Source organism: Pholis gunnellus, assembly GCF_910591455.1.
Source record: "Pholis gunnellus genome assembly, chromosome: 4".
Lineage (NCBI taxonomy): Eukaryota > Metazoa > Chordata > Actinopteri > Perciformes > Pholidae > Pholis > Pholis gunnellus.
In genome coordinates, this window is record NC_136530.1 from 5,339,246 (window position 1) to 5,562,616 (window position 223,371).

General features: G+C 43.4%; 3 protein-coding genes across 3 annotated transcripts; 2 read left to right on the forward strand and 1 right to left on the reverse strand.

Moving 5' to 3' along the window:
- Nucleotides 1-338: 338 nt before the first annotated feature.
- celf5a (cugbp, Elav-like family member 5a) lies at nucleotides 339-179,577 on the reverse strand (the record flags this gene model as incomplete). Its single annotated transcript, XM_079157394.1, has 11 exons — nucleotides 339-466; nucleotides 3,223-3,366; nucleotides 5,055-5,141; nucleotides 5,464-5,673; nucleotides 12,430-12,595; nucleotides 19,018-19,164; nucleotides 27,471-27,550; nucleotides 30,121-30,249; nucleotides 75,604-75,652; nucleotides 163,343-163,425; nucleotides 179,220-179,577. 11 exons carry the CDS (start codon nucleotides 179,575-179,577, stop codon nucleotides 339-341), a joined length of 1,581 nt encoding a protein of 526 aa, XP_079013520.1.
- A 12,464-nt stretch (nucleotides 179,578-192,041) lies between these two features.
- On the forward strand, nucleotides 192,042-200,460 carry creb3l3a (cAMP responsive element binding protein 3-like 3a). Its single transcript, XM_079158633.1, has 10 exons — nucleotides 192,042-192,179; nucleotides 192,782-192,898; nucleotides 193,093-193,336; nucleotides 194,502-194,635; nucleotides 195,789-195,899; nucleotides 196,005-196,111; nucleotides 196,958-197,026; nucleotides 197,202-197,286; nucleotides 197,833-197,926; nucleotides 199,693-200,460. The coding sequence occupies exons 1-10, from the start codon at nucleotides 192,159-192,161 to the stop codon at nucleotides 200,007-200,009; spliced, it is 1,299 nt and encodes a 432-aa protein (XP_079014759.1). The 5' UTR covers nucleotides 192,042-192,158; the 3' UTR covers nucleotides 200,010-200,460.
- Nucleotides 200,461-209,087: 8,627 nt separating this feature from the next.
- rxfp3.2b (relaxin family peptide receptor 3.2b) lies at nucleotides 209,088-210,302 on the forward strand (the record flags this gene model as incomplete). The annotated part of the gene is made up of 1 exon (XM_079157845.1): nucleotides 209,088-210,302. The coding sequence occupies one exon, from the start codon at nucleotides 209,088-209,090 to the stop codon at nucleotides 210,300-210,302; it is 1,215 nt and encodes a 404-aa protein (XP_079013971.1).
- Nucleotides 210,303-223,371: the final 13,069 nt, after the last annotated feature.

The following is a 223,371-nucleotide window of genomic DNA, read 5'->3' on the forward strand; positions in this document are numbered from 1 at the left end:
TCACCGTGATGACAGATTTTCTCATAATGAATACGCCTGCTGTGAGGCGTATGAAATCAAACCTTATGGTTTCTACATGTCTGCAGATACTGGAACTCTAGAAACATTAAATAATTCAGCTTTACATTCACTGAACATATTTAATATGTGTCTGATAGATAAGCTATCCAAAGAAGTAGGGGGGGGACAACGTTTGTTCGTCGGCTCTGTCAACCCGGGTTAACTCTTCAGCTTCAACAGCAACACCATAGCGGATCTAAGTCTTGGACCAGTGACAGGGCTTTGACACTTTGCTGGCTCACCTGTGCTGCTGCAATGAATACTGAAGGTAGGCTGTGTCAGTAAGGGCGGCTGGCATCCTTCGGTCTCTTTAGCTGGACTTTCAACCTCTTCATCCCAATCTGAAAGCCATTCATGGATTGAATAGCTGCCTGTGCACTTGCAGGGTTGTCGAAGCTCACGAAACCTGTGAAGAAGTACAAGTTCATCAGCCCTGTTGCCCTGAATTAAGACACTTATGCGCGCCTGAACCAACATAACAATTTAAGTCAATACTCAGAGATGGTATCTATTGTAAATGACTCGACTGTCTGGCAGAGAGAACTGCTGGAAAAGAGTCTGGACGATGTTGTTGAGGCAGGTAAATATTCAGTGCTAAGTAGTTGCAAACAGGCTTGAAACATCATTTTTCCAGAGTTTAATGTGTAAACAATGAACACCAGTGTGTTCAGGATTTTCACCAGCTGCTTCTTGTTGCACAACTTCTAATCAACTTTGAACAACAGCTAACACAACCCACCATTGTGGGACTCCAGATGCAACAAGTGTGGGGGTTTTACTGTCATAAAGCATCACTGTTGTGATTGATAGTTTGTGCCTCAAACAGATGTTGCATCAGGCAGTTTTGTGATCGCTCAGGGAAGGCATGTGAAGCCCCTTTCCCACTGGACAAAAGCCCCGCAAACATCTGCTAACATCTGGATTTTGTTTTTAGAGAGGAAGGTTACAATCGGCATTCATTCCCAGGACAAATGACTGAGCAGTGGTCACTTCATCGGCTCCAGCTCCGATCGTCAGCGATGGAAACATGGCAACTGGATGAACGCGCACATTTTTGCCGCTTTTCATTTAATTCCGTTTAATTAGTGTAATTTTACCTCGCTGATCATCGAAAACACACTTTATTCTAACGCTACAGAAATGAAATTAAACTCATCAAAACCTTCTTGGTTTTTCTTGAAGGTTAAGAAAAAGAACGGCTGGCTTTGGAGTGATGGTTTGGGATATAAAAAGATGTAATTAATCCCATATTCCATATAAATTGTGACTTTTGTATTTTTGTATGATAAACAAGTTGTTTTTTAACCTTAATATATTTTCCAACATAACTTCCCGACCTCCCTGGAAAGCCCAAAAATACAAAAACATGAATGAGCACAAGTCCCTGTGCGAAGCGGTTTGACCAAAACAAGAGCAAACATAGTTCATCATGGGGTGACAAGTCTGAATCTCCCCAAAGATAAACCCGTCCTGAAACTTATGCTGAAGATCCTGTTTTCATCATGTGTAAAAACAAAGCCTTGAGAATTCAGTGAGCAGAAACCGCAGTGGAGTGTGTCTCCGCTTGATGCGCTCCCCTGTGTCTGTGGTGTCATTAGGAGCAGCCGATGACCCGTGAGGAACAGCAGGAGCCTCTCCACGTTCGCAGCCACCTGGGAGAGATGTCTGCCCGGCCTGCCCCGCTCTGGGTTTGGCCCATTAGGGCGAAAGGCTCGGGCGGCACGGGGGAGGGCCGAGTGCAAAGTCTGAAGAAAGTCTAGAGGAAGGGAAAGGAGGTGACCTCCTAACCCACCATCAGGTTAACACATTGGGGCTGGGAGCGGAGATGAGATGGAGAGGAGATGCAGGGCTTAGACCTCTAAGCCCTCCCGCCCAGTCCTGTCACACATTACAAGTGTGCTTTCTCTCTTCACTCTATGCTTCCTTGTCTTTTGCACACCATCAATCTAAGTTTATCCCCTCTTTCTCCGCTCTAGATTAATTACACCGGTGTGCTCCCTGTTTCCCCAGGCCTAACATTATGTTGTAAATGCATAGTGTATAAGTCAATACTGCAAATAGCTCTTCTTTCATGAATTTATATGTTATTAAGTCCCCCCAGGGAGACGGGACTGGCGATCAATTTTGCCCAGGGTTCTGCTGTTCCCTGAAGTGAAAACAAATGCTGATCCATAATTGTCCTTTTGCCCCCCCCCCCCCCCCCCCCCCCCTCCATACCATCCCTGCTGCTTGTCTCCTCAAAGTTGTTATAAGCCCTGGGGCTTGTTGGTGTGTGTTGGCTGACGGAGCTAAATGGGACGGGAGGCGTGGCGGTGTGTGAATCAGCCTCAGCAGAGAGGGTATTGACAGATATTGGGGTTACAGAACGGTGATGTGGATGCTGATACAGCAGCTCAAGCTTTTCAGGTCACACAGCTGCCAAACAGAAACAAGGACATGGGCTCTGATCGACTGCATCATGGCGAGATGGGCCGCAATGTATTCAGCACATTTTCTACCGCACTGGTGCCGAAACACAACAGTCATCAAGATGCAAATTCAGGTCAGTCAGTCAGTCAGTCAGTCGGGGGGGGGGGGGGGGGGGGGGGGGGGGGGGGGGAAGAGATCCTTCAATCTACTGTGTCTGGGTGCTGTCAAACATCATCAAAATCTTCAGCGCCTAAAAGGATATTTGTTTAACAAGTAGTTTGGAGCGCAGTATGAAAACAAAAACTTGAAAATGTAACTTACACCATGAAGCTTCGCACCTTGGCTGTGAGTTTTTACACAACACCCACAAATGTCTGAATATTTTAGGAAAACTTGACTGCAAAAACAAATTTTTGTTTTGTACAAGAGCACATTGCTGTTTGTCCAACCCCTGAAAACATCCATTATACATTTCCCTTGAGTGTATTCATGCAAATAGATAGTTCGGTTATTTTCCCCCTGTATTGCTATTTTCTTCTTCACGTATCAGAATTCGTAGTAGAGGTCTGAGCACCCAGCTCTGTCACTAATGCATCTTTATGTCAGTGGTTAATAATTAGAAAGAAATATAGTCATACCCAAAGCTTTATAAAAGGAGACGTCAGTAGAAATGTACAGAAAAAGTCCCACATTGTTATACAACTGTGAGCTGTGGACTCGATAGCTTTGTGTGAGTGGCAGTGAGTAACTCACCGAAGCACTTGCTCTGGTTGGTGGCCCGGTCCATGAAGACCTTGGAGGAGATGACGCTGCCGAAGGGCAGAAACATCTGCATGAGTTCATTGTCTCCAAACTCCTGTGGCAGGTGGTAGATGAACAGGTTACAACCCTCCGGACCTGAACACACAGAGACAGAGAGAGAGAGGGAGAGGGAGGGAGAGAGAGAGAGAGAGAGAGAGAGAGAGAGAGAGTTGGTGGGCGAAGGATGGAGAGACACAGCTGTGAATTTGTCACTTTGATCCATGCAGTCTCTCGTGTCGACTAAATTAAGATAAGCGGAAATAGATTTTCAGGACGTCTCTGACATTATCAGTGATAAAACATAAACTGTTCTTAAACACACAAAGATAAATTGCATTGATTTGCTGATACTGAATGGATGAGAGAGTATTCAAGTTTTCAATTTACATTTTAAAAAGCTTTTCTGTTCAAAATATGAATATGAACGACGAAATCTAGACGACAGATCAAAGATTTTCCAACTAGCAACTATCTGTAATTTGATCAATGTGCCGCAAAAGAAATCAAATTTAATTTATAAAGTTTTAGGAAACACTTTCTACGACGCAAATGTCTGTAATGCATTAAAAACACACGTTCATAACCATGCATGTGCTTATAGCACTGTATAGTATTGTTATACACACTCATACATATTATAATCATTCAAATAAATTATTTTATAATGACTTATGAGCTCAAGTATCATAATTCTTCATAACTGCTTGTCACCCACTGACATTGTTTATGCAAGAATCCGTACATCATAATTCCCATAGTTGTAATACATTATAATCTTTTTAGAATGCATTATAATCTCTGATATATTGTGTAACAATGTGATTATAATTTACTCTAAGCGGTCATCGTTTACTTGATGTCAAATAAAAATGTATTTTACAACATTTGGTGTGTTGTTCTTGCATAGATTCAATGCTACTTTTTCATTCTTAAAGGAATATTGTGAGTATTTCTGCTTATAACTATAATTATACGGTGCTATAAGCAGTTTATAACTCCTTATAACTATGTTTAGAATACATTGTACACAGGAGCGTCACAGAGAGTTACCGAGTTTACAAAGAAAGAAAGAAATGAATCCTGTCGTGTATATGATGTGTACAACTGAGGGCTTGATTGCTTCATATAAGGTCTTCCATCATACTTTCACCGCCTGTCTGACACAGTTTTCACTAATACTGGAAACGCATCAACAAAGCCAACAACAAGAAAAGTGCTGTTACATCAACCTGAATGTAAACCTGCAGTGAGTTTGAGGGGAAACCATCACATCACATTGTGAGTTACTTCAAGAAAGCTGCCACAATGTCCCTGTAACCCTACTTTTCATTATTTTAATTGTCCCATCTGGGTTGCAGTGCCATTATTCTCACAGCTAGGGATTTTATTATATAAGCTTTAATTATAACTTATGAAAAAAAAAAAAAAAAAAGAAGCATGGGCCTATGTAGATTATATGCAGCCTATTTTTAAGATGTACAGAATAATACGTTTGGTTTAACCTTGTTCTAGCATCCTCATTCTTCATGCATCTATTGCCTGAGATGAGATGTGGACTGCATTCAGTAATATTGTTCCACTTTACTTATCTATTACAGAGAATGAGATGTGTACCAAGTTAAAGTAATATTCTTCTCTCACCCTCACAATCTTTACACAAGCATTACGCTGAAGGAGGCGTGTGAAGTAATATCAGGTTTCTCATGCTCATCTTCTTTATAAGTCTATTACACGGGATGAGATGTGTGGAAGTGTAAAAAGTAATAATGTTCTCTCACCCTCACCTTCTCTCTGCTGCTGCTGCTGGATGACCTGGGGTTGTTGGGGCAGCGTCTGGCCAATGGGAGTCAGCGTGGTGGTTGGGTAGATCGCTGCAGAGAGGAAGAGGAGAGGGGGGGCAGAGAAAGGAGAGAGAAAGAGTACGAGAGAGAGGGGGGGAGTGAAAAACGGGGATCCCACAGAGAACGATGTCAAGGATGCTTAAGGTCGATCACACAAGCGTAACATGTGTAATCAAAGGCCCTCTGATGTTATGTTCTAAGGCGCCGTCCTTCGCTATCTGAACACATGCAGCCTCACGCTCACACAGCGCTCACCCGGCAGCAATTGTCTCAAAGCTGCTACACATTTAGCATTTACGGCAGAATGTAAAACCAGAGGAAGGCAGCTTAGGAAACAAGAGCCGTCACACACCTGTGTACTGCTGCACTCCAGTGAAGGCCTGCTGGAGGGTGTCGGCAGCGGTGGGGCTCTGGGAGTAGGGCGGCAGGCCGTTGGTGTACATGGTCTCCACCGCGGGGTGTCCGTTGGGCTGATGAGGGATGCCGGTGAATCCGTTGACGAGGGGCGTGACGAGGCTGGGCACGGAGGTGGTGAGGTTGGCTGGTGGAGAACTGAGACCTGCTGGGGGAAAAAAAAGAAAGGTTTACAGTTACTGGCTCTATCTACACATGATACTACAAAACAGTAGTGTATCAAGACATTGGTGTACACATACAGACGCGCTTTTCCTACAGAGAGTAAACACACCCCAGATCACAAGCAGATCTACACACACACCCACACACACACACACACGCAGCACTGCATCTCCTCTCTAATGCAAGGACACGGGTGCGACGTGAGTCTGTCACATATACGCCGTTTGTCGTGACACATCCTGCAGAATAGCTGGGAAGTCAACCTGTGAAAAATGAGCCTGTCCGTAGTGTTTGTGCGATACCCTGCTGGCTCCCACTGCTCAGGATGATGAAACCACTATGCAACTTCAGAGAGAGGAAAAAAAAAAGAGGAAAAAAAAGGAAAAAGATCCAGACTAAATAGAGGGAGATTACAGAGGGAGATTTGCTTCAACGAGCAGGTAGCAAAAACAGAAAGATGCCTCTTACTTTTATTCATCATAAAAGGAAAAAAAAGACAAAATAACAACAGTTGGCAGTTTGACAAATGGGTGGGTCATAACATATATGGTACACGCCTGAAAGGCAGCTGCAAGATGCTTCATGAGTGGAATTGAAATAGGATGCTCCCTGTCCTCTCACATTCAATGCATTTTAAAAGGACCCTCCTTTGGAAAGTGTTTCCAATTATGCCAGGAACATCAAAGTACCCATTTTGAGCCGAATCTCACTGTGTGATGGTCTCTCTAAAAGGGCTGCTCCGTGGCAAAGCATCCAAGCTCGTTGAAGTGCTGCTCCCCCGAGGACCACCTCTCAATCTGGAAACCCTCGCCCCGATTGGACGGAAAGCCCAGGTTGTCACGGAAACCCTCCAGCAGGCCATATCCCCACAATCTGGTGCCTGAGTAAAGAACCCCCTGTGAGAGGTGGTCCAGATAGGGTAAACAATCACATCCCGTATACACAAAGCATACGCCGAGATTTATGCTAATGCCACGGTAAATATGCTGTACATCACGCGCTCAAACCTCCCACCGCCGGGTAATATCATCTACATATCCATACGGAATTGCTTTTCTTCTTCTTCACCTACGATCTTTCCTCTCCCCCTCCCTGCCTCAGCACTTAAGTCATGAGGAGGCTGGCAGTCCGGCAGGCAACTGCAGTGACCAGGGGAATAGCCCGGGTCCAGTGAGAGCTGTTGTGTCTTTTGCGCTGGTTTCCTTTTCTTTTTTTTTTTTTTTTGGAAGCCTCCCCCCACGATTGCTTGTTTCCCGCGGAGCTGTGATGAATTAGACTGCAGCTTCAGCCCATTCTCCTACCAGGACCCAGGAGACTGCCGCTCCTATTCTAGAGGGCTAGAGACAGCTAGTCTGCTCGGGCCACACGCACTCTACTGTACCGCCAGATAATGCACCCTCTCCATCATCAGGCAAATTCATTTTCCAAGGCTTAGCAGTGCTGTGCGAGCGAGCGCGCGCGCGCGCGTCTACGTATGTGTAGCAGTTGTGGTGATGGCAGGAGTAGCGGCGGTAGTGGGTTGGTTGTGTGGACCCCTTACATGCAATGACATAAATTCTCGGGTCAACAGTAGGACATGACATCCGTGGTAAAGGAGAACTCATGGTAAAAGTAACATATTAAAGCCGCCGAGTGCGGTCCGGCTATCATGCTGGAAATGTCACAGCAGGGAATAAGCATATAGATCACAAGTGCAATAAAGACAGCGTTGGTATTGTAGTGAGTGAGACAAAGCTCAGAAACATTTATCTACAGTAACTAAACTGAATGGTATCAAATACTACAGTAGATGGGTTATACATGTACTGGACCACAAAATGGGGCTATGATATAAGAAAAAAAAAAAGACAATAAGCAACACCACGGCCAATAAAACAACGCTTACACGAGAAAGCCATTCATGTAGCCGAGTCATCATCTTTATCCTCGCTGTCACAATGACCCAAATATCCAACATGAGCACGCCCGGAGAATGTTTTCCTCAGTTGAGATGTGGAAGTCTTTCGCACAATCCTGAACTAGAAAATAACAAGACATTTTCATTTTATACCTCAGTGGACATATAGTTCTTGCATTGTGGGAAATTGTATTCATAGTGTGCTTACAATGCACACACCGGAGTGTGCTGCGTGTATTGGCCTGTAATAATGACATGTTGTTCCCCACTCATGGCGTGGCTGAATACGAAGCTACGGCACAGCAAGATTACATATTCTATACAGCTAGCACTTAACTATCACTTCTCCACTCTTATTACCGCGGGAAAGAGGCCTGCACCGCAAAACAGTATGAATATGTGTATGTCACATTCATTTATGTTATGGAAGCAGCGTTACGTTCATATTCTTGGAGGCCGCTTCTTCGAGAAAACTGTTGATTTGCTCCTCCGCCGCGATTGCTTCACGAGAGAAGTCTTCACATGCGACAGAAGCATTTATTATGCTAATTATGCATTCAAATCAACGAGCAATGCTATACCCATACTGGAGAGTGCATTCATTACCAGCACAAGGACTGTCTTTCGCTGGAGCAAGTAATAAGCACTCAAAACAGATGCTTTCATCTAACTGATTTAAAATGTGATGCATTTAGACTCAAAGAGAAAATGTCTGTCTGCTCCGTAAAGTGTGAATAATAAATCTGAATATGGGAAGGGCAGCGTTTTCAGAGGCCAGTTGGTACACCAAGAAAAACTATGTGACTTCAAATACCGCCCCTTAGATTAATATTAATATTTGTGAAGCAAATGAGATGTGAATGCACCTTCACATTAATTAGTTTCATTGTCTAGTACATATTACATTACATTACATTCATTTAGCAGACGCTTTTATCCAAAGCGACTTATTCAACATACCAGTCACCAGAAGTCAGAAGTGCATCTCCTTTGTTAAACAAGCATCTAAGAGCACAAACGATGAGATGATTACGGTTTGACTCTGATTTTTTGCTTATTTAGTTATAAATATTCTATGCAGTGAAGACATATTACATTTTTTTACGTAAAGTTTTCAGGGCCTTAAAGTTTTAATTAAACACTTGCTGCTCTCATAACAAAGACCAATGCCGTGCACTATATCTGTACTCTGTAAATTTGAGGAATCTCTGCTTGGGTAGAGTAGGATTACTACCTTAATTAATGAATTAAATTCTCCTCCTGTTCGTCATCTCCACTGATGACCTTGTTAATGTTTGTGAGAATGTGCTTGTATGCTGATGATGCAACTCTGTACGGCCATATAACGCCTCAACAAATGAATAAAAACCTGAGGAAGCATGTCGAAACATCTTTAAACTACTAGAATACAAAGTCCATGACTCTATAAAGCACAGGTCTGCAGTGTTCACACCAAATCCGGTGTTCCTCTTATTCATTAGTAGTGCGTCTAAGCTGCGGCGTCGGGTTGATTCTGTTTTCAGCTGCTGCATTTTTGCGGTAAATAACACGTTCGATGCGTCTTGGAGGACAGGTGCACATATTGAGAGGGATCACCATGTCAAACAGCTCATGGTGGAAGTGCTCTGCATCCATGATGTTGCCATGCTGGAATTAAGCAGGGACGTTGTGGCACAGCCAGCTGCCTGTGAGTGGGCCGTCTCTGGCTGTGGAGCATCTGCAGTATATTTTGTGTAATATGTACTTGTGCGTGTACGTCTTCAGAGTGGAGCAGTGCCGTGCAACAGAACATTAAGAGAGACTTTGATTACACACTTCTCACATCCTAACAAAGCATCCTTGACACGATGTGTTCTTCACCACGTACGCCCAGCAGGATCCGCATCTCTCCACATTTCTCCCCTCCTCTCCTCCCTCGCCCTCTTTATCTCCCCCTCTCTTTCTCTCTTCCTGTTACTCCATCTCTGCCTCTCTCTCTCTCTCTCTCTCTCTCTCTCTCTCTCTCTCTCCCTCCCTTGTTTTTGTTTAACTTTTATTTCTTCTGCAGCGCTCAGGGAGCGGCACCTGGTGAACATTATTTTCAAAAAGCATCATCATGCATCATTGTAAGGATACATGCTCTAATCAGCTGAGCCATCTGGCAAACGGCTTATGCACCATCAAGCTTAAATGCTTTGCATCTGTTGATCAAATGGATGTCTCATTGTTTTCAGAGTAGCACCCTTAACCTCTGAGCCTCTTTGTTGTACTCCGGCTCGCTGTCACAAACAACATTGTTTTCATGTTGCAGAGGTTATACTGATCATTTACATACAAGATTATTGTCACACGTTTAGCTCAAGATCAGGCAGGATTTTCATCTGTTAAGCTACCATCGGAGCTTTATGTTAATGCAGAGCCGTGTGGGTAATTCACAAAGGCGACTCGCTGTCAATTGGCAATTTTTTTTGGAAGGAAAGGGGATATTAACCTTTTCTTCCCTTTATGCTTTGGTACAATTGACGCAGTTGCCGAATGTCAAAATGTATAGATTTGTTTTAAAATCTAATTTGGTTGATGATAAAACTTAATGCATAAATTACACCTCTGTCGAAGAAGGGAAGCACTCTGCTCCCAGACTCTAAAACAGATTCAGATATTACAATGAATAATTCCACTGACTCGTGGCAGACATCCTACAGTCTCTAGTGTCAGAGTCTCTTGGCCTACTTATACAGACAGCCTTGCCAGTAATGTTGTATTCCTTCATTGAACTCTAAATAAGTCATAGCCACAAGTGTGAAACGGGAGAGAGAAAATAGCTGTGTATACCAAAGCAGCGAGCTACACTACCACTCCTGCAGCTGCTGGCAGCCACACTGAAATTAATGAATGAAGAAAGGGGAAATGAAACATTCCATATTGATGATAGTCCTTGAGAATTGACAAAAGCCATGCTTTCTCTCAAGGATTAATAATATATTACATTCAATAATGAAAAGTAATCAGCCCGACGGTAGCTTACACAGAAGCATGTCCAAAAGCAGATAAATGGCATCACTTCACACATCACGTGTTCTCTTCCTTTCCTGTATTTGCATCAGAAGCTGAAACAGTAGTTCTTTTCCTTGCCCATGCCAAGTCGTTAGCTCCTGGCATTGCCAATTGATACAAAATTGCCTTACATTTCCCTACACGGAAGCAGTTCTGTTTAGCGTTTAAAGAGTATCTAACAAAACACGGCAATATTTCCTTTAGACTAAAGGCACAGATCTTGGTTTTCGAGAGGCTACAGTTCAAAAGAGATACAAGAACAGCACACGCAGTGCAAACAGACTGGAGGACAAAGAATCCAATGCACACACACACACACATACACACACAGAGAGAGAGAGAGAGAGAGGCAGGATTCCTTGCAGTACAGTTGCACTGTCTTTCATCAGCACTATTGTGTTGCAAAATATAGGTATGCATGCAGAACACAAAGATCTGAATTGCCATACTGTCAGTGCTTTAGCCATCAAAATAAGAGGCTTCTCAGCAAGACTGAGCTCCACTCTTAATCACTGTCTCTGATTGATTATGCCCGCTCAAAAGTGCACACTTCGCACTGAAAACATCACCGTGAATATTTGACAAATGGATCCCCTCTCTCGATGTATTGAACAACGTTGAAAATGATTGGGGATGTACAGTACGCATGCAGTACAGCATGTGCCACCGTCACACTTTCTGTGCATGCGTTCACATGGCGCGAGGTGGAGAAACGCGTGAATGAAAGGTTAATACGGGTCCCATTGATTTCTACACCTGGTCTACTGTCTGTCCTGTTTATTGTAATTGAACTGACTGTTGTGAAGTAACTAAAGCAGAACAAAAACAGGGTTTGTACAATAAAACTGTCCTTTCTTTGTGTCTGTGAATGAAGAAGTGAACACTATTCCAACTTAAGGGAACCACAGTGCAGAGAGAATTTGATGAAGTGCAGCAACTTTATAGTAAGGGTTCCTATGATGGCTTTAAAGATGATCTACAACAGGCCTCGTTGCACAGATGGCGGTTCTCTCTCCCGTTCTCTCTCGCAGTGATTGGTTTAAAGTTACCAAAGTCATCACCCTAAAAACTCAATACTGCAGTGTTGACAAAGTAGTTGAGCGGCACACAACAAAGACTTGGATGCTGTATTATTTATTTCGGCTCATGCTTTTGTTTAGTGGAGAATCTTGAAGTTTCCTCTGTCTCAAGGAAAACGAAGCACTGCTGAATAAGCAAATGTTATGCAGTAGGTAGGTATTTCAAAGTCCTTCCCTTTCCTCTGTAATGTATCTGCATAGGAGGTGTTTGTTATGGAAAACAAAACCAACTGCATGCAGATCATGCACAAGTGCTTCAAAGCACAAGGTCAAAATACCACGGGGAAATTAGCGCGTTATTTGTAAACTTACTTATTGATATTCCCTTATTCTGCCGCGACTATCCGCAAATATGTTTTGCATTCACAAACAAAATAAAAATGCAAATCCAATTGACTGTATTTTTCATCTTCGTCTCTTTCTCTCCAGTGGAATCATTTTTGAATACCAGTAAGCAGGCACTCTTCCTTTTGGCCTTGCTGCAGCCCTAGTTTTTATTCTCACACTGCGTGCACACACACACACACACACACACACCCACACACACAGATAATCTTAGACATGATCGAAAATAAAAGTTGACCTAGAAGATCCTCGTTGGCATGTACATATACACACCCACACACGAACAGTAAGACATTAACTCAAGCATACAAGAGACCCTGTTCGTAGCATCACTTACCCACCCTTAATCCACAAACACACACACACAAAACACACTTTTACTCACCCAGGGCTTGATGAAACTCACTCGACAGCGGGGTCATGGTGGCTTGTTGGAGGCTGTTGATGTTGAGCGCCCCCATCTGGTGGATCTGTGTGGCGGGGAAAGCCACGCTGGGCGTGAGGTAACCTCCGTGGCTTGCTGCCATGATGGCTGCCTGCTGCTGCATGAGCTAAAGAAGACGGACACGGAGAGATGGGTGGAGGAGAGGAGGGTTGGATGGGGTGTGTGTGTGTGTGTGTGTGTGTGTGTGTGTGAGAGAGAGAGCAGGAGGGAGAACAGGGTGCGAGAGAGGTGAGGGGAGGACAGATGGTAATGAAAAATATAGTAAGTTGGGAAGGAGTGGGACAAAGATGGGAGAACGGAGCGAGAGAGGAGAGAGAAACGTAGCAGGGGTAGAACAGAGGGAGGGATGTATGTTGAGGTTGATGGATGGATAGTGCATGGGAAGTACAGAGAAAGTAGAGCGGAATAAAAGAAAGGGAAGAAAAAAGAAGCCTGTCAACCTATGTTTAGTGAATGTGTCTCTCCTCCCAGCAGGAAGCCTGTCACCAGCTGCAGAAACGATTTAATAGCTGTCTGTTGGCCTCATACAAATCAAGGCATTGACATGTGGACATTATCTCTGTGCTCAGGGAACAGGCAAAGTTTGCAGAAGAGTTGCGGTGCTTTTTCCCTTACTATTGTCAAACTTCACAACACTCTTGTTTGGCTGTATAGAAATGCCACAGCCATCCGATATTCCCCTCTGTTTGTCTCTGGCCTCATCTCCTCAGCTTTTCTGATGTATTTGTAATGATGGCTGCTTGGAGACTGACATTCATCCAGAGTTTAGAATCAGCTTTGTTTTATAATTCAGTTAGACACCACTAGGCATCTCTGGGCTAGTTCTCGCCAAACATAGAAGGCACTTTTGGAGTTGGAACTTCATTAGTTGACTTGCCAGTGAAAAGTTGTTTTAGTGACAAACATTTGCAACAAACACCACTGTGTACTTTGGTGAGTTTTGAGGTGTCCAAACCCTGAGTCACGAAAAACAATATTTTCAAAGCAGGCGTAGCACTCAGATTCCAGACCATGTTGTTAGTAATACAGCATGTTAGTCAGACAATTGAAAAGGCAGTCGAATTTCACCCATTGGAGAGACACAATCAATAGCCTTTCATTCACGCTGCATTTCTACTTAGCATGAAGTGAGAGCTGAAACTATTTTCCATCCAATGCTGCCCACAGAGTGTTTATTCATGCTCACATGCACCACTGCCCTGCACTGCGCTCACTCACTCACTCACACGCACACACACACACACAACATGCATGAAGGGCGATAGAGACTATTTGAGTTTCTGCACTCGGCTTAAATTGTCCCCATAGAAACCACATGCTGAATGCCTAATTTAGAAGAAAATCCATCATTGTGCAATGGCTTCTGCAGGTTGTGAGCCAGCGGGTTTGTGTAGGGAATCAACACTCTTTTGCTGGCTATGTAGCCATGCAGACCTGTGTCGTATAGAGATACAAACACAGCTGGACCAACCTCGTACCTCCGTCTATGCATCTGTTTAATACTGCATGGCTGCTACGTGTCAGGGGAGCTGCTGATGGCTGTGGCCCGAGAATGACTTGTATAAGCAGAAATCAAACTCCTCTGCCACTGGCACTAATGACGATACTGTGAGACACTGGAGGTATAGAATGCCACTCTGCTTGTATTTGCATGGGGACCCTGCGACGCAAAAGCCAATTATTTTCCCTCAGTGCCCCTGTCAGGTAACCTGAAAGTGGCTGTCCCGCTGCAGAATGCCCGGCGCTGGCATCTCATCCATTAACCACATGCCTTGCCACTGCTATCTATTAACGCCTTTTGTCATTTGCATAATTCCAACGTGACAAATGGGAATCAGCCATTCCTTTCCAAATAAGATGAATTGAGCCTTTAAGGGGGCAGAGCTGCAAAAGACAGCAAAGGAACAGGAAACCATACAAAAGCAATGACACAGAAACAAACAAAGAGGTCTAGAGGATCTGGGGCTCCCTTGCTTTGGCAACGCGGTCACTGCCCCCCTATTAGGAGGTGAGCAGGGTTGGACTTCAGGATGAAGGGCTGACTGGGCTGGTATTACAGAATAAATACACTGTCACACCACTCACTGTTTTTGTGCGTCTTTTCTCTGGCTCTGCTCGCTGCTTTCAGCGAGGACGGGGACTTAGGGCTGATTCTAATAAGCTTGCAGCCTATTCGTCGAGGGCTGTGTGGCCGCAGACAAGACCCAGGCCTGGATGGAGTCATAATGGAGTGGGAGTGAATGCTAGCGTCGCCAGAATACTAGCCTTCTCTCCCTATGCATGTTTTAGATAATGCAATCCTTAATGCCATCCGTCAGACTGTCATGGATAACAACTCTGGCATTCAATGACGCTTCGTTCCAAATTCAAGTTCAGCAAATTGGAAACCCAAGCATATAATTACGTCGGAATGCAGCGGTTAATACAAACTGGCTCTGAAAAAAAAAAAAAAAAAAAGATAAAGAGCAGAAAGCAGAGTGGTTATGTTGACAGATATTCAAAGTTCTTTCATTTTACTTTTCATATGTATATGCTTTTTTTCTCCTTTTTCCGAAATCACAAAGGCATTATATTCAAAAGCCATTCCCGTTTCTTTATTTATGCGCTACCCAGCAGATAGCAAATGTCTCCGCAGGAGAATGAGCGGAACTGAGTCTTCATCTTCACAGACACAACCTTTTCTGCTTCCTCTTGAAAAGAAAGGAAGAGGGAAGAAAAGGCAGACAGAAACAAGGGGAACAAAAGAGAAGCGCGTGAGATGAAAGGGAGCAAAGAAAGTTGCCCGGGCTCCAGCAGCATTCATTTAGTGTCAGACATCTGCTTTTTTATTGCAACCTGATGGCATTACTCTCCCCTGGTGCCAGCAGGCAATCACCTCTTTATCACATGGCAATTATCTCTATAGCGCTGCTCTGTGACTCGCTGACTCTCAGCACTGTCACATGTGACCCCTTATAGCCCAACCAGCCGGGGATGGAGGGGGGAGAGAGAAAGAGAGAGAGAGAGACAAAGGGATGCATAGAGGGAGAGAGAGAGAGAGAGAGAGAGAGAGGGTGAAAAAGGTTGATAAAATGAGAGAGAGAGAGGGAGACAGTAGGTCAATGAGGTGAACTAAAAGACTGAAGACAGAAGACCGAAGCTCAAGGGCCTCGTTTGTTACCCCCATGCTGGCAGGCTGGATTTCAACAGAAAAGATTTGAATAGGTTGTTTTTTTCCCATCTGATGCACTTTGTTGTGTGTGTAGAGTCCTCACAAGTATAATACAGCTAAACCAGGTCACACACACAAGCTCGTTTGTGTATGCGTGCAGGCGGCTTTACAGCACAGCTAAATGATGCAGTAATCTGTTACCATCATTTCTCATGTGTGCTGTGTTGCTGTTTGAATGGGAGTCCCTCCAACAGGGGGAGATGTTTCCTAATGTGAGTTTACAGTCATCATCCTCCCTCTCATCCGCCCACACATTGTCACTATCAGCGCCAAGTTAAACCATTTTCTCTCCTCTCATTTATCTATCTCACGCTCAGTCCAATGCATCTTTTAGGGAGGGAGGCAAGAGGGGCACGGTGCCGGAGGCGCCTTTAAATGTAAAACTCCTCTCTTGTCCCCCCCTGACACAGCGTGCAGTCCTCCACCTAAAGAGACCAAGGGAAGCTAAAATGGCTGTCTTCACAGAGAGACACGGCTTGAGTGAAAGTGACTTGAATCAAATCTAATCGTGTACAAATATGATGTTTGTGTCTTGAAGGAGAAATACAAGAGGTAATAAAAGCTGGTTTTTATTACTTGTACTCAGCGATTCATGGGAGGACTATTATCACTCACTACTAACGCCGGAATGAAACAAGGGATCTCACGCACTCGCTCTCCTTCCGCTTGTGTTTTATGAAATCACCTTTTTGCAAATAGGATGTATCCTGTCAGAGCACACCAGTATCTGTGTCTATCGTGAAAATGGCACATTTCTCATTTTTGGCACATGTTGTCAGTGTTGTACCCCTCCAATTTGTGTTCAGGGCCCCCTCCTTCCCCTGGTTTGACTAAAATCCAATTTACTGGCTGTCAGCTCAACTCTATAATCCCATCCACTGCTGTAGTGGAGAGGTAGCTCTTTGAATTTACCATTTACTGTACTCTCTGGTTATAGCTATATATACCATCTCACCCTACGTCTGTATTCTTTGCGGTGCCACCTCCTCTTCTCTTGGCCAGTGTATATGGAGAGTGGGCGAACATGTAGTGTGTCTTTGGAGATAAAGTCCTTTTTGTGTCACTGCAGGTTTTTCCCGTCTTGGGGGAATATGTGCAGTTTATCTTGCAGTAAAGGAACATTTGTCGTATCACTTCAGCACATTCCTGGTGGCTACGGGGGAATCGAGGCTGCACATCATATACATGCAGCCAGCACCAATGACTGTAATGTAATCATAACCGCCGCACAAGCAGGACATCCACACTAAAGATAACTAGTATTTCCCTTTATTCCACATTATTGCGTACCTAGCAGTCTGAACCGGTATTAAAACTCATTGAATAAGTGTTTAGCTAGATATGAAAACAAGAGCCGCGCTGATAATCCATTACTGCCTCTTGTGCACTCATTGCTTTATCAAAACTTTATCTCCAAGGTTGCTTTTCCTCAAAGTTTCTCCACCAACTTGCTTTGTTTTGCTAAGTTCATTATATGCAGGTACATGGCACGCACAGTCTGTGATTCATAACACTAACACAAGGAGAATCTCACCTTCACTAACATCATTCATGCTGTATAATCTTTGTGTCGAGACACCACATACGTGCAATTTCTCCTTTTAGATTTAATGGTAATTGATTCTCTCTAATGCTGAAGTATCCTCCGCATCCGCGCCCTTGTTACTTTCACTCGGAACTCAATTTCCTAGCATCATCCTGCTCTTTGTCATATTATATATGTGTATGAGAGAGAGAGAGAGAGAGAGAGAGGACAGCGAAAGAAAGAACATTTGCTGCGCTGTGCGTGTGTACACTCTTGTGTGCTTCTGTATGAGTCGACACGGGTCTCTGCCACAGTAAATAAGAGTCATGGCCAACCTGAGCGTGGCACAATGGTCTCCCCGCAGACCGCCACTGCCTCCACCACCCTTAAACATTTGCATTTCTCCACATTTCCTGGGAAAGGGCTGCATTTCATGAATGGTAATGAAGGTGGGAGTTTTTACTGGGGAGAGCACAAGAGATGGCCTCGCAATTACTCTGGGATGGTCAATTTGCACATCTCACACTGGGTCCCATGGCTGTGATGTGAAAATGAGGGAAACGGATAAGCCCCCCCAAGACCTGGCTAACGTCAACAATTAATCCTGGCATTTAGAAATAACAAAAAAATATATCTAACTTTTAACATTCAAATAAATGCAGGAAAAGAAATGTGCGTTCCCCTCTTCTCTGTAAATAAATACTCAGCTGATGTTTATGTGTATTTATGCAGTGTTGTGACAGAGGACCAGGTTTTTTATCTCTGGATGGAAAACTTTTCTTAAATTCATTTTAGCCTGCTTCAAGTAGCTTGTGTTTAAGTGCATGTGCATGCACGTGAGGGCGTACGTGTGTGTGTGTGTGTGTGTGTGTGTGTGTGTGCGCTCCCCCTCTGCGGGGAAGAGCAAAGTTTGTGTGCAGATAAGTTGCCCATGGAATATTCTGAGTCAACTGTGGCCCCTGAAGCCTCATGGGCCCAGAGGGAGGGACAGGGGGAGGGAGAGGGGGACGGGTAGGGAAGCAGCGTGATAGAAGGTAGAGGGGGGCGCGTGGTGAGAGGGGCTGTATAGGCTGTCTGAACTCATCAAAGAGCCGTGGGTCTGCTGTGTGTGTATGTGCCATGCCCTGAGGGGGTGACGGTGGGCGGGGGTAGGAGGGCAGAGGGAAGCTGATGAAGGGGTTGGAGGGTACAAGCTCACTAAATGTGTGAGTGCCTACGTGCTGTGGGTAGTGAAAGGCCAGAGCGTGACGGCATAGCAGCTCTGCTTAAGAGGAGGAGTGGACGACGAAGCGGTGCCGATGGAAGTGATGATAGTTCGGCAAGGTACTTCTCACCAACGACAATGTCTACCAAGTAAGGGTCAAAACACAGAAAACAGAGAAAAAAGTATCTCTGTGTACAAAAATGGAAAGTTATAAAATACAGATTTCAGTGGCGAGTTTCCTTTGTTAACGCTGAGAGCTGAGGGGAGCTGCAGAGTCCAGTGATTATTCTCTGTGGGTTCATCACTACGAGCGACACCTTTCACAAATGCAAAGACAATGAATCCATTGTTAATATAATAACAAAATGCATATTATCTGATCATGATTATAGCGGATTGAAGGACTGTATCGTAACAATCGAAACAGTTTCAGATTCAGTGAGTAAACCTGTTAAAATGAATTAAAATATTTTGCAATTTCATTCCTGTGTCTACTGCGTAGTGCATGTAGTCATCCAGTACGTGTGCTAGAATTTAATGCGTTTCCAAATGAGTTGTGTGCGCAAACGTGTGTCTTGTCCAACTCACCGCATGTGCGTAAGAACTGTAGGTGCTGAAGGGAAGAGCGATGGCTGGGTTGAAGATGCCAAACTGCCCAACCATCTGCTGCATGCGTCTGATGGTGCGCTCCTTGTCAGTGTCGGCAAACTTGACCACCAAGCTGGAGGACGCACCCTGAGGGGGCAGAGAGAACTGAAAATCAGAAGATAAACAACATGGAGACTTAACCCTGATTTAAGTCATGGTGAGAGGCAACACATAATCAACAATAAAGCAAGAAGTATCAGTGTGTCCTACGCATGTCTCTAGAGCTGCTCGTCAGATTCTACTTCACACTTGGCGAACTGCATTGCTGGAAACACAATGGGTTTGTCGAATTTAGTGCAATTTGGAGGAGCTACACATTCAGTATCAATAAGTTTACTTTACAACCAAACTCTTCTTTACTTCCCTGGAGCCAACACAAGCAGGTCGCCAAGTGGAAGCAGAATCAAACTAGAGTGTGTTTCACCAGTGTGACTGTGAGTTGAATGTGTTGTTTTCCTGTGAGATAGACTGTATTTCCTCAGTGTATGACTTGAGTCTAACTTAAAATGTCACTGTCGACAAAATACCTCTGCTAGCTACATCCATTCTCTACTTTAGTTTAAACCAAGAGACTGATACGCCCCGTTGGAAATAACCTCCGCTAAGTGTATGTCACCGGTGTTTCTGACAGCAATCAGCCTGTCATTTTTCACCCAACGTAGTGATGGATTTAGTGATTTGGGCAAATGCTGTTTTGTTTTACTTTTGACGTTTTCTCTAGATAGATAGATAGATAGATAGATGTATACTTTATTCATCCCCAGGGGGAATTTTGTTTGTAGCAGCAGCAAAACGAAGTTACAGAGTAAACATAAAAATATGAAATATGAAAGATGCTCAATATATACACAATACAATAAGATAACAGAGCAGAATATAATACAGTCAAAGAAAATGTAAAGAAAAAATAAAAATATGCACAGTATATACAATGAAATAGAATGTTGCTGTAACTGGTTATGTTGGTATTGGCAGTAGTAGATTATATCAAAAAACAAAAAAAATTATTCTGAAAACTATTAACTAATAATAGTAAAACCAATAATGGCAGGTGTATTGCTCTGGACCCAAGCGAGCGCAGTGTGTGGGTGTAAAGTTCTTTGTATGAGCGGTTCTGCAGAAAGCTAAAAGCAGCAACCCCTGCAGGCTAAAGCATTCGGACGTTTCTGAACGGGCATGTTTTGGACGGGCACTGCACTAGTGCACTGAATTTCAAATGTAGCACGTTTAATGCTAACACTTGCTCAGTCGGTCTACAGTGGTCCTACAGCATCTCGTCCTCTATGCCCAAAAGGCTTTGACCCACTTCAGGAATCATTTGCATGTGTGACTGTAAGGCTTTACCACGTATTTAGAGACAGCCACTAACAAAAGGCTTAAAAACACGAGAGCATGAAGAATGCTGTTGGTTATTATTTTTGATTTCTTAGTGTGCCGTGTTCATTAGCAACAACAACAACAACCGGTGTTAACATCAATATCTAGTGTGCTCCTCTAATTGCATGTCAAGAGTTTTTTTGTGTTGTTTGGCATTCTAGATGCAACATCATTGCACATTTGTACTATTGCAGAGAATTGTGCCTCCTTATTGTGTGGCTGGCATACATAAACATGAACAGATATGTGGAGAATGGAATATTCTACTTATTGAGTGAACAGCTCTGGAGGCAGACGTGTCGACGGAAACCTTCCGTTTTTTCAATCAGTGTTTAACATGTACAAAGTCACTCGGGGCAGAGCAGCCTCGCTGTGCATGACATAAATACTTTATATTTCCCCCCAGCTTTCCCCCCTCCGGTATAGTACATATATGTAACCTTGGTGCTCCTCCCCACAGATAAGGTTCGTCTGCAATGTACAACGATTTGAAATAAGAGCTGCAATTGGTGGTTTCTATTGACCTTGGTGTAAGTGTTCTTCAAAGAAAATGTTGCAATTTTGTCTCACTCCTCCATTCCTCTGTTTATCCTCCCTCTTCCTTTCTGTGGCTCTGGCTAGCCATCCTCCTTATCAACACTATTACCTCTTTCTGCAGCCCAATATTGAAACAGCAGGTGGGTCTGCCACACACCCTTCATTAAGAATCTTCAAATGATTTAGCACTACAGTTGACCTTTTGTGTGCTCCGCCTCCTCTTCCCTCTGCGCCCCCAAACCGGCCAATCGATCCGTATAAAAGGCCGAAATATTACTCTGATCTGACAGTGTAGAAAGGTTGTGTGTCAGTCACGATAAGAGGGCCCCTGAAATTGATGCAAGATTGTCAATAACAGTGGTGAATGGTTGCCTGGATTCAAGGTTGGGGGTTGAGGTATTTGAAGGGCTAAAGGGGGTATTTCTTTTCTTTTGGTTGGATCTGGGTTAAACCTGGCAGGAGTTGTGCTGGACTGTTATAAATGGCAGCTGTAATGCTAGCAATATTACTACAACATGATTCATTCTTATGTTTCTATTTTTCCATTACTTGCATAGTCCCCTGACTGAGGTCTCAGGAGTCCTGCTAATAAAGACATCGACAGAGATGCTCAAAGACAGGCACTGGACCTTTCGACTGCAGCGTATAGATTTTATCCTCTCTTTTCTCAATATTCCCCCAAGCCCTCTCTCCTCCTGGCTTGCTCGCTGGTTGAATCACAGGTTTGATGGATTGTAGGTGAGAAGCCAGTTGGTTAGTTGGATGCCTGACTAAATGGCTGATTGCCTAGTTAGTTGAGTGATTGACTCACTGGCAGGCTGGTTGGCTAGATGGTTGGCTAACTGGCTGACAGACTAATTGTCAGACTGTCAAGCCGGCTGACATCTGTACTCTGTCCAGCTGAGTGACTAATTGTTTTGCTTCTTGCAGTGAGAGCCATCATGTCGCACTGGAACAACACATTTCCTGCTCATTGAGAGCTCCGTGTGAGTCTAAAATAACGGCAACAAGAGATAGAACATAATGTATTAGAGATGTACTTTCTGTGTCATCACTTTCTTAAAGCCAAGTTCACGCTACACAACTTCCAAAGTTGTCAGATCGCTGTACAGTTCACATGTAAGTCGTCGTGGTTTTCACACTACATGACCGATTGGCGACAGGGCATCACACAAGGAAAGACCCCTCGATCCAACACCCTAGGTGCAACAACAACTTTAGTCCGTGTTGCAAATGCAACATACATAAGTACTCACTGTTCCAGGCGACCCCTCCGCCAGGTCTCGCGCTCTCATTGGCTGTAGCTCCCTGACAGATCCAGATGTTTTTTTAAGCCTGCTAGATATCTGGAATGTGTCTGCAATGCACCGGCAAGCCTCTCGGCTCGCGTCATTGAACAGTTCACACATAGCTCTCGATGTGCAGAGTACAGAGCCAACGCAGATTTGCCTCTGATCTGGGGTTTTGTCCAGGAGCTACAAAAATCTATTGGCGGGCGTAAAAATCAGGGCTAAAGTCTCGTAGCGTGAACTAGGCATAAGCAGCATCTCGTATATTAAGACTATATGCTCAGTCACTTCAAGGTTAATTTTGGCACGGTTACAGGTTTAGGGTTTGTCTGTTGTGTCTGACCAGCTTTTTTTTACTGTCTGCATCATTAACTTTATTATGAGGTTTAACTTTGAGAGAATCCAGGACAGGGCAGTGCAGGACCAGAATACAGAAGAGATGTGCTAATACACACAAATAAGTCCTTCTCACGGTTAAAAAAAAAGAAGCTATTAAAGGGCCACCTAGTTTGGTAATGAGAGCTGTGTGTTCCTGCTCTGCTTCTCTCATTTTTAGGTGATTTTATAATCTGAGGTTGAGTTGGAATCCTGAAGTCATCCCCCTTTTGTAAGACAATTAGACTGGATTGTGCCTGCGTGAATGATAGAAACATGGTTTATTGTGAATTGGCGTGTCTAGTTGTACAAGAGCCTTGTGCCATTCTCTTTCATACTCTTGCATGTATGTCCCACTCTCTGCAAAGCTGTTTTTTTTTTTCCAACAAGGTCTATACACTGACTTTGCCCTCCCACTGGTTCTCCTAAGGACCCCTGAATCGAATGGCTTATCGGCTAAGCATCCAATGCAACATTTGTTTATCTCCCAGGTTTTCCCAGTTAGGCCTGTCAGGATATCAGTGAGTAGAATCTGAAGTGTGAAGTAAAAGTCTCATTAAATTTTTAAGCTGCCATGTGTGAGCAGAATCCCCCTGCCAGGCGGCTTCCAGCTGCCTAGAGAGCCACTGAAGGAAGGGGAGTTAAACAGGGAGGATGAAAAAAAAGGCACTAGAGAGATTCAGAACCAAAAGGAAAGTCTTCCTCTTTACAGTTCATTCCCATAGCCGAGGCTTGGTGTCGGTCCAAGCTGCACCGCCCAGCTATACATCCCACACTTCTTTAACTTTGAACATATGCCGGCTCGCATTAGTGCGGAGTGAAGCCAGAAGGAAGAGTGATCCTGTATTGGTATATATATCTGCATTAGCTCCAAGTGTCACATGGCTTTAATGGTTTACCCAGTCTGCATGGGTTAGTTAAACTATGATTGAGTCTGTGCGAGCACAACAACTGAAATTAAGAAATACAGCCCGTCTTCCTGATTACACGATTTCAGCATCCTTACAACAGACTCTTTTTCATCAGCGCCTGCAAAATAAAAAAAAACCTGCCTCTTTTAATCATAATGTATTGCCACTAAAGCTGCCTGTTTCTCCACAACAAATGGCATCATATGCCTCGGCCGCATTCACAATTTAAAAGTTATGAGTTATCAATTTTGCCCCCCACTGAGTTCTATATCGATGCTGAATATACAGTTCGGTGCTACAGTATACAGCTTATAATTTATGCCCCTTGCATGATGCCATTCTATGCTTATTGTGGTAATAATGCATTACCACCCATGGAATCATAAATACACATCCTCTTTGAGCTTGGCTAGTAAAATAATGGATGACTGTAATCTATTAGGTTATTAGAATGTAAATTGCCTGGGTAGAAATACTTGTGGGGGAGATGACAGATCGTAAACAATCAACGTTAACTTAAAAATATAAAGGCAGAACATTGTTTAACGAGTAGCAGCACAAAGATCTATCATCCTTGTGAAATACTGACATTAAAACTCTGCATCTCATTGAATGCACAATGAGATCATTACTGTTTTCTGACATAAAACCAGCATTTATGTACTGCAAGATCTGCTGTTTATTTATTTTTTTTGCCTTTCCACATTTAATTTTATCCGTATTTAGGGCAGTGACTTATTGATGTGTACATTAAAACACTGTGTCTTGTTGAGTATTAAATCCTGAAGTAATGGAGAAGATCCAGCAGCTGGGGAATCACATTTGGATGCTTTTTCTTCCTCATTTTTTTTTTTACCATCTTTGCTCTCACTCACCCAGCTCTCTCTTTTATGCAAACTTTACCTCATTTGCTTTCCTTTGTTCTGCTCTTATCCTTCCATCATCCTGCTCCAGTATTTCTGTGTTAGTCCCTGTGTCAGCTGAAACTGCCTCAAACCCAGGCTCAGCTAATGCGGATACGGAGTGAAAAAAACAGCACAGCCCTGCGGACCTGACCCCCCACCCCCCTTCCCTCCCCGTCTTGGTGTAACTCTGTCCCGGGACTTACTTCCTACACAGCCCTGCTGAATCCCGGCAATTTGCTTTACAGCTCTAGCATTTAAATGTTTAATTGAGCCACTCTTATCCAGAAGTGTGTGTCTGTGTGTGTGTGTGTGTGTGTGAAAGCTGAACAAGGCTGAGAAATTGTGGCGGTGTATATGGGAGGCGGATGTATGCGTGCTTGAAATATGACGAGTAAGGGTGTGATGGAGATCCACCCAAGGTCTTACATGTGACCTGCCGATGCTCTCCTATAATTCATACACTTACACCACCTTGCTATCATCCTTCATACAGTGACATTATGTCGTAGTTAGCTATTGGCAGATCATTTTTCATTTAGATACGTTCACGGAAATAAGTATGCTCCCACACATTTATACGTAAAGTATATTTCTGCATGCACGGTGTGTCATTTGATCTACATATATATACTCTGCACATACTTGCACGCACACTCCATGTGGAATTTCTCTTTCCTTCCCTACTCACACATACAATACATACAAAATGCCCACTCCCCCTCTACATGAATAACACAAATGTATTCAACTCAAGTCCTCCGAGCTGGAAAATAAGATCAGTCAGGGAGCCTTTGACCCTAGCCTGTGGCTGTACGAGCCTGTGACAGTGAAACAGAGAGCGGAGCAATATAGAAAAAGTATGTGTGTGTGTGTGTGTGTGCGCGCGCATGAAAATGCCCTAGCCACAAAGTGCTTCTGTTTGTACATGTTTATGTATGCACACACATGCATTTGTGTGTGCGTGTGGGTGCACACCCATAAACTCTAAGAAGCCAGTGCTCATGCTTTGGGGGATTGGCAGTCGATCTATCAAACTGCTGTAGTTAGTCGCAGTGTTAATATTCAGTGCACTCTTAACACCCAGCTAGCGACGCTATTGGCCGGGTTTTATTCACGGTCATCTCTCTGAGGCTCAAAAGCCACGGCCTTGTGTGTGGCAGTGGATATGCACACACATACACACACACACCTATAAATATATATATAACTGTGTTGGGCTAGGGTCGGACAGGACATAAAAAATGTCTGTCGGGTTCGGTTACTACTCTCTCGGACTCAGGTCAGTTTAGGACAGAAATATGCAGCCTGAGCCTCACTCTGATATATATATATAGTTTTGTATAGTTAGCCCCAAAGTAGGAATGAGGCAATTTCTTATAACTGACAACAGATTCCCTTTGTAGGTTCAGCATGTATCCTGTGATGTTGTTTGTGATATTTTTTATTTTCTTCTATTTCTTTATTCATGCATTCATTTTTCAATGCATCCAAAAGTGTGCATGAAAGAATATTTATTCATTCATTCCGTCAATGTGCTTGACTTCTTTTTGCAGCTGCAACTCAACCGCGATCAACATCAACTCAAATGGATACAGGATGTACGGTCCAAGGTGTTCTCCGGGATCTTTGCTACATTGATGGACACTTTGCTCTGAATAGCAGCGCCCTACTGAGGCGTAATGGTCCACCGGTGGTCCGCTAATCTCAGCGAGGCAGGCACACTGTGTCCTCTCCTCCAGCAGCCACAGGATATGAGATGCTGATCAGATTTCTATAATCAATTTACCAGTGCAGGAGGTATAAATCCTGTCCATTCACTCATTCTCCCTCGGCCCCCCTCTCTCTTTCTCTGTCTCTCACTCCCTCTCCAACTCTAACTCCCCTCCCTTCTGCCCCCTGCTTATAGATAGATGAATAATTCAGCAGCCAATGTGGTGAAAGGTGGAGTAAACAAGTCTATTGCCTAATATCCCGAGAGGCTGCCAAAGAGAGACGAGTGAGGGCAGAGAGCTAGCATAGATAGGGGGATGGAGCAACAGAGAGAGGAGGGTATCTATGGAGAGGGGACATCCAGAGTCTTTCCTCATGACCTGCAGTCATTTGCACTTAGATTGACTCGGAGGTTGTGCCAAAAATGGCACAGCTGGCTTCTAGTCCTTCTTTCTGCTCTCCTCTCTTGAGCCACACATTGGCAACCATTAATAATGAAATCACACAGTGAAACACAACATCGGTGAGATAAGGTGGGAGAGAGTTCAGGGTCCCTGCTTCTCCGGGGCGAGAGTTCCCGAAAAAACAAAAAAACGAGTATAAAAGCAGAGAGTCTACTGTATAATGTGGGACGTGTCTCTCTGTCCGCTTCCCGGATGTCACGGAGAATGAATCTATTCAGCTTTGGAGTGCAGAGTAAGTAGCTTTGTATTTTGACACCATCAGGTATACAGCGAGCGTGTCTAAACACGAGACACATACAAATGAGCGGAACAGCTTCTGTGCTCATAGTAAATCCAATACAGAGAGAATTCAGAGGACACGGCGTGCTTACATAACGAGCAAATGTAATCTCACACTGGAGTTATATTCACTGATTATGCAAGCAGAACTACTGATTGATGACTCGCCCAAAATTCAATTATCATTCTAAACAGTTTTATCTGGAAATTAGATTTGGATTTTTTTTTTTTCTTCTTGTAAAAAGTACCGTGTTAATTAAAGAGACAGAAGGCTATTTCTGACTGTCTGTTTTTAAAGCTGGGGTATTTATGAGGATGGTTGCACTTTCTATAAATTGATTAAAACTTTACAGTTGGGGGGGGGGGGGCGAGTTCAAAACTACGAGTTTACAGCTCTTAACCGGGAGAGGTGGACTGCACACAGCTGTTGTGATTGGTGCGCCGGGTGTACATGTTGTGCATGTGATGGATGTTGCTGGTGTATGTGTGTGTGTGTGTGTGTGTGTTTCTCTGTTCATTATATGTGAGGGAGAGAGCTGTACTCACTGGCATGGTCTGGCTGCCGTGGAGGGCGCCGATTGCAGACTGAGCCTCGGTGTGTGTGGAGAACTTGACAAAGGCGCAACCTGGAAGAGAGGAGATGCACATCACACACATGCAGGTACACACACACACACACACACAGTATATATGCAGTAAATGCATTCAATCGAGCGAGTTTAAAAGCCTACGGTATATTAATAAAGGATGTTGAATTGTATTTGACACCACAGAAATCACTGTGCAGCGAGAGGCTCTCATTGCACAGCAGGCTGCCCCACTCCGGGCATTAGGCAGGCAGACAAGCAGGCAGAAGCTGCAGGCTAAAGATTGCACTGATGAAGCAGAAAAGCATTCTATTTAGCACCACATGCCTGTCTGTGCATATTAAATACGAGCTAAACTGGCTAAACTCACAACGTTTTTCAATAGAAAACCGCTCCATTTGAGTAGAGTTTATTGTTCCCACAACAGGAGGTTCTGATCAATATCTGTGAGTACAGCGATGTCTGTCCAAAGGCCAGGAACCACAGAACCAACACTCTTAGCTCTGATGTCCTTGAGGAATATTGTGACGTGTAGACAAAGTGAAAGCGAGTTGAAGAGGGCTTTTGTGGGCTCACAAAGTGAGCGGTTGCACATTAATTATTCAACTATTAAACTGAAGTATGGCCTCCTTTTTAGAACTGGAGAACTTGATATAAAGCCATACGCTTTATTTCCTCTAGAAATGCTTCCTAAACTAAACTCATGAACATATTGGAATCCATTTTCAAGACTAGTATGGTGTCTCTTTGTACCCATGGCCAGAATATTGATGATACGTGTGTGCAGGTTATATTACACGGTGTGTTCAATCCACTACTCTCGCATGTCTCTGGAGGGCAAAGGAAACCCAAACACAGAAACATGTGAGGACTGAACCTGGGTCTGTTGCAGTGAGGCAGCAGTACTAACCACTGGGCTACCATCCCCTCTTATAATTGTACCCTATTTCACCTAATTTCATTTCATTTGAAGTTTCTTTTCTACTCTTATTTAATCTTTCATACTTTACTCTTCTTATCATCTCTACTGCCTGACCTCGCCGCCCTGCCATTCTTCCCCTCTTAATGGGCTTACCCCTGTGGACACCAGCCAATCAAGATGCCCATTCAGCTGTCGAACCACTGCCCTCTGTTGAGATATGGATAGAAAAGAGCCGGAGCTCGGCATGACCTGTACAAGGACTTTGCTACAGTGGTATTAACTATATGCCGGTATAATTATGAATTTAACTCTTTGTATACTTAGCAAGCTGCAGTGTGCATTGCCTCTGCTTTATCTTTGCAGGAGTGTTATTATGTGATCGAGACTGTGGAACCGTGCAATAGCTAGCGAGCATAAAGTATTCTGCTATCAAACTTACAGTAATCATATTGTTGCACATAACTCTACACAAATAGGATTTGGAAAGCAGATTTGTTTTAGCCAGCAGGGGTTGGGGACGTTTTGTTTGTTTGTGTTTTTTATCAGGAAATAATAATAAAAGAAGTAATATCACAAACTAATAAAGACACTCCTGATATCTTATGCTTTGATAATGCGTCATGATTCATTTGTTTATTGTATAAATAAAGTGAGTCTGCAAAGTAACTAGTAACTAAATATTTGCCTTTGATGGAGTGGAGTGAAAATATAAAGTAGCATAAAATGGAAATACTCAAGTAAAGTACATAAAACTTGTTCTTAAGAACAGTACTGGAGTGAATGTACAATAGTTTCCTGAAGCGCTGACTGGGGAATGGGCTTTAGGGAAGAACCACTCGCTTTGCTCTTTGCTGTGTGTCAGAGGGAATCGATGTCTCCAAAAGTTGTTGGCTGCTTTAAAAAAGCCTGAAAGATATCAACACTACAGCGCCTAACGTTACAGTAACAACCTGCAGCACATCCATCGGACAAAATGCTGCAGATTAAGAGGAGGACTGGCAAAGAATAGAAATCGTGACTTTGTAATGTGAAGGTGCTTCTTTCTGAAACAACACATTATGCTGAGGAAGAGTTTGTGATGTCAGCATTTAAATAACACTAGCATTGTTTTCATCATTGCTGCACTGGGTGGGATTACAATTATTTATAACATGGGGCGTCATGTTTTGCTGGTGGCGATCATATAACTATCTATCATATCTATATCTATACTAGCGATCACAGTCTTGGTTTTGTATCTGGCCTTTGGATTTCATCACAGATTATATATATAAAACTTCCCTGTCTGTTTTAAAAGAACATCGCCTACTTTTTCAGTATCATACTTCAATAAATATATTTCTGAGGGTTTGCTGCCTCAAAGAACTGAATACATTCTTTACAAACTGCACAAAAGGAGGAAGACAAACCAACTAATTATCAACCTCACTTCTCTCATAGTTCCTAATGATGATAAATCAAACAGCATGTGACACATCAGGCTTAACTTTTTTGTCATTGCCTGCAGCCGGCTAACACGTCAAACAGTGGCGGCGAAGAAATGTTTGCAATTATGTGTCATTTGACCTAAATCTGGTGCATATGTCACATACACTTTACATACCCGAGCTGACGTAGACGCTCACGCACACTGTCACTTCTCTGTCAGTGACCTAAATAATGCTGACAACTGTATCACGGCTCCTACCTTTGCTGTTTCCGTCAGGACCTCTTAGGACCGTGCACTCCTCAATGACTCCGTAGGGTTCGAAGAGGCGGTAAACATCCTCCTCGGTCTGTTGTTTGTTCAGCATCCCGACAAACAACTTCCTGTCTTCTGGAACAAACAACGAGACAAAAGGTTAAATTATAACTTTGACCTCAATTACTAAACCAGTTTGAGAACATACAGTCGTGAAACCTCATTGTTTGGTGGAACAGGGTTTGATTCTGAAGAAGTCTCTTTTTCCGCGGCAGCAAACACACACACATATACGTCCACAGAGCGCATGTCGGGCTCGAGTCACATTGTATTATCTATTTTCTAAGACTGATCATTTTAATCTCTAGTATAACTGGGTTTAGTCCCATATGTGCACATATACTGTAGCTGCGGGGGGTGAGTGAGTGGTCAGGGGCTGGGGGGAGAGACATGGGAAGACTAATGAAGAGGTTTCTCACTCTCTCACACACACACACACACACACACACACCACACACACACACACACACACACAGAGGGCCCAAGACAATGAGCAAGTCTTTGGTCCTTTAAAAGCACCAGGGGCTCCAGGCAGCTCCAACCTCCTAAACACCACACTGTTACTGGCTGGAAACTCACGCACGCTCGCTCTCTCTCTCTCTCTCTCTCTCTCTCTCTCTCTCCCTCCCTTGGTCTCTCTCTGTCTTTCCTCTCTATTCATCTCTCTCTCCCAACTCTCTCTTTTCTGCTTTTCTTTTTCTCTCTCGCTGATTCCACATTTTTCAACCTCATTCTTTTTCAACTGCCTCCCCCTCTTTCCTCTCTTTATCTCTCTCTTACTCTACTAATTGCTGCTGATCCAGTGTTTTTTGTGTAGCCAGAGAAATATTTCAGTATGCTCTTCAGTGAACAATGGCGTGTCTCTCCTGCGAGCAACGAAGGCCGGGAGACATGCCATGAATAACGCTGACTTTTCAATAGATAGCCTGTATGCTATTGAGTCCTGTTAAATGCTGTGGGATCTGATCTTTACCTTGACCTGACACACTGTGTTTACTGATGCACTCTGGCCGTGTATGATTAATGCTACAGTGCAGCGAGTCTCTGCTGGCAGAAGAAGCACTAAAACGTTCCCTTTATACAGATTGTTTCTCCAACTCTGACCTGTGAAGTCACAGCGGAGAGACTGCGTGAGAGACGGGACTAGTGGCCGCCGCTGTGAAGCGGCTGCGAGGCATGCCGGCAGAGATATCGCACAGTGTCGGGGTGACCTGTGACGACTACCGAGTGCACCGTGTTGTTGTCGTTGCCCTGACCCAGACACGACCCGATACCCACATTCCTGCGCCGGGCACGGCAGCGAGCGTGTGCAGACGGGGCGCCCGGCTAGGGTTTCAGCACCGCCAATGATGCACCTTTAAAATAATCACCCGTGTCAGTGCATTGTCTAGGGAGGGGCGTCCCTGGTGCTGGCTCCTTATTGCAAGTGGCAGGATCAGAGGCTACGTATCAAAACGGAAGTGATGCAATGTGACATCTGTCAGGGAGGATTGGAGAGCATTTATCTGAAAAAAAAAAGAAAAAAGGAAAGCCCTGAACTGGAAAATGAAAGGCCAAGATGGTCCGTCCTTTTGCTGGAGGGAGAATATACATTTTGAGGGGAGATGAGTCAAGGAGAATAGGAGGGGGGGGGGGCTGGACTGCACACATTTCCCTCAATACAGCCAGACCACATCTCATATACACTCCTGTACACAGAAGCACCCATGCGACCGCAGTCACCCTTTGGGTTCCTCCTGCCGCTACTTTAGCTTTAACTCACGCCTTCAAGTAGATGATTGGGGATCTGACAAGTCTTAAATTAATGCACGACCCTATCAATTTCATATGAGCTGCACTCTGACGATCAAACTACGAACAGCTCTTGGCATGTCTTAAAATACGACTCCGCATCCATCCTCCTCTCAAGGATTTCCAACTGGAAACGTCACCTCCAGCTGAATGGAATAATATTTATATGAATCTGAGTACAACGGGATCATGTGGCGCTATATATCACACGCCTGCGTATTGGTTCACAGTGAGCTACACAAAAGCCTTACACACTTGAGTCGTGTTCAGTCTGCTGGCTTTTTGCATCACGTCTGGAAAAAAAAGATGCTAATCTGAACACACAGGCAATGTAAGTTGCAATGTAAGAAAGGTGTGCCTGTAAATTAATCTTATATTTATAACAGCAGCATTTAGCACGGGTTCATCATCTGTGGCTGAGAGAGAGAGAGAGAGAGAGAGAGAGAAAGAGAGAGAGAGAGAGAGATGGAGAGATGGAGTGCATGTTCTGCGAAGTGAGCGTGCTTTGAAAAACCAGCTAACAACGCATGAAAACAGATCATCTAGGAGATCTGTTCCACCGTCTAGGATTCTGCTGTGGCTGCTCTGAACTAAAACGCTACCTTGGGAATTCAGGTGTTGTGTTCATCGCCGATGGAAACATTATCTCATTTATCTACAACAGCGCAGCACAGACAGTGTGCACACAGACACAAAGAGAGTGCAAAACACCCACAGTCATTTACGCATATCTGAAGGGGGAGGAATAAAAAATAAAAAAAGGAGCAAAAGAGGGAGAGAAAAATTACATACTCAAAATAGGATACCCTCTCACACTCTGACACAGAGGATTACAGAAGACAGATCTCCCACCACGACCACACACATAGAAGACACACAGCGAGTCGCACGTCCCACTGTAAACTATCACATACAAGACTAACCGCGTCGCCGCCTCAACCAGTTTGATAACTGCTTTTGTTGCTAACTTCCATCCATCGGCCGATGATACACAAAACTCTCACCACCTCAGCTTTCACCATTTTATCTGATTCATGTTTTCAGTCTGCAGACGTCTGACGGAACAGATACGCTCCGATTTCAATCAATCCAGCTGTCTGCACAGCATTTTACGCTCAGTACTGTGCCTGAACGCACCGGGTGTGTCGACCGCAGCTACTGCCGCCGCTCTGCTTTACATGTGTATTCATGGTGTGATTGCACCGCTGCTGCTAGCTGGCGCTATCGCTGGCCTAGTGGCCACAGCTGCATTACAGGCTGCAACGTGCCACATAATCCTGCCTCATCTGTTTGTCATTCTACTGAAATGCAAAGCTGGGCGTATATGATATATGTCTGAACTGAAGAAAAAAAGAAACATGTGGTGTCTACAGCTCAGCTGTATTTAGTTTAGCTCAAGGGCATTTATCTTCGATCTGCAGTTCAATCTCACATCAGTGTTTCTCTATACGTTCATGCCTCATCGATGCAGTGCAGTACATGCAGGATAATATCCGTCTAACCAGTGACATATTACACATGTATGGGAACTGATCTCCTAACTTGGAGAAGATATCTGCTCACTCAGGGATCTACAATCTGTGTCAGCATTCGTTTTTTTTCGTTTCAAAACCGAATCGGGAAAACAAAAAACGAAGCCATTTTTTTGTTTTTCTGTTTTTAAAGAACGTAAAAACAGGAAAGAAGTGGTTCGAGACATGGCGATATTCTGCTGATTCTGCACGGTGGATGATATTGTGAGTTTTGCATACAGTAAGAAGGATTTTAAAATGCATAAAACGTACAGAAGGAAGAATGGAGGTAGGATCATTTCTCATTGATCAGCTGGAGGGGCACGGATCAAGCTCCAGTGTTTCCCAAAAATCGGGCCCGCTACAGTTTCATAATGATCTGACAATTTGATCTTTCCAAGACGATCGGCACGAGGTGACTCGCACCTCTGGCCGTCTGGACGAAGGGTGCTGTAAAGCTCACCGATCTGAAAGAGGAAATGAGCCCGTAAAGGGAAAGCAGGCGCCAGGAGAGGCCTCACTAAGGGATCCTCCCACACCAAGAGGCCATCCCTGCTCACCCGCCAAGTCGAGGCTGCATGGCGTCAGACTCCACCCGTTGAGAAGTGTAAACAATATTGTCTGTTCATTATGAAACTGTAGTGGCCGTGATTAATGGGAAAAGCTGGATCCTGGTCCGTGCCCCAGCTGATCAACGTGCGGCTGTGGCTCAAAGGTAGAGCGAGTTGTCTATTAATTGAGAGTCGCACGTCTAAGTGTCCTTAGGCAAGATACTTAACCCCGAATTGCTCCCGAAGGCTGTGCCATCGGTGTCAGCACTTTCGCCACTGTTTGCATGGTTAGCGCTGTTGGTGCCGTTAGCAATGAGCCACCGGCTCGCCGTCGACAGGTTGAGAGCAGTTGAGAGGCGATCAGAGTCGCGGATTTCTTGAAGCCAAAGTCAACTGTGTTTCACATAATTAATAGGAAGTCATGAAAAGAATATTTCTGATTGAATCGTGTTTTCACTCGGAAATTTTAGCTGAATTAAACTGTCAGTCACACGCAACCCTGAAGCATTCTGTGAAGCTGGGAGGTTAGAACATGATTAGCAGTAAACGCTGCTTTGGATCTCTCTTTTCTCTTCTGCAGCCTTCAAAAAGCGGCTGAGTCATCTTTCTGTTCCAGCTCCTCACCTGTGGTAAATGGCTTCGACTGTATCGATGAATGCGAAATAAGACAAGAAATTATGAGCCGTTTTTTTCCTTGTTTACAGAGCCTGGTGAGCACGAATAGCGTTCTAAATTAGAGCACTATAGCGTTAGCAGTGAAATGTCATCGCCTAAACAATTCAGAGGTCTAATCACCGGCAACTTAACTGTGAAAACTGTGCATCACGCTGGCATTAAGATGCATTTACAGCTCACTGTGGCAGAGTACTGTATGCAACTTCACTGCGACACACCATTTCTATCCTGAAACTCACCCCCCATCATGTTTAATTTACTCTGAGTTACTAAACAGATGCTTGTTTGGAATAAATGCATTGGAAATTAAACTCCGGAATAATGAAATGGCAGTGTGCTGCCTGGTTACACATACTGAAGATTACTGGGTCCATTTGGACCCTTTCTAATCAATTTAAGCTGTTTGGTACGTGGCCTTGAGAGAAGCCTTTGAGTCACTGCGCAAGAGAAATATATATTGGTAATATTTCATATCATAATTCTGACCATTACAGCATGCGCATGACAAACAACGCCGCTGTAATTCCTTCCCTGTAAATGTGCTCCAAATCTCCGCACAATACCGTCTTCTGTTACGTAATGTTTATTTCCGCTCGGAGTTTTGAAGGATCTCCAGTCCAGACAGCATACACAGTCTACACTTTCTGCTGTCGTCCGCTATGCTGGAGACTTATTACTGTATGCTCCATGATTACACTGCAGACTGCTGAGTATTTTTGACAGTGAAATGAGACTTATTGAATAGCGTTGGGGCCGAGCTGGATTTCTTTTTTGGAGCAACGAGAGAAAGAAAGAAAAGGATTGAGCTAGGGGAGGCAGAGAAGTAGAGAAAGAATGAGAGAGGGAGAGAGAGAGAGAGAGAGGGGAGAAGAGAGAGAGGGAGGGCGAATGTGTAGGAGACTGAGAACTGTAAGTTGATGTGCATACAGTCCTGTAGTCCTTGATAAGCCAGGATGGATGAAAGAGGAGCACCATTGGAGTTGGTAAATCATTGTCAGGGGTGGAGAGGATGAGGCAAGGGAAAGGTGGGAGGAGACTGACAGATGGGGGGAGGGATGGGAGTGGGGGTGATGCGGGGAAGCAAAGAATACCAACTGCCTTGTGGTGCTCTCTGGTTTTTCAAAATCCCCTTCTCTGTCTGTCTCTTTCTCAATCGTTGCGACAGCAAAGGGAGTGCGGATGGAGGGAGGGCGAGAGATGTTGTGACGGAGGGAGAGAGGGTGCGATAGAGGGAAAAAAAAGCACTTGTCAGAAGGATGGGGAGGTTGCTATGACAACTACTCACACAGCGGGCTGTCAGTCATGTTTCATTGGCGCTCGGAGAGGAGGAGAGGAATGAAGGGAGGAGAGGAGTTAAGGAAGGATGGGGTTGGAGAAGGGTCATTTCTCCATCTGTCTGCTGAGCCGCAGTGTAAATTCGACTGTCAGGCTCGGAGATAAGGACAAATTATGAACAATATTAGCTCGCCGATAAAAGGGAACAATAATGAATGGATAAATATATTAAAACCAAATGAGATAGCATCCAGGCAGAAACAGGGGCCCTGAGAAGCCGTCCAGGTTTTCTCATTTGGAGGGGAAGATAAGAGCTGGAGAGAGGCTGTGAGGAGGGGAAGGATCCACCGTATTACAGCTACAGCTACTGTAGCGCACTTCCTTGTCAAAGGAAAGGAAGAGAGAATCGAAATCACTTTGGAGCCGGAATACCAAACATTGTGGCTTCCTCTCCCTCCTTTCACGAGCCTATTATACTTCTCCAATGAGCAGGATGCCACACAATAACAGTGTCAGCATGTGTTCAAGCATAAAAAACACAGACAGAATGGAATTAAATTAATTAACCCTAAGAGATCACAGTGCTTAGCCAGTGGAATTTAATCCAATTTATTACATATCGGGATCTAACTAGGGTTGTGTTTGCATTAATGAGATGGCGAGTATGGATGTGTGTGCACATGTACAGTAGTGTTTGTGTATAGGTGTGCCGAGGGCGTCCTTCCCACCCTGTGTACAGTAAAGGATTAGTGGTAGAAGAGGGAAAGACCATCGAGGGAGGGAGTCTGGTTTGGCACGGCCTTAGGGTGAGAAAACCCCACCAAATTAACTCCTGAATAATGAGCCTTTTATGTGCTGCGTTATCACCGGGGGAGAGAGCGGGCCATGTATTTTGTCATAACGCTGGAGCCACTTCAGACAAGAACCCAGTTATTAGGTTCCACAAGCACACCTTCTGCTGAGAAAGAAATGTGGGTTGATGGACTAGTTTGTTTACCAATTTCTAAAGTAAATTAGCACTCCTGTGTGTATGTGTTGTATCTGCAGCTGTCTTTTGAAGTTCGCATGCTAACCCACAGAGTTGACAGCACAGACTGTAAGGCCTACCATGCACCAGGCCCTAATGAGGTAGCTTATTAGCGCTTGTTTCCCCTCACAACTTCGGAGATGTTGCTTGGAAACAGCAGTGCAAAGAAAAGGAAAAACAATACTGGAGTATCTCACCGAAACGCCATCAGCAATTCTAACACCAAAACAAACGTGATATGGACTTCTAATGAAACATCAAAACGCAGAGAGATTTACAAAGCAACGTTTGAACATATATGCATGTTAAACACACTTTATTTCATTGTGATGCCTGCCAAGGTTGCCTGTAAAGTCAACAGCCATGTTCTGCATACATCCAGCCTATAATTCAATTTAGACATTAGCAGGAGGGACCTGCTTCTTTTACCTCCAGCAGCACCTGTGGTGACACCGGCTTGATTTCATGTCATAGTTTCATCATTTTGGTGTCAAGGCCGCTCATTGGCAGCTTGGCTGCGACCCATAAAAGCCATCAGTAAAAATGCCACTGAGCGCTGCGCGCAGGGGCCTTGATAGCCGTGCTGCAGAAACAGCACATCCTTGACTAAGCACCCCTCTGGGATGCATTAGGCTTCACTGCTTTCACATACATGTAAATAAGTACACATAAACACACTGACGCACGGCTGCTCATATATGCATAATCGCTGTAAACTTAAGGCAATACACAAAGTAACCGTCAAATTATATTCACGCACACACACACACACACACACACACTCACATTCAGGCGGTCAGAGAAATAGAACAGCTTGCAAATACAAGCAGCTATACCAAGAGGCACACCTTCAGAGCCGTATACAGTGCACTGTATGCTGTACATACAAATATACGGTATCAAGAGGAATCTAAAGCAAACGAACATCACTGCGGTGGGAGGTTGCGGTTGGCAACTGTTGCATCACGGGCCCTATAGCGTATTAGTCAGGCCAAAGAGCTGGAGCTCAAACTATAATGTGTTACCGAACAGCAGCTGCATTCCAAGCGTACACATTTCCTCCGCGCACGCCGACCGAGTCGTTTCCATCTCAAGAGGGGATTGGGAGACCAGTGATCATGAATTCTCTCTGTGGCGCTGACAGAAAAGGGATGATGGATATTGTATATGACACCTGAAAGACTCACCCACACATCTGTGCGCGCACACACACAAACACGTTTGTATACGCACATGTGAAAACACGAAATGCGCATACAGCACACACAGGACCTTGTGTTTGTCACTCAATATTCTCCAAAGAGCGCGGCGCATTTTATGCATCAGTGCGATCTAATGGCTGCTCTGTTCTACGCCGCTGGCTGGGGGATTTCAGCTGCATCCTGAGCCCTGCTGGAAGTCTTGAACACACAATTACAGCCTTATGACTTGGTTCCCCTCTTCCCTAAAAGCTCTGAGGTTTTTGGAGGTATAATTGTTGGCGTGCATGCGTGTCTTGTGTTGCCCCTTTCTCTCTCTCTTTCTGTACAGTTTCAGCCCCCCCCCCCCCCCACACACACACACACACCTCAGAACACATCAGCTGCAAGGAGAGAAATAGAAAGAGAAACTGCTTAAAATATTTTATCGCCACCGTATGCGTCTCAGCAAATATACACTCAATATGATAACAAATGTGAAATATTACTCACAGCCTTGTGTCGAATTCAGTGTATTACGGCGGCGGTCATAAATCCTCAAACTGCTGCGCAACGTGTATACGTAGCTATACTGTATATAAACATTTACAATGTGGCAGTGCTATTTATATTGTCTCCCTTCATAACGCCATCTGAAGGGCACTTTGGCATCCGTTATGATATGGATTTTCTCCCCCCCCCCCCCCCTTATCCCATTTATTGCCATTCTTCTTGCCCGTCCAGATTGTGTTCATATACAGTAGAATGGGCCTTTTACCTTTGGCAGTATTTAACACAGCGCTAGCCTGTTTCTTAATTATTTTCTCATCGCTCCACTGACACTGATTCATGAGGGTAATGTTGGACACACCCCCTCGGCCAGCCCCCTCAACCAACCCCCTCCTCCCTTCCCCTACGCGCCCACTTCTTCCTCTCTTCCCTCCCTCTTCCTTACAGTAGAGTTGCTCTTAGCTCTTTCTTGTATCATCTCGCTGACATATTTTTCCTCTCCTTGTCCGATTGTCCATTTTTGTCCCTCTCCTTCTGCCTTACTATCTCCATCTCTCTCTCCCTCTCTATTCTCTCACATTACCTTGTGATTATCTTTGATAGCTAATGAGTTACCTTCATGGTAACTCATTAGCCTTCATGGTTGCTCTCAAGTAATTACCTTTTTTTTTCTCATTTGGAAGGTCAAAATTGACTACAGCAAGAGACAACAAACTTCATTATACACCGAGCTAAACTGAGCCCCCCCACCCCCTGATCTCATCGTGTTAAATAGAGAGTACAATACCCTCTCACCTCCTCACCTCTGACCAACTGCAATATCATAAAATAGAAACCCACGCTGGAACAAAAACCTCTATCTGAGAAAAGACAAAAGGTAACTTTGACAGACCGAAAGCGTTTTTGATATGCAATACTGTAGAGATTACAGTATTAACGCTCAAGAACAGCAAACAAAAGCAATGAAATTAAAGAGACGTGCAGAAGAAAAGACCTGATGAGGAAATGTGGAAAGAGAGGAGAGAGAGAGAGACATAAAAGGGAGGAGGCTTAGGAGATAGAGAGCGCGGGGCCATGCCCAACTCCAGCTCAGGAGAGAGGGAGGATGTACCAGAATATGGGCTATCTCTCTGAAGCTTTGTCTGCAGGAGCAACTGAGCTGGCAGATGACTTTGCTGCACATGGACAAAAGGGGCTTACAGGCCACCCTGCATGTCAGCTTTCCCCGGCCAGAAGTGTGAGAGCTGTAGGGGAATATAGGGTACGCTCCAGCACTCACCTGCCTGGACCTATACAGAGACCTCGGTGGAAGTAAATTCAGTTTTGCTCTACACATGTGACATCAGCCAGCAGCTTCATTTTGCATAATACCCTAGTTCAGTTCAGTGCAGAGCATCTCTTTACTCTGGGAAAAAAAAAGAAAAAAAAACTGCAGTGTTAACAGTTATGAGAAGGGGAAATGCAGCATGAGGTAAAGTTGCAAAATACATAAATAAATAAGCCCTAAAGCATGTCACCGCTGTACTTTTATATTTCACCATTTCCATATTAGTTCGGAGCTCATTTGATAGCAGCCGTGATGCTAAACCTGGAGCCCGTGCGCCCGTCCGCGTCGCATGCTTTTTGTATGCAGGGCCTCTGTAGTTGCTGATGTGACTGCAGGGGGAGAGCCTAACCCTGTCAGTCACACTGACAGCCAGGCTGTCTTATCTGTTCTCTATTGGCGACGGTGCACTTTAATTAGGCTAGAAGGTCAATCAGCACTTTTATAGATGATGTGATTCCACTGAAAGCATTTCATAATCCAGGACAGCCGCAGTGTTACGGGTGCCTGAGGCCAACACGCGTACGTTGCTCCCTCGCCCTGTTTTCGCACCTTTTTTTCTTTTTGCAGCCCTACTTGTCTGAAGGATCAGATCTAGTTATATCACACATTTCCACAGAGCCCTGCACTGCTGAACTAATGAACTGCAGCAAAGGTTTCTGCAACATATCTTCCTTATTACATCTATAAGAAAAGAAATGTGCGTGACATACTGAGGGATATTGCTTTCCTTCAGGTTCCTGACATAAAAACCCTGACTTGTGGAAGTGTTGCCATCATTAACTTTTCTGGATGAAACAACACCACATGTGCTAGCAGCAGGTAGTTCTTTTGTAGCACATTTGCCAGAATTATCCACTGCAGAGAAACATACAGTAATATGCTACCTTTGACAATTTAACAATTCACTTCTCGCTCTCCTCTGCCTGCTGTATTTCCTCTGCCCTGCTTGGATAAATGCATTTCAATTTGGCTGTGGAAGCCGTTATGAAGCTCTAACATCAACAACCAAATTGGCTTCCTTGAATCGTCCCTCGCAGGTGCATAGTAAGCCAGAATTGCACACTGATGTCTGAGCTGAGCGGCTTCATTGGCTAAAATATAAACTCTGATGTTGTGTATTACTTTTTTTTTTGTCATTTTCAATTTATATAACGGGCCCCTAAACTACAGTTTCAACTAAACCAAACGCCTTTGTGTATTCCACATCGCACTTTCTACACTCTAATTAATTAGCGATGTTTCCATTGATGTGCCGCTGATTGTTAGTGGTTGTTATTTCGTAAAGATATGCAATTGGGAAAATGGTATGAATGCTTTCTAGTCTCCGCATCAGCACTATACGCCTTTGGTTATTAAACATGCGGATAAGGAGCAACAACCTGCTGGTGTGTAGTGTAGTCCCGCATCGTTCACTGGCCAGGAGCTGCACATGTGGTCGCTCCATGGATGTATGCAGAGAACGGCTTGCTCAGGCGGCAACACTGTGACCGATAATTGGCAGGAGGAGAGCTAGTTAACGTTAGCTGTTAGCAGCCGGTGGGCAGCGCAGTCCACCTCAGCCCACCTTAAGTTCTGAGCTAACTTTAATCAACGACTGGCTAAGAAGCAAGACACAGGAACTTGAATTAGGTCTTGAGGAGTTGTTCACTGACATATAAACTGTACTCACTGCTACACACACTGCTGTATGGATTTAACCGGTTTGTGCATCAGGTTATCGTTGCAGCTTATTAGGCTTCAACTGGCGGGAGGTTAACGCCTAGCTGCTGTAGTGATATTGGATGTGGTTGTATCGGAGTACTTTTACCAGTAGGAGTATATGAGCACAGTATCGGACCCAATACCTGATACCGGTATCGGTGCGTCCCTAATGAAAATATAATAATTTATTTCCTGTCATTGGAATTGTGTGTATTCATGCAAGTAACCACTATAGATGACAATAACCTAGTAAAAGGAGAACACGTAGAATTGCTGACAGTTTAAAAAAAAGTTAGTCTGGAGCCATGTAAACCAGCTGCTGTAACAAAACAAAAGAACAGAGAGAACCGTAGTCATATTGATGACAAAAAACATGACTGGGGCATCTCTACTGCTGATGTCTCACTTTTAATTTAAAAGAATCTTGCAGAGCTGAGGGGGAAACGTGGCATCAACTCATCAGGCTGTCATTTGTAAACCTGCTCATTTACTATGATTATTGATACAAACATGACAACAAGCGTCTCTTTAAAATTAAGCAAGAACCTGAACCTGAACTAATAGCATCCATCTACAGAGCCTTATAAGAAAAGATAGAAACGTATACCAACAGATACGGACACGTGTGTGTGTGTGTGGTGGCACAAAATGACCCCCACAATGTTTTCTATCACACACACACACACACACACACATACACACACACACACACACACACACACTCGCTGCTCCGTCTCTCTTTGTCTCCCTCCTCCACCCCAATCTTCTTGACAGCCCATTTGTTTTCATTTCCAATATATTTAGCTTGATATCTAATGAAATAAATATCTATATATCGAACAAATCATCAAGAGAGGGGGGGGGGGGGATTCTCCATCGGATGTCAGTTACATTTTCGCATTGCTGTTTTACTTCACGCATCAGATTTATTGGATTTGTTTATTGTCATAGCAAATCATCTGGTGTCCCGGCATGCATAGAAATGCATTGTAAAGCACACACTGTTGATGGAACTCTTGGACCGTGAGGCTCAATTTTGCATGCAGAAATGTACAAATGCAATCTATATCTAGGAATATGATAGATATGAAGGAATGGAGAAATTTGAACCTGTCAAGTTAATGCCTAATAGCATTAGACCACAAAAAGGCTGACTTATTTCTCTCACCAACTTTGACTAAACTATCAGGCAGATGGCCTTTTCCTCTGGCTTTCTATCTCCTCCCAGCTCACTCTCTCTCTCTCTCACTGTCAAACCTTACAGTAAGTATTTTAATTCCCCCTGACCTTTACTGATCTCACCCTGGCAGTTTTGCCCGTTGCTTAGGGCCAAAACAAAATGAAATTTGAATTTCAGCTCAGAATAATTTAAGATGATCCTTTCTATGCAGGGAGTCTCAGCTACGTTGTAGTTTGGGTGCTGCCAGCTTATTAAATGGACTTTACGTCAGGGCCCTCTCGCTATTTCTCTCTTGCCTATGGGACTGTGAGATCACATACAATGTGATGCCAGTGTGTGTGTGTGTGTGTGTGTGGGGGGGGAGGTTGAACGAGGATAAGTCCCGGAATATTCACATGTATACATGCACGCATGGGCAGACACACACACACACACACACACACACTTTGAACGGACATGCTCCAACTCTAAGACACTGAGCACCGGAGGGCTTTGTGTGCAGGGCTGAGAAATGCCATGTCAGCACGCACCACATGGAAGTTTAGAGGGGAGGGAAAAGCTAAACAGTGTAAAAAAAAAAGAAGGGAGCGTGCAATGAAAAATGCATGCGGGGGAGAGGGGGGGGGGGCAGTGGCTCCCTGTACACAGTAGCCTGCGGATCCTCTCCCCTCTTTATCCTGTTGTCTCTACTGACAGTGCTGCTTCCCTGACTGACCACACACACACACACACACACACACACACACACACACACACACACACACACACACACACACACACACACACACACACACACACACACACACACACACACACACACACACACACACACACACACTGTACGTACACACACACACTGCCGCCATCTTAGATATCTTGGTTTGGATTATGTGGATGTTTGTGTGGGATTGTTTTTCCTAACTCACACTTTACTTCGCCCCCAGCATGCGTGGTTACATACAGCTCTCTAGAGATGCATGTTTGTCACATTGTCACAACTCATTGGTGAAACAGAAAACAGCCCCCCCCAACCGCCATGTGAAGTTAGGAAGTACTCGGCACAAGTGGGGAAAAAAATCCAACCACTGCTTGGCTAACGTCTCCTTTCCCATCCAGACAGATTTGATGTCAAGAGGACTTCTTCCGTACCTGTGCTTGAAGATTTTATTTTAGAAAGAAATGACATAGTCAATTAATAAAATCTAAACTAAATATGACGAAAGATGATGATTTTAAATGTGCCGCCACTAGAGATGCACATATCGATCAGCCGGAGGTTTCTGAGTCGGGTTCAGGTAATTGATTATTATTAACACCTGCTGGCGTATCCTATAGTGTGGAGGTTTTGATGTGAATGACATTAGGTGTGTTGTTATGTTGATATGTTGCACCGGTTTTCTCCTGGGAGAGTAAAACACTATTATTTTGAGATTTGTTTGAGTGAGAGAAGGTACCGTTACTTTTTTATTTTTGAACGTACGCAGTTGAGTTTCAATGTTCCACAGAAGAAAAGCAACAAAAATGTGTGTAAGCTGTCAATTATAGTTGTTAGAAAGAAGCAAAATCCGAATCGGCAGGTCAGGCGTTAAAAAAAAAAAAAAAATATCTGCGAAGAAAATTGCAATCGGTGCCTCTCGAGAGGCAACACATACTGTTACAAAGCAACATGTAAGACACGGTCAAAAAGTGCAACATCTTCTCAGAGCGGTTGATGGAGAAACCTGTTGGCTGTCGGTTCCCAGTCCGATGATGGTTATAATCAAAGAACCAGTATTCTGCTCCATTCTCCCCGACAACCTTCACAAGATTCCTTAATCACACGATAGAAGTGATGTAACGGCAGAGAAACGCCGGCAATTAGACACCTGCAGAATGAATCAATTACAAGATCTTCTTGCCCGCTGCAATCCTTCCACACCTTGCACTCGCATGACAGAGTGTGCAGATACACGACAGCACGTCTACTTTCTTTTTTTGTTCTTGTACGTACAGATATTTGGGGCTTGTTTTTTTTTAAGGTGCACACTGATGGCGGATGTCAGGTCGATCTGTCAACAGTTCCTTCTATGGCTGCGAACGCAGCATGTCGTCCTTTTTCACTCTACGACTGTCTCATGGTGTTAATCTGCGTGAGCGGACCGTATTGACAGAACACATTACAGAGCTTTGTGGGGGGGGGGGAGGTTCGGCATCAACACAGAAATAGAATATTAAGTCGGTAAACCTCTTATTAGGCATGGACTTTGATGAGCGAATGTCCACTAGACTTAACCCTGCCCCTTCAAATTAATTCATTACCACTTGTTTACAGAAGCATCATAGTGACTGTGGTCCATGCTTAAGGTAATGTCGCTGTGTGACGGGTTTGTCACATTGAGCTAGGAAATTGTTTTAATCTCCTCAGAGCTCCATCAGCAGTTTATCAACCGCGCCACCTTCACTGGGGGGGATTCGGGGGTGCGTAGCGAAAATGACTGGCAGGAGTCAGAGAGGAAGGGGCGTCTGCATTTCAAATATCAATTGACACTGTCAGCGGAGCCCGGCGTGGTGAAGGATTATCTGAAATTAGTTTAGTTAATTCATCATCTTAAAGGGCAGTTGCTTTGCCGCTGATTAGTTATTGTACACACTTGTCAATTAAAGGGTCCCTGGAGAATCCCTCCCACGAGGACTGAAGCCGACATCAAATGCACACACGGAGGAAAAAAGAAAGGGACAGGAGACGGACGGGGGAATACAGAGAGGCGCGCTTGGCAAAGTAAAAATAAAAGAAGGAAAACACAAGTGAGACCCGGCCACCATCAAACGCGTTTCACATTGAATTCTGTGTGAAATAAATGTTTTTTTGTCGGGCTAAAGATGTAAAAAGGTTTTGCCTCAGAGTAAATTCAAAGTGATGCCGTTTGTGTGCCGAGTGAGCGGATGAGAGGCGGAGGTGGTTATAGATGTTGTGAATTACAAAAATCAATGTGCAAGCCTTTGTACAAAGAGGCCAAGTGGAGGCCATCGCACTGACCTCTCCACAGGTTTCTATTCCCATAGTTACTGTTGCTACGATACTGGATTCAGCTCACCACGCTAGAAATGGCCAAATAGAAATCCCCGATCAAAAGCCTTCAGACGCAGACAGTTAATAGATATGTGCGATGCATCACTCGTCAGAAGACGAGCATTTACTGTAGCGGCAGCTCATTGTTAGGGTTCAACATTTACAGTTGATTTTAACAAAATGTAGGATTAAAAGTAACTTTCCTTTATTCATTTATTAACAGCGATATATTGTCCAGAGAATATTCTGCCTTTTTCTTCAGCGGTTGTTTTGTTTTTACCCCATAATACATTTTTTAATGCAACCCACGGAACGTGTGCCAATTTTATTCAACGATACATCGTAAACACACTCTCTTATTTCTACACATTAATTGAAAATATGATTTTAAGTCTGCGATGGACAAACTTTATGGTCGGAATAAGTTCAAAAAATGTCTAGGAGAAGCAAGGGTGTAGTTTAAAACTCTTGTTTGATAAAGAAAACAACAATCTTAGAGATATTAATGTATGAATGTTCACGCTGCAAAAAGCTGCTGCGCACCGTCTTTGCTAAACATTTCTCACCCCTGCTTTCCAATATCGAAACAGGCAACAGTACGATTTGTCACCACTGATAATGCATTCCACAGTGGTTGTTAGTCCTCTTCCTGGGGACCCACAGTGCTGCTGGTTTATAATCCTATCGGCTCGTACCGTATCCTTCCATAAAGTTAATTACATCCACCTTTCATCCCAGGTGGAAACCAGTCCCTGATAAGGTGTTTAGAATGAAAAGGCTACCTATTTAATCCTATTGGGGCTGTGGCATTCCTACTCCTCATTCACTAATGCTTTGTCCGCTTTCTTCCCCCGAAAGAATCTCCTGTGGTGGCAGTAAGACATGCTCCTCAACGCCTCAGACGTCTCCGATCGGGGCTCCAGGTCTGAATATCTTTGTACTGATGCGATCATTTTGAAAATTTGACTTCTAATTTAGTTATCTTCTTTGTTTTTTCAATACATTCCTTACTTTGATTTTCAGGGAGAAAACTACCTCTACTCACCTCACCATCACTCCAGTACCTCACCCATTCCCCAAAGGTAAACTATCTCAGGAAGCAATCCAACAAAATGTGACCCGATGTTCTGCACAGAGGGAGGGCAGATGGCACAGAAAGGGAGAAAGGGCTTCCATAAATGCAAACCAAATGCGGTCTATAAAACCACAGGGGTGAACGTAACCTTTTGCATTGGAGGACAGCGAAGCCAAAGTCAGAGCAGTCACTTAACGGTTCTGACAGTAACTGCTCTTCCCCATTAGTTTCAGGGCTGACTTCTGAAAATACAGAAGAGGAGGGGGGGGAGAGAAAAAAAATAAAAATGCCAGAAAATGAAATAATAGAGTGTTTCTACAAGTTCCAAATCAATTTCCTCTCGCTGACCTGCAGTAACAAGAGAAATCAATGCAGCCGGGAGTAAAACATTCTGAATTGAGGGATGGCAATAGCCTCTTTTTTTTTTCTCCCCAGCAAAACCAAAGACCATCTTTGTTTTGGAAGATCATTCAGTGAAAAAAAAACAAATCACTCAGGAGTAAAATACGGGCACTTTGGCTGTCTGGAAGTAGACACCAACCCAGACAGATACACTCTCCTCCAGGTTTGCCTCAGAGAAATTAGTATGTCACAGCTTTTAACCTCCACGTTGGCCCTGTGCACTGTGTCCCCAGTCTGGTGAAAACAGGAAAAAACGTTACCGAAAAAGAAAAGACGAGCTAATTTATGAGCACAAATATATACAGAGGAAATTTGCACAAATGTTAATAAAGAACGCAGTCTGTGGTTTCCCTTTACTTCCTATCACATCTTTCATTTGCACTGTAGTACCAGGGAAAAGGAGCAGAGCGAGAGATCTCTGACTTTCCTTCATGCCTTCAGCGAAATGCATCAATCACCCGCGTTGTCAACACAACAATCATGCCTGTTGGATCGTGGTGTGAACACCCTTTCTGGGTCTAAATGAAATCCTTGATCAGAGGTGCTACCTGGGATTAATGCAGGCGCTTCTATCGAACACAGGAGGCTTAGACAAAAAATCCAGCCCAGAGTTATAGCCACAGCCTCTCTCTATAGACTTTAAAGATGTCGGGATAATAGGGAAACGAGAGGGAGAGAGCGAGCGCCGTCTCCATGGCAGCTGGTGATGGAGGCCCTGCCCTCTGAGACCATTAGAGCATCACAGCTGGTCCTTCAGCGGCACTACTTTCTTACTTCTGAAGAACGAAATTACAAGTTTCACAGTGTGAAAATACATATAATTCAGAGAGCTAACACACATTTCTCACAAAGAATTGGTTTATCCAGTTAAGTGAGCCATCTTTCAAATTAATGTGACAGATTTAAACGCAATCATTGAGTCTGGTTAATCTATCCATCTTAAGTGATGCTTAATATTCTGCTTTCACGAAAAGCCTTTTTTTTTTTTAAATAGTTTTACAGTATGCAGAGACTTGCAAACTTCTGGGAATAGGGTTTAAATAATAAATAAGGTGGAAACTTTCCATGGGAGTTAATGGGAATTAACGGGAATAAATTGGAAATATAGAGGTTATCTGCTCAGGCTGTATTTACGATGCCATATGCAGATAAATACTAACATTTTACCGTATCACAGCAGACACAATCCATTCATTTGTCAAATACATACAGTACATCTGTGCCATGTAGTTAGTTAGCTAATGGCTGTGAGAGCATCGACTGTCACTTCTCCCATGCTCTCATGCAATGAAAAATAAATAGAAGTTATAATGTCGCGCCGCATACAATATATATATACACACTAAACAAAACGTCAACATCAAAGCACACACATAGCTGTGTAGAGTACATCTAAACAGGAGCACCAGTGAGTGGGCGTAGCACAGGTCAGCGGCTGACTGCGCGGCTACAATCAGAAGCAGCCCCGTCCACGAACCCTGGAGCAAACAAGAAGAAATATTGTTGCCACGTCAGTTGCAGGATTTTTAAGATGAGAGAAAATGGCCTCTGAACCCTCATGTCTGAACTCTGACCCGACTCTGGGACTCTATCAAGGTCCAGGACACCTTTGTTTTTAATGCCGAAGGCTCTTCTGCTCTTGTAAATAAATATGAGATAAAGTTCCTCTAAACTTATCTTCAAACATGTCTTTCAACCAACACTTGTCTCCACCGCAGAAAGAGGGACCTTTGCTTTGAAAAGTGTGTCTGAGAGAAAATGGAGGAAGGCGTCTCTGACCACATAACAGAAAAAAAAGAGGCCAAATAACTGTCGAAGCGTGAAAGTCTGAAAAAAAAATATTTCCCTTTGTCCCCCTTTTGGAGCAAAAGAAGGCTTTCAAATCCAGAGATTGCAAAATGTTATTTTTCATCTCCCCTTTTTTGAGGCACAAGGAAACCGGCAAAGCCACGGCTACAGCAGTTTAGTAGCCGTCCTATTTCAAAATTGAGGTCTTTTCAGATGTTGTGAGCCGGTCGGACCTCCTGGGACGCTCTGCAGTGCACTGTGTGAGTCCCACCGCTTCTACGGGCTAGATGGAATTGTGGAAAGCTTTTTTCTGTTTTCTAAAGTACGCCGTCACGTTTTTTTTCCCCTTCTTTACCAGCCATACTTTGCCCCGGCACCATGCGGAGCGGCTATCCAGCGCTGCTTGACGTCTGAACTGTTCTCATGTGAATAAGTCCTCCATCCCACCACCCCTCCCCTCCCCTCTGACTCTCTTTCTCCTTTCATCATATTTTTTTAGAATACATAACTTTAGCTGTGCATCGATACTCCCCCATTACTCCTCCATGTATGACAATTTTATCTCTTGCATGTATTTTTCTATCGCTCCGCAACTCTGTGGTTCAATATATTACGTCGCTTTGGTCGGTAATTTCCAAGCCCGGAGACGTGCAATCACTGTTTGGGCTGCTACACGCCTTATCTGCTGTGACAAATAACTGTTGAGCGGCGGCAACAACAGCAGATTGCCATGCAGAACGTGGCCTTTAATGCAGCGGCAACACAAAATGAAATAGCTGTGAAGAGGCAGCTGTTATAAACCAGTCACTTAATTTGCTCCAGAACAGTTTTCTTTCATCATATTAGAGCTGTTAAACAGGGCCGGGTGTCGCAAAGAGATGTTGTTTCTCCCCTATATGAAAACTCATCAGAAGAGCCTCCCACGACTATTGTCATCACTCATCAGTGGATGAACAATAAACCTCTGGTGCTCCACATATCCTTGATAGCCATCTTAAAAAAACACCACTGGGATTACTCCTGTCAGCCGGCGTGTGAAGTGTACATTATGGTAATGCAACCATCAGGAAAAATATTATATTTCTTGATTTTTACTTAACCCTCTTCCCCACCTCACCCGTCTTCAGCTCCAAGAGACAATTTAGACTCGTCCTTGGCTCAAAGGCAGCACTACTTGAAATGCCTTTAGATTTGGTGCACACACACATCAAAGAGACCAGGAGCTTATTTTCAAGTATTTTGCACCCTGAGGCTAGGAGCTACTTCTGAGGCTGCTGTGTTCCCTGTAAATAGCTTGGTTTTCTGTTCCACAGATCCCAGCAAAGCACCATCTACCAGAGGGCTGTGGGCAGAGGCCCCCGTGCTCTGCTATCACCAGAGGTAAAAAAAAAGTCACTGTGCATAATAGTTCTGCCGATTGCTTTCCTAAGGTGTTGATCAGTAATGCTCACAACAACCGAACTAAAGTCTGCCGGGGCGGGGGCTTCTCGCCTTTGAAAGATCAAACTTCTCGTCCCGCGTTTGATGGCGCCACCCTGTGATGTGCGAGACGTTTCTGAGCGTTCAGAGCCTCTTTTATCCCCGTCTTCATCTTGCGAGGACGTAAACAGTGACGTCCTGTTCGGGATAATCCGCAACAGTTATTCCACCACCTGATGCTGTTATGCTGTTGTCACTTGAGGGGCTCCAGAATATCTTGTGCATGAGGATCATTATTAGCTGCGTAGAACGTCACGAAACAATCCAATGAAGCGATCTATAGCTGATAATCAAAGCTAAATGAGGAGAGAAGAGGAGGAGGAGGAGGCTGGTGGATCGAGGGACAACGAGAGGTTCTGACTCAGATGCCGCTTATGATGAAAGTGCAGGCAGGGAGAGACCGACTGAGCCAGGGTCATTGATTAATTAACATAAATTACAAAAATATTGTATTCACTTCATTTTGTATTTTCAATATCTCTGACTTTTTTCTCTGGTTCCATAGTTTAGTCTCTGGACAAATAACACTGGTCAATCAGTGGGTATTCACAAACCCTTTAATGTCACTGAAATCCAACCATATACTGTATATATTTATATATCAGAGAAAAGTAATGGATATGTCACATGACATTACTCAACGTCTCTCTGGATACAATGTAGAGAGCGCCCCGGTGAAAATGTGTGAGATTCGGCTCAGCAACTACACTTTCGATTGTAATCGCTGAACAAAAAAAAAAAAAAAATGTCCCTGAATTGAATGTCAGAAACTCTCCCTTCCTTATCTCTTTCAAATAGCATCAATCAACATTAGAAATAATGGCACCTTCACTCGGTAGGGGAAATGTGCCTTTAAAGAGTCGTTTTAAAGTCGTTTCAGTCGGCTGTGTCTATTGCTTTGTCTAAGCTCATCCTTTCTGCAGCGATGCCCTTCCTCTTTGTAATGACTGCTGCCAGCCAGCACTTCTGATGCCTCGGAGTGCAGAGCATCATTCATAAGAAGACTGCTTGCTGTGATTAGCCCTGTGCCTTAAGCCATATATGAAAATTCATTTTAAATGTCCTTTAAAAACTCATAAAACATCCATATTGACTCGAGGCTGCCAAGCTGTAGGGGGCTGCTAATCAGTTCCCTCTATGGTCCATTTAGCCTCTGTGTCATTAAAGATAATACAAATAAAATAAGTGTTGAAAGCACTTTGAATCCTTCCCCTGAAAATAAAACAGCCTCCCCTCACCAACTGTCAATAATTTGCACGAGAAGATTTTTTTTTTTTTTAGTTTCCCACGCTTGCAGTGCATTTGTGCTGAACAAATTCCAGTTAATTACAAGGCAAATGGTACAAAATGTGCTCCGTGACCATTACAATCCTGTTTGCTATGCTCAGCAAGGATGCATCACTCATCACACCCACACAAACACGAGCAGGCGCAGATAAATGAAAACGCAGAGATATAAAAGACTCCTGTTAGCGCACACACTTCTGCACACCGTGCACATACACACCCACACACCCACACACACACCCACACACACACACTGCTCTGTGTCTCTCCTGATTAGACACATGCATCGTTTTAAGGGCTCAGCTTTAACGCAGATGTGAAATTCAGACTCTTTGCTCTACCCTCTCTTGACTTTGACCAATATTGTGAGATAGTCGTATTCCAGCAATGGAACTTTAATGAAAGGTTTTGCAACATGCATAGACGCTTGGTTGATCTAATGAGATCCCTAACTGTTTCTGCCATCTGCCAGACCCTAGTCATGACATTAACTATGCAGCCATGCTAAGCTCCTCTTTCAGATGAAGCAGCCCTCATCCGCTCCGTGTCAAGTGCTGGTGCGCAAACAAAACGCACGCCTCACAGAGAGCCATCGCGCAGGCACTGAATACTTTTAAATCGCATAAAAAAAAGAAATATACCGTGGCTATGCAGCACACCGTGGAGCACAGCTTGAACTTTATTATATATACGGAGCTTCGGCCTGATGTAACGCTTTTCTTTGATTTCGCTGAGCTTTTGTTGCAGTATTGACGTCCCCGCTATACAAGGCCCTGCTTTCAGTCAAACTCATCTGCAGTTTGCCGGGGTGCCATTGTTCGCCTGGCCGGGGAGAGGTCACCGCGAGGGAGGAGAATAAATGTGGAGTGATTGACTAGTCTCTGTTGGAGAAATGAGTTCTCCATTCATTCCCGGGCTTCCAGAGGTGAAACGTCCTTCAGGAAAGTAAACACAATCTGACAGGGCCCTGCAACGGACGCAGAGGCACAGCGTGGCTTGGTCGCTAAGGACGGCACTTTGCTCCACTCTGCTCTCCTCTCCTCTCCTGCGTCCTTCCTTTCCTTCCCGGCCTCCGATCTGTACGATGACCGACACGTCGGCTCTCACTGCTGAATCGGGACACTTTAGTTGGATTATTTGTTGCTTCGCCGCTGTGTAGATATATTGAGATGTCCGCAGTCACGCTCACATTTCTCTCCGAAATAAAAATGGGCGACATGAATCCAGAGGGACCATTAAAATAAGGTTATTAGTGCGGTTTCCCCTGAAGGCTTCCGTCCCAGGTCCTACAAGATCCCGGGTCCCTCCTGGAAAGTAAATTGAAATCGCCCATCAGAGACCAGATTAGGCTGTTTTCCCGACATGCTTAAATTGCAATAATCTCGAATGCAGATCACATCTGCAGCTAATTGATGGATTTGCCAGAGGATCTGAGAGTGGTTAGGCTCCACTGTGAGCTCCTGTTTATTTTCAGAAGGCAGATGCTTTAACCCTTATCTGGCTGCTGCCAGCAACTTGAGGCCAGTGAAATGTTGGAGCTAGCAGCATGCTGTCATCAACTGCGAGATAACTGTCCAAAGGCTTTGCCTTACATACACCCACAAACTCTGCCTAATTAGAGAGAAATATGTGCCCGGGTTTCTGTTATACATTGGTTTGGCATGAATAATTCAAAGCACATAAGGCTTACTGTTGTTCTTCAGGCCCTCTCTTGCCATTCATGGTAGGAGCTCCAGTGAGTGTAGGAGCGCCTGCCATCCACTCATGCAAATACACTTACAGAGAAAATGTGGTGAGCAGCTCATCACAGCATTTGTAACATACAGTTACTGTTAGCTGCAGCCATGAAAGTTCACATCGTGGTGACCTGAAGACCGAGACGACACACGCTGCACATCTAATTCCAAATGATGTTCTCGCGCTCAATAAAGAAAATAAAAATGTGTGTGTGGATCAGTTAGGGGGAGAGGGAATAAAGAACTGCTTTCAACACATTTGCACACGTGTAGGCATTTCTGCATGTGATTGCACAAAAAACAAAACAGCAAAAAAAAAATGACTGTATGGGCTTGAAGATGTGCTGTGTGTTGTGGTTGTGGCAAGCAATGATCTATTTTTTCCCATTACCCCCACTGCATACGTGTGGTTCATTTACATTCATGGTTATCCAGATAATGAAGCTTTCAATCCGGGGGATCCTGTGGTGAGAACAATGAACCCAATTACCTCCTGCCGCCTGTGAGATGGGATGGCAGACTCGGAGACAGATGGGAGAGGCTGCACTCGGCCGGCAATCCAATCACATTCATCTCGCTTGCTTCCCTTTTCCCCTGTTCATGTGTTCTGCAGCAACTTATCAACAGGCAGGGGCCAAAGAACCTGGGATCATTACATCACACACATCAACAATTCTGCAAACACACACACGTTCCCAGAGGTCCACTCGGCCCCTGCAATCTCCCCCCTACGTTCCACACCGCTAACACGCACCTCAGGTTTCTGTCTTCCTTCGAACACAACGTTGATCTTAAGTTAAGAGATCACATACTTCACCTGCGGCGGGGGGGGGGGGGGGGGGGGGAAGGTAAGGAGAGCGTTTTAAGGTTGAGGTAATGTCTACCTCAATCTTGCCCTCCTTATCAGGGAGCCGGGGTCTGACTAAGAACATTGCTAATGATTTATGCAAGATACTCAAGTTTCCTTTTTCTAGTTAGTTTAATATTTCAGTTATAAGCTCAACCGAAATCATTCAAAAGATGGACTCAGCAAAAGTTAGTGGCTACTTTATCAGCCCTTGTGTGGATGTGCAACATGGTGGAAGGAAATGGAAATAGTGTTTTTAAAAAAAGAAGTTAAATAAGGGAATCTCTGTTTTTTTCCATCGTGCGCCGCTCCTACGAAATGAAACTTGAGAAGATGGCAGGTGAGCGAGCTGTACTGTAACATAGACTGGTGCCGTCTTGCAACATGGGGACTGACTAGTCTAATGTTGAAATGACACAACTAATATAATACAAGTGATATTAAAATGAAATGACGAAATCTATAAGAAAGTGGTGGTACAGCACCAGAGCCGCCTTCTATACGTCTCCGGGAAGTTTTATGGGCGAGAAAAAGTGTAATGTGGTCTCCGTGAGAGAGGACTTGACATTCAGCAGTAGCCAATGATACGCAGTGTGCCTGGACCTAGACAGTGCTTGAGGGAATGTATTCCACTACTAGATAATTAGCCTGTGATTGCGTGAGAGCTGATACCAATTCTGCATAATGCTCCAATATTTTCCGCATGCTTCATGCAAAATATACCCTTATCTCATATTCTCCCCCCCCCCCCCCCCCATGGCCCCTAATTTTGACACTGTGATCAATAGTAATTGACTTAGTGATCGATGTGTCTCTTGACGTTTTCCATCAGTCTGTACTGCCATCAGTTGTGTCCACACTATTGTGGGTTAGAGGGGATCTGCATGCTAATGCTTATGGCAGCTCCCCTGAGTGGCACACAGGTGTTTTTATGTTAATGAATGTCAGGGGGAGAGATCTCATTGGTCATCCCTGGGTACACACACAGGTGTGGATAGGTACACACACACACACACACACATATATACACACTGCCCACCCATGCGTGCATGCTACCTCACACACACACACATGCAGACCGAGGCTGCACACCCACTGAACCCTTGGATGCATTATTGATAAGCTACTAATTACGCTTGTTGCAATTTCAGCTGACCTTTCCCGGGAACATCCCGGATCATTATAAGCTGCATTCTCTCTTGAAATTGCAAAGGTAATCTAAAGTCCACCTCCCCTCGATCCTCTTCTAGCCCCCCCCCCCCCCCCCCAACACCACCAACCCCCCCCCCTCACATTCCTTGATGCGAAATAGTGGGAGAAATTGTTAGGAAAACGACACAGGGAGGTAGAGGAGGACAGCAAAACATGCAAGAGAAGAGGACAGATGGAAAAAATATATTGGAAATACTACAGCCCGCAGCGGAGTAAATCTTAAGTTGAATGTCAGGTTTGTACTTGAACTGTTCATCTGAGCAATGACTGAAAATAATTCTTAGAGTATCTCTTGAAGTTTACGGTTATCATTGCAATGCTCAGAATCATCACATTCTGTTAAAGGTTAAAAACTACACCATGGTGGGTTATTATACCTGTTTGCATGCCATTATGACACATTAGTCTGAAACATTCTCATCATAGTTTGCCATTATGGCAAAGACGTTAGTGTAATGGCTCTGTTTAAAGCAGCTTTCCTGCTCACAAAGCCATTTCATTTTGGAAAGGCCACAAACTATAATGTGAGTGGTTGTGCAGCCGGTGCTCAGGAAGATCAATTGATGATCAGCTGATCTGGGTGATGCAAATGACCCAATGTCCTTGCTTGAACATACACTACAAGTTCCATTATAGAGACAAATAAAAAAGATCCGTCATCATTTGCAGTCCAAATGCTCAAAGAAAGATGAATTGTATTATTTTCTAGCTGAATTCAGCTTCGATTGATGGTCATTGCCATTTAACAATCAAGCTATCAATCTGGAGTTTGGGTCATTTGCATGAATTCACTTTAATTTATGAAATGTAGCACACAGTATAATTAGTAGCACTTGGGCTAAAACTCAAAGCTGAACCAACAGCACACACACCAGACACAGACTTTATGTTACTGAAGAAGTAAAGTCTGGCTCTGATGATAAAGCAGAAGAAACAAAGGGTGTTTTCTGCGATGGTTCTCTAATGACTCAAAGCATATACAGGTACAGTACAGCCTTGATAAATCAAGCCAGTACATTTGATAATCCTCGATGTGAAAGATGCACAAATGCAGATACTTCTGCAGAATATTATCCGCAGAGAGCTCGGCATTCACTGAAAACTAAAAATACCAGATGTATTGGTGAAATGTTTTCGGGGCGCTCAGAGTGAAATCCAGCCAATCTGGAAAACAACAAGCTTCTAAGTAGATCTTTGTGCATTCAGAGCGATGATTGATTTCCTTCCAAGTTTCCTGGAATTGATTTATTTCCGTCTCTTAGTCTTTCTGTCTATTGAATGTGTGAATAATATAGACAGCAGGTAAACTTGTTAACGTGTGCCAAAAGCCCACATGCAAAAAGTTGAATGACTAACTAACACTCCGACTGCACGCTGTCATACTGGAAGACCAGTGAGGGCCATTTCAAACAGTCTCAATTCAAGTATTCATGATATGCAGGCGTACACCTAAAAGGTCCACATCCTGTGAGCCGGTCATGCCTGATCCTTGATCTACGACTTCATTATGTGATTCTTTGAAAGCTGGCAGTGGGAGACATTTGCTCTTATTACAGTTACCAATCTTGAGTTATCTGTCCAAGATCACGTAAAATACAATAGAACAAGGTGGAGGAGAAAAAAAGAGGAGGGGAGAGAAATGCATTAAAAAAGGTATTTTCTCAAACCAGTATGTGGTAATGAAGTTAAGGCAAAGAGCTTTAGTGCTGCTTTGGAAGGGTTTTTATTCTGAGGTTTGCGTGTTATTCAAAAACAGAACGGCTGCATGAAGGTCATGGGGACAGATCTCTGCAAGAATTCCATTCTCTTTTGCCTTTACTAGTTCACCAGCCTTTATCCCACCGCCTCCACAACTTCCATCTCACACACACACGCACACGCACACACACACACACACACCTAAACATTTCCACAGATTCTGCAATTTTCCCTCTAAGAGGGGAGTCTATATACCTAAATAGATATTCAGCTCTTCCAGTGCAATCAGATTTTGTTGGTGATGGGAGCTGACTCGGAACCAAAATAAATAGATAGAACCGGAAAAGGGCTGGGAGCAGCAGTTTGCCGGCAGCGCTGTGAACCAGGTGAGCCGGTGCCGGCGGGGACGACACCCGCCAAAGGATTAATGGTCTCGGGGGAAGCCAAGGTAAGCCTGCTGCTCCTGCGTGACATCTTTGTACTTGTAAGAGCACAGAAATTAGCCAGGCAATGCAGTGAGTAATGGCCGGGGTGCTTCCATCAGTCCCATTTAACAATGCATGCAAAGCCACCGGAGGGAAAAAAAAAGTAAACGTTCTCTGCTGGGCATGTGCGCCGAGCAGCCTGGAGCAGTTTACCACGTAGCCGAAACATTACACCTTTAAAAATAATAATAATAATATTAATATTATCATTGGTATTATGTTGATGTTGATAATGAATAATAATGAATAATAATGATGATGAGATTATTAATAATAATGAGAATAATGATACAAATTATAATTTTATTATTTTAAAATCATTACACCATATATTAAACATCAGCCATATATACAGTATATGGCTGATGTTTAATGTATGTTGTAATAATAAAAAAAAATCCTTACATGATTACATGATATCCAGCCTTGAAGGAATACTTCACTTTGACTCGTGTTTTTTGCTCAAGTCTCAATTATCAACTTCCGAAACGCATGCGTCTTAACTAAACTAAACTAAAACTCGACTCAGCCGTGCGAGTCCAAAGAGTTTTAAATAGTAAGGTGTTGGCGAAGATGCAAGTGTTTGGGAAGTAGTGAGCGTACGATTGGATAAATGAGGATGATACTGCCGAGTTGTGCGAGTTGGTAAGCAGACGCTTTGATATAGTTTAGTTGTTAAACGTGGCCTTCGTTTACGTCAGTTCATCAAGACTTTCCTCCGTTGTTCACCGTGGAGGCGTGGTGTTCAGGAAGGTTTTCTTCAAGAATTCAAGGTAACACTGGCTGAGTAACTGATTTACACATGGTCATTGGGTGAAGTATTCCTTCAATTCTGGCGCCATTTGTTGACAAAAACACAGATTATAGAGACATGATCATCTTAAGAACATGGTGGAACAATAGGGTGCTTCTGGGCCTGTGCAGGGCTGATGTAAAATGGGCTCTAGTGAATAAAATATCTGGGTCAGACAGGAAGCCGAGCTGACCTCAGCCACTGTTTGCAGAGGAGCTAGGTTACCTCGGGGCCTACGCTACATAATACTCACAATTTCCCATTATTCTCTTTGTCACTTAAATTTAGAAATGTTATCTTTATCACTTATGTACTGAAACATTCTGATTTTAAGAGCTCTTTGGCGTGTAGCCGTCTTCTGAAATGTGATTTACTTATTTTAAATTCAACGCCCTTGATACTTTTTTCACCCCTTGCAACAGCTGAATATTCCCCATCCAGCCTCCCCTGCGCCTAATCCATAAACAATGATGGAGGAATATGTATTATGTATGTATTTCCCAGGTAAGACATAGCGGTATAATAACAAACAACATATCATGGCGAGTGCCCACAGCGGTCTAGACCTTCGTGGTGCCTGGGCTCCTCCAGATGTTCACACACGGTATCATACAGACACGGGCGCGCTCTCTCAACTCAGCAGAGACTTTTGTCTCGGCACACACCAAATGTCAGTGACTCTAAGGTTAGATGGTATCATAACATGCTCCGAATTGTGTGTGCGTCCAGACACACACACACACACACACTCACACACACACAAACACAATATGCATCCCTGAACAGCACACGTCAGGGTCTATGTTCATATGCATAGCAATTACATCCCATTTAGAAGAAGATATACTGTTGGCAGTTTTCACAAGCGTCGCTCAATTTTATGCACCCAAAGAATGAATCCATATTCCTAACAATGTTTGTTCTTTTACATATAATCCATTCAGGCGAATATTCTCGGTCAAAATACACTAAAATATGCTGCATATGAAACATTTGTATGATTTTGACTTTGGCTGCACCAAGGTCATACTTGCTGTGAAAACAAATTGTATCAGATTCATGCGTACAAAAGAAAGAAGAACGGAGCGGCACAGCGTAATCCACAGGGTGGTGAGCTCCGCGAGCAGAACTTGGCAAAGTCTTCATAAACCAGCTTTTCCCCAAGGGCAACTTGAAAAAGACAAAACCACTAGGGGCACTGTTACATGGAGACACGTTACCGTTTCCTTTTCCACTTCATTGTACTTTCATAATTGTTGCCATTTGTTTGGTCCATTTCTGAATGTCTGTCTTATGGACTTCCAGACAACGGGCCACGTTTGTCATCTCACAACATTGTTATAGTTGACGAAGCAAATAAGCTACAATGTCCCTCAGGAACAACATATTTTTGAAAATTAGTTTTTTGAAAGATTATAACTATTTTAAATGCCCCACACAATGTAGGAAGTTAGACTTTCCACTTTGTTTGATGTATTTCATTATTAATTAACACCCCAAAACTACCAGAAAACTACAGATTTCTCCAAAAGCACAACCCAAAACTGTCTTTTCTCAGTCTCTTCACACCTGCCACATGGGGCCCGGGTCTTTCTTAGTCTTGCGTGAGAAGCGAGGAGGTTGAGAATACAGAATCCTGCTCGGCAGAGATGGGGGGGAGTGGATGGACGGAGGAATGAAGGGATGAGGGGTGATAGAGGTCTCCCAGCTGTCTAAAACCGAAGGCTCGTCCCAGCACACTGGTTCCCACTAATGACCAGAGGCCCTGAATTCCTCCGGCTCCCGTGGGACAACAGCTGCTCTGCCATCCCCAGCTTCTTCGCGGGGCTTTGAAGGGGGACGTGGCAGCAGTCGAGCTGGCTACGATCCTGCCAAGCAGAGCAGCAACTCCGGGATCGGGACAGCGAGGCTTGTTGTGCCAGCAGGGTGGCTAAGCCCGCCGAAACCCCATCCAGCCAATTACTCTCTCCGAATGCCAAGCCGGCTCTCTAATGGGGAAACTGGGGACGGCACGCTGCTAGGTCCTCTCGCAGGTTTACAGGTTTTACCGGAAAGCAGTAACACTCCCACTTCGGGGGTCACGCATTTTTTTCTGTCCATTCTGACAGTCGGGACTAAATGGGCAGCAAAGCTCAGTTTGATTTTCTCCAAACCAATTTGTTTAAAATGACAAATTCCTTTTTTCAAGCTCTTGTTTCCCTCAGTCTTCCATCCACTCACACATAGCCCCTGGTTAAGCTTAGCCTTTAGACTACTTGCAGAGAGTGAGAAACTGCCTTGTAAAAAAAAAGAAAAGAAGTGAGAATGGCCAGGCTAAAGGGGATTGGACGCCTGTGGTACGACTACCTCATCATTCCGTCCACGTTCCTACTGTTCAGATAAGCAGCAGTGCCTCCAGTGAGCCTTACCTCCAATTGACGGCATACATATACTTTAACTTAGCTAATGTGTGCAAGTCTTGCAGCATTGCACACCATTTAGTGATACACTTCAGACTTCACTGGGGAACCAGTGGACCGTGTTGGTGGGGTAGAGGTCAGAATAAACAGAGCTGCTACAACCCAGGAGAAATACATTTAAAATATGTATTGTTTCAACAACCGCTGTTCTCTGTCAGAGCCGTTGAAGTAGCAATCAGCATTACCGTTTTTGCAAATGTATTGTAGCAGCTGTGGGTGAATACAGTCAAATGGGAATAGATTTGTTGTGCCGCAAAATCAACATAAAAACACATCCAATCCAAGTCCTTTCATTTAATGTTAAAGAAAGACTTCAGCTTTTTTAATGGGATTTTAAAACAACAATAGGATCCCAACATATTGAATCAATGAGAGAAATGGAATTACAGTCTGAGAAATTCATTTTGTTACATGTGACAACTTCTGAACTGTGCTTTTTTTCCCCCCTCTGTTTACAAAACAATTTGTGCGAGTCCACTGAACCAACTTTCCTCTAACAATGTGTTACGAGACAGAGAAAAACAAGAGAGAATCAATAGGACCCGTGGTCATGTATAATTTGCAGGGCCAGCACCTGGCTGCCAAAAAATAAAGATTTATTTTCCCCCTGCACGTTGCATTCAAGGATATTGGACAATTTTGTTGGACGTGGGCGGCTATTTTCACCAAATCCTGGCTGCAGGTCAGCCGAAATGATTGGATCTCTGTAAGCTCTGTGGGTGCACACAGCATTGTCCCCATGTAAACAGGAGGCCTGAACGTGTTCTTCACACTTCTTTGCGTTTCGTGTGTATATCCGTGCGCACGCTCAGCTGAGACTCGCTGACAAACTGCACCTCGCAGAAGTCACAGCCAAACCACACTGGCGGTAAAATAAATCTTTTTAATTGCATGGAAAGCAGTGTGCGATTCTCAGCGTTTTTCTCCGTGTACAATCTTTCTCTAACCATGTGATCATGCGTGTGCGTGTGCGTGTCTGTGTGTGTGTGTGTGTTGTGTCGTGTATGTGTGTGTCAGGTTGGCTGGCAGGCTGAGAGGCTGCCTTGGCTAGTCAGGGAGCTCTTCTCCCTGAACCAGCTGGGCCCTCCTGCCTCCCTCCAAAGCAGTCAGTGCAGACCACATGGTCTCACCCCTCTGAAAGGTGCCATTCAGCCTCACACAGCTAGTCACACATGGACACGCACACTAGCAGACACACAGAACGACACACCGAAGCCCCGACGGAGAACCATTCAAAGGAACACCTTCTGCTGTCCACGCACAGCAAACTCACCTGCTCAGCTGAGCTATCCACCAACATTATGTATAATTTAGTGAGCCAGGCGATGTATATGAAAACATGTAGATCATCCAAAGGGAAGAATTACAGCAATATAACAAATACAGCCAGATTTCACACAAACTGCAGGTAAATGCCTTCGCTGCGTGGCAATTCCACAATGTCCCTTAATAAAATAATACACTTTGAATTTATTACATATTCTAATCTTACCACTGCTACTCTGCACTTACGTACTACCACACGTTGCTTATTTTCATAGAAAACAAAAAGCATTTAGTTAGAGTTAATTTTTCCTTCTGTTCTGAACAAATGTCCCGAGGTGAAACGGTACTTTGGTATTCTGAGTTGCAAAAATCAAACGTATTCATCTCAAATAAAAAAAAAAATGTCTATGTATATTATTGGTACTTTGCATTTCCAACAGCGCAATTCGGCAAAACAGGTGACCTTGTGAACTCTGCCGTGTTATGCGGAGAAGCCGTCGGCTCTTTGAGGTTCGTTTTATCGCTCCCTGGATGAGGTCACTGAGGTGGACGGAGATAAAGAGATGTGTTGAGGAGAAAAGGCAAAGAGGAGGAGGAGAGCAAGATGTTGGGAGGTCCAGGTCACACGGTGGGCCCCAGGACCTTGCAGTGGAGGTAGCTCACTTCCCCTGAGCTACATTTACCCTTTAGCTGGCAAGCAGCAGTGGACAGAGGTAGGTGGGGGATGGGGGATGGGGGGGGGGGGGGGGGGGGGGGGGGGGGGCAACGAGGGAATGAGAGATAAAGCGCGACGAGTGAGCTGGAGAGAGAAATGTAGCATTGAATCCTAATGTCAGATCAGAGCGGAGCGGCGAGGAGATCTCTGCTGCCAGCAGCGTACAAACATGCATCTGTATCAAGGGGAAAATATTGTGATCTTTGATTATTCCCTTTTTCACATTTCATTAAATGTTACCCAGACGGGAGGCGAAGGCAGCTTGACGTGCACACACGAGAGCAGAAAGGATCTCGCAGACACACTGGTGAGATAGCGCGGGGTTTTGACAGAAGCCTTTGTTTCCTCTTGAGCTGCTGCTGTACATTTGTGCATCTCCGCAGTGGTCGGTCACATTCATTTCATACCGAGACGAAGCCGTCCGTGTTCCCAGCTTTTTATGCTCCGTTTTGTGGGCTCGTGTGATAAGAGCAGAAACGGGCACTTTGCCCTCATCGTGCGCAATAAAGACAGAAAGGGACGTTAATAAGTGGGTTACATGTAGGGAGGACCATTTCCTCACAAACACTGTAATGTGTGAGGTGATGCCTACAAGGAGGAATGGAAGAGAGGACGGTGAGGTGAGGGTGAGGCTGAGCGATATTGTTGATGGAATCATCACAGTAATTAGGAAAGTTGATCTAATTTTATGTCAAATGTATGTAAAAATTCTTCAAAAAGACGAAAAAACTATTTTTGTTATAATTACATCTTTCTCTGAATAAACAAATACTAGATTTGTAGAGTGATGATGGTAGAAATCATAACCGAGATTCAGAGGAAGCTAAATAAAGGATAATATTTTAGTATCGCCCGACCCTAGGTGAGGGGGGGGGGGGGGGGGTGTCAAAATGATCGTGGCGGGGACTCTGCACTTTGTTTACTTTAATGGAATCAAATGGTACAAATAAAATCCTGTTTCACTGTCGTGCCAGGATCCCATTTCTCCAAATGAATTATTCAGATTGAACATGCTGAGAGGCCAAGAATAGATTCCTAAAATAACAGGAGGATTGAGGAGTGGATGGGGGGGGGGGGGGGGGGGGGGGGGGGGGGGGGGGGTGTAACAGGACGACAAGTACCGGAGGAGGCTGTCAGCAGGCGAGCTGGGGACTCCGTGATTCCCTCAGCATCTCAACCTCCCGTCCCATCCTTGACCTGCGGTAGGTAGGATCTACCTGGCTGGATCAGCCATCATTACACTCACAATGCGGCCCGAAAGACGCCATTCCTCCTGTCGTGCGCCCGTTAGGTTCAGATTCAACATGTCCCCTCCTGTCAGCGGCCCTGCTGTCGGATTGGTTTTGCTAAACAGAGCTGCCACAGATTAAGAGACCCAATCAGATTAGGTTTGCCAAATCTCCTTGCCGAAAGCATCCCTTTCCCTCCAAGAGTAGCAGTACGATGGCCCGAGCAGTGCTTCAAGGTTTCACTTTCACATTCAGGAATCAATCCCCGCTTCCAATCCAGCGTATTAGTTTGATGTGTGCCAGCGGTCCGGGCAGGCAGCTGTTGAGGGCTGTGCCGTTCCCTAAAGCACATTGTGCCTGCGCTGCTCCCCGATTCCCTGATAACATTAATGCCAGGCAGATGTCCCTGAACTAGTCCAGATATTTTCTTAATATTAGAGCTGTAGACTGGCCTCCTTTTCTTTTTGCCCCTGCCGAATTTTGTGAAAATCTCCCGTGGCTTTTAAGAGGAACACAATATTGACCCACAATATCTTCCACATCAACAACAGCCGAGCCATTCGCTTCCCTAATGGTAGGAAAATCAATAGGTAACGAATGGGCTTATTTATATTTCAAGCGATGATGTGTCTTCTTTTGGATTTGGTGACAAGTTTATTGCTGTAGGGGGATACTGAGGAGGGAGATTTGCAATACAATAATGAAGGAAAAAAAACATCTGTGGATCTCTATTAGCCGTTGTCGTTCTACAACAAATAACATCTGTTCCAGATGGGGATCTCTTTCTTATCGAGACACTGCCCCACCTCTGTCATTAGTCTACGTCCAACTCAGCAGCTAATCTAGAATGAAAAGCCCCTCAGATCTCACCCAATGACTCCCTCCAATATCAAAGTGCTCTTTGAAGTTCACGTTCTATAAAATTGGTTCAAGTGTCAGGTCGGAGTTCCTGCAGCCAAAAGGTAAGGCAGTCATCTGAAGCCTCATTCTTCTTTCTAGTTATTCCCCGATGAAGCCTCGGCTGTCCTTTGTATTCTTCAGCAGTGGAACCTCTTCATGTTTATTGCAAAGAGGCAATCAAGATGGCCAGCGTTTGGACCTGGCCCCCGAAGAACCCCAGTGTCTGGGGATACACTTATTAACTTCTCTGCACAGAGACCCGTTCGCCAATCATCCTCGACAATGCCAGTTCGCCTGATAAACTGATTGATGGGGAGGAGGGGGGGGGTAAAGAAAAGAAAAGGCAAACAAAGCACACATGAGGGGAAAGGATAAACTCGGTACAAATAGCAATGTGAGATCGAAGGGGTCTAGTGAGAGGAGACCAATATCAGCTAAGTTTAAAGAAAAATAAATAAATAAGGGAAATACAAACTCGCATTACAAGCTACCATGAACCGTGGCGAGGCCAGGGCAGTCGGAGCATGACCACATCAACACGTACTTCAGGTGGTCTTGCTGCGAAAATGACTCCGTCAGGAATACACACACATACATGAATAATGAATAATGTTAAAACACTCCTCCTTCCTTCATGCACCAAAGCAAAGGTTACCCCAATCATCTTTTTTTTCGGCCGCCGCGGTTTTACAGCCCCAGAATGACTGCTTCTCCCTCCATTACCCCTGCACTCGCTTTGACTGGCAGATGGGTGGAGAGACGGTGGCTGGCGAGCGGGCCATCACGGGACGCTGTGTGTCGGTGCGTGTTTGTCGTCTCAGCAGATGAGATGGGGAAAGGCAGGTGAGAGACGTGGCTGGGCCTTATTTAAAGGCCTCTTTGTGGCGCCCGCTGAACCAACGCTGGCGTTCCCCTAATCGCAGGCACGACATCCCACGCTAGTCCTCGCCAAACCCTGCGCCCTTTGTCCTTGTTTGTTGCCATTGCTTTAATAGCTGCCACAGCGTAAGTCGCAGACAATATAGGCCTTAAAATACATACAGATTAAATACTGCGTTTTTTGTGGCCTGTGTGAGCACTAATCTCCGTTTAATCCACTGCTTTCATATCTCTGCCTGAATCGTTTGGTTGAAGCCGGTGTCCTTTCCAGTCCAACGGCAGCATGAAGCAGTGATTTAAGTGGACTGACAGTGAGAGAGACAGAGGGCGATATGAGAGGCTAATGGAGTTAATATACTGAGATGGAGAGATAAAGGAAAGAAGAGGCCGGATTGGAGGGACGGACACGAATAGCTCGCTGAGTTGCAGGTACTGAATCTGAATAAAGAGCTAATTTTACAGCCTTCTCTGTAACTTTAGTTTGTTTCTTTGTAACCTGCTGCTGCAGCAACCGGTTTGTACTGGCAGAGCTGTAATGCACTCCAAAACATATTATTGTCCTCGCGCATGCAGCTAATGTGTGTGTTTTCATATTATTTTTCTTTCCAAAACACATATGTGACACACAGAGATGGAAATTACAGTGCGGTGTGTCGACAAAAATAAGGAGCGCATCGCATTTATATTTCTCCTTTACACTGATTGGAAAGACATTTCCTGTCTGTCCATATCCCGAGGTGGAAAAAGCTTTTTTCTTCTCCCCGGTCTCTTTCTTCGTCATCACTTATATGCCTTGCCATTCTTTCTCTCGTGTTTGCTCTCTCTCTCTCTCTCTCTTATTTTTCTATTTGTCACTCATGCTCTTGAGTCTTTTTGTGTACCCAGTCATGAGAGATTGTTTTCATATACTGGTCCAAAGAAAAGAATGGACAATCTTTAAAAAAACTAAACTATTCTCCTCGTATTAAAACACGCGGACAAACAATATAAACGTGTAAACACTGTCACACCTCATAAATAAAGCAACGTTTTTAATTAGTCCCAGTCACCTAGTAGCTCTCAACAACTGGAAACGGCAGTGTGGCTCTTCTTAGTGTTTGTGTGGATTCAAATGGGCCAATGTTTGTGCATGAGCTACACTCCTCTCTCTCTCTCTCTCTCTCTCTCTCTCTCTCTCTCTCTCTCTCTCTCTCTCTCTCTCTCTCTCTCTCTCTCTCTCTCTCTCTCTCTCTCTCTCTCTCTCTACCTCATCTGGTTTTTGTATACACACAAGCCCCAAATAGTCTTTGGCCTCTCTCTGTGAACAAACAGGACATTTTCTTTCCACATGGAGCGCAGGGAGCAAAGGTCTCACAAAATTAGGGCAGAGAATTCAGCGCAGAGCTGAGGCCAGGCAGCTGGAGAGAGGAGAGCACAATCTAAAACCTACTGTTCACCTGAAAATATATCAATAACCTTCTGGTATCTGGAAAAATGATGAATCCTTTCAGACTTCAGAAACCTAAGTGACACCGACACCATGTCTAACTCACACTAAAGGCCTTTACATATCGGGGGCGTTTCTTTGTGCAATTAATTAGCAAGTTCATTTATTTTTTCAAACCTTTGTTTTTGTCCTGAATACTTTCACACAGTATGTGACTTTTACATGGCGAAAAAGCAAATGTACTTTGTTTGGAATAAGGGGGATTTTTTTGGGCTTTCACACGAGTAAAGGCATCAACCAATGATGTTGTGTGTAAGCGGTTGAGTCTACATTAATGAAACAATAACACAAAGGCTTTGTTATCTGAACCAGGATGGCAAACAATACTTCTTTCCACAGAAGCTGCATGGACCAGATCCATTCCTTCCTTTCTTACCTTTCACAATAAAAGCCCTGGACAAATAAAATTCGCAGGTGAGTTACGCCTTTTGTTTACCCCCCCCTGGGTGTGTGAAGGCCTTAATAACTCAACCAAAAGCAGAGAGTGGAGCTTGTGTCTCTGATGTACGAGTGTTATATTTATACGTGCATGTGTCTCCAGTCTGCTTTAATCTCCTCCCATCTGCTGGTGGACCTTCTCTCCCTGTTCCGAGGCCTGCCGTGCCCCATCCGATCTGCCGAGCCTGACCTCACTGTGCGTGTGTGTGCGTTTCTGTGTGTGTGTGTGTGTGTGTGTGTGTGTGTGTGTGTGTGTGTGTGTGTGTGGGGGCTGCTTGATGAGCCTGGTTCCTTATGAAGTGGTGTCATTAAAGCGGAGAGAAGGAGCAAACGGGTGATTGCAGTGATTTGGCAGAGGTTGCACAGACTCTGTCCTCCAATCAGAGCCCTGGCTTGGTCTCCTCCAGCTCCACTGCAATCACAGAGCACCAAGTCCACAGAGGACACAGACACACACACATATATACACAGACACACACACACACACACTAGTTTATCAGCCTCATGTATGAGCTCGTCTTTGCCATTCGTTGCCAACACTGGGGATACAGTATATACCAGCAGATTTGACATCAGCATGTCACGGTCAACTTCTAGTGGGGTTGTACTTTTCTTTTTCTCAATTAAAATGAACTGCACACATTTTGGGGATTATGTTCATAATTAATCACATGGATTTATGTGGCCACACTTGTTAAATTCAGAATTCAATATCTGCAGGAATCCTGCTTTTCAAACGTGAACGTTAAATTGAGACAGTTAGGGATTAAGGAAACATACTGAACAGTAGAATAAATGTCTGCAGTAAAAACAGGCCGCTACAGAAGCTGCTTTTCTCCTAATGCACTGCACACAGGTTGTTTTATGTTAATAGAAATGAAATGGCCAATAAAATGAAAAAGTTCAGTCGACAAAGTCTAAATAAGGCAAGTCTTAAAAAGGTCAGCTTTCTAGCTCCTCTCCATGTCAGTGTGCTGTATACACATAGCGAGCCGCTTTGCTATTCTGGCACACACTATGAATAGAAGGTTCTATGAAGTGAGACAGCGCAGTGAGATTAGTTCTTGTATCCTCAAAGCCCTAAAAGGCAGGTGCAATGATCAGTTAATTTGACTGATGCAATTATAAAGTAGCATGTCATTTTTTTTGGGTTACTTTGATGTTGACGTTGAGCGTTGCGTCATTTTGAAAAGCACATTGCTCATTATGGCCCATATTGTTGTATCTAAAGTTGGTGTGTGGCGGTGGTCAAATGACGAAAGGCATCCATTTAGCGTGCGTCACATCTTGTATCAGTACCATAATGACACATTCTTTTGAAGTTGCATTCACATATCAGGTTCTGACAACTCAAACATCAAAGCACTGCATCTGCGTGGTGCAGAACAGAAGGACCTCTTATTGTCACAGCGACATGGACAACTACTGTACATCATCTACATGTGTTTATGTCTTCAAAGGGTTCAGAGGAAGAAAAAACAGGAGAGGAAAAAGAGGGGGGGGGGCAAAGAGAGAAAGAGAGGGAGAATGAATTACAAAGTGTAGAGAATTGAGCTGTAAATTGATCTGCAGTCTGTCCGTCCCCAAAGACGTTGAGATGCCGTAATGAGAACGGCAGACCAGATGCATACGGAAGCCGTCGCTTTCCCATCTCCATTCCTCTCTGAAAGAAGACAAGTTTGTTTCTCAAGGTGATTGTTGCGGTGATAAGGGAGAGGGTGTTATTAAGGGTGACAGCGGAGGGGCTGAGAGGCAGTGGCTGACTGGATAACCTTGTCCCCATCCCCGCCTCGCTTCCTTCTGCATGAGCATCTCCACCGCTGGCCTGCCCTGCCTGCCTGCTCGTCTGAACACAATCTGCTGGCTGGAATTACCTCCCGGCCCCAGAAAAACTAAACATGATTTCTGACCTTTCCTTTCTGTGTTCAACAGTAACCTTTGCTGATCCGCCCACGCTGCGAGACGCTATAGCGAACGAGGGATGGAGTGGAAGGGATAGGGATGTGTGCGTTTCTCTAGAAAAAGGCGAGTGAGGATCAATGTGTGTTTAGCTGAATTTATGTATGTATGCATATTTAAAAAGGCGAGTGCCGGGGATGGGTGCAATAACCTCAGCACTCGTAAAAATATCATGCAATCAAATACAACAGCCCTGAAATAAAATGCCACCTCTGTGAAGCTTTTCGCACGCAATATTATAAGGCGTCTCTGTTATTTTGTCTATCTGCTGTAAGTAGCCGCTGCTTCCATCTGTGCATGTGCTGACTGCGTGTAGTGTGTTTTCTATGAGACACTGTGTTCACAGAAATACCGCAGCTTTCAACTAGCTAAACTCACGACATCATCACTCTGCTTCCTCTTGTTGCTTCTTTGCTGCGTCAGCAACTTTTTGCATTGGTATTATCATTAGAAGTTTTGTTAGATAAGGCTAATTGATCTCCACCTACAGAGCGTGTTTAGCGGATTGTTGTGATCTGCTCCTTCCACTGACTCTGCATAACTCCTACAGCCTCAGCACAATCTGACCCTCAGGAGCAAAGCGCATCCCCCGTAGAAATGATTTCATCATCTCTTCCTCTCACTCCGTTTTTCTGTTGTTCTCCCGCCTTCCCTCCCCTTGTCTGTCTTCCATAAACACCCCCCCCCCCCCTCCCCTTTCAAAAACGAAACCAGTTTGTGCTGATGCAAGGGTAAATTTGCGAGCTTACAGGCACGGTGACCTGAACATCCCCGGCCAGCCCGGTGGAGTTAGCCGACTGAACTCGGGGCTAGCCGAGGCCTGTGTATCGGTATTGTTTGTGTAAGAGCACCGGAGGGGATTTGGACAAGCAGTGTGAGCTCTGAATGTGTGACCCCCACAGCCGGCCTTACCATTGGATTAGCTCCCCCTGATCCCCACAACCTCCGAACACGCTCCCCTACTATTTCAAGATCTCTCCATTTATGCCCAGCCAAGCACATTGTGACCGGTAATCTTTAGTTTTCTTCTCTCCGAAGGGAGAAGATGTACTGTTCAGCTTCTTGCTTTCGCCCCTCCCTCTCGCCGGTTTATCCACACTTCTCCCTGTTTATTTTTGCACTCTCTTACTCAGTTTCAGTCACTCAGTGCAAATTCCCTTTTTTTTCACCTCTCTACTCTCACCATCTGTCTTTTCACCCCTCGTTCCTCTTCCTCTAACTACCCGTTCTCTCCGTCGTTCCTCCTCTCTTTTCTAAAGGGGATCAGTGGAGCTTAGAGGCCTTCCTGCTTGGTTCATTACTGAGCTGCTCTGACATGGGGAGCTCGTCTCTCTAGTAAGGAAAGGAGAACGCCACTGATGTTTAATACATGGACCACTCTGTTGTCTTTCACGCCAGATAAATTCATCATCAAAAACTGAGCGCAGAACAGCAACAGAGCATGTAAACCTGCTCTCTCAATCTAGAGTCCCAATCTTTCTGTCTTTTTTTTTTTTCGTGTCCTCACTCTCCATTTAACTTATTGCCTCTCGCTCCGGTTCTCTCTCTCTCTCTCTCTCTCTCTCTCTCTCTCTCTCTTTGTTCCGTCACATCTCAGTGAGCTGGAGCAAACCTTTTCATTGTCCTTCAGTCGGAGTAAACACACAAACACAAAGCAACACCGCTGCTTTTGCCCGCAACATGAAACACAGCTCATGAAAGGAAAATGTAGCTATTCCATTCAGCGCATGTGCACGTTGTGTGTGTGTGTGTGTGTGTGTGTGTAAATATGCAACATATACTGGACGTGTCCCTGTGTGTGTGCACACATGCTCCTATTAGCATGTACATCCAACTTCCCACTGCGTGCATTTGTGTGTCTGCATGAGAGAGAGAGAGAGAGAGAGAGAGAGAGAGAGAGACGAATGGGTATGAGCGCGTTTGCCTGTTTCCTCTCTGTGTGGGTGTGCGCGTGGGCGGCAGGCCCGCCTTGATAACGCCAGAGCCTGTTTCTAATCCAGGCCTCCTCAGTGGGCTGGAGATGTAGCTGTGCCAAGCGGGCCTGCTGCATCACCAACAGATCCCCAGCTGACAGCTCGCCTGCTCCTCCTCTCCCTCTGCTCTCCGGACGGTTTCTGAGCTCAAAAACTTTAACAATGGGTTGAGCTGTGAAATGTGCAGACCCGTGAAGGAACAACACATGCAGGACAGGAAAAATAACTATTTTGCCTCAGAGCATGGGGGGGGGGGGAGAAATAAAATCAAGTAAAATGACAGCTTGCAAAAAAAGAGGAAACAAGAAGGGGCAAGAAAGTAATGGTGGAATGCCAGGGGGGTGCCGTTGGTAAAAGGTTTAGGATGAAATCAAAGTGGTTAAAGCTGATTTATCCCGTGTAAGGACGCCAGGCCCTCTAAGGAGGCTCTCAACGGCCCTTCAAAAGTGAAATATCAGCAGCAGTCAGTGCCAGTCATCAGTGCCATGTGTGATGGAAAATCAATCTATTTCATATCAGAGACCTGCGAGGAGAAAACGAGCGAGACAGGCCCCTGCTCGTCCTCGCTGCGCCGCTTTAAAGCCCCCCCCCCCACACACCCAACAGTGTAACATCCCAGAATGGTCTGCGTCATCGGTGACGGAGACATTCACGGGTGTGAATCGTGGCTCAATGTGTAACTGCTGCTGTTCTGCTAGATTAGGTAGGTGATTGGCCATTAATATTCATTTCACAGTGTGTCTTTGTTAGGCGGCAGCAGGGGCTGACAGAGTGTTTGGATGGATTTACTCTACCGTATATTCCCCGTTAATTTCTATAGGCAAGGTGGTTTACTCACATGGTCTTGGTGAAGCCGAAAGTTTTACCGCTTCATTCTGTCAGATAAGGTTCAGGCTACGAACATCAGGAAACTGCTCAGTGTTGATCAAACGACAGAGAGTCATCCAATATTTTGTGTAATAAGTATAAGAAGAAGAATATGTTCTACTGTTTTCCTGTCCGATCACTATAAGGTGGCAGCAGTGTTGATTTTGACAAGAATTTGAACACAATTCAGTCTTTTTGTTTCGTTGTATTCAAGATTTTGTCAGTGGAACTTTAGTCATAATTTTCTCAGATAGCTTCATAACACTGTAACAGATTTTGTTATTATTTTGTGATATTACTGCTGGACTAAGAAAGAAATCAATGTTTAGCTGCAGTTTAAATGTGTACTGAAACAGCCTGTCTGGTCTTAATGACAGCAGAGAGTCGCTCCTGGAGGAGTGCAGGTCCAGCAGGCATAAAACCACAGTAACAGGTCTTTCCCTAAAGGACGGCCAAGCTAGCGAGGTGAGCTGAACAGTCCTCCTCATAATGAGATTAAGAGAGTAATTAGTATGACTGTGGCTGTGTGCACTGAGGAATATGTGCCCCCTATCGGACTAGCTGCGTGGCCCCTGAGAGAGCAGGCCAGACCGGGTCTGTCCCTGGTGTCCATCCCTCCACTGCACTGAGAGGCTAATTAATAGCTTTTGCATCCGCTCCTCCAGCTCCTGTACAGCATGCTGAGTTATAGTCCTGACGTTATTGATCTGGGTTCTGGCAACAAATCAAAATTGCAAAAATGTATATCTTGGCAATATATTAACAGGACCCTGAACGACGGAATTCACTTTAATCTTTTACAGCAAATAAGAAGCTACGGCTTGTAAAAGTAGGCCATGGAGGTGCATCAGCTAACAGTAGCAAGAGCAGCCAACGACAGAACCCGATATGGAGAAAAAACCCAGATTATCTTTGCTCAGGATAATCACAGAGAGACTTCAGGCCAGCAAATTAGAAGAAGGACGAGAAGAATACAAGATTAAAATCAACATCCGATCCCTTTCCTTCGCACATTCCCCGACTCCCCCTTTCGCCTCTACCCCCCCCCCCCCCCCCCCCCCACAACACGTTAAAGTCACGGCAGTGTTTGATTGCCCCTGTGGCGCCACTTTGACCTGTTCATTTAAGATGATGTGCAACTCTCAGGTCTGTTCCAGCACTCATTTGTTCCTCGGTGGGGTCCCCACGGCTGGCTAGCGAGAGGACCCCATACTGACCAAAGTGCCCTGGGAGCTTTAAACCCAGCCACTCACAACCAAGTAAAGAGACAGCTGAGTGTCATTGTTAATGTGGACACACAGCTCCACAATGGCAAAATCAATGGAGCTATAGGGGACATCAATCTCAACAGCACAAGACCCTTTTGCTTGTCTCACCACTCCTCTAAAGCACTGAATGAATGGTCGAGAGAAGGAGGGAAGATGAGGGGGGGGAGAAAGGGAGAAGGAAAGAAAGAAAGAGAACATGGAGGACTGACAGTGATCTTTATTGGCCTTTCCTCCATCCATCTCAAGGGGTTATGCTGTCCTTTGAAGATTGTGTGCATTTGACAGGCAGCCAAGTGGCCAGCCATCCTAATTCACCCAAAAGAGGCAGAGGTTTTGAGGTAAAGCCTCAGAAGTGCAGCACGGCAGCTGTGTGCAGTTGGCATCGTGCTTGCATTTTCTCTCCCTGTTTTTTTTTTTTCCCCCATTTTCAAACACCAAAAAACAGCGCTCCTCCTTTCAACAACAAAAAAAGGCACTTGCTTCGTTACGGGGGTGACACATGAGATGCTCACCCAAAAAAAAATCAGCGGGGTTCATTGTCTCTGACACCGACTTAAAGGATGCCTCTTCACACCATTAACATATATGCAGATAGGCAGTGAGTAAATGAAAGCCTCCCAAAAAACGGGAGAGATCAAAGACGACAGAATTAAGGCCAAGTAATGAGGATCTTGGCAAGAACCCTGCAAATTCATTGATTGTTTGGCAAGCTGTATGTGCTCTTGCTCCATTTTACCCTCCCTCTATACCATTTACTCTTGTGTTTCAAACGCACGCGGGCCGAGCAGTGTGGGCTTTAACGGGGCCTCTGCGTGGCTACGGCTCCAGTAGTGAGCCTAATCACAATCTAATTTACAGTGCAACGATAATGTACTTGGCATAGGGAACAAGAGAAGAGAGATGGGCAGCCCATCACAGCCTCACATACTTTCAATAACACAGACCCTTAAATCAATTACATCCGGCACAAGGGCAGAGGCAGAGTGAGGCTGTGTGAGATGAATCCACAAACCCAAAGGACTTAAAACCAGAAACAAAAACAAAGAAAGACATTATAGAGATTATAATTGTACTCAAATGTGTTCCACATTGCCACAATCTGAGAAACCAAGATGTCATCAAATATCTGTGTTTGATGTCACGTAATGTGTTTTACATACATTCAGACAGTTTGCTTTAAGCTATGTGGTACTTTTGTTTGAAATGATCAAATTGCTACTATTATGTATGCAAGTGCAGCAACATGAGAACAAAAGGAATTGGAATAACATTCGTTGTAAAAGAGTGGTGGCTGAAGAAATATTGCATTGATAGCAGATGAGATCAGAGGGAAGGAATGAAGAGAATTAGCCCAGATGAGGCAGATGAAAAGGGGGACATGAATAAATGATGGAGAAAAAAGAAGACAACTACCTCCACGGCTCTCGCTGTCAGCCGGTTTCACCTGGATGGGGCGAGTCATCTGTAGGGGAGAGAGAGAAGAAAGAGCAACAGAGAGGTTAGCGCTGGCGACTCGGGCTGTCGTTGCTACAACAAGAGGCCACAAACCAGAGGTGTCAAGGCCCTCTCACCCATACTAATAGCTGTGCTGCGAGTCTGATCAAAGTGCCTTGGCTGGAGAGGAAACCAAAGCACCAGCATGCAGCTAACTTGACTTGACACTGTAGTGTTTCTGCTGCCTGTTATTCAGTGTAAACAAAACAACTCTCGTTCACACATGAAACAGGAACTGTGCGTGCGCGCGCGTGCGTGTGTGTGTCTATCTGTACATCCATTCGTGTGGCCGAGGCAGTTCCACTAAAAGTGGATCCAGCCAGAGGAGGAGGGGGATCAATGTGGGCCTATTGATCCAGGCCCTTGGGCTGTGGAGAGTGTCTGGATGGTGAGGATTCTCTGGTTAGGAGGCTCACTCTAATCCACTGGACCCTGATAAGAATGGCATTGCCTGGATTAGAGGCCTCTGTCATCACAGTCTTTGTGTCACGCTCTCCTCCTTCCCCAATTTTACCTCCTTCCTTTTTCATTATTGTTGTTCGAGCTGAACAATTTCACCACGACGGTAAAAGTTTAAAAGATCTAGCTGTGATTTGCAATATGTTTGTTACAGTTCTTTTTTTAAAAGTTGAACACATGCCTCCTCGTCACACATTAGTACACATACTGTTTGTACACCCAACCCACACACGGGTATATATATATGTACTGTGGCAGAGTGTAAAGCTTGCAATATAATTTATGTGCATTGATCTGAAGCCAGTGCCCCTCTTTTCATGATTCAGTCCAAAACAAATGGATTGAACAATAAAAACACACTCATTTTAATAAAATCGGGGCCAAAAGTGGCACCAATTTATAACAAGATTACTGGAACATAAAAGCAACCTCTTACCACACTCAGCCATTTACAGTAACCCATTTGTAGCAGCTATTTAAGCATCATTTTACTGCTGGAAACTATTTCCCATTACCGAGCATCCCAGTCACACCACTGGAAACCATCCAGCGCTGATATTTTTATATGCACATGTGTATACATTTCGTTCCGTCGCCCTGTCATGCATCTCTTTTTCTGTTCGATACCAGAGCGCGGCTGAAAAAGGTCAGATTTAAAGACAGGGCAGTCCAATAAAAGCATGACATGTTCAAGGAGAAACACCATAATGGGATTTTAAAATGTCTTAATAACATGCTGATATATGGGGGAGAGGCCCAGGCCTGATTCATTAAGTGCTAAACGTATCCATTTTCACCTTGAGGAACTGAGTAACCTTCCCTCGCTGAAATGATTCCATAAATTTGCCCATCTTAAATGATATCTAGCACCGGCTAAGTCTTTGTGGGAACAACAGGGAGGATGCTCTACGCTTGTGAAGGTTGAGGTTTGAGCTCCTTGTTTCTCGGCTCGCTCACCCCCCCCCCTATCCTCCTCCCTCCCCGTCTACGAGTGCTTTCTTTCCCTTGTACAACACGAGCAAAGTAACCCCACAGTATGCTAATGCCAAGCCACAGGGCGCACTGCTCCACAGCATGTACGGATAGATTACAGAATCAACCGCGACTCCATCGCACACGTGTTCAAAGCAACCTCCGAGACAGAAACACCTCCGAGTGGAGGGGGGGGGGGAAACATCCGCGAGACAAATACGCGGATGACTTTTGCAACGCGGGGGAATCTTTGAATTTGCCTTTGACGTGTCAAACGGACAAAAGATGCTTCCATCCTGCCAAGTTGCTTTTTGTTCAAATGTACGTTGGAGGAGGCCAAATCCGCGGCTGTGGCTCCTCGACGATGCTATGATCTCAGCCGTCTCCACGGGGTGCCTGTGTGTGGGAGGCAGCTCTCTCTACAGCTAGTTACTGTTTGGCCTCCAACATGCCAGCCTAATGGTCTATTTATTTGCCCGAGAGCGATGCATTATGGTCCTGAACAGTCACTCTCGATGCCTCTCCGTTTGCTTCATTCCCCGTTCAACACGTGGAGAAAATTCCAGCAGAAATTAAGAGCACGTGTGCAAAGCGCACTTGTACTATATGCATGCTCACACATTGCGCGGATTGGTAGCTTTAAATAAAGTGCAGCAAGGAGGCCATTCATTAACTCCACATACTGTGGGGCACGTTTTCACTCTGACGTCTGTGGGCTGGAGGCTCGTAGCTTCTCGACACACACCCGCAGTGAACAGAGTGATATCGTCACTGCTGCTCCCTTTACAAATAACAACACATTGTAATTGTAAACGCTCCTTCCTCCATTCATTGAGTTAAGGGAGTGGTTAGGTGAGGGAGGAGGAGTAACAAAAGAGAAGGAGAGAAGAGAAGAGAAGGGGAGAGATTGTGGGAAAAGACAACAAGGGATGGAGATGAGGGAGGGAGGGAGAGAGGGAGAGAAGGAGAGAGAGAGATGCCTGCAACTCTTAGATAAGATTGCTTTGCTGTTGAGTGGCGTTTCTACTTCTCCCCCTGCCTTTTCACACACACACACACACACACACACACACACACACACACACACACACACACACACACACACACACACACTGAAAAAGCACACCTGCACTACACAAACAACCACTTGTTTCCCTACAGACACCCCCTGCTAAAAACATAAATAAATATGTAATAAAATATAAATGCTAGGGACGTTCTCAAACCAGATGTGAAATTCAGCGAAGGACAAATAATTTGTCTCAAACAAATATTTGTTCTCTCTGAATTGGTTCAGTATTAGAGTTGTTTGGAAATGTTGAAGTGCCCTCTCAGAATTGCGTTACTTACGGTAGTTTGATTGGTTTTTCACCCCACCCGCATTCCGTCCTACTCTGTCTCTGATTGGCTGGTGCTGGTTGCCGTTGTTGTTGAGTTTATTACTGATGAACCAGATTGGGGGAAGGTTGGTAGGGTTATGGATTTCAACTCAGATGTGGATGTTTAATTATGGATGGTTGGAGCATTACATTTCAATGTGGTGTCAAACTTAAACGTAACTGTAATGTTGACAGAAGAACATATTAAATAGGCACTTCATATCAAATAGGATGCTGACCCTTGCTGTACTAAAAAGATTCTTAAAAGACAAGTGTTTTGCATGTTTCAGCCATATTGTAAACAACACTGTTAATAAAAGTCCACACGCTAATCTCTTGTTGAATGTGTTTTTCGTGTCTTCCATTTATCTATTTATTTCAGCAATGAAAAAAACAATCATGCAAAAAGGCCGATCAGTAGAGGGAAACAGATAAAAAGACTCATTTGAAAAGTCTGTGCTGACTTGTGTTTGGAGAGAGGTTTTAAAATAATGTATTTATGTTGAAGAAACAAACATCGGCGTTGGGGAGTGCACATTTGTGAGGACATTAAGGACATATTTTATGAATACAGCGCTTTGCATTGGTTCTTTTGTATCTCAAAGGCCAAGTTAAAGTGAATGTGAGCTGAATGTATTTTTTCTCATCTGAATAAACAAGCTCCTGTGATGACTCACAACAACTCAGTGGCTTCACACCCTTCAAATGAGTTCCTATTCTTTATCTTCCTCCTCTCGTAGAAAATGCAGTTTTTGTTTTCTTTGTTCAGGTACTGGTCTTTCTCTCTTTCCCACTCAAACTCTGCTGCTCTCAGGGCTTTGACAAATCTATAGTTCCATATGGTTTTATTAAGCCGACTCATTTGCCAAGTTAAGCCTCCAGTCAGTTGAATTAAAGCTCTTAGCACTAGTATGCTGTTTGATATGGCGGGTGAGATAGAAACCTCCAGGCCTAAAGTACATAATGTAGTGTGCTTTGGGCAGGAATAGACACACACTGCCTGTTGGGTTGTCCGTTTCTTGTTAGCCATTGAACACGCCTACATGCGACTAGTCTTAGATCAACTTAGGATCACTACACAGATCTTTGCTTTTTCTGGCTTTATCGTTAAACCGGTAAAGTTTGGCCTGGCTAACAGTTATTAGCCACAAAAAAAAAGACCAAAAGCCTTGGGCTGCGGCCACAAAAGACATTCCACTGTCTGATTTCAAATTACACAGAGCAAGTCAAGGAACTGTAGTCGGGCCTTGGCCTGTTAGCAGTGTGGAGGATTTAGAGTGTACTGTTGGCACTATCTGCGACAGTAATGAGTTCATGACTAGTAGAGTTGAGCGGTATAGAGCAGTATAGAGTTCCAGACTCCACACCGCTGAAACCCCGGAGAGGGCCAGTAGCAAGGCAATAATACTGCTTTGGAAAGGGTTTCAAAGACCTGGTGAAACTCCAAGCCCCAAAACTTTGCTAGTCTTTAACTTATACTATCCAAAAAGACAGGAGAATGCAGTAAACAGGAATAAAATTGCAATAAATCTTGTCCTGTTTTTTGGCAGAAGTGTTTTTTTTTTTTTACAGCAGTTACGCGACGGCACTTACTTACAGTGCAGCGCTTGCAATAAAATAACTCTAACAGCCATACAATATGTGTGATGTCTCCTGGCTTTCACTCAGGTTTAATATAGAGTAATGTTTGTCCTGGGATCATTAATACGTATTAGTGGGCCATCAAAGCTCATGTTGCTGCACTGCTCAGTAACAGGAGCATAAACAGCCCCCTTCTGACTGCGCCGTCTCTGCTGATATAATTAATATTTCCAATTATTGATCTGAGGGAGTGCTGAGTGGTGGCTGTCCGGGGGCCCCGGCTTCAGCTAATAAATCTGTACTGTGTACAGTGCAGGGGGGGGAGAGAGAGAGAGAGAGAGAGCGAGAGAGCGCCGCGGTGTAATGATTTATAGTTATGAAGTGCTTCATTGCAATCACAATAATTGTTCATTAACAATAAAAAAAAAAAATTAAAAAATCGCAAATTACAAAATGCAGATCAAATTTAAAAGGCTTAGTCGAGCTGGGTAATGAACTATTTCCTAATATCGTAAATTAACTGGATATGAAAAGACGTTTTACATGAAGATGTGATGGCGTTATAGTGTAGTTTTGCAGTGATGATGCCATTTTTTCAAACAAAACAATGCCATTAAAACACTGAGACGAGAGTCTTCGTGATAAACGAGTACTCTGGTTCTTTATTCTTTACCAGCGTTGGGTTACAAAGCTTTACAAAGTCACGTGTTGGGAGTGGTCCGATGTAATGAGTAACGTAAACGAGTTAGTTTGCAATTCAAAGTAATCACTTATTTAGTTAAGTTGTCATACGAGGAATCCGTTGCAGGAATTCACAGTGAAATGCAAATTGTGCCCTGAGGGATAAGCGTCTGTCAGCTGCGTAGAACTCTACTTGAAATTTGAAGAAGCACCTGCACACACACACACACACACACACACACACACACACACACAGCTCCACAACACCGGTGGGTGGCGAAGGCCCAGCGAGGAGGAGAACTATGCCCGAGACTTCCAGCTGTCACTACCGAGGCAAATTAAGGTTCTAGTAGCTGGTGACGTGGTGGGAGAGATGCTACCGATATCAACTGTAGAGTCTCCATCTTTCCGTAAGATCATTCATATATTTCTGATGATACATAACATGAAGGGAACATTTGCCAGCTAAAGATAAAGTCAATACATTCAAAATGTAGGCGTACAGTGGGGGAACCTCTGGACAATATAACCAACATGCATGAGGAATTCATTTTTGGTCACGCAAAAGTACTCCGACAAGTTACTTTTCTAAGTAGATAATGCTGTAAAGTAACAAGTTACCAGATTACTAATCTATGGTGATCATCTATCCCAAAATCCCCCCAAAAAATGGTTCTACAATATTTTTAAAACAGAAAAGAAGCAAAATATTTGGCCTTTTAACACTTAATCAATTATCAAAAAACGTTTTTGTCGCGATATTTTTAATCCACCATTACCTTAGATGAGTTGAAAGAAATACATTTAATCTAAAACTAAATGTCCTGTTGTATGTTTTGTGTGTATATATGATCAAGTAGTATCTCCTACACATCTGGATCACATGTGAGCTGTTAATTTTTTCAAATACAAGATCTGGTATACATGCTGATATACACATGACACGTTTTTGTAAGTTTACGTGTTAATATGAAAACGTGTACATGTCTGACTGCAGTGTGACCGTTGATGTGCTCGTGCTGTAGCAGCCCTGCCATGTGAGAATGTACTGAATCGATGTGAGCGTGTGCTTAAATGCGTGTGGGGAAATGTTTGTGCAAGGGAGTTATAATTTAGCCATATGTGAAAATGTGCTGGCGGCAGCGGTGTGCTGGTCCAGATAAGAAGCATCAGTCAGTGCTGAGGAGATGGCAGCTACTATAAGCTTTGGGATTCCTATCAGAACCGACAGGATTTACAGCTCGAGGTGCTGACATGGACTGACAGACACCTGCAGACCTCAGCTAGTCCGTATCACGTTTGTAGTTCTACTCCATAATGCTATGTCCATTTTGAATAGAAAATGCATCCTGTAAAAAGGAGTTTTTGTCTTTCAAAAAACAAAAAATGCACACTCTGGTTTAAAAGTGCAATTTGCTTTTGTGGTAATTTTGCACGAGCAAGTGTTACTTTTTTTTTTTTTTCAACAGCTGAATGGCTCCTTTTGGAACAAAACCGTTGATATCCATCTGTTACATTGAATGCTTCTTGTAATACACAAATGAGGCCACTGCTAACTCGCAAACATGTGCAATCTGTAGTACCATTACTACTAGCGCCACTGCTACATCTCTGATTAAGACCATTAGACCTTCTGTTGTCTGATGCCATCCAAGTTCCTGTTTATCCCTTTCCCCAAAACACTAACTGCCTCCCAGGAACAGCCTGAAGTTCATCTAGCGAACGCTTTCCAAAAGGCTTTCCAACCCCCTCTATTATCATTGCTTTACTAGCTGAAGTGGTTGGCCAGCTGTCTGACTGCTACAGCCCTCATTACACAGACAGCAGAACTCAGCTCTCATCAAGATTTCATGAAGGTGAATGTCACACATCAAAACCACCTCATTTGTGGCGCCCCATGACTCAGCAGAGCGAGCGGCATTGGCATGGGCTGACGTTGGGTCCCATCAAACTCTTTATTACTTCTGTAGAGAGTCTGATTAACTCAAAATGCCACATAAAAACCTCACCCTCCACCTCTGAGTTTTGCTCATCGCTGTCCCCGACCCTTCACTCACACACACACAGACACGCGCACACGCTGTCACTCGCTCTCACGCCATGCTTGTCCCGTCTGCTTGATTATGCCTTCCTGTCTCATGGAGTATAAGCCTTCCACCACTACTTGTATGAGAGACTCTGAGTCCTACAAGACTTGTGCAGTGGACTAGGGTATGTGGGTGACAGAAACAGTGTGCAATCATGAGAGGGAGTAGATAGGGGGATTGAGCTAATGCCTAAATCCTGTCCTACTGAGCCTGAAGCGGGGCGTCCAAGAGATAAAGAGAAACAGAGGGAGAGAGGGGCAAGAGACTCAGAGAGAGATGGAGGAGGGGGGGGGGAGGAAAGGATCATGGAGAAGTGACAGAAACAGGGAAACTAATGAAAAGATGCTTGAGAGATGAAGGAGATTGAAATGCGTGGGTGGGGATTTATTAATAAGAGAAAAGAAAAACAAACTAAGGTTTCTCTCCCTCTCCTGCGCCCCTCCTCCTCCTCCTCTTCCTGACTTATGAGCCACACTTTGGTTATCAGGGGAAGGGCATCACTCCCAGACATCTTTGGCACGGCTGCTTTTCAAGCCCAGAGAGCTATTGACATGGCGTGTTACTGTAATGCGTGAAGCAGTGGGAGACTCATTGTAAATCTGTGTCAACAAATGCTGGAGCAGCAGCAAGCTCAATCTCTCTCTCTCTCTCTCTCTCTGTGTCTCTCTCGCTCTCTCTGTGTGTCTGCCTCGCTTTACCTCTCTCTTGCATTTACCGACCTATCTAATGAATCTTATCTGCACAGCACACTGGAGGCTTAAGCATTTGGTGGGCTCACATCTCTCCCACACACACACACACTTTCTCTCTCTCTCTGTGTGTGTCTTTTTCTGCTTGCTGTTTGATGTGGTTTACGCTCTTCAGTTCATTTTGAGGAACTGTCCTTAGAAAGATAAGATCATGACGACAGACCCAACCCAGCGGCTTCAGAAGGGCAACATCATGCCATTCCCAGCGTGCGCCACAGTCAGGGTCCGGAGTGAGCAGGAAGTAGCGAAATGGCAGCAGGATATGTTCCGTGACGGAATTACAGATCCAGACTTGTGTGAGGCTTTAATGCTTAAAGGTGCCCTTATGCACCGACGCCGTGTTCCCTATCTGGCTACTGCCGTGATATTTGCTTTGAAGATTATGTCCTGCCTACTACCGACCACAGTAACGATGTACGACATCATGTCCCGCATGCGAGCCTCCCAGCACACCATTGCTTGTGCACTTGCAATATAAAGATTCTCCGTCCTCGCAGTATCAACAAACAGAAAGTCATGAAATATGAAGATAATGATTCTGTAGTTATAGAACCTGTTTATACACGATCCACACAATAACAGGCTCCGTTTTAAAATGTTTTGACAGTATATACAAACATATGAACATAATATGTATTTATTCTGCTATCTCATTCGATCTGTGGGACGTTTACGGTCTGGAGTGATTACCGGCCGTTTGTGTACTAGTGTGGGATTTTTCCTTGTGTACCATCATACTGCATTACTTGGTTGTGCTTTATTCAGGAGATGAGACAAACTGCTCGTGTTTCCTCTCAAAGCCACATCTGTTTTACGCCAAGAACTCACATTTGGTTTTGTTTTCGTCCTGCATCGTGTCTACCGAAGCCAAATCGACACAGATTCTGTACCTGCAGTTTCTCCAACATTTGAATTGCTTTCTTCGACTCATCCGGGTTCAACCGGGCGGCCATGGTTAGAAAATAGTTTAAACTGGTGGAACAATGCCGACTTGACTTCCCACAGAAATGATGCAAGCACAGCGATTAGTTCTTTGTGCTTCAGATTAGATATGATTCATTGTTGTACTTTCAGGTGCATTAAAAAGGTTACGCTACAATTTACTCAGATTCAATTTACTGAACATACCAACATGACTACGTTAAGTTGTGAGAGATCCCGTTTATAGTGTCAGTTTCTGTACATTTTCCACCCAACCACACTCATACAGGCTTAGACATGGAGACAAACACACACACACACACACACACACACACACACCCTTAGCTGCGGGTTTCCTTTACCCTCTGTGTTGAGCCCAGAATGCTCCTGCTGCTGTCACAGCAACTCCAGGATTGTGACAGATTACGGCCTGCTGCCCTGACCAATGGGAGCCAAGATGTGTTGGCTGCCCACTGACTCATAATTCTTGGCATACCTATGCCGAGTTGACGTTTCTTTAATGGTCCCTAGACCTCCAGCAGGCATCCTTGTCCTGAGCATTATGATTGCCTATTAGCAATTCACCAACACTTGCACTTTTCTAGCCCTCCACTCGCTATGCCATCCCTCCGAGGAGGGGAAGAGGACACGGAGAAGAAAAAGCCAGAGGAGGATAGAGATAGATAGATGGAAGGAGAGGAGAGATGGCGGCGCAGCCAAGCATGTTGGCTTTGAATTGGAGAGAAGGGTGAGGGGTGCCAGAACGAGAGAGACGGACAAAAATGGAGACAGGAAGAGACAAGAAACCTGTGTCAGAAATGTAGATAATAGAGCAATACATCCCTCAACTACATGCATTGTTTAAAAAAAGGATACTTTGCTGTCTCCCTTAACTCTCATCTCTTTCACCCCGTTTCTCTTCCCTAAATCCTTCCGTCTGCTGTGACACACCACTGGAGGCCTGCAGCCACATCTGCCACAGCTACAGATCAGTATGACAGACTGCTTATTAATGATAGGATGATGGAGCATTTGTTATCCTATAGGACCGTCATCCAATTGGTGAAATCTGGCCTCGGCGGCCGTTGCCTTGGTACACGTTTCCGTGTGTATGTGTCTGTGTCCATCAAAGTGGGCATTGCAAGAAGGAGCCAGAGCTCACAGGATCGACACAGGGCCAGCCTGCTCCGTCCATCTGCTGCGAGCTTCATTCCCAGCATATCAATACCCCACGTCTCTCACACACACACACACACACACACACACACACACACACACACACACACAGAGCATTCTGTCACCTGCGACTTCTGCTGGTTCCATCACTCTCCCACCGCTCCAACCCTTGGCTGTAAAGCCTGCTTATGTTTCATCCAGACACTTAGAGAAAATCCCTGCTTGTCTATAAGCGCATTCAGCACCAAACAAAAGGGACGGGCCTGTCTCTCCCCCCCGTCTCTCCCTCCACTGAAGTCGGTCCGACTCCGCCGCGCGGTAAACAAATAAACACAAAAAGCCTCTCTCGCCATCTCTAATTCAACCTTGAACTGCTCAGAACCGGAAGGCCAGACGAGCGGCACACCGGGCCGACCTCTCGCCGTTTCTCCCAATCTGCAGCAAACACACTCTGACGAAGTGAGAACACGAAGCACTGGAGCGGAAAACACATTGGAGGTGTCTACTGCCAACTCCGACTCCTCACTGCATCCCAAGGCCTTTGGGTGGCTTATTTCATCAGTGGGGGGTTTGGAGTGGGTGCACGGATGTGGTTTGGGGCGGCGTTTCTGTACGTGAGTTTGTGTGTGTTCATGATGAAATTTCAAACGTGACACAAAGAAGTTATGCCACGTACTGTAGGCGGTTTACAGAAAGTCTAAACTGTGTGTGGAGACCTAGATGCTCCAGGATGCATTTACACTGCAGAGTGATCTATGGTTTGGGACAGCGAGGGAAGAATAGATTCACGGTCCCTGGTTGGGACCTGTCAGGACTTGTTGTGACAGATAGGCCCCATCATCAAACTATGATGCCCTAACTTGAGGTCCAACAGAAATGCTACACACTTGTGCACCCTGTCATGCCCACCGCTGTCCTCAGACCACATCCTCCTCCATGTTTACAGCAGCATCCTTGACAGCCCATCACCTCACCTGCCCCCTTTGCACCTCCCACCATCCGGGGACATTTGTATGCATGCATGTATTCATGAGCGGGTATTACATTTAAAAGGTACTTTTTTTTTACAGTCAACAGTCACTGATATACAGGCCGAGAAGAGAGAGACAGAGACGGGGGGAGTAAAGGGAGACACTCTGTGCACTCTGTATGAACTCCAGCTGAATCACACTCAGAAGCCTCCTACACTTCCTCCCCTCCTTGTCTTGGCTGTTATTATTTATTAATTTATTCATTTTAATGATGTTCATCTGAGCACATTCGTCTAACAATTAGGACTTAAAGGTTTAACATTGTGCCTTAAATCCTGCTGAAATTACATTTGGGATTTGAGATGCATTCTCTCTTTCTTCTCCCCCCCTCCTCACCCCAACAGGCGCGAGGTAGATGTTATATATGTTGTTTGGCGGGGTCAGAGTTGTTTTCCTCATTTCTTTGGCTCCGAGGGCAGTTCAGGGAGCTCTAATGGCTTGTTCACACTCTGCTTTGCATTATTTCCTAACTGCAAATACCAAGGGGCCATGTCACAGAGAGAGCCATCCTGAAGCACTTACCAGTGTAACCTACATACACTCAAGCATGGACAGAAACACGCATACAGAGAGACACTAAAGCATGAACTTAAAGCAGGCTCACACTCCAACACTCCGCGGACATGGACATGGGGGGCTCTTAGCTCGATGGGGGGGGTCACACAGGGGGCGCTTCTATTTGCTCTCAGACTGTGCCACCCACGGAGCTCAGTCGATACGCTGAGCTGTACTGATTCCAAAGTAAAGAGGACGGAGGAGAGACGAGGGAAATAAGAGAGACGAGTGCAGAGAAAATGAAAAGGCCTAAAGAAACAGATTTTTCCCCTCATAGTTCATCTTCATCTAGGTGTCCTGTCCCAAACCCCAGTTCATGAAATAAGTCCTGCTGAAAATCAATGGCAGTCCGAGCCGTGTAAAGGTCAGCCATTCAGCAGCGCCGGCCTTGGTGGACCAGTCAAGCCCAGGCTTGTACTGTGAAGCTCAGCTAAGTAGAATTAATGGGGGGATCGATTATTCTGCACACAACTTAAATTGAACTAAGCAGAGAATCATTTTAAGGCAGGAACTGTAGCATGACATGGAATGAGATGCATTTGCCACACAGCCAACCCCAGAAGTCATTTAACAAGCACAAAGTAAAGGGTGGGAATAAAAAAAAAAAGAAAGAAAGATTTTAAATAACGCTCTCTTCATCTCCGCTCCATCTCTCCCCTGCTGACCCCTTCTTTTCTGTGACATTAAACTCCTTACAAAACCCTGAACTCACCCGGGACCCAACTCGGATTTGATACATCCTTCACTCCCTTTCCACCTTACCTCTTTTTTGTTTTTATTTCGTGTCACCTCATTCCTCTTGTATTTTTCCCTTGTTTAAAACAAAATCAATACGGAACCGGAGGAGACAAATCAACGTATGGTGGCACTGCGGGGAAGCGGGGTGGGGGTCACATGTTCTTCACTCGCTCGCCCGCTCCATGGCGCGGGGGGAGGGGCGGCATAAGTGAAGGAAGAAAGGGCGGATGGGTGGAAGTAAAGATGTACGGTTTGACTTATGGAAGGGTGAAATGATAGGAGACCAAAGGGCTGGAGAGGGATGAAAGGGAGCCAGTGAGGGATGAAACAACGCTCCAATGGGAGGGCATATGGACGGAGAAATGATTGGAGAGAGGGATGAGAGAAAGAGAGAGGAGAGGAGTGGGCGGCACTGGGGCTGGGGGAGGTTGTCGGGGGGTGCGTATCATGGAAAAATTCTGCTCCAGTGACTGGAGTGCAGAACGGGAGCCCTCATCTATAATGTATATCATGGATCCGTGAGAGATTTTCATACATATAAAATGGAGCAGCACCAGGAAGTGTCTCGATGCCACAGCACAGCCCAGAATCGCCCGTGGGGGCAATTTCAATATTCTCTTCCGTTTGTACTTTCGCACCGTTAATTCACATGTACCCCTGTGTTCCTTTGCATTGCTTCATACTGTGTAAGTCAAAAAGGATTAAAAGACTCCATGACTGTATGTAAACACATTTTATTCAAGATTATTCAAATACCTCCACGACGAGAGAAGCGCATTTAACCTCGCGCTATACGCTCAGAGAGAGATTGCTCTACAGCAACCTAAAGATAAAAGCCAACTCAAATTAGAAAAGTTTATGAAACACAACAGACAGATGATATATAGTTAGTGGTGTAACGGATCGCAGTTTACCTTAACCGTCTCAGTGTGGTATTAGAGAGGGAACTATAACCTGTTTACACTAACTCTCATTTCCTAATCATTTGAATTGTGTGCCTTTATGAAAAAACACTATAGATGACTATAACAAAATTTGGAATTTGTGATGGTTTACAGACAGAGTTGTTGAAATGATGTTTGGGACGGTGGCAAAACAGCCTGGAGCCTTGTAGACCAGCTGCTATAACCAAACAACAAAGGGATCTGTATCTGCCAAAATGGATCAATGATCTGCAATTAGCATCAGCGGCAGAAAAAAACGTGCTCAGGGATCTGTAAAAGTTATGTTTTCTCCCTCTTTTCTTTTGTGCCGATCCGATCCGTGACTTTTATGATCCGTGATCCGAACCGTGACTTTTACGATCCGTTGCACCACTAATATATAGCACTCATACATCCATCATAAGCCCTCGCCTCTCCCTCTGCCCTTGCATTTCTTTCTAAACAACTTGGACAGCCAACATTGGCATCATGTGGGAATCGGGTGGAAAAAATGAAATAAATAAACATGACAAGTGGCCACTTAGCCACAGCCTCCCTCATTGAAACCTGATGAGGGCCCTGTCTCAGCTAACTTCAACAAACGCTAAGCGACATGCTTAAGTGGGTTCAGGTTGCGCATCCGGGGTAATTCAGTAAAAATACAAATGAGGCTGGCTGGGAAAACAGATCACTATGCACTCATTCAAAATAGAAGGAGAGAGAGAGACACTTTCATTTCTTTTCTCCGTCCTTCAGAGGATTCTCTCGGCCTCACATTGACCGTCTGGTACACACACACACACACACACACAGAGCCATAAACAGCACTATATAGACCCGGTGATTTCCCTCATTGGGAATCGATAACAAATAACCTCACTTTTCACTGGCCATTATGGACAGTGTCGACCATACCCGGCCGTCTTTATCTGCACACCGGTGTCCCGCCTGACCTTGAGTCGCTCTCCTCTCTCTCTCTCTCTCTCTCTCTCTCTCTCTCTCTCTCAGGTAGATTTCCAGCAGAGGGTTCATGCCTGTTTTTTTTTGGGAAAGGTTCAAATTGAGCCCTATGGGAAACGAGGAGCAGGGAGCAGCCATCTCCCATGACAGATCAATGGTAGGTCTCACCACAGGGCAGGGGGCCAGAGCCTCGCACAACCTGCTAATAGAATCCCAATGTCACTGCTGACACTACATCGCCAGGGCTGCTGGAGGTTAGCCCCGAGGTAGGACAGTAGGACAGCCACGGTTTGAAAGGCCTTCAAGGGGCTCCGTGGTTCGCATTCCTCTGTCATGTGTATGTAGGTGTATGATACATACAGAAAATACGAAGGAGAGAAGAAAAACATGAGCTGTGAGGATGTTTTTCCGATACATGGTGTGTTTAGGTGCAGGTTATTAGCCGTGTTTGAGTTCTAAGATGCTGCGTAAAATGTAAAGCAGGCTATGCGACTTTCTTTAGCTGACCTACCCTCCCTTTAAACTCGTTGGTCCCTTGCAGTCCCTGCACCTCTCTTAAAACCAAATCCAGGCTCTCGCCTTCTCTCCCTTTTGCATTTTTCAAATTATCTTCTTCTCCCTCGCAGTTCAAAGATACAGTGGCAATTTTAGGCCTTCATTAACATCCCAGACATCCTGCCGCAGAGTCGAGCAGTGAAACCTATGATTCATAGCACAAATCATTTCATATGTTCCACTTGAAGGCAGGCTGCAGAGGCTGTTAAGCCACTATAAACACCTATACACACGCAAACACACACACACACACACACACACACAGATGTATGAGTGAGCGATGAGTGCAGAGGAAAACTTGGTCACCAGAGGAAACATGTCTCAGAGAGTCTTAAGAGCTCCTGATGAAGATGAAGAGAGGATTTAGACCTTTGCATATTTTACTCCCACTTTTTCTCTCTCGCTGCGCCACTGTGTGTGTCACACATACCCGGCACATATAGTTTAGGACTTTAGAGCCTTTCTCTGCTGCTCTTCTTTTACTGGATTTGCTCGTCAACACCCACACGAAAGTTTTGCCGCTCGAGACGCAAGTTTTTAGAAACTGGGCTGAAGCTCAATCTGGCATCTGCTGTCCGTTTGGGCGCTGGCCCATAATGTGACAGGCATCTCTGACGTGGACAACAGCCAACTCTGGGGCATGTAACATGCAAACGCACAAACTGTGTTAAAACAGTTAACACTCAGTCCATTTTCTCTACTTTAATTACCCATTGACCGCTCTAAGCCTACTCTCCTTCCTCCCGTCAGTGGGAGTCATGACATTTGCCAGTAACATAGCATGTCAGCCCCCCCGGGGCAGATTGGAGAACCCCGGCAAACAGCTACAGTACGTTAATTAATTACCATGAAATTAGAGTACCATCATTCCGAGTGGCTGCGTTTCTTACACTCTGCCCTCCGTTTCTCCCATGACTTTACCCAAAACCCATATGCCCCTTACAGTATCCTCTCACACAACAGAGATGATTGTGCACCATCACTAGCCCTCAGGACAACGACAGATGGACTGTTACGACATTTCGGTGAAGAATGAAAGAAAAGGCTAAGCAGAAACAGAGCACAGAGGAACACGATACAGTGATACTCAATACTTGAGAATAATAAAATCCCAACACTAGAGCCAGATTAATTGGCTAGATGAGTGAATTGACTGATATTAGAATAATACAGATTTCTCAATACTGGGGAGTCAGTCGGTTGAGTTTCCCCGTTGGCTGGTAACGTCTTTGACTTTGTTATCAATCAGCTGATACACTTCCTCAATACGCAGATGTTGTTGCTAAACAACGCGTTTGTTACTCAACCCGCGACGCTGAAAGCCTAATTTGAGAAATTTAGCCGGAGCTCTAAAAGACTAGAATAACTCTATGCCACGGTTTGTTCTGTTTATATTTATATGGTTCTGTATATGTTTTTCAATTCTATATCGAGTTTTGATGACACAGTTTTATGCATATGTTATTAAGAGTAGCCTTGTGAGGGCGCATAGCGAGTGTATGGTTTGCGTGAGATAGTGACAGTGGGTGTGCTGAGAGCAGACAGGTTTTGATCGATCGGTGCAGAGAAGAAAGTAACAGTTAAGTAGTGAAGTGGTAGTGAATGTACAGTGCAGGTTTCTGTTTGTCCATAAATAAAAGCAGCATTAAGCCCTGGTGCTGAAGCAGGAAAGGGTTTGAGTTTTTTTGTAAGACAAACATTTGAGACTGTTGGCATGTTTAAAATTGTCATGAAATGTAATCTAGGTCTGGTCTTTTTAACATCAATAACACTTAAAATGAGTAATCCAGAAGAACAAATTGTTGAAAATAGCAGTCTTTGATTTATTAAAATGATACAGTCCTCAATTATTTGTCTAAAACGTATTTTAACCATGTCGTATAATATGCTACTTCAGTACGCTTTCAAAACTAATTTTGCTGGGACCACTTCAGAAATTTGCAGATGAACATTTAGTGACCGGTATTTCACACTATAGCGCTAATAATCCCAGTAACAATTTGGCCACAATTCAGCATGTTGACCACACACGGTCCAGACATATACTTGGTTTACACCGAGTCAATCTAAATACTTGAACTACTTTAAGGGATCCCTGTCAACGACCTTTCATATTGTCATTTAATATTGATAGGGCTGCAGCTGTTTACTGCTCTGCAATTACTTTCTGCATATTTGCCAACACATACGTCTGTCCTTACATTATATCATCTGATAATATATGCAAATGTCTCAGCTGCCAAACATCACAGATAAGAATTACACTTTCAATGATTTTGCTAGTGATTACATATAGGCATGCTCACATTTAGCTGTGTGGCGGTCAATGTGCACGATATAAATAGTGAAAACGTTTGTACCGCTAACGAGCACAGAGATAGGAAACAATCAAATCACTCATATATGGTCTTGGCAAATACCACCTACAGAACTATTTCCATCCTTGTAATTGAATCCAGATGTGTATGGAGGGCTGATTCATTTTGGCTCTCAATGATGTTAACATATTCAAATGTAAAACCAACACACACACACACACACACACACACAGACAGACATATGTATTCACAAACAGACACTTCCAGACGAGGCAAGCAGAGAGGAGATGCGTGTGCTTCTGCCTGCATTAATTCTGTTAATGATCACAGAGGGTCAGCCTGCCTGCGATCCCTCTCCTACCATTAAACAAATAAAAGCAACACTGATTACCAGGATGTTCACTGGATGCATCAATCTTGAGTAATTAGAGAGCTGTGTTTTGACTCTCTTCCCTTTTTCGTTTCCTCCTTTCTTTCCCCTCTTTCCCTTTGCTTATACCAAAAGTCAGGCTGCAGCGGCAGACTCCTTTTAATGAACTAATAAGGGTGCCCGCTTGGCTAACCAAGAGTGAGACAGGAAAGAGACAAATAAGTACGAAGAGAGGCTGCTTTACCGGCTAAATAAAGCCGGCACAAGCACTAGCTCTGCTGCCTTCCTCTATGAGGGTTCATCGCTCTCTTTCCTAGAATAGAAGAAAATAATAACTGTGTGTGTGTGTGTCTGTGTGTGTGTGTGCGTGTCGCCGCCTGGAAAAGGACACAGCTGTCACATTAAGATCATGCTGGCCTGTAGCATTAATCTGTCTTGTAAAACCTTGAGACCTAAAGTACTGTGGTACTTAGGGCTATAGTGTGTGTGTGTGTGTGTGTGTGTGTGTGCGTGTGTGTGAACATGTTGGCGATTGCATGTCTACGGAAAGAGTGAGATGAAGATGCTACAGTAGTAGGGCATATGGCTCAGGATTCAAATCCAGATGCTCACTCAAACCACAGCACGAGAACGTAGCATGAGAAGAGATGGTGATGGAAGTGGACGAGGGAAATATGTGAGGAAGGAGGTAAGACTGGAAACTCAGGTTTAAATAAGAGATAGAACAGAAAGTAAAGGCGATGAGGAGAAACAAAGACAAAATGACAGAAACAAATTTACAAAATGTGGTGAAAGATCAACAGGATTTAGCATCCATAAATAAGTTTGTGATGATGAGCTGGGTTGCTGCCCGTTCTCTCTGCTGTGCCGAGCTGTGTTATTCCTGCACTGTGATATGCAAAGTTGACTATGCAGCATGCGTGCTATGCTAACCTGACTGTGTTGTTTCCGTGCTATGCTGAGCAATGCTGCGCTGTGATAAGCTGGCTCTGTTGTTTCTTTGCTGCGCTGTCCTGGGTGGTGACAGCCTCAGCCCCTGACAGGTCCTTTAAATTCACCACTGCCAATTAGAGTCACTCCAGACCCGGTGGTGGGCGCGCGGAGGAGGAGGAGGGGAAGTTAGAAAACTGCTGGGACGATGGTTGCTGGGCCTGACAGGCCTGATGTGGAGATGGAAATGCGGTAATTTGGAGTAATTCGGCAACTCGCTGGCGCTTGCCTTGCCTGCCTGTCTGTCTGTCCGCTGAAATAAATGGGGTCAGCAGCGTGTGATCGGCAACTTTCATTTATATGTAAATGACCCCGTCGTTGCCGCAGCAGCTGCTGTGGAAGCTGCTGTGGAAGCTGCTAAGTCTGTACACACACAGAAACGCTGGGCCTGAGAGAGAAAGCCAAGCAGCCTCGCTGACTCGTGTCTCTGCTTCCGAGTTGCCTTTTTCTTCCCCGGCCTCTCTGTATAATACAATATCACAACAATCTACACTTATGGGAATACCTCACAACTTTCTCTTCCTCAATGTTACTGTAATGAACTGACTTTTGACTTTCCCACAGCCAGTCCACTCCAAGATGCAGCGGGAGCTCACATATCAAGGGAACGCTTGTATATCCAACAATAGTGCAGTTGACGACTGTTTTTGTAGAAAGAAGAAGATTCTTGTCAGTTACAAGCTTATGCATGAAAAGGTTTCATCATAGGCTGTGCTGAACTGGTCGGAGGAAAAGTTACTTTTACTGTGTGGACTGTCAGATTGAGGGCTTTATCAGGTCTTATGGCATAAATATGTGAACCCGTCATGGAGGGAGTAATACTCTGACAATATGAGTGCAAATTACCTTTTTTGCTGCCAGTGCAAGAAGTGCAGGGCAACATCCAAGATTATGTGTTATCATTTTCATTATTGATACATTTGTATTAATTTACCTTATTCAATCCTTTCCTTTAAATTGTCATTTACCAGAGCCCAAGGTGACAAAATCAGAAACCAAAACATATTCTAGTTCAAATGCCGACAGAGAAATGAGGCACGTCCTCACATTTGAGAAAGTGGAACCAGAGAATAATTGGTATTTTTGCTTAATAATTAAACAATAAATACATTATTAAAGCTGTTGGTGAATCATTTTATGTCAATCATTACATTTATATTGAGCACATTGAATTGAATACTGTGGACCGTCTTATTTGGGGCTGGCACGCCTTTCCTGAGATATACTGCGGGAGTGTAGAATAGTGAAGCAACAAGCCACAGTGAAAACAGCGGAGCAGATCAGATAGTGTATTGTAGGGCCTGGAGGTGTGTTCGCTTCATTACCTAGGTAGCCATTGTGCTGATGCAGAACCGGGGTCCTGTAAATTCCTGCCTGCTTGTGACACCATAGATAATTACACTTCCATAAATAATGGAGTGTGCCTTGCCCACTTCCTACAGAACTCTCCTAATGAGATTAATATACAGGGAGCAGCTGAAAACACTTGGGCAGGTAAATCTTGAATCTTGTTTTCCATGCCTTCCATTCACTAGAAGACTTTTAAAACACTAAAGTCTGACATCCACTCAGATCTAAACACAATGTGTTCTAAGTCACAGAGTCTTTAGTCACAGACTATATGATTTTGCCAAGTCGGGAGACCTTGCAGGGTCATTATTTAAGACTCCAGCTGGGTTTCTTTTGAGATTATTTCCCATCCTGCTCCTGGTGGAAACTTACAAAAGGAAAGACTGTTGTGATAAAAGTAGACAGAAATTAGCTGCGGCCCTCAAAATCCCCAGTGAGTATGCTATGTGCTTTAGCTAACTAGCAAAACACTGTTTCGAAAGCAAATTTTATTTTCCTAGGATTACGAAGGCATGACTCGCCTCTGATAGGCTAGTAATCGTAGCGTTTGTTGGTTGGGTTGGTTAGGTTTAGGCATGAGGAGTGAGATTTGTTAGAATATCAAGGTAAATCCATCAGAGGCAGAGTAGGGCGGATTAGAGACAGAGATTCGTCTTTGTGCAATCCAAGGAAAAACTCATTTGAATCAAGAAAGGGGCCACTTTCAAGCTAACGTTAGCTACTATAATATTTGCTATTAGCCTACAAGATAACCGTTAGCATCAATCATATAATATCGACGCACGTGTATGTATAAAGAGAAAGGAAGCATTGCAGCCAGATTTAAGTGATTGAAGCTAGCATCTTCAGCTGAAATGTACAGTTAGCTCGTAGGCTAATAGCAAATAGAGTCCCTAACTTTAGCTTGCAAGAAGCCCCATTTGGACAGTTGTTAGCTAGTCATTGAAGTTCACTATTTTGTATGAGCCAAGACTATAAACTTACAATAATACTAACCATGTTTGATTTTATCTGACCTAAGACAGCTTGGACTGAGTTTTATGATGCCGCAACTCCAGCAAAACTCTCATGATTTTATTCCGACTTCAGACATTTGTCAGGATTGTGAAATCGCTTGAAAAGCTGTTTGGTGTAAGGCCGGCATTGATTAAAGGACTAATCCACCCTGTGGCAGTGTATCAATTACTGCTGAATGCAATTTCAATGTTATTTCCTCCTACCACAAATTGGATTATGTGATAATACCACACAGACGACGAGTAATTCACACCTGTTCCTCACAATAAAAGGTTAACCAAGTTAACCTTAAGGTTAGAGTTAAGTTGAAGCAGCTAAAATATTAGATCAAAGTTAGGAATCGACTGAAATCAGTTTGATCAGGTAAAAGTTTTGATAACGTTCCAATGGAGACATCACAAGTATGTCTTGAAGAGAGACCTCTCTTCTCTATTTCATTGTTTGGCGGTGGATTTTTCTTATTATTCTTAAGAGATAATTGGCCACATATTGACAGCGTAACATCGTGCTAAGATTCTCCGCAGAGCAGTACAATGATGTTTCATGGGAGAAATGTTTTCAGCTTTCAAAAACATCAATGGGTATCTGCAGGTTTTAGTGTCAGTCCCTCAGAATAAAGAGACAAAGACTTGTTCCAGGTTCCTTTGTAGTGATACTGAGAAATAATACAGAGAGAAATCTATTTCCAAATAGAGAGGCGTACCTATTTATCTACTAAGAGTATATTTCTAGAGACTATGATGCAATGCAGTATTTTTGAATGGGGCTTAACTTTTTCTTTTTTTCAACTGCCACTGACAGATGGGGCTGGCACTGTTGCTCGTTTTGCCTCTGTGTAAAGACAGGAGCCAAATTTATGATAAAAGTATCTTATCACAAATAGTGCCCCCCCCCCCCTAAAAAAAGACTTATTAGCCCTCTAATTGACAGTCCTGGACATGCTAAAGTGAGCTTTTATGTATATCGCTGCATCGCTTTAATATTTTGCATAGCGTGTGCATCATGTTTGTTTGTGATAACTAATTCATGAAAGAGATGCCTTTGATGATATATTGATTTCATTATCAAAATCTTTAAGTTATCTTTCATCTCGAGTGTGTCTTTTATCCATGTCTGGCCTTGAAAGCTGAAATATGTGAGAAGATCTCATTTGGTTCTCCGGACTGAACTGTTTTTCGAGTTGAGTAAATAATTAATGTGTTGAAATAGTTCCATCTGCTATATTTATATATATGGAGTATAGTAAAGAGGATACAGAGGAGAGTCTGCGTGTCTGTTGTGAAAATGAAATATCTTTTAATAAACTTGTTTCTTCTGCTTTTGACTGAGAGATCTTAACGTGCCCATAGTCTGACCCAAAATCTGTTCAAAGTGTGATGATAATCCCATAGAAGATGATCCAAAGACAGCTTTCCAAAACTTTATCTGTCTGTGCCAGATCTATAGGTGGTAAGCCTGTGTGTGTGTGTGTGTGTGTGTGTGTGTGTGTGTGTGTAGTCATCGATAAGGACTAACACAGTGTTGGGGTTACTTTTGGGAGAATGTACTATCTTTCGCACAGTAGTGAGCAACAAATAAAGTGCATTTCTGCAGCTAGTGAATGTTATGGAGACACACACACACACACACACACACATTACCATTCTCATAGTTTCCTCTCTATTATATTCACTCTCCAATTCCTTTCCAACTGCCAAGGCAATAAAATCACATCACACTGGAACAGTGGCTAATAAATTTGATTTGTTTGGACACACACACACACACACACACACACACACACACACACACACACACACACACACACACACACACGCAGACACAAATCTAAACAAGTTGTTTGCATCTAATACGTGCGGTTTTGTGGCCATTTTCATATGAAAAAATACACTGCCAAATACATTACCATTAACTGAACCCAATAAACATGCATATGTGTTTGTGTGTCCACATGCTAATGAGTGAGTTATCGTGTGGGACAGCAGACTGTGGTCGGGTCGACAGTGCTTGAAGGGCATCCAGGACGTCCAAAAGCAAAGAACAGCTCACTTGCATTTAAGTTTATTTCCCAAGAAATGGTCCTAATGGAAGTACGCACCCCACAATAAACTGACCTTCTTATTCTAAGGGCCCCTCTTATCACGCCGAGTGACATCAAATCATTTCACATTCATATTTGAACATTTGAAACCGGAAAGTTGAGTTAAGATGAAATGGTTAAAAGCACAAAGAATGAGTCGGTGCATCCTCCACCCACCAACACGGGGATTTAATGGGAAAATAGCCTGTTCTAAATAACATCCAGTATTACGCAGGTCAAGGACAAATTAATGTGTGATAATTCGCTTGAAGGCAGCTGGAGTGTGTAACATGTCATCAAGTACCATGTGTGGAACACGCAGAGTGTGAATTATCATAATAATCCACATCAGCATCACCTATCATTAGTTTTCACTTTTAATAGGCGATGCTGATGTGAAAATCCAGTGATTATCTTTTACTTTAGCTTGCTGGTTTGTTGCTGCACAGACACGTACACACACACTTCTGTGTAAGAACGTGCATGTTTCCATAAAACTGAATATAGTACACGGTTGTGTACTCTGCATACTCCACGAACTCCATAATGACACCACACAGTGGAACTATTAACACAATAAACTGTGAGTGCTTCAGAGAGGATAGGGACTGAGTGAGGGGGGGAGGAAAGAAGGTGTGTGTCTGTGTCTGTGTGTGTGTGTGTGTGTGTGTGTGTGTGTTTGTGTGTGTGTCTGTGTGTGTGGCATTGGTCTGCCTTTAAACCCAAACCCACAGCTCCCCAGTATCCCATCACAGGCTGAGGTAATATTCAGGGAGAAAATAGTTCCACTGATTGTATGAACACTCACAATGTCTGGCTGTGGAAGGGAAATAAAGAAAGGGCCTAATTAAAATTTCAGGGGTACCAGCTGGGTGTCTGATCCCCCCTCCCGGTGTCTTTGTGTCTGGATTGAGAAACACTCACCTTGATTTCTTCATTTATTAACCTTGACAGAAACAAATCTGCATCCCCACTCGCACTGCCACAAAGCGTGGATAATGGGACGAGTATGCAAACATACAGTACATGCACACACTCTCTCATGTATCTACACACACACACACACGCATACCAATGTACATACACATTTCCACACAAACTACCCACACACATACTATACCCACAATAACTCACCTGCGCACACACACACGCACACACACACACAAAAACACACACACGCACACACCCTGTAGGCCTAGACAAGGCCGTTCGTTAATGAACAGCTTAATGGGCAAAGAAAGATACAACAAAGCCGCCTGGGAGGAGTGTTTGTAGTGAAGTGATCAAATACATTTGGCGATGATATCCTTAGCGTGAACGGTTCTAATGATGAGCACGGATGAATATGAAATCAGGATCATTTTCACCTAAATTAAAGCAGCATTTTGCCACCGATGCCGCTTCCAGTGACCGGCATATCAACTGGAAAACTCACTCTTCATCATTTAGTCATTGTAAAACGCAGTCGACAAAACATTTCACTGTCACCTAAATTTGATTTAGGTTTGTGATCGACTACTACTTCACAGCTATTTTATCTATACATGGAAACTGAGCCGACTGAGAGAGCACATGGAAATTACGTGGAAAGCAGTACAATATGTATCCATATGTCCATGCGTTTATTGTTGTGTGTGGATGCGTGTGTCTGGTGTTCCCCAAAGAGTTGCTAAATTGAGGGCCGCATCTTCATTTGGCCTAACCGGATAGCGACCTTGCAGCCTTCGCCTCTGTGTGCTCCACGACTGCCTAATGAAGACTTCAGGGCCGGGCAAACAAATTCTAATAAATTGCCGTGCTGTGACTGAAAAGTAGGTGTTCTACCACACACACGCACACAGACACAGGAAACACATACTGTGTGCACGCACAGCACGTGCACATAAAACACATATCTATTAGCGCACACACACACAAAAGGTACACAGGCTCATCGAATATTAGACAGTGCATTAATTCTCATCAGCTTGGGAGCAAGAGTGGATGTGACGGTGTGTCCTGCGAATGCCTCCTGTTCCAGAGCCGCTTCTCTCTCACAAAACACGCTCCTTTAATAAAACCATCGCGATCGATTTCTGATATCCCAAGTGACAACTTAAAGAAAACAGAAAACAAAAAACACACACACACACACACACACACCTTCAGCCAATCTCGTGTGAGAGAAAATAGAAGAAAATCTACAGAAAGATGGAACAAAAAGAGATACAGCGCAGAGGGGGGAGAGCTAAATGTTAGTTAGTTTGTACCTGCATGTTTGTTTTTTCTGCAGAGTGTGTGAGCATGTGTCGATTGTGGTAGTTGTCACCACGACGACGCCTGACCTTTAACGGTGTTCCGAAGTTAGGTGAACGTGTCTTTCTTCTTCACTTAAAGGGGAGTGACATTTAACAGTCCCCACAGGTCAAAGAGGGTAACAAACACCAAGTAAAGGCTGAAAGATTGCCTAAAAAAGAAAATTTGCACTCTGTGAAGTTAAGTGAATGAGTGTGTGCACATGTGCCTTTTTCAAATATTACAGTGCAGGGCAGTGATTCAAATAATAATCTGAAACTCCGCCTTGCTGCTTCACTGCATCCTGTCATCCCTATTCTCTCCGCCCAAATCCTTTATCTTTTCAATTTTCTTCCTCTTTCACTGTTCAGATTTTTTTTTTTGTCTTGTGGACCCCAACACTTCTTCACTGCTACGAGTCCTTCCATGGCAATTAAGTGAAAGCGATGGAGAGGTTGAGAGCTGCAGGGATAGAAAGCAGGAGAGATGGCCCAAGGCGTGCCATGCGCTGTAACAGATACCCGTCTCTGGAGTTTTAAATGATTCAAACATTTGCCCTTCGCTGTTCTCGTGGTGGGCAAAGATGTTCCTCGTCTCCTCTCCTGGTCTCACTCTGTGGAGTGCACTCGCTGAGCAATTTACCTTTATGCTTCGTTTCCTTCATTTTCTTTCTGTAAATTTAAAAACAGCCTCCGATTCATCATCACTTGCCAAGACTTCTATCCAGGACACGGAAAAAGAGTTTTAAAGCAAAGACCACTGCAGTTTTGTTTGATTGAATGAATGTAGCAAGCAATCGGCTAGAAATCATTGTTTAATACACTTCATAGAATCTTGCCAAAAAACTAAATTAACCTCACCAAGCTGTCTGCCCGCCTAGCTGTGGCGAGGTAGAGCAGTTTGTGTGCTGGTAGAACCGTTAGCCAAACACACCGTCCAAAACAAAAACAATAAAAATGAGCCAACTGTTTCCCCCCGCGGTGATTCTGGCAGCAGAGCAGCGGCCGAGAGGTACGCGGCAGTGTGGGTACTGGTAGTTCTGTTAGCTGTTACCCAAACACACTGTCCAAAACACTAAAAGTGAGCAAACTGTTCTCCCCCTCCGCTGTGTCTCTGGGCGCAGAGCAGCGACCGGGTTTGGCGATGCACTCGGCTGTGTTATCACTAGCGGCCCTCACCGACCGGGGGGCCGGTCAAGAGTAGGGAGTGAGCAGGCGGTCAGTGGCAGAATAAATCAGCTAATAAAAGTTGTTTTGAGAAAGTGTGTGTCACCGTAACCACGAAAGATCCTTGATCATGCGGCCATAACTGGGCATACGAAACAATTTGCAGTTTGCTGGTGCAGAATGAGAGATGAGCCGTGGAGAGACACAGAGTTGCACACTCACTCACGCACGGTTGCGTGATTCTCCTGGCCGAGACAATACATTTGGTCATAGAACTTTAGCGAATACTGACTGGAGACTAGCAAATAAAGCAAGACCATACCCTAATAAAGCTGAAATAATAATAACCTACGTCTTGAACCCAGAGCGAGAGAGAGAGAGAGATATTTGGATATAATTGGCAGTCTTGTCTCAGTTCTTGGCAGGCACGACGCTGGACTAAAAATGAGAGGAGAAATGTACTGCGTTCAGTTGACAGAGCTCTAGAGAGGTAAGTAGCTCATTCCTCAGAACTAAGCAGCGGAGGTGAGCAGATGAGGGGAGGCCAGAGGTGCAGGGGGGGGGCAAACAGCAACGCAACACAACTCCCAAGCCCTAATGACTGACAGACCAACAGCAGATGAGCTCGCAGTAAATACATTAATTACACAAACCAAGGCCAAGCAGAGCTGAACTGAGCCGAGCCGAGCCGGGTCCGGTTGTCTCTCCCTAAGCCGAGTTAGGCCTCAGTGCAAGGCTGGTGGAGGATGCTCAGTCTCTGCTGAGCGTGCTTTGCAATCCCCCGGCCCCATTAGGGATGCAGAGAGGTTGTGACTCCCATCACCTTTTTATATCTGGCGTAATCTCTTAGTAGATATTTCTTACATCCAATAATGAGCAAGTTATTACTCCATGCAACATAGAGAGGGTGCTGTGGGAGGACGGAAAGAAGAAACTGAAATACAGAGAGAGACAGAAAACCCACTCAGGTTTCAAAGGCAGCAGAGATAAGGAGGCATCCCTATTCAGTTCGGTTGTTAACATCAGCAGTGTTTACGGCGTTATGACCCGGGTGAAAATCAAATAACTTGACAGCCCCCTGCCTGCTGCCTATTTGGGCCTCGGAGGGAGCGGAGGAGGAAAACGGGAGCACAGAAGGGGGAGCGGCGCTGCCTAATAAATACATAAATAAGTGCATATATAAATACCGCATCAGACCTCTTGCCTGACATGGCAGAGACAGCACCTGAAGCATTGGGAGACGAGTCATCCTTCTACTCCCGCGTTCGCTTCTCTCTGCTGTCTGCATTGATTGATGTGAAGCAGGAGGATCAAAGGCTGCCGAACAGTAGTACTCGGGAAGATGGAGAGATAGAGTGGGAGGGAGGGAGGGAGGGAGGGAGGAGAATGTGGGGGATGGAGGGGTAAAGGGGGAACAGATCGAGAAGTTCAGGGCCCTGCTCTCCGTCAGTCAGCCCCAAGAAATGACCCTTTAACTACAGCGCTAAGTCAGACATTAAGGCCTCCAGAGTCAAAGAGGATTCACTCATTCACACCCACCCCCTCCCCTCTCTCTCTCTCCTCACTCCCTCCCTCTTTTCTCCCCCCGCCCCCCCCCGCCCCCCACCTCTCTCTCTGTTCACCTCACTCCTCCCTCGCTCTCTCTCCTTTATCTATTCTCCTCGATGTCCCATCCTGAAGAGGAGGAGCAGGGCCAAGCACCATTAATCTCCTATCTAATAACACTGGTAATGTTACACATTATTGGAAAGAGATGGGCAAAATGAACCAATAAGTTATCCGATATGGGTCTCCCCTCTCCATGCACACTCCAATCCCAAGGACATTTAGGCAAAAGAAGAGACACAGATGCAGCGGCTGGGGAAGACAGAGGCAGAGACGGAGAGAGAGAGAAGGAGAATTAGTAATGAAAAAGGGTGGGCATGGTGAAATATTTCCTGCTATCGACCTCTTGGTCAGGGACATGCATAGATTTCTGTATGTGGAAGATAAGTGTCTTTGATAAAGTAGGTTAGCATTGATTAATCCATGAAATCTTGGGGCTGTGGACTTGAAGTTAATGAGTAAGGTTTTCTATTTTCTCTGCAATCTCTCACGACATACGTTTTCAGCACAGCCCGGGGACCCTGCGGCCTCAACACGCCCCCCCCCCCACCCTCATTTTAGATGTCTGTTATTTTGGGGCAAAGAAGGCCAATCAATGAAGTTGACATTTGTTACTGTGAAGGATTCACAATGCAATCATGGCATAAGGGTTGTACGGGCCTGCTAGGTGCATATAACAGGGGGTGGTGGGGGGGGGGGGGGGGGGGGGGTGGAAAGGTCACGGCTAATCTAAAGGGAACAAGAGTTATTTATCCATACACACCAGAATAAAAAGAAGATGAGAGACACAATCTATATATACAGCCCCTGGGGGGGGTTATGGCGGCATCGCTCGCACACACACACATACACACGCGCACAAACAAAGCATCCTATCTGCTGCAAAGTAATTTCCCCCTCCTATTCCAATTGATAATAAACACTGTGCATTAAGTGACCTATCTCGCAGCCCATAACAGAGTTTTGAAGCAGCCTACAGCAGCTTACAAGGATGAGGAAATCGGAATACGCCATTAAACACTCACCCTTGTGTGAGGCTGGGCTTACCCCTGTTTAAAAAGTCCGTCCGCATCATTTGTGCCGCGTGTTTTCCTGCCACATTTAATACGGTATGACAGTCTTTTTTTTTTCTTTTTTTTTTTTGTTGTGCATGCAGCTGTAGTGAAGGAAAGCAAAGCAAACAGCACGTTGGCCGTACACATCATTCACATTTAGAACAACCTTGAAACAAATAGCGCCGTGGACGCATCCTCAGGCTCGGAGCGCTGGGGGGGAAAGAAATCAAGGGAGACAGACAGGCGGGCATTGCAGGCAGGCAAACAGGCAGCTTTCTCCCTCTTTCTCTCCTCTCTCTTACTGACTGTACATCAACACCTCTGTTGCCCACACTCGTTCACATTCTAGTCTCTCCCTCCTCTCACTCACATTAATCAATTTCTCTCTCTCTCTCTCTCTCTCTCCGCTGTAAATCATCCCTCTCTTCCTCAACCTCAGCAGCAGCTGTGCGGAGGAGGCAGAGTGGATGTCAAAATATTTGGCAGCCATCTCTAGTGCCAGTGTAGCATTTTAACCTCCGTGGTTATTACACATACACAGGTTTGTCTGACATCCCCCCAGGCATTAGCCTTGAAATCTCTCTCTCTCTTTCTCCCACTCTCTCCCTCTCTCCATTCATCACATCATTATCCTTACAGCAAGGATACACAAACAAAAAGCTCACCGCTCGGCGCTCTGAATGGCTGAAGCTTTACGCCAAACACGGCATGCCCCTAATCCACCAGAGTAAAAACTGGAGTAAGGCAGAGGGCTCACCTCTTCAGCTCACAGCAACCAGCAGGGTGAGGGTGGGCAACTGGTACACATGCACTCCATTCTAAGACTCGTGTACTTGCATTCCACACTCGCCACACTCGCCACACGCACGCACATAAATAAACACTATGCAGCTCTTTCTCTCGCACACACATATTTTCAGTAGGTAATTATCTAATTTGTTCCTTCAGCATCTGCATGGCGAGTGTGTAAATCATGGAACTCTTTGCCCCCAGGCTCAGTCTCTACCATGCAAACACACAAACACACACGATGCATCTTCACTCCCAAGTCTTTTCAGTTTCCGTGCTTTTTCTCCTTTTTTTTGTAGGTTATTCCAGGAAGAGAAGAGAACACCACAGGGCTCTCTGACAGCCTGCGTAAATCACATGTTATAGAAAGATCTAATGGTGTTGCATGGACCTGATATACAGCGCTGTAGTGTGCTGACAGTTGCATGTAGTGTGCGAACGCAGTACACGCCAACATACGTAGACACACACACACACACGCATTCATACACAAGCGCAACCAGCGTGTGCCCTAATGCAGTACATAAGGTGAAGCTTAAATGTGGATGACAGCTGCTTTGCTCAGCAATACAATAGCTGTGAATGAAAGTGTCTTTTTTTTTTAATGGTACAAAAAGCTATAAACACACACACACACACACACACACACACACACACACACACACACACACACACACACACAGAGGTTTAAGCACACATACAATACAGCAGGAGTGAACAATCTGAAATATGGGCAGTTGAAAGAGTGATTTTTGAAGCTCTACTTCAACTCATCTGCTTGTTTTTTTGCGCAGAAACACAGATTCATCTCAAGTCTGGCAGTAATCCTTTACAGCTTATTTTCCACAGCACAAGACAAATCCTCCACTAAACTGAGGTAATTACTGTCATTTGTATTTTCGCTGCAGTTTCACCTGTTTCAAGGATCCTCACGAGATAATTAGCAACAACATGTGTAAGGGAAGGTCAGTGCAATCAAACATAGCATTGGATTCATGTTGTATTGTGGACACAAGTTGACTCGCACTGAAAAAAAGCGCAGTTAGTTCACACCATTCCTACTTAAGAATAATAAGATGTAAACCACTGAAATGCCTTATTTAAATAGTTGTTTTGTCACAAGGTCCCATTTGTACACACACACAAAGCTTCTGCAAACACATGTGCATGTAAAAAAGAAGAGAGAAAAAAACATTTCCTGTGTGTTCCGTGTCTTCGGTTTCGTTACGGTGGATCAAGGAAAGCGCAGGAGTCACTGGCGGCACTGTTGTGGTAAAGAAACATAAACATATCTCCTCTTTTCTGCCCCATTAAAACCTGTTCTCCTCTCCTGTGCCCTATTACCGCCGATCCTCCTCTGTTCTTCTGTGTGCCATCAAAGATATTTCCCTGCAGTGCGTAATAGACTAACTACCATAAAAAAACACTTGTTAGCATACCTCTTAGTATACTGTGACCACAGCACACCAACAACAACAGTTGGCAGTAAAGCAACAAGGGAGTCACTGCTGTGGAGGATGTGCAAACAGTTTTTTGGGCATTAGAAATCTTACTTTGTATAAAGCCAGTATAAGGGCGTGTACAGGATTGAAGGGGATTATGGGATGTGCCCAGAAAAGCTTCCGCTGAACTATTGAGTGAGATGTGGTTTAATGCAGTATTAAAAGGGGACTGACTGATTTTTAATGTAAATCGGGATATGATAAACATTCCTCACAAGGTTTCACAGTGCGAGTTATTTCTACTGGTCTGTGTTCCAGCTGCGTTGGTTCACAAAGTGCACACAACGATGGAATCAGGATGGGTGTCATTAACAACAATAATGACAAAAGGCTGGAGAGAAAGTAGAGACGGTGAGACTTGAAACTTTGAGGCTTGTGGGGTTCAGAAGTGCACGGCTGTAGCCGTCCAAGTGAAATACATCATTGTCCTCCATCTGCCTGATGCATACTCATGCACATCAAGCTTCAGTCCGACAACTGATTTGACAGAGGAACCAAGCACATAATGTGACGACCTGTAGGCTCACCACCCTGGGCATAAATATTTATAGAGAAGCCAGGAGGCCAAGGAGAGTCATGCTAACCTTGTGGAGACCTGGGTACAGTATCCTTGAGTCAGAAATCCTGTTCTTTAACACAATATTATAGTTACTGCTGCAGGTGTCATGTTGTATAGTGTAAAATGTAAAAAGAACGACGAAAGATGAAGAAAAGTCTCTTCAGCAGGCGGGATACTATTGCAGGGGGGAGAAAGCTACACTGGAAGCGAGACAGTGCGAGTGTGGGGGTGTGGAAAGGGGTGAGGGAGGGGGGTGAGTGTGGATGATAATGAAGTATGAGTGTATGGAGCCGGTCTGAGGGACAGCGCTGGATGCAGAAAGCAGCTTACTCACAGTGGTGGTGAATCATTGTGCCCGGCCTGATAAGCTGTGACTCACTGAGAGGAGGGGAAGCGGACAGTGTGGGCGGAAAACGAGCAGAACGCGTACTTGTACATCTATCTCTGCGAGGACCAATTTGAGTTGTAGACCTTGAGAGCCAAGATATTTGTGCGGCTGAACATGTACATCTATCTTTGTGGGAGAAAAGTTTGAGTGCAAGACCTTGAGAGTGAGGATACTATTTTGGAAAGCGAGGACATTTTGGCTGGTCCTCATTTCTTTAAAGGCCTGTTTGGGAGTTCAGACTTGGCTTTAAGTCCAGGTTAGGATTAGGTTCAGGTTAAGGTAATGGTTGGGCTTAGGCACTTAGATGTAATGGTTACGGTTAGGGTAAGGGGCTAGGGAATGCATTATGTCAGTGAGTGTCCTCACAAAGATAGAAGTACAGGGATGTGTGTGTATGTGCGCCCCCATGTGTACACCACGTGTATTCTAGCTCCATGCATACTCACTGCTATGGCTGCACGCACATGGACCCATGTGAGCGCCTGGCTCTTTGGTGTGTGTGTGTGTGTGTGCATGTGTGTGTGTGTGTGTGTGTGTGTGTGTGTGTGTGTGTGTTTGCTGCAGTGGTGACAGTGAAGGTCAGTTGCGTGGGTGTGTCTCAGGCCTCCCAGCTGTGGCCCGGGGCTAAGGAGCCATCACTGTCACATCTCTGTCCCGCTGCTGTGTGCTGCTGGCCCTGCAGCACACAGCACTGACTCACTCTCACACAAACACACACACACACACACACACACACACAGCCCTGTGTCTCTGAGCGCACACAAACACACAAACACACACACACAGACACGCAAACACATAAACTAACCTCAGGATACAAAAGCACATGGAGAATTACACATAAATACACAGCGAGATGTCACATGAGTGTAGTATATTGTGCATGCTCTCTCCATAAGAATGCCAGTTGAGCTACCCACACACGCACACACGCACACACACACACACACACACACACACACACACACACATCATCAACACAGTCCCTTTACATTCCTGCCATGGAAGGCATAAAGCATGTCCCCCCTCTAATATGTGAACCTGATGACCTTGTCCACACTCATTCAATCACTGTTGGAGGGAGCACAATTAATCCAGCAGGCTGCTCCGTAGTCTCTGCTGTATCCTCTCGGCTCTCTCTGCTGTATTCAGCAAATATGTACAAAGAATCTTGTCGGGAAGTTTTGTGCTTCTACAAGCACAAAGTCAAACAGAGTGAAGGTTTAGAGGTGAACGCGGCCTGCTCGACACGATGCCTCCATCTTCACCTCTGTCTCTACGCTCGGATCTCTGTGGGGCTTTTCATTTCTTTCTAGAATCCAAAAGTTGAACTCTAGATGAAAACTGAGTCTGAATTTTAGGTTCTCCACCGATATGTAGTTTCAAACAAATTGAGGAACCTCGAATGAGACATTGCCACTGCAACCCCGTTAACTACGACTTGCTATATTATATCGATACAGCAGTGAGAGTCAAAGGCACCCAGCCAGTTAAGGTGCCGCCTCTTTCTGAGAAATATAGCAGTGGGGGGGAAGGGGGGGGAAAAAAGAAATATATGTGAAATATATATGTGACCTCTGGTCATATTGGAGAGCTGAAATGGGCTGATGCTATAGCATGCACCTCAGAGTCCCTCTCTTACAGCCATCCGCGCACACTGGCCTCTTTATGGCCAAATGCACGGCACATAAAACGGGGAGCACATTGCACAATTACAGCCTAATTAACTGGACCATATTTTATGTGGTCAGTGAGGCCACGGACAGACTGCAGATCATTTGCCAGGATTTTTCAGAGAATGTGTGTCTTACTGGATCACTCTCAGGCAGATTTACTGATCTCCACAGCTAATTTGTGTGCGTCTCCGTGTGTGTGTACGTTTGTTTGTCTACATGCGAGCTTGCTTAAATAAAAGAGGGCATATACTGTATTTCTTTGGAAAGAGTAGGCCATTTGTCTGAGTCATGGTTTATACCCCACACCGCTCCCCATCCTCCTCCCCTTTCCTCCTTCCAACCCCGCCTCTCTCAGCCCTTAACAGCAGCAGGTTTGCATTGGGATTTGAGGTGTAATTAAATTCAATAAATAGGCGAAGGTGAAGAAATAAATCAAGCGGAAACTGATAAACAACAGGAGATTAAATGCCACTGAGCCGTGCAAACAAATATTTCAATAGAATTTTCAACAGAGGGCACTCGGGGGCCCCCTGCAAACCTCAAAAACTTTTTAAACTGAAAGTCAGCTCGCTGCTATAATTACGTTTTGACGCCATTGTCCTCGTCGACATCATAATATGGCACACAATAAGGAAATAAATAACCATTTGAAGGACATAGATTGTCGGAGATGACAGGCGATGTTCCTTGCCCTCCGTCTCTCGCACACCTCATCATCCTCCCGCATCATCGCTTATTCAGAGGCCAGGCCAACTCTTTATTAATGACTATTGAAGCAGCAATTAATGCTGCATAATACATGAACTACAGCTGTGCAAATCTGAATAAAGTCTGATTAGGTGCTAAAGAGGATAGGGGAAATACTGCTGGTGCATATTAATGCTGCCATTTTAGAGAGGAGGGGAGGCGGGGGCGGGCTGCTCTTTGTGCCGGACTGGCCGGATGAAGCCAACAAATCAGTTACCAAGCCAGTGCTAAAAGTCAGTCACCTGGCTAGTCAGTAACAAAGGCCGAAGCAACTCAGAGGGAGGGAGGCCGTAGCACCCAATAATAAGCAGTGTGAGTCATACTGCCTTGGTTCACACACTGATTCGCTTGCTCTACTCCATACCGTTCCATAGTGTCCTCCCGGGCATAACAAGCCTAAGTGCTTAAAGTCCCCAGAATGGAAATGAGGTCTTTTTTTAAAACAGGCGTCGTTCAAGGCCACACCTGGTGCACCGAAAGCACCCGGGTCCACTGCTTTCTGAATTAATGAAGGATCCTAGCAGCACGGAGGTCAATCGTTGACTCCGGCGACACATTCGCAGGCCTCAGAACAGGTATTAAAAAAAAATGATAAACTGGGAAATGCCTGCCTCCGTGTGGGTGTGTTTGCCTGCTCATTCTCCCTCCTTTCGCCTCGATTGAGACATCCGGTCCGACCACAGATTAAAATGACAAGGACAAAAACGCTTCCACTCCAGCCTTTTCAAATGATCAAGCATGTCCATTCTTCTCGCCAATCCACTCTCTCTCTCTTTGCTTCTGCTCTTTCGCCACTCAATAAATCTTTAATTCCTAAAAATACAGTCTCTAGTCTTCCCGTAATCTCTCTCTCTCTCTCTCTCTCTCTCTCGCCCATTCTTTCCTCCTCTTTTCTCCTCCACTCTTGTCCTCTTTTGAACAGCTGCTCTGCCTTTATTATGTTGCGCGCTCTCTCTCTCTCCCTGTCTGGCCTTTCACTCTAATCCTCCAATTGCCTTTCACATGCACAATATTCCCCCCTGAGCACCCCATTCCTCTGACAGGCGTTCACATATTAGATTAGGCTTAGCTTTGTTTATTTATTAATATATTTATTTAGTCAAGGCTATTGTCTCTGAAACTTTTGCCAACCCAAATTCCCCCCCCCCGCCCACAAAAATAGCCACCGACTGTACTTTACAGCTTGTTTCGGTTTTCCGGCAGCGACGTTCTGTTACATATCAATTTGGCTCTCATGTGCTCCACTGCAATCATTCTTTGGTGCTAGTTTTTGGCAGTGAACATGGCGGCACTAACAGAGTGCTTTAGAACAGGCTGTCTAATGGAAGCTTGCAGCATTTTGTGGTTTGCAATCATTCGATGGTAAAAGAAATACACGGTAGCAAATGGGTTGAGCAGTCGACCATTAAGCCGGCCACCCGCACCCCAGTCTAATTGTGGTAATGAAGTCCAGGCTGACCCTATAATGCAAGGTCCCTGCATGCTGCCATCCTGACGCTTTTATAGGGCTGCCCTGAGTTATGACCCTCTCTCTGATAGGCTAGTGGCGAGAAAGATGGGGTGAGGTATGGGAGGGGGGGGGGACAGAGAGAAAATAAAACTGCATTGGAGAGGACAAGAGAGAGCAATAGACTCCTAAAAAAAAAAAAAAATCAGGCAATGACAGGCGGACAGGGGAAGGGGTTTCCAGTAAATCATTATAATGAAATGAGTCATTTACCTAAAGGACAGTGTTGCACCATGGGACTGACCTCCATGCTGGCCCGGTCCTACCCTTCAGCCTCCCCCCTTTGGCCCATTAGCCCTTGGGCAGGCCTTCCGTCTCTGCCCCCATCTCTCTAACCTCTCTAGTGGGCAGGCCCAATCAGGAATCAATAGCCATGTCACAGGGAACCCACGCTGCTTTGACACCAGTGGATACGACAAAAGAAAAAGTCTATTACACGGCAGTTATCTCCATTACTGCTGAGCAACTTGGTCACGAAAAGGCACGGAATGGAGGACGGCAGGCTGAGGAGGGTGGTGGTGGTGACAGGTTGTGAAGCTCTAATTCAGAGCAACATGTCTGATTAACCTGCATCTCCCCTTTGGGATTTGGGTCTGTGTGCCTGGCAGAAGACCGAACACAAAGACACACATGCTTCAAAAACAGGCAGACACGCAGGTTACGGTTCACAAGCACCAAAGAAGATCTACCAACACCTCAACGTCATTATTGTGGACACGCATTTACCGTCCTTAACCGTTCGCTCGCACAGTGGGGAGGAGCTGCCAGGTACGGAAGTAGACGAAAGTTCCCTGGATAATGTAACAGTATCAGTATGGCCAATTCTGAATACTGACAGAAGAAGAACCGTGTTTTTTGGGTGCGCGAATCCAAAAAAATGTCACAAATAAAACAAACCAAAATGGCCATAATTTGATCATTCCAGACAAAGGCTGCTTGATTGAAATTGCTGGGAGATTTTAATGCAACGTGCCGATCTACTGTTCGATTCTAAACACTAACGTACCCACGAGCCTAAGCTGCCGTTGCTATGGAGACGTCAGAGGTGCGAATCAGAGCGACAGCAAAACCATTTGTTGTTGCAGTTGTAAACAAAGCTCGGGGCAGTAATTGCTGGATTAATGCACAGTTGACCAAAAATCCCAAAAAGATTACTTTTAAGCTAAATATTGTGCTTGCAGTGTTCTCAACGGCGTAATCTTTAGCTCACGCCCGCCAGAACTTTAAGCTGTGTGATTGGATGTTTCTGACCGAAATGTTCCTTGGGAGTTGTAGTTAACTTCTTTTATGAAAACAGGATAGCACGTTTCATCAAAGACCCAAATAAAGTTTTTCAAACTGATAATTCAACCAGGAAAGTTTCACGTTCGTCTAAGCCGTGCGAGTGCTGTCACCGTGAGTCACCTAACATGAACTGCACTGTACCTAAACGATAAAATAAGTGATTTGCCAGGTCTCTCCAAAAATGTACTTTCATGAGGTTATAGAAGGATATGGTTGAAATAAACCAACATTTACTAGTGTCAAGCTTCAAGGATAAAGGAAAAAGGCACATAACTCATTTGCCAACTTCAGAATAAAAGCCAGCCATCATTTGACTGACATTTGTATAGGACAGGGCTTGTAAATGTTGTTTTGTACAACTATCCATCCATCCCACACTCGTCCCTGAGACTGTAAAACAACGCCCCACTACTCTCACTTTTGTTATAGAACATTAAACATATGTTGTTTCCAAAAACAATGAACGCTTCCATTTTTCTGGAGACGGCCGCTAGTGTCTTTGTGACTACAAGTGGTTGTCAGGCTTGTCGGAAAAAACATACACTTAGGCCCTTTTAAGCAGAACCGATGTTGATGTTTTTCTGATGAGGACGGCTTCGATGTACGGACTGCATTAGTGCGCTGTGGGGTCCGTGCACCGGGAGACCTATGGGACAGGGAACCATAAAGCAACGTGACACTGTTCGTTGGGTCTCACCTTGGCCCAGTAACCTTGATGAGTCAGGGCATCAATCAAGGTTTAATTGCTGAAATGTTATGTGTGGGCTGTGGGTGGGGTGGGTCGGCCTATTCCCTGAGGGGGGAGACTCTGTCCTCAGTGGGTTTCCTCTGCGCTGCACTCTGCTCCCAACTTGCTTTATGACACTCATTTGCTTGATTAGCAAAACAAACGCTGACTGCTCTCTCACTCACCTCTACAAACACACACATGCGCACACACACACATGGACCTCCGCTCTCTGTTCACTGCCTGCGTGCAAAATATGTGCATGTGGACTAAACCACACACATGTACACCCACATTCATATTTCCACACGCTGCGCTTAAGAATGAACAATGTGCATGCTGAATATGATCAGCTCTAAAAGTGCTCATAAATCCTCACAGAGTCAGAACACAGTAGCATTAAATCAGTGACTTTAGCACAGATACAGTACAATTAAATGCAATCTGTTTATCTTCATTAAATATGTGTGGGATGAGCGTACTGTACAAGCTCCAAGCTGTATAATGACCAGTAATGCTTTTGCACTTTGCGTATGCAGCATGCGTGTAGAAGGTATGCAAATGACCCTTTAGATCCTCCCACCGTCGAAGAATCACGACGTAACGTTTGTCTTCGTAAAATACAGCCTTTGATGCGCGGAGCTTCTGCGGTAATGAAAGCAATAGGTCTCTGTGAGTGGAGATTGCTTTTCCAGAGCTTCATTTTACAGCCCGGTGTTGAATACACTCCTCTGGCAAGTCCTCTTGAATGTTTCATCACAGACCACAGATCCCAGGGGTTGGTACAACCCCCCCCAAATCACACATACACACGCACTATGCCTTAGCATCATGCATGTGGTGGAGGATATGAGAGTCAACTGGATGCCATTTTCATCTGCTTGGGGAGCGATTTGATTGCATATTTAATGTGGGAGGATACAAACATGATAGAATGTCAAGGCGGACAGTTGTAGTAAGCTTCGTGTGTCGGAGAAGCTTCCGGAGCTGTACCATCTCATCTACGCTATAGCTTACAATGCAGTTCCCATGTGGCCACAAGTTCATGGTGGCAATTGTGAAAACATGCTATCATGTCATTGAAACGGCCATTTCTGTACCGTCTGACAGGCGCTGGGTTCACTACCGTGATTTGACTCCAAGTAGCAAACCGCAGTATGTGAAACACGACGAGTCTACTTATTTTCTTGCCAAATAATCAGTCATACAATCTTAATATAATTATGCCATCCATAGATTCTAGCCACTGCCAAGAAGATGCCAGATGGCTTATTGAGCGTTTGTGATTGACGCGTCTCAGTACAAAAACAGAGTGATTTTCTTCGACTCAGTAGTTCAACAGAACTATACAGTGCATCTGTCTCCTCAAACAGACAGACAAGACAAGAACGAAACAGAGCCAGCGGAGCCTGGTCTTTGAAGGATGCAGGCACGGTGTCTGAAACCACCTATCTGTGGAAAGCCTGTATGTGTGCGTTTCTGTGTGTGCGTGTGTATTCACATGCATCGGAGCATGTGAATTAGTGACTGTGTACAAGCAGTCTTTATGATTGCTTTGCATGACTCCCTGTGGGTGGGTGTGGGCACAATGTTTGTGTTTGTGTCAGGTGGAGGAATTTACGCCAGTGAGCTAGCAGCACGTGTATGCGTCCGCCTCTGAACTAGTCTTCAAAGACACTCCTAGCAGCTGCTTTCATCGCGCTGCACACTGGGCCACGACATAACCCAGAGGTTGGCCAAAGGTAGTCCTTTATCAATAACACACGCACACATAGACAGATATATAAAAGTACACAAATAAAGATGAGAACAAGTGATGGGAAAATAGATATTATTGATATGCCTGTTAAATCCTTATGAATGCATGTTTGTGAGGTATTGCCATGCCATGTTTGAACTCAGAACTCCCGCTGCAGTGGTATAAAGACATCTATACATTACATTTTCTCTATGATTAAAATAATACTGCTTTGAAAAACATGCGCTCTGGAATAATATGTGTATTAGCTTGTTAGGCATGAAAGTAATCAACAATTTAATTTGCATCGTGTTAAGAGGGTCAAGTTGCTTGATTTCACAGTAGGGATGCTAATATATCTATGACCAAGAGCTGACTCTTGTTAACAAACAAGAGTGAAAATGTAATACTGTAATAGAATGGACAAATGTCCCATTAAAAAATTACAAAGACAACTAATTTTTTCCCAATGGCGGGCTGTACCAAATGTCTTTTCTTTACATTTGAAGATTCTATTGACGTTTTCAAATGAAGCTGTCATCATATTTTTTATTGTTATCACCCTAAAGAAAAATATGAATTGGTGTTATTGTGATTATATAATTGTAATTCACGGTGCCGTTTAGCAGTGTAACGGACCATTATTGATCCGTACGGAATTGATGCTTTTCCAGTCGCCGATCTCTGATAATGTCACATTGTAAACAATGAATCCGTGTTTAAAACTAACTAACCAATGAAGGTTCCGTTCAGTTACATTATGATGCGTTCAGGCTCTGTTCAGTGAAAATGAGTATCGGGCAAAGGTCAATTATTACGTTATGGAGCATTCAAATGAAGTGTTTGAAGGAGATATTTTCACAACAAAATAGATTGAATTAAATAACAAGTCTGTGTTGAAATCGGGAGGCGAGCTGGATAACATTAGCTGTTCGCAGCCGTTCCCGCTCTGCTAAATACCGAAGATAATAGCTAACGTTAACAGAGGTTACATTTAGTTATTTTATGACGCTTTAAGCTCTGCTCAGCACTTGAACAAACACAGTTGTTTGAAAGAAGTGTCTTCACAGCAACATAAAGTAGATAGAGAGGGAGTTATGTTATGTTAAACTTCCTAACACTAACTCTAAGCAGCTTATAATACATCATTAAAACTACTAATGCCAATATTTATTTTATCAATGCAAATACTCAATTTGAAATGCAATAATTTATTTCCTAATAGTGGGAATAGTGTGTGTTCTATGCAAATAACCGCTATAGATGACAATCAATAACGAGGTAAAAGAATAACATCAAGAATGTTGAATTTGTTGACAGTTTACACTGACTTTGGGACAGTTGAAATTGTGTATTTCACAGCATTCTATGCTTAACATATATGTAAGCATAGAATGCAGCAAAGAAGCGGAAAGCTGAAACGTTGGTTGGGCACGTATACATGATGGATTAAAATATCTGCTACACAGAATATGGTGTGGACACGGCTGTCACGGCTAGAATTGAACCCATTGCTCACAGGCCAAAGGCTGCGATTCACAACAAACTCTGTCTGCACTGAAATCTCATCCCCAAACACACAAACGCTAAGAAAAAAATAAAATAAAACTCAATCCGTATGTTCCTTCCTCGGCTCTTTGGGTATATTATATGTATATGCGTATATGCTGGGGCCATATTAATTAAAGGAAGAATAAAGGAGGAAAAGAAAGAAAAGAAAAAGGTCCGACGCTTTAAACATAAGCACACAATAAGAGCTGAAGCATTCAGCTTTTAATTAACATTAGCCATATCAGCATGGAGTAATTTGAAATTGTCTTTAGGACTTCAGAGAGAAAGAGTGAGAGACAGACTTTAAACCATTAAGCTCAGTTGATAAACCAGTCATACCGGTGGAGTCACTATCTCTTTCACTTTGTATTTTGCTTCTTTTTTTAGAAACACATGGTGCTTTCCTTCCTTCCTTCCTTCCTTCCTCCCCCTTATCCTTTTGATCCAGGCTCCTTTTCTTTCCACATTTCTCTTCCTTCAAGCTTCATCTTTTTTTCTTCTTCCCATATTCTTTTTTTTCCCCATGTTCTTTATTTCTTCTTGCTCTCAGCTTTTCTCTAGCTTTTATCTCCACTTCATACAGAATAACTGTGCGGCTTGGTGAGTATAATGAGGCTGTTCCTCTACAACTTCAAACCTTCCCTTCACCCGTTTGCCAGGGTTCTAAAACAAGCCTGTGACAAATATTTTGACATTCAGACACAAGGGAAGACGTGTGCAACGATTCCATGCATTCTGATGCATCTTCTACAAAAACCAAAAAAAAGTAATAGGGAGGAAAAAACCTTTCAAAATAGGAGTAAATGAGAAAGAGCCCAATCAAATGCCCAATTCTTTTTCTCCCCCATTTTTAACTATAGTGATCACTTTGATCCCGATATTAGCCGTCCTCTGTGGAATTACTAAGCATTATACTGGAGCTTATTTAGAGTGAGAGTAATTAAAGCCCAGAACAGGCTCCATATGTAATGTTGTAAACGATTTAGCAGGCTAGCGGTGTACCACATTGTCATGGATCACAGTAAATTGGCCTGGGCAGCTTGTTGTGCAGATACACAGTCAATGTAGCACGTTTATAACAGTAATTGCTATGAATGAAACGCCCATGGTACTGCATAGCACGCCACTCCACAATAAACTTGATTATTATGGTAATTATATAAGTATAAAACACTTTCGCACGGGGCCTAGATTTATCATCCCAATTGCTGTAAGTGCATTCACAGAGCTGGGAATGTGGACTCTGGCTATTCATAAGGCCAACCCATTGAGTTGATGGGAGTTTAGCAAAATTAGAAATCCATCTGGAGAAAAGGCCGCGTTCCATCCATTGTGATCATAATCATTTTTCTTGTTCTGCCATTGATTTAGCTACGAATGCTCTGGTCGCTTTTAGCTCCTAAGGACAGTGAGGGAAGGGAGTGTTTAAGGCAGGATGAGAAGATAGAGGGATGCTGGGAGACGAGGGCGGAGGAGGAGGGACGGTGATGAGTCTTGAGCCGCCCTGAGCAGTAATGAGGAAGCAGTAAAAATGAGACAGCATTGTGTTGTACTTTAAGGTAGTTCATCTTTAAAATGAATAGTCCCTGAAGGGCCAGGTGGTTAATGCCATTTATTAATAGACAGACAGGGCCAGCAGTTTGGGCTGTGGCCCTCTGAGAGCCCTTAGTTAGGATGGAGAGAGAGAGAGAGAGAGAGAGAGAGTGTGAGTGACTAAGAGGTAGGAAGAAAGAGTTTGGGGTGGGGGGGTAGAAAGAGATCGTGCCGAGCCTGCTTATTGATTGCAAGGCTATAAGGGCTGTGAGGATATTCCCAACTGCCAATAAAAGACATTTTTTCATTAAAAAGTGATGGCATTTAAGGTAGGATCAACTCTCTGATGCCAGCTAATCACCAGACAGACGCTTCATCTCAGTCCTTTAGGCGCAGGGCAATGGGTCAGAGGTCAGGGCTTATTTGCAGGGATGCACCGATGCACCGATGCTACTTATTTTTTTCAGACCAAGCACAAGTCATTGTATTTGAATAAGTGCCGATACCGAGTATCAGAATGAGTACTTAATAAAACCATGCAGTGCCAACAATGACTTTGAAATGATGTTTTATTTGGATTAAATGTGACGAATAAAATCTACAACATGATGCAGTTTTAACATACAGCCGTGTGCTTTCCTGATACAAACAGGGCATAGTTTGAGGTAAGTACATTATTAATTAACCATTTAACCGCGTTATCATTTAAACAGTTAAGGAGAATAGCGCTGGTCCACCTTTAAGGTCAGCCCACCTTCAGTGTGCCGGAGATGTTGCTAACTTCAGGGCTAAACCGCTCCACTTTAATCATCAGCTGGCTGACAAGTAAGACACAGGAACTTCGCTTGGGTGTCCTCAGGGGTCTTGAGGAGCTGGAGCATTTGTTCACCTACAAACAAACTACACACACTGCACTGCCACGTTCACAGCTATAATGTTAATGGAGTTTTCATACTCATCATCACACGCACGCTCTTTCTTTCGACACTCACTAATGTTACACCGGGCTGTAAGCCAGGCAGACACAGCTTAACTAATTGACGCCGTGAAGACTTAAGTGGCTGTAAGTTTCCAAAACAATGCACACAACATTGTTGCTGCTAACTCTCCCGGACTTGTCAACTGAGCACTCCCTGTTTTGATGGATTTAACCTGTTTGTGCATGGGGTTAGTGTTGCAGCTTATTAGGCTCAACTGACCAGAGGCTAATGTCATGTTGCTGTAGTGGTTTCTGGTGCGGTTGTATCAAAGTAGTTTTATGAGTGAGGACGAATACATGAGCACAGTATCGGACTTGAAACCCGATACTTGTATTGGTATCAGCTTACTTATTTAGGACATTTTTTGACTTGATCATTAAAAGGAGCAATATATATAGAGCATTAATATAGCAGCAAATAACTATTTGCTTGGTGAATATATAGTGGAGTAATGTATACTTGAGCAGAGGGACATGTTGACATAGCCAGGCTAGCCGCGCATGCTTTTAGTGCAAGTTAGTGCATGCGAGCATGCCCAACTGGCCACCGTTCAGCACTGAGCACTCTCATATGGCGGCTACAGCTGATCATGCCGTCCTGACCGGCGGCATTGGCACGAAAGCGTAGCACCCAACCTCCTTTGACATAGCTTGTAATCTTAGCGCTGTTAGCACGGTTCGCTGCGAGCCACCGGCTTAGGCGTTGCCATGTTGAGAGCCGTTGAGATGCAATAGGAATGCTCCCAATCTTGTACTAAACACCTTTAAAAAGGGTAATCAAGCATCAATGAATAATATACCTAAGTAATATGAAAAATACATATATGTTGTTTGTGCATGTAAGAGACCAGTGCATCTGCCCATCACCCCCAGAGCAAGGAGCATAGAGCATCATATGTCTGGTCCTGAGCCCGCAGTGACCTGGCCCACTAATGAACCAACAGGCATTACCTCCCTGTTAGCCCGCTCAGCGCCCCACCATTAGTCATAAACTGGGGGGAGCTGTCACAGGCGGGCTGAGGAGACGCGCCGCACAGCGGCAGCAGCAGCAGCAGTACAGCTGCCTGAGCCGAGCACTGAGCCGTTTTCACCGGGAGCATCTTTAGCTGCCTCCCAGAGCACCACACAGCGACAGCTCATGCCAAATAGCTTTCATTACGCGGGAAGCATCAGTCTTGATAAAAGATCCAAACAAAAGACGAGAGGTGGATTTACTGTGCCGCTCCACCTGGGCTCTGATAATATTGTTGGTGTCGGGAGTAAAATATCACTGCTGCCATTTGCACACATCTAAATCTTGGAGTGTAGACGGTGTCAATGTGCTGCTAGCTACAGGCCATATTGCTATTGATTGGTGGAATGATAGAACAATTTCTTACCTGATGTTGGAGATGCACCAGAGGCGATGGCATAGGGGAGAGAGAGAGAGAGAATTTGATTAGTGGTGGCCTTGTACGGTATACAGTACATGCACAATAGGGAAGTACAAAGGGGGCTGAGTGCACTCCATTATTACACTATCGCAATCAAAGTCTGCAAACTCCACACCGAGAATCAATTCAACATTTCCTCTGTGGCTTTACCACATTAAGTCATAAAAAACTGCCATGAGTGCAATATGACACTTTTATATAAAAGATCCTAAAGAGTAATTTACTGCTGCACGCTCTCTAGGTGAAGAGCAGCAACACAACGTGAGTCAAAACCCCAACAGACACGTATTTGTAGTTTGTGTAGTATTTACATGCTGATGTGTGTTTTAGTGTTGAAAGTATGACTTTGTGGCTGAATGACTGCATTACTTAGTGATTTATTTTTTTACGTGTCACATTGCTAACATTGTGATCTACTTATGCCATATTTACTTCCTTTTCCTCTACTTCCTTCACTCCCACCATCATAAATAATGTTACAAATCTAAATGAAAGATGGACTGCCCACTCACTTTCACAGAATATGTACTGTATATTCATGTTCCAGTCCCAGTGATAAAGACAGAGACATTTTAAGCCATGGAGCAGGCTGAATAGGAATCCTCATCCCCCTAAGCCACACTCCAATGCCCCTTACACCCCCTGACACTCACTAAGGCTCTGAGTCAAAGTCTTGTTCTCGTAGCCACAGGAGCCTCCCACCACAAATGTGGTTTTAAATACATAAATATTCATTGGCATTGCACATAAACCCTACCCATACGCCAGCAGAAGCAGCCATCTGCATTAACAGGACTCAAGCTGTGAGCTACGCTCCATCCACCAACCTCCTTCGTACGTATATACATCAGTGGGAGACTGGGCAAAGCCAAATCCCAGCAACCAATTCCAAAGCAACCTACACTTGGCAGGTGTGGTGGTGAAAATTGCAGCTCGACTATTGATGGAACAGTAACCCTCGGCCATATATAGCTGTTCCACATGATCTTGTTTTAGTGGGCGAGCGTTACTTTCACGCTAGTGTTCTGTAATGCCTCCACACAAAAGGTGTAGTTGGAAGAATATAGTGTTTGGGTTTGTAGAATTTGGTGTTTGTTGGCAACTTAAAAGTAAGATAATTTATTGTATATAAAATATGTCAGTTCCCGTGTGCTGTTTTTGACCTTGCTTCAACCTCACGCTGTGTAAACAGCAGAGTATTAGCGACACATAGCAGCAAAAAGGTCTTTAACTCTTCTCATAATACGTGTCAGACTGAAATGACTGGATCCAGTTAATCTTAACGTTTTCTGACAAGTTGCTTTAGTAAATAGGAGTAGGAAAGTAGTTCACCTGAACCAAAAATGAGAAATTACAATACTTTATAAAGTAACACAGAGTCATGGAAAAGCCAGACCTCTGATCTGCCTTAACTCTTAAGTAAGGATCATCCTCTTTTTTTTCAGACCCTGTCACTCAGAGCTCTCTCAGCTGACAGATTGCCTTTTCAGATACAGCCTGGGGATCTCCAGCCAGATACTCTGTCACTAGAAAGCTGTTTTTTCCCACAGATTACATCAGCCTTGGTTTTAAACAGGCACAGAGACACACACACACACACACACACACACACACACAAGATGATCACAGCTTCACCTATCAGTCGCCTTGCTTTAAGAAGGCATACAGTGATGTACGGTGAAGGGGTTAATGTTCCCTGAGCCCTTGCTTCCCATTCTGAGGCTCTGGAGGACTCTGTGTGGAATTATTTAAAAGGCCTTGTATTACAGTCTACAACAGGAGCGAACATAGCAAGGGAGGGGACGATTGTAGATGGGACGGTTGGATGGAGGCATGGGGGGAGGGATCAGGAACATGCTGAGAGAGAGAGAGAGAGTAAAGCCTTCCAAGTTGGTCCTATGCAGAAAAAAGGGTGGGGGTGAGTTACATGATGTGTGTTACCTCCATGCTGTGAGGCTGCAATAGTCTACAGCCAACAGCTGGCTCCTGGGATCAGCCACAGGGATGAACTAACTCCCTGTGAAATCAGAAATGAACCAACGGCACCATCGCACACGCATGCGCGCACACACACACGCGCACATATACGTCGGCGCGAGTCAGGCTGCTTATTCTGATGCAACAACCTGGAGCTAGAATGCTCCAATGATGATAAACAAACAACATTTTAGATTGGGAGGGACGCATGGAGGGCTGGATGGAGAGAAGGAGAGAGGAAGGGAGAGAGTGTGGCAGTGCTGGGCAAATAAGACTCAGGGGCTTCTTTTTTTCCTCTTTTTTTCCCTAACATGATAGTTGCGGTTCTTTTAAAATGTATGTTTGAAGTTGGGGCTCAGCTGAACACGAGCTGATTGAAAAAGACTGATGCAAGAGTGGAGAAGGAGATGAGAGAGAGAGAGGGGCCAATAGGAGGGAGAGGGGAAGGGGGTTGTGGGGAAGACAGAAAAGGATCTATGAGAAAAACATGCACAGACACAGCGAGACAAATATGTATGGAAAGAGCGTGAGGTAATATTGCAAGACCAGAAGATAGACGGAGAAAGACAGAAAGGAGGCCTCCAGTGGCACAGGGTGGATGTTGCAGCAGAAATTCAATATGCAGCTAATATCAAATGAAGCTGTCATTTAAAAACAAAATGAATGAAGAAATTGAGGGGCAAATATGTAAGCCTGAGCGAGGTAGGGTCTCCAAAAGAGAAGCATTGCTATTCCAAACCTTTCTTAAAAAGAGACACAAAAGGGATCAGCGCGAAACATATTCTGATGACATAAAATATTCGCTTCTTGTTAAGAAGGACTCTCATGCTGGAAGGTCAAAGATGATAAAGTGTCGTTTTTTCTTTCTGCAATCCAAAGCCGTTCTACTGTCCAAGACACACACACACACACACACACACACACACACACACAGACACACAGACATTTCTGCGACACTTTAATCAGAGCGTGGCATGCTCTCAGTCCAGACAAAGCCCAATCAGGGCGGTGATAATTTGGCCTCTCCTTCAATCAGCAGCACCATAATTGCATCAGTCACAATCTCCATTTCATCTTTCATCTCTGTGTCAGGGTGGCGGACAGGAGACAGAAGGACACTCTGAGGCTCGGGCCTATCATTAAAACAGACAAGCAGCAAATCCAGAGGAGGAGACACGGAGAACAAAACAACAAATTGTTGTCATTTCAATGAGGCTCACCGAGTCCTCCGGAGCATGAACGATCATGGTGGGAATCTGTATCGTTTGCCTCTTTTCTATGTGAATATAAATACTCTTTATAAATCAAAAATGGCATAAGTAAGTAAGTAACTGTGCTTGACGTGTGCATATAAATTCAATAACATACAATACAAATACACAGCTACAGGGAATGGCCAAAGATGAAAAATTTAAATAAATATTTTAAAATAACATTGAACGATAAAACATAGAATAACTGGGGTATATTTAGTCAAAAATGACAGGTAAAGTTGGAATAAAAAGAGTTATGTGAAAGTAATTTGTCTACAATATGTATCAACAGTGAAACACATCAGTGAAAGAAGAAAAGAAACCATGCTGAGATATATCAATTCGAAGCCTTTGATTTCAAAATTAGAGTTTTATGACAATAAAAAATAAAAAGGCAATTTAATAATTCAGTGGCACTTCATAAAATAATCAGAGCATGAGATAAGGAGGAGAGCAAGACAGAGTGATGGAAAATGAGAAATGAGTGAGTGGAAACACAAAGGAAGAAAAATAAAAGAGGAGCGAGAGCGATAGGTGAAGGAAAGAATCCAGACTTCTCATGACTTCTGTTATCTTTTGTCATATGTGTGCTTTGCATGTAACGTAATGCATATGTCATGTAAGAGAAATTAGCCCGTGAATGATTAATGGGACATTTGAAATGTTCATCCCGAACACGTTGAGAGAATTTATTACATGTTAAAGATCAGCGGCGACCAGAAGAAGATCTATAGCTATTACCAAACAAAGTACATATTCATTTATTTACAGATAATGAGATTTAAATGCGGATTATTAATAATTTGAAGGAATCCATCCCGCTGAGCTGCATTCAGAACGAGTCATGGCCACAGGAAAGGCAGCCCCACCTGGACCGAGTCGGTTTGGAGGACATGACACGATGCACAAAGCAGAGCTGGAATGTTTCACGAATTAAGAAATTGATTCTTGGGCTGTAAAAAGTCTCCGATCAACTGTGTCAGCATCTCTTCTTTCCCGTCCACAAGCTCGTCTCCCTCTCCAAACAAATGTCGGGCCTTATGATTCTCCATGATGCGGAAAACACATGCGGGAAATGGAATCATAAAATAAGGAACATCGTGAAATTGCCAAATTAATTTATGAAAATCAGGAAAGGGGTTTAACAGCATCTATAAAAGGCACAAAAAACGCTGCTGCTATGTTTTGGTTTAATTTACAGGCACACTGCTTCTCTCCTCCTCCTCACACACAGAAACACAGCTAGCGTGGTTTCACCCTACTCGACTTTACCCCTTCATTTTCCACTCGACGAGCTTCCCAACTAAAGCCCCAGATCAGAGGCAAACAGACGTTGGCTCAGCTCTAGCTGTTCAAAGATGCATCACCTAGCAGGTTAAATATCTGACCTGTCGGGGAGCTACAGCCAATGAGAGCGCAAGACACGGGCTGATGGGAAACTTGTTAGTCATCCAAAAAAAGTCAGGAATTTTGCACCAAAAGCTACATTTACAGCACTTTATTTAACAAAAGGATGGAACGTTTTGTTTTCTAACTGTATTGAATCACTTTCTTTGATAGATAATAGCAGTAGATGTTACATACATTTAGATTATCTTCTTATGAATTGTTGAATGTTATTCATCCCCCACATGATTAGACACTTTGTCTGATGACAAAACCTGCTTGAATCTTGAAGGAATTTGGGAAAAAATAAAATTTAATCTGGAAACAGATTTTATAGGCCCCTGGTCCTGGATCAATGCTGGGCAGCATAGATAAAAACAGACAGAAGGATCAATTTAGATGATCTATGAAAGTTATTAGTAATGGCATTTATGAATATTTTATGAAAGGTAGAGAATGTCATCATCAATTTTTATATAAAGGAAATGAGGCAGGAATATAAAACAAACAGCATTAAATATTGAACGTGGCCCCCATGTCAAAAGGATTGTGTCCAGAATAATGGGCGAGTTAACAGGGAAGAGGGGGCGGGATGAAAAGAGAGACGACGTTGAGTCGCCTATGAAATCTCTGCTTCTTTGTAGAGATGGAAAGGTCAAGCCAGTGTGTCTAACGACCATTAAAGAAGAGGCCAGGGATCATAGGGTGGACTGGAGTGTGTGTGTGTGTGTGTGTGTTCATGGGTTCCTAAAAAGTAAAAGCCATCATCATTTATTCATTGATCGATTCGATCCGTCCCTGTGTTCTTCACTTTGTTGTACTGCATTCAAAATAAAAGCCAGCTAAATGTTTTACTTTCAATATGCCTCGTCTTGGCTTTCACATGCATTTGCAGCAGTTTCATGGACCACAAGAGGAGCCAGTCGGGACACTGCGGCTCAAACAGCTGGGATACACTCAACCACATGTAAGCAAGGGACACCTGATCCATCACTTCAGACTACACCACACTGAGTGAGTACTTCTACTGTCTCGTCTGTGTGCGCTTGAATTGAAGCAATTACTGCATGCCTACTGTACTTCCTGTTCAGAGAAAAAGCCTACTCTTTCCTAAAAGTCTAGTACTACTGGTGCTTGGGGCTTTCCAGAGTCTTCTCCTTGTGCTCACCTTCTTCAAACCATGTTTACATGACAGTGAGTGGACCAGTGTGTATCCTCCTGTGTATCCCCGCCATGTCAGGCGAGTCTACTGATCCTCGGTAGAGACGGCCGGGCAAAAGTAGAAATGAAGAGATGTTGCTCATTTTCATTGGGATGGCGCTCAAGCAAAGACGGTGATATGCACTGTAAATACGGGTATAGAGGCTGACGTTTTTTACTTCAGGCCATCGTCAAAGTGCAGCAGCAGAGGTAGCACGTACTGATGCCCTTGCCTCAGTTAGTGTATATCACTTTAAAGAGGCTATATTTTGTCGTTTAGCGCTGACGTGAGCAGATTTCGTAGGGACAGCAGAGGCATGGAGCATCTGGATAGCGTTTAGGCTGTTTATAAAGACAGGAAGTCCTCTCTGACCTGTTTTTCACACTTCATTTAATGCCATGAATTGATGTCAAATCCCCTCCGTGTGTGTGTGTGTGTGTGTGTGTGTGTGCGCATGTGAATGCACTTGTGTTTTAGTGTACATGCAGACTAGGCTCATGTACACACAGTACCATAAGGAAAAAAACGCTGCCATGCCATAATTCTCACACACACACACACACACACACACACACACACACACACACACACACACACACACACACACACACACACACACACACACACACACACACACACACACACACACACACACACACACACACACACACCCAACAAAAGCTCCACATTTGAACTACACTTGACATCCCACAACTTAACATTACTGGGCAGCCTAATTATTGTCCACGCGCATGCGGCTCCGACGGACTGCGCCGCTTTGGAGTGTCTTTCCTTCTGCCAGTGACAGTTGGTTTGTCAGGGGCCAGGCAGAAGAATAGCATGTGGCCAGGGGGGAGGTGATTAGCATTCACATGGCACCTGTTGCCAGCCAGTGTGCCCATGCAGGCTACAGATAATTACAGTGATTTTGTGGAGGAGAGGAGCGCAGGGGTAATTGTAGTCTTGGCAGAGCAAAGAGAGAGAGGAGAGAAAGGAGGACAGCACTTTCACTATCTCACGCCACAGAGCTGTTGACAAACACGTTCGTGTGCATGTGCACACACACACACAGTTATAATACTGGTTAAAGCTTGACGGCCATGCACACACGCGAGGCGGGCATACAGACAGATACACCCAAATAAAAACCATAATTAAGCTTTGGTTGCCATAGCAACACCTTGCTGGACGGATGATGGTGTGAGGCTGAAGCGGCGCAAACATTTAGAATGGTAATCAGAAGACCTAATGGCAGCGATGTCTGCGGGGCCGCTGTTAGTAGACCTGCCAGGACTCTCAGCTCTCCGCCATAGATCTGCTTTAATAAAAAAAAAAAAAAACCCTCAGCCCATAAAACACTTGCCTCGGCTCACTCACTTAGCAGGCCTGTTGTGCCATCACTTCAGCCATTACAAATTATGTTATTTAGTAAACGTCTGCCGCGACACCCGAGGGATGGCAGCGGGGGTGGGAGTAGGGGTGGATGGAGGGGACCTATAATATTACATAAAGCGTTAGCACGGTGTAAAGCTTCGATGATTGGTGTTAAAGTTTTCATTACACAAAATGAGTAATTGCTTGTCATTTGGAGCTGGCATATCCCACAATCATCCTCACTTCTGTGCCATCAATCAAGCGTTTAAGTGCTGATGACTCGGCTCACATTTAAAGCAGGGCAGCCGAGCCACAATGCACTGGGGAAACTCATTGTTTGCTTCGTTACTCCTCAGAGCTCAGCCACTATGCGTGTGTGTGTGTGTTACCGTGTTTGTACAGTATGTGTCTTTTGTCAGTGTGTATGTAGTTGTGTGCGGAGCAGAAATAAGATGGGGATGTGGTCTTGCCTTCCTAAGTAGCACTTCATTTCTCAGTCCAAAATATGTGTCAGGCAGTGCTTTGAAGTAGCTCACAGAGCATTCTTGGGGGAAAGACAATAAACTCCACAGTAAACTCAGAGTGCACCATTAATATGTCAGTGTGTGCATGTGTGGGCTTACACATACGTGCGTCATCTGCATGCAAGAAAGCAGACGAAAACTTACTGGAACTAACTTTAAAATTTAATAAGGTCCTCGTTGACTCTTAAGTAGGACGGTTTACACACACAGACAGACACAAACACACACATACACTCCATTTTGGATGATGCATTTTGGATGATGCTGCTGGAGTGGGGGCTGGAGTGGGGCCACAAATGTGCCCCATCTGTACCAACACAGCTCAGTGATCCGGGAGTTGTGGTGAGTTATCATTGCTTATACCCCTGCTCATGACCAGCAGGACATGGGGGGGGAAACAGTCACTCACACCCCCTCAACACACACACACACACTCCTCAATCTGCAGGAGAGCGGCAGAGTGGGACATGAGATGAGAAGAAGAGTGGGGGGGTTGGGGGGGGGGGGGGTACAAGAAGCACACCACGCCAGTCAACCAAATGATTTGCTCAGTAAAGTAAAACTCAAGTGGAACAACAGCTAACTCTCCAGCCGAGCCCGAGCCATCGTCTCTCTTTCTCTCTCCCCCCCCCCCCTACCTACCTCTCATCTCCCTCCCTCAACCCCCTTTTGCTCCCGATTCCCACCAAATCTCAAGCTTGGTTTGACAGCAATAAAGAGTGCTGCTCAGGCAGGGAGAGCTGGTAATATACTTTTTTTCATACAGATAATTTTGGACTGAGATATAGCCAGAAGGCAGAAGATGAATATAGTGCACAAAACGATGACAAGGAATGAGTCACAAACTACAGGGAAAGACAAAGATAGATGGACAACAAGGGACTTACACAACAGCAGTATGAAATATTTTAAGACAGCATTAGTATTAAGTTATAAACATGTGATTTAGTGCTCTATACTATAGCGTATAAACAACCATCATTCACATTCGGTAAAAAGACCATGTATCTTAGATGCATCACAACTGCAGCTATGTCTTTTGCAGTAACCAGCTCAGTCAGCATCTCTGCTTTTGTTGTGCAAGCTGCTCCTCTTTGTTTATCCACTATGCACTCGCACCATGTTGAGAGATGTCTGCAAAAGTTACTCTTCTGCCGCAAGAATGGCGGACAGACAGGCAGCACGAAACTGAGCTAGAGCCCAGGGCTGGGGCAAAGTAAACAGGTATTCATAGCCAGTACACAGCCAGAGCTGAGGCAGAGCGAGATCAATAGCTTAATGGAATTAGCCGGGCTTTGAAACATGACTGCCAATCGTATTTACTGAAGGCTGTTTATGTTTGCTATAGAACCTGACTCAATATTTAAAAGCTAGGCAGAGAAACCTGTGGGAGCTGACAACGGGAAGAACAAAATCTCCACTGCTGCTTTAACACACCAGCGGCTGTCTGCAGCCATTTACCACTGAGGGAATAGAAACAACATGCAAGGCCACTTTAGGTCCGCGGACACGTCCGAGGCCGTTTCACTTTGCGATGTCATGTCTCATCTAATGTACCCGCAACAAGGTTCGCCTCAGACTTAACTTGATCTATAGTCTGGACCTATTCCCGCTGAGGCCTTTATACCAGGACCACCACCATCGACAACATTGTTCCGTGCATAATGATCGTACATGTGAACATAAATCTATGTGTGCGTATATGCATTGATATTTCAGTTATGTGTCTCAATGTCTGATTTGGTTGACCCCACCTAACCACAACGTCTTACGTCTTCCAGTTTGAAGTTTTCCACTTATTTGCATTGGTGTGAACAAAAGGTGGGAATCAATGAATAAGCTCCAGCACCGCAGCGCCTAAGCCTGTGAAACCAGCCTGCAACCAGAGAGTAAATCCCCTTTACCCCTGACTGGAGGCAGCAGAGAGGTGACACACCAAGATACCAATACTGTACACCGATATAAATACATCCCACACACACACACACACACACACATATCCACAAAAAGCCAAGCTCACCACAGGGATGGCGGGTGCGGCAAGCGATTAAGGGCATGGAACAGATGCCCACCTGCTCCCCCTGAACCTGGCTGTGCCTCGGCTATGCCAGGGTGCCCAGGGTTGCCCCTGGGTGCCTTAATACACTGTTTCCATCTGTTGCCTGGAAAGTGAAGGGCAGAGATGTCCAAGTGCATGGGCATTACCCCTCCTCTCTCTCTCTCTCTCTCCCTACATGTATCCCTCCCTCACTCCCTCTCTAAGCCTGCCATCTCGGTTGCATCCACCTTCCAGTCTGCTGCGAGAGGGAAATTGTACATTATTGAAATAACACAATGTCTAACTCTTCCCTTGAACCCATCACACCAACTAAGCGGAGTCTCCAGCTTTCAGCTGACAGGCCAGTTCTGTACATTTAGCATAATGATGGCATGAAGGCAGGGAGGGAAGAGATGAAGAAAGCTGCCCGGCATGTCTTCTTTGGTTTGGCTCAATCTCATCAGTTTATCACAGACAGGCCTGTATTTGTAAACTGAACAAAACAGCACCAAAAAAAGGTCAGCCCATGTGTAGAGTGCAGTGTGTTCACCGATAGGATACAACATTAATAAGTACATATAGTGTGCGCAACTGCCTGTCCGTCAAATAATAGTGATTCTGGATTTTTTTTCCCCCTCTTCTTTATTGCAGTTGTAAATGATTATTATCAGCACAAAGCCTGCCTTTATTCTAATTACCTTGTAAATAAACTTGCTTGTCATTACTTTTCAAACCAATTACAGGCTGCCTAATGGAAGCGCTTAATTAGCAGACACTCTACCAGAAAAAAAAAGAAGGAGACAGGGGGGAAGAAAGGGAATGAATAGGGGGGAAAAAAAAGGAAAAATGCTGGTGGGGGAGGACTGCATTCACTGTGTAATTATACAGTCATCAGATGGGTTTTTTTCATCTCCTCTGCTGTTTTGCAACGGCGCCACAATAGAGGTTGGACCTCTCTTTCCCCTCTCTGTCTGTTAAGCGGGCAGCTGACAATGGAGCACTCGGCAGGCGGTGACCCGGACCCCCTAATAGTGCTGTGGCAGCCGCGGCCCTCACAGCGGGAGGACAGGAAACAGCAGAATACTGCATGTCGGCCAGCCCACCCGCCCCCGCTTCCACCCTTTAAACTACAAGCCCCGTATATCTCCAGCACGCTCCCCTCAAACACCCAATCATCACCTCAATTCACTGTGATGCAATTCCTGCAACTAAAAGACATGTTCCTCCTGCATAATAACGTCATCAATGTCATCCGAAGACAAGTCCTGCTTTGGTTGATTTTGGTAGCAGTGTTAGCATGTTTCCGTTTTACTGTATTTATTAAAAAATTTGAACTTTTTTTTCTTCGCTCTCCAAGAACCTATGAAAAACTGCTTGACATCATACAAGGCAAAATAAAAAAGAAAGTGAATTGTTTTCGCCGACATGGATACTGCCATGTTTGGGATAATGGCAGGTCTTTCTATTGACTGTCAGTGCTAGTCACCATTATCATAATTAGAGTCCATTTTCCTTGACAGAGAGCTTTGGGAAAGGGGAATGCCCCTCTGTCATTAGCAGAAAATGTTCCAGCCCTAGTAACTGCCTCCTGAAAGGGTCGTGACTAAGTGGCAGAGGGAACAAATGTCCAGTATTTCCATAGTGTCCCTCCTCTAATGAATAAAGCAGGAGGCACTATCAATATATACAGAAGAAAATGGAATATGGCACTACAGTTTTTACTGTTGGCGGGCCAGAAAATGGTGGACTCAAAATCCTGCGTGCCGCTGTTAACTGTGACATGTATTCCCCCATTACATCCTAAAAGATGCTCAGAGTACGTGTGAAACGCATTAAGGAAGAAGGAGGAAAACAGCTGTAACTATCTTTAAGCTGACAGGAGTGCTGGCCTATTCCACGGAGGGGGGGGGGGGGAAATGTTTCTTCAGTGATGCCGTTATCAGCCACAGTCCATCTGACCGGGGAGGGCGGGAGAGAGTTGGTGAGGGGTGTGATTGCGGCCATGTTAAGACCTGAGAGAGAGATCTGCACCCACAGAGATTAGACACTCATCATTCACAGAAAGGTGGGGATGGAAGGATAGAGGGATGACGGGTGGAGGCATGGCGACGGAGGTGGCAGCAGTGTTATACTGGTGTTTGGGGTTTAATATAAGAAATCTGCCAGCATAATTGCGTTTCTGCCCTTATCCTCAGCTGCATCAGGCCTGGTTTGGCGACAGTTTCGGGTGCCTTATCTGCTGCCATTCTCTCCCTATCCGGACCCAATCAAATTTGCTCCGGCTAGCTAGGGACAGGCAGAGGAGGGCGGAATACAGCAATGATAAGGGGGGGGGGGGGGGGGGGGGGGGCTTGTATTTTTTTTATGTGAGGGGATTTTTTTTTTTTTTCTAATTTGAAATGAACAGTTTGCTTGGCATGCTTATCTTGCTTTCATTAGTGGGCTGTCATACTGTGAAGGCAGCCACAGAGTAAGGCAGGAGTGCAGGCGGGCAGGGTAGAGAGCATAACGGGCAGACAGGCTGTTAGAGGAGGAGAGAGTCCTGCATGTAAGGAGGAGAGACGGGCAGACAGAGGAGGAGAGAGGCAGACAGCCCGCTATGGGAGAAGGGATGCAGACAGACACGAAGACGCGGGACTATAGACACGATAATGTGTATTCTCTGGACAAGAACTTTGTAACAGCAACATGTCAAGAATAGCTAACAAATGAATTGATGCACTAAGTTATTAAAGGTTGACATACGAATTGAATCTATATTTGTGAATGTGCCAACAGCGAACATAATTACGGCAAGTAGGTCAAAGTTAAACCAGAAAGTTGATTGCTTGTCTTTCTTGCCCCGTCTGACATCTTTCCATTTAGCTGTGCTCAGCAAATTACTTGGATAGCAGAATGTTATTACTATAACCAATATCACCCTGGTTGTACTAAACCAGAATTTGCCCTTTAAGTATTACATTATAGTATAGTAATTGTATTTACTGCAGTGGTGTAACGGACCACTGTCGATCCGTGATCCGTCCGGATCCCCTCGGATTAATTACACAGTCTGCCGTTCACCATCAGTGTGAAATAAAGTTTTACTGACGAATGTTATTCGCCAATATTCAGTAAAATATGCGACGAGGACATCTGCATTCATGCTTTTCTAGTCGCCGATCTCTGGTAATGTTACATTGTAAACAACTAATCCTTGTTTAAATTGACAGGAGAGCTAGTTAACGTTAACAGCACGGCTAATGGCAAACCAACCGAGGATCCGTTCGGTTACATCGTGATGCGTTCAGGCTCTGTTCAGTGAAAATGAGTATTGGCCGAACGTAAATTATAATATTATCATGATGGGTTCAAATGTAATCTCGTAAAATGTGGTGTTGGTGAGAAACTTGAATAAATCCAGTTGTTTGAAGGAGACGTTTTCACAACAACATAAATAGATATTAGAGCTGAATTATGACCCGTTTACAATAGCTCTAACCAGCATAGAACACATCATTAAAACTAATGACATGATTTGTTGTCATCCATAAAAATATAATCTTTTATTTCCTTATTTAAATTGTGTGTTTTTATGATGATAAAAATCACTATAGATGACTATAACTAGAAGTAAAACATCCAGAATTGTTGATGGTTTGCACCGACTTCAGAGCAGCTGAAAGAATCTTTTGGACAGTAGCAAAGATAGTCTGGAGCCTTGCAGACCAGCTGTAAAATCAAACAACAAAGGGATCTGTATCTGCCAAAACAGATCAGCAATGATCAGCAATTTTTATCGGCGGCAAAAGAACGTGATCAGGGATCTCTAAAAGTTACATTTGCTCCTTTTTGTGCCGATCCGATCCGTGACTCTGATCAGTGATACGATCCGAACCGTGACTTTTATGATCCGTTGCGCCACAGACTTACTGTATTTGAGGCAAAAGACAATCACTGTGATGCCCGTTGTCCATTAACAGGCGTAATATGATGCATCAGCCACCTACTAGGCTCCTAGAGCAGCGCATACCCATGCACCCACACAACACATGCGCGCGCACACACACGTACACACATGCTTTACAACCGTGCTATTGAGTAGGAGGTCTGCGAGCTGCCTGCATGTGCAGTTTCCATTTTCAAATGTATTCTTCCTTGGACCATAAAAAACTGTTTCCTCCATGCGCAAAATATTCCCTGCCATATTCATTGCATTAGTCACGGCCCTGTCTGAAATAGAGAGATGAGGAACCCACATGGTGGGGGGGGGGGGGCCAATGTAAATGCTGCATGTACTGCATGACCGTGTACGTTTGTGACGACTGGCAAAGTGTGTGAAATGTTCCTGTGCATGAGGGTGTCACTCTGCTTCTATTCTCGCCACACAGAACAGGCAATTCTGTTCTCATTGTTTGGTTGAATAATTCATTTGAGAGTGAATGAAGGAAAAAAAAGCCTTATGAATAGGAAAATTAAATAAACACACATTGATAAATTCTGAAGTTAGGGAGAAGCCCTCAGGGCATAGAGATGGGTTTGAGTTTTAAGGTTTAATTTGTGCTAAAGAAATACAAAACACAATTACACTGGCCTTGAGAAAGAAAGAAAAAAAAGAACGTGTGCTCTCAGATGTGCAGTAAAATAAGTGAACATGTTCAGCAGTCTTGGGTGAATCCCCCATCGTCGTGATCCGAGCTCGGCTGATTGCAAATGAAAAGTTGATGTGTGTGTACATGGTTTAATTACAAAATAAATTGATTTCTGTCTGGATCAGATTATCACCTACTGGATTAATTCAACATGAAGGAATATTATACAGGAATAACACATCATGCTGCAGATAGTACGGAAGGGAAGTCGTGTTTGAAAATAACAACATTATCTTAAATTGCAAATGGTAGGTGCTGTGCAGTCACTCTTATTTTACCTTCAAGTGTGACGTGTATGCGCCACGGCACTAACTTGGAAGACAGGTTGTAAACAGTAGTAGGGAACCTTAAACAACTCATTAATTTCATAGTTCTCCAAGCGAAATAGTGTGCAAGTTGATGCAAGAGCTGTTCTACAAATAAAAAAAAAAGGGAAGAAAATGTGCATGGCATGTTATCAACAGAGTGTCAGGGGGCAAATGCATCATAGATTACAGAATGAATTCAAATGAGCTGAAATGAGCATGAAGTACATTTTTGTTCCTAGCCTGAAGTTTGTCTATATTTGGGCATAAGAACATTTAATAATGCAATCACGTTACGCAGTTGCACTTCAAAGTATTTACTGAATCATCGCCCGGGGTGAGGATTTAAATTCTGAATAAATGCGTTTATGGATGAGGCAGGTAGCGCTGGATCTCATCTGACAGATTGGAACAGAAGAGCAGAATGTATACTTGAACCAGGTGAGGGTTAGCATAGCCCCCACAAGGCATCAATCTCCATGACAGGACACGACAGACGGATGGAAAGCAAGTGAGGACCGGGATGGAGAGAGTAACTACAGAGAGGCTGATGGATGGGGAAAAAGTGCGAGCGAAGTGAGAGTGAAGGCAAATGTAAAAGGAGATGAGGGCTGGCTGGATCAATAGAGAATTGTTGCCATGGCAACAGGTCATTGAGAACCATCATTGTCGTGTTTGTTTCCCCTCTTATGTTTTTCGGCACCGTCTTCACAATAAATAATGTCAAAAAAAAGAAAAAAAACATAAATGAGAGGTGTCGTTTCAAAAAACCAAAATGGATGCTACAACACAGATGGAATGAATGTGCGAGCCTTGGAGCGTGAAGTAACAGAGCACACCTATTTATTTGAGAATGTTTGGAGCCATTTTCTGGTAATAATGTGTCGAGGCTTGAAGTGGAGCTTGCTGTTGGTGAAAAGTGAAAAGGTGGATGGATTCGAGCGAACAATGTCCAATCAGACTTAAGAGGCCTCGCCTGCTGGTTTTAAGGGAAGTTTGTGTGTGTGCAGTAATCATGCCTCAGACATTAACACCATATGTAAACACAACGCACTAACAGGTCCCTTCCACCACACACACACACACACACACACACACACACACAGGACTTCACAATTCACAAACCTTAAATTTAGCCTGCAACTAATAACGATTTTGATAATGGATTACTCTGTCAAATATTACTTTGATGAATTGATTATTAATGAGATAAAATCCATAAAATAATCACTTTAGATTGTTTCTGACTGATGGCATGAAATATTCCCATTGCATTGCTAGACGACAGCCTGGGTCCACGTTTTCTTCCTGTCAGCAGATGTCAGCCACATACACTACATCTCCAATGGTCTATTCTCCAGTGTATATCCAACCATTTTGATGGACAAAAGCACAATTACAGGTTCATTAAAAAGCAAACTTGACGGACAGCTAAACCTTCCGTCTGTTGTCTCTCCGTCATGTGATGGATCGGGGTAGCTGGGCGTTAGCATTAGCTTTAAAATAGCTGTACCGGTTGATCGGCTACATTGATCCGTCACAAAACAAAGAAAACTGACGGAAGGTATTTCTGTCTGTGACATTTGCTTTCAAATGAAAATGTAATCCTGCGTTTGAATCTGCCCTTTTACCCGCTGCATCGTTAAGTCTCTGCCGCCGACAAATGCCGATTCCAGAGACGGCGGAAGGGTTGGCGTCATTTTCAGTAATGCATTACGTGAACTCTAAAAAGAGTTAGACGTTGCCACAGCACGTGTCATGCATCATAACATACACCCAACTAATCGATGATCAAATTCGTTGCCAACTATTTTAATCAATTGAATTAATTAGTGGTTGCAGCCTTATCGAAAACTAATTGCATGTTCCGAAAAATAAAATGTCTCACATATAAGGCCTTCAGGACTTTCGCCTTTAAACATTAAGACCCCAAGTTCTGTCTCTGGCTGAGGGTAGAGACTCAACAACACCTACTGTAGTTATTAGCTGCTAGAATTCATTCCGAGGGTAGGTCGCGTACAGCTGATGCCCTAATCGCCTTGGATCTATGCGTTCCATTTTTCAGCTGGAGAGAAGCTGCCGTCTTCCCTGGGCCCAGATGGTGTCATTACTGTGGTAAGGCTGAGTGATTATACACCGCTCACACTGAGAAACAATGGTGGAGAGTTCTATAGGCATCTTTCCTGACACACACACACTCCCTCCCTCTCTTTCACACTCATCTCCTCTCTTTTCTCACTCTCTCCATTCTTTCTAGTCTCCTCCATCATCTTTTTTTCGCTCATTTCTTTACCTCAATTTCTGCATTTTTTTTTGGTCCTCTTCAGCTTTCTGACATTCATCATCGCTTTCTCTAAGGGATAGACACTTATTACGGAAGTCTAAAAGGTTGTGTGGGTGCACACATCCAGACATACAAATATGGACACACACACACACACACACACACACTCACAGCCCAATCTCAAATCAGTGGAAGGTTGAGATAGGGGCAGCTGACTGGAAGCCGTCAGGGTGGCATGGTCACAGCGCATCAGCTGGAGCTTTTGTTGCCAGGCAATCTTGTCAATCCTAGCTGGCAAGGAGAGAGCTGCGAGCGAAGTAATCTCTAAGACAAAGGTCAACAAGTTGAGAGAGTGACGGAGAGAGCCGTGACACACCTGTCACACCTCTGACAGACCAGGAGTCAAGATGAGAGGACAAGAGAAGGAGAGAGGACACGGAGGAGGGAGGTGAGGGAGGACGAGTTGAGGGGAGAAAGGTGGTGCAGCGATGGAAAACATTTCCAAGCCTCCACAATAATGTATGAAACAAAATAAAAGATAAAGGGAAGCAAAGGGAGCCAGTGGTTGGGAACACAAAGGAATGGAGTGAAGAGTGGGCTTGAGCTGCAGCCTGTGATCCGTTGGGAATTGGGGAGTGGGGAATTGAGGAGAGAGGGAGGAGGGTCAGATTTTGTTATTTTTCCCTTTCATGGTCTATTTGGTTTGCCAGACCATGCAGCTTAAATACCCTCCCTCCCTCCCTCCCTCCTCCCAACAGCAGTGCAAATGCATGTTTGAGGCCAAAACACCCGCTCACACAGAGTACATACAGTGTCACACGGGTAAACACACACACACACACACACACACACACACACGATTCAGCGACTACACCAGAAGTGGACATTTAATGCTTCTGAGTATTACAAGATATCTAAATTATTAATAAAACAGGAGTTACGCTTAGCATGTCCTGAGTGGTTTGGAACATGCTTTCACACAAGGTTACACTTATAGCAGAAGACACACTCTCACACAATCATTCCAGTGAGGACACATATTCCCAGTTTTCCTTCTGAGCCATTTAATCCCTCATCGACCCACTCGCTTTCTGGGACTCTCTGTGGCACATATACTGTACATCCCAATAGTCTCTTTGCTTTTTTTTCCCCAGACTAGCGATACGCACTCCTCTAAGCTTATTTTTTCTGCTTTTCTCCAATGTATTCCCTCTTTCACAATAGTCTTGGTTGTTTCTGCCAGTCAAAAAAGGACCTTCTATTCGGATTCTCCCACCCTTGACGCTCTCCCTCTAATGTTTTTTGTCTATGTTTTCTTTGTCCTTCTCTCAGTACTACAGTCTAGTTTTTTATGTCTCGTCCGTCCCCTCTCTCTGTCCCCTTTCCCCCTTGCGGCGACAGAGAGCCTTCCTCATCTCCAGCAGAAGCCCACAGTTCCCTAGCAGCAGCATCTGCTTATATAACTGCGCTCCTGTTTGCTCGTGGTGTCCCTCATTTCTCTCCTTTGTTGTTCTTTGTCTCACTCCTCCCTGTCTCAGTTGTTCCTACCCGCCATACACTCCGCATTCTTCCCCACCTGTTTCCTTTGCACACTTTCTCATTTTAACGTCTTTTTGTATTAAAGTTGTCTCTTTGCTTTGCTCCCCCGCTATCCGCCCCCACCCATTTCCTGTCTGCACTCATTTTCCTTCTCTCTTGTTCATCTTCACTCTTGCTCCACTCCTTTTCCTTTTCTTTCGGTCTTTTGCACCCCTCCCTCTCTCACGCGCTCTCCTCTCTCACACCTCTTTCAGCATGTTGAGAGATGGAAATCACACAATGCCAGTGAGGAGAGGGGGGGGGGGGGGGGGGGGGGGGGGGGGGGGGTGCCATTTCTACATAGTATTCACACTTCCTCTGCAGAGGACGTGAGAGAGCCCTGAAATGTTTGGAGGGAGAAAATATGTGGCAGTATTTGTCACAGACACACAACCGAAGGTTATTCGGTGCCACCACGACACACCAATGCAACTCCAGAATATTCATGAGGATAAATACAATTGTGTTTGAGCTGTTGACAAACTAGTTTGGCTCCTGAAATCCAAAGTTTCACTCGTACACACTAATAATTTGGTGCCGTCCTTGTGTGTAGAGACAAAGTGCCTAGACTTCTCATAAGGATGTGAGAAGCGGCACAGGGGGGGGGAATGTGGAGAGAGGGAGCGAGAGGGAGAAAGAGAGAGGGGTAGAGAATTGGTAATGCACTCCTCCAGCATACAGCGAGCCGCATGGAGGAGCCAGATAAGACACCCTGGCCCCTGCTCTGACTGCTGGAGTAAAGCCTCTCCACCGACGCGAGCGATGACTGCAAGGCTTTGGCCGACGCTCCGCTCTATCCATCTATAGCCCAGTGATGCCTCTATTACAATGGCTGCCCCACAGCTACGTGGGCCCGCGCCAGCTGCACAGGATTATAATTAGAGGAACCATGAAGTGCCCTGGACACTGGCAATTGATCTGACTGACAGGCCAATATTTCCACCAGGGAAATAAACCTTGGTTTGCCGCTGAGGCAAGAGAGGGAATGGGGGGTTGGGAGCGGGAGTGTTGTGGGTGTAGGGTGAGAGACGGGGGAGAGTGAAATGGTAGAGAGGACTGGAGGGGGGATTTGGGAATATTTTCTTTTCGATTCTCACTTCAGATTTCTAACAAAAATGGAAGGCTGATTAAGTGCATATGAGCATGTCTGTGCAAAACGGTGGGTGTGCATGATTGAGACAGCCTCACTTTAAATATATGCAACACCTCTTGCGTATAAAACAGCAAAGTCTCGTCTACTGTAGCGAGTCACTATCCTTGACAAGGGTCTTCCAGCAGATACGCAAGCAGGCCGCCACTGAAGAGGCAAACTACACTTAATGTCAAACCCATCTGCTTTTCTATCTCTCAAAAAGCAATATGTTGTGTGGTGACAGTTTTCTATGGTAAGACTGAGCGCTGTTTTGAGCAAATCCAGGTCAGCCCTGACAAATACATGGGTTTGTGTAGACATTTTGGGGTTGTTCTAATGTTTGCTTCTGTTGTTTCCTCTGAGGCTCTGGGGAGGCTTTTAGCTTGACAGCATCACTACAGTTCCCACAAGTCTGCTGCTAGGTCACATGCCCAGAGAGAGATGGAGAGACACAGCTGGAGTATGAAGTCAGAGAGAGAGAGAGAGAGAGAGCGAGAGCCCAACAAAAGGATGATGATGACAGATTTTAAGGCTGTGAAATGTTAAGGGGATACACATCGGACTTGCTTTTTATTCACTGAATATACTATATACTTCAGAAATGTACTTATTCTGGGTGTAGCATGCAGTTCCCACGCACAGACACGTGTGAGTATGTGTTAGTTCACAGCCATCCACACACTTGTGTCATGATATCCCTTTTTTTCCTGTATGAAGCCAGATGGTACTGTAGAAGGTACAATGCTTTTTAAAATGGAATCCTCTTTTATTAGCATCCATACAGTATGGTACATATCAAACAGATTCTTTTTATATGGCAACCCACTCATTAATGTACTGTGTTTTTTTCACTCAACGCTAAGTCTTTATGTTCTGTGCAACGCATAATTAAAATGTTAATAATAAATAGCATTTGTCCGCTTCGATAGCAGACTGTCTGAACTTCACTGGAAAAAAGCAAAAAATATATGATGACAATAGTCATATTAGGAACAGACAAAGAGAAACACGAAAGGGAAAGCAGGGAATTGTCTTCAGATGTATAGTCAGTACGACCAAGTTGACACAAAAACATGAGCAATATAATTTGAATTGATTTGAACTGTTCTCAGTCAATATTCTTCAATCAATTTTGCATTGCAAATTCAGTAAATTCTGCCACTCAGCCAGATCCGTGTGCTGTATAAACATTATAATATGATCATTTTCGAAATAGCAAGAGGATAAGAAAGAACTGTTGTAGCATTGGGATAATCTACCCTTATGAGTCAAACCTCTCCCTGAGGTCTGATGGGCATAAAAACTGATCGTCGTTGATTGCGTAATAGCTGCAAATACTTGGATGATAATTTCTTTGATATTTAAATTTGAATCATTCACAGAAAGCACTCACACTCATTGTGTTTGTTTTAATGGGACAAATGTTGCATTTACTTTTGATATCTGTATTTATAACACTGTGCAGCTTTTAACCAGCATCTCAGACTGTGACTTGACTTGACTGCAGCATAAACTAATCTTTCTGCATGGATTGTTGTTTTATACTAACTAGGAGAGGCTGTGGACAGGCACATAACTGTATCATCTTTACAGGATATAAGAAATAGTCTGTGTGGCTCTCTTTGTTTTTCCTTTGCCATGTCAGTTCCTTTTTCTCTCTCCTTCCTACATTGCGCTGTGATCATAACTTATTCCTCGTCTCTTACCACACAGCCTTCCCTCTTTCTACTTTTCGTCCTCTATTTTTCCCCTCTCGTTTTTCGCATGCCTCTGCTGCTCCGGGAGCATCAAGGCTATTCAAAGCAGGCACCCGGTGAGGGCGTCATGTGTCATCTGCCGGGGTGACAGTAATGCACTATATCGTTTCATCTTCAAGCAATGCCGGCATTATCAGCGTATAAGATGTGTGGCAAGACAATATTAATGGGCTCTTTCTCCCGTGTGAAATGAAAGAGGCCTCGGCAAAACAAACAATCTGCTCTTTCTTCTCAAGGAAACTGAGCTGGTATATCAAAGGGGAGTAAAAAATGACCACTATGTGCGCTGTTTGTCTCTGCCGGGTCATAAGAGCGATGGCTTCCTGCAGCAGGAGCAAAGCGAGCGAGGCTGCACACAGTCTCACAGCTACGCTTTACATGAGCGCGATCCACTGTTGAAATGTGACTGTGCAGCATGGAGCCATGAATGAGCACTGACACGATATAAGATGATAAAGCTTAGAGTAATGCTTAGCAAGTATCAAAACGCTCAAGTAAAGCCGCGTGTGATGCTGACAATGCAGAATATTAATACGATAAGTAATAAAATCAATTGGATTCCAAGATTTTGTGTTACAGTGCATTGAATCATCATACAGTATATCACCGGTGTCAGCGTTATGCATTGCCCTCTCAGTCAGAATCCATATCCACTCAAGAGTAAATTTTTAGTGGTATTAGAGTACAAAGCATTTAAAGATACTAAAGGTAGTGACATTTCTCGACCACAAAGCTTGTGCATGGAGCAAGTGGCTGAGTGGAGCTCGGGGTGTATTTGTCAGGAACAGGGCATAACTATAAAGGACAGAGCTGTCTTCCTGCGTTAAAACAAAATGTACTAGAATAAGGGGCTTTCCACGTGAACGAGTGGGCATGAAGTGATTATATTTCTCATGCAATGTGTTGGACTGAGAAGTGAAAGTAAAAAGATGGATTCAAATGATGGCATGGAACCCTTTTGGCTCATTATAAAGCATAAGCTTAATCAGACACCAAAACGGTTATTTCCCATCCATAATCCAGTGAATGCATTTTTATCTGGTTTATTTTTTCTGTCTTCTCTATTTATGCAGATCTAGATTTTAATGAGCCTCTGTTAAAAGAAAATATGCACAGAGAGCAAGCAAGTCCGATGGAGAATAGGTTAGGAAAATGCATTAATAAATTACCTTTCCTGTCTTTATTCATTCTTGTCAGGAACTACTTTACCCGGCCGAGTCGGTGCCTTCATTCCAGCTTGGAATACGGTCTAAACAGGAGGGTGGGGCAGATTAAATCCCTTTTTATTTATTAGACATAGACGTTTTAATAATATCGGTATATTGGAAAGCCAAGGCTGTATTCAGCCGTTTATAATTCTCTCACACCCGGGTAATGTATGGAAGGGCTATCTCCTACTGAGAAGATATATTACAGCGGGAGATACCTCCCAAGCAAGTTATTAAAAACACTAAACCATTAGCTTGTAGAGCCGGGGCTCACTCCTCCTTCACTCTCCTGATCTCCTCACTGCTCTCTTCTCCCGAGAGCCTAAAATTAGAGAGAACATCCCTGAGACACACACACACACACACACACACACACACACACACACCATGACACACACACACACATACACACACACACACATACACACACACACACACACAGCAACACACTAGCCTGCATGTACACCCACACAACTATTTATAGAGCATAATAGTGACCTATTTGTTTGGTTTCTAAACTGTCTGGGCTTACACATTTAATACAGAGTTTAAATTAGACAATACATTATGAGGTGCATGTCAGTAAGAGGAGTTATATATAAAAAAAACTGTTATAATTGGTATACTACAGACGGCTATCTTGGTCTATATCGGAGAACAGATTCGTTGTCCACCATTGAAACAGGATCCAGATATTGGATCCCTGTACTTTATTTAAGCAGGACTAATATAAAGGAGCTCCGTCTGGCCTCGGACAGAGTGTTTGTAGGCTACGTTCTGGCTCCAGGGAAGCCTGCGGCGCTCCAGCACCCACAGTCCCAAAAGGAGAGCCACCACCGCTGAGTGAGGAGAAAAATGGCTTTGAGACACAGAGATGGAAATGTGTAGAAAAGAGGTAGGAAAGAGAGGAAGAAACAGAGCGAGAGAGAGCGAGAAGGATAATGCACAGAAGAAGAATGTGCTTTCAGACCCTTAATATATTCCCATCCTAAACATAAAGACAGAATAAGGATAGACATATACAATGGCATACCCCCTGTGATTTATGGTACTCAGACGGGCGGTATAATGCATCTTCATCACAGCACTCATTAACAGAAAATGGACCAAAAAATGTTTAACCTGTCAACAGCTCAGGGAGAGCTGAAAAATATTGTAACAGCCAGTCCCACATGGGTTCAGGTAATTCAAAGGGAGTTCGGCAGCATGACAAAAGACATAAATCAAAAAGGTATGCATTTTGGTTTATACAAAGGCTGAGCTAAAATTACAGGTCAGAAAAGCAATTACTCTTTTCTGAGGCTGCCAAATCAAATAAGAAATGTGTTTTAGACTAAAGACGGAAAGCAGTCTACTCGATGGGTGTCACAACATGCTGCAGTTCTGTCCGGAGCTGGTAGGAATCGGTTTGCCTTGCAAAAGAATATTTTCTTTAATGTGCATATTTCACAATGAATCGCACGCGTTCTATTCAGGTCACACGTGTTGAATTGTGGAACGCCCGACTGCTACTACTCATTGTCTCTCCCTCTGTTACTAACACTAAAGGCCAGACAAATAGACTTAAATTCATATGATAGAGGATAAGTCACAGTCATAATTCATACTGAAGGAGAAACAGACAAGTTTAAGAGGAGATGGTGCCTGTGCTACTGGCCATTTCAGCACCATGAACAGCACCATGGACAGCACCACAGGCAGCAAAGATCCCCACTTTGCTCTTTCAGTGAATCTTGCAATGAAGCGTTACATAGTGATACTCAGGATTCACTGCTTGTCTCATGGTTTAAGCCATTTAAAACACTATCCCCAAACAGTTGGGACACGAAAACAGCAGCGCCGACCACAGCATTCTGTGTCAGATGTCCCATATATTTGATTAGTAGCTTAAACATGACGGCGTAATTGCAACTCCCCTTTTGCCTGCACGCCCTGTGATTATCCTGCTGGAAAGACAACACATAAGCAAACAAACATACAAGCAAACAAACAAATTAAAATAGCAGGCTGGAAAAAGCATATAGCCCTGATTTTGGAAGCCAACACTCTAGTTAAAACCTCCATCTGTTGAAATGCATTCCCGAGGTGCTCCTAGAAACTGTGAACGCCCACACACAGAAAACTCTGCCAGGAGAACAAAGACAAACATTTCAGAACCCCCGTGCACCTCTCGCACCACAGCGCATGGAGAAGAAAAAAGCCTTTCCCCTTGCTAAATATATGGGCTTGACGTGGGAGCGTGTGGGCTGCTGAAAGCTCAAGATGCAATGCTTTACTTCAACACTGTTCTGCCATATTAAGACAGACGTAATTCCTTCCTCACTCTAAACACTCACTTTCCCACAACGCACAGCCTAGTTTGGTGGGGCACATTTACCTCACAATATTTTAGTAAGGAACAATGAGATACGTGCCATGAATGATTTCATTAATTTGCTATAGCTATGTTAAAGCGTAGAACACAGAGGTATAAGTACATTGATTCTATGTCCTTAAATCTCTTGATACTCCGTGTTCCCTCGCGGTCAGTGTTCCTCTCCGTAAACATTCACAAACATCTCCAAAAAAAGATTTCTATACAATAATAACCACAGCCCCCATTTCATTCATATTTATAGTCAACATCAAAGGGAAGAGGAAAGGCATTAGAGCCCATTTTGGCTCAAGGGGAGAAGCCATTTCCACAGTTTCTCAACGGGAGAGTAGAACTGCCTTCATCCTATAACCCATGGCAATCCTAAATAACCCGACCGCTGTGATCAACAGTCAAACAAAGACATTTCATCTGAGGCAGTGATGGTAATTTGATTCACTCTGACCTAATGGTTCTCCATCAGAAAGGCCTTCGGTTTAACGCTCCAGAATCAGAAACACAAGAAGACTCACAAGTTTGAAGGGGGTTGAAGTGCCTAACAAACCGCCCCGCTGCAGCAATAACCGATGCACAAACAGGTTAAACAAAACGTTAAATCCATCACATATTGCCAGCTGCAGTGTATGCGCAAAACAGTCAAATGAGTCTCCAGTTCACAGCACACTGTTGCACCACTTTCCCAGTAAGTCTGCACAGCATCAATTAGCTGGGAGCTTTTGGGCTGCGTGTCTGCCTGGTTTACTCTGTCAGGGTTTTCGCTAGTGTAGTGTCCGGCCGAGAGAGAGAGAGAGAGAGAGAGAGAGAGAGAGAGAGAGAGAGAGAGAGAGAGAGAGAGAGAGAGAGAGAGAGAGAGAGAGAGAGAGAGAGAGAGAGAGAGAGAGAGAGAGAGAGAGCGTGCGTGCGTGTGAGACAATGAGTATGAAGTTAGCAGTAACGTTATACTCTGAAGTAACAGTACCGTTTGTTTTGTCTGTGAATAAATGCTACAACTCCTCAGTCCCATGACGCATGATTACATATTTCTGGTTTTTCATATATTGATATATATCGTACCAATGTACACATGAGACAAAAATCTTTACAAATATAAAACAAAAAAGTTGTGAATTGTCTTCGTTTTTAGATAGAATTTGATCGAAATCATTAATTTGGACAACTGGACATGATTATCATATCAATACGATACCATTCCACTGAATGTCAATAAATGATAATATTGATAATATCTTGTTATTACTAGTATTTATGAATCGCAGCAAGTAATTCTTGTATAATGAATTCTAAACCGAACAATCGTTTGGTTTCATTCAAGTAACGTCTATGTTATAGAACTTTAATTGAAATGGTTATTCTGATTCAGAGCATTGTAGAAGATAATCTGAATGGTGTTCGTCCCCAACGTGTCAGACAAAACACCACAACATGCACACATACACGAAACCTTCCATTAACCTCTGTCCACCCATCACACCGAGGCTGCTAGCAACAGAATAACACCCACTTAAAACGCACGAAGACATCCATTTTGTTCACTGTGTTTGCAATTCACATGGTGACACTAAGAAATCCCATCCACCTCTCTGTCAGAAGAAATCCATTAGTCAAACCAAACACTGACACTTAGAATGTCAAGCACACAGGTAGCACATCATTTGTTGTGCGATGGCTCCAAATGGTGACTGGAGAATTATGTATGCCTGATGCAGACAAATGCACAATCTGAAATCACCAGAAGAGCGGCTATTTAAAGGTTTGTGGTCTTTTTTTTAAGATCTCAGGAACATTGCACGCCTTTGGTGATGATTATTGTGTACATCACTCACTGTGTGCTTTTTCCTCACTACAAGATGTCTCATTCAAGAAGTAATTATTTCTACAAAAAAATTAAAAATGTACAATTATATACTCACTTCGCTTCTGTGAAAACATAAATGTTTTGACAACATGTGAAAAGCATGACAACTATGAATGTCTTTTTATTCAGATGTGTTTGAATTCCCATGTCTTTCTGTCTTCCAGGCAACAAGAGGAGGATGCAGCACCCGGGGCTTTGTTGTTCTCCCTAATGTGAGTTAATCTGGACGCTGTCACATCAAACACAGGGACATCTTAGGTGTTATGTAGATAGTGTTTATAGAAACTTAGCCCGGCCCCTGTGGGCCCCTCTCTTGCCTTTTCATTTGGGTGGAGGCAGAGAGAGAGGCCATCTTCAAAGCCCTCTGTGTCTCTCTGTATCGACCACGCTCCTCTGCAGCCCTAGAGGCTTCCTATTAGAAAGGATTTGTCTTACAAGCTCTGTGTGCTGCTACTCTGAAAGTACAAAAACAAAAGAAATGTTCCTCGGTGTGTCGTTCTGCAGAAGACCCTTTTCAGATGATTTTTTGGCTCTAGCTTTGTAACTGCTATCTTATTCACTAATTTCCATCCAATCTTGCTGATCTGTCAGCATTCGCTCCACCTACAGAGCCATCTTTGACATGGCAAGACATTACTGCGTCTGACCAGCGGACCCGCGTCAAGCTATCAAACACACACTTAGCTAGCTCCATTCACACGTAACCCAGGCAATATGTCATTGCTCTCCTTTATTGCAAGAGGGAATAGCTCTTTCTGCCCATTTGGTTTGCAGCAAAAAAAAATACTGTAAGCCTGGATTTACAGCTCAGTGATCCTGTGTTTTGATAGTGAAGGGCTGAGGTGGACCGACATTTTTTTTTTGTTGATATTTTGTAATTTCTTATTTTCCTTTGGCTGCGCCCTATATGGATCTTTAGATAACCTGCCATCTCTTCTGCCTTTATTACTGCATGTCCTATTTCTGTACACTATAGCCGGGCCACTATCAAGCATCTTCAATAAAGGGGGGGGGGGGGCTGCAAAAGACAGCAGTGATGACAGAGAAGGAAAGTGCGAGGGAAAGAAAGAGTGAAAGAAAGAGAGGCTAAAAGAGAAAGAAAAGCCTTTTATTTTCTCTTCTTTGCCACAACCTGGAACATACTCAGGCAGCACAGTTCTAGCTGGCCAGCCTATACCCACAGGGCTCTCACTATGAACGCTCACTATAATCAATCTGACATTATCAGATCCTGGTCATTCAGCAGACACAGCTTAAGTGCTTTTAGATGTGTCAGAGGACATGGCAGACTTCCACTGCCCTGCTGATGACTTCCCATTCATCCTGTGCAAAGTTAGTTAACGGTTCCCTACAGAGCTTTAACGCTCATAATCATGGTTGTGTGTATATTAATGGCATTTTTTCACCAAAACAGCGTTTTTCTCAAAGCCTAACAAACACATCAAATGTTCTACTTCATTAAACATTTGCCTTTTATATTTTATGAAACCGCGACAGCTTTCTTCTTCTCTTCTTTTGTTGGCACAATAAGACATTACAAACACCAACACTTAAGGCCCTCCGCGGCCCCAGAAATGTGTATCGTGTCATATGTGCTACATGTGATACAACCAATATGGAGACGGCTGATCACACCTTTGCTTTGGCTCACCAAGGCACTAGTGCTAAAAGCTCCAGAAATACCTTTCAGTCTGTCAACCGGTAAGATGAGGAAAGGAAATTGGGGAGAAAGAAGTAGTTAGAGATGGAGGAGAAGATGAAGAAGTGGGTTGGACAACACGCTTTGCCCTTTCCCAATCTTGAAAGGAGGGGCACTGCAGAGTAGTCTGTTAGGAATATATAAATAACACAGCAGTAGAAGCACACCCATGAGGCGAGCGGGTACAAGCTGAACCTATCAAATTAATCCGAGATAAATTTGCAAGTCATCATAATAACTTTAAATGGTTTAGAGACAGAATAAAAGATCAAAGAATTCAAGGAACTAGTCCGATGACAAAGATGTACAGTGAGAAGCAGGAAAAAAAAGAGAAAAAGTGGGGAGAGAGCGTTTGCATAGCAGACGTATTTTGATAGACAAAGAAGAGGTCTCGTCAGTGCGGATAGGCAGACAGACACATAGAAGCCGGCAGACGGGAAAATGGGCAGGAAAGCAGCCGGCCAAACTTCATATTATGCTGCTGCGGTGTCATACAGATTGATGGATTCATAAATAACGAATCAAGAAAAAAAAAGGTAAAATAAACTCTGTAAATAAATGTGCCGTCTCGTCCTCTGCCCCGGTGCCTAATGGATGCCTGTCTGTGCACATCTTTGCAAAGTGTATATTTATGTGTGTGTGTGCCTTTACGTACGTGTACAGTCATTTAAGCCGCCGCGCTGCCATGGCAATCATTTACCTCAGCCCCATTACTGACGTCGTGTGATCATGAAGGGAGAGTGCTTTGTCCCACGTTCATGGTAACACTCACTGATACATGCGCGTCAACGGTTGTCCCGTCACTGAGCATATTCCATGCTCTCGTATTCATGTGCCATCTTGTTTAATCATTCAAATAAAGTCATCATTTAAGAGAGAAAGTTTACTCACTGACTTTTAAGAAAACAACAGCGCTTGAAATAAAATAACGTTAGAGATCATTCACCTCTACAAACTCCTGGTGAAACATGATGAAGTATTGTTGTTGATATTCAGACTGAGCTTCATCACCTGCAACAGCTGCACAGCCTGCACGCAATCAAACAAGCAAGAGCTCGAGTGTTCAAATGCCTATTTACCAGAAGGTAATACAAGCCAGCCTGGCATTCCCTCATAATAAATAAAACAGTTTCCTCATATTTCATATTTCCTCATTTTTCAACATTTCTGTATTTTTCTCGTGACAGAAGGTAACGTTTTCTCATGTGATCAGTGGGTGGATATCAATCTGCTGTGGACTACGGCACGACCCATCTGTGTTCGCAGGCAGAGAAAAGTGAAAGTTTAAAAATCACACAGTTTTGTCAGAATCCCAGTTAATCATCATTTTATCACAGACTACTCCTCGTCAGCAGCCAGTGCAGCTGGTTGGGAAAAACTTTGCTTCACAAAGCCACTCATCTAAAATTGGCTTTTGCCAATAGAAGAGCAATGCAATCGGTCATTAAAACATAATATACGGCAGTCACAGCCGACACAAGTAGTGCCCACCCTCCCTTCAGCTAAACACTGTTAGCTATGTTTGCACTGTTAGCGCCGTTAGCAGGGAACCGCTTGCTCAGCCGTTGCCATGTTGAGAGCTGTGTGAGGCAATAGATATGCTCTGAATTTCAAGTTTAGCCCATTTAAATCTCAAATATATGTAATTTAAGGCATTGGGGAATTAGAAATATAATTCCTTTAAATTCACTGACAACAGGCATCAATGGAAACTACACACACACTACCTGCAGAAAGAAAGCATAAACTACAATATAATACATAACAATATGTATCTTATATAGTATACTGTTGCTGCTATTGCCATTACTCACATTGTACACACAAGCAATATAATAATTAAAACCAGTAACTAAATGGCATACACTATATACACACAAACACACACACACACACCAGCTACCCCAGTTTGGTGAGTAAATGTCGTAAACAAATGTGATGCAGGAAAAAGTTGCACTGCTTTATGTCAGTGTTTTGTCGAGAGAATTGTGAAAGTCAATATCAAATATTAATATATTGACAAAACAGAGCAAACAATGGACGCTGGTTCCATATGAAAAAAACATGGATTATCCAGGGATCAAAGCTATCTAACTGCTTTGGTTCTTTTTTTCTTTTGTTCATTTTTATTCTCCTGCCAGCTTTATTCTTTTTTTTTTTTTTTTTTCAACCTGTCCCAATATTCTGTATTTAATTCTAAAAACCTGACAGGCAGTGAATATTCCGCTGGTGAGCGCCACACTGTCAGCCTCATGATTGCCACTGGGACACCCTTGGACATCATGGGATTCAACAAAAGAAGGACCACAGCTGTGCTGCCATTACTCCCGATTCATTCTGTATAGGTTAAAACTGCCAGTCCACATCAGGCAGTGAGGCCCTCCATCAATACCTCCCACTCACATTTCCCACTCTCCATTTCACTCCATCTCACTCCCTCCATGTCATTTCTTAATCTCCACAACTCAGTGAATCAAATATCTTTCCTCTTATATTCTGACCCTTCCCTGCTCCTTCTCCCCTCTCACTCTCTAATCTACATATCTTCATCTTTTTCTCCCTCTTTTCCATTTTCCCCTTTCTACCTCCGAGCTGACTTCACACAGCCAACTCCTTTCTGGGAAGTTGCAGGGAGCACATTAAAAAAGGATGCACACCGGCTAACCCTGCTGAGCAGCGTGACACGCAGCCTTACAAAGCGTGCCACACGTATGCATGTATGTGTTCCCCAGGTGTGCAGAGAGCCACAAGGGCTGACAAGAGTGAAAGACCACACAGTCGGTCTCTGGGCTCTGCAGACACTCGCTCACAAACGCATAAAGACATGAATGCAAAGCTCTGCATGGGGCCAACAAAACTCTGAAAACAACTCGGCGATATGTGCGTTCTTACAAGCCCTTCACGGGTATCGGATATGGTTTTGGAGTTGTGGTTGGAGTGATGGGTAGAGGGGAATTTTGTGTTTCTCCTAAATGTGAGCTTGCTGCCTGGAAGACATCCAGTATACTGTTTTACTCTGAATTATTAAAAGCAGCCTCTTATTGCAGCTGGGACTGAAATAGTTTAGAGGCCACAGACGATGACTGTTGGCACATAACTATATAATTTATATTCCTCGCTATTCAGCAGCCATCCAACTTATTGTTATTTTCTAAATTAAACGCTTTAAGGCAGCCACGATGGACAAAACAGAACCACTTAAATGAAGTGTCAGGTGAAGTCGGAGTTTTCAAAAAGAAAAAAAAAATGCTACAAAAACAGAATCCTAACACAAAATGTTGAATGTGCCGAGGCGTTTGATCTCGCTGGTGCTAGCTCAGCTATATGAGGTGTCCTGGTATTCTGCAGGGCAGACAACAGAAGCCTTCACTGCTAGCTATCAGCCTGACACTGGCTCCCTCAGCGAGCTCTACTGACAGCCCTCCTCTGCAATGCAAATACCCACTTCCACATGAGCAGGCCCATCACTAGCACTCCCCATGCACTTGTATTCCATGTCATTACCCCCAGGGACCCACACACACACACACACACACACACTGCTCCTCCCCTCTACCCTGTGCCTCATGCTGCTACCCTTATCTGGGATGGGAAGGGGGCTGGGGCTGCCTGATGCATTGGTAGCCGAAGGAGGGCTGCCACGGGCTGTTTCCACTCATGCCTCCTGTCAGTCACATTCCTCTCCTCTCCTTGCCCCCCCAAGCCATGTGTACTGTATTTCATTAGTCCTGATTTTTGCTGACAAATGCTGGCTGTCGTGCTGTGCAGCCCTCTTACCCTCTCTACGGACTCTACACCAAAGCCCGGCTAGATCTGCCTTACAAATGAGCTCCCTCTGGTTCCACCACACAAGTGTGCCATTTCAAAAAATCGACCACAGATATACAGCACATGCTGTGTGTCCATGGACGCTACACCAAAGAACATGCATACACACTCACGCAGACAAGATAACTGCTGTTTTAACTCTGAAGGTATGACTTCAAGCTGGCATGACCCTGTGTCTCCCCCTTCCTCCTCTCCTCTCAACATTTCAACTATTCTCTCACTTCATCTCCCTCTAATCTCTCACACATTCCTCATTCACCCCCTCTGCCTCCCAACGGCACAAGGTCCAGCCAGTGAGATGTCAGCTCCGATTAGCCACATCGGGTGATGCGTTTTAGGTGTGTCCTTCATTATTGAGTGAAGTGACATGTTCTCAGCTACACTTGCCTGCTCTTCCTAAACTGCCACCGTGTCTATTTGGATAGCCAGTTTTTGTAAGCTAATCTTTTCTCCTCTCTCTTTCAACAAGGACACACTCATACACACACCCCTCTATTCAGGGCCATAGTTTATCATCCGTGTTCGCATCCCTCTGCTCGCTCATACACTTCTCTCTTTGTGTCTGCGGGCAGTGACACACCTGAACAAGCCTGTACAGGGACCCACAGATGGATTGTCAGTCAGTATCTGGGCCTTGCCTCTTGCACAGGTCTGCACTGCCATGCCCGCCGGCCTGAAATAAAACCAGACTCATCTGGTTCGGCCCCACTGGTACAGGTGATGTTTTCTCTGTGCCAAACTGCCATTAGATCCTCTGAACTGCACAGCATCCGAATGAATCAGACCAGCACATGTTAGTCTGGTATACAGGCAGTGACATTCAAAGTCAAAAAACAAACCTACCCCCCCCCCCCCCCCCCCACCCTCCCATACTATACACAGAACCAAGCTCTATAACCCAGATCACAGCCGTATCACATGATTGCATCACACAGACAGGCGGGCGATCGGTCTCCAGCCACAACCAGAAATAGGTTAAACAGACTAAAAATATCAAAAACATTAATAATTCAGCTTTTCTGCTAACCTGTGCATCAGAAAAAAATAGCACACTTCTCACTGTGAAGTGGCCTAATGGGTAGGGTGTGCAGCAGAGTATTTTGGTATTTCACCAAATGTCTCCCCCCAAGAGGCGGTTAGCGAGATGTGGCTCGAGCATTGGGAGGGGAAGCAGCATTGTAACGTCATAAACACTAATGTCACAGACGGGGTCAAAATACTGTCATCTGTAACTGAAAAAAAGAAAGATAGAAAATACATTTGGGGGGTGAGTTGCTTCACATATGACAATGACTGTAATTCGGTATACTGAAATGTTTGGCTGGAGCAAATTAATATAAAAAAAAAAGATGAATTCATTTAGTTCAGTCAGTCTACGGATACATCTTATTTACTGGTCTGCATTATTTTTACACAAACAACTCTGTAAATGCAACACATATTTGATTGTCACAGTTTTACAACAGCTCATTCTACAGTAGCAACTAAAGGGAGACCCATTGCATATGAGAACAGCACAATATATACTGTATGAAAATGGAAATGGAATTTCATGATGAAACACATTTTCAGTGGGTGTTGTTTATTCTCCAAAGGCAGGTGCAGAGTGCACATCCTGCTCTTTTTTCCAAAATACCCTTGGAAGCCAATCCCCTGGGGAGAAGAAGGCTTCTCTAAATATGTGGCTAATCTACCACACAGAAAAGGGAGCCGAACAAAGGAGAGACACGTGTGTGTGTGTGTGTGTGTGTGTGTGTGTGTGTGTGTGTGTGTGTGTGTGTGTGTGTGTGTGTGTGTGTGTGTTAAATTAAAGGGGTACCAGAGGAGCAAATGCAAGACAGAGAGACAGAAGGTGGAAAACAAGCAACATTGTGATGGCTCCAACAGTTATCCTGTGTGTTTTAGTCTATTTCTAGCCCCTCTGCTTCAGGGGTGTGTATATTCTATGTGTGTGTGTGTGTGTGTGTGTGTGTGTGTGTGTGTGTGTGTGTGTGTGTGTGTGTGTGTGTGTGTGTGTGTGTGTGTGTGTGTGTGTGTGTGTGTGTGTGTGTGGGATTCAGATCCCTGAGGAGCACTCTGGTACAGCGGCTCTTTACTGTGCGTACATTAAACCAATATGCCATTACAGCAGATGTACACTCAAATACACAAACACACACTCAAAGGAAACTAGTTTTGTTGTGCTTACATACGGCTATTGGCACTGTAGTAATATTGTTGCGCGCCGGTGTACCCCAGTGCAACCTATATAAAAGTATGCATCGCAGTGAACAAAGAAAAGTCTACTCACACATGCACAACAGCCCCCGACAGCCAGACTTTTTATGACACCACCTGCTCCTTCTATTCATGAGTGTGATTTGACTTGGGTAATACTTTCAGAGACAGGCCAGGTCACAGACATAAAACCATTAGAGTGCGGGTTTCTACGAAGCGCTCTTTATTTTCATCCCACTGCATCAACAAAAGGTTATGAAAAATAGACATCAGAGGCAGACTCCAGTAGCCTCTGAGATCAGCTGCAGCCATCCAGTTTATGCTGAGATCAGCTGGTGGTACATTTCTTTATGGAGGAAACGGATGGTGTTCAAATGTTTTAACAGACATCTGGGTCCTTGCTTATGTATTTGTTAATTACAGAGGCGCAGAGACCTCGCAGTGAAACCCATATAAAACATTTAAGTTCACAGTCAGACATGCCCTTGGCTGACATAAAAAAGGAAAAACATCGTATAGGCTGGGCAGTAAAGATGCAATGCTATTTTACTTTCAAATCAAATGTTAAAATTCATATCACACATCCCTGTTTAATTCATAGCGCAGAGAAAAATATTTTATAGAAGAAAAGACCTTGACCATGCCCGTTTCAACTTCTACTCTTTTTCTTGCACGCACACACGCACACACTCACACACACGCTCCCGTTGCCCAAAGGCTTAATTCTAACGAGTCCCCTCTCCCCGACTACAAGGCCTCCAATCCTGCCAGCACCGATTGGCTTCATGCTGACCAGTCCTCTCCACCCCCACCCCCACGCCTGCCCACACAACACAGGCACATACAGTACACACAGAATCATACAATACACTCTTCTCATACTCCGCCAACCTTCACAGAGTGTAGCATTGAATTATTCAGCCTTTGCGGCAGCTAGGCCGGCACACGAGTCAGCTTGGCTGTAGTTGATAAACAGGTGGATAGCATGCACGCAAAAGTATGGCTGTACATGCGTTTGCGTGCGTGCAAAGCCGAGGAGCGGCTCCATCACACGGCAGCCTCGTTTCCACAGCACGAGGTCAGCCCTGCACTGCTGCTCGCTGAGCTGGGCACTGGCACACATACCCACAATGACACATACATATGCATGTAAATTCATGCACGCATACAGTACACACAGAATCATACAATACACTCATACAATACACATAAATGTGTACAAACATACAGGAATCCATGTGCATTCACACAGCAGACTAACAGGTATGTGTGCAGCACAGGGCACAGTGGCGAGACCTAGAGAGAGAGACAGAAATGGAGACAGAAATGGAGACAGAGGGAGACGGAGGCAATTGAGAGGGAGGGGATCTACTTAGAGTGTTGACATTGCAGGAGCCCACATGTGTGTGTGCCGGAGCATAATCTTCTCCCCGCTCTCATTGGGTTTTTAATGCGGGTGCTATTTCCATAAACCTGCCTCCTGAATCACAGCCAGCCTCTTACACTCACCCCAGGTCGAGCTGTACTGAAACTCAGAGTCAATGCATGCAGCACAACACATTTCCAACCCTTGCCTCTCCAAGACAATCACGGTTGTACACAATGCTAGCATGACAAAAAGGGAAGGGCGGCATGTTGTTCTGTGCTACAGCAAATAGACTTGCTGCAGCGACTGAGATTATTTCTTGGATCTGCTGGATTTGAGGAGCGGCAGTGAGAGGACAGAGAGTTTGAGGAGAGAGGGGGGGGGGGGGGGGGAGATTGAGGGAGGGAGATAGGTTGGGGGATAGTGTGTGAAGGATGCAGGATTTTGTCATGATGCTGAGCAGGGTGGAGTAAATCTCCTGCAAGCTTGTGTAGAGAGCTGTGAGACTCATGAGCCCACACACCAACTGCTGTTGAAACAGCTAGCGCTGCCAAGATTAATCGATATTAAATCAATCTCCAGTTATTTTGATAATAAATGTATAGGTTTGAGTAATTTTGTAAGAAAAGAAAAAGTCAAATTCTCTGATTCCAGCTTCTTAAATATCTCATTTCTTTCCTCCTTTATGACAGTAAACTGAATATCTTTGAGTTGTGGAAAAAACTGGGCAATTGAGGATGTAATCCTGGGCTTTAGGAACAAACAACTAATCAATTAATCCAGAAAATAGTTGACAGATTAATTGATAATGATAATAATTGTAAGTTGCATCCCTCAAAACTGCTGCTGCTCCTTAACTTGCAGTGTTTCTGTTATATATATTTGAATAACAAATGATGCTATGAGGAATAATCAGCATCCAAGGTTATCAGCCGATGCTTAGTAAGAGAAAACATGCAAGCATGTATTCACATAGACAAAAGCACTTGTATGGTTATGTAATATAAAAAGTAGTGCATCGCCATCAGCAGCAAACAAGCACGAAACAGCAAACAAATAATATATTCGAGCCTCACTGTCGTGGGCGGTGCGTGATCACGGCAAGATGCCATGTGCACATGTTTTTCTTCCCACCTTTATACTCTGCTATCTGTATCTACATAGGGCTGGCTGCGATGCAAAGCCAGCTTACCACACAAACACAGACATACACAGATAATAGGGCCAAGCAACACACACCTGGTAAACTGTCAGAGCTTCTCCTATTCGGTGGCCAAACTTATGTCAGGCACTCGTGTCCCCAAGGTTCCCATCACACCTCACCGCAGGAATCTATATTCCAGTCCAGTACACTTCCATTAGGCCATACTGTTAGCAGCTAATGTGTAACAAGGGGACATGGATAATAACATCCGAGAAAACAAGCACTTCTTACCGATAATAAGAGGACACTGGGTCTGTGTGTGTGTATTTGTGTGTGTGGCACTGCATATAGTAGAGTGTACACAAACATATGGCACTGTATAACAATCATTTAATACTTAAAGTAACTTAAAATGCTGTCCTTTAAGTTAGAATCCTTAAGGCTTAAACTACCACCCAAACCCATTTTTTTCCAACAGTATGAATCCAATTTGTTAGCATTCTGTAATTGCCTCTCTATTTAGTAGTTATTATTGTTTTGGAGGAGCAAACCTTTCCTGCAGAGGATTTGAAGTACATACACACACAAGTGAATCAAAGAAAACGATCCACGTACGTACCAGAAGTGACATGGAAGAAGAAGGAAACATTTGGTCGTGAGTACCACATTGGAAAACATGGTTGTATTAAAAGACAAATCCTCTCGACACTCAAACTGAACTCTGGATTTTAAAACAAACTTTCCATTACCAACAGTAACCACAGGTGATAGCAAATCAACCATGGGTGAAATCGTACGGGTTATTATTACTACTTTAAAGTATTTGAAATATTTGCTCTTTCCCAGGCACATCACAGCACACACACACACACACACACACACACACAGGGTGTGAACAAGCCTTCCAGCTGCTGAAGAGTTCCAGCTCATAAAGTGTGTGCATGTTGGTGTCTATGTGTATGCGGGTGGTCTTGTTGGTGCTCTGTGTTCAAGCAAAGGGCCCTGCATGAGTTAGGTTTTACACTTTTCATACATGGTTCTACTCATTAGCAATGAGCAAAGTCCAGCAGGATTTCGGTGGTTATTTTAATTCAAAACATTTAAAGTAAAAGATAAGCAGGTTCCACACTGTTCCAAGCTGAGCAGCAATGCAGGGGTTAACGACAAATACGCAGACGTTAATAACTCGTAACTCATCTCTGGAGGATTCGTAGTTTACATTAATTACAGCGTAGCCCCTGGCAAACTGCATATCAAGCAGGATTTTGCAAACAAACAACTGGCATATCTACTTACCATCAAGCAGTGAAGCAACAGGGGTCATATCACAAAAGATTTAGGAGCATGGAGGCTCAAGAGAGAGGGACAGGAGAGACGATGGGAGGCAGTCAAATGCACAAACACATATTTGTACACACATACAGAAACACACAAAGCCCAATGCGGCATGGCATTTGTTGTAAAATGTGTCGGATGATATGTTCTTTCTTTAAATTAAATTGTTGAATACATCTCTCCCCAGCTGTTGGTTCATTAATAGGTGAGCAGGGTCTATGGAATGTTTAGGGACCCTGACAAGCTACTGTAATTTTGATTAGCGAGTGTTGTAGCTGCTTGTGTTATGTGTGGATGCTGTATTATAGCATGCACTCTGTTTCCTTGGTGTTTGTGTGTGTGTGTGTGTGCGCAAGTGAAGCTGAAGGAAAAGGAACAGCCTCGTCTGTGAGGCCTGACACCCATCAACGTCCGGCTGTTACATTTCTATGACACGCTACTGTCTCAGGAAGAGCAGCGGCGCCGGAGCAAAGGGACAGAGGGGAGCCGGGGGAGGATGTGGGGTGGACATCGCTGGCGATGTCAGCAGGGGGGCTGAAGCGGGACTGAAAGGTACAAGGGGCTTATTTTATTTTAGGCAAAGTTACTGAACTTGTGTGTGCATGTCAGAGATGGGTACTCGATTCTGCGCATAAAGTGACTTGCGACTCATCCTCAAAAGACTTTAGACTCGACTCAAGATTTGGAACGGTCGTTCATCGATACATTAGTACATCATTTTCCGCACTATCGATACATCTGAACCAGCTGCACTTTCTCCCTCTCTCTCTATTCTCTCTGACAGCCACCTGATACACACACCTGCACACACTGCTGCAGTGCCCACATAGCCCCGCCTCCTCTCACTCACATTGCTGTCTTCTCGCCACTCGTCTGGTTCGCTCCGATTGAATATAATAATTTGCAGGTCTTCGTAGTCATGTTATAACCTTCAGTTATCCCCTCGTGGGAACTCTCCGTGACAGCGCGCCAGGCCCGGCTCCAGATCGGCTTGGAGAGGCCCGGGGTGAGCGTGGCTCGCAGTTTCAACCGTGAGCTTTACGGCACCCTGTAAAGCTCATTTACCATGCATCGTGGGTGCGACTTTTTTGCCGTTCATATCTATATAACCACTGTGTTTGTGATTAACTGCAGTCTTTGATGTTATTTGATAACTGTGAATGGATGAAACCATTCACATTATGCATGTTATGTTAATCACCGGCGCTCTGCACTGTGCTCAAATGGCAGTTACCACTGATAACGCCGTCCGGACCGTGGTCGTGGAAGCCTAACATTCCCCCCAGGTTAGAGCTTTTAGCTCTGTCATCACTGCGATGTTAGCACCACTACCTGCCAGCTGCCGGCTCAGCCGCCTTCATGTTGAGAGCTGTGTGGAGGCAATCCCTCCGCTCTGAATTTCAAAATTGAGCACCTTTAAGTGATACTGTGTATAGTAATTATGTTTACAGTACTCTACTCGGGTTATTGTTCAACCTTTCAGAGCACAGATGATTTGGAGATCTGCTCCTCTCTAAGAACACACTTGGGGTGCCTTTGTTAATGGTCAATCAGAGCACCGGAGCGCACTCTGGCACAAGCTGGACCGTTTGTAAATTTGAAGCGCTGTTGGAACGTATCCTTCGGTCATTCAGAGAACCACAGTCTCAGAGCAACAGAACGTACTCTGGGCAAAGCGCCAAGGGCAATGAATGTGTGAAAGTTACTTGTTTGGCATAGTATTTAATAAAAACGTTTAGCTAAGCTAACTGGGTTTCTCCGAACGTTAGCTATCGTCAACGTTTTAAAACGTATTTTCATATGCATGTTGTTACAGTCTGATGTCTCATCATAATCATTGTCATCCTCACTGGCAACAAGCTGTTGCACAAGAGATAGATAGGAACGTTTTTCTTCCATCCATTTTATCGTACCCATTTGTTAATTCATACAGAAATAAAGGCTCCGTTTCTTCGAACAACAGCACTGTCATTTAGGTGTAAAGCATCAGATTGGATTTACGAAACGCACCCGAAGAAAAGGAGAGTGTGCAGGCAAGAGCATCAGACTTGTTAGCGTTTATGTCTGTGCCCTCATGCCCCTCATTTATACATTCGGCCACATCAACCATTTAATCCCAGAGGTAGGTCAACCCTTACGGTCTCCCTGCCAATCTGGCAGGCGGGGATGTTATTAATGACTATGAGACGTGACCGAGAAGCGTACTAGAAAGCCAGACTATGGACAAAAACAGTGAAATAATCAGAGATTCCTCCTTTAACATATTGCTGAACACAGTTATAAACTCTCATGAACACATCCTCTGGCATTATGTGAAATAACTTTTTTCCCCCCCCTTTCTCTGTCTTCCGCGTTATTATTCAAATGCAGAGGAAAAAGAAGGGAAATAACGCCCTCCAGTCTCGCGCTCGGCTAATTTGCAGGATAAACGAAACAACTTGTTTTTCATGAAAGCTCACCAGAAAAATGTTCAAAGTTTGTGGTAGTTGCATTTGCATGTTTAACAGAAACATGTGCCTTTTGGCTGGGTTTCTCAGGCTCTGTGTCTCCTATCCGAGGGTTGGGGGTAAGGAGAGGGGAGGGGAATCTTTACTTATGTTCCTCCCCGGTGTAGGCGTGATCTGACCATGTTAAGCCACGCTGCCTCTGTGGGGACCCACCTCTACATTTGTTCCACATAGATGCAGCTATGCAGAGGTGTACATACTCACTCGGAAATGCATTTACACTAAAACAATAACACAAATTCAGTGTTTCCCCTATATTCATTATGCATTCAAAATTATCACACGTTCATTACGATCTTCTGCTCTCGTGTTTCGCCGAGTGCAGGGCTTAGGCTCTCCACACACACACACACACACACACACACACACACACACACACACACACACACACACACACACACACACACACACACACACACACACACACACACACGGAGCAGAGGGGACTCAGGTAGGGGAAGATATTGATGTCGGTTTGGGTTACAAAACGACTCCATAGTGAGCAGCACGCAAACGTGCTGACGGAGTCAGTTTTTCGGGGGTTTTATTCGAGCCAGACCAGAGAATTTTCAGTCGAACGGGTCCGTGATGCTGTTTTGGCCGCATTCTTTTTCCGCAAAGTTTGCTGAAAGTGATGCAAGATAGCCCGCTTGCGTTTTATGTGGCAAGAGGACTTCGTTTAAAAAAAGATATACTTTTAAAAGTTCCATTGCTTGTCAGCAACCGCTCATGGCATGCAGCTATTACACCAATCACTATTTTGTTGGGTTGAAAACTCAACATATGCTCCTGTGTGTTCTTCACCACTGTTATGGAAGATGGAAATAACAGGTGTACGTAGTGCTGTGCGTGGATCTAATTTATGCCAATGCCGATACTTTAAGCACAAGTGAAAAAGTTATAGGGTGATTTTTTTTCAATTTATGCCTTTATTATTCCTAAATCGTTAATCTAAGCTGTGACTGTTTTCTGTTGATAGCACTTTTCCATGCATTCTATGCTATTGCTTAAGTGTGAGTCTGAGTGGCTCTAATCAATGCTGGCAATATCGCCTGGAGAACGGACACATGGAAAAGTTGAAACCGGGCCTTCAAAAGGCTGAGCTTTTGATTGAATGCTTTCCAACGTGTTTTTCATCTCTGGGACTGTACGAGGAGCATGCCGGCTGGTGTGCGGTCGGGTGCAGATGGCATGGCTGACCACCATACGAGAGGAACGGGCGAGAGTGAGAAGAGGAGAGAGAGAGAGAGAGAGAGACAGACAGAGAGACAGACACTTACCCCTGGCAGTGTTTTCTGTTCATGGAGGGCGTTCTGGGCTTTGATGGCCGACTCTCGGGCGCAGTAGGTGAGGAATGCGCAACCTGCAACAGAGCCACACCACATAGCAACGTTATTAGGATTACACAAAACAAGAACAAAATCTGAATCAAACAAACAAAAACAATGTAGAAACTATTTTTTAAATATTACAAAAAAGACAGCACTTTAAAAGAAATATCAACTAAGAATATGAGGACAGTGATAAAATTACAAAGCATTTCAAATAGAATGTTCGAGCTGTTTCAATATTAAAGATGTACCGATTGCAATTTTTGGGATTTCCGATTTGTTTTAAAAGTCTGATGTGCAGATTTTGATTTTCTTTCTCCAGAACTATAACTTACAACAAGGCTAGAGTGCAACTTTTTCACCAACAATCCCAGAAAAAATATTTAAACCATCCAACCAATCCAACCAAAAATTCAGAATGTTTTCATTTGACTTTGTTAAAGTTCTTGGCTTTAGTAGTTTTATTTAAATACTGTAAGCTACCTCCGTCAATGTTAGCTGTTTAGCACTGTGCTGTCGACAGACGAGCTGGTAACTGCAATTATTCTGTGCAGTATTTATGGGAATGAACTACAATATAATAAGTGATTAAGTTATTTGTTACAAATGTTTTTACGGTTGTTTCTCCCCGGCTTATTTTTCCACGACCTGCAGTTGTGACAAATTGCAAGCTTTATGTCTTCCTCAGTTGCGCTGAAGAACTTCCACACCGAGACATGTTGTGTGTGGCTGTGACATTACAGTCGGTGCCGCTTCATAACTATCATGCGGCGGCAGCACACATTTTCAAATACGACGGGCAAAATATGAAAGTATGAGACTGACCGGCCGGTCCCCGATCATGGCCAATCAGGTGAAAACTGGCATCTCTAAATATAATGATTTCTTATGTGCAGAGATTGAACGTACAGGGTCTTGTGAGTTAGTGAAAACAATGAAAACGGGGCAATACATCAGGCTACATATGGCAATGGGAGAGGAGAAAAAAACAAAACCACAGTAAAAAAGGTAGGAGATGAGCTGAGAATTCTTTGGATGAATTGCCAGGCCTGTCCAGCCTCCCCATCCCTAGTGCCATGTCCTGTCAAAAGCTCCTAGTAGCCTGGCCAGCGTCCCCACCCTGAACAGTTGTGACAGCAGCGGAGACAAAAGAAACTGCAGGAGAGTATTGGGGGGGGGGGGAGCAGGGAAGAAGGGATGAGATCAGCGTAGGGATGGAGGAAGGAGGGAGATAGTGCCAGAGAAGAAGGGAGGACGGGAGGAGGTGTTAAAACTCTCCAGGGTGAGTGCTGCCATGCGTGCACACACACACACACACACACACACACACCACATCTGTCAAAATCACTGAATACATAAAGAAGAGAAGAAAAGAGCAGAAGAGAAAAGAGAGGAGGAGAGAAGAGGCAGGGAGGACGAGAGGTGGAGAGAAACCAGATGGAGTATTGAGGCAATCATATTCCCCCTGACTCTCTGAATAAATAGATTTGCTTGTGTTCTATTAATGAGGTTCATATGGGTTACCATGCATCATATTTCTGCCACTCTGAAGATGGTTTATTAGCAGCCACTGCATTTTGGATCTCATTTCAACAGCCAAATGTATTCAGTGGGTGGTGATGTATTAAGAGTCTTTACACAGACAATATTCAAATTCGTTTTCCTTGTTGCGTATGAGATCACTTTAACCACTCTCAACATTCACCATCCATTTTTGTCGTGTGCTCGTTCATGTGTATCTTTTAATGGAATTTCAGTGACCCTTGCGCTTTGGCTATGTCTCCACTGTAACCTCCTCAGGACTGCATCAAAAAGGAGGGCTAAAATGTCATGTCAGTCACTGATCCATTTATTGACCTGTAAACTGTTTTGCATTGACGCTTTAAGCCTAAGGTGTCGCCAAATGCGTTTATGTGGCTGCAAACCTTCCCTTGTATATACAGAAAGGATAAGACCATTTCTATGAAGCTCCGCCTTTTGTTTGGGACAGTCAATCTGCACCCTGCCATGCCTTTCAGTATGAGAAAGACAGATAGTGATGGAGTCTGTCCAGGGTTGTGACCTTTGAGGTGGCTGACTGTAGCACTGGTGTCGCGGTGCAGCCCTCCTCATAGCCTCCCTTGTCCCAGCAACCCTAACCTAATGATTTCCGATGGCCACCAGCCAAATCATTCAATCACTCACACTGCTGTCTCATTCCCTCTCTCTCTTCAGCTTGTAAAAAAAAAGAAAAAAAAAAGAATAGAAAATTCCAAGACTGCGGAAATGTCATTGCAGTTTTGGGTTTGTTTGTTTCTCAAATGGCTGAGGGTAATGGCTCCATTTTGGTGCTTGTTTTCTCTCTTTTTCACTCTCTCTGGGCTTGTTGTTGTTGGTTTACTTGACAAACGCTGGCCCTATCTCTGAATAAGCAACAAGTATTTTGCATCACAATCACAAACACAATTCATTTGTGTAATGCATCGGGCATTGAGAATAAATTAATAACAACCACAACACTGGCAAACAAAAGGGAAACATGAACTCCATTTAAATGTGATTCTGTGCTCTTTAATGTATGGCTTAATAAGAATTTGCAGGCCACAGGCGAAAAAAGCTTTAACAACTCCATAATTGGAATCCAAACACGTACAAATTGCCATTGCTGCATTGCATACCAAGTGCTAAAGTGTGAGGGGGGGAGCATGATGAAATAGTTTGAAACACAACAAAAAGCCAGTGTAATCGGAGCCTGCTGACACAGCAATGGGGTAAGCCTTCCCATTGTGAGGCGATGATCCTCTGCATCATCTGATAGAAACCTAAAACAGCCTTATCTCACACATTGATTTCAGCTCCAAAGAGGAGAAATCCCTTCTCTTTGCTCCCTTTCCCTCCTCTCTCTCTCTCCCCCGTTCCCGACTTCCTCTTCGTCAATGCCAACTCCACTCCTCTTGTCTCTTATTTCTTGATGATATATTTTTAAATGTGTGCGGTGTGTGTGTACTGGGGAAAAAAGGGCTGAGTCTCTCCATCTCCACTGTGTTGAATTGGCATGTAATTAACGAGTCTTACATGGGGGAGAGAGAGAGAGAGAAAGAGAGAGAGAGTGAGAGTGAGTGGGCGAGATAGAGAGAGGACGTTAGAGAGAGTGAGTAGTGGAGGATACTGTGTAGCTTTGGTGACAGCAGCCATTTACATTCACCGTGGCTCAGGCTCTCCATTACCAAAACCCTGTGTGTGTTTGCTGCACAGTAGGATACTGTATTGTACTAATTGTTTTGTCACGTTTGGAGGCCCTATTGATAAAACCCATGGATACTCGCACACAGACATGCTCATCTGATCCTCTTACCATGTGTAAGCACTTGTTTCAGGCACACTTATTCAATTAACAAATCGACTGTGTCTCAATTCCATATTACATACTAAGAGTATACTATTAGTTACAACAAATGGATCAGCAACTGGTATTGGCAGCAAAAAAAACATGATGGGGCATCTCTAAAATTTATATTGTGCTTCCTTTTTTGTATTTCATATAAAAAAAATTATTCTCCTCCAGCTAGTTTGTTTTTCTGCAGCTGTGAGCAGGCCCTCAAGTTCCTTTGTTTGATTTTGAATACAAGCTGTCATTTCATCATGCACTACACAATCAAACCCTGCTTAATATCACATTATATTCAGCTCTCTACCCAGCTGTCACATGACCAGATACACATAAACACTGGACTTTCACACACAAACGTACGACGTACGTGAAATCACTAAGTTTCACTGTGCTCACCCTCTTTTTCACACACACAAAGACCCAAACGCTTATGAAACACAAGCCTCAATCACCTCTGTTTAAGAAACCTATTCGGCAAACAGAATATTATTATTGGACAACTCTGCAAAAATCTTACAAAATCTATCAGCGACCAATATTGTTAAGACTTGGTCACGGCTATGAAAATGAAACGCAGCTCTGAGAGAAAAATCATTATCACAGTTACAGTAAAATATGGCCAACATTAACATCAACACTCTTACTTTTCCCAGAGAAGCAATATATTCGTACTGGTAATGAGGAAGGGGCATAGGGCTGTTTTGGTCACACATCAGTTTTCATGTACAAAATTCCATATCAGGCGCATAAGCAATGTTCCTGATGAAAACCAGTTTTATACTATTGATATTTTTCCCCCGAACGTAAACACATTCCAGTTCCTCATTAAATCCATCTATAACTGTTGGGGTGCACCGGCCTATCACTGAGGTAAGAAAATCCCCTGAACTAGTTGGGCTCACTACCTTGCATGATGCAAAGCCAGAACTTACTATCATTTAAAAATTGCCTTGCAGGACAATTATGAATACAAGCACAAAATCAATTCTCTAGGAAAAAATACATACATCAATCAACACAAACACTTTTATTATAATTAACCTTCACAATAAACACTACAGCTACACTAGAAGTTGTCCCAAATTGATACTAAAGAATGGAAGATATAAAACAGAGTTCAACTTCTATCCTTCTCTGTAAATAACAATGATGAAACTAGTGCAAAGACAATACATGGTAATTACCTGAGTAATTGCACACACACACACAGCTTGCATTAACTCCTTAAGAGTAAGCTAACGCTAACTGCACTGCTCCCTTGACAAACACTACTTCATTAGCTTAAGCCCCCTTTAGCATTGTTTGCTAATGGCATACAGTTATTTCTTGTTATGACTCACCAACTTCGGCGAGCTTTCACACGACGTATTTTGCGAAACGGGTCCTCCTTAGCACAAAACTATATGAACTAGCTACACCGTAGCATCTTACTTTACATATCTGCAGTGAAAAATAACTGTTTTATCAACATTTCAGTCAGCTTTTGTATCGTTTCTCGTCGTCTCTCCACAACCCTGAGCTCTCTCGCACTCGCGAGCCTCGCACACAGGCGTCATCTGATTGGCTAATTCTCGAATTCAAAGTAGCTTTATTGGCAACAATGTTGCATTCGAAAGTATTCTTCCTTATTGCCAAAGATAAGTTACAGATTGTTGACATTGCGTTTTACCCGCGAAAGCAAAATATATACTTACAAGATAATGAAATTCAATAGATTTTTTTTCAATAGATCATTTAAGACAATAAACTTTTTTGAATTTAATTGTTTTTTCTCTCTTGCCAATAAGAATGCCAAAATGGCAAAGCAGTTTTTGATCAGTGAAATGCTTTAAAAATGTAATATAAGTATGTAATGTATGTAAATAATTCTTTAAAAAAAGTCTTTATCAAGAATAATAAATGATGATGCAGACCATCTTGCCCCATTTGTTCCATCAGTAATTGCCTTCTCCTTTAACAAATCCAAGTGCTCGCTCTCAAAGACGGATAAATCTGAAAGTAATTTAATTCAATCACGGCAAAGCCCTTTGCACCATTAGCGGTTTTCGTTCGTTATCCATATTCATATCAAATTTTACTCTGGGAGTGGTTGGTCTTTTAACAGTGCATTTTTTTCTGGGTCTTGAATTGTTATTTGACATTTCACAAAAAACTAACTCATCAGTTAATGATATTTATATATACTAAGTAGGACCATGGAGAGATTAATTTGTGCCTGCCACTATAGCGACTGACAGCTACAGGCTGTGACGTCAACTGCAGGAGCTCAATATACTTCTACATTGGCATAAATCGTGTATTGCAGAACCGTCAAACATGAATGCAATTCCAAAGAGACAGGGTTAGTTTAAACCACAACGTCTCTCTTTTCCCTCCGCCTCTTTGCTCCCTTTTCTCCATCTCCTCGCCCCAGAGGAGCCAAACTGCCCCAGTGTTATGAAAAAAGTGTGAACTCGCTCTCAATGTGGCATTTCCTTGGCCAGAAAGTGTGAAGGTAGCAGAAACCAAGCTAGTCTTGGCACTAGTCTCGCCTGCTCCCTCACACATCATTTGCACTCTTTGGAAAATGCTATCACTGTGGGTAGATTACTTGCTTACTTCATTTACTGCCATTTGGGGCTCCGGGGGAACTGATAGCCTTTCGGAGGGGTCGGAAGCTGAAACACACATCATCAGCACTGATACAATGTGATTATGACCTGAATCATTGCCAACCAGGGAGGCAGGAGGCTCAGTGGCGCAGATTGACCGTGAGGGGGGTAATCAGTCCGGTCTCGGAGAAGCTTTTAACTCATATAATCACTCCCTCACCTTTGAAAAAAAGATCCCCAATCTATTCACACACTCAAACAGTCCTGGCAATGTTCAGGGAGAAGGACCACGAATTGAAGGAGGACAGCCTGAGAGGTATGATAAAGAAGAGCTGGAGCATGGAGTTGGCAGGGACTTTCCAAAATGCTCTCAGTCAATGTTCTGACAACAATATTTTGTCTGCCCAGGCCTAATGGGCTTGTAATGAGCACTGTAATATAAGCAGTATAGCCTAGCGTAACCTGTAAACCTTAATTAAGTCAGACAGATACCTTAAAGGGAGCCAGCGCCTGTGCTCAGTCACCATCTCATGATCCTGAAGCTGACTACACTCTTCCATCACTCCTTCATCAATCACTCCATCCCTTCATCTCCGCTACATCCAGCTCCAAATCCTCCTCTGTTTCTCCTTTCACTACCCCTCCTGTCATTCCCTCACCTTGAGCAATGTCCGGGGGAGGATGAACGTCGCAGGGCGCTGAGGAGCATCGATGTCCATCATGAGGGGCAAGAAATAGTCCCCGGACCCTCCCTCGTATCCTCTTTGACCCCTGAGTAGAAGACCTCAGCCATTGATTTGTTGCTACTCGCTCACATAGACTGCACTGGCCCCCGAGCAGCAGTCAAACGGATCCATAGGCAGCACGTCCCAAAGGACTGCCTGTGTGCTGGTGCGAAAGTGTGCATTTACAGAACACGTGCATTGCCTAATGAGTGTGACGAATGCAATAAAATTCTTCCTGAGAGGCCCTGTGTATTGTTTCAGGATCATTACTGGGGCAAAGAAGCCATCGTAACAATGGAGAGAGATAGACTTTTGCACTCACAATCTATTGTGTGGCTCTCTGAGGTTAATTCTCTCAGGGCACAAGTGGCTCCTCATATATAATCCAAATGTAGAGTATTTCTCTCACTGACACGGGGCGTGGGCGTTGCTGCATTAGGAATTCTGACAACAGTAATACAGTTCCAACTAGCTCCTGACAAAGTTCCTGAGATCATGCCTCTTGGCGGTGGGTGCAGTTTCCAGAGGTGACATGATAGATTGCAACTGGCCGCCCATTCCCAAGTTGGCCAGAACTGTTTCAATATGTGGTTCTGTAGAACAGTTAAGATACGACGTTTGGCATCCTCCACCATACTGTAATCTTTAAAGTTAGCCTTGGCTTGTGTGGACTGTCTGTGCACTTCATCCCTCTTCTGCTATTAAAGCCAGGGCCCGATCTATAAATACATCTAGTGGCCTGCATCCCTGATGAGCAAGCTAATTGACACCGTTAATGGATGGAGTTTCACAGAGCTGTAAATAATGTGTAGGTTCACACTTACTGCCTCCTGCCGTGTTACTTCTGGGAGGGCAACAGGAGTTTACCTGCCAAGTCCCGTCTCAGCTGCCCGTCGTCCCAGCCTCCCTCCCCCAGCCAAGTCTGCTCCGGCCAGGGAATTTATACAGAAATCAATATAAGGTTCCCCCCACCCCCACCAGTCAAAGAAAGAAAACTGCATTTCCTCTTTTTCATGTACTATAACAACCTCTTGGAAAAACAAACAAGACCAGGCAAAAGGAAATAATAAAATCACTTTCACTTGGCTCACGCCCATCGCCTGCCGCTCTATACAGTACAACACAGTGCACCATGCTTCATTTAATGTACCCGATTGACGCATTTCATGCAATAGAGTGCTGCAGAAATGACTTTGACGTCTTTGCACTTCGGAGTTTTCAGTTAGATGCCTGAAATGAGGCCTGCGGTTAACACAAGCTTTAACATTTTGTTCTATATAAAATATATGCAATTTTTACTTCTTCTGATTGCATTCACAAGTCAAACATAATAAAACTGGAATAATCCCAAAATGCGATGGAAAAATCCCATTGGCTTTTTGTGGAGGGAACCAGTCAACTTCCGGGGGTTTGGCCTACAAAAATACGTCCTCCCTGCAGCACTCTATGCTCCTAACGATGCTTGTCCTCTTTTGAAAGGTGAAAGGCATATAAACCTTTGAGACGGATCAATTGATCATAGCGAAGCCACAATCACAGCTGACTGGCAGCTGCAAACTGACTGCGGACTAAGAGACGGATCAGGTTTTCAGTCACTTTGATTTTACAAATTGAAAGATACCTTTAAAGACAGCGCTTCAAAGGCCCAGAGGTGCTCGGATGGAGTGATTGAAAGAGGAATGAGTAAGAAAGACGTGAGGAGGAAAAAACTCACAACCCGGCTATACCACACACACACACAGATTATTCTTTGTTATGCTGCTAAACACAGACCACCTTGAAATGAAACATTACTTGCACACGTTTTTATCCACAAAATTATAATGAGTCCCCTGCTTCATATAGCTGTTCTTTCTATTCAATGGATGTACCGAATGGAGCACAGCATGAAAATAAGACTTTGTGTACTTGTCTCAGCTTTCTCTCTTTCTTTATTTCTTTCTGTCTTTGTCTCAAGACACTAATTGACACTAATGGTCTGACTAATAAGCAGGCATCAGGGTGTTAATTGCATTGACGTAAATTTCCTAGTAACCAAATTCAGCCCGAAGGGTTCCAGAAATCTATTTTCTTTCTATCCATCCATCCATCCATTCATCTATCCATTCATCTATCTATAGCTCAGAAGAATGGCAAAGAAAGCGCTCTGAAGTGAACCCAAAGAGCAGATGAAACAGATATGAGAGCCCATCAGCCATTAATTAATTTGAGTAGTCTTTTTTAATTAAGCCAGATCCACCGTTGAATGGGGAACCACAGAACGGGTGCCATGTTGGAACTCGTATAAAGTCTGCACACACTGCTTATTCAACCAAATTGTAACATTTGATCATCAAAAAAGAAACACAAATTCCATCTTTCATCTGTGTTTTCTGCACCGTTTGGCACACAAGTTGCTTGTATCACACACACAAAAAATAAATAAAGAAAAGGGGATGCGATACATCTCCGGTACAAAGCCCCGGACCAGTTTGTGTCTCTGGCGATAAAGCACAGAGGCTGTTAGCTACAGCGGTGCTGCTACAGCGGGGAAAGATAGATGGAAGGAGTGAGGGGAGAGATGGCTGCGTGATGGAAGGGACGGGGGCGTGAGGAGAGAAAGGACGGGGGGGGGGGGATACGCTGGAAATGATGGGGACATGCAGTCGCCCACAGATGCTCCCTATGTCTCTCCCTCATTCTCTCCCTCCTTTTGAGCACAGTGTGGGAGAGCGGTCTTTTGGGGGAGGCTGGCAGGCAATCAGTGATGTCATGCCAGCAGTGCAGTGATGGCAGCTTAACCTATTTTCGGAAATACCACAGAATTTCTATTTATAACCGTGCTGAGCAGCATGTATCTTCACACATCCCTCATGGACCTGAGCATTCATAGACACTTTCCAATCTCAAATGTGTCTTCATCACAAATTGGGGATTGCTTAATATATGTAGGAAAAAGCTCTTGATGCTGATCATGCGGTTTATCATAATTACCAGTTTGGGAGGTATTTTCTATGTTGTCAACTTTAGCATCATTTAGTTTGTTGTTACAGCTTATATGAGCATTTCTGTTGTTGCTTACATTGGTAATGTAGGAATAATAATAGCAATTAAATAGTAAATAGCCTCTAAGACACGGTAGAAGTCGTAGTTTTTGCAGTTGCAGCAGCGATAGTAATATTGGAATAAGTATTACATTTGTTACTAGAGGGATTTTCCCCAATTTCTTTTTTATAAATCTACCACACTTGGCCTCTGCACCTCCTCCATCCCTCTCGCCCTCCGGTGTCCAAGCGGCTCTCTCAATCTGACAGAGGGATCCTCCATGTCCCGAGCCGAGCCATCACTCTACTCTCCCGCAGCCTTGGGATAAAAGCAGCTATTTGTTTCTGCATCTCTGACAAACACTTCATCTTCACCGACCCCCCCCCCCCCCCCCCTCCTCCTCCTCCACTTATCCATCTGTCTATTCATCCATTGTTCTGCGCCCATGTGTCTGTCTGTCATTTGCCTTGTGGGGCCTGCCGCATACATGGGCCGTCCTTCCCTGTCCAATTCGGTCGAGTGACGGTGCTAAGTCACATCCACGTGTACGACATTTGTGCATTGTATATTCACACCAGCAACAAGGGCTCAACCATTTGGCAATCGGAGAGATGTGACAGCTTGACTAATCTGTGATTGTTTTTTTGGCCAAAACATGGGGGTTAGCGAGCCCTCCAAGGGCACAGTACTATAAGGCAAGACAAATAACTTATTATTTTCCAGGCTTGTACAAGGCTTTATCGCATGAGTTCTCCTGAACCATTCCAAAATGGAGAGGGATTATCACAAAACATTGCATTAAAATCTCCTCTCTCCCCTCTCCCTTGTTATTTCATTTTCCATCTAAAATGAATCTGTGCCCAGCCAGGCTCAAACACAACATTAAAGAGCTCATGCTATTCTAACAGAAACTGCCAACCCCCTCCTCTCCCACTTCTTTTCCCCCCTCTGTGCATTTATACCCCCCCCCCCCCCCCCCCTCATAAGAGTACACTGTGCTCTGTAGGCAATGGCACTCTCTACTAAGCTACCCATACAAAATAGATAGGCTTCCATCCCTCTATTTAGACTAAGGAAATAACTGTGACCTTTGTGCATGAACAAGAAGGCGCTACGCCTTTACCGACTCTACCTTTAGAAGAGAAATATGACCAAAAATAATTCAACCCCAAATCCTCACTTTAAAATTTGAAATGGCTGTTGGCACCGCCACAAAAGGACTGAATGAAGTTCCCCAACTATTTTCATAAATTCAAATGTACTTTTCTTGCTAAATCGAATATATTAATAATATTTCCAGACTAAATGTTTAATAGAAAGCGCTCCATTCTAAAACATCATTGGTCTTTTTTAAAAGACTTTTGCAACACATTTACAACATTATTTTATCGTAGAAACAATCATATCATCAGAGTTTTTATCAACAACCTCTAAGAAGCACATTTACTTCCAGGTAGCCAAGCAATGAAACATCTTTTAAAGGGTCTCTAACCCTTAACACCAGTGCCATTCTAGTCACACCTCCAAACATGACACTGTCCACAATCTAAAACAAACCGCCACAGACCTTCATTTAATCCATTTAATGACATACAGAGGTAGTGCATGGTTTCATAAACCAGTGTCTTAGTGATGGAATCGGGCCATGTTTTCCCTTAGATCTCACAGTACATCTGCTCATATATCTATCCCTGCTCCAGGCACCTATTAAGAGCAAACATATTCCAGAAAGGTCACGGAATGACGGCACTTCCAACATACTGAAAGCGTAATGTACTGCGAGCCATAATGAATGTTGCATTGGTGCAGGAAATCAATCCGTTTGAAAGGCTCTCTCGGGCGGGGATTAAGGGGAAAGGAGCGGAGACAGAATAAAAGCCAGGTGAGTCGTGTGGACACTAACCTCCAGCGGAGCGCGGCCTCGTCGGCGTCTGAGATTGGCAATCTCCTTGGAAAACCAACAGAAAAGTGGAGCAGAGAGACGGAGGCAGCGCTCTTCATCCTGAAGTCAAGGCCCATAAGCGCCTGTCAGTACCCGTTGAGCTGCTGCATCTTTTATGAGGAAAGCCCTGTTGCTTATTACAATATTTACAGACGTTTAAAGATTGCGAAGCAAGCGTTGTTACTGCATTAGCTTGGCTCGGTGGCCTGCGCTCACTGGCCCTGGCAGAAGATTTTATTCCAGATTTGTTAAAATCGAATCGCTGCACACGACTGCAAAGGAGAGCGAGACTTGTTTTTCCTGTTCGCATACGGAATCAAATCCTTCTTAAAACCTTTATGAAGCCGTTTAATGTCATAAGCAACGACACGCCGGTCACACTGGCAAAAAGCCTGTATGCTCCACTGATGTCTGTTAAATCAGTAATATCATCACAGAGTGTTGTGTACGTACCGTCTATGTCACTTCTACAGCTCTGTTTATAGTCTGTAAGTGAATTTATACCATCTGTTTCCCCAGGGGGGATGCTGTCCTACAGCAGTGCCGTGATCTTTGACACTTTCCATAAGGCACACACAATATGGAGACGTGTGGATGCACTCTCACTTCCATCATGTCAAAGCGGAGAGAGGCTTCAACAGACCAGAGCTCAGTTTAATCAATGCTGCCACCTTTCAGGTATCATTTCATATATGAAAACTGCAGTCTCATATTACAGCAACGGCATATCATTTTGGTTTGATGCATATGCTCTATATTCCGACTTTTCCGGTTTCCTTCATTTTCTTTTTTTTTTTATTGGGAGGGCAACCCACAGAGGGACGCTATCCATCAGACTAGCTCAGAGGCAGAAAAAAAAATACAAACTCGAATAAATATTTCATTAGATTATTCTGTGATTTAATGTGCTTCTGCTTGGCTGAGGGTCTACGGCAATATCTTCTGTCCATTTATAAACGCATTAACACAATGACACCCGAGACTAGCTTGATATTGATACCCGTGCTGAGTTGGCCGGCAGATTGAAGCAGCGTTAGGATTGTTTCGTCTGTCTGTCTGCTGTGCTGAAACACACCTGCAGTCTCTCTCTGTCATCTGAGCTCACGTTACTTAACCGCACGAGGGAAGATTAGTTAACCAAACTCATCGGATAAAATCTGTCCAGACAAATGGAGCTAATTCAACAGAAATCTACACTGAAACCGATTCAGCATTGAGGACTTTTAATGTATACATCCACTTATGCAAAGCAAGACTGTCAATTTGAACACGAAGATGGATGGGAAACAGCAAACTGAACACATGAATAAACTAAGACTACAGATTAAAGCCTCGGTTCACATGCATGTGCATAAACATGCCTTCTGCATGTGCTATAAGTGGAAGCCAATTAGAGTCAAAGGGAGAAGTTTTCACAGTCTGTGATAAATTCAACATCAGGAAATCCTCCACCTATTAATACCAATAGGGCGACAATAATTGGCAGGCCATCGACAGCGTGGGCAGAATTAATCATTTGAAGAGGCAGACTAGACTGAATTTTTAATTGGCAGAGGCAGCCACTGTTTAGGGAGGCAACCAGCTGATCACCCGAGAGACTGCTGCTTCAGACAATGCACATTTGCTAATCCTCTTGAGTCAAGTTATTATGGCCATGCATTATTATCACGCTTTACAAACTAATTCCATGTTTTCCCTCATGGATTACCAAAGGGGGGGAAATAGTTGCATAAGAAAAGAGGAAATAATAAACACACAAAGCGCAATGTGGATGACATGGAAATCAAAATGACAGATGGGTGCAGTGACTACAAATGCACGACACTTAGAATGAAGAAAATAATGTGTTTGTGTGTGTGTGTGTGTGTGTGTTTATCCCTCTGTCCATCAATGTATTTGTCCGTCTGAATGTGCCTGTTTGAGGGTGCCATTACAGTTTACTCGTAATCCTTTTCTGCTTATGAACATGATTAACTATAAAATAACGTCATCAGATATCACTGACACATTAGAGTTTGATTATGTATTGTTAATGGTGTGGCCTGGAGTCATTACATTTCAAACGGCACTTGTTTCAAATAAATGTGTTGTTTGTTGTATGTTATTGTATAAAGGTAAAAAAAATCACTTTGAGAAGAACATTTAGGATTAAGTTTTTATAATACTTGTACTCAGATCAGAGAGATTACCTCATCTATCTTCCTTTACATGTAAACATGCTAACATTTGGGATTAACTGAATAAACAAAAGTCCTGATTGACACATAATAGAAGTAGAGCTAAGCTACTAATAATATACCACTGGAGTCATTCCACAGTTGTAATTGTGTCAAGATATTTCACTTGGACTATACAAAGCTCAGTTTTCTGTCAATGGAAATACGCCTAAGAGCCTAAATTGTCTTTTCCCTGCCATCACGATCAGGCGACAATCACTTAAGAGCTATATGCTGCAATCATTATGCAACACAGGGCAATGTTATTTTAGAAGACATATGCACACACATGCACACGCAAACGCGCTCCGAGGAATGCCAAATGAGTGCCGCACTGAAGACATTGTCCTCCCTTCTACACACTAACAATATCAGCTCAAGAGATGTGGCTTCATGAAATATGTGGCTAATAGCAGCTACGATAGCACAATCGAATGGCACAGTACATCCAGTGTGAACCCTCACATCCTGTGAGGGGTTTGATCCAAATATGATCGCAGAGCAGATATTTTAGATCACCAGCTAATTGCATATTTTTTTCCACGACCTTCTATCATCATAATCTTATCTAAAGTTATTTGTGTGTTGCAGTCCTGTGTCTTCTAAAGTCAATCCCAGAATGTCAATCATATGTTGAAGTCTGTCTTTGATCGGGCCTCAATACAAGGGCTTTGTGACAGTTATGGACGAACCTTTGCAGTGGTTACGAATTTCATATCTTTTGATGGTGATTCTATATGTCATAGAGGACATTGTTTGCAATGTTTGACAATGTTGGACAGTCTTTCTGGTTCTTCTCTCTTTGAATTATGATTAAAATGTTAAAATGATGATGACAATGAAAACAATAATTATGGCACTGCTGGTCACATTCATTAATATAATGGTGGCGTAAATGTCACTGTGATGGTTTCAATCACTAAAGTTGATGGTTCTTGTCCAACCTGGCTGTTTGCTAATGTATTCAGCAAATCAAAGTTGGTTGAAAGTGGTGGCGATGACGGTGATGGTGATGATGATGATGACGTCTACACTGCGTGACGTATTGCAAAATGGTTCTCCCGCACCCAGACAGTGATCAAAACTACACCTTTGATAACCAACTTCATTATGGAAGGAGGAAGTTTCCACTGTGTGTGTATGTATGTGTGTGTATGTGTGTGTGTGTGCCGACTGGATCTACACCCTCCGCCTCCCGTTTCAGCGCGAGCAGCGCCGCGTCGCTCCCCAAACTCTCCGCGCCGACGTCCGTCCTCTTGCGTCAGCTCTTGCGCCCCCTTTTTGGAAGACGTTCGGTGGCTCTTGAACTGATTTCGCTGTGTGTCGAGTTTGCACCCATCGCAGCCCCATTCGCACATGGGGATACGTTAAAGAAAAGCCGATGGGATGAATAAATGATGGCGCCCCTCCGCAAAAAAAAAAGATGGGACTGGCATGGGATGGCTCTTTAAAAATGCATCCTTTCCAAGCGCCTCTGCCCCACTTAAAGAGCGTGTAAAGAAAATAGCAATACAGAACATGACACACACACATACACACAGTTTATCACCCCACCATTCGTGACACTTCAAGCGCTACTAATAATTGTAAAAAAAAAAAATAGCTTGTCCAGAAAATGGGGATTTATCTAAATAAAAATACAAATGCTCTAAAGGATATTGATGAGAACTTTATAAGCAAAGCAATCATAACTGGAACAAAATAACACACCACAAGAATGTTAGATGAGAATATGTGAGCAATGATGCACATGATGAATTTTAGACCGATATCAGATGTGGATTAAGATTGATCAAATGTCAAAAATGTCAAACATTTAAAAATTTTAAAAAGTGACAAACACCCGTATTTTTTCGCGTCACTATTTCAACACAAATGAATTCAACAGGGACAGGAAATAATAGGCAATTCTGCAGCTTTATATGGGCCTTGCAGCCATTTAAGGGGCGACACATTACCTTTGTGCATGCCGGTGTATCGGTCCTTGAGAACTGTCAGTTCGTGGATTTTCCCAAACTGTTCAAACAGGGGTTTCAGGTCTTTTTCCTCCAAGTTCCGCGGTATCTGCCCGATAAACAGCTTAATGGCATCTTGGTCTTTCATGTTGCCGCTCTCCGGATGAATTGAAATGGGTTCTGACCCGTTCATGGGTTTTGGAAATGTGAGCTGAGGGTACTGGTGCTGATGTGGGATAAGTAGTAGTGGTTGTTGGGTCGGTGGCGCCCCCGGTCCGGTGTAAACCAGGCTGGAGTAAGCGGGCTGGGGCTGCTGTGGATGGTGCTGCCTTCTTGTTTCAGTCTGAGTGAATCTGGCCATTCTGAGCTGGGAGCAGAGTGGATAATAATGACAACACACACTCACACACACACACACGCTGAGAGAGCAAGCACTCAGCTGGAAACCAGGCTGACTTTCTATCCGACACACAACACACACGCACACGCAGTACAAGGCAGGCATAGGAGGGGGTGTGTGTGTAGGGGGGGGCGGGGGGGGGGGGGGGGGGGGGGGGGGGGGGTGTAGTGCCGGAATAAGCGCGCACAAGAGCGATATTAGACGCTCTGGAGTGACACCCAGCGGCCATAAGAGAGGCAGCAAGGTTTGTTTGTAATGTGGACTCTGACCAGGTTTTTTTTTTTTTTTTTTTTTTTTAAATGACTGAGCATGTTTGTAAAACACTTTCCATCTAAACAGTGGTGGAAGAAGGCCTACTGCAAAAACCTTTGTTTTACACCTTTATACTTTAACTTTAACTAAAATATCCCTGAGGTCTTTTCCTCAGCAGACAGTTTGACTTGTCGTTGCAGGAGAAGCACAGGTGTTACTAATAACTTTAACGATGGCTCCTTTCTATTTGAGTGTCCCAGTTAGACCACCACAGTCATCGTTAAGTTCATTATTTACACCTGTGCATTGTTAAATGTCTTTCACGACAAGGCCTGGTAGTACAACTAAAAGCTCTTGATTAAACGTTTTAGTGGAATTTAATTAAACAAGTGTTGGCAGTCATGTGACCATACTGCACTCTTTCAGAAATGATTGATGCGTTTATGTGAACGCAGTATTTCAATGTAAGTTGCATGGGTCGTGCTGAGTCTGACAATGTAGTTAAGTAAAGTAAAATGCTGACATATAGTGAAGTGCAATCTGCGAAGTTGCTGCAGCGGTTGGATGAAGTTTAATTGAAACTTTGTAGATAAATGAAGTGAAATGGTGCTATGTTTCCGTCGGGAATGTGGTGGAGCAAAGTGAAAAGCCTCACAAAGTTAAAAGTCCCAAAGATGGTGTGCAAGTCGTAATTCATCAGTTCATAAGTGTCAATGATAAAAAGCTCGCATCAAGATGTCAAAATCCAACTCTAAGTGCTTGAAATATGAAGGATTAGTTGCACAGAAAACAGGCAACTGCTCCATTATCTTTAAAGAGGCTTTACAGCAACATAAGTTGGATACTCTGTCTCTATGTCTCTTGAAAATCCCAAATTAGAAATTGTATATTACAATATGAAAAATACAATATGAAAATGATACTTTTCTCGCATCGGGCTTCACCTACTCAACGTAGCTGTATTAGAAAACAAGAGTGAACAATGAAGGCTCTTTGCTCCCTCTCCTGGGGTTTTCTTTAGCTCTCTTGCCAATATCTTGTCTAACAGGCGTGCATGCATTCCAAAGTTTTAAAGAGCAAAACAATATTGTGTTAAAAGTGTTTTCTTACATAAAAGACACTCAGTTTGGACTCAAAGAACTGTTTGCTGAATCATTTTTTATTTAATTCTTGAGTTTTCACCATACAAATACAGTATAAGATAAATACAGTATGAATATCTACTAAGGTGATCATGTATGTTGTACAGTAAATGCTGCTGCAAGCAACAAGTGCACTATCTTTCTAAGTGAATGGTATCTGCAATCTGTCATTAGATTGAGTCAAGGGACAAGCAAACATTAACCACAATTAGCAGACTTACTGTAAGTACTTTTCAAATAGCAAGCAGGCTAATCCCCCAAGAGAGGTGTTATTTGCATCATTTGCCTTCTCTTTGCAGACACTGTCAATAGCACTCAGATCCAAATCCATCATTAAAACAAAATCATCAATTAACTGAAAGAAGAACAACACAGAGCAAACTGATACGCAACAGGGACAATAGTTTGGTTTACAACTTAGCCACAAACCACCCTTTAACTTAAAAACATCCGCTGGACAGATTTCTAATTACAGCCTATTTAACAGTGGATTAAATAAAGTGATATATACTGTCTGTGACAGCAGGCTCAAGGCTGCAAGGTGAATCAATACGAGCTGCTGCTGGCGGCTGCTGTTGCTTCTCTCACTGTGGAGGAGCGGCACCGCAGGGGTCCCCTCCCAGAACTTTGACTCACGAATGGCTGCATCACCGTGTGAGAGAATTGCCTTCAGCTGCCTCCGTTGCTCTGAATTCAGCAGTGCACCTGTAAAGCAAGCGAAGGCTCACATCTGAAGGGGCCTCGGCCTGCAGTGGGAAACAGACTGTCAACAAAGTTCAGGGTTGAGAAGTTTGGAGTGAGCGACATGGGCTCTCCAGAGCAGATGGTTGTTTTCACTGGGAGGAGGACAATTTCAGCTATTGAACTGGTGCCCATAATATTTCTTTCTGCAAAGCTCAATAAATGCTAAGAGTAGAGGGAAAGACATCAGCAGGCAGGGGTACACATTGACATGGCCGGTCAATAAAGCGGCGGGTGGTGGCTGCACAGACACAAGGCTTTTTTTATTTTATTTCATTGTAAACATGTTCTTGAATTCTATAGAAGAAGTAGATCAGAGAGTGCCGAAACTGCTGTGTTTTTTTTTCGATTGGCCAGAGTCACAGTGTTGCTTTATGCTCTGCTCATCGTGTTCCACATGTATTGATCAAAAGAGGCAGGGTTTCTCCCTGAATGTGGCCCGGCCATCTGAATGGCAGTTGGCAGGGTACGGGAGTCAAAAGTAGATGTGTTTGGTGGATGGCTCAGCATGTTAGCCCTCTTACATCTGCAGTGGGGAAACAAGCGGGGACGCAGTGCAGCTCATGTTGAGTAAGAGCACTGAGCTGTCATGGCACCGGCTCTCCAGAGTCCGAAGGGAGGCTGAGTGGCTATTTTTAGGGATGTGGTCAACACGGGGGGGGGAGGGGTATTGAGAACTTCCACTTCATGGTTTTTTATTGACCAATGCCATTAGTGTTGCGCCAAGCTGAAAGCAGAGACAAGAAATCAATAAAGGTCACACTATTAGTGCGAACTAAAAAAGTTACATACAATTTAACCGGCTGGCGTTTATTCTGCTGCTTGTTAACCAGTCTGGACCCTGAGAGGGAAGCAGCCGGGCTGGATCTGTTCAGCTTGGGAAGTCTGGAAGGCCTAGAGGGAGACAAATGCAGCCAGGGGAGTCATTTTGCATTCTGTGTGCACTTGTAGACATAGAGTCAAGACAGGCAGGCAGACACGCTCACACACACACACTTCCTAATTACCCCAAATTCAACAATATTTTCCACATCCACATCCAGTAACTCACTTGCATATTGTGCAAAGACAGCAACAAGGCACAAGTAGCATACAGCGAATACGAGCGCACACAATTTAACTTGCCATATGTCACCCAGTCAGGAGTTGAACGCAGCGACTGAATAAGGAACTTGACGAAACAACACTTTGCCGTTAAGGGGAAGCTTCTTCTCTGCTTGGGCTGGCATGGTGAAGTTCTGAAAGTGCAGTTGGGGTTTAATAAGCGGGAAGAGTTGGAGGTGTCCCCTGGTGCCTAATTCACCATTGCACTCTGGTTATGCATTGCAAAGCATGCTCGTTCGACTGTGAGGTGTTGTTCGAGAGAATTAGGGTGTGATGTGATGATGGCATACCACACTGAAGACAGTTTTATGGACCAGTGACTTAACAGGCAGATGAGATGTGATAAGAGCAGGCTGAACTGTGGAGTTATGGCGCCGCACCTTTTTCTCAATAAGGGACCTGGTCTAAAAGTCGTGTAGAGCTCTTCGATATCGATCAGAGCTTTTCCACTGAAGAACACCAACATGTCTTCCCTAATGATTTTTTTCTCCCTTTGCAACCATTCAAAGGAACACATATGTGTGATATATGTATACATTCTCTTTTTGTGGATTGTAAATAATCAAGAGACAGATTTTAATTTAAAAGCACGTAAACTATTCAAGTTTTTGAGCACCCCAATCTCACATTTTTAATTCCAATTACGACACGGATGTAGTCATTAGGTGAGAAAGATAACTGGCTCTTTCATTTGGGCTCACTGTCTTGATCATTATGTGCTAAATGATGGGACTAAATACGATCTTCTTTATTGAAATCTTAACTTGAACCGCATCAGAGCAATTTTGAATGTTCAGCTTTCTTAAAATGTGTCTAAATATACCCCATCATATCCAATAATCTCTTATTAGAGATTGAAATATTTCTCAGTTTCCCAGCTATTCCAGTCTACTTTACATATTGTTTGATTCTAGTTGAGTCATGGCAGCTGGCTGATTTGCAATGGTGGAAAGTAACTAAGTACATTTACTCAATAATTGTACTTAAGTACAATTTTGAGGTACTCAAAAATTCACTAGAGTAATTCCATTTCTACTATATAATTCTACTCCACTAAATATTGTACTTTTTACTCCACTACATTTATTTGATAACTTCAATTAATAGTTACTATGCACATCTGGATTATTAATACAAAACATGATAGACAAATAAATGATGATAGATAATAATAGATAGTGAGCGGGGGGGAATTCACAAGCTACCCAGCAGCATGCCAAAGTAAAATTAGCCCCACCTTTACCGCCTAGACCATGAATACACATTAGTGAGTCAATAATTATAATCCAATAATATAATCATTCTGAAATGGCCCATTCTACACAATAAGTATTTCTACTTTCCCTATATAAGTAAGATATTTTAAACGCAGGACTTTTATTTGTAACAGAGTATTTGTACCTAGTGGTATTACTACATTTACTTTTAAGTAAAAGATCGATGTACTTCTTCCACCATTGCTGATTTGGCTCAAGCTTCGACATAAATCCAGGATGAGGCTGAGCAGGACTCTCTCTGCCCACTGAAGGCTGTGAAGCAGACAATTCTCCTTCACCGGGTCTCTTGCTGAGCAGCATTGGGAGTTGCAGGATTAGAGAAGGGCAGGAATGATTGGAAATGACGAGCCAATTTACATATTGAAGATATATTTTTATCATCCACAACATGGCTTCTAAAAGAATCCCATCGTATGCTGTGATTGTTGCAGTTTTGTTGTACGAGCGATATAAATGGCCGGCCTGCGGAGCAATCTTTTCTTTCTTGCTAATCCAAGTCACTGCTGTGATCTGAGTTGCTGCTGTTTTGGGATTAATACAATGTCCAAAAAAACATTATCACATCAACAGACTACATGGCGTTCAAGCTCCTGTGTCCCTTCTTTCCTCCCTTGCTCAATCTTGATCAATTTGTGGAGAAAATATTTTTCATGGTTTATGGCTGACCAGGAGATGCAGAATAGTGTGTTCAAACAAAATGATACAGGTTCCTCCTGCATTTATCTCTGGCCATTTAAAAAACACATATTACAAATCAGTACCAGAATACGGGAAAGCCGACGATACTGTATAGTAGCAATATACTTTGGATATGAAATATAAATTCTGACTAAACGCAGATTCATATTTCCACCATCAGCAAATAAGAAAATATCAGTGATCCCTGATCCAAGGTTTAATATGTACTTACATGTTCTAACCAGCAGATGGAAGCTGTGTTCCACTGTGATTTCCTCTCAAGGACACCCTGTTTAAATAATGACTAAATTGTAATAAATGATTGCCAGTTCCCCTAAAGCTGCGTCATAAATATCACATCCATGGTTAATAATATAGACAGAAATCACTCCCATACAGACCCTGCCAGCTGAACAAGCAGGGCTCAGTAGATAGTTCTGGATATTTGGCCTCCTTGGTTGGCTGGTTATCGCTCTGCTTTGGCATACTGTGAGCGTGTTAATGAAATCAGCTGGGAAACTTTAAAATACCAGCTTACACGTATAGGAAGGATTCTATCATAATAGTAGCGGTGTAAACGTGCTGGTATTTGATAACACATGCAGTTGTGAAGTGTGTTTGAGTCTGGTGAGTTTGGGCATCATTGAGATGAGGCTGTTCTTCAGGGCCACTGAACAGCTGCTGTGTTCAGGCCTCAAGGAGACATAGAGGAAAAGTTGCCCTGATCACTCCTCCCACACATATGTCAACATCTGACAGCACGTTTTTCCTGCTCTCATTATTTCTATAGAATCCATGGGTCATTCAGGAAAGTGTATTTGTGATTACTTGAATTCCCACATAATTAAGACATATAATTACAGTAGTAACGGAAATAAAAATTGGCAAAAGTATATGAAATAAATACATTTAAAATGAAATAAATGCATACAAAATAAAATGTAAATAGAAGAAAATACAACATGCCGCTACACCGAGCATCCAATTTCACATTAATACACTGACCCTTAATGTCTTCCCCTGAATAACCAGATGAGATTACGGACCCCTGAAAGAATGATCGTAAAGAAAGTGCTGGCTGGTGTTGAAAATCCCCATTTTCTTTATTCTAACTACAACCTGTCAATAGTGCAGAGCAACCCAGATGTCTTTTTGTGCAGAACCCCTCAGTGGTTCATTCCCAGGCATTCCCATTCAGCTGGGAGAAAAGGTCCCTGCAGCGTGTTTGCGGGCCAGCCCTAAGCAAGGACTCGTCTCTGCATGGGGCTCCCTCCTGCAAGATGACATGTTTTGAATATAGTGAACTTAATCTTCAGTCCAACGTTTTTCTGCAAGCGGGTGCCGTTCAAAGCATCCTTCTTAAAGGAGGTGCATGAAAAGGTGCATTGCCTAAACATCCAGGTATGTTTCTCATGTATAAATGTAAGTCCAGTATTCTCTCACCTTATAGCTTTTGTTTGATCCCCTCACTCCTTTGGGTGTTTCAGCTGTATATCGACCCCCTTCAACAGTTGCTGCAACTGTCTGCTTTAGCTCTGTATCCATTTGTGTGCCACCAGATTGTCCAAACTGAGTCATACAGACCAGTGAACCACAATAAATGAGCTGACTGAGACTCATGGACATGTCTGTTCTTTGGCGCCGAAGGAATTAAGTGCTATCACTACCTGTAAACATTAGGGGCTTAAACCAAAATTGACAACCTCAGCAATACCTAGCCTACATCTGAACTCAAAATATAATACACCTGGTGCTCAGCTTTTCTTTTGAGAAGCTCGGCTGCTTTGAGTTGCAGTGCTGCTTGTGACTAGAAAAGAGAAAACCTAAAGTGAAAGTTGGAGACTGTCGGAACGCTTTGACTTGCCGCAGAGAGTTTTAGCCACAAATGTCTGCAGGCACGGTTAATTTATGCCTTTTAAGAATATTATAGGAACATCAAATATGGCTTGAAATGCTAACTTCAGACTACTCCATGTATCAATATTTTGGGAGGCAGAGGGTTGGAACCATCTCGAAACAGGGACTAAGTTACTGTAACTTTGTTAAAAAGTTAAAAGTGTCCTCTTTTCTTTAATACCTACATCTTCTTCATATCCTGGAAGGGTTGGATACAGGTACATTCTATTATTAAGGCTTCTTTTTTTTTCTCCCTCTCTGTTTTCCTTGGCATTAAAAAAAGGAATTTAATAAATAAGCCACTTCGAAAACAAAATAAATATAGCTAAATAAAAAAAGCCATTTGAAGGCCTAGTATGGGTGTCTCCTTATTTTTAGAATGACATATTCCCATCGGATTACTGTGCCGGAGTCGTTTTTGCTCAAGTAAATGTGATTTATTTGGCCCAGAGGCTGATGCATCTCAATGGGGAAACTGAAACATTACTGATATACTGATATAAACGGTGACACATTTTGTGATATGAGCACTTTTATATAGGGACAACAAAATCACTAACTTTGCTGATACCATCAGTGTTGATTGTGTATGGCGATACTGTTTAATGCCGCTGCCATTTTTGGTTTGTGGAAGACAAGCTTGTCTTTCTGACAAAATGCATCAGAGAGCTGAAGTCCCAGCCCAACGCGTTGTTTAGATTCTGGTTCCGTAGGTTATATTTCTCAAGTCTTTTCTTGACAGTGCTTTTGTGGCAATGCTTTAGACTTTTATCATTTGAGAATTTTGCAGTCCGTAAATTGTACAACAAATGTCCTTCACAAATGACAATTGATGACGATACGACACAAAGAGAAGAATTAAGTAAAAGGAACAAGAATGATTCAATAAAGTGACCCATAAGGCCAAATGGCCACGGTTACAAATATTGGCTTCACACTGTTGCATCTATGTTCTTCACTTGTTTAATTAACAAGCTCTCTCTAACGACTCTAACAAAAATGTCCTCTTTCTTCTCCCTTTTCTTCTTTCTCCCAGCGTACAAAGCCTCAGACAACAGGCTCGCTCCTCAAAAAAACATGACATTCAGATCTCAGATCCGAGTTTATTGGTACAGCCTTGATGTCGACCTTAACTCACACAAGGGAGTCGATGCAAATGAGCCTGTTGTCGCGTTGCTGATCTGATATGCTAATAGTCTCTCAGACCCAGACCTTGAATGGTATTTTGCTTGGTAGACGCAGTATTAGCTTCCTCTATGGTGTATTGTTCAACTGAATTGTTTTTCTTCACCTTTATTTTATTGCATGGGCAAAATCAAGCTTCAGGACACACAAATGTATTGTAAGGCTTTGATAAAAGCAAACGAAAAAACAAAATTACTTCCTCAAGATCCTTTTAGAACAATTCTGAATAAAAGACAGATGTCTGAAATCCTTTTGTAATACAGTGTCTGAACAGCATATTATAAAAACTATTCTAATGGACGTAAACTGAGATAAATGCACCAATACTGATGTAGCAACACAGTACAATGATCATTATACATGCACCAATGAACATATATACTGAAACATACTCATGTTCAAGTACCATAAAACAATGGCAGGTTTTAGTAGAGAAGAAGCCACTGGATTGATTACGATAGTTAATAACCAGACTATATTCCATATTATTATAGGATGACGATCGTCATTAGTTCGTCTATCAGCGGCAATTCGTTTTTTGAGGGATTTTTATTTTAAATTATGCATGTCATCTGTGGGGTCTTGCAGTGTTACAGCTCTTGTAAGAATGGCATTTACTGTAATGATTGGCATTTGCTCTTCAGCATCTGTAAATCTCAGTAGGACGTTGTTTTCAGGGGCTCATTAACATATTTTCTCCTCCACAGCTTTCAATTTGGAATATGTTGTCATCTGACCCTCATTTCAGATTTATGGAATATGAAGCACAGTGGAGAGTAGTGTTCAAATGGGGAAATGATAGCTTTCTGTCAAATGTCATATAAACCCCTCAACAACAACATCAACAGGGATCAATCCAATTCATTAATTATGCATGTTTAGCTTTTATTTTCCCTGCAGGGCTTTCATTACCGCACAAAGATGGCAACTATTCATTACTATTTTTTAAATGCCCCTCCCCCCCTAGGAATTGGAATTGAAATGGTCTGACATACAGTCAATTAATGAAAAAGTAAGTGTTGTAGTAAGTCAAATACCCACCTGCGTCCATCCAGACGCCTTCAAATTAATATTTCACAGTGCTGTCAGACTTTTGACCTTATAGTTTGAACGAAGTGTTTTCTGAGTGAAGGCCTGCACGGCGGTACAGTATGCTCTTGGTATTTATGCATCCCAGCCCAACAACCACTTCACACTCACAAACGGAAGACTCACACAGCGGAATATGAGTTTATTCTGTTGGGTGGCTGTTACTTAACAAGATACAATCTGTGTTTTGGAGGTAGGTCCCCTGCAAATGAATTGTTTGTTTGTTTGTGCCCAGAAATTGCTGAAGTTGAGCCAGCAGAGCAGCTGAAATTGAACCAGAGCAGTTTCAACAACCAGCAATTGTCTGTGTAGTTCTTGTAAAATGCAGATGAAAATGTATTTAACTTTTATATTATGTACAACATATCTAAACCTTGCAAAAAACATATTGATTGTCTCTAATGTGTAATGTATGTTCTTTATCTAACTCAACATAAAAAATGCAATAAGATGTCTGGGACTTGGGGACAGCGGTGGTTTGATTAAACGCTAACATGCTCACAATGACAACATGTTGATAGCACGTAATGTGTAACATGTTCACCATCTCAATTCAACGTGTTAACAGTCTAACATTTGCTAATTAGCACCAAACACAAAGTACAGCTCATGGGGATGCCATTAGTTTAGCAGGTATTTGGTCACCAACAACAAATTAAAACTTGCTAAATGAAAAGTCAGGGGATCACCAAAGTTATTATGATTCTGTCGCTTATTTCACGGCCATCTATCCTGTAGCGGTTCACCCAAATTACAAGTTTCAACCTGCTGGCGGTGATAGAGGAAATGTCAGATGATCACCAGAGTTAGCAGGATTCATTGTCGAGGAACATTGAATGTCTGTACAAAACATATTCATCCAAAATGTATTTATTAGATAGGGACAGAGCATGTTAATGAACATCAGTATAAAATAGAAGATGAAAACATGCCGGAGTTAGCAAAAATGCTAATTTACATCCGTAGTCCCTAGGCAGGTAACAATGTGACGATATACAGATACAAACATGCAATACACAGGTAAACGGGACAAAAATACATGAGAAGTTGTTGAGATATTTCTGTCTTACCAACGTGGTGGACCGACCGACCGATTGACACTGACACTCTTGGAGTCACAGCAAAAACAGTCACTTATATTAATAAGTTGTACTTCGTAACACACCTTCTAGTATGCATCATAATTGTCTGTGTTCATGCTATTGAACAATTACTGTTGCATTTCAAAATTACAATGATCAAAACTTCACAACCGAAAAAAAGTTCAAATTAAAATAAATGCCAGAACATCGTTGGGGGGGATTCCTGCAGTGGAGACACTGGGAGTCAGTGACAAACACACACAGACCGTGAGAGATAAGTGGGCATCAATATGAAGTTTCCACCATGAAACTCACTCTGTGTTTGTATTGAACATGTCCTCTCACCGAGCTGCTTCTCAGAGTCGAAGTTTTCAAAATCAGCTTGTGGAGTAATTACAGAGCTTTTCGCCCTTTGGAACCTTCCTTCATCAGATAATGAAGCAATAACGATTACATAATGCGTCTTTTATGAAAACTCAACAGACTAGCCTCGGCAAGACGCTCTAACTCTGTGCTGTGTCAGCTGACAGTCTTATCGCACCAATCAAATCTCAGCGCTTATATTCACTGACACTGCTTAGCTGCTGCTCCTCCACCTCCTCTGGCTCCACTCTGTTTCATCCTCCCTGCTGAGGTTGTTTGCTATGCTTCTTCCACTTTTTATTTATCATGCTGTGCTGCCGCCTTCCCAGCAGCAGATCCATGCCACCAAGTCAAATGAACTTATTGCCTTCTAGGACTGCAAAGCATGTCATCAGTAACTCTGATCAAATGATGATTACAGGCAGTGACCTCATTCCACCTTCTTACATGGCAGTGAGCTCAGAGAGGAAGTGAGGGGGAGAGTTTGGTGGAACAGAAAGAAGTGGTGATTCTGAGGTGACTCTGTGCCTCATTGGCAAGATCATGAAGATTTCTATTGCAGCATTTCTCCCAATTGATTTGTGGTGGTCATGCTGGGGGGGGGGGGGTAATTCAGTCTACCTTTTCATGGGCATTTCAGAAAAAGGAAAATTAGTAAATACAAAAATTCTGTAATTTTTTGCAGGTGGTGACAAATCTCTCAATGGCCAAATTAAAAAAGCTCAAACACTGCTGTTATCTTGTTCTATTTTGTCTTCTTTCTTTCACCATAACATGGAAAATTCACAGCATCCTTCCTCTATAACTACATTGATGGATGTTTTTGTGCTTTCGGGTCTTCTCTATGATGAAGGTTTTTTTGTGTACTTGTTGAACTCTGTGCTTTGAAGCTTTAGAGAAAAAAAATAATGAAACCCTCAAACAAATTATAAAACGATAAAAGAGAAGGTGCAAATTGCTTCTGTGTAATTATGTTTTCATTAAGTACATTCATGTTTTTAAGCCACCAGGCTCATTTGTGCTTAAGAGACCTCAGGTTGCTTTTGATTAGTCCCACTTATAAATAAATGATTCCCTTAAGAAACAATTTCCACAAGAACTGGCATAAAACACTAATATGTAAACTGTCTCATCATTTATTTACTTTACAAAACAATTAAAGATAAAACATTGTCAATTAACCAATATGATTTGATACACATACATAAGTGTGTGTGTAATCTAATAAACAGTGCTCTTTGGCAGAAATGCCTTATTCTATAATATTTATAAAACCAGTGCCGTGTTTTCTTTCTCTAGACCGTGGCCATTGTATTACCATTGTGTTATGAATATATGCCAAAGGTCAGAGCTATCCCTCTGTCAATAAGCTATCAAAAAAACAAGAGGAAAATAAACATCAGACTTTGACCCTCGTGGTGTTTTACATCTTAGTGGAGACTTCATGTCCTCCGTCTCCAGATAGACCAACTTGTGAAGTCCCTTAGTTGTGTACTCTTGGCTACCAATCAGATTATATCTCCCCGTAGCCAATGGGGACAAAGTAAGCTCGTTGGCTGGGTGTGTTGGGCTGGAGTTTAAACTTTGGACCAGAGAAGAAGAGCTCAGAGATACAGTGGAGGCTCTTTAGTAGTGGAGACAAAACTACTTCACAACAGAGTAAAAATATATATTTTGGCTGAATCTCTGTTGTTTTAGGGGCCTTTTTGGTTTTCCACTGAAGCAAGAAAACTATGGAGCACTTCCAAGATCAGGTAAATAACCAAATATTATATATTGCGCCGTAGTTTGATAGCCAACATATCCTCATACAACAGTTTGTATGATATCTTGAGAAAAACTTAGATTTTCCGTGCGTTTTCCTACAAAAGTCCAGCAACAAGTGTGAATTCTGGTTACACGTTACATGCAGACAGTCTTTTAGAAATAAACTTCCGTCTTCACAGTAAACTATTTAATTATGTTTAGGCAACAAAACCACTTGGTTAAGTTTAGGGAAAAAATGGTGAAATAGTTAGTTTGAGGCAACAAAACTACTTTTTCGGAAAAGATCGTGGTTTGGGTTAAAATAACTAGAAGTGGCGTTAATTAAGTACGAACGTTACGTGACAAATAAATCAATGTCGACTTGTCGTTTCACACGGGGCACGAACAGCAGTCTACCCGGTGAAATATTTACAGACATAGAGATATCTGGACAGATTGGGGCAACATATTTCATAGTTCGGGGAGGATCGTGGAGAACGGTTGGCAGCAAAAAGCAGACCCCAGCTGTGGCAGTCATATGAAACCTTTTATATTGTTGTCGTCTTTCTTTCTAAAAACAGTGCGATTAAATGTCATGATCTCATTTCAGGGTTGTGATGGCATTGAGCTGCTCGACTGGCTGTTTGATCAAAACGACGGAATCCTCCGTCACGAGGAAACGGGACGCCATGGCAACCATCACACCTGGCCAGTCCAAGACCCAAATGTGCGTGAGACTGTGGCGTCTCTAATGTCACTCGTACATTTTTCAAAAAGATGTTTGCTTTGTGTGTGTGATGTATGGTTCCTCCTCGACATGCTCTGTGGGTCTGTGTTTTTAAAAGACTGTGCCATCTCTCGCCGCGTTGTCGTCTCACACAGACAGACTAATGATAGCTCTTTAGGGTTTTCAACCAGCAGATGCTGCAGCCGGCGGGAAAGGCCGACGATGACTTCCTCAAAGCCCTCCTGAGTGGAAGTGATTCTGTGTCGGGCTCGCCTCTGTGGCCCTCTTCTCCCAGTGACAGTGGGATCAGTGAGGACCCTCCCTCAGACCAGATGGACAGCCCTCAGCGTCCCGAGAGTCCCCCCGGGGCCGCGCAGTATTTCGGTGGGAGGCCACAAACCAAGGCAGGCCTCGAAGCCAGCGTCTCCACTGATCTCAGTGAGTCACATATATCCATGAGAAAAACATTTGTAATGGGCCACATTATAACATCTAAGGGTGCAGCTATTGATTATGTTCATTATTGATAAATCTACATGTTGTTTTGTTATTTGATTTAAATGTTGTTTGGTATTTAAATTGTCACAAGTTAGAGTCAAAGAGATGTCCTAAAATGTTTAGTTTATTTTAATACTTTGCCTATTTATGTCTGTAGAATTCTCCTAAATTTGCCAACATTTTGCATTAGATAATGCCTCATTTGCTTATTTACACATACAATTTCAGAATACTTGTGATACAAGGAAAACTGTCTTAATATAAGTAATGGAATAGGGAAGTTTCATGGTGATATCTATTCGCTCTTTTACCCCCTGTAGTATCTTGCAAAATGTGTAGAATTGTACAATACATATCTTTTAAAGGACGTTTTCCCTCATACTCTGAGCCCGAAAACTCCACTTCAGTGGCACTTACATACACATTTTCATCATGTTTCCCAAAAAACACAGTGAAAATGGATGTTTTATGGCTCTTGACAGTATTTTCTGATTTATTGAGTGCTGCAAAGAGATGTACATGTCAGTAAAAACCCACTACTCTAAAATGTCCTCAAAATGAAACAGGACTTTTGAAACTGGCTTTATTCCGATTTTTGCTTTGGACATTTATGCAAATTGGCACATATAAAAAAAACAACACAATGCCTTATTTGCATATTAAAAAATATTATTTAAGCTAACTGGTAATACAAAAATACGTATCAACCTCGGGAGGTCTCCCCTTAAAGGCCTAACAGCTTCATTTTATTCTGATTATATAAAATTGTTTCCTGTGGTTGTGAGCAGAGAATGATCAATGAAAAACAAATTGTGAATGTGACATTTCAGTCACATCTTTTGCACATGAAGCCTTGGATCTCTTTTATCACTGAAGATGAAGTAAGATCACACACAGTATTTGTTACTGTCTACAAGAGAATTGAAACACTCACAGACACAAATGTTATTCATGAAAAGCACACATTTCGGGAGCCAAACAGAATAATTGGTAGTTGCGTAACATTCAGGCTCCAAATGTAATTTCTCTTTTGTTGTTGTTGTTTACCCCAGCATCCAAACAATGACAATGCATTATGTGTATCCTTGTGTCTGTGTGGGTGCAGATGGCTGGGAGGCCAGAATCCCAACGGGCAAGACGAGGATTACGCAATATCCTTCTGATGTACAACGGCCACACTTGTCTTCTGGCTTCCCGCTAACTGTCAAGGATCTGCTGCTGTCGGGCACATCAGAGCCCGTAAGTGTATCCTAGTTGTGGTGGAGTCTGCCGGTAGGGATGGTACAGCGAGAGTAGGTGGGAAAGATATAGTGTCTTATCAGTGTTTGGTTTCTTTCTTTGACTGCTCGACTCATCCTCAGGACCTGTTGTTAAACTTTTTTGTGAGTCAGTGGGTGTGTGCATTTGTATTTCGGCGAAAACACTTGATGAAACTATGGACTCACCAAGGGGTGAGGCCTTATTCTTATTTTAAAGCTTTCATTTACAGGGAGGTTTGCTGGACTTTCTTAACTTCCCCATTGCTCCTTTATGATTTTTTAAGATATGACCTCTTTAAAGTGTGGATCAAAGACTGTATATAAGAAATGGACGTAGTCACCATGGCTTTCCCCCATTGACTTTATGGAATGCTGTTTTGAAGCCTCGAGTTCAGCATTTTAGCTGTCGCCAGTTTGTTTTTTTGGAACACAAGTGACACGAGAAGGTGGAGCTGAGTACAACCGAACACTAAATAAGACAATTCGAGGCGACCAGTCGATAATAAAGCTTTATCAATCAATTGTACTCCAAACGGAAGCATGGGAGTGGATGGATTACTAAATTGCATTTCGTGGAAAGAGAGTATTATGGAGCGGCATGCATCCATTATCTTAGACAACCCTTCATCCAGAGCCTTCTAGCTGTGAGGCAACAGCGCTAACCACTGCAACACCTCGCCACCCCATGCCTCACCATATAAAATAAACATCTGTCACAATCATTTTATTCCCAAAGACAATATTCCCTAAGGGATGATGTATATCAATTGGAAACGCATGATCACCAAAAGCAGAATAATTGTTTTTGCTTCTGAAACGTGACGGTGTGCGGTGGTGTGGATTTCAACGCACTCCAGGTATTGATCCCATCTCCGCAGCGCAGTCTCATAAGATGAAGGAGAGAGTGGCAGAATGCCACTTTCTCACACCGTAATTGCTTTGAGGTAGCCGTGAAATGAGTGTGATCAAGGTGGCCTGATAGTCCGCACTCATTTAATTACTTCCTGTGAGGCTCTAAGAAGGAGAGAGTGAGAGAGAGAGCGAGAGAGAGAGAGGGGTAGAGGTGGAAGAGATGTGGGGGCAGACAGAAAATGTAATCACATTTAATATTAGTATTCATATTTCACCACCAGCCCCCACTCCCATCCCAACAGTCCATTCAAGAGTTGATTCTCAATGAAGATGAGAAAAAGCTTTTGGTGAAGGAGGGGGTGACTCTACCCAGCCAACTACCTCTAACAAAGGTAAACTGCTACCAATACTTCAAACAATGAAAGACAATTATCGGCTCGCAGAGTTTTATCTTGTCGGGGCTCAAAATGAAAATGTTTGTTCCCCTGTCAATCCAGTACGAAGAAAGGATTCTGAAGAAAATACGCAGAAAGATTCGCAATAAGCAGTCTGCTCAGGAGAGCAGGAAGAAGAAGAAGGAGTATATCGATGGGCTGGAGAGCAGGTGAGAGAGTCACAGCAGAAATTATGATTGTTTTTCCATGTTTGAACAACATATTCAATAAGCTAAACATTTCAATTCATTATGAAAGTCACCTTGTGGCATCCTGATGTGCCTGCAATTCCATGAAACCACGACTCCCTGGTTTGATTTTGTTCGTAATGTCGTTAACCTCCCTCGCCATATTTACCGTCTCTGTTCGGGCCGTCACAATCCGGATGCACACGTCGTCTCTCGACTCCAACTCCAGTCTTTCACTCTCGCATCTGAAGTTGGTAATCGGACCGTAAACAATGAGCAGCGCACGGAGCAGGAAGTCTTGGCCCGGATATCCGCTGGCTACCACAGAAATATAATAGCCCCTGACCCCCAGAGGGCTTAGCCGTCGTCCAAACGTGGGCCGTTACAGACAAAAATGCTGAAAATATTTTCTAAAACATCAGCTTGCAGATCCAGAACTTGCTTCAGATAAGAAATCCATTTTATCTTCAAAATGTAATGTGAGCAGTGAATTGTGAGTTTTAGGAGTCAGGTGCTGAACAGGTGGGAATTTAATATAAGACCTATGGTACTGTAAATATGTGTCAGTCGTGAAAAGTGAAGGCTATTATTAAATATTGGACTGAAATGTGTGAAATCACCGAAATAAATCACTTCCTGAACGAGAGAGGTCATTTTAAATATCTCCCTGAACAATGTGGCTATAAACTATGCTGTATATTGCTCAATGGAGCTTTAATGGAAAAGTTCGAGGCATGGTTTATTTTTTGCTGTATTAAACCAAGTGAGATATTTATATTATTCTTTTGTCTGTGAGGGATTTCACCCTGTACTTATCATCTCCTCTAGGATGGCTGCCTGCAATGCACACAACCAGGAGCTGCAGAGGAAGGTGTCCCAGCTGCAGAAATGCAACATGTGAGAGATTTAAAAAACATCTTATTTTCCATTTCCTGACATTATGACATGTCTTCCACACAGAAACAGCCTTTAATGTCTTACCTCAACCTCTTGTTCTCTCCAACCCCCGTTAATCCAACTATTTATGTTTGTCTTTTCATCTATTTATGTCCTTTTCCAATCCTCTCTGCAGGTCACTAATGGAACAGTTGCGTAGGCTGCAGGCCATGGTCATGAATACCTCTAACAAGCCGGCCCAGACTGGGACATGTGTACTGGTACGGACGTCCACTTTGTAAATGCACCCTGACAATCCATTTGTCTCACCGTTTAAAAACAACATCATGTCTTAGCAAGCCAAATAGCAACAACTGTCATAGCTGGATTAATCATCAAGAAAGGCTGATCTAGATGTGCACAGATGTGCACAGAGGACAAAACGGCACGAAGGATTAAAAAAATGCACATTCCCCTTTCTCTGTCTGAACAGAAGCCATGTATTGCCTTTGATCGCTCCAATGGAATAAAGGTGCAAGACCTGAGGCGAAATGAGTACGGAAGAATAAAAAAAATGTAACTTTTATAAATATGAATGAGTCTCAGCTTCCAGTTGCAGAGTTCTTTGCTTTGCAAGAAAGGCACAGCTAGAAAAGGATTCCCGGTTCCTCTGAGCATTGCATAAAAAGCATATTCAGAGAGGGAATATCCAAACCACCAGCAATAAGAAAAGTTCAACGGTGTAGAACCAACTGATTTTCAAGCACCACCTTTCTTTCAGCGTCGTCCTTTCTCTGACTGTCTTCCCTTTTTTATCACATTCTCAGGTGCTTCTGCTCTCCTTCTCACTGATCCTGTTCCCCAGCCTCAAGCCTTTCTCTGACGCCAAGGTCAGCCAGGGAGACTTCAGTCCAGTCAGAAGTGAGTCACCTTCAGTGCCAAATAACTTTGTTCGCCCGCCAGCCAACTAATCCAGCACCTCTCTGTAACATCAGAGGAGTTTGTTGTGCAGAGCCACAAAGCCTGCTCGGCCTGTCTGAGGATTTGCTTTTGACTTAAATCTTTAGCGCCAACGCACAGAGAACCAAGGCCATGTATTATCATAACGGTTATGAAGCTATTGCTGTGTCAATAGCTTCTGACGAATTACCAAGGATTATTACTTTATCATTAGATTTATTGGCACACACCCTACAAACTGTCAATTTCAAATTATGAGGCAAGGTCAGGATTTTCAAAGCACAGAGGTGTAATTTGTTCCCATGAGCTGTTTGACGGCTTTGAAAAAGCTATTGATGCTGCACTTTCCCTGAGTGCTTAATGGTATGTTACCAGTAGTTTTTAGAGTATTTTAAAGGGTAACTAAACCCGAAAGAGCTACACACTAAAGAGTTTGGGCTGAAGTGCCTCTGACCTGGAAATCTAAAAAAATGTCTCAAGAGCATGAAACTGTGTATAAGAAGTGGACGTAGTAATCATGACGTCACCCATTGGTTTGTGGACTGATGTTATGAAGCCTGCAGCTCGGTGGATACAGCTCTCTACGTCACTAGGGTACGCTTTAGGCCCCGTCCTAAAGCATACTACTCTTTATGGTCTATTTGACTCCAAATGGGACCATAATTTACTAAATGAATATCACGCTGTATTGAAGGAGACTTGAAACTAGCGATTGAGAACATAAACTCATGTTTACAATGTTTACTGAGGTAATAAATCAAGAGAGAAGTAGAGTCATTTTCTCATAGACTTTTTTTGCATCCGGAGGAGTCGCCCCCTGTTGGTCAGTAGAGAGAATGCAAGTTTTAAGAGACTTCTGCATTGGCTTCACTCTTTAAAACCGGAGGTTGTCGCCTGGATGGGATGGGAGGATAAGACGCACCCAGTCAGCTCATTTTCTGTATGCCAGTGTAGCATTACAATCATAGCACAGCACAATCCTTTGTGTGTTCAATTTTAATCATTTAAGGGCTGGCTAGTTATCTAGCTGGCTTGTTCCTTGCTGATTTTAATGCTAGTTACAGAACATAAATTGCATCACATAAACTGCTGTCTTTGTTACTTTAACATGTAGCTGGACTTTACTGTTTTAACTGTTCATGATATCCATAACCCTTTCAATTAGCTCATGCTAATGGTTAGCATGCTGACTATTGTTATGATTATGGTTAGGTAAGTGCTGTAGAAGGTCAGTTTATAGTAACAAAATACAGTGTGAACATTTGTGAATTTGAGCTGCAAGGCTGGGATATGTGTATTCTAGCGATTAACTTTGCTAGCATAGGCGATTTACAGGCTAATTGAAAGGGCATCAGCTACTCTTCCCTAATACGCCTCTCTCCTCAGGAGACGTTTGTTTTATAGGAGGTTTATAGGAGTTTTTTCAATCGCAATAGCCGGGTTTCAACCAGTATAGGGCGGTTGTCATGCATATTTATAACGCAATATGTAGAATTTAAATACTAAATGTCAAGATTAGGACCTGAATCCATCAACAACACGTTTTTTCAGCTGAAGTGTTTTGGGGTTAAGCTACACTTTATTGTCTTTAGGTTTAAATTTGATGTACTCACGACAACACACAAAGGTGAAGTGCCAACAAAGAAAACATGGTAATAACATGCAGATGCATGTCCATGGAGGCTTGAACTTGTCTTTCTTTCTCTCTGTGTCTTATTCTCACACAGTCCAGTCACGGTCTCTGCAGAACCTACAGGCTTCCCGTGTGCTGCCTGTCACTGAATCCCTTTTCCCCGCTGAGGATGAATCGGAGCCTCTGCACCGGCATCTCCCAGGAGACCGGGGATTGGAAGATATTACTACCATGATGGGAAAGCTGGGAGTGAACCCAGACCAGTCCAGTGTGGAGCCCATGGCTCTAAACAGCAGTCAGCAAGACAGGATGGGTCATTACCAAGTGGACCCAATTACTGGTCACATAGCTTCTTTGACCTTTGATCCCCATCGCTCTGCCAGGCTGCGACCACATGCGGATGACATGTAAATGTAATTAATAAATTATTGCTGCGTGAATCGTCCTCCTCCTGATAGCAGAGCAGGAAATTATCTGGGGCTACTGTTTACAGAGACAGGGAGATCAGGTTTAAATGAATCCTTTTTTGCCTTTAATATCGTAATATTCAGTCTGTATGTCTTTTCCTTATTTGTGATACTGTTTTATATCAGTATATGGATTTTGAATCTTACACTAAAATTGCCTCCTGGCTTTGATAAAATGCCAGGGAGAATTAGTTTGTTTGAGACTGTCAAAAAAAAGCTGGGCAAATAGAGCTGTGATCATGTGTACAGTTTTGATCTCAATGGATAATTTGTAAAATGTCGAAGGATTTTGAAAGCATGTTTTCATTGAAGAAGTTATTGGAACTGTCTGGATGAAGTCCTTGATAAAAACTGCCACAAATAAAAAATGTCAAAACGAGATCAGTGGGCTCAAAGTACTGCAGATTTTCATTTTGTCTGTTCAATTTTAGAGCTTTTATGAATATAAAGCAACTCAAAGCGCACAGTGCAATAATTCCCCTGACAGCGCCCGAAAAGATACGATCCAACGTCTAGACAAGCTCTACTCAAATGTCGAGTACAGTAGGTTTGATGTCAATGGAGACAGATAGGAAGACAGCGGAAAACTGGGCCAAAGGTAGCACAGATGACCTCTTATCTCACGACTCAGACTTCTTACCCAATAATTTACATGTTGATCTATTTATTTGTTGAAGACAGGCTGTAGCTTGTGTCCACAGCTTTCACTGTGTCTGGCTTGTCAGTGTGTAGACCACACATTGGTGGGGTGAAAGTGTTCTCATGCTCGCTGCCACTGTGGCCAGAATTTCATCTAAAGGTCTGACATGACTAGGTTGGCATTTTGTGTGGTCAGCTAGACTTCAAAGGAGGACCGGAGAGTCGATTCTGTGATTAAATGAGCCACTGTAGAAACTTTTTGACCAAACAAAATAAAGAAACAAGAATAATCCTAAAACTGGAAGATATTGCAACATCCCTGATAGGTGGATTTATAATAACAATCCTGCAAGGCACATGAAACGCACTATTGTGGAATTGGCTTATAACGAGACATAACATTTAAAAACTCTGAATTTTTAAACACCTTAAATAATGGAAACTTTAAATAATGGAAAGGCTTTTAAGAATAGATCTGTGTTTCATAATGTATCAAAACTGACGTGAAGGGCAATATATGAAAGGGAATTTTACAACTCCTGCAATACCTTATAAGGTTTTCATCATAGACTTTATAGAAGAAGTGGACGCTTACCCACAATTCATAGCATTGTTATGTTAAGCGGGGTTACCGGTGGAAGGCAGAGACGGAGAAGATGGCAAGTGTCAACTGGAGGTTGTCGCCTGCTCTCACAACTCTCACTTTATGGAGATTAAACATTGAGCCAACAGTAAAAAAATACTTTACACTTTTACTTTAGACTTCAGTGCTCACTAAACTAAGAATTGTATACATAGAGAGCAGTGAATGAGTGAACAAGGACGTGATTTGGGACACATTGAAAGAGTCTACAGCTATGCTAGCTGCTCTGTGAGGTTGCACTTATAGACACAGCGGTGCTTTGAGCTAAATGCTAACATCTGCATGCTAATATGCTCACAACGACAATACTAATATGCTATTGTTTACAGTGTTCTCCATCTTAGCTGAGCGTGTTAGCATGCTAACATTTGCAAATTAGCACTAAACACAATGTACTGGCTGGTGATACTTGGCGGACCACTCGACAGACCAGCAGACCGACATGCAGGGGTTCGAACTTCTCTCTCGGGCTCCCCTTTATAATATTTTTTGTCTACTAATATCTACAAATGAAAGCAACTGTATGTTCCTTGCATGCATTGGCTTTAAGTTGACTCAAGTGTAAGACAGAGCTGTTGAGTTTTACCTGCTAATAGTTTAACTTTTGTGGTTTAATAGAAGATCAAATCAGATCCCACCAACATACATTTTTCGACACATTAAATTCTCGTTTTTCTTTTACTTTTATGTGTGATTAATGAATGATTATTCTACGTGGCCGGAGGGTTTCATTCCTCTAATCACTGGGAACCCGATTGATTGTCACCGTTCAGTTTATTAATAGCTGCCAGCGTTGGCAGCTATTAATAAATATTATATCAGGTCTTCGAATTGCATACTAATAAGTATCAACTGTCTGCAGAGGACAGAATTAGGATTGTTTGTTCTGTAAAACTACTCATTTAAAGGAAACAATACGTTAATCAATTCTAATCTCAGTCATCATTAGTCTTGTATGAAACTAATAACACACAATATACTCTGTGACAGTATGAACTGATGATGTGTGAGCTGGTTGACTCGCCGTCTCTCTATCTCTGACCTCTGTCCGTCCCCCTTCTTCTTTACTCTGTCTTGTTTTTTTTTCTCTAATCAGAGTGATTGACCACCAGCGTTGTTAATCAGCACTTCAACCCATCTTTTTGATTAACCAAATCCCTTGGGAGCCGGGAAGGAGTCTCGGCTCCAACTGAGTTTGTGAGTCATAAGGGAATAATGGGAAGACTGAGTGTCGACCAGATAGAGCCAGCATCTTCTTTTTTAATCTACATAATGGACTTTCTCTTTCAAGGTGCAATGCCGACCCAGAAACACTTTATGTGTTACTTGTTTGGTGGAGGATTCCTGAGGACCTCCAAACTTTCTTTTTAACAGAATTGTTTTTTCCAACTTCAAAGGAAGTAAGAGGGAAATAAAGCACCCAACTAAACACGTTTCTTGTTTTGTTTTTTAGGCATGGTTCAATGTGCTTTTCTGCTGCAGCACTGATTTGAAAACATCGAGCAATATAGGGAGTGCATGAAATGTCAGGATAAGACACTTTCAGATGAGCTCATTTGGTTGTTGAATTAACATCAGAATCACCTTTGTGGTTTGTAGTATTACTGTAGAGCTGGTTATAAAAGTGCAATGTGTAATGCCTGGTGGTCACATGCTCCAAAGAAATAGGGGTTAGCATTTCACCTCTACTACTGGGTCCATACTATCAAAATGTACAGTCTTTGGTCAGAGAAAAAAACCTACAAACTAACAACTTTAAGTCAGCCAAGATTCAGGATCAGAACCCCTGTTGATGGGGTTTGCAATGGCTGAATTGGAGCTAACTGCTAATTTCTAACATCCTGCTCTTCTCCATGCTCTTCTCTCCTCCCAGCTTCTGAAGCTGGGAGGACAAAATTAAAATACTATATATATATCAGCGGTGGACAACCTCTCCAATACTCGACCCAAGGCATACATCAGCACAGGAAATTATAAGTGACATTGCCCTGGCATATATTAATTGTCTGATTATGAAGGGCTCTGAATTAAATTTACTTTTTACCCAGAAACAAGTTGGCTGCATGTAATTCATACTGTGGTTACCTTTAGTTTGTGGTAGTGACTATAGAATAGAAAGAGTATTAAAGTATGAATTAAACGGTGGGATTTAAGGGTCCATAAGTGAATATTCCAAGCATAGAAAACAGATCAGCCACATAAATCTACATTAGATCATGTTACATTTACCGTTCACAATCTTGGAGATTTGTCTTTGGCTTCTTCTATTCCAATAATGTAATACAACACTGGTCAAAACTGGCTATTTATGGATAGAATGACGAAAACAGCATGTTCTACAGCATTTACTGGCCAAAAGACCTGCTGCTACAATTCTGTATTCTCTTCATACAAACCCAGGTGTTGTGTTGTGTGGTGTTGTTGTGTACAGCTTTATACAGACAATGTGGTAGCTCATCTAAAACCACATGGATCACAATAAGTTAAATCAAAAGCACTGTTCCATGATGCATTAATCTGTGCACATACTTATTTATTAGAAATTCGCCTCAAAGGAGGATTAAACAGTTCTTCATGCGCCAGATCTTCACCCACAATCAATAAGACGTACAGTGCCTATTGCTCTGTCAAAAGCAATATCAAGGAAAATATCATCAGCATTGTTTAATTTCTGGAGAATGTCTCCACAGAAAGTTGTTGCAGCAGTATTTTGTTGAAGATAAAAAATTGCCCCTGACAGCACATTTTTTTACCAAGGCATGGATTCTATCCTTAAAAAAGCACAGCAGCTTGGAGTGAGATATCTAAATAAATTCTGAAGGCACAGACGGTCTGAAGATGTCTGGAAGTCACTTCAATTACTTCTGCCTCTAATCACTATGTCAGGTGTGTAGGCAGGGCGAGTACTGTAAAACGTTAGCAGAGCAGACACCTCGCTGTGAATGGGGAGCATTTTAAATCAGCTTTGGATCCAGTCACCTTACGAAGGTATACGTTATGTATTATTGGTACACTCTGAGACTTAAAGAGTTAATTTAACACACACAATATTTATAGCTCAACCCTGTTAAGACGAATATGTTTAATGGTTGTTGAAATAAATAAGCGAGACTGATTTTTATTTTTATTTTTTTCTACTTCTTGCCAACTGAAATCTTCTGGTTCTTTAATTTAGTAAAGTACATGTTCTTTTATTGTAATATCCAAGACGACAATTTCTGTGGGCCTTTTTTCAGATAATTACTGTCCATTTTCGTCCAAAAGATTGCTGTTCAGCAGACCACCTAGATAGAGCACTTTAGCTTTCCCGTGGGCAAATGAATCATTACAAACAAAACACATTTCTGCTCAGCTTAGACACGGCATCTTAAAGGTGCATTTGGACAGGGGAGTAGTGTGTGGTGGTGCGGGTGAGTCAACACACAAACGCGCAACAGTGCAAACAGAAGAAGGTTTTGTTAACCGGGCACTGTGTCACGGCCGATGGCTCCACTTGGCACTAAAACTGAACCTCAGAAAGCTCCATAAATGACGGTGTCACGTCAGGGTTTACAAATTCTGAAAGTACAAATGTCGGTGCAATCTGTGATGGCAGCAGAATTATACCAAGGAGCTCAAAGACAAGACTTAGAGGTAGTTCTGGTACTCCATTTCAGTATGAACTAATTATTGTGTAAATCTCTTAAATTATTAAATAGAGTTTAAAATGTTGGAGAAAATATCAAATTAATCTTACATGTTCTGAACAAAGGAGAGAAGCAAAAGGGGTTTAAAAAAAACATGAATGGTCCTCAAAGCACTCTGAATTCAGGAGGAGATGTCTGGTCTTACGTGAATGTCTCACAGCAGAGAACACCAAATATTAGCATATGACAATCTGAAATTGTTCTTTATCCACCCGGGAATACTAATCATTCACCAGCTCAGTGAACTGGTAACCAAATGCTCCAATGGGAGATTTTTATACCATCATCAAAAAATGTGTCGATATGCTGTTGGAATTATCTCTGGCCCCCGCTGGGACAACAGAACTGCTCATTCATTCAAGCAGACAGTCAGCACCAAAACGTATCCATCTAATTGTTTTAATGATTCTATGCTGTAGGATAAACAAACAAAGACATGTCCTTGTCAAAGACATGTCCTTGTCTTGTGTGTCAGTAAGACAGGGTTCACTCCAATATCATCAACAAAAGGTTGTGTCATACAGTTTGCTTAGTCACTGCGTTGAAATTTGCATGATCAATCCAGACAGCCTAAACAACCCCTCTCCCCTGAACCCTGAATCATCACAACAACTTGTTGCCTCAACAGATGATAGCAGTAGTGGTGTTATGGTCCACAAAGCGCCCTGTTCCTTACTTTATTTTTACCCTTTCTGCTTCTTATCCTTGTTTGATTGCTCTTGGTTTGTTTTTGAAAAGTACTGTATCAATAAACATTCATAATATTCTACTTGTGAGACGTTTATGAATCTTTCTTCTGGTCCGCTCACTTCAGGCTGCTGGCCCTTGTTTCCTATCTTCAAGAGTAGAGGTTATGCCTTCGTGGCCTGTCCGAGATTAGACAGCTCCTCCCAAGGATTCCTGCTGGACCCGGATCTTTGCTAAAGTTGAAGCCCACCTTTTTGCGTGACCTGAGGCACCAACCTTGTATCATGTTGATCTCTTGGCAGAAGGCGCAATCATCATGCTTTGTTCTCTTTAACTTCAGTGTTTTTCAACCTGGACCCATATTTTCCCATGTTTTTGTGTTTAAGTGAACAATGAGGACAACATTTTTTTAAATTGATTCAGTATTGAGGGAGATGGCATCCCCTGGGTCTGAATAGTGAAGCCAATGCTGAAGTACCTTTACAATTTCTTCTCTCTAATGGCCATCAGGGGGCGACTCCTCTGGATGCAAAAAGAAGTCCGATTTTATAGAAGTCTATGAGAAAATGACTACTTCTCTCTTGATTTATTACCTCAGTAAACATTGTAAACATGAGTTTATGGTCTCAATCGCTAGTTTCAAGTCTCCTTCAGTATGATGTTTATTTCGTAAATGATGGTCCTATTTTCGGTAAAATAGACAATAAAGCAGGTTATGGGAGTTGTCACAGTGTATTTTCAGTTCATGAAAACCCAGAAACCCAAAGAAGTCCATTCATTTTCCAATGTGCAGAATCTGCAGAAGTAACTTGGAGAGCCTAATAGAAGGGTTACAATGCTAACACTTGATACCACAAAAGAAGGGGACAAAAAGGAAAATACATTTACAGATTTTTCATTTCAACTACTGAAGGCCTTATCCACATTTCGATCACAGCGTCAATGTGAGGTGTCCTTGACAGCCGCATAATAACTCGGAGTCGCTGGTATGCAATCTGTGAAATGTCAGGTGCTTAGTAAGCAGTCTGCTCAGAATTATTCTACAGCACAGGTTTAAACGCTTAGAACATTAAACCAGGCATACTGTCAGTGCTCCTGCATTTGGTGGTTTAAGGGTTGTTAAACTGTCAAGAACTGGGTCACGGATTAAGACAGTACAGATTTTCTTTTTTATCCACTCATGTCTTTTTAATTTGCTCAAAAACTTACAGGGAGGGATTACTTACAGACAAGGGAAGTGACTCCAAAAACAGTAAGAGGGTAACACACCAGTAATATTTGTTATAGTCTGTGGACTATCTCTATTTTGTTTGAAACTGTTACTTATTCTGAAGTCTTTACCTGGACTTCACTGTTGGACAATATCAGCTTAAAGCAGCATGTTTCTGTTGATGCCGGCTGGAAGCCAACAAGAACTGAAGTAAAGAGAATTTTGATTACATTTGTGATTTTGCAGCACATCACTTGGTAAAGGAAGCATTTTATTACAATCCAGATTGACAGAAAACTACAAATTATTATTTAGTTATTAAGGGGAGATACCCCAGCTGAATAAGGTAAAAATAAATATATAGTAGATATGACCATGAAACTTCCCCAGTTGATTATATACATTAGGAATTATTTTTGTTTTACACATTATTTGATGTTTAAATATGCAAATGAGGCATTACCTTATTGAATATGTGCAAACCTGCATATATTTCCATAACAACAATCTAAACATTGGATAAAGCCAGGTCTTGTTTCATCTTGTTGACGTATCAGAGTTCAAAGGATTTTACAGAAGGAATTTTGGATATCTCTGGTATCACTCCAATCAGAAAATACTGTCAACAGCCATTAGAAATCCATTTTCACCATGTTTTAAGGAGTATAATGTTTTATAAATCAGGCCATGAATGATATATGAACAAACTCCACTGTGAAAACTTTCTGAATATAGATAGGAATGAAACTGGAAAGTTTGGTCAAAAAAGAAAGTGGAGATTTCTGGGAAAGAAGTTATTTCAAGAAAACGACCTTTAAATGTATAATATGCTGAGCATACACTGATGCCAAAATAATCTCTGAATCATCACTTTTGACCCAGTGTGTGATGGTGTCTGTGTTCATAACGTTTCTGAGCGTAGGTGAAGGGCCAGCGAGGATGACGCCTGCCCTGCCCTGAAACAATTAGTAACTAATGTTTTATTTCTCTGATTCACTGCTTTGTTCTCACTAACGCCGCTCCCTCTCCTCATACATGTTTAAATATGCAAATGAGGCCTAATATAATAATAACTTTTGGTGGATTTAGGAGAAATCTAGAGACACAGATACACAAAGTAGTAAAAATAATTTGTCAATTTCTTAATGTTTCAACCTTGTTTGTAAATAACTCCCTTTATTATATTTAGACTTCTATTGATGAGAAATTCGGCAAAATTCTATTCACTCTTGTGTGTAAAGCAACTTGATGATTTGAAATAATCAAAATAATACAAATACAATTCCTTAGTGAGTTTTGTTGTAATTTCTAATATATATAATCAAAGGCATTTACAAAACATTTGTTCATGTTTAGGACCTATTATTAATATTAGTTGCGGTGTTGGCAATATAATCTTTACTTTCTTTTATTTTCGTGATGCATATAACAGTTGCAGAGACGCCACAGACCTTCCCCCTTCCTCCAAGTTGTAACAGACGGGATTTGTGAAAAACAGAGAGAAAGGGCAAGAGAAATTCCTGATATCTTTTGCGCAGTATCCAGAGAGTTGGTTCTTTTACAAACGGGTCATAGCGTCATCCTCTAAATCTTTCAAATCTTCCAACATTTCTTACCCCTATCACCTCCTCTTCACATGTGAGTGAGAACATCAAACGCAGGACTGTGAGTGTTAATACACAGTCGGAATTCAGCTCATGCAGTTGTCTTCTCCTCTCCTTTTTATATTTTACGCGCGCAATTGTTTCCACGTCCCCAAAAGCTCGCTTTTAAAAGCGGCACATGAGTATTCGGAAGGTGCCGGTGTCATGAAAAACACATTTAGATTCACTGCTGACGGACGTGCTGGGAGACTTTGATGTGGGAATTTGCTCTGGTCCAATAATCTGGCTGGTGAGTTGATGAGCGCGACTGAGCTCTGCGCGTTCACGTGGAACCTATAAACGGACGTTGCGCGCAGATCCGTGAGTAGTCGTGGAGAGAGGAGAATAGGATAATCGTGGCAGAGGATCTGTGTCGCAGCAGGAGATTACCTGACACAGATACACCAGGAAAATGCTCACAAAGCTATCATCACAGACATTTTCATCTCTCCTTCTAACACATGGCTGTCAAACTTTAATGTCCAAAGTGATATGAGAACAGGAGAGTCCGACCATGCAGCTGAATGAGACTGGAGTTCAAACACTGGCTCCAGAGCCATGTGAGCAGCAGATACTACAGGAGGACAACACCGGAAACTGTAGTGGCGGCTCCACCAGCAACCTGTCGCTACACTGCTGGCTGCAGCTCCTCTCCAGGGAATCCATCATGGATTTTCAAGGCGACGGCTCCAGTCTGGTGGTGCGTGTGATGATAGCATGTGTCTACTCCATAGTCTGTGCACTCGGGCTGGTAGGCAACTCGCTGGCTCTGTATCTGCTGCACTCGCGGTACAAGCAGAAGCAGTCGTCCATCAACTGCTTTGTGATGGGGCTGGCCGTCACAGACCTCCAGTTTGTTCTGACTTTACCTTTCTGGGCGGTGGACACGGCCCTGGACTTCCGCTGGCCATTTGGCCGTGTGATGTGCAAAATCGTCAGCTCCGTCACCGCCATGAACATGTACGCCAGTGTATTCTTCCTCACCGCTATGAGCGTGGCACGTTATTACTCGATCTCCACCGCGATGAAGATGCACAGCCGGCGGGCTGCGGCCACTAGAGCCAAGTGGACGAGCCTGGGCATCTGGGCTGTCTCTCTGCTGGCCACTTTGCCCCACGCCATCTACTCCACCAGCTTCCAGGTATCGGATGAGGAGCTTTGCCTGGTGCGCTTCCCAGACTCAGGCAGCTGGGACCCACAGCTTCTTTTGGGTCTCTACCAGCTGCAAAAGGTCCTGCTGGGCTTCCTCATCCCTCTGATCATAATCACCGTCTGCTACCTGCTGCTGGTGCGCTTCATCCTCAGCCGACGCATCGCGGGTGCGGGGGGCCCAGAGGTCGAGCAGGGCCGGCAAAGGCGTCGCTCCAAAGTGACCAAATCCATCGTCATCGTGGTTCTGTCCTTTTTTCTGTGCTGGCTTCCAAATCAGGCGCTGACGCTGTGGGGAGTGCTCATAAAGTTCGACCTTGTGCCCTTCAGCAAGGCCTTCTACAACGTGCAGGCCTACGCCTTCCCGCTGACTGTGTGCTTGGCCCACACCAACAGCTGCCTCAACCCCGTGCTCTACTGCTTGATTCGCAGGGAGTTTCGGGCCGGGCTCAAGGAACTTCTCCTCCACGCCACGCCGTCCTTCAGGAGCCTGACTCATCTGCTGCATCGCAAGGCCAAAGTGGCCGAGGCACCGCCCGTTCTCGTGCTGGTCCAAATGGATGTCGGACCTGGATGTTGAATGACTAACTCACAAAGTAAATAAGTGAAAGCTGCCTATAGTACTATTGATCCAAAGTTGTTTGCCATGACGGTGCATCCATCTCAACCCCTGTCAACACATGTTTTTGGTCTTTGAAAACAACATAATCATAATGGACTACCCAGTGGGATGTGGCCCACTTTCACTGCGTGCTCCCGAGATTCCCTCAGCAAATATTCTTTGCTTGTTATACGACGACTCTTTCTCTCTGTACGTCTCTCTCTCTCTCTCTCTCTTTCTCTGTCTCTCTCTCTTTCCCTCCCTCGTTTGCTGCTCTCTGGCAATCTGTCATGTGTGTGGATGTCACTCATGAGATTTAAATAGTTGCAGCATTCAGGCGGTTTGACTGTGATGAGCTCAACCTCAATTAACATTTGCCACAGCATGGGCATCGTGAGTGGGATCAACCGTCCGTGACACTCACAATGCATGAGAAGTTCACTGATCAAACTTTCTGACTGTGAATGGATGAGGGGTTTACTCAGAGAAAACAAGAATAGATTGTGACCAATATGTTTCAAAGGAGGATGGAGGATATGAGTATAAGAGGGGGTTACCCAGTGCGTCGGCCAGTTGCTGTGTTTGTATTTGTTCTATGGTGCACTTGTTTACGTCGTTTCAGTAAAAGCAAACTGGGAAAATAAAACAAAGCGAGCACTGAAATCGACCTCCTGTGGTTGTGGTAAACAATATAACATGTCAAATGGTTCAGTAGAACAAGTGTGTGGTTAGTGAGATAAATGTTGTTGTCGAGGGAACCTGACGAATTAAGGGGATTCAAATTAGATTCATACGCCTGCGCATCACGTCTTACACTGGTCGCACATGAGCTGAGCACATATACTGTATTATATGCACACAAATAGAAATGTTTATGCTCACTATTACGCACACATGCAGAATATATCTGGGTGCAGTTTTCTCATAGCGGTAGATGTGTCAGATTGAGCAACATAATGAATCATTTATAATTCATATTACAGCTGCAGATGTGTGGTTTTTGCAGAATATTCAAACCAGGCCATTTATACAAACATTGCGTTTCTCCATGGACGGTCCGTTGACTTCAACACCAGCCTTTGCTTTTCTGTTAAATCACATGTTGAAGGAGCATGTAACTGAGTAGACTGACAATATGATGTGATCTTCTGTGAATGTGATGGCTCTCTGTATTCTGTCATAACTCTGACATAATCATGATCTTTTATCTGACACATTTGTGGATTTGCTGTTTCAATGGAATGTTTCAATGACGTAATGAATAAACTAAAAGCCCTGAGCTGGAACTCTTTGTAATAATTGTCTAAGTTAGAATTCAGAGGATATCCACAGGGAGATGAATTAGACAACAGGAGTATGGAAAATAAAGTGGGACTGTTGTTGTTGTAAAACAATTCACTGACAGAAGGGCATCAGATGATTGAGAGACTCACTCCTCTGTTCTCTTATTAATGATTTTTCATATTATCATTCTGTTTGCACAGCACCTCTTCAAGCACTACCAACATCAGCACCGCACCGCACAAATAATCTATGAGCAAAAGTGATGAGAAAAGTGCTGTTAACAATAATTGGTATCAGATGGAGGGAATAACTTTTCTCTATCCTCACTGAGAATTAAATCTGCACTTTTAATCAAAGCTGCATTTTCACGGAGTGAAAATACAGAGAAGCAAAAATCTAAATATTTGAATATAAAAATGTATTAAAACATTATGGCATGATATTTATTTGGTTTGAAATGCCTCCAGGGACCCAGACAGCCCTGCGAATGCCCCGGAGTCATTGTTTGTTAATTGAATTGTGGCAATTTAATTAATTGCTCATCTGAGTGAGAACATGCCTCACAAGCATGAAATGATTAAAGCATTAAAAGTGCTCAATATGAAAACAGAGCATACATATTGTCCATACATAATGGATTTATTTGCACTAACGTTACCGATACAACACCACTATAGACAAAAGCGCCTTAATAACTTCAGGCCTTGAGGCTATATGGACATTTTAGAGGCCCTTCCCTCCCTTCACAATATGCCATGGCAACTTTAATTAAGCAAACCCCCATCAATTCACAGCAACAAATAGCAAAATGAGTGCCCTCTTCATCAATAAAAAGAATATGAAGTAGGGCTTTATAATAGTTCAAAGCCTGATTCATAATGTTGACATTTAAATTCTAAATCAACATTCCATTGTTTTGTTTGTTTGTTCAGTTGCAGATGAAGATCAGGCTACTCTAATATTAGTATTGTATTATATTTAGAATTAGATTCTAGTAGTGGCTGCGTTGTAAAGTTCTAAAGTAAAAATGTATTGGAAAAAATATAGATAATAATTTCCAAAATCCAAAACATGTTTTTATCTGACGAAATAGATCAGACAGTAATCCAGCTTAGAGGCACTGGTCTGCCATGGGTAGTTCGCTGTGTGTGCTGCACCTGGTACATACACAATTCACAAAGAATGGGAGGAGGGCAATCAACAGGAGCCCATGGCTCATTTTCCCCCTTGGGGCACCCTACAGGGTTAATCTGGCCATGCTGGGGAGAGAATCTTTGGCAGAGTAACAGAATCGGTGACTTGTGTAACATTGACTCTGGACAGTAAGTCAGAGAAGATGAATGAGCAGTTGTGTATTTTGAGATTTCTAGAAGCAAACCATATGTATTGTCATAACACCTACTACACCTACACCTACATAACTCTGAATCTCAGGGGCCTTTATTTATGCAGAACTAGATTGTGAATTGTGTTTACGCTCATTTTGATCATTGCAAAACAACTGTTGCACATTTATTTTCCTCAAACAATGCAGTAACCTGCTCGTGCAAAGAGCTGTATAAATAGCACAACCAGTAGAGTCAGACATGAGCAGATGGTTTTAAAATCGTCATGCCTCATATCACTGCTGATTATTCATGAAATATGGTAAACACTGGTATACTGGCATAGTGTTTATCTTCATACATTTGGTCCATTGTTTTCACTCTCAGCTATGGAGGATCACTTTCGTAATTACACATACCTGCACAATTGAGATTTGTAGCTTCAGCGTGTGCGTCCTGTAGACCCTGGCTGGGTAAGTATCCAATCACAACTAGCAGGCCCTCTGGCCAACAGCCAAGTCAGCATGCACAGCTCATAAAATGATAATGAACAAGTGCCATGTTAAGGAAAACTGTTTGGCATTTATATGCTCTCCTTAACAGGTAGACTATTTTTTTTTCCTTTAATTACAGCTGACCGATAATTTGCCTGTGTTCTTGTGTGTGTGTGTGTGTGTGTGTGTGTGTGTGTGTGTGTGTGTGTGTGTGTGTGTGTGTGTGTGTGTGTGTGTGTGTGTGTGCGTGCGTGTGTGTGTGTGATTGTGAGTGTAGCTATATAGACAATAATGATATTCACACAGCTCTCTCTGCCCTCAGCAGCCCACAGAATACATCTACCCTTGGATTTATCTTTCATAAACCTTGTGGAGCATATAAATGAACTGAGCAAGAGACTGATGTACATATTACAGGAACTACAACAGGGCAAACAATAGTTTTACATTTAAAGTAAATAGATGTTTTGTTAAAGTCAACAGCTGAGAATAAATGGAGGAAACACCTCCAATCCTTCAAACAATAAATGGGGAAAGATACCTGGAGGACTAGCTGACTTACAGGGAAATACTTGAGCTCTTATTTTATTACAGTGAGCAGAGTTTATCTTTTATGACACCATGCTTTGTGTGAGTGAGTTATTTTCTCTCAGAATACACCCACATCCGAGTTCATATCTTCTTCTTCCAGCTGTTCCCCTCGGGCAACGGTCTCGATCTGAGCCCGGAACCTTCTTGTTGTGAGGCGACTACCGTGCCGTCCATCTGAGTTTATATCCAAAGCTGTTTTCTCTCAAACTAAAGTTTTTGATTCGAAACCAAACCTCACACACAGAAGTGCCCGACTCACTGTAACAGGACTTCCTGGAGATTTAACAGTAAGCTTAATAGACTTATCAGCATGCACTTAACCACCTACCATTCATGTCGGGCTGTTTGATCAATACTCATCCAAGTTTCCCCCGCGATTGAAAGTGGTAGCGGAAGGTTGCATGACACCCTTTGGTGTTGACCTTTCTCCAAGACCCTAATGATAGCCGATCGACATTTGCATCACTAGAATATGTGATAAGTATCCCTCATTAGCGTTTCACAGACTCGGGTTGACTTTTTCAAACATGGATGGAGTTATTTAGAAGCAGGTGAGATACATAGCATGTTAATGTCACGTAGCCTCCATCAAAAGGTCCTGATGTGAGAGACACCCCATACAGCTAAACCGATTATCTATACAAAGCTGCAAACTGAGCGCCCCATGAAAGGCAAAGCCAGCCAAGTTTAACTGTACAGAACCTTTCATCTGCAAGGCAATTCAAAGTGCTTTTAGACCGCCACTGAGAGGAGATAAAAAAAGATGACAATATGGAATTAATAGGATTTTGTGTGAGAGATATGCAAGCTCGGGGTATTATATGTTCAGGAGACGTGGAGAAACATTAGTTAACAATTCGAAAGTAGAGCACAAGAAGGCTGTTGGTGAAAATGCCTGAAAACGAGTGAGATCACTTATTAGTGTCACTTTATTATACTGTTTTTCTCTCTTTATTTCACTTATTTCTTTAATCCTTTCCTTTTTCTTTGTGCCTCCTTGTCCGGCAATTATTATAATCAACTTCCCTTATCTATGTATTTAAAATATAGCCCTCTTGGAATATAATCCCATTTTAATGGACATTTATCTACAGCTCTCTTAAATGAGATTCCTGATAAATAAACAAACACATACATCTCTTTTTTTTTCATAAACTCACCAGGCAACAATTTACTTGGGCCATGACTAATTAATCATTCAAAGCAGCATCTTACTCTCTGGGAGCTTTTTTCATTTCCAGGATATTTTTCGAAGGTTTAGTGGAGTCTGAAGATTTTCAATCAAGGCATCTGTGAGCGGCTCCAATTTTTTCTGCTCATCATATCCAGTTGCACCGCCACACCGATATCTTCAAAAGTCCATCATGGAATTCAATTTACTCTCCCAAAGCAACAGAATGCTTATCACTTTGACTATTAAAAGGCTTCATGAGTGCTAAGCACTAACACAGAGTTAGTCAGAGGCTGATTCTCTCCCCGTCTCTCACCCACGTCACAGCCTCCTGCTTTGCTGATGTCCTCTGGGATTGGCTCCAGCACCTCTGCGACCCTCGTATAAGCGTGTACAGCATACTGGATGGGTTCTTCGCCCCCAGTGTGTGCGAAGCCTGCCTGTAATCTCAGCGAGATAGGACATTTACGCCATTTTCATCCGGAAAACTTTGGTTACTGCATTTATCTTATCATAGCAGCAACCCATATTCCAGATAGATTTATTAATAATGTATTTATCCCGCTGAAAATCTTCTCCTGTCTCTTCACTTGTCTGACTCTTGGTTTGTTTGTGTCACTCAAGTGTCTTGTCAACTTTGCTCCCTGCATGATGCCCATATAGTGCAGGCACCACGGAGAGATAAGATTTAAGACTCCTGATTTATTTTATTGGCCCCGAGGGGAACAAGTCAATGTCAAGCAACTCCTCCGTGAACCTGAAATCCCTGCAGATTATAACAGGGAGTTGCCTTACGGTGTTGTTCAGTGAGCTTCCTGGAATCAGAAAAGAAAATCCCCCACGTGAGTCGAAGGTTATACACACCGGGAAGTCTCAGGCTCAGCATTAAAGTCAATGTGTCAGCCAAATCACGCAGACCTGCTTGCAACTCGTACTTTTCAGAAAATAAAAAAAACATGATCACATTATTCAGTTGAAAGTGGAACAAAGAAAGTTTGTGGCAGAAAAGCTCTTGATCTGCTTTTTGCAGTATTGTACACAAGAAATGATGGCTGTGCTGAATCAGTGTGAAGGATTTAGTGGCATCTAGTGGTGCTGTTGCAGATTGCAGGTAATCTTCAGGTAACGTAAAAACATGAAAGGCTCTCTCTGAGTCAGTTTGGTTTGTCCATTCTGGGCTACTGTAGAAACATGGCACTGTAGGCAACATGTCAGACTTCATGAAGTGGACCCGCTCCCTATGTAGATATACCCGGCTCATTCTAAGGTAACAAACGTTTCTCAGTTATAGGTGTTGTACACTAATGAAAACATAGTTATGAATATTATATAAAATATCTGCCAATACATCTCCCTAAATCCTACATGCTGTTCCATTAAAACAAGACTAAGAATGTTCAGCCATGGTAGCAGCTCTGTGAATCTGCCCTTAGACAAAGCGGTGCTTTGAGCTGGATGCTAACCTCAGCATGCTAACCACATCCACGATGCTAACATGCTCACAACGACAATGCTAACACTCCTATGGTAAGCAGGTGTAATTTTTACCATGATCGTAATCTTAGTTTAGCGTGTCAGCACGCTACCATTTGCTAATTAGCACTAAACACAAAGTACAGCTGAGGCTGATGGGAATGTCAATATTTTAGCAGGTATTTGGACATAAACCAAAGTACTGGACAAATGAAAGTGTTGGCCTGATGTTGACGTGAGTTAAAAGATTATCAAAACTATTCAAATTCATCGTGAGAGGAACATCTTTACCTAATTGTATGGAAATACATACAATAGTTGACACTTGAAACCACAAATGGTGTGATGAAACGGGGATATTTTGAGAGGTTTCACAAAACAAGTACACATTTTGACCTGCTGGTTGTATAGAGGAAAAGTCAGGGGGCCACCAAAGTCAGTTGGTTTCATCCTCTGGGGACCATTAATCTCTATACAACATTTAAATGTATTGATATATACTACATTTCCATGGTGATTAAATGAGTTGAAGCTTTTGAATTGATTTCGTTGCGATGTTCCAGGGACCTTCTTCACAGGTTATTTGCAACAGAATGAACATCGTCATCATCGGCTGCTGCAGTCTCGCTGACCTTTCTCTGCTGATGAGGATCTTTCCTAGCCTTGTGCCTTCAGCTAAAATACCAACCAGTGTTTCAAGCTTTATCTGTTGGCCATGTTGCCATGTTATGAAGCCCAGGTCAAGACAAAGAAAGCTTTAGATACACCAGAGCCAGAAAACGACAGATCCTGTCATCCATATCTGGAGCCTTTATTATCTAACATACCAGGCTAAGCGGAGAAAGCATAAAAGTGAAGATGCTGAAGAAAGATAATTAGATTGACATATTTCTAGCCACACTAGCGTCGTGACTCTCATGATTCTCTGGAAAAAAAACAAAATAATGTGAAGTAAAGTTGTGAGGGAAAAGGCAGGAGAATTGGCAGCGAGCCAGTAAATGGCGAAGCTGTATGTTTCATTACTTTGCATTCACGTAATAAATATACAAATGTCAATTAGATGACAAATAAAACAAATTTGGTAATAATCATCCGCCTTTAGTGATCAAGTCCCATCAGCCTCAGCTGTAGTTTGTGTTAGCACTAATTAGCAGATTTTAGCATGCTAGCATTGTCCTTGTGAGCATGTTAGCGTGCTGTCGTTAGCGTTTAGTTGAAGATACTGCTGTGCAAAGCTTTAAGTTACACTAGCAGTTATTTAAAAGACGGGGCAGTCTTTAAAAAGGCCACTGTGCAGGATTTAAGGGAATTTATTGGTCAAATAGAATAGAATACTCACAACTATATGTTTTCCTTTGTGTATAATCAGATTCATATTTTTTTCTTTTGTTAACTTAGAATGAGATGGTGAGGGGTGTTCAGTTGGATGCAATCTGCAACCTCACCTCTAGATGCCACTATTTCCTACACCCTGCTCCTTTAAGAATAAAGGATTACTTTATATGAAGATGATCATATCGTCACATGGTTCAATTGTCTTCAAAATGAAGTCAAAGGATCCCAATTACCAAGACACTGCAGTAGCTACTGCTGTTTATTAAAATGACTGCCACCACCACCACCACCATCATCATCATCTTGCAACATCATCATAATCATCCTCATGCACCACGGGTCGCTGCTACCTCTCAGAGATATAATGAGGGTGTGATATGGCTGATTTTCCATATCTGCAAATGAAAAGCTGGTGCTGATGCTGCAGAGCTGGAAAAGAAGAAGAAGAAAAAAAAGTACCCTGCCACTGAAATATTCCTCGGGGCTCTGATCTGTTTCAAGAACCCACAACAAGAATCAGCTAGACATTAAGCAACTGGGAATAAATCTCACTTAACACAGCAACATTTGTCAAAGGTCTGTTAAAGTATCAAGAGGACGGCACCGATGTACAATTGTATTAGCTGCAGCTAAAAATAATTAAAGAGGAATTCAACTTTTTTCCTGCAAAAGGCTGATTTTGTAAATAGTAATTATGTGAAGAACCACTCAATGTCATTTTCAGTACATTTTGAACATGTTTTATTTTATTTTATTTGCACACAATTCTTTGTATAACCTGTTCAGTGAAAGCTGAAAGACTGAACGTGTAACAGTTATCTTCAGTCTTTCTGCAAAGCATGTATTTGTCGCCAACATCGTTCAAAGATGTTGACCCACTTACTGTCTCTATTGGAGTTTTGTGCATTCAGGTTTCAAAGAAATGGAAACAGATATTGACTGACAGATACAGATTTTTTAAATTGAAAGACAAGAAGTTTGCAGCAGTTATGTACGTTTTTTACTGACGCAGATGAAATTGAGCTTCATAACCTTCGCCCTAACAATTGTTTTTCAGCCTCTCAAAAGAGGACGGGATCCTTCATGAGGTTTTCCATGGGGCTTCTCAAATAGAGAACAATTCACAAGTCAGATTCCTCCAGAGACTGAAAGCACTGTAATGTAGGTCAGGCATTGTCTTGCTGTGAATCAAATTTCAGATATCCTCATGACAATCTATCTATCTATCTATCTTCCTATCTGTCTGTCCGTCCGTAAGTGCGTCTGTAAGTGCGTCCATCCGTCCGTCCATCTGTCCGTCTATCCATCCATCCAATCCATCCATCGATTTATCTTTCCTATTCTGTGACAGTGAATATCATACACATAACATATTGTTATGTATAGCTGAATATCAACAACCATGCTCATACTGCAGCTATGATCATTGGGAGTCGGGCATATTTGTCACATGCCGATGTTAGTGAACAAGTAAAAGACAGCTGTTGGTGCCAAAAGAAAAGGACTTGTACCCTTTGAAGGGAATGATGATTTTGATTTTTATGTTTTCTTTCACAAACATAAAGCATATCTACGTCATCATTCCCTTCTGGACAACAACAACGCAATTAAAACGAGGAAAAATGCTAGAGAACACAAATGTACTCTCGCTGAAACGTTTCAGGGTGATTACAAATGCGGTTTAGTGGTTTCCAGTGGACACACTTGAGTCAAACTCAGTTTGCCCTTGTAGTGGGTTTGTTTGTTATCTCTTAAGAGAGACCTCACAGCAATGAGGCGGCGCCTGGAGAGCATTCTGTTTCATCTTCAGTCGCTGGGAGAAGCCAGATCCACCAACTGTGCTGTGCAGTGCACTTCTGTGTGTTAACCGGGGAGATCCCGAGCTGGCTGACTGGAGAAATGAAACAAGGTCACCTCGAAAGGGGAAATGCTTTAATGTGGACTGAGATTAAGACACGGGTGATGTTCTTTTACAGAAATGTCAGTACTATATGATGCTTCACATGGCGGGATGAATCTCTTTGCAGTGTTTCATGGAGCACTCTGCTTTCTAACTATTTATCAACATCTAAATGCAAGGGCTGCAACAATAATTGTGTTAATTGACTAATCTGTTGAATATTTTCTCAATGAATCATTTGGTATGCAGTATTTATACAAGCAAAAAGAAAAAGAGCTCCAAATTAACATATTCAAGGTTGTTTTCTCTGACCTAGAGTGCAAAATCAAAGAGTCACAGTAATGTCATTGGAGACCTAATTAGCCAGCAACTACATATATACATACATATATATATAATATATATATATAAGTTGCAACATGCAATAAAGAAGCGCCCTACTTTTTGTTGTAATGGAATCTTGGTTCATGCTGAATAAATAAAAGATACTCAAAAGACAAAAGTGATGCATATTTATTGTAATGCTACGTGTTGTTCTTGGTCACTGTGTAATTAGTGTAAAAGGGTTGCTGCTGGGAGACAGCAGCAATTTCAGCGAGTCAACCTCTGCGTTCACAGTACTTCTCACAACCCTTCACACCCTTTACATTTTTTCCGCAGTTCCATTTGTGTAAATGCAAAGAGGTTGTTGTGAAAAATGCAATCATACAAATAATATAGAAGAAGATAGAGCTATGATGGCGCGCAACAACATTGTCTCTGCAATTTATCCCGGTGTTAACAAGCAGTATTATTTGAGCAGAAACATTGGCTATGTCAATCTGGGTATCTAGCAATTTCATTTCCCTGAGTGCCACAATTCCGTCATAGGAATATAGAGTGCCTGGTAAGTCTGTTATAGAATTGTTATTTAACCAGTTGAGGATGGTGTTGGCTGCCTGGTGGAGAAAATTGGACCCTCTGGCTATGATAATGTTTGAGACCTGGTATCCTGTGCATTCATACACTCTCCCTCATAAATACAGCAAGTACAGCAAGCCTGAAAGTATGTTGAAGAACATGTTTGTACCCACAGAAGAGAGACATTGGTGCCATTAAAGAAAAAGTACTGAGATACAAGGAAATCAATAAAATAGTTTTATAGGAGTAAAGTACTAGTTTTGTAGTAACAATCTGAAACATGTCAATGGTGAAATTATTGTCAAGAACAAGGACAGTCATGACAGAAGAAGATGCGTGTGAATGGCTTTCTTTGTGAGGAGGAATGAGCATATCAGTTCTTTCAGTTTTATATTAATAATGGAAATAATTACTCTGTGTAATGGTTCCTAATTGTGACAAACTCAGATAATTATTACCCAACTCTATAAGTCAGATTTTTTATTATCTTTCGGCTCATTGTTTTGGTTTACCAGCCCAGGACACTGTTGGCACTCTTATGAATCATGTTTCCAGCAACAAGCAGCTGTTTTCAGCAGAAAGGTTTGAATAAAGTTACTATGCACGGACGGCAGACAAAAAAGTTAGTGACTAGCTGCTGAACATAGTCGAGCATTTAGCAGCTACGGAAGGTTTTAGTCGGTGGAGAACAAAACAGAGCTGAAAGGCGAGTGAAGATTGGACTTACATGTATCAGATGGTCTCAAAAACTATATTCCAAATGAACGCTAATGTTGCGCTGCCTCTGCTGGATGTGTAAACATCTGCTAACACGTTAGCCATATCAACATTATAACTTGGGCCAATGTTGTGTTTACAGTTTGATGCATTGCCCCCAGTTGGCAAAAACACCACTTAATGTAGCTTTAAAGGAATAGTTGGACATTTTGGGAAATATTTTTTTTTTTGCTTTCTTGCCAAGCATTAGATGAGCATAACTTAATATAAATAATAATATCACAGTGTGTAGTTGCCAGACAACTGGTCTTGGCCAAGACAAGTCAGGCATATATTGCCTCCCTTTCGGTGAGCTTCAGAGGTGCTGGTGGGTTTTGTTACCTTTGGACAGAGTCAGGATAGCTGTTTCCCCGGTCTTTATGCTAAGCTAAGCCAACTGTCGGCTGGATTCAGCGACTTATTTAACATAGAGACACGAGAGTGGTATGAATCTTCCCATCTTACTCTGGGCAAGAAAGCCAATAAGTGTAATTCTTAAAATGTTTAACTCTAGCTTTAACAACCAAACAATCATATTCAAACGCAAGGCAGCCACTAAAACCTTGATTTTCAAGCTACGCACAAAGAACAACTTTGCTTTGAACACGAGGTGGACTGTGTCGAAGATTGTTTTGATTCAACACTGATATTTCTTGTGTATTGAGAAGTGTGCTGTCACTTCTGTTCTCATAGGTCTCTTTGGGGTATAAAAAGTAGAAAATCGGGTCTTGGGGACTGTGGAAAACCCGCCTCCTGCAGTTTGTTTACTGAGCTAAGAGGGGTGATTTGAACGCTGCCATCTCTCAGTTCAATATCCCCTCAAAGGATCTGGAAGGCTTAAAATTCCCTGCAACCTATGTTGGCATTTCTTCAGCTTTTAATGTGATTTAACCTAATATTCAGGCAGAGAAACTGCTGACCCATTTTGGGCCCGATATTTTCATTATAGGATGGATTTTAGATCTTTGACGAGCAGAAGTCAGAAAAAAAATATTTTGTTGTTTTTTCGCTCTCTTTTTATGATTATGGAGGAGCAGCTGGCATGTAGCAAACCTATATGACTACATGCCGGCATTTTGTAAAAAGGAACAGCAGTGCCATTCTTTTTCCTCGTCAGGAAGCTGACTTTGTTCTCTTTATCTGCACATCAGTGATGCTCCTGATGGCTTGAGCTTTCTGCGTACTGCATGGCTTGATAACAAGTCCATCACAAAACCAAATTGGAAAATGCAACGCAGGTGCCAGTATTTCAAGCCATCCATATAAATGTGGCCAGAAAAATCACTGGAGTTAAATCATCCACACATGAGAAAACCTCTCAGAGACTATCTTATAGAGGCCAAGTCAAATGAATTGAGCCGAACGGCTCTTTTGTTGCAGAGCGTTCGGCTCAAAAGAGAGCCCATTGCATACAGACATGAAGCCTATAAAACACGGTTCAAGACATGATGGTGGTGGCTATTGGGATTATAAAATATGTCAGCAAGCCATGCAGGAAATCCTCATTATTTTTGTTGCATACAAATTTTGACATCCTCCTCCACAGTTATAAATCACCTCTCTTGTAGCAACTGTTCTGTACTCACTTTATTTTGTGCCCACTTTGCCTCGGCCCGCCATGGTCTATTGAGACTGTTGTCAATGAAGACGTTGTCGCTGCTGCTCGCACAATGGAGTGTTGAACACTACAACAGAAAGCTGTACCTCGAAATAAGCCGCCAGTTGTTGGGGACTGACTCCTAAATTTAATGTTTTAAAGTGAGTAGCTTCAAAAAATCCATTGAACAAGGTAGTTTCACAAGAGCCACATTGTCTAAGC

What these genes read in the sequence shown, in the direction of transcription:
- creb3l3a (XM_079158633.1), top strand. Translation starts at nt 192,159, where the DNA reads ATGGAGCACTTCCAAGATCAG. An exon ending in CAGCGTCTCCACTGATCTCA is followed by an intron (nt 193,337 to 194,501) that starts GTGAGTCACATA and finishes GTGTGGGTGCAG; the next exon opens with ATGGCTGGGAGGCCAGAATC. An exon ending in CAGCTGCAGAAATGCAACAT is followed by an intron (nt 197,027 to 197,201) that starts GTGAGAGATTTA and finishes TCCTCTCTGCAG; the next exon opens with GTCACTAATGGAACAGTTGC.